Here is a 259059-nt window from a genome sequence, read left to right as displayed (position 1 = left end):
CCACTGTGAAGGGACTGTCATCAACTTGTTAAGGGTTTAGAAAAAATGTGGGAAGGAATGTTTTTCCTTATTAAACAGAAGAGCATATCCTCTTTCCCAGACTTAGAGACTATCGTTACTATTTCCATAGAGGGAAGCTTGGTCTTTTTTTGGTAAAAATGCTAGATTGCTTCTCTCTTGGTTTCGTTAACACTAATTAGAGAAAAGAAGGGATTCTCCTACTGGGCTTCTTCCATGTTGACAATTAGGATGAAGAGCTTCCTTGAACCACAGAGTTCTCAGAGAGCAAGGCTGGGAAATGTTTACCAGCTTACTGGATGAGAAGCCCTTATAAGCAAGATGGGTAATTTTCTATTCCTGCTGCCCTGAATGCTCATAAGCCTTTGCAAACTCTATTTTAATCCTTGCCAACTGAGTATTTTTTCCTTCACAGTTATTGAGTGAAGGGTTGTGTTAAGGTGACTGGCTAACACTGGAACACTCCATTTCAGCAGTCCTCAGAACAGAGATATTGGAGTGCTTTAAGTGTTTATTTGCACAATAATTAAAGCAATTCTTCCTATTAAGCTGCATGCACTAGTTTGAAAGTTGATGACAAGTGGAGTTCCAGAGAAGGAAATCTACCCTAGTAGCAGGCAATAACAAGGAAAGCATGGAAATAGGGAGCATGCTAGTAACCTACCTTTTCAAAGAAGGATAACACCTACCTATCTGAAATATAGTGAAATATATAATTTCCATAATTCTGATATATCTGCTACAACCCCACTTTTTAAGTAAAAACTCAGAGAAGTGTGACATTCGTTCTAGAGAAACTAATCATGAGGAACCAAAAGTACAATTTTAAAAGAACACACGCAAGCATAAGCACTGCCAAATTTGTGACTCAGTAGCAAAGTATGCATCATTCTCAGAGCAGAGAGAATGTTTCCTAGGATTTCTTAAGAGTGTTTTACATGGATTTATAATGAAACATCTAGTAGGACTCCAGTTAAAGAGGAATAATTTTGCTCATGTCTGTTCTCATTCCACTGTAGAACTGTTTTCCCTAATGAGTTGAGCAACCCCATCTGTTACTCCAATTATACACTCAACGTGTGAATGTACCTGGGTACTGAGCTTACGTATGTTTGGGGAAAGCCTATTGTTGCTTCCAACTGCAGGCCTCTGGGGCATGTTTCAGGGCTCAGACCTCTGAGCAGATGGCAGGTTGCTGCTAGTAAGGCTGTGTAATTCGGAAGTCAGTCAGCATCAAGAAAGTAGCTGGAGACTTGTGTCCTTCAGTATGCTGAAGTAGATGACCAAGGTGAACTTCAGAGCAATGCAGTAACTCATTCTGTTGACCCTGAAAGTTATGAAACTTGACACATCCATCACTATCACGCATCTATAGATGAACACACCTGTTTCAACATCATCAGAGCTTGTGTCTACCAGGATTCTCAGTCCAAGAATTTATAGAATTATATAATTGTTTGGGTTGGAAGAGACCTTAAAGACCACCCCACAACCCCATATGGGCAGAGACACCTCCCACCAGATGAGGTTACCCAAAGCCCCATGCAGTCTGGCTTTTGAAGGCCTCTGGGGACAGGGCATCCACAGCTTCTTTGTGCAACCTGTTCCACCAGCCACATAGTAAAGAATTTCTTCCTAATAGTTGATATAAATCTTCTCTCTTTCAGTCAAAGCCATTACCTATCGTCCTATCACCTCATGTTCTTTTAAAAAGTCCCTTCCCATCTTTCCTATAGGCTCTAGATACTGGAAGGCTCTTCGGAGCCTCCTCCCAACTTTCTCAGCCTGTCTTCATAGTGCTTCAGCCCTCTGAACATCATAGAATCAGAGAATCACCACGATTAGAAAAGATCTCTAAGATCACCCAGTCCAACTGTCCACTTACCACAGATATTTCTGCACTAAACCTCAGTGCAACATCTAAATGTTTCTTGAACACTTCCAGGGGTGGTGACTCAACCACTTCCCTGAACAGCCCACTCTCCTCCTCTTGACCTACTCTGAACAATTTCTCATTTTTCTTGTGCTGGAGCCCCAGAGCTGAATGCAGTACTCCTGGGGGAAACAGAGCAGAGGGAGACAACTACCTCCATCACCTTGCTGGTCACACTTCCTTTGATGTAGCCCAGGATACAATTGGCTTTCTGGGCTGCAAGTGCACATTACTGGCTCATGTTGAGCTTTTCAACATCCAGCACCTCCAAGTCATTCTCCTCAGGATTTTCCTCAGTACATTCTTTGCAGTAATTGGAAGCATGTTTTCATGTATTCAGGTTTGTTCTAGCCCATTGTCCAGCATTTCCACACAAAGGAAATAGTTTCTATTTGATCAGGTGTATTTGTCAGCAGTTGGAGCAAATTTGTACAGATTAGAGCAAAAAATCTCAAACTGAGGTTTTAGGTGAAAAGCCTGAATGCACAGACTATCTCAAAAGACAGCTTTTAGTATTTGGAATTTTGTTTAAAATAAAAAATAAGTTTCTTTTTTTTCTATTAAAGCTGACAGATTTTTCATCACTTCTCCATGTACCCATGTGCAACTGAAGCTTAAGTGGAGGAAGTTTCAGCAGTTGTGTGACTGCTACTGCAGCTCTTAAACAGGAATGCAAGCAGTGCTAGGAGTGCCTTTCTCCTTCCATCCACCCAGCTAAATTCAAATCACTGTGGATTTATTTACAGAGTGACAGGATGCTTCTGTTCTATCTTTTCTGTGACTGTTTTCTCTGCTTCCTGAGAGAAATGCTGACATTTGCTGGGGATTTTTCATTTTTTGCCTTCAGCATGCAGGAATTCTATAGCCTTATTCATTCCCAAATGTAACTCAGTGTATACAGTTTAACACAGCAATGTTTAACCCACCACAACTAGGAGGTCCTCCAAATCCCTGTTTTTTTGACTTTACCAATTGCTACTTAAGTAAATCAGCACTGCTTGTATTACTAACATTACCTCAGTAGTTCTGGTATGAAATGAAGTCAGATGCCAGAATGACTTGAAGATTTATTACTGATATCCTTAGGACTTCATTGAGATAGAGACAGTGTGCTGGCACAAAAAAAAAAAATCATCAAAGCTAAAGAAAGTGATGGCTTCACTAGCCAACAGATGAGTCTGTGAAATGAAAATCAGATTTCGCAAGTTTATATCTCTTGACTGATGCGCAGCCACCTCAAGATGTTATCCTGCTTTGTGGGTTAGAGCTCTTGGAGTCAGCAAATTACAGTTGAAACGACTGTAAGTAATTTGCTATGAAGTCTTTTAGATGGATGCAGCAATTTAACCTTCATGTCCAGCTATTGCTTGAAATATCTTCAGCTGCAGTGACTAAAATCTGTCTGCTATTATGAAGTAGCCATCTAACTTCACAGAATCACAGAATCACTGAATGGTTTGGGTTGGAATGTGACCTCAAAGGCCAGCCATCTCCACCCCCTGCCATGGGCAGGGCTGCCTCCCACCAGCTCAGGCTGCCCAGGGCCCCATCCAACCTGGCCTTGAGCACCTCCAGGGATGGGGCACCACAGCTTCTCTGGGCAGCTGTGCCAGTGCCTCACCACCCTATGAGTAAAGAATTTCCTCCTAACATCTAACCTAAAATTCTCCTCTTACACTTTAAAGCAATTCCTCTTATCTCTATCAGCCTGTGTAAAAAGTTGCTTCTGCATTTGGAATTTCCTATTTACAGTGGGCATTCAAAAATTGCTCTTAAAAACCATGTGGTAAAGGACAACATGTTGAAAAAGAACCTGGAATGGTGAGCAGAGGGATCCTCAATTTGGTCTTTTCACCCAGCCAGAAAGAGGCAGCACACAACAGAGTCTGCACTAAGCAAAAAAAGGCTGCATGTCCATAACCAGATTATTTAGTCCCTGGCTAGAAAACCACTAAAATTATGCGAACAACAGCAACAAGTGAACTAGAGTGACAAATTCCTCTAAATTTCAAGGAGAATGCAAAAAAGATGCACACAGTTATAGCAGATTCTGAATTATGATACTTGAATCTCTGGAAGCAGTAACTTGTTGCGGATTGAGTTCTGAAAACTGAACCTCTGTCCCAGTAGACACTAAAAATTATTGCTAATTTCTAGATAGATTAGAAAGAAGGCTGTGTTGCCGCAGAAGCAGGTAGAAATGACAGTATCGTTGGTTTCTCCTACCACCCATGAAAGCTGTGGCCTTGGAACAGCATGAGACACTGGAAAAGAAAACTGAGCTATTTTTGCCTGAGCTATGACATTTCTTGCTGGAAAAAAAAAAAAAAAAAAAAAAAAAAAAAGGAAAGAAAAGCCAGAAAAACAAAATTGGAGCTGTGTGGAAGATAATGTTCATGAGAAAATAGGTAAAAAAATACTGTACAGCAATTTATTTCTCATGACTGGAGAATGAACCCTTTGCCTTAGGAGTATAATTTACTGTATTTCATAGGGCTGAATTCTAACTGGGTGACCATAAATCACTATGCTAAATGCAGCCTCATTTGCTTCCAGACACTCAGCAGGATACTTGCCTTCTTTTCTATTTTTGCTAAGCAGCCAATTTTCTGTCTTTTCTATGCATTTCCAGATGTTCTGTGATGGCATTGTCATTGAGTTATTTCAAAATCTTCCTTTTTCTCACCTTGCCAATTGTGGTTTAACCCTAGTACGGAGCTCAGCACCATACAGATGCTCTTTAATGGGTGGGAGGTGGAATAGGGGAGAGAATCAGAAAGGTGAAAATGTGAGAAATCATGAACTGAGGTAAGGACAGGTAATGCCCAAGTTGTGTGCACAAGAAGAACAAAGTTTTTAATTGATTAGTCTATAGAAGCTTTATGTACAGACTGAATAGGGATCCAATGCTAGCCTAATTGCAGGGAACCCTTAGGAAAAGATCAAATAATCTAGAGTGGTGAATGCAGCTGGAATTACAACATACTCCTTCACTTAAAAATGTGGTACTTTCAGGCTGCCTGGGAAGAATGGCTCAGAAGTTAGGCTTATTGTTGAATTTGTACTTCTATCCCAATAACATCTATCCACTATTCTTTAGTTCTTATTCTGAAATCCAAAATGTAGTAATTGACATAGAGGTTTTTTCTTTTTAGACTACACTACCTACTACTCGCTCTACCATAAACACAAATTGCAAAAAGAGGAGCCAAGGGCAAAGATAAAGGACAAGAATCAGATAAGAAGTGAAACTAGATTTCAGTCATTTAATTAGCAGTACACGTGGAAAGAAATTAACATGAACACTTTTGTAGTCTAAGACCACTACAGTTGTGTGGTGCCGTAGCTTAGAATATTAGCTGTAGTCAAAATTGTTTCACCACCAAAGCAGACAGATTTAAAACTTATGAGGCACAGTTTAACTGCAGTTCCCACACATAAACAAAGCTTAACTATGGCGGGGCCCTCCCTACAGCATCCCTGTCATTCATTGTAGCACATCAGTCAGGGCACACCCATTGCCAGCAGACTTTTAGTCATCAGCAGCATTCATAACACATAATGCTACCAGCTGGTTTTGCTTCTTCCCTTTTCCTTCCACATGTCTGTCAAATACAAACATCAGCTCAGACTTTGTAAGCGTAACCTTGCTATTCTCTCTCACTTCTCTTTCACCTTAGCACGAGGAAACCAACTCACTGAAGAATAAGAGTTTCTCCTAAATACAACACTAGCAGAAATTAAAAACAATTTTCTCACTATCAAGGTGTCAGTGTTCCACTACCACACCCTTCTACCTTTGTTTTTCCTTCTTCTTATTTCCCTGCAGTACATACCGTAATCTTTCTAATCACCTCCCTTTCAGGGCAAGCTCCTTGGGACTTCTGGTCCCTACATCCCTCAGCATTTCACAATTTGCAACTTGAGTACTAAGGTTAGAGCTCATCTCCAGCTGGGGCCACCAAGAAACACTTGAAAATGAGACAAACTGCACTCCAATCATCGGGCATGAAGCCAGGTGACTAGCTGAGCCATAGACATCTACTTGTGCCCTGGATGTCTACATTAGAGGAGGTAATTCCACTCAGACATGTCTGAACCGCCTACAGCATCTATGATACATTTTTGTGCATTTAAAATTAATTTTATTGTTATTTCTTCAGTGGTTCATGTTACAGAAGAGAAAGAAGACAATTTCTTTCATGAGCAGCACTTCAATTTGAACTAGAAATTTCTTCTTTCTTCCAGTAGTACCTGCAGTAGATTTTTTGCTCCTCACTAAAACTCAACATTGCCTGGAGAGCTGGCATTCTCCTCAGCCAAAAGAAAGTAATCATGTGGAATATACAAGTAGTTTATGAGGTGGTTTTGTGTCAGTGAAACATTTAAAAATGAGTTGGCAAATGAAAACAGTGGTAGTGGTGTTAAGCATTCCCAGCTCCTACTAGCATTATTCTTTCACCCTTGGAGACATTCATTCTGTGTGTATATAGATATAGAAATAAGCTGGACTATAGCCATTCATTGGCACTTTGGAAATGGAAGGGGGAAAGAAATGCTGTTTTCAACAGTCACAGAGCCACAGAGAGTTCTTGTGCTGTATTTTAATTAAAATTTAATATTTATTCTATGCTCAAGGGCTAGTTGGTGTAGGAGTAGAAATAATCATATTCACAGTCATAGATGGCCTGGGTTGAAAAGGAACATAGTGATCATCTAGTTTCAACCCCCCTGCTGTGTGCAGAGTCGCCAACCACCAGACCAGGCTGCCCAGAGCCACATCCAGCCTGGCCTTGAATGCCTCCAGGGATGGGGCATCCACAGCCTCCTTGGGCAACCTGTTCCAGGGTGTCACCACCCTCTGTGTGAAAAACTTCCTCCTAATATCTAACCTAAACCTCCCCTGTCTCAGTTTAAAACCATTCCCCCTTGTCCTATCACTATCCACCCTCGTAAGCAGATGTACCCCCCTAATCACTCCTTTCAAATATTGGAAGGCCGCAATGAGGTCTCCCCAGAGCCTTCTCTTCTCCAAGCTAAATAGTGCTTGAGTAGTTGCCTCTGTTCTCATGGTCCTTGCTTTCTTGTGTGAGCAGCTGATATGCAAGCAATAGTAGAATATTGCTGCTATGTTCACTGAATTATTGGGCTATGGTTTATATTTTGCCTGTGCAGTTGTAATCATAACCAGCTCTCCACCCACAACAAATAAACAGCAGATGGCACAGTAAGCTGCCTTGACCCAATACAAACTTTGTTTATTTTGACATACTTTGAAATCAATTATTTTCCTTTTGTGGATTTCCATGTGTTCCCATCTCCTCTGTCTTTTTCCTAGACTGTACATGAGTTCTCTGTGTCTGCAGAGGTGGATACACAGCCTGACTCTCAGAAATTCCATTTTGCTGTGTGGTGAAGTAGAGCCAGGATAGAAGCACAAAAATGTAAAAGATGCTTAGTCTGCACTAGGGAGATGAAACCATTAAGAGTATTCAAAATTAGATCAGGGAATTGAGTATATGTAATTTTACATCTTAAGGCTCCTGCCAGGGCCATTCTCCAGATCAGCTTCTCATCCTGTAGAAACCATAACTGTGTTAAGTATGGTATCTTGCACAGATGAAGGACATTGTTCAGAACACACAAAACTCTGCAAGACCAAACATAAACAGTACCTTCAGATGTTGTGAGATAAACTCAGAGGGATATCTAGAGGCTGTCTAGAATGATAGAATGATGGACAAATTGAGAGTGTGCTATGACCTTTCCTGATAACTCTCAGAGAGAGGGATCAAAGTTCAGCTTAAGAACATATTTGATACTAAATACTTTCATCTTATCTCTATGGTATCAAGACAATTTACAAGCCATCGAGAAATCAAATACCAAGTTCCTATATTGTTCAAACTTCAGAAGCGAAAGGGATCCCCTTAATTATGCAGGTTGCTGATTCTCCTGCCCTTTGCCTTTTTAACAGGACTTTACCTTAGTACATATTATTTATGATGATAATTTTCATGATATTGCATCCTACTCTTGTCCCATAATAGAAAGTACTGAGCAAAGAATTGTAATATACACCTTTACCCAAGAGAAATGAAATACATTTAAAAAGGAAAGCTGTTAAAAACAAATGTTTATATAGGAGGACATGGACGATAATAGCAATAAATGAGTTCTCTCTGTATGGTCTTTCAAGGGAGACTACACAATCTGTTCCAGATTCCCTGTTCTGAGAGAATCATGTGTTTGTATTTTGATAATTTTATTTATGTAGGAAGGTTTATTGTACCAGCCTTTGTCTTGGACCTTTGAAACTATCAGAACACACAGATTTGTGTAAAGAAGAAAAGAGGAAAATTTGAGCAAGACCTGCATTTATTAGAGGCAGTCAGATTCAGCCTTTTGGAAAAGATGGCCTAATGCTGAGTGAATGGTAAGAAAAGAGTTTGTATCAGCAGGGAAAAAGGAGTGGAAGTAAGAAGGATTTAGAGAAAGAAATCCAGTTGGTAAGCTAAAACCACTGACTTGCATTTAAACTTGTGGCCAGATATAAGGATATACTAAGAAGAAAGATAGAAAAGTGAAATGAAATGCCATTATAAAGTAAAGCAAGGCTGTGCTTGTAAGTAGAAAAAAAGTTTATTTGCAATCCCCAGCAAAAGATCAGCTGTAGGCTTTAAGATGTTTATGACATGTTTGAAATGGAATCTGTATACAAATGTGTAATTCCAGTGTCTAGTAGCTACTGTGACATGGGGGTGGAGAGATCCAAACAGTAATCACAGCTTTGACTCACAGGTTAACCATGATTTTACGTAGGAATGGAGCTAGAGAATGAGATATATGTCATCGAGCTTTGTTATTTTTCCCATTCCTTATTTACTTTGAGGTAACTGAGTTGCATGTATTTGCAGAACAGGATATTATTTTTATACATGAAGCAGACATCCTGAGTGTCAGTTTGAGTACTGTGTGCAGTTTTCTGTGTCACAATACAAAAAGGACCTACAACTATTAGAGTGCATCCAAATGAGTGCTACAAAGATGGGGAATGGTCTAGGGAGGAAGACATATGAGGAGCAGCTGAAGTCCCTTGGTTTTTTTGGCCAACAAGAGGAGACTGAGGGGAGATCTCACAGTGACCTAAAGCTCCTCATGAGGGGAGCAGTGGAACAGCACTTGTTTCCTCTCTCTGATGTCTAGCGATAGAACCTGAGAGAACAGCATGAAGTCTGACTGGGGAGGTTCAGATTGGGTACCAAGAAAACAGTCTTCACTAAGAGGGTGGTCAGACACTGAAACAGGCTTGCCAGGGCAGTAGTCATGGCATCGAGCTTACTAGAGTTCACAAAACACTTGGACACTTCTCTCAGACATATGGTCTTATCTTTGGGTGATCCTGTGTGGAGTCAGGAGTTGGGCTCTATGATGCAAGGATCTGAAGCACAAGTCTTATGAGAAGTGGCAGAGGGAACTGGGATTGTTCAGACTGGAGAAGAAGAGGCTCAGAGGAGAACTTATCGCATTCTACAATGACCTGTATCACCTACAATGAAAGGAGGTTGTGGTGAAGTGGGAGCTGGCCTCTTCTCCCATTTAACTAGTGAAAGGATGAGAAGTAATGGCCTTAAGTTGTACCAGGAGAGGTTTGGATTGGATATTAGGAAAAAATTATTCTCAGAAAGTGTGGTGCGCTATCAGAACACGCTACCCAGGGAGTCACCATCCCTGGAGGTGCTTAAGGAAGGAGCAAATGTGCAGAAAAGTGTCTGTAGTTTACAGGCTGGTTCAGCCCAGTTCCATGACTAATGGGGTGGGGGAACACACGGAACCTTGTTCCAGGAAAGGGGGAAGGGGGAAAAGGAAAAATGGTGGGGAAATGGGCCTAAAAACAAAATAGTGGCAACAATCTGAGGAGGAAAATTAATTTACTAAATAAGATATCAGAGTGCAAGATAACACAATATAATACAGTATAATTAGAATTGAAGCTAATAGAATCATAGAATCGTAGAATCATATATTCGTAGACTGGCCTGGTTTGAAAAGGACCTCAGAGATCATCTAGTTTCAAACCCCCTGCCACGGGCAGAGCTGCCAACCACTAAACCAGCTGCCCAGAACCAAATAAATCAAATAAAATGAGAGACAGTGTCTCAAAATCAAAGACTCTAATGCCGAAGGCAAGATGGCTAGGGAGCACACATGCTGCAGAGATGAGCGGAAAGGGAAAAGGGGATGTCTCGTGACAAGCAAACAGTTTTATCTTTCCCTCTGAATGGAAAACAGAAATGAAAAATCCTCTGGGGTATGCGGTTCTTCTCTTCTGACAACCAGGTACCCGGAAATATCAACAATCCACGGAACTGGAGCATTAAGTCTTTAATTCCCAGCGCAGTACATGATGCTATGATGTGGAATACCAACAACAAAAATCATAAAACTATGAAATGAAGTTTAGTGGACAACACTGATGGTAGGTGGATGGTTGGACTATAGGATCTTAGAGGCCTTTTCCAACCTTAATGATTCTATGACTCTGTGATCCTTATGGGAGCCTTCCAACTCAGGATATTCTATGATTCTAAGTATCAAAGAGCAGTGAAATATTCAGGGAGATTGAGTAGGAGCAGATATTGAGGAACTCAGCTTTATTTACAGATTCCAAAGGGCATCAAATCAATGATGCAGATTTGTCTGGAGTGTTCTTTGTATTTCTTTTTGAAAAGAAAGCTTGGATAAGAATGTAACCTGGTAGACTACCAATCAACAGGTTGCTTTCCTTCACTGAACAGTAATTGCTATCTTTTACTTTCATTATGGAATGAAACTTCTACTGATTAATTCTTTTTTATAAGTAATAACCTCAAAGCCATCTCATTCACCACCAATAATAGAATCATAGAATAAGTCAGGTTGGAAAAGGCCTTAAGATCAAGTCCAACCACGACCTAAGCATACTACCCTAACTCTAACAACCCTCCACTAAATCATGTCCTTGAGCACCACATCCAAACAGTTTTTAAACACATCCAGGGATGGCAGCCATGGCATTTCTCCAGTTCAAAGAAGCCGTAACAAGATGAGGAAGGTCCAAGTTTGTGACACCAAAAAATATGGCAAATTTATGAGAACAACAAAATAGAAGACACAAGCGACTTCAATACTATCTCCTTTGGAACATTTTCTAAAGCTGATGATAATTCACCATCAGAGTGTATATTATCGTAATGCAGATGACCAGAATGTCTGATGCAAGAGGATATATAGAATGTCAACTAGGCATTACCATTTAACTGGTACTTCCTACTCTCTGGCCATATCTCTGGCATTTTTTTTTTGGAGAGCTGGGAAAGTGATATCATGGGAGGCATCAATTTCTTCCCTCCCTAGATCAAATGGGAGACAGAGTTCTGAGCTCTGAATTCTCCCAGCCTCCCTTATGCTGCAAGCTGATGAGTGAATTTCACTTCCTTCTCATTTCATCTTCTTCCTCTTCTTAAGAAGTCTGAATGAGCGAAGAGGAATCAAACCGCAATAATGTGCCTTTTTGATTTATTTATTTTTCTTTTCTTAAACAGGACACACTGAGGGTGAAAATTCACATTACTTATGGGCAAGCTGAAGACAATCATTTTTGTCTACATGATTCAACAATAAGTGCTGTCCTCACCTCCCCACCCTTCATTTGTGTGGTGTTTGTGCCATGTTACTCAGCAGTATTGCAGAAAATGATCTGAGAATGACTGGATACTGAGGAGAAGGAGCATATAAGGCAAAGGACACAAAGGAGTGCAAGAGAAAGAGCAGAACTAAAGGAAAGATGCCCAAACTATACTTTAGCTGAGCTGTCTCATACATATTCTTGCTGATCAGACTTTCCTCTGTTTTTAGGAAGTAAAGCAGACAGGTCCAGCGAGTTACACAGCTGTTATTTTTCCATGGCATTGCACTTGGTTGAATTCCTCAGACTTTTCTTTGAGAGCAGCCTAATGCATGCCAATTATAACAGCTTAAAAGAAAACAGGCCAAAACACACTTTGTTCATAAATTTCTCACAGTTCATTTTTCATTTATTTGAAAGCAGTTTTTCAAGCATGTCTTTTAATTTAGTGAAAGCATGACAAATCTGATCCATACCTTTCTGTTAGCTTAATCAATTTACTTATCGATGCACACACATGAATGGTGGGAAGGGGAAGGAGCTTGGTTTGCGTGCTGGGCACCACATGGAGGAGGCCTCATGCCCATCCAGGGGATTCCATGTTGGGCAAGTTCCTCCTTTTGACCACAGTAGGAACTTTTCAGAACACGCTAGCCCTAGATATGTTGGCATTAGGAAGCCAGAGTAGAGAAGGGGCAACAGTGTAAAAAATGTATAACCAAAGGAGAGTTCTCTAGTAGCCTCCCTGAAGAAAGCTTAGGACAGCTTTCAGATGCGCCCTAATATCTGCAAGAAATTAGGTAATGGCCCCAGCTGGCCTTGGGTAAAGCAGTCACAAGCTGCTTCCTCACCTTCATTACAGTGATATCCACAATGGCGAGGACTTAGAATGTTCTAGGTTTTCTGGAAAGGGACAACATCAATGACACTGCCTTTTTTGTGTCACAGATGCTCATCGTCTGGAGCGTAGAAAAAAGGGCATCCTAAAAGAAAACTATTCAATGGCCCAATCTCGTAATATTTAGCAAATATGAACATGTGTGAGATGAAATAAATAGCAATTTATAAATTGGCCAAATCCGCTTAGTGCTTCACAGAAAGTAATAAAGACTATTTTGCTATTCCTAGCATTAAAAGCAGTAAAAGCAGCATTTTTCACGGCCTAATGCGTGTCAGTTATAACAGCTTAAAAGAAAACTGGCCAAAACACATTTTGTTTACAAATTAGATGCATATGAAAGATAGGTGTATTTTCTGCATGTTGTCATTGCAGTGGCTAGCAGGAAAACAATCTTTGGGAAACATTCTTGAGAAAGCCTGCACTGAAGTAAGCTAGACAGAATAGGCATGGACAGTCAAGGAGAGACAGGTTTCCCTCTCGTGGTGTTCAGCTTCACTGTAGGATAGTATAACAAATAAAGGCAATGTTCAACTTTCTTCCTAGACTGGAGAGTATTACTGGTCCACAGACTTGTTCTCTGTGTTCAGCACTAACAGCTATAAAACAATGCAGCATGTTCAATAAAGTCAAAATCTTCAGTTCTGTATATTGCTAAGACTTAAAAGACTCTCCTGAATGCTGTTTTGTGAAAATTTCCATTTTCTATAAAAGCAAGGATTTGATATCATGTAAACAATCTGTCAACACTGAATATTTAATGGACCTTAGTTTCAAAGGTCCTAATTTCTTACAGTGACCAAAATAAATGGGCTGGATTAAAGAATCTGGACAAGAAAAATGGGTAGTCAAACATGATGTCGAAAAGAAGAGGGGAAAAGGTGCATTTGAACCTGTAAAACACGGAGGACATGAGTAGAGAAACACCATGTGTGTGTAACTTTCTCAAGTAAACTGAAACATGGAAGAAAAATAAGCAAAAATATATGGAAGTCAAACACAGAGCTAGAGAAGTTACTGAAAAAGATATCTCTGTAAAAAAAAAATTGACATTTCATATGACATCACAAATGAATGTACGAAAGATGAAAAAAAAAGGAATTTTGTATTAATATAACAGAAAAAGGGAAATAATTGAAACAAGGAGAAGAAAAGCAGAATAGAAGTAAGATGATAGCTACAAAAGGAGCATTAATTATTCTGGAGTGTTTCAAAGAATTTCTGTAAAGTACACGGGCCATAATTTTCTGAGAAGCCACCAAATGATATCTCTGAAGAGGAAATGTAACATCTGCCCTTGTGGTTAGCCGACCCAATTAGTGATGGAAGTCGACCTGATTTGGTAAACAGGAGATATTCTTTTGTGTATCAGAGCCTATCTCAGCATATTTTAATATCATAGCCATTGTAATGACATAACTATTCCTTCTTTGATTCTTGATATGCTTTCTATTGAAAATGGCTTGTTGGGACATTTTTCTTCTACACTGTGCTGAGCGAACTGGTATATATTTTCATAAGTGTTTCCTTCACACAATCTTTATCATAAGTAACAGTCTACTTTCATAATGTGAAACTCATTATGAGGCCTTGTTTTATGGATTGCCATGCCTCATATGTGTTGAGTAGGTCACCAGTGAATAAACAGCTGAGTCAATTTCAAACATAAATATTTTCTTACCTTCATTTTACAAGAGGTGGCTGTGAAAATGGCATCATTCAGTCTGAACCCAGGAGGAGAGCAAAAGTCCTCTAAAAAAACTACAAAAGCTCTTGCTTTGTATACCAGGGAGCATAAGTTCAAAGTTGCATAATTAAAAAGTAACCTATGACTATGATTCCAATCTAGAAATTTCTTCCAACATTGCAGCAAGCCACATTAGACAATAGTTTTAGCTAATTAAATTAGATCATTTTTATCCAATATAAAATGCAGCTGTTCAGCAGAGAGGGATTTTGTCTGGATTATAACAGGCACTACTGAAATCATGCAACAATATTGTCAGTACTCAGTCAGTTTTGGCTAGATTTTGAAACCTGTACTTTCTGTCATCATCCTATTTCCAGTGCATTCTATTCTTTCCCCACATTATATTTTCCTCTCTTTCATACCTTAGAGTTTATTAACCCTTGCATAACTTATAATTTAAAAATATAAATCTCTTAGAAGTTGGAAATGGCCTGTATAAGTGTACCAAATTATGAGCAGTAAAATTATTTTCAATTTTCCTGAGATAGTGCTGGATCTAACTCCGGGTCCTCCTCTCCCTCATTTCCAGCTAAGTGAAAAAAATATATAACAATAAAGGGATGTGTTGGAGATTCCTGTCTTATCTCCTTAGTTCAAGTATGACATGGAGAAAAGAGAACATGCTGCCAAATCGACTTCCTCTGTTTTCAAAGAGTGTATATTTTTACATCTAAACAATAGCTTTTGACTTGAGGGCAAATCCCAAGGTCACTGACAAATTGTCTGTGGGCTTAAATGTTTCCCAAATTCTTACAACGTTCACACCCCTTGTAGACATTTCATTAATCTTCTTACAGCTTCAGAATCAGGAAAGTGGCTCAGAGCTCCATGTCATCTTGCGCCCACAGCTCTGTGTTGATTCAAGGGGCTTGCCCCAAAATTGCCACTGAATGTGATCCCACCTTTCCTTCTTAGTTCAATAGCCCTCACATGGGCATCGCTTCACCCTTTGCCAGAACCTCCTTCAGACTTTTGAGAGAAATTGAGGTCGCCTTTGAAATACCAGGCCTACTTGATGAGAATGTTTCCTCCTCCTAGCAAGTGTTTGCGTACACACCCAATGAAACTGAGCAAAAATCTCTGCTGTGCCTTCATAGCCCAACACTGGTCAAATTTACCACACCCTTAATTAGGGTGTACCCTAACACAATCATCATGTGATTGCCTTGATGGACTAGATGATGTCTGAAGGCACCCTCCAACTGAACTATTCCATTAGAATAATGCAGGCAATCCTAGCCTCTATGAAAGGCTACAAAGGAAGAGTGTGCAGTACATAAGAGTGATGCAGATTGTATCTTATGGTAATCCTGGTTGATACTGTTCTTATTAACAGTGTGATGTTTGGGGACTGGTTCCGTTTGCACATAGAACAAATTATTTTTAAGTGAAAACTTTTTTTTTTTTTTGCATTCCTACTTTGATATTACAGTTCTGTCCATCTAAGGAGAATCACGTTGTAGGATTCAAAGCTGCATTTCTCACCCTTTGCTATGTTCTTGCCCTGTCCCTTCATCTTTTCTGCTGTGAGACACTACAACTTTCACAACAAAATTAAAAAGTTCTCTATATACCTCATCCCAGGTTATATCATCACAGACAAATAAATTTGTCCAGGTTTCCTGGAGTCTCTTTCCATACAGATAAATTAATATTTTACCCTCAAGGATATCCTCAGCTTCACTTTTGAATAGGAAAAATCCCTAGACAGGCCTTGTTCCTGTACCACAGCCAAGTGTTCCCTGGAGGGCACTGGTTGGCACGAGGCAGATGTGTGCCAGGCAGCATGCAAGTGGCGGAGACACTTGTGGGATGGTGACTATGAGCCACTTTCCTTCATGAGCATGTACATGTGTAGACTCCCTACGTCGAAAGAGATTTTTGAACACCATCAGGTAGTCTTTTAAACAAGGGCTTTTATCTTAAGTGCTTCTGTACACAAGAGAATAAAAAGAAAGAGCAACAGCTGTGCACTGCATTTTTAAGAAGTTTCTGCTTTTCTTTTTGAAGTTTGTTTTGCTCAAGTCTGAAGGATTTTTGTAGGCTGATCATCTAAAGCAGCTGAAGCTATGGCCATGCCCTTGTAACTATGAACAGCAATAACCCTCCGTGTTGCTACACAAGAGAAAGTCACAAACAGGAAAACTCAGTGAGTAGCACAAATTAAAATAATAAGCCCATGTGTTTGTTGAAGGAACCGGGAGTCTGGTCACCCCACAGCTTGTTTAAAAATGGAGCAGGAAGGGAGTTACTTGGATGAATATGAAAATGTTAGGAAGTGATAAAACTCTTGACTTCTTCCTCATCACTTTCCAAGAGCTTTGTATGTCTTAAACAAGCACATCAGAGCATGAAAGAGACTTCTTTGTACTGTTCAGGAGCCCTTCAGTAAGAGTAATTTAGAGAAAAACAATTATAAATTTCACTTCTGCTTAATACAAGAGATAATACTTTTGCTCTGCATGTGACATTCTATTTCCAAGTGAGCTGATGCCTTCTTCATGACAACTGAAACAAAACAAAGCAAAACCAACAAATCCCTTTCCCCAAAAAAACGGAAGAAATCCAGTTATCCCATCTGCTCCCATAGCAGATAGTACATTAGGCCTTGTTATCATAGAATCATAGAATCACAAGGTTGGAAAGGACTTACAAGATCATCTAGTCCAACTGTCCTTCTATTACCATTGCTACCACAAGCTACCAAACAATATCTCATAGCTCCTCATCCAGACACCTCTTGAACACTGCCAGGGACAGTGACTTCACCACCTCCCTGGGCAGGCAGTTCCAGTGCCTGACCACTCTCTGAGAGAAAAAGTTTTTCCTTATGTCTAAGATGTTCCTTATGTATGTTAATAGATTTGAAGAAGATGTCATGTTAAAAGCTGCATCTGAGATACCAAGATTTTTTTTTTGTATGTGCATGCAGCAGAAATAACAAACCTGTAACAGAGGTGTTTGAGATTCTAGATGTCGAACTTGATTTCCCCAATTAGAGCCTAAAATAGCTCTCTGAAATGAGTCATTAGATTAACCCGACTTACTGTTTGAGATCACTAAGATTAATGGAAATTGGACAACTCTGAATCATCTTAACAGAGGAGCAGTTTGAAAACAGAGTCAAAAAGAATAAATGAATTATGATTCTCTCCAGTTTTTACTTCAGTGACTAAAACGTTGGCAGTGGTAACCTGAAGGGCTATGTATTAATCAGGTGATGGTCCTAGAACCTCCTCATCTGAGGGAACAATGTCTGCCAGCCATCACATCCCTGGGTATGAATTTGAACTTTTTAGAACTGATTTTAACTGATTAAAAAGAAATTCATATTAATGTAGAACTAATACAAATTACAATATAAATGACCAAATTATAAATTGCAAATGAGTTATTGCTTGCACAGAACAAGCTTATGAACTATTTACTCAGCATTTTCTTGTTGAGTCCAACAATTTGAGTATGTTCACCAGAATGTCTTCTTCACTACCTGTTCCTTGTCAGATGTATAAAAGAAATCTTTTTAAAAATCTTTGCACTGTGAAGTGTTCACTTTCTACCTCCTTTTTTTTACATTTTTACATATTTTTTGTCTCTCACTGTAAAAAAGAAGATCTATGTGACACTCAGTACTTGAAAACTAACTTCCTCTGCAGTTCATTGCCCATGGTACGCTACCATGAAAATTTGATAAGCACTTGTGTAAAAGCGTCTACATCTTTATTTTAGAGAAAGCAATATTACATCACTGATATTCCCAAGAGAATATCTCAGGCATGACCAGGCTCAAGCATCCTAGAACAGAGTATGTGATCTCTACCTGCTTTTGTTTTAGAATCAGGCCAAAAGGATAGCTTGGGATCTTCCTTGCCTAGAAACACCCCTTTGGAAAGGGTCAGCATCTCCAGGTAGACCCTATATAAGTACGCAGCGTTTCTAATCAGCCTGAACTCAGACTATTCAAGGTGCTTACACAATGCACAATTATGTCTCTGGCTCCTCCAAATCCAGTCTGTTCTGTGGAGACCTCAACCAGGCACAGTGCTGCAAACTTAGTTACTATCACCATGGCCAAGTAGTGGTTCTGTGCAAGTCTCTACAGACTGAGCCAGAAATGCTGTCTTCCCAAGAAGTTAGCCATTCCAGCAACATTCAAAGACTGATTTCCAGACCATATGTTCTTTTGATCACTGCAGAGCAAACTCTCTAATAATAGGCATTTTAAATAAAAACTTATAAACTACAAGCAGAATTATGTCAGTTGTATCAATAACATTGTCTTTAACACATAGCTTGTAGATTGAACTGTATGTCTAAATATAAACTAAGACTAACAGAGAAGACACATGTAACAGAAATGGGTCATTTAGAGCATGTTTTTTTAAAACCTCCCCCATTTATTCTGGTTTCAGTCACAGTATGTTTCATCATTATTTAAGAATTTCCTTGCTAAAGGTTAAAAATAACTCAAGGTGATGACTGGACTCCTTTTGATTACACAGACAAGAGTTCTGAAAGCACACAGGTGGGCAGGCAGCCTCCTGAAAGTCAGGAGAAAACAGTAATCAAGGAACAGGACGTACAGAATGTACAAACACTTTGAGAACAAAGTGCATCCCTGCTTTTGCATCTCTGCCCCCACATCTGTGCATCTAGATAGGCAAACTGAGGAGCTAGAGAAACCCCAAATCAAATCTCTGCCAAAACCAAGGTTCTTCATTTTTCATTTTGTAACTCTCTGTCACATGTATTTTATTTCATGCCCTACATACATTTAATACTTCATCTGATCTCTTTTGAATTCATCCAGAGATCTAGGGTTCTTCTTCTGAACAAACTATGGCATCCTTCAGCAGGGGAAAAAAAAAAATACAGCCCTAACTACTCTGCCATACCCATGTATTTCCTAAAGCCTACATACATGGATTTTGCTCACAGAAACCCCATGGAAGAATAGGTTGATGAAGAATTGTTATTATGTTATGTTCAGCTTCTTTTCCTTCTGGAGTTGACCTTTGTGCACATTTTTCTCCTAGCCAAAAACCTCATGATTTTAGTTTCTCCCTTCCCCGAGCTCAGATGTGGAGCTTCCTGTTAGACAGTGTATGCTTGAAGTTCTCTGATTATTCATTGTTGGAACTCTTCCATCCTCTTTCACAATCCTGAGCCTGCAGCATATTAGCTGCTTGTAAAAAAAAAGTATTCACAGCCCACACAGAGGGAGCACTCGGTGCTTCAGAGCCCGTAAGAACTCATGGGGCTAAGACTAAGAAACAACTGCAAAATCCATGCATGTACCCAAGTGGACACAACGTCTGTTTGGAAAGGTCAACAATTAGATTTAAAAGTGTTTGAAATTTACAGGTCACTACCAACAAACAGATAGAATCAGTATCCTACTTGCATATATAATTGGCTTTCTGCATTATATTTAAAAAAAAATACTGTTAGATGACGAACCATGTTTTTTTCCTGCTTTTCTGCAACACAGAATTGTTGGGCAGTCTCATTTCATAGAATCATAGAATCATTAAGGTTGGAAAAACTTCCAAGGTCATCCAGTCCAATCATGCACCTACTGTCAACTCACTAAATGTGTCCTTCAGTAACACATCTCCATGTTTCTTGAACATGTCCAAGGACAGTGACTCCACCACCTCCCTGCACAGCCTATTCCAGTGCCCGACCACTCTTTTGGAGAAGTTTTTCACAGGTTTAAAAAACATATTTTCATATTTTGATGTTATTTTCTGTGTTTTCACTGGATCAAAAACCATGGTCAGCAAGGGTGATCAGTCTAAAGTTCTTCTGTTCTGCAAACTTCTCAAACAAAGACCAAATTTCAGCTAATATTTGAGGTGCTGTATATAGCAGAAATGCAACATACAATTAAAAGCACAATCACATCTTAATCTATAATTTAATTATAAATCTAACCAACTATGTAATAAAACTCAATGAAAAAGAATATAGAACCATGAGTAAAAATACAGTTTCCTATGCAGAACTTTTTGTGGTCAGGAAATAAAACTTTATTTGCAAAACGTGAACAAACAGAAGTCACCAAAGATATCTGAGTCCATCATCAATTTCTCCTCCAGTTAGAGACAACCCACAGGATGCTGAACTTTGGTTAACCAAGTAGGTCAAAAAAGCAACAGAAGTGGGAGATAGCATAGGTTATTTTTGGAGTCTCAAGAGATAAGTGATCTTGAGTCCCCAAAACTGAGATGGAAAATGGACCTGAAAACCCCATGAGGTGGTTCAGGCACTGCTCATGAGTGTTTCATATTTCCTTGAGGATGGCAGCATTTCTTTCAACACAAAGGTATGATTTGATAAGGTAAAGATATTACAGTAATTGAACCACATAAACCACAGGAAAAAAACTGTTGTAGAAACAGAACCTCTTTTGTGAGGCGTGGCAACCAAGAGCACATTACAGCTCTAAGACTAACTTTTCCTGAACAGTGCAGACTGACTCCTGTGGGGAAGACCACAATTTGTGAAATTATTTTAAACAAGCTTCCAACCAGTTTTGTCTTCCCCTTGCCTTCCATAATCATTTTGCATTTGCTTTTGTGAGAAGAGACTGATCATTCAAGTTGACTCTTGTCCTGAGGTTGTCCCCAAGGTTTGTGGGCCCAGGAGCTGCAGTTCCCAATCATGCCAGGGAGACACCTCAGAACATGGCATTACTCCCATGTTCTTTTCTGTGGAAAATAAATCCCATTTTGAGGGTTAAAACAGTATCCTTTAGATTCACCATATGAGTGCCTAGAAATCCAGAACTTGAGGGAATGAGGCAGCTCATGCTTTCTTTGGGTGTACAGACAGAGTGAAAAGATTAGTTTATCAAGAGTTCAAGTATTTGATCAAATTCTGGTTATCTGCATGAAATTTCACACTTTCACATATATGGTGGACTAACTTGATGGGGACTGAGAACCAGTATACGAAGTTTTAATTGCTTATGAGTTTGAACTCTTCTCAGCAGTGTTGTGGAGTTGTTCTGTGTTTTTCAATATCACAGCTGCAATGTTATGTTATGCTATAACGACAATTTAAACACACTAACGTGTCTATAATTATAAGAAAACAGAGAGCAAATCTGAGCTGATAGTATGGGCTACATGAACTCAAGCAGCCTTAAAGTTCTGGACTATCCCATGCAGTACTTAGTGTTTAACATGGCACAGCTGACATTAAATCTTATCCCATAAGGTAGTTTCTGTAATACACATGGATCAGTGTGTCCAACATCTACAAAAGACCGCTAATCTCTTCCATCTTTTGCTCACTAGGGTGCTTGCTCTATTTTTAGGAAGAAGAGTTGACTCACGTCTTGTTTGATTTTCACTGTATAGAGGAGGAAAAACATTAATATCTTCCATCTGCATCTTTTAGAGTGGTAATCTTAAAAAAATATGGTCAGCACCTGTCATTGCTTGGAGGTGACAGTTGGTTTTTACCCTAGTAGATGTCTGGAATATATCTGGTATTATTCCAGCTGTCCATTTATCTATCAGGTATTCATACCTCAGTATGATATAGTACTTAGTCTCCCCAAACAATTGTCATGCACATTAATTTAAGTCAATTAGCTGTATGTTCCCATTATAATCCCATTATAATTATTCTCATCCCGCACGGATGAGAAATCCCTACAAAATATAAGTTCAGTTGTATATTTATATTTACTGCTTGCAGATCTGATCCCAAATCTATGATCTATGATCAGAGAAGAACTCTGCTGCCTTCCAAAGGCTTTAGCTTAGATCCTAATGAGAGAACATCATTAGAAAGCTTTTCAGTTTAGAAATACTCACAAAATGCCAAATGTTTGGCTAACGTTACCCAAAGCAAAGATCTTTTTCTCAAAAGCAGAAGAGGATCTCTACCTTCTCTTCTTTGTTTCTTTCTTGGGTGACAGGTCCAACTTCCAGCAAAGCATGCACAGCTATTTTTGGTCCTTTAAAGTCAGATCATGACTGAATTAATTACTGGAGCCCGTTTGTCTGGTAAAGATTAGAAAGTGCTGTGTACAAACTTGTGCAGTGGCCAATATTGAAGCACACAAGCAGCACACTGTCTGGCTTTTTTAAATGCTAAGACTTATTGCAGTGTTTGGGAAAGAGCCCAAGCAGAAGAGAGAGCACTGTGTGGTTGATAACTCCTTCATTATGCTGCATCATGGACTGCTTGTATCCTTTAGGAAATCCAAACAGGAAGCTGAAGCAGCCGTGTATCTATGAAGCAGCAGAACTGTTTTGTTATGTTACAATAACCAGGAAGTGGCACATTAGGTTGTTTTAACCTCATTCTCCCACTCAGCTGTGAATAACTGAACACGAGTCTGGTTTCATGGCTTTCGTATTTAAAGTGCACTTGAAACCTTCTCATATCTTCTTTCTGCTGTGCTGCCTTCCCACTTCACTTCATGTTGATATGCAAAGGTTGGACATTAGTTGATCTCGTGTTGATTTTATATCTATTTTCAATGAAGCTAATCCTCATTTTTCCAGCAGTTGCTGCTTGAAGTACATAGCTTGTGAGTGAACAAAACAGAAATGTTTAAAACCATCATAGAACAGAACAGACATAGAACAGAAATATAAAGTCATCCAGCACCCAAGAAAATCTCATATTTATGACTTTGGCCAGCTGCAGATACTTGCAAAAGTATTTGCTGTTATAGTTTCCAGTAACAGCGTTTCAGGCACCCTTTCCATCAAAGGTCATATCCTGACTGTCACATTCAGCAGTGACTAATTCACTTTCTCTCTATCATTTTGTCTAGATCCTTTCTGAACTTTTTATCTTTTCTTGCTTCCACATCATTCAGTGGATATGACTCGGACATTAATCACTAAGTACTAAAGACACACTGTGATTAAAGAGGAACACTCAGCTACTCTTTCTCTATCTGTCACTTTATAATTCAGCTGGGCACCCTGTGCTCTGCTTATGTGAGAAAGAGCAAACACATTTTATACCTCTCACTTTCTCCAGTACTTTTCATGATTCAGAGGGATCTCTCATCATGGCTAAGTGAAAGAGCTATATGACAAAGCCCCTACCACCATCAGCTGAGACAGCCTCCTCTGTGCTATGTTTTGCTGTGATGGAAGAACAAAATCCATATGCTCTTTCCAAGATGTGCCTGATTTGATGCAACTACCTAACATTATTCAATGAGAGATTGGAATTTAAACCTCTCATTTCATCAGACAGTTTTGTGAGAATATTTAGTGAGATGTTTCCATGGCTCTCCCAGTGTGTTTCGATGAGTTTGAATAGACTAAGTAACTGTAGCAGGTGAAAAGCCTGTCGTTTTCCAGCTGCTCATGCTTCTTTTTGGAGAGCAACCTGTCTCAGGCTCACCTGGAAGTTAACAATATTACTTTTCAGATCCTGAAGGAAGTTCTTGCTGGACAGACAAAAGAAAGAGGTGAGATGCAATATCAGAAGCCTCACAGAAATTGCATTCCCATGGCACCCCTAGGGATCCATGACAGTTAAGCCACACTGGTGTGAATTGCATCCATTCTGGTGATGATGTGCATATAAATGCCAGACCTGAAGTTGCAAGAAGTACTAGCGCTTCACAGTGATACACACTAGCTTGTTTCATGCCATCAGTATTCCAAATACTACAAGCTGTGAACAACTCAATTTGAAAAGGCCAAGCGAGTTGTGAAAACATTGCTCTTCCTCGTTGTGTTATCACAGATTGGGAGGAAAAGAAAAAAAGATCTGTGGGAATCCATACTCTCCTAACAATTCCCTAAATCTGGACATGAACTGGAAGAGCAGATACCAAAGAATTATCTGAATGTCTACAAAAGGTTTGTGGAGCATCGCTCCAAATTCCAAAGAATTTACAAGGAAACAAAAAACTTCCTCTTGTTGAAGATCTCAGTGTGCTTTCTTATTGATATTTCTTTTCTCTCTACACTGTGTTGAAGATGAAAAACCTGTGAGTTTTTTACCAGGAAGCCTAAAGAATGTGTTATCTCCTGAAGGAAAGCCAAATTTTCAGCAGTGGGAGGAATTCAATCTCATGATTTATCTACTTTGGGAGAAACCTAGTGACATTCTGGGCAAAAGTTCTTTCTGGAAATTAATTTGGACAATATGAATTAATTTTTATAATTAGTTTAAGTTTTAATAAATTGACATTTTCTTGTAACTAAATCTCAACCATGAAAACCGTTTCCACTTACACTGGCCCCTCCCATAGTGAAAGAAAATTTGCCATCTTTTTGTATGAAGCTGCCTACTTAAGTAACTCTCATTCTCTCCAACATTTGTAAAACATGTACTATCAGAACAGCAGTAATTTGAGCCTAGCTATGCCAGTGCTTACTCATTGCACTACAGAATGTGATCCAAAACAGCATAACCAGTGCAGTCCACTTTGTGTGCCTTTGCAGAGCCTACTAAAACAAACAAAACAAAGTTCTCTCTGTGTTTTTGCCGTTTAGCTAATTTGACAGGGGCAAACAGAAGAGAAAAAAAGTACTGAGGGCTGATTTACTGCTTCCAGTAACTAATTACCAAGACCTTAAATAGGCCACAACCAAGGCAAAATTCTGACCTGCAGTAACATGCAAACCATACACAAGCACATGTTGTGGCAGGGAAAGCCTACCTTGGAGTGGCAGTCACATGTCCTTCAAGAAGAAATCTTTCATCCTCTTGCTTAGCTACACAGATGTAGTAGCAACGTAAGAGTTATGTATTTCTAGGTCTGGTAAGGAAATTGGGAAGCTTCCAAACCCACACAGTGGGAGCAGAAGTCAAGTGAAATGTTGCTTTTCTACTATTTCATTGTCATGTATCATTCATATACATATCTGCTAACAGTGCAAATCTCATTGTGCATACATATGCAGAGTAAGAGCCTGAAGATGACGGCAACTTTACTCTTGTTTCACATGCAAATAGGATTGCACCCTGCTGTATGCCTCAAGTATTGTTTTCCCTTAAAAACTGTGTGTCCTATCCAGGTTCAGTGTGGCATCTGCTCATGTGCCATCCCAGAAAACAGGAACAAGACTCACTGAACCATAGAATCATAGAGTGGCTTGGGTTGGAAGGGACCTCAAGGATCATCAAGCTCTAACACCCCCCCCCACAGGCAGGGATGCCACCTCCACATTTAATACTAGGCCAGGCTGCCCAGAGCCCCATCCAACCTGGCCTTGAACACCTCCAGGCACGGGGCATCCACGTGGCAGCCTGTGCCAGGTGCTTACCGCTCTCCTAGTAAAGAACTTCTTCCTGACATCCAACCTAAATCTTCCCTCCTTCAACTTAAAACCATTTCCCCTTATCTTGCAGTTATCTATCCTTTCAAAGAGTTGGCTCCACTCCTGTTTGTAGGCTCCCTTTAGATACTGGAAGGCTGCAATGAGGTCACCCCACAACCTTCTTTTCTCCAGGCTGAACAAGCCCAGCTCCCTCCTATCTTCATAGGGGAGGTGCTCCAGCCCCCTGATCATCTTCGTGGCCCTCCTCTGGACCCTCTCCAACATCTCTGTGTCTTTCTTGTATTGGAGGCCCCAGACTTGGACACAGTACTCCAGCTGGGGCCTCATGAGGGCAGAGTTAGGGATAGGGACAATCACCTCCCTGTCCCCACTGGCTGCTGACTGCACGTGCTAACCTTGAAACCCGTCATATACAAGAACTGCTTTGGCAAGCTGTTCACCAACATGAGCCATGTTTGCTCTGAGCCTTTTGTGCAAGAGCTTTGGGCAATTGGGTTTACTGGAAAAGAGAGCACCAAGGCTCCCTTATGATTCTCAGAAACAACCATTCAAAGTAATAGCAGTCACAGGTCACAGCCAAATGCTCTTTAGGAAAATTCCTCCCAAAGACTTATTTGGTTTTTTTCTTCACTTTTGAAAGCCAGGCTCACTCCTCAGCTCCTCTTCACACTGGAAGGTGCTATGTACCCCAGTGAGGCGTGCATGGCTGCTTCTACTTACAGAGCAGAGCTGCTTCTGCCTGACATCATTAAAAAGGTTCCTATCACCTACAGAGAAGTTTTGATTGAAAACTGGAGGATAATTAATGTTGTAGATGGGTTTCAAGACCCAGAAGTACACATATTTTCATAAAGGAAAACCATCCTCCTCTGTGATCCTACCTGGGGTATCAACAGAAATAATACGTAACTGTGAGACTGCTCACACTTACCAGCAATTACAGATACTATATAATACTACAACTACTTGCATATGTAGATACTGTGTACACTACAGCCCACAATAGCAATCCACAATTGCTCTTGAGAAACCTAGGCTCTGCTGGAAATGTGTGCACAGAGATGTTTCAGCTAATGTTCAGAAAGCCAACATTCTCTTCTCTTTTCAGAATCACAGTTCCAGGCACAAGTTTCTAAAACTTGCTCTGCATTTCACTCTAAGTCCCGCTTTGCTTTGAAACAGGGCTGCTTTTCTTGTAGCCACAACTAGTACAATCTGAATAGTACAGCAGCACAAGTATTTAACTAAATACTACTACCAAAGCTGTCAAAGCATCATATTCCTGTCTCAGCTCCTTCAAAAGTAAAGCAGCTTCTGAAAGACATAGCCCAAGATGCCTCTATGTCTTGCAGGACTGGGGCAGAGCAGTGCTTGAATGACAGGAACATTTTGGTCTGCAGCAATCAACAGACAGGGGATGAACTGGAGAGGTGACTGTAAGCACTTAGGAACAGATGCAAGTTATTTCTCTCCAGAAATGAAGAGAGTACTTCTCATCTCAGTGTGCTTCAGGTTTGAGCCAATTAGCCTCAGGCCAAATTCCCTCAACAGCCAGTGTTATGTCAAATTACTACTGAGCAATTTTTCTACATGATATCTTAGGTCGTGATTCTATTAGCTTTTTTTAGGAGAAAAGCTGATGAAAAGTCTGGGATCTTTCCCAGCACACTCCATCACTTTCTGCATCACTGAGTCAAAAGCTGCTCCATGCTCTCTCACCTTGGTTCTTTCCATCGGGGCTGGTGGGAAGAACACAGCACCAATCTTGGCTGCCCATCACCAGAAAATTCACCAAGCCTTTGACTAATCCTTAGGGGCATTTCAGCCATGTGTGGGTGCTGAATCAACTGTTGAATCCATGGTATGCTCAGCAATGATATGCAGTGAAAGCATGTGTGTGGTAGGAGGTTCCATCTCCTGTTTTCCTCCCAGAGATCTTCCAGAAGATTTTATTTTGGCCCCTCAGTCCAACGCGCTTGCGGTAGACACAGCATTTCACATGGCTTGTGCCAGCTGCAGCTTTACAGCCACAGGCCAGCCTTTGACTCTTAACGCACCAAGAATAGTGGCAGAAAGCAGAGGAAAACTTTTTCTTTATCATCACATTTCAGTTATGTTTGTCCCTAATGCATAATTCCAGTTTCTTCCAGCTGGTTTTCAAGTTTGGCATATAAAAGTTTCATGAATTAACTAAAGGTGATAATTAAACTTAAAAGGAAAAAGAAAGAAATGAATTATACTCAAGAATTTTGCATTAAAATTGGCTTCATTAGGTAAAGTTCCTGCAAACTTCTGATTAGCAAAGATATTTCTTATGAGTGCATGACTATTACTTTGACTGTGGCCTTGTAGTTCTGAACGACAAATTCCAGATTGTTGTTTTGTTTTTTTAAAGTTTTAAATTGCTTTTCCTTCTCATTTCTTGCAAATAATATATAATATTGGGCAATTTACAGTGCCTGTAACTGAAAATGCAAATAAGTTTCTGTGAAACCTCTTACAAAGTTACAGTAGGAAAAGCAGCAACCAAATTCAGTAGGGAATCCTTGAGCAATTTTACACGCTGCGTGACTGCAAAAGTGTGAATGTCAATACCCTACATTTTTTGTTAACTTGCTGCTGATGTCCAAACTTCTGTAGCCAAAATATCCTAACAATGAAGGGAAGAAACAGCAGTGTTCTCCTGGTTTAAAAAAAAAAAAGCAACACCACACATTAGAAGCTTACACACACATGCAAAAAACATTAAATACAGGTGAGTTTTGCAACTGCGAAACCACAAAGTTGGTTATATAACTATATATATGTAACTGTACTGCTATTTGATCTGTGAACCTGAACTATGATTGAATTAAATATTTACATGTAATGTGTATTTACGTCCACAGGCTTACAGAGGTCGCATACAGAAGAGGCACTGGTATTGATTTTGTATATTTGTATTTGCAAATGTCAATGAAGGCTCCTGAAGAACTGGACTTTAAATCATACCATGATCAAACATTCAGCAGCAAAATGCAGTCTCAGATTACTGAAAATGATCATGAAGTTTCTGTGAAGACATTAAACACACATCCATCCCTAGTCAGAAGAAATGGGAAAATTGGGGCTGTTGGAAGGTACACAGCTCTGCCTTACAGAGTTACAATAATTTTTGCTCACTTAAACTTTTCTGTTTAAGGAATGTTTCCAGCTCAGCAGGCAAAGTGTTGCTTGGACTTATCAGTCTTGTACCATTACCCTACATACCAGTAATTTTGACCTTTCCTGTTTGACCTCAATGTGCTCTCACCCCATCTTACTTTATCTTACATGTAAATTCATCAAGCTATCCTCTAGTCCATAAGATTAGGCAGAATTAAACCATTTACAGGGATTAAATTTACAACATTGCTTTGAATTTTGGTGGAAGTTCTTGGGTGATTACAAGACAGTTTTCCAACTAGCTGAGTGTCAGCCATACATTACTATCATTTTATCCACATTTCTCTAGTTTACTTATGACAATCCTCAAAACTTTTATTAAATATTAAATAAGAGATGCTATATCACAACTGCTGTTTAAAATGGAGCCACTTATTCTCAAAGAAAGGAAATTGAATTGATATGACGTGACCTTATTTTTAACCAGATTTTATCTCTTACTTGTGTTTTTTTCCTTTGATATTCCTTGGAAGTTCTTCCGAAGACATGTTACTTGTCTGTCTTACATTGAGTCATGGCTTCCTTCCTTTATTTATGATGCTATTGTTTTATGGTCTCCTATTACTCATACTACTATCCACCATCGGCTTGAATTTCAAACAGATTTAATTACTTTCCATTATCTATTAACTTCCTCTGTTTCTACAATAAAAATTTGCCATTAACACATTCCCAGAGCTTTCTGGATCACCGTATTCTCATCTGTTTCTTTCTCAAGAGATATTTGAAAAGTCAGACCTCCTCTGCCAGCAAATCCTTCTCTCTGCTTTTACTGTGAGACTGAATCCACTCTTTTCCCTATTTATTTTTGCCTGAAAACATTAGACAAGTCTCTCTTCCAACTACTTCTGGACTTCAGGAAGATCATTGACAAGCTGAATTGCAGACATCTCCTGCCTTTCTCAGTGTCTCCTGTATCTTCATGTAACAGCAATCCAGTATAATCTAGCAATATTATTAAGTGGCCAAATTACACTAAAATATTTCACAGTAAGATATTAAAAAGAATAGAGAATGAATTGTATGAAAATGGAGGATAATGTAACAAAGAACATGGGATAAAACTATAGGGATAAATCATGCCTTTCATACATATATATATATATAATATATATATATTATATTATATATGTCTGTATAATTGAATGAATAGAATAAGTTCAGAAGTAATCTATTTAAAATAATAAAACAGCAAATATTAGTTCAAAATAATGTATTAACTACTCGAGTTTCTTAGTGTTTATTTTGGAAGACCTTTGTAATGTGGAACATATTTATCTCCCTGACACAATCTGTGAGCAGGAAATTAGCTAACACAAAATCTGTTTCTCACATTTCTTCCATTTTTTTCTAATGATGTCTTTATGTGTCAGGAATGACACAAGTAAATCAACCCCACACGTTGAAGGAAATTGAGAAAGTCTTTTATCTGAAGAAAGCAATCATCCTTGTACCTGGAAGGAAATCCATATTTTTTTAGATTATGGTTCTTGATACAAGTCTGAAAGGAGAATGGCAGATAGCCTTTGTCTTGAGTTGTGGTTGAGAGGGTGTGTTTCAAAGCTAAGCTCAGTCTCTCCTCTCTGTACCCTGAATCATCAGAGATGTGCCAATATGCAGTGCTGAAGGATGCAAATTGAGACGTAAAATGCTTAAGTGTTTCTGCAAAACAGCTTGAGAACCAATGGCTTACACCCTAAACTGAAAGTACAGGTTTGTTCTCAGTCGGGGAAGGAAAACCACCTCTTTATGGGAACTGGGGAGATATTTTCCAGCTTAAACTGTCATCATCAACAGGTAGATACTTGTGGAAAAGCTTTCCTTCTCAACTGAATCCAAGAAAGCAGTGGAGAGATACTGAGTGAGAACATATGGTATGATTTCATATTTTACCTCCTTATAGCCAAATTGCAAGAAAAAAATTAGCCCAGCAACAAGAAAGAGAAAAATGTCTGGGTAGAAACTGTGCCAAAGGGGGCTGAGCCGGGAGTCACAAAAAGCAGGGGAGGGCTTGGGGGAAGTAAGTAGTCATCACGTCAGTGGCAAGCAGTAGAAATATCCGTAAACCACAATCAGCAATTTTGAATGGTGCTATTCTTCTGTGTCTACCCACAGTAAGTGGTATACACTGTTGTACCATTTCCATAGTTGGCATCCTTCATCCCTTTGACTTCAGTGGGCCTGGCTTGGCTAACATTCACCTTACCACTGAGACTTTTAATTTTTTAAAAAAGGCTTTTTTAAAAGGAAAACATACATAAGATGTTGCACATACTCTTTCTTCCTCTCCATCCTGCCCTTTTGTGTATTCATTATGAAGTATAGGAAGTAGATCCCCAAGCCCATAGCGCAAACACAGCTTTGAAAATCTATGCAAGACACTGCCTTTAAACTCGGAGAATCTCAAGGTTCTAGTAAAGTCTTCTGGAGACTCCAACATTTGTCATGTTTTCTAAAGTGTCCTGAGGTCTGTGAGAGTGCAGCAAATAACTCTTATTCATTTATTATTATTATTCTGTAAAAATGTATGAAACTGTTGAATAGTAAGTTGCGAAAGTCTAAAATACTTCAGAGGGAAGCATACGTCCCCTAGGCTAATGGCTTGACAAGCTATAAGATACAAGCTCTCCACTAATATTTGGTTTTAGTCTATTTCTGTGCATAAAAACAACTGTAATGGAAGCCAATGGATTTTGAACACAAGGAGGTCAAAAGGTGGGCAAACAACTTACATCTAGCAAAAAAAAAAAAATGTGCCAACTCAAAAATTGCCCCCTTTTTTCAACAAAAACATACACACAGTCCTGAATGTACAAGTTCAAACCGAGTTTAAAAAGCTGCAATTGTACTGATCACTTCTTGACAACATACTGTGTTTCATGACAAGCTTGGCATTTAACTACCTGCACAACCATAGTGTTTAAATGACATATGAAGTATAGAAGTTTGAGAATACGGTACTATCAACAACTGCATTTTAAAAAACCACCTTAAATACACCTCAGCTCAGAGTATTTTGTAGTCATCCACAAATAATTTGCAGTCTCTGATCACATGCATGAAACCTGCACTCAACTCACATGGAAAGGTTGAATGACAGGATACGGCCACAGGCATTCATGATTCAGTGACATGTTTTGTTTTGTGTTGGAAAACTCAATTATGTGCCAATTCCATATTAGATAAACAACAAGGAGTCAAAGGCTCCCATCTCAAAAGATGCACTGCCTCAACCCTGAGAAACATACCAGACCCTAATACAGGCAGAATTCAAAATGATTGCACCTAAATACATATGTGGACAGAGCAGAAGTCAGATCTGACACCACCTAGAACTTCAACTAAATAGAAAAAAAAATGGCCTAAAGCAGAGATTACACAAGTAGACAAACTGCTGCTATAACAAGGCTTTCTCCTGTCTCACAGGAAGAAATACGAGAGGCAGGGTATGGAGGGCAGGAAGGCCAGACAACCTGGACACTATGATGAGAATTCCCATTTTAAGAGAATGGGAGCTAGAGGAGTTGCACTTCTCCCTAAAAAAAACTTGTTTATTTCAGGCTACAATTATGTTTTGATTCAATAAACCTATGACAGCAGCCCACTTTTTAAATCCTTTTTCTCCCCCTTCAATGTTCCTTTTCAATGATAGAACATACTGCTTTCATTTGAAGGCAAGAGTTGAGTCTAGAGCCCAGAAGCTCTAGATTGCTGTCAAGTAAGGCTGCCAAATTTGGGACTCTTAGGTCCTGTTCTGCAGCACACTGAACACCAAGACCTGGCATCTTCACTCAGGTTGCTCTGTTTGATTTTCCCACATCTGGAAGGGCAGTGCCCACAGCATGCCATCTCCTCTTTTTGCCTGTGGAGCAGAGGGAAAGATAGTAGAATCATTAAGTCTGGAAAGACCAATAAGATCATCCAGTCCAACCATCAACACATGTCTGTGACTATTCCAGACCATGTCTTTCAGTGCCACATTCACACCTTTCTTGGACACCTCCAGGGACAGTGACTCTAATATCTCCCTGGACAGCCTGTGCCAATACCTTAACCACTCTTTCTGAGAAGGAATTTTTCCTAATATCCAACCTGGACCTCCCCTGGCAGGTGAGATCTGTGAAGATGCAATGGAGTCTTCTTTCAGCCATTCTTGTGCAAGGTCTCTTGGGAAGAAAGAAAGGAGAAAGACTACTGCTTACAGGGGAGCTGCTCCAGGACAGGCCTCTTTGCTCTTCTTCCCTTTCTCTGTGAGGGAGCTTAAGTCCTATTTGAATTTGCTGAGTTTCTTGAATGAGTGCTCTTCACTGGAAGGTGGGTAAATGGGGGTAGCATCCACTCAGAGGGACTCATACACCTGTTGAGCTCACCTGTAAGAGGCCTACACACACCTCCCCATGTAAAAGTGGCCTCAGAGCTGCAAGCAAGGCTCAACGAGCCCAGAGGGAGACACTGGTGAGGGTATTCAGCTGGAGAGAATGAGCCTAGCTCCTTGTGTGCTTGATCTCCTCACATCTTCTTTGCTGAAATACATGCTACAAAAATAACAGATGAAAGGAAGATGAAAAAGCATAAGTGCTGAAACTAGAGCAATTCCCTAGAGAGACATGACATGAAGGATAATCTCTGTAAATTATGTTTTGCCTCTACAAATAAGTGTAACATGCTCAGACTTCCTTGAAGTGTTGCATAATAACAATTGGGTTTTAAGAATAACATGACAAAAGTCCCATGATACACTTATAAATGTCATTTTAGAAGTAGGATGTAATTTGCTTTCTTAATCCAAAAAAAAAAAAAAAAAAAAAAAATCTACCGAATGCAAATGTTAAATATTTCAAGAAGTATACCAAAACTGCAAAACTGATGAGTGGTATGAGTGGTATACACACCAATTCTCGGGCTGCTTCTAGATAGCCAGTGTGTTCTGTACTGAGTAGACTGATGATTACAGAATTGGCTTAAGTGTTACATCTGTATAAATCAATATTCTGTTTTATAATTCAATTTAAAAATAATATCCAGGCACAGGCTATAATCCTGTAATGTGATCTCAGGAGCTGTAACATACTTCTGCCAACCCACTGGCAGTGATGTTTCAGCAGTTGGTTTCTGTCGCCAGAGGCTCACTGCCAGGACTGTGCATCAGGTGCTACCATGACTTATCATTGCTGCACCTTTTTCTCCTTGTTTCTAGTAATCTGACATCGCTGATAGAGACTTCACTCTTGCTTGCATAGTGTGCTGACACTGCTGGCTTTTGATGGGGAGCTCCTGATAACCCTCAGCATGTCAGTGTTTCTCCATTGTGGTTTCCAGTGCACTGCCAAGTGTGAAAGCCACAGGAGCAGCCATTAAGCCTTAAAATAAACGAGTCAAAATTTACATCTGTTAGATGGAGTGAATGAGAGCAGAAAAGGATTTGAGGGCCTCTTCATCTCTGCAAAACACAGGCAGTTGGGTCATAGGAAGATGTAACTCATCTCTTACAACACAGTTTTGTGTAGAGATTGGATCAGTCCCTCCAGTAGGAAAGCAGACTCATTAAGGGCTATTTTTCAGGGGCAGCTGGCCATCTTCAAGAAGAGCTTAAAGCAGATTAGGTCACTGGACACGACTACAGAGATATCCAGTAATTGTGTGTAGCATGTAATTCTTTTTACTTCCATCTCTTGAGAGCTTGAAAGGGCTGTATACATTTTGCAGTGGAAATTTAGCTGAGGAAATGACAATTTAACAATAATTAAACACTTAGATGTCATTTGTATCTGCATCTCTCCAGAGTTTTTAAATAATGGAAATAAAGTGTACATAGGTACAAGAAACAATGTAGCCTTGCAGGAAGACCCCCTGCTGTAATGTGCATCAAATCATCTTCATAGCCATACCCAGCTTCACATTAAAAGTCATATATTCTCCTCCCCTTTACTCCTGCTGAGAAGCTCTTTCAAGACCTCACTCCTGCGTAGTGATTAGTGGCCAGTGTAATTCTGGTTATGCATTTTTCATCTTTTTTACCTGGAACATTTACATGCACAAGATCTCCAGCCCTCCTGTGTCTGCAGCACTTCACAGCCCTCCCTGCAGGAAATCATCCTCTGCCATCTCTTACATTCCTCCATTCCATATTTCCTAAATGGCACACTGTGTCTGTGTGATAAAATAAACAAATAAATATCATTTGCTTATCTGTTCTTTCCTAACAAGGAACATTCAGTCATGTGGGACTCTGCCCCTCATACGTGAAGAACATGAATTTGTGACCTTTCTCTACAGTATGTCCTCAGACATTTTACTGGTTTACATTCAGCAAGTCAAGTGAAATCTGTGGCCACAGGTAAGGCATCTGTTTCTCCCCTGAGCAGACAGCTCTTCTTTTTCACAGGAAAGAGGTTCTCATCTTCACTGTTCACAGTCTAGACAGGGTACAGTGACAAGAGCTGAGAAACCATCCCTGTTTGCCGACTCTCTCTTCTGGAGAGCACTTGAGTTGACTGAAAACCAGTCATGGTAAATCCTAGTCCAAAGGAAAAGATTGGTAGCAATGTTTTGAGGATACTTGTAATGATACTCTCTGTTTACTCAGTTCATCTCTGTCCCCAGCTTGAAAACCACAGATTAGTTGAGAGTTATAATTTTTGTAAATAAACTAACATGGTAGCAACTATTTCCAGTCATAGTCTGGCCTCCCTAGCACTTACGGCAAAGCGTATTTAGGAGACAAAACAAGCAAACAGGATGATTCATTTAGCCCGCAGCTAAGCAGATGGATAATCCTCAATAACCAAGGCAAAACAAGACCTCTATATCTGTACCATGAAAGCCCTATAAGACAGAAAAGCCAGTCACACTGCACTGTCCACAAAGAAACCAGAGCCCACCAAGACTTGCAGGTCTATTAGACATAAGTACACAGAAGTAAAGTTCCCACAGTGCTATGCATCAGATGACCAAACAGCAAAAAACAGTGAGAAAGAGAGAATGGAAAGAGAGGATTTGCACTTTTTATCAGGACTGAGAGTGAGAGGTTCTGTTAGCACATTGCAAAAGAGCTCGTTACTTGAAGCTGTAATCAGTTTTTGAGATAATTTCAATTTGTGCAAAGACCCAATATTGGGAGGAGGGACACATAATCAAATGAGACAAACTAAACTTCGTCATTAAGGATTCAGTAATGGGTGAATGTCCCAGGTCTTGATAGGTGAGTCTCTGTAAGGTTTTGAAAGTGTCCCCATTGTTATTAGGCTTACACCTCTACCTTGAGGAACTTCAGGAAGACAGCAGCGTGTCCCTCCTGAAAACTGACCGCTGCAACATTTGATCTGTGTTATTGAACACCTTGGCATCACGTATATCAGCTAATGTATAAACTACCATGGAGAATAAGCCCTTGGACTGCCTGCCATCACACAGCAGACCTTCCAGTCCCAAGGAGGCTCTGCTTCTTCCCCACATACACTGTGGCTTTCTTTTCTTCCTGTAATAGCTATGGCTGCTCTCCAGGCCATGAACTGCTGTCCATGAGCCGCAAATATTTTTCCATCAGCCAGGCATTTTCAGCCTGTTTTTTTTCTGTTGGGTACATCCATCTGTGCTTGCCTTCCAACTTTTTGCAGTATTTTTCTTTGGTGTGAGCTTGTGTCCTTGCTCTGTTCAGGGAGCTGCCAGCATTAGAGTCATTTCCTGAAAAAGTCCATTAACTTTGGCTGCATGAAAGGGTGTCTCTGGGCTTAAATCTACTATTTCTTTCTATAACCAATAGGAGAGGACAGGGAGTTCTCAGCTCCAAAATGAATTCCTTATTTTGTTTTGCTCTTCTGGGTTTCTTGTCTTGCAAACTGGAAATAATTATCAAACATTGTCATCAGTTATTCCTGTATTTAAAGCCTAATTTCTGGCAACGGTGTTTCACATTTCTTGTGCTTTCTCTTGCTTACTTCCCCTCTCCAGCTTGTAAAATTAAAATTTGTAACCTTCTTGTCTTGATCTACCACGGTTGGCTCTGTGCATAGGTCTGATTTTTATTTCCGCTTGCTCTCACATTTATTCAAGGGTTTTGCCTGAGAACCAGCAGACCTCTTCAGTGCTCTCCAAATTGTGTTCTCGTTGTTTTAGTTGCTACTTAGATGAAACGGTAGTTATGTTTTCTATTTAAATGGACAGCTGGCATCAAGGTACAGTAAGTAACACAAGAACATTATTGTTACTTAAACTCACTTTTCCTGAAAATAAGTATTTTCATGGGAATTTATGCTATTCTGGAAACTAACTCATGAAAAGGCTGCAGCACACCAGGCTTTTCCCTTTGTAGACGTTGCTTTGAAATTGTTGCAGACAGACGAGCTCTACTGACAAATGCTGCAGACACAGACAGTCCCATGAATGAGGTGGCCTTGCCCTTCTTGTATCATTGATTTTTCTGAAAAGAAATGTTGCAGTGCAGAGCCCCAGGCCCTGGAATTGAAGAGACTTTCTCTTCTAGTGTGTTTCTTTTCAGTTTTTATTATAAGCTGGTACAACTAAGTCCTCAGACTCAGTCTGCCTCGAGACTCAGGATATTTTCTCCTCAAAATATATTAGACTTCATTAAACCAGGCATGTCCAACCTGAAGCCCAAGGCCCAGCCCTGAGTGTGCACCCATCACTCAGCAACAACCACACATTGTTGCAGTTGGCACTGTCTGAACTGAAATCAAGGCATGGGGAAGGCACAGTGCAGTGCTAACTCAAGAGATGGCAAATAATGTTATGGATTATGATATATTGTCCAAACACACACCTGTGAACAGCAAAAAATATGCAGCTGTTCTTTCCATTGTGAGAAAGGCATTTGAGGATAAGTTTCAAGACTGACAAAAAAAATCATCAGCTTTTTGGTATATTTGCAAATCCATTTTCAGTTGACATAAATACATTACCTAAAAAATTTCAAAAGGGGCATATAGAATTGCAATCAGATATTCCACTCAAAAATCTGATCATATGTCTCTACGTCTCTCTTTTATAACACCTGACTTATTGGAGAAAAACATCCCTCCCTTTACAGTCACATTATTTGTGTCATCATTTTTTGTCAGTACGTACATTTGTGAACAAGTATTTTCATGGATGAAGCACAGGAAGAGCAAAAATTTCACTAAAATTTCTCTGATGAACACCTAAGAATTGCAATCACAACCATTTAACCAACCTGATGCATTGGTTTCACATTAACAGGGTCAAATATCTCACTGGTTTTATGCTTTTGTTGCTATCTATTTATGTTTAAATAAAAAAATATTAGCAATTAAAATTAGTTTTGTTACTTATATACTGTAATGATATCATTACATATTTTATGAGGGCTGCTCCAAAAGTGATGTCTCCTGTTTTATTGTATTGGCCCATGATGTCAGAGGCGGATGTTGGTGGGATGGCAGTAGAGGTTGAACCTTCCCACCAGTATTTCATTATGTGTTGTTGCCATGTGACAAATGGCAGCAGAGGGGCAGTCTGACACAATGCAGTCTGACATGGAAGTGTGGATGGAGCAAAGGTGTGTCACTGAATTCCTTAATGCACAGAAAATGTCACCCATTGACGTTCACTGATGCTTGCTGAACATTTCCAGCCTCAAGGGTCAGTGGAGGGACCAAATATTACAAAGCCCGGAAGCTGGAGAGAGAATTATTACCCAATCCCACCCCAATCCCTTGGGAGACAGAGGAGCAGGGACAGCTCTGACAATGGCAACAGTCAGGAAAGGAATCTGGTCCATAAATATTAATTTGCCTTTTGGTGTGAAAAGGCAGTACTGCAGAGTAAGAGCAGAAGCTGCTGCAGGACTGATCCCATCCTAGAGCCTCTGCAGTCCCACAGAGTCACTGCTGCCAGGGAATGAGCTCCTGAGCTCCTCTACTGGAAGAAGTGGCATTCCTAGGCAGCCACAGCACACCTTCCTTCCCACCCAAATCACACACTGCCATTTCATTTTGTTTAGTTTTCTTTTTTCATGTAATATTTTCAAGAACATATGGACCTTATTACAATTTTTTACATCAATACGAAATATTTATGTTGTGTAGTTTGTTTGAATAAGCAAAAAAACACTTCATAAAAGATGATCCTTTTTTAATTTACATTCCCCTTGTATTCAAGGCACCACTGAGTAACCACAAATCTCCTTATGCCCAAATTTTATCTCACATTCATATTTCCTTCTCCAGTTTAGAGGACAGTCTGAGGTATTAACTTTCTCTGGCACCAGCACTCCATGTAACAAGTTCTACTTCTTTTCCACTACTGAGTAAAATCCAACTCCTCTCCTACAGCCAGATGAGTCATCATGCTACTCATAGAGCATGAAGAGCAAACTACATTTTGAAAGGTTACATTTATTGAAAAACCTAATTCTCTAGTTAGAGAACAGCAATTGCTGAAAAAAAGAACACTGCTGATGTACCTAAAACCTTCTCTTTTCCCATGTTCCTTCCAGCAATGTTCAGAATTTTTCTTCCTTCAAAGAACAGATACGCAAGAAAACTAACATTTTCCAGCACACTCAGTCACCTTTTTCACATCCGCCCATAAAATATGTGTATTCTTTCTCATGGTCTTTAATATCCTGCACTTGGAAACAATAATTCCTGTGGTCTTGTCTGGTTGTCATTGACTCAAACTGTCAGAAATCCAACTCCTGTATCTTCACAGAAAACATTTAGAATACTTGAAGAGAAATTTTGACTTGAATCTCATAAACTGTTAAAATTCCTGCCAATAGACTTAAGGATTTCTTAATTCAAGCCACATCCTTCCTTTGAAATGCTTCAAATATTTTTGGGGTGTGAATTCAGAGTCAACTCTTAGTGATGGTGGAAAGCAGTTTGATTATGGCCTCTCCATGACAAATGGGAGTAGTTCATCTCTGTAGTTTGTGGGACTCCATGCAGTTCCAAAATTCTTACTTTACAAATTTGTTTATTCGGAGCCAACATTTTCCTGATTATTTTTTTCTTAGTTTGAAAAGTGTCTGGGCTGAACTACCAAAATAAATCTTTTTCTTCAGTGTCCATGAGAGGCGTCACTTATGGATCTGTAATGATCTAAATCTTAAAGCTGGATCTCTTCCCCTCCTATGCAGATGAAGATAATACATATGATGGAACTACTTATCCACTGTTGTATATTGCTTGGAAGAGAGAGAACAACCACGTTCTTTTGATTCTCAAAGTGCAGCATGGTTACTGATTATTTATTGTTCCCTTCTGGTTTTTAACAAGACTTGAATCCAGTTAGACAAAGCCAAATAGGCAGTATTTTGCATGACTGCATACTTCAATGTAAAGGATACGTGGTTCCCAAAACTGCATCACTGGTGCAGACACATTTTTTTACAGGAATCTATTAAATACATTTACATTCATATCAGAGAGGAGGAGCAGGCCAGCAACAGAAGTTGGAAGACCAAAGGACAAGAATGTCCATTATTATTGATAATTTGTCCAATCACTTCCAGGAATAAAACTTTATTTGTATCAGTGAAATGACTTTCTAAACACTAAAACATTATCCAAATTCTTTTCTTGGCAAAGATAACAACATTACAGCTGCCTGTGAATCTCTGGATATGAGATGTTGGCAGATGCAAGAGGGCTGAATTCTCCATTACATTGAGGTAGTTATCTCTGGGAGAAGGATATTCTGAGACAACCAATTAATGTTAAAGAACAATCTGAATGGTTAAAAAAAAAAATCTCTGAAAAAGTTCATTGATTTACAGTTGACATGACAACTGTATTAGGCTCTGGAAAAAAAGGAAAGACTGGGTTTTTAAAACAAAAATAAAGTGAGTTTGGATTCAGAAGGAAACTACATTTTCACACTGATGCAGAACAACCCTTTTGGAGAAAGCTTTCTTATTGTTTCATAGAATCACAGAATCATAGAATTGCTCAGGTTGGAAAAGACCTTAAAAGATCATCAAGTCCAACCACGACCTAACCATACTACCCTAACTCTAACAACTCTCCACTAAATCATGTCCCTGAGCACCACATCCAAATAGTTTTAAACACATCCAGGGATGGTGACTCAACCACCTCCCTGGGGAGCCTATTCCAGTACTTAACAATCCTTCCTGTAAAGAAGTGTTTCCTGATATCCAACCTAAACTTACCCGGGCACAATTTAAGGCCATTTCCCCTTGCCCTGTCACCAGTAAGAAGAGACCAATCCCACTCTCACTGTAAACACCTTTTGTATATTGGAAGAGAGCAATAACGTCTCCCCTCAGCCTCCTTTTCCCCAGACTGAACAGCCCCAGTTCCTTCAGTCTCTCCTCATAGGCCATATTCTCCAAGCCCTTCACAAACCTTGTTGCCCTTCTTTGGACCTGCTCCAGCACCTCAATGTCCTTTCTGTACTGAGGTATCCAAAACTGAAATTGAACTGAACTGGGTTTCTTTATAATTTTTCTTTTTTAAGGTTCTCAGCATTCTCTACACCTTCCCCCCCCCCCCCCCCCCCCCCCCCGCCCCACACCAAAGGATAAAACTATTGGAAATACAAAGGAGAAAATAATCTAACTTTCCTTACCTGTCTCATAACAAGGGCATGTACGTGGGACACTGCATATCAAAATGCTGTAAGTCACAGCCTAGCCGCAAAACAATAGAAGTAGGTTCCCTGTTTCTAAGAGGCATTTTATACAGACATATTTCTAACTTAATCAAATCATGGAAGACATGGAGAAGAAGAAAAAAGCTGATATACATCCATCTGCTGGAAAAGAAGTGTGTTTGGTCCAAAATGTATCTCTGTGTCTCACATGAAAGATAGCCAGGATGAATTCTTCACTGTTGGCGGTGAGAATAAAACAGATCTTAAACCTTTGCTATTGTGTATCCCTTATCAGCTCTCTGTTTCCAGCACTTATGTATGCATATTCCCACCAGGATGACACAGGCCAACGCGACTGGAATTGTTGCAATGTACCAGGGCAAGCCGACAGCTGGAAAAGTAAAGAAATGATGTATTATCAGAAAACATGGTTCTCTATGCTCAAGGAGGAAGAGGAGAAGCCACATTAAAAAGGATGTCTGCAAATTAACCTTTCAGCAGGGCTAACTGCTTCTGAAAGGAAGAGGTCTATTGATTCAGTGCTCTGGAACATATGTTTATCAGGGTGGGAGAAAAGTATTGGAAAACAATGGAGGATGAGAATTTACAGTGCAGTCCTTTCTTGTACACATGGCTCATCCCTGCTTGGGGCGGTTGTATACTTTCCATCTTAATTTGGTGAAAGCAGCGACACTTCAAGCAGGAAATAAAGGCACCAGATGGAAAGAGAATACATAATAGCTATTCCACTCTCAACCTCTGTGAAGAGCTTTTTCTGCTCTTTCAAGAACACTTGAAAAATTATTAATGATCAAGACAAGACTGTGAGCTTCTACCCAAAATACACCTTATTTCCTCAGTTTGGGATTATGCAGGCCTATATTGGTTCATGGGTTGCCTCCTCTGTAGCAATACTTGTGTAGCTCATGGAAGACCTGGACAGCACATTGCATAAATAAGTGAATATAAGTCCCTCATCATAAGATGCTGGCGTGGGTCATGAGATACAACTCATAATGAAGACTTTAATTGTTCATGTATCTTTCTAATACGCTGTGAGCAAGCTTTGGTGATTCATCAATGTTATGCAAAGAAACAATTAGCATTGCTTCATACTGCTTTTACAGCTGGTTCTTAGCCAACAGTCACAACATGAATTGCACTGAGTTTAGGGCTTCTCTTTCCATCACTAGGAACTAAAATAACAACAGCCACCATTATTTATATTCCTTGTTATTTTGGCAGCAGTTTGCATGAGGAAATGGAACTCTTTGATCTTTATTTTGCTATTGTCTTTTTTTTTTCTTCTCCTACTTGTTGAGGAACTGGGTAAGATCTGTCCCTGTTGCATCCAGTGAGAGTGTGCCAGTAGTCTCAATAGAGCCATCATTTCACAAAAAGTATCTATATTTGAACCTCATCCAGCGAACAGATACACCAGCACAGATTTTTATGCCTATGGAAAACGTCAACAAATGACCTACAGAAAGTGTTCTTTGTGAACAGACTATTCTAAAACATTGTGCATTTTGAGTCTACATGTGAAAGACGCAACTAATGTCTCCCAAACAATTATATCCCTAATACTAAGGTATTAAAACATAGAATACTTCAATTGTAATTTAGATTTAGAATAACAATTGCAGCCTGTTTCTCTCCAAGTAGTTAAACTAGTTACCTTCCTGCTTGACCCGTGTTGGCAGTACTTGGGATCCATATCTGTTCTGAGCCAGACACTTAAAATCTGTGTAAAAATCCACTTCTTCCACAGATTTAAAAATCAGTGGCACTTCAATGAAGTTCTCACCATTTTCTGTGATTTCTCTGGAAGAAAAAGGAAAATTAAATGTGAGTTCCTTTTATCAGCTCTCTATGGTGGGCTCATTCTAACAGCACTTTGCAAGAAGTTGCATTGGATATTTACTCATTTCTGAACTAGCTCCTCTGCATTAGAGGACACTGTGTCACCCAGACTAGTTCTATCAACTCATTGAGTCTCCTCCTTTCCATTTAGTATCCATGCTGCACTCACTGATTCTTCCAGGAAAAAAAGATCTAGATTTGTCCTGGAAAAATGAAGGCAGGAAAGAAATGCAGGCAGAACTGTGTATAACTAAGCTCCCCACACAGCATCATGGAAGGATCTTGTTCCTTCTCTCTGACTACCTATTTAATTTTTGAGATTGATTCTGGGAGAGGGCATATGTAAAACACAAACCTGCAGTTCCTCTCTCAGCAAACTGAGCCACTATATTTCTTATCATTCACCCAAACCCAAAATTTCAGTACAAGCAACTGTCTAGAAAGTTTCTAGCCTGATTTCTTCATCAGTGCAACTACTGTAAAGTAGTTTTCTAGGTGCAAACATTATCTCTGGATATCTTTTAGTCACTGCTGGAGAATTTATCTAGCTGCTCTGTAACGATTTGTTCATGGGTTTGCTATGCACCACGACAATGGATTTGCCTGTGCACACATCCTGGGTCAGTACCACAGAAAGCCAGCAACTTGGCTGTGCGTACTTTGACACAGACTTCTGTGAAATGGTTTTTGTTTGTTTTTGGTTTTGTTTTTTTCTTTTTCCCAGTAGTATTTGACCTGTTTTGACACAATGCCTCTTTGGAGGCACTCAGAAGAACTGAGGTAGCTTCATACCATGGGTTCTTTGTGATCCCTAGCTGGTGTAGCCTCCCTCCTCATGCTGTTATATAGTAATGTATAATAGTAGCAGCAGCAGCAGCAGCAGCGACAGCAGCAGTAGTGGCAACAGCTAAAGGCCTAAGTAAGAAAGCATATGTATTGTTCTATTCTGAATCCTATAGACACTCCCGCTGTTCCACTGAGTATTTTAAGGCATCTCACCATGAGTTCAAGGCTTTCTCATTTATCCACGTAAACAACATTATAAATTAATATACCCAGTCAAGCTGTGAAGAATATCAAAGCACATAAAGGCTCAGATCCCCAGCTGTCAGTGTTACTGGTTGTAAGCAATGGTTGTAACTGTGCAATAAACTCAACATGGCCAGGTTGTTATGTAGCCCTGAGGCTGAAAACAGCCCACATCCATAAATATTAAACACCTTTGCCCCTCAAAACAGGGATGCCATATCCCCAGATCCTGCTGCCAACGCCTCTTGCATCATGCTAAGTTCTAATCCGTAGCCAGGAGCGTTTGGGTAGACCATATCTGCTGAGTGACCAGTTTAACTGTTAATAGCATAGGCAAAAAGTCAAAAGTCTTGAGGTATGCAGCTATAAGGCAACTCAGAGCATGGCTCAAGATAGGGAGAGACAATGGACCATGGCAAGAGGATGTTTTCCCTCCCACCAGCATCCTGCTTGGTGCTGCCCTGGTGCCAACACTAGCACTCTCCGGGCATCTTTGAGAGTCAGTTTAACTATTAACTAACAATAAAGGAACAATCCTAAGGGGAAAAAAATAACAATAATTAAATTAACAATAATTAGAATAACAATAATAAAAAATGCAAACCAGAAAACACAGACAGTTTTCTGCTATCTCAATGTATTCAGAGGTTCATGAAGTATCACGCGAATGCCAGGGCTGGTGCAAAGGCAAGGATGTTGACATTTCCTTGGCACAGGGCAAGAAGAGAGAGAAGATAGGCACTGGGAAGGATCAAGGCCCTTTGCTTTCCGCTGCTGTCAGCTCATACATCAGCTCAGCTACACAAAACTGTGCTTCAATGTAAGGCTCTTCATTGGCTCGTTTACAGTAGAAAGACCTCTCTCTGCTTGGGCTGATCTGCACTTTTTTGTTTTGTTGATTTTATGTTTTCATTTGCTTATTTTTCTCAGCTCTCTCCTTCACTTCTGAGCTCTCCATATCCCATTTCATTACCTGGCATCCAGCTGAAAGCCCCTGTTGCACCACAACCACAAGAAAACACTTTTGCCCAACTTACTGTCGTTCCCCCTCCATAACTCTGTTTTGCTTGTAAACCACATCGATCGTGGTATCATTTGCTAACCATTCCACGTCAGTATAGATGTTGCTGTTTGGTCCAGCAAATACTTTACATGGGATAGTCATCTTGGAGCCTGTTGGCAGAGGAAGATTAAAAAAACATTCAGATGCATGCTGAGATCTATTCTTTCTCCTGGTGGACAGAGCATCTCTGATGGGAGATAGAGTTCCCACACATGTCAAGCACTACTACATTGAAAACTGATGTTAAGCCCCAGCTTGCATTTGCTCCCCTACTCCTTGGCAGCAAGACCATTCAGTTTGGCAGCTCTTTCCACTACTAAGCAAATTACTTTTCCATTCCAGCAGTTATCAATCCTTATACAATACATATTTCTCAGGAGACAAAGATGTGTTCCTATGCTCCTTCTGCTGTTTTGCAGTTCAAAGGCAAGGTTGCTCCAGAGTAATTGCTCTAACCCACACGATGCAGGCAAGGACATTGAGTTCTAGATGAGACCCTCAGGGACAACGTGACTATGCAAAAATTCAGAAATGTTGCTATAATTATTGCAACTCTGAGCTAAGGATATGGAGCCCTCACACTAGTGTATATTTAATTCATATGGAAAACACTTGGCTCAATAATCATACAGTATTACTGAAGAGAATACAGTACACTCCGTGGGGCAGACAGGCAAAAAAAAAAAAAAAAAAAGACAATGTTAGACTTGCAGAAAGAAAAGTGGCAGTGAAAACTAAGACTCATGGGACATAGCTGTGTGTATAATACCCAAGTTAGGAAAGCTTAGTGTCAAATATATATGACATTCTCTAAAATGAGGGAAAGCAACTGAAATGCATTGTTACAACATCATCTTTGAAGAAAAAATGAGATTCTTGCAAGACACATTCTAGCTAGTGATAGATAAATGTCTGGTTCAAACATTAAGAAACAATGAAAAATGTCTCCTCTCAAAAGAACTGGGTGGTTCACTCGAAGCCACCCATTAGCCTAGGGCTGACTGGGGGAATATTGAAAAGCGTATGTTCTTGATAGAGGGGGAACTCTGAGCAGCTGATCTAAGCATGCAAACATACTTTTCATGCTTTGATGCTAAAATCTACAGGTATTTTACTTTGGTTTGTACAAGGAGACACGTTTAGTGACTCCTTGAGCACGGTGGTGATGAGTTGATGATTGGACTAGATGACCTTAGTGGTCTTTTCTGACCTTGCTGATTCTATGATTTTATGAAAATAGTATCTTATTGCAGACAATAAGAAGGAAAAATTACAGTGAAAAACTACCACAGCACCAACATTCAGTTAATATAATTGAGACCAAAAGAACCATAATAGTTTGTGCCAACGAATTAGGGCACAAATCAGGGAACCTGCTCTAATTTTCTTCCGATTAGACACTTTCAAAATAATGCAGATCCTTACCAAGAGCAGCTGACGTTGTCTTCTGAGTTGGATACACAATTATGGGGGTAATTCTCTTTTCTTGTTCTGCACAGAGAGTGAACAGAGTCAGTGCTACCACGGCAGAAATAACAGGCGTTGTGATGTGCCGCTTGGCTCAGCATCTTGCACTTCCCACACAGCAACTTGTTTCTAAACCCCGCGGCAAGGAGAGGCATTACCCATCCAGAGACTCTGTCAGAGAGAATAGACGGGCCCAGCCCGGCATCGTGACCCCGGGGGATGGATAAGGAAGGCAGGGATGACGAGGGAATCGGAGTAATGCCGAGGCCCGAGGGTGCCACAGCCTCCGGCCGCCCCCTGGTGCCCGCCGGGCGCCCCGCAGCAGCAGCCGGGTCAGCGGCTCAAGCCACCTTGGGAAACAGCGGTTTTCCCCCAGCCCTGGAGAGAATACTCGGTGTTTTATTTCCTAAGCCCTCTGAAGTCATTCTTAGCCCCCTGAGAGATTAATTACTCGGTTTTAAGACCGCAGGCAGTTGCCATTGCGACAGCCAGTTCTGCCTCCTGCAAACGTGCTGCTGAATGCCAGGGCAAGCTCTGAGGTTAGCCAAAGAACTGAGGTTAGCCAAAGAGCTATGCCAGCCATACTGCTGGAAACCCCCTGGCTTCAGCATCAAAAGCCAGTATGCCTTCTACCCTACTTGGCAGTACTGAATCTGAGCTCCTCTCCCTAATTTCACCAGCAAACCATCTGTTGCAAAAGCTTTCTTAAGCGTTCTCAGTGGTCAGTATTTACCAAGAGTCTGCAGTTTAATTGTCCTGGTGATTTCATACGTGACACCTTCATACGGAAAAGCCATCTTGCAGGTGTAGTATCCGGAGTCTGTCGGTAATACAGAAGTGAAGAACAGAGAAGACGACTCCTTCAGAAATACAAATTTTTCACTGTCGTCTTCCAAAAGCAGAGCGTCCTGGAGAAAGGACAACTTATGTCACAGCTCAGACAGGTGAGGTTAAACGCTGGGTAACCTCCAGACAAAATAATTTATCTTTGTCTCTCTCTTACAGAAAGTTTGATGATCACTGTTGAATCTGTGCAGCTTCACTTTCCCACCATAATTCAAGTTCAATGAACATGTTTTCCTTACCAAAAGGTTCTGAGGCATTATATGAAGTATGAAGAACTGCTGCTTTAACATATCTTTCCAATAACTCACACATCTTAAGATGGAAAAATATACTAGGTTACTTCCTGAGTCCTCTTATGAGCAATCACATAAGACATTCTTCTAAGAAAAATAAATTATGGTAATCATAAAGGTTTTCACAATATTGCTTTCCGTACACGACCTCATAAGAGCAATATTCAGAAGCACTCTTCTAAGACAAATACATTTCAGTCATCATGGAATCACAGAATGATTTGGGTTGGAATGTGACCTCAAAACCCAGCCATCCCCACCCCCTGCCATGGGCAGGGCTGCCCCCCACCAGCTCAGGCTGCCCAGGGCCCCATCCAACCTGGCCTTGAGTGCCTCCAGGGATGGGGCACCACAGCTTCTCTGGGCAGCTGTGCCAGGGCCTCACCACCCTCTGAGTAAAAAATTTTCCCCTAACATCCAATCTAAATCTCCCCTCTTTAGTTTAACACCAATCCCCCTTGTCCTATCACAATCTAAACCATGTAAAAATTTGATTTCCCTCCTGCTTATAAGCTCCCTTCAAGTATTATTCAGTATAATTGCGTGTCATGCAGTCTTTTATAACACTATAACTGATCCTGTGAGATCTCATAAACTGTGAAAATGTCTGCTCTGTACCACTAATGCTCATACACAGATAGGAGCCCTCCTTCTGGAAGGCAGAATAGCTCTTCTGACACTTGTGGCAGAAAGCAGGCTGTGGGGAAGGCCGCGGACCAACAAGTGAGACAGGAGACCGTGATAAGCCCTGAGTGATGATCCTCTTCCCAGTACCTCATAATGCTGTAATCCAGTCGATCGTTGAAGGCTACCTCCTCTGAACAGCTCACTCAGGAGGTCCTACTTTGTGGGATTCCCTATAGGAGCCGTTAAAAGAAGCATAGCACCAAAGAGAAAAGCCTAATCTGAAATGGCTCCCCTGGAATCAGGTGAGCTGGACTTTAAAACACTCCCCGTGGAGCACTTCAGAACACACTGAGCCCATCTTGGAGAACCTTTCCTAAAATACATACACCTGTCCCATAAATTCCCAGTATATTGTGATACAACATTCGACTGCTCATGATTTAACAACACAATGCTCTGGACAAACAGAAAGTTAAGACAGATGTTTGTCTACAAACGAGACAGCATTTTAGATTTTGCATAAAGAGAAATTGAAAATTCTACCTTGTACCATTGGAGCTCCGTGTTCGTCCTGTTTGTTGTAAACTCCCACAGGTTGGGGCAAACGAGCTTTCCAGAGGTGAAAGTGAAGAGGACCTGGAGATAGGCGATGTCCCGAGCAGCAGCCTTCTGCACGACAGTGAGGTGGATGGACACCTCAGCACAATAGGAGGAGTTCCTGAAGACAGCAAGTAGACATGAGCACACAACGCTGGTGAGGAGAGTTCAAGTGGCACCCTTCAAAACTCTTCTTTTCTTCTCTTGTTTAAACTAAGCTTGCTGTGCCACCTTAGACTAAGTCATGATTTTGATTTTACAAGGAGGGACAACACGTCCACCTAAATACTAGCAGATATGTCACAAACTCTCCACTCCTTTCTTTGGAAGAGGTCTTGACTACGAAAACTGATTGCAATGTAAGGGAGAAATAAAAAGCTTAAAGCATGTATTAAAATACATCTGCAGTTGCTACTGTGCAGCCAGCAGCTTTTTCCTTGAGGACATACTATTTTACACAAAGGTTTCAATGTTTTACATTTATCTCTTTCTCCTGGTCCCAAGTGGCAATTGTTTCCAGCCCCAGGAAGGATCAAAACACACAAGTCACTTGGGGGATACAGGTGCTTGAGCTGCATCCTCTTCCTCTTCCTCTACCCTCATTTCATAGCATGCTGAAGAAATGTTCTACTTCGATGGTATGAGATGAACATAGGTTTTGTTTCTATTCTATCAATTCTGTAGCAATGTTAGCAGCAAAGCTATGTACTTAGCCTCTGCACATCTTTCCCAATCAGATTTCACAACATTTTAGCACATCTAGAATCCATGGATGCATATGGATACTGCATAACATGGAGTGAGGTGCCCACTGCCAGGCATGCACTGGGAGGTGGCAGGAAGGAGGAGCTGGCAGGGACAAGGACCCTTTATCACATGGTTTTCAAGCCCCAGTGGCACTGGTGGTTTCTGCCTTCCTCTCTTCACCGCAAGACCAGATCCCCTTCCTCTTTCAAAACCATACAGCAGGCTGTCAGATTGTAAACACACAGAAAACAACGACCTGAAAGAGCCTTGGCTCACATTACAAACCACTGTAGTATCACAAGTCTGATCCCAGCCCCATAAACACACATTGAGTCTCATGTGAGATCTTCCAGCAACACCAGGACAATCCAATTCTGATTAAAAATGTGAAGTAGAAGAAAAATAAAGTTCACGAAAAAGGAAGAGGGAAGAAGAAAGAACTTCAGAACGCTGCCTTGGTATATTCTTTATAAGGCAATCTAAAATGCAGACTATACTGTCTGCTTCTCTAAAGCTGTGATGTAGGAGTTGCAATCTGCAGAGTATCCTGTTTGCAGTACATCTCTGCTCACTGCAGCCCTGACTGATCGAAAAATAAGCTAAAGCAAACTTTCATGTACACTTCTTCCTTGTGAGATTATAGAATGACAATGCTTGTCAATATACATTGAGATTTCAGTTTATAGAGAGAGAGAGAGAGAAGACACAACTTTCAACATTTCTAACTTTCCACATTTTTTCTCTAATAAAGTCAGTAAGGAAATGATCTTACACAAATAAGCTCCGAGGACAGCTGGATTTCAGAATCAAATTAATGTATTTTAGGCACAGTGACCTTGTTAGTGAATTGAAGCTCCTTTTAAACACCTACCTTCTGGTACAGATATATACTCCTGAATCTTCTTGCCTTGCTGGCAAAAACCAGAGCGCGTCTCCTTTTGCCCAGATTCTTGGATCTTCATCTCTTCTTAATATCATGGTTTTTGAATCATTTTTGTACCATGTGATATTATGTGTCAAGGCAGAAAAATCCACATGTTTGTATCTGGGGGAAGGGCATTTCAGAACCACAGGTTCTCCGTGCAGTTCATGGTAGTATTGGAAAAACATGGTGTGATCTGGGCAGTTTTCTATATGAATTAGAGACATTTTGTCATTACTGTTGGCCAGGCATACTAAAGAGAAGGAAAAGGAGACAGAAAATAACCAAACCCATGCCCTTACCTGTGCTTTTCCCTTGCTGGAGCTTGAAAGCAGAGGCACACACTGTGCATGTAATCAGGGCAAAGAAGAACCCGTGCATTCTTTCCCAGAGGAAATGGGAAGAAGAAGAGCGAGGGAAAGTGTCTTGAAATCTGCAGGCAAGTTTTTTATGAACAGAAGATACAATCAAAATACTCAACATTAGCTAAAGGCTTTACTGTTCTCCTAACTCCAGATTTGGTAAGCTTTGATACTCCTTGGTGAACAAAAGTGCTTCTTCACTCCCAATTGATGGAAGATAATTTGTGGAACAAGAGCATCTGGCTTAGTGCAAATGCTTCTTGTCTGTCATTTTCCTGCCATTCTGGGAGATGCAAACAACACACCACAAGATGCTGCTGTCCCCACGGTAGAAGGGTAGAAAAATACAGCTCTGTGTATTTTGCAATAAGCTGTGACTGAAGCGTGGGCCAGATGCTTCAACTTAGCTGTAGTGTAGCTTGTTTGGATAAGCACAGGAGAAAAGATGCAGTAAAGTCTCTTCAAGTCTCTGCTAAGGCTCTATGCCCTCATTAATCTTCTGCCACATTATCTTCTCCACTGTGGCTACCAAAGTAGGCTAGGCAGCACATATCTGCAGGCAAACAGTATAACCAGAGCCAAGCTCTCAGTGTCTCCAACACATTTATCTCCTGGGACAACAGCTTTGACTCCCATGGTATGCACACCCACCTTGCTGTTGGGACACATGAGTTCTCTCATGTGAACACCATAACAATCTGTGCAAGCAAATGGTGACAAAAACCCTGAACAACACGTCCTAAGTATGTGGCACAGTGACCTCAGGGGAAAACAAAACGATCTGCTGCAAGTCATTCATTAGCTATCGTGTGGGCATGGGCACAACAGCTAGCACAAAGTCAATCTCTTAATAATACAGCATTATAACACTGAGTTGCTTCCCATAGTACAAGGTCTTCGCTCATTTCCAGCACAGTGATGTGGAGCTGTATCTCTTCTCAGGGCTACATCTGGATCTGGAACTAGTGACTCCCTTTGCTGCATTAACAGCCCCAAGGTATGCAAAGAACATACTGTAGGAGGAGATTTTCTCTCTTTTTATCCTCAGCTTAATCAAAATACTTGGCTATTTAATTCAATCCCTTCAGTTTAATATCAAGCAGTCACAACACAAACAGAAGTTTTTAGGGATAGCTTTCATTCCCAGATCTCTGTTAAAATTCACTTACCTGTGGTTCTGCATCCTTTCAACCATTAGTTTCTCATGAAAAGATGTGAGAATGAAATTGCTGGTATGGACCTTATATAGAGCTTAACTCAAGGCACAGCGGAAATTTGTCTCCCGTTGCCCAATCAGATCTGTGTCAAAACCAAGTGACATTTTAGGTCTATCTTTCTTTCCTTCCGTAGAGCAAGGATGAGGGAAATACAGGCAAAGAGAAAGAAAATATGCGCTTGGATTTCCCAAAAAAGGGGAAATGACTGCCAAATACATGACTAAATTTCCCTTTTTCTGACGAATGGTAGTTCGCTTACACTCATGTCTTCACGTGACTTTTTTATACTCTGCCTTAAATAAAATTTCTCATGGGTAACAAAAGGTGTCCTTCAGCACAGTCAGCATCAAAGTAACTGCAGTCTTCACACAATGCGTTTTGCAAGTTTTTGTGTGGATAACATGGCAGGTTTTTCCTCTTTTGTGATTTCTCAGATAGCTTATGAATCATGAATGGGTTGATTCCTCTTTCTTTCCATGACACCCATCTCAGTGTCACACTTTGTATGGAAGCTGTCTTCACAGTAGAGTATGAAGAATAGACAGATGTAGGCAGGTCATGGTCTCGGGGCTCATAAGCAGAATGGTAAGATAAGGGTTACTAACTGCGGTAATGTTGACATCCACCTTTCTAGAAGAGGGCAGTCAAGTGGAACGCTTCAGCAACACTACCACAGGTCAGTTTTGCCTTGTCCAGATGTGTGATGACTCCTGTGGGAGATTCAGAATTTCTCCCAGCGTCTTGATCCTTGGGAAACCAGCCATCATGCACTGGGTCACTGTGTGCCCATCATGCACATGCTGGCAATGTGTGGTGTCTGGCTGACCTCCCAGGGCTGGAGCTGGCACACAGGTCCCTGCCCACAGACCTCAGACAAACCTGAGCTGAGCAGCCCTGGTCTGGAGCACCAGGATCCTAACTTGATGTTAAGGCTTCCTCATGCTCTCACTAACCAAATAATGACTCAAAAAGGAAAACAAAATAACCACTTAAGATCATACTGCCATTTTCTACAAGGAGGAGTACTATATGGCTGATGGCATCTATCAACATACTGCAGCCTTTGGGGATATGTCATAAATTTGGGTTGCACATTTTCTTTTTTTCAGGCATTATCCACAACATTACTGTAATTTCAGGAAGTAAACTACGGGGAAGGAATCGTGAAGCTTCATATTTCAGTCTGGGATGGTCTTATAGTATCAACACGGTCATTGCAAGGATCTCCATAGCTATTAGACCCACTTGCAGCTGTCTGATTTTCTTCAGACAATTCTGTTATCCATAAACCAAAAAGGCTGATAATGCAAATAACGTTAGCTACTGTCCTGTGGTCAAGAGAAAGGACTCATCTCTGCTCATACTAGATGCCCTTGTCTAGGCTACAAAAGCACTAGTCTGGTTTTCTGGAGACCCTGCACTGCATTCTGAGCATCCAAACTCATGAATTAAGATAATTTTAGCCCTTTCTTAGCCAGGTCAGTGTACAGCAGCCAAACAGGTCTGTCAGATAAAGTGACCTGTTTTATATGAAATATAAGTTCAGATTATTACTATACAACAGTCTTCACTTATGCAATGGAGATGGGAATCTCTTATGAATCATAGAATCAAAGAATCATAGAATAGTTTGAGTTGGAAGCGACCTTTAAGATCGCCTACTTCCAATCCTCTGCTTTAGGCAGACACCTCCCTCTAGACCAGATTGCTCAAAGCCCCATCCAGCCTGGCCTTGAATGCTTCTGGGGAGGGGGCATCCACAACCTCTCTGGGCAACCTGTTCCATTGTCTCACCATCCACACTATAAAGAACTCCTACCTGATGTCTAGTCTAAATCTACCCTCTTCCAGTTTAAAGCTATTTCCCCTTGTCCTGTCAGTACATGTCCTTCTAAAAAGTCCCTCCACAGCTTTTCTGTAGGCCCCTTCTGAAAAGCCTCTATGATGTCCTCCCAGAGCCTTCTCTTCTTCAGGCTGAAGAGGTTGAGCTGTCTCAGCCTGTCCCTGTAAGGGAGGTTCTCCAGCCCTCTGGTCATCTTCATGGCCCTCCTCTGGACACGCTCCAGCAGCTAATGGCAACCAGACATTTTCCCAGCTAATAAACTGATGTTAATCACATTTAAATAGAGCAAAAATGCAGGGAATTATGTTTGATGTCTTTGAAAAGATTGCACCTACCAATTAACCTGTGCTAATTACATTCAGTGAATAAAGCTGTCTGATAGCAAGCTGTTTAGTGAGCAGCAGAACGAGCACAAATTGCTCTTCTGTAAATATGTGCCCCATGCTCTTAACACGTACACACATACACACAAACCCCTCTGCTACAGCCACTTCAGCTCATGGCCCTTCATGGCCTTTCTCTATCTCACTCCAGCCCTTTCCTTCCCTCCACTTTACATCCTCTGCTCCCACCTCACCCATGATTACTTTGTCCAGACAAGGTGCAACCTATCCTTCTGCTCAGATACAATTGGTGTCAGCTGGTCAGTTCGTGTGCCCATCAGCACTCACTGGGACAGGGATCTACCTGACTTTCCCTTAACAAGGCAACGATTTGGGTCTCCAATCTGTACATGCCATTAGTGACCAGTTTTCCTCATACATCTACAAATCCAGGTGATTTGAAAACAAAGTGCCTTGGAAAATACATCTGAAGTGGGCTACACTATTGAAAGTAAATTTACAGTGCAACAACTTACGCTGTCCTGTTTTTGAAAGCTAGACCAAAACCAAGTATCTAAAGTAGTGCAGTACTTAGGTAACATATTGTCCTTAGATTCAAGGATTCAGTCCTAAGAAGGATTAACAATTTCAGTCAATGTCCTTCAGAAAAGATCTTGGCCGTCTTTTATCTCAGAAAATTTGTGATCACACACATCCGTATCAGTACCTTAAGTCAAAATACTTTATCTGGAAGTACAAAAGCCTAGTTTAAAGTAGTTTAGCAAAAAAATGGAAGATGTGATAAGCATTTTTTTAGGAGCTGTCTGCTGAAAAGACCATTTCACTTTGTGGTCATTATTATTTATAAACAGAAATATGCAAGTCTAGCATATACATATATAGAGACACTTTTAGGGAAGCTGGTGTCATTCTGTGGTTTTGCTCTGCAGATGATTCATTTATACTGCTTGAGATGATGGAGCATAGCTGTGAAATTCCTGACTTGAAGAGCAAGCTATTTCCTATATGTCTCACTTGTTGCTCATCTCAGCAGATAACTATTTCCCACAGCATGCAGCTGCCTCACAGCATTTGGGTGGATTTTTCTCCATAATAAAATAACCAAAATCTCAAACAGTATTTAACATGCTAGCAGTTTCTTCCAACCTAGGTTTCAAAAGACCTCCACAAGCAAGACATGTCTGCTCATTATCTGCAGTTCATGAAAATTCAGGCATCATGGAGCACCAATAAGACCATCTATGTTATGGACAGCTAAAGGACCAGGTTTTTCTGGTGACTACCAGGTCCTGCTGTCTTTGATGCAGGAACTTGTCCAAGCTTTTGTGGCTGATGCTATTTGGCATCCAGGAATTGCACTCACATGGATTTTGTCACTTATTCCTGTTATTCAGCTTGGCTGAGTCAGCTCTACATGATTAAAAATAGGAGTAAAATGCTCTGGTTCACATGAGAATAAGGTGGTGAGGCATTAAGAAATATTGAATGCTGAAAGCTGACTGGCAAGACAACGCAAAATAAAACACAGCTATTGCACCAACACATGTTCTTGGTCTTATTGATATGAGCAAACCTGGTTTTAATAATTTATAATGTTCTCGTGTGTAGTTCCCAGATGGGCTCTTGGGGAGCATTGAAATGGAGAGGGAAGAAAAGCTGTCCAACTCCAAGAAACACCAAATAGATGGGACAGAAAGAGTAAAACTGAGCAGAGGGACTAGCCTGATTTGCATCAGATGTCAAGAATACAAAAATTTGCTGGCTTTTCCAGAGAAATAAGTGCTTTCATTTACTAATGTAAATGGTACATGAGAGGAACAGGGAGACGCAGGCCAAAAAACATACACTCTGTCATGGAGGGGTGCTTGTTTTGCAAGAGCAGTGACAGCTTTGTTGCAGGCTGCCTCCCTGCTGTCCCATGGCTCCTGAGTTTTCAACAGCTTCTTTCACTGCAAATGCAACCTGGCAGCCTGGGAAGATAGATTATCCTGCAAGAGCTGGACGGAGAAAGGAGAACAGGGAGGAGAAGAAGACACTTAATGTAGAATTTAACAGGGAACAAGGGACTAAGGGCTGGAAAGGCCCAGAGCCAGCAGCAATAAGCCACAAGGACTTCAAACAACAGAAGGCTATGTTTATCCTCTCCAGTGCCTCCTCTGCCCTCAGCCCAAACAGAGTCAGAGCAGCATAGGAGGGCTGGCTGAGGTTCTCCCTGTGCTGGCCATCCTTATCACTGCACACATCATACCTGGGTTCGTGGTTTCCTTCTAGGAAATGGAGAGGTCTTCTCCTGCCCAGTGGTGTTGTCCACAGGCTGCTGGCAGCAGGTCAAATCATCTGCGCAGAAACAGCCGGAAAGTGAGAGTGGTGGAATAAAGAGAAGATTGTTAAAAAAGTGGGGTTTACTGGCTTTGGGATTAGAGGAGAGAACCTTCCTTGGGCACACTGTGTAACATATGATGCAGTGTGGGCAAGCACTGCAGGCAGACTGTTGCAAAGCTGAGTCTTGAAAGATGAAGAGATAAAGCATCTCTGTGCACTGAAATGGAGAGGGTAATTCAAGTTGCTGAGCAGTGATAGTCTCACCATCACCATATCTGAATGCTTCTCTGAAATGACAATAAAGATTGAAAAAAGACTCATATTTTCTTTTCATTACCCACAGATAAAAATACATATGGGCATGCTAATTGTGTCTATGGTGTGTCAAAGAGCAGCTTCACCGGTGTAGACTGTTTGCTGCGAGTGAAGACAGTCAGGTCACTGTTGAAATACAAAGACAGAAGCACGTGTACTTCTTTCAGAGAATCATAGAACCATTAAGGTTGGAAAGTCCAGTAACATCATCCAGTCCAACAGTCAAACCATGCCAGTGACCACTCTAGGCCATGTCCCTCAATGCCACATCTACTCTTTTCTTGGACACCTCCAGTGACAGTGACTCCACCACCTCCCTGGGCAGCCTGTGCCACTGCCTCACCACACTTCTGGAGAAGAAATATTTCCTAATGCCCCACCTGAGCCTCCCTGGCTCAACTTAAGGCCGTTACCTCTAATCCTATCACTGTTAATTGGCAGAAGAGATCAACCCCCACCTTGCCACAACCTCCTTTCAGGTTGTTGTAGAGAGCAAATTGCATTGCTGCAGATGATGGTTGACAGGGCAAGTGGATCACAAGCAGCAGCTCAGCTCAAGAAGTTTGCTCAGCTACCAGTCACTCCCCTGCTTGGTTGGAGTAAGCCAATAGCACGTATAATCTACCATGCGTCTGTGCAAGGCTTTAAGCACAGCTGTACACAAGCATGGTCACTCACTGCATTGGGGATGATTGTGGAGCAAACGATGCCAAGGAAAACAGCAAACAGACACTTCCCACCTCTATGGCATCTTCTCAGACCGCAGGCACTGAGTCAGAAGGGGACACATTTTGAAAGACAGAAAAGCAAACCTGAGATTGCTGAATAAGTTGATTTCTCTCTTCTCCCAAAACTGTAATGGTGCTTGCAGTTGTGAACCATTTTTGATATATGATGCAACACAATGTACTCCGTGGTCTTGCATGTGAAATGTATATGGGAATTCAAAACCACAACTGTGATTATGAAAAGCCCATGGCAACACCAGACAGGGGAGGAACTGTGTCCACACAGAAAGAATGAGTTACGTGAGCTATAACATTAGGAATAATGTAAGATTTCTAAATCTGTTACAGTGGATGACTTAAGCAGCCAATGCAGAAAACAAGGAATTTCAGAAGCCGAGCAAAAAAAAAAACAGATAACAAAATTTTTGTTCACTACCTTTTTCAATAGCTGAACTTAAATTCAATTGGTAAAAAGTAATTTCTTAGCTCTGAGAAACAGTGACAAATATATGTCCTGTGAGTGTTGAAGAGCTGAGCTTGTGTTGATATGGATTGCTATAAGTGCACTGGGAGGGTAACAATGACCGTTCGTTGTTTTTTAGATGGCCCTGAAAGAAATCTATATTTCATCCAAAAGATGAAGTTATTTATTTGATGCAGCCAGTAATTTCCTCATTTGTCTTAGTTTTAATATCCTTTTCATAGTATTGTTCTGTCACTTGTTTTAAGAAGCAGGAGCGTGACATTCTTACAGTGGATACAGTTACCCAAGGTATTTCTTTCCTATTTCACTACCGAGACATGAAAATTATTCACAGAAATTGTGTCGGACTTGAGTGGGGTGTCATAATGTGAAACATATGAAAATGTAAGTGATATGGAGGTAAAGACACCAAAGTTTCAGCGGTGTCTTTTATTCCTGCTTATTGCTTGTCCTGTGCTTAATGGCACGACGGTCAACACTTCTGACTGGCAGCAAGAGTGGCTTGAGAAAAAGGGAGACTTGTGCTGGATGAGTGATATAATGGAAGAAAGGGTTACAAATAAATGAATAATATATACAGAATTTTCTTAAGGAGAGGAAAAAATCAGCATGTTTGAAAACAGGACTCAGGAGAAATCAGGTCAGTTTAGAAGAAAAAGAGCAAATCCCAACATCACCATTACACTCTCGAAGATGAAATGCAAGAGCAACTCAGATTGGTGCTCCCAGTTCACATTTGCTTGCAGATCTTCATCTTTCAGTTGGTGTATATACTTCATGAAGCACCAAATAAAACAAGAATTGGTATCATAAATTCATTACATTAGTTTTAATAAAACAGTTACCATCACAGAATCACAGAATCGTAGGGGTTGGAAGGGACCTCCAGAGATCATCGAGTCCAACCCCCCTGCCAAAGCAGGATCCCTACACCAGGTCACACAAGTAGGCATCCAGGTGGGTCTTGAATATCTGCAGAGAAGGAGACTCCACAACCTCCCTGGGCAGCCTGTTCCAGTGCTCCGTCACCCTCACCGTAAAGAAGTTCTTGCGCGCATTTGTGCGGAACTTCCTATGCTGCAGTTTCTTGCCGTTTCCCCTTGTCCTGTCTCCACACACTGCTGAAAAGAGTCTGGCCTCGCCACTCTGCCCTGCACATGTTAGATATTTATAGACCTGGATCAGGTCCCCTCTCAGTCTTCTCTTCTCAAGGCTAAACAGACCCAGCTCACTCAGCCTTTCCTCATAGGAGAGACGCTCCAGGCCCTTCACCATCTTTGTGGCTCTCTGCTGGACTCTTTCCAAGAGATCCCTGTCTTTTTTGTTCTGGGGAGCCCAGAACTGGACACAGTACTCCAGATGAGGCCTTACCAGGGCAGAGTAGAGGGGGAGGATCACCTCCCTCGACCTGCTGGCCACGCTCTTTTTAATGCACCTCAGAATGCCATTGGCCTTTCTGGCCACAAGGGCACACTGCTGGCTCATGGCCAACCTGTTGCCCACCGGGAAATGAGCAGAGAGTGAGGATTCTGTTGTGTTCATAATGACTGAACACATAAGACAAACACAAACACACAAGGGGAAGGAAAATTAATCTTGCAATGGTTTATACTTAACCTGCACCTGTGCTAAGGCCTTCTCCAGTACATGTTCTGTCCCAGATGAAAAGGGAACTCTTCAGTTCAGCAATTGCTTTTTATAAGACAGTGTGAGGATTTTACACATGATGAAAATCAAGAAAATATTTACTGTTATTAATTGAAACCACTGTTTTTGACTTTGTTTTGGAAAGAAAAAAACAGGGCTTTTAGCAAAAAAAAACCATGGCTTTACTATGCAAATTATCATTAATTACAAGCTGCAAAAGTGTTCACTCACGGTTGGGTAATTTAAAGGAGAGAAAACTCAACATGAGGGCCGCCATCCACAGGAAAATATGATAACTTTAACAAAAGACTGCAAGTTGAGTTGTGTTTTTTGTTTTGTTGTTGTTTGTTTGCTTGTTTGTTTTTCCTCCAAAACATCCTTGGATTCAGAGCTTCCCAGGTCAGTTGGACCGCATGATCCTGGCGGCCTTTTCCAACCTTAGTGATTCTCTGATTCAAAAATAGAGACCCTGTTGGTTCTTCTGGCTGTCACTTCCAGGAGCTGATATCTCAAGGGCAGTTACCCAGCAGACCCTGCATTTTCTTTAAGGACAGCTCATCTAACATGACCTTCTCAGAAATGTTGAACGATTATTTTTATCTTCACGGAAAGCTGGAAAATGTCAAGACCTTCACAAGTTACCATTTTGGTTAAAGTACAAGTTCTCATGAAGTCTTTCCAGGGAGAGTGGTTTCCGGCAGAGTGTATGTATAATTGATACAGATCTTGGGTTCATACCATAGTTACAGGAACAAAACCAAAATGGGGAACTGAATTTTACCATGTAATGCCATGATGATATGGCAGCTCTGTTTGAAAACTTTGACCATGGTGGGCTCTCTGAAAGTTGCAAAAGGCAGCTATGAGCAGCAAGGGCATAGCACTCATGGAACAAGCTATCTTACTGCTCTTCCATGGTGGGGAGCTGCCACTTGCTTCACAACATGTTTATGAAATTGCCCGGGCTGAGAGAGCTGTGATTATATATCCTTGCAGAGGATAAAAAATTCAAGAGAAATCCTGAAAGAGTTGTAAGAAAGCACATATCCCTTGGCACTCCAGTGGTAATTTTTAGACTAAGAATCTCTCTTTCTCTCTGTACATAGATCAGAAGAATGTGAGAGAAAAATATTGAGAGAAATATATGTATCTGTCTGTGGAGAAATATAGAGACTTACTGTGGAGAAATATAGAGGCTCCCAAAGCCTTCTGGCTGGACATTCTGCTGGTTGGTCCTTCTCCAGAGGTAGGACTTGTGAACCGATTGCTTACAACTTTTCCATTGCCTTTGGATTCAGCTGCTCACCAATTCCTTCTTTGTTTGCCTGGCTGTGAAGACCACAAAGTACATCAAGGATTTCTCCATGCAACAAGGCAGAATTTTTAAAAAAGCAAGAGTAATGGAGTTGCAGGGCCCAAGATGACTTGTGCTTCTCAGGGCACCGTCCAGTAGGTCTGCGTGTTTCCTGAAAGTACCCAGGACAGTTCTGGAGCAACGCATCATGAAACACTTGACCAGAACTCACAGCATTTACCAACAATCAACATTCATGTGAGGTGTATGTCGTGAAATGAAACCTATAGACAAAGATTGCAGAACAGAACGTACTGTTCGTGCTCTACTCACACAACCATATGGAGCTGCAACACAAATTTGCAGCTGAAAATGCAGGTATGCTCTTAAGGTTAACCTCATATTTGAAAATAATTCAGCCCTAGCATCCATTTTGAGCAAAAGATGATGCTATGAACTTTGGGTCATAAAGTTATAGGTCTCAGGTTTTCTAGGTGTACAAAGTAACGTGCCAAGAGTACACTGAGCAAAAAGCATCCTATTACTGCTCAAGCATTTCTAGGAAGAAATGCTTGCGAAATAACACCCTGTGACTGTGTTTACTTAGGCAACATCTCTGTGCAAGTGTTCATTGATCCGTCTGCCAAGGGGCTGTCCCAGATTGCGTACAGCCTGCCTTGTTCCGGAAGAATTGCCACACACTGAGAGGCTTGAGCTCGCTTCCCCTTTACGAATCTGACTGATAAGTTTGCTGCTCACTCTGCAATGAGAAGCTCTCCCTGTTGGCACGGTTCCATTTTCAACCAGGGTGAGTGAACAATGCTGAAGAACAAGATGACATGAAAACACCTGAGAACATCAGAATTTAATACTGTAAATATGTCCTAAAAGATACCAGGCCAAACGGCCACTATAATGACTCATGTCCTAAAGTTTAATGTGTCCTGCTGACATACGTGCTCATTTTTTTTCTTTGCTCACTAGGATAACGGAATTTGGAAATCTTGGCTCAAACTACTGAATATTATATCCTGCAGGACATCTACTTATGACTAGTACTACCTGCATGCCTTTTATCTATAGAAAATACAACAATGAACTTGTTCCATACTGTAGGATGCTTCCAATTTTGGTAGATTTTGGAACTGCTTCTTTTTGATGACCTCGATCATCATTATATTCTGCAGTTAGACGTTATAATGTTTGATAAAATTATAGACTTTGTTTTCTGTTTAACATTTCCTTCCAGCAGCTGGAGTTGAAGGAATATCGTGGTCTCTAATGACTCCATCTGCTAAGGTTAAGAATATTGAGTCAATGTCCACATGCATCTCACCAGTGCAAATGTAACTGCATTATGGACTCCAGTAGAGCAGGGAAAGAAGCTGCAGAGGCAGTCACATGGAGCTATTTATCATTTCAGTATTGAACTTACCTCTCCTTTCAGCCATGGCTCTTAACTCTTTTCTTCATTTATATATATAACTTTTATCATCTCTTCATTTATATATATATATATACATATTTATCATCTCTCCACTTTATCAAGTTTGAATGTGTGATACAAAACTAACAGACTCTAATATCTGGTCTTGAATTTTTCTTTGGTCCACTGTCAGTTATCTTTTCCTGAAAGATTTAATCCAAATTTCAACAAAAATAAACCATGCATTGTTTTTGTCCAGCTCCAAGAATAACAACTCCCTTCTCCATCTGTGATTCACAATAAATATTCGTTTTATCATGTATCCACAGGTTTTTCAGCAGCCCTAGAAACTGGCAGCTTACAACTGGAAATGGTTTTCCATTTGAATTATTATTCAAATAGTAATATTTGAATAATTAAAAAAAAAACAATACATACACCTTAAACCAAATGTGGTCCCAGAGGAAAAAAAAAATCATATAGGCTTCATGAGGATCTTTACGGATCTTCTTTTTCATTCTAACAGTTAGCAGTTCAAGTAGCTTCTCCTTCTCCAGTTCATGCAGTATCTCTTGGTTTCCAGAAAGACAGCTGGCACCCATCTGTCTGCACATAATGCCACTTACACTGCTAACTTAACTAGCTCCTTTTTTAGATCCTTGTTCTCTCTTTCTTCGTATGACACACTGTGCACTTCAAGGATACTATAGTTTCTTTAAAGACATCTCAAATGCAATGCTTTTTAAAAATAATGCCCAACAGTGATCAAGTAACGAAGTCTGAGTCCACCAGTTTGAATTTCAACACACGAGCACAGACTGAAAGAAGAAAAATAGTCCATTCACCCATCTGCATACTCACCATTAGGCAAAAAAGCTTAATAGAGACAACACAAAATGACCCCATTGGGCCTAAACAACCTCAAGCCTAAACAAGACAAAATCCGAACCTGATGCTGCCCCAGAAAGACAAGTCTCAGCACCAGCCATCATGATAACTCTTGGACAAACAAGGCCAAAGCATTTTGCTTCTCAAGTCCAGTTCTTGTCATGCAGCTTAAACAGTTCAGATCTATTCTTTCAATGAGCAAGAGCCCAGGTTTCCATGCAAGGTTTATTTAAGGTAGATTTTTATTTTACTGCATGCGCTTAAGTGTTCTTTTAAATATAGTAAAAGCTTAATAGCAATTTTCTTGCAATATAAAAGCAATAAAAAAACTATAAAAAGCAAAGCACCGTAAGATGTGCAGTGTATCTCTGTGACATTTACACTTGGTCTATTTTAAGACTAATTTATGAAACCACACGCTCACATTTATACGGTACTTGAGAAATAACAGACATGCTTGTCACTTATGCCTGGGGCTCGGAGACTTAGCAGAGAATAGAACACTGGCTTGCTGTAGTTCAGGGAGACCTCTGGTAAGTGATAGCTACATGGATTACAAGTCCTTTGTTTCACATTATGAAGAAACACAAGTATCAAGCACTCTTCCCAAAGCAAGAGCCCACATGCTACATTATGCTCTGAACAACATAGTGAGCCAATAGATCAAGTTTTCCTGTTTTCCTCACCAGAATTACATACTATGCACTACCACAATGGGTTGAGCTCATGCTCAAATCACAATCAGCTGAAGTAGTCTGAATCTTCAAAGTGCAATAAAGTGAGAGTTTTAATCTCTCAAAAGGAGATCAAAATGGATTCATAACACATCTATGTGATACCACCTTGACAAAGGTTTTATGGTTTTTTTAGTTTGTATTGATTCTGTGAGGACAGAAATAAAAATCACTGGAACAGGTTGCCCAAGGAGGCTGTGGATGCCACATCCCTGGAGGCATTCAAGGCCAGGCTGGATGTGGCTCTGGGCAGCCTGGTCTGGTGGTTGGCGACCCTGCACATAGCAGGGGGGTTGAAACCAGATGATCATTGTGGTCCTTTTCAACCCAGGCCATTCTATGATTCTATGACTGATTCTATGAAAAATCTAAAGGAGAAATTTAAAGCGTATCTACAGCCTTCCTCAGTGCCTCCTTCAGCCTTATCTGGGTACACACATGCTTTAAAGATCTCATACATATAGCAAGGAGACCAATAGATTCCATCTAAGGGATTAAGACTCTACATTCAAAATATACTGTTTGTTCTATTGAGAAATGAACTGCTCCCTGCTCTCTGCTTCCATGAATCTGCCTGAACTAATAATAAATGTAGCAGTACAGCAGAAACCTCACTGGTCCTTCAAGGAAAAGCCTCTCTACTGAGGGAAAACCAGAACTGAAATCACAAGCATTGTGAGAGTGCTGGAAACTGCTTTCTAACTGTGGGCAAATGAGATTTTGTTTTCCTTAGAGGCTTTTTAGAGTAGGCTTAAATGTTAGAAGATAGTATGAATCCAAGAATAAACACAGCCATCATTAAAACTTTTCGGGATGAGATTCACAGCCTCCCCTTACCTGTGTGCTACAGATGCCATATACCCTGACAGCAAAACCACCACTTCCACATCTCGCAAGTCTCCATGGCCACTGTGAACACTGCCACTGTGAAACTGCAACAACATGTTTTTTTTCTGAAAATGTGAACCTATTTAGACTCTGGCTTGAAGTTGACAACCTTAATGTAGGTACATTTAAAAAAAAAAAGTCAAAAATAATGTAAAATATTGAAACATGTAGAGCAGTAAAGATACTGCAAGTAAAATGTGTTCCTTGTGATTAGAAGTCTTTACATTTACAGCATCACTGCTATTCAGCCAGAAAAGGATCGCTTTATTTTTTACCTCTGACCCATTATGACCTCCAGAAAGTATTTAGTGCCACTGCCTCTGCATATTTCAGACTTTTGAGCATTCCTTACTCTATGGCTATTGCAAAACTCCCACAAGATCACATCCTACATGCCAGCAAGAACTCGGCATCCCTGCTGAGAGACACCACCAGCTCAGCACATATTTTACTGGAAGGAAACTGGATGTACTTCTCTGGTGGTCACATCTTCATGAGAATAATGCTCGCTGGAGTGAGATTAGAACTTGCAAAATGAGCTTGCTTAACAACACTCTATTTCAGATCCAAAGGGAACTTGGAGGCCTTCTCATTCAGTGTTTGAGAAACATTAGCATAGCGATGCTTTCCAGAATAAGTAGTGAGAAAGATCATTACAAAACTTCGTTAGTCAAACTTCGGAGTTACCACAGCCAACTGGAAACCAAATCATGTACATGAAATTATAGCATTTGCTGTTACATATCACACACACAATCACAGAATATCCCAGGTTGGAAGGGACCTCAAAGATCATGAATCTCTAACACCCCCGCCACAGGCAGGGACGCCAACCTCCACATTTAATACTAGACCAGGCTGCCCAGGGCCCCATCCAATCTGGCCTTAAATACCTGCAGGGACAGGGCATCCACAGCCTCTCTGGGAACCTGTTCCAGCACCTCACCACTCTCATAGTAAAGAGCTTCCCCCTGACACCCAACCTAAATCTTCCCTCTCTCAACTTCAAACCATTTCCCCTCGTCCTGCAGTTATCAACTCTTTCAAAGAGTTGACTCCCCTCCTGTTTGTAGACTTCCTTTAGGTACTGAAAGGCTGCAGTGAGGTCATCCCACAGCCTTCTTTTCTTCAGGCTGAAAAAGCCCAGCTCCCTCAGCCTGTCTTCAAAGGGGAGGTGCTCCAGCCCTCTTGCCAAAAGATAGGAAATTTAGAAGCCAGAGCTGGATTTGGCCTGTTCAAAACATTTTTTGCAGCCTCATCCCTACATGCAAATCTTCTATTACTGGCATAAATTTCCATCATTAGCCCAAACCTGTTTGCTTACAAGCTGGAGTGCTGTCCTATCTGCAGACACTTTGCACTGGAATTAGTGCACAAGTACACACTACAGTGCAGAAATGTGACCCCAGTATCACACAGCCACAGTTCTGATGGAAGGAGCAATAGTTGTATTCACTGAAAATCCTCCAGAGTGTTGCTTCAACCCATCATATTGCAAAACAAGCATTGCTTCAGGCAGAAACTGAAGTCAGTTCCAATGCACTTGTCCTAGATTGATCACAAGAGTTCTGGAGACATAGAAATTAAAGATGGATAGTTAGCAAGGATGAAAAGAAGCTGAGAAAAGGAAGTAAGGAGGAATGAGACTAACAGTGCTTCTCCAAGTAAGATCAACTTTACAGTTACTGAAAAAAAAAAAAAATATATATATACATATATATATATATATATACACACACATATCTCAGTCTTCCAAAAGGTGAGAGAGTCCTGCAGGGCCCGAAGCTGTGATTCGCAGCGGGGACAAAGCTTCTTCTGAAGTCAGATGTGGGATGATCCTGAGTGCCAGGACTCCACTGAGCAATGCTGTTCACTGAGCAACAGAACTTCACTGAGGACCTGCCACAGATTCCCTGCCTGGTTGCACCCAGCTTTGTCAGGCCTGCAGGGCAGCACAGGGCCTCACCAACCTCTGTCTCTTCCCCAGGCTGAGGGCACAGCTGTGGGTGGTATCCAGGTGCACAGTCCCTGGCATCTCTCCTTCCTTCCCCACATGCACTGAGAGTGGAAGTTGAGCTCTCGTGTACTTGGTCTCACCATGCAAACATCTCCCAGCTACTGGGAAATCACATCCTCCTGCAGGCAGCACTGTTATTACAGAGGAATGGCAGGAAGGTCTGGTAGTCAGCTGTTCCAGCATTGGGAATGAGATCGTGGTGCTCTCCCTGTGACTAGAAATAAAACTGAAACCAAAAGGGCAGCCTATTTATGGAAGGGTGGTAAAAAGATGTCAACAACTTCACTTTGACTGTTGTTATGACCTCACTGTCCTCTTCCTACTTGCTGCTGCTGAGCTGCAAGTGAGAACGGGCTCCCTGGGGCACTGAGCAACAAGGACAAGGCCACTCCATCCCATGTCACTGCAGGAGTGCCATGTATGGAGACAACTAAAACCCTGAGCAGCCTGACACCTCTCACAGGGAGGCCTGTTGGTGTTGTGCTGTGCCTGGCCAGCTCCATCAGAAGGGCTCAGCACTTAGACCCACCAGTTGAAGGTTGCTCTTCATTGCCTACAACATCACAACTTACCTGAGTTAACTTTCCCCATTCTGAGGTACCTTGGACGTGGTTGACTTTACTGAGGAACAGAGATTTACGCATTTCTCCCAGTTCACGCTCCATCCAAGTTTCTGCAGAATCCAGATTCACACATTTCATTTCCAGACAGCATTTCTGATTAGGAAATAAGCCTAAGGGAATGCTTTATCTGCTAGTCACTCTCCAGACTGTCTATTCTGACTGGTCTTTTAGGAAAAAAAAATCTGCTGCAATTAATCTTAGCTGCAAACTGAGCTCAGTGGAGCAATATCTTGGATCGATCTCAGCTGAGAAACACAATTGTGAGGCATTCTCTGTGAAAGTGTGAACAGCAGTGCTGAATAATGCTGTGTGATTTGTAGTCATGTACACATGTGCAATAAGGAGCAGAGGTTCTTAATGCCCCCATGCAGCAGCGTGGGAGCACGCGCCTGTGTCATGAATGGTGCAATGAATCTCTCTTTGAAAGCCCTCAGGCAACGGGAATGAGGGATGCCATGAGGGATGTGTGGAAAAAAATGACTTCATGCTGTCTTTACAAATACAGGATCACGGTATGTTCCTGTTGCATTAGGGCAGAAGACACATTTTCAAAGACTGTCAGTAAATCACCTCCCATCGACAAGCTTGAGAAATAAGACACCATTGAAGACACTGATTTTATAGCATAGCATAGTCAGCTCTTCTTTCTCTTTTTCAGCCCAAACCTTCTTTGTTCCACTGGAAATATGTTTTTACTTAGGTAATACCCAGCTTATCTTCTCTCTAACAGCCATCCATATATCACAAATTCTTCTCCCCCTCTGAGCCATAGATGTGGCTGGCTGAACACAGAGGTGTTGTTCTCTCCTTGTGTTTAGCATACCTAAAGAAATCCAAATCTTGGTTGTTCCAACAGAAAACATCACTTCTAGGCACCTACACAAAACACACAACAGGCTGCAGCTTTACACATGGGTTTTGGAGCTATTCTCATCTCCTCAGAGGCATAAATGTAGCCTCATGTAACACATTTCCTCCAAAAACAAACTTTGTGAGCCAGACCACGAGAGAAGTGCTTTCAAAAAGACCAGCATTTAGGGGCAGTGGATGTAGGAAACAATGTGAAAATAACTTAAATTCCAAATTATAGTTAATGTGATGACACAAAGGTGGTTATTATAGAAAACAAAATATTATAGTATCCAAATTGAAGAAATTAGTTTTGACCAACTACTGCAATGCCTCACTTTGACTTTTCTGAAACAAAATGTTTGAAATTCTCTCCATTAAATAAATAAATAAATAAATAAATAAATAAACCAACCCCAAATCTGTTTGTTCGTTATTTCAAATTGAGACTAAAATAATAATAATAATAATAACAATAAAAGTGCTTCTAATGTTAACCCTCTCCCACCTTACAGAAATGTAGTTTGCTACTACTGGGAAACTGTATTAAGCTGATACATCACGTGATAAAATGAGCACTTTGGATGACACCAAGTAAGATACACATAAGGCTCCCAAACTAATTAACAAGGATAAAGAGTTTCTGAATGCTTATCCCTCCCATGAGGACCATCTGTTGTAGTCTGAATATGACACTTCAGGAAAAGATTACAAACGTAATTAAATTTTGAACAGTAGTAAAGGGGTCTGCGTTAAGTTTATCTTTGGAACATGAAACCCTAGCGTTTTTTTCAATTTTCAGCATTGCTGAAGAATCCTTTTTCTACATATTCGTGTTGCAGCATCAACCGGTTACATGATGCAAGGTGGTACTCGAAAACATGCAACAGATGGCAAGTCCTACAAAGAAGATTTTGACGTCATGAAAAATGTGTTAAAACCTGGTGGCTGCTGACTTCTCAGCTCACTGTTTGTAAGATACAGCCACCCTAGGTCTCTGGCTCCATCAGCAGCACACCTAACCCTCCACACAGCCTCCAGGTCAGCTGCTTGTGAGCCAGTTGTTACCTGCCATGTTTCACAAGGGGCCTCTTAAGGCTAATTAATGACCATCAATGTTTGTCGCAATACTGTAAACTGAAACTTTTCCCAGTCTGATTTCCAGGTTCAGCCATGTGAGCATTGTGGATTGAACCAAGGATGCTGTTAGGCACTCTCAGCCCTGTTGTCCTTGCTCTGTTAGAAACTGGAATTGCGAATTCACCAAATCACTCAATGTTAAGCATGTGAAGAACTCAACTGAAGCTGGCTGCTGGCCTACATGCTTGACAGTTTGCATGAGTGAATGCACTTCGCTGAGCCTTAGTTTGAATGATGCCACTGAACACTGTGTGGTGTAAAATAAATCACTTCGTAAAGGGAACCCAGTGCTTTCATTAGCAGAAAACTGAGATTCCTCCACTGGTTCATTTTGAAAAAACTCTATTTTATTGGAATGGCAGACAATAAATGAACTAACGCCTAACCCACATTACTCCATTTTAGAAAAAATAGCTTTAAAAAAAACCCTATCATTGCAGCATAGTAATGATAATTGCAGCTTAATTACCCATAACTGATTCTTTATGCCCCGAAATAATTTATTCTCCTTTTATACTTGTCTCTGATAACCATTAGAGTCATTACAACTGTGAGTCTGTAATTACATACTTTGCATTTTAATGTTCTTTGCCACTTCATCCTCTCCTCCTGTCTTTCAGTTAATTTCATTACCGAAACAGGGAGAAAATTTCCACTTGGATTTTCCAGAAGTTCTTATGATTTGATCTGGGGAGGTCTGGGACTTCATGAAGTCCAGGGAGACAGGTCTTCAGACCGAGCTTCTGCACTCACACGGCTGCAGCTCCCCCAGCTGAGCTCTTCCATATGAGCTCTGCATCAGCGTAGGCCCCATCACCACAAGTCTGCCTTCAGGTTTGGGACTAAAGCATTCCTTAGAGGTTAGAACACAACTAAAAGCCTGGGAGAATGAGGGCTATGGCTGTGTTTATGTTTGAAGTAAACAGATGCTTAAGGCTGCAGTGGAGTTAATGCCTATAGCTGGGTGATCCCCATACATCAAAATAGACATCTTAAGCATCAAAATAATTGTTTTTTAATCACAGAAGGCATCCTCTGAGCCTTTAACTTGTGTTAAAGAGGCACAAACCCCCAGCTCCTTGAACCAGGTGCTAGTCCATGCTGAGCTCGGGTGAGAAATGGGCCACCATCTGGGTGCGTTCACTCTACTTTTAGTAAAGCTGATGCCTTTGACCATTTTGTTCCTTTGTGTTCTGTGTTTCTTACTTGGGCCTGTCTCACCACTGCCACCTACCCAAGTCCCACAGAGATCAGCTGCTCAAATGCCCTCATCTTTTATTTCCATCTTCCTGTTGCACACTCCTCCACAGGAGCATGAAAGTGTTGCATGCTATGGCCTGTGTGACCCAAAACCCCAAAATCCAGGGCTGCTGGATCCAGATGCACACCGTGTGCTCCTGTGCTTGACTATCTAAAAAGTGTTCTAACTCAGTGAAGTATTCAGCTGGTGACGGACAATGAAGGAAAGCTGGCAGCTGCAAGAGCAGCTTGCTGGCTCCTACAGCTCTCTCAGTTCAGCCTGTCTCGGTATCTGATATGCACAGAAGCGGAAAGCTCGAGGGTTTCAGATACCTTTGTCTGCAGGAAGCAAAGGAAACCCTGGAATGTGTTTCAGCTCACAGCACCCCCTTGCCTTCAAAAGATTAAAGCGGGTGGGAAGGCTGGAGGCCGGGAATGCAAGTTGCCCCCTCCCTCCAGCAGAGAGCAGCCTATGCAGAAGGAAACATCTGCTGCTTATCTCCACTGAGAAAAATAGACATGGTCCATGGTGGAAAACATGCATAAAGGATAACAGGAACTCTGCTGGCACACACAGCAGCCTTGTATCAAACCTGCCCAGTAATCAGGGCTTGGTGCTGAGAAAGCCTGGCTAATTTCTTGGATCTGTGCTTTTAGACCATGGGAGAATCTGGCCCACGTCTCCAGCTCATGGCACTCCCTTAGCAGTATCTCATCCCAGCCAGCACCCAGCTGAAGGCTGGAGTGAGGTGGGAGGGCACATACACAGCACTTCCAGGCTGTCCCTTAGGCAACATCTCTTCCCAAGCTGCTGGCCACATACCAGTGTTTCTAAGCTTCTTCTTTTTTCTTTTTTTTTTTTCTTAAAGGAAAACTCTAATTCTCAAAAGAGCAATTGAACCATGAGACAGGGCTTTCTGGAAAAAAAAAAAAAAAAAAAGAATTAAAAAAGCCCTCAAAAGCCCAAGTTTGTTGTCAAAGTCTCCATAAAATTAAGAGATTTGACAATAAAGCTTTTGTTCTTACACAAGCAATTGGGCAACGTGCAGCTTGATTTCTGCAGCCAGCAGATATTCAAAATACTTTCCACATACGATAGGTGTCAATTTGACTTTATTTAAGGAAAAACGGGGAAAAAACAGTAATTTCCATAATACACAGAAGACAAGTTAGATAGCACTGCAAAAAAAAGGCTGAGTGTTTTACTTGTCACCAGTCTGCTTTGCAGCTCTACGATTAGTAATTTTAATGCAGTTTGTCATTTTGTAGTATTGTTTAGCATCTTTATAATCAGCAGAACCTGGGGTTATAAATCACAAAAAGTGTACTACTACTACTATGAAAAACTAAAAAACCCACAAAAATCACTTTCAAATAAACCATAAATATGTGATGCACATTAGTGTAACAAAACCATTTTTGTAAACATTTTCTCCAACATAACATGTGCATAAGATAAAAAATAAAAACACTGCAGTCATACAAGTTAGGGTTACTTTGACTTAAAGATACAGAAAATTATTACTTATTAAAGCTTAAAACTAAACCTAGGAGCTTTTCTTTTCTTCTTTGCTTACAAAAGCACTGTTTAGAGTTCGATGTCTGTATACGTAGTGGTTTTGTAATACTGGGTTTACCTTGCCATATCGCTGTCCTGGCACTTCTACGGAGGCGAAGACAGAGGGAGCTTTCCCCCGGGAGCCTCCCAGCGCCAACAGCGTGCATCCGTGACCTGGGAATCCCTAACAGCACTGGAGCATCTTCCTCTGGGAGAACAGCATCAGCTTTCAAGGACTACATTGATTTTGGAGCACAGAGCGCTGGAAGAGTTAAATCACGCAGACTGACATTGGGTCAAATCAGCTGGGATAAGCTACACTACAGGGCCGACGTGTGATTACACCCGCGTCGCTTCTCCGTGTCCCCTTTAGTTCATGAGAGTACAAAAGGTTCATCGTTCCTCTGGCTGACCGCGCCAGGCATGAAAAGAACACAACCTTCACCTTCAACACTATCCAAAAGTCACACGGTTAAAAAAAATATTTCTAGGAACTCCTCTGCCAGCAAATGTAAGGCTTTCTTGAGTTTTAATTCTTTTGGTGTGTGGGGTGTGTGGGTGTGTGTACATGCACTCGTGGTACGCATCTACCACTCACTCTTACACTGTCTGTGACGTTCGAAGGAGCCTTCAGCAGAAACGCTGCTCGGGTTTGAAGGATTTACAGCAGTCGGATTGATATCAAAAGAAAGTTGGCTGAGTCTCAGCTCCGCACAGCTCGTGCTCGCGGCTGGGCGCCGGCTGGCTGGAGCACACGTGCTGGAAAAGCCCTACCTGCCATGCCAGGAGAGAAAGTTCAACGCAGCAGAAGACAAAGCCCACGGAACACTGAGAGCCTGTTCACTGAATGAACAGCTTAAGGCAGCTGTCAACAAAGTACCCCACCAAAGGAATAATAATAATAATAATAATTAAAAAAAAAAAAAAAAAAAAAGGCTGAATCATGACACTGTGCATTATTACATCACCAACAGATTATTATACACTCAAGGTTTTCTCAAGTAATGAACATGTAGCCATTAAACAAATTATTACTCTCAAGACATTTATTACAAATGTCAGAACTTATTAATAAAATAAAACTGACTTAAAAAAAAAAAAAAAAAAAGAAAGAAAAAAGCCAGAGCTGGGATCTTACATCTAAACACAAGTATACGTTGTTTTTATGAATAAGCAGTATTAACTACATTCTTAAAAGAGTTTTAGTGCATTGCATTCTTAAAAAAGAAAAACATCACCGCCCCAAAATGTTTCCTACAACATTTAACAGTTTATAGAACTAGCCTAGTTATTTACCTGCCTGTTGCTAAGCCCACATGTTAGAAGAGTGAAACCTCCGGTTTTAGGCTAAATTCAGACTTCTATTAAGGATGAAACTGGTTTAGAAAAACGCTTGCTTTCCAAATTTAGTCAGCAAATTACAATAATCAGTGTCTCACTGCCATAACGCTACGACTATTGCCCCAACGGCCCACTCTCTCCTCCTGCTGAAACTTGCTACACGATAACAGTCAGAAACCTTTCAATCTGGTAGTTTTGGTATTAAGATTAAATTAGACATTAATGGTTTTCATCTAAAAATGTATAAACTAAACCACCTCTTTTCTTTTACGCATTAAAAACAATGAGGTAGGCACAAAAAATAAACATATGTAGTTTGGATTTTATTTCTTTTTTTTTCTTTTTTTTTCTTTTTTTAGTTCTGCGAGTGCAGACTGTGGTAAAACTGTTGTTGCACTTCTAGGTTTAAACAAAAATTAAACCTTTAACTGAGGCAGTGCTAATACTGTGACATAACCAAGTTCTGGCCTAACACAGAATCATTATAGAAAATGAACTTTTTTTCTCTTTTTTTTTCCTGTTTTTTTCCTTTTTTTTTTTTTTTTTTTTTCCTTTTTCCTTTTTTAACCATCTGCACATATTTCAGGCAATACCTGGTACACAGAAAATGACTAAAGTTATTGGCCAGGCCAAAAGAAAACTGCAGAAACAAAAAAAACAAGAATTCCTCCCTGACCCCTTCCCACCCTCCCTGTCCCCAAGAAGAAGTTCTCCATCCTAGTCACTGCGTCTTTCACATTTTATAAATATTAACTTCTTAAAACCTGCACCTTCCTCTTCGTCCACGTATTGTCACATTACAAAAAAAGAAATGTCAATTAAATACATTGTTAACGTTACTAGATAGACTAGATCTGCCCTTCTGTTTCAGCCTTTCTGACTCTCTACACCACTTCTCACCTTCTCTTGCCTGCCTCCTGTCCACTCAACAGCATGTTCATAGTAAATCTGTTTTGTTTTCCTTTTTTTCCCCCCCTCTGTTTTAACACTAACAAACAGAGTCCTTCAAAGCCTAGGAATCCTGGAGCTGAAGGCAAAAAAAGACCTGTAGCTTTCTAGCGTGATCCCAAACCTCAAAGACACTGTAGCACCTGATGGCAATATCTTTACAGCACCAGCTGCCTCGCAGCCTCAGTTGAAAAACAAAAAGAAACCTAACACCAGTGATGCCTGCACACACATTTACACAGAGTGCTGCATTAGTGCAGGTCTGTACTCCAGTTGAAAATAATTCCGAGTTATGAAGATCTCAGACTCTGGATGTCAGCAATTCCTCGCCAAAGCCCATTGCTTCTACCAGCTCAGAAGAGAAGTCCTGCCAAGGGTCATGAAATAAACTTGACTGCTTCCACCTGACCGTACGGAGGCAAAGAAAACCTGTGAAGAAAAGAAAAATTCAACAGGTAAGGAAGCAGAGACTTTCCTTTGTCTTTGCTGCCTGTGACATCTACAGTTCTGTACTGGGTCTGGCTGAGATGGAGCTGACTTTGTTCATAGCAACCTATACGGTACTGAGCTTTGCACTCATGGCTAGAAGAGCACTGCTAACCCACTGGTGTTTTGGCTGCTGACAAACAGTGCTTGCACAGCATCAAGGGTTTCTTACCAGGCCTCTTACTCCCAAAGGCTGGGAGAGGACAACACCTAGATGGTGGACCCCAAATGATCAAAGAGATATCCCATACTGTACGAAAGCATGCTTGGCAAGAAAAGCTGACAGAAGGGAGGAGGGATGAGGACATCATTGTGATGGGAAGAAACTGGCAAATTCCTTATTACGCTTGGCTTGCACAGCCAAGCTTTTGCTTTCCTTATTAAGCTGCCTTTATCTTGATCCATAAGTCCTTTCACACTCCTTTTATTTTGTCCCCATTCCACGTGAGAAAGGAGTGTTTGGCTGCCGGTTGGGGCCAACTCACTGCAAGCACCCGCTTAACGTACACATTTATCATCTTGGCAAGAAACAGGGATGGGGGTGGATTATACCTTGTCATTACGTTCACATAAGAACTTGAGTCTTTGTGCCCTTTTGTGCATGAACACACCGTCCAAGTGTCCAGTTTCTACCGAGCGTATTTCGATCGCTTTTTCTCCCCAGCCCATAATCTGATTGGATCGAATATATGCTGTGGAGAAAAAACACAGTACAACACAGCCCGTTAGGACAGGTAGAGGGCAACACAGAGTAACTTTTTAAAAAAGCAGAGGAATGTATTTAAACACTGTAATTAACAATGACTTGCCTGTACATACCGTAAAAACACGCAAATGCTCAGAGTGCTATTTCAGACTTCAGCATTTTCACAGTGCCCCCAAAATAACCTTTTTTTTCTTTTTATTACCACATGAGCTGTACATGTTAATAATGTATTTTGTGCCTGAGCACTTATGACACAATAGAAGCTTTCCAGCCTTCAATTAAATGGAAGGAACACTGAGTTTTACAAAGATTTTTCCTCCCAAGTTTGGCAACGAGACAGGTTAATTAGGTGTTGACAAGGAGAAAACAGAACCCAAAGTTTAAACAGACAAAGCCTATCCGCTCCAGAACATCCCCAGCACCATTTCAGTGTCTTACAGTGTCACTTCCTTGCTTTGAAGGAGTTTGTTGGCAAAAGAAAAAGAGACAGAATGGGAAAATTAGGGGGAAAAAAAAAAAAAAACCTGTTAGCCGCCTTTAATAGGAATAATGCTTCAAAAATCTGCTTTCCTTCCCAAGAAAGCCAGCTGGCCTGACAAGTACTCTGCATATTTTAAAAAAGGTTCATATTAAGCTCTCCAAGTGGAAGTACTATTATTTGTCCTTCTGCTTTCCTTCGCACACAAATAAATTAAAAACGAGCATTTATTCCTCAGGGTGTCACTGAGGGAAACAGATTAGTACTGGCATGAGGAAAAAATCTGTTCCTGATAGCATTAAAAACTGAATGAAGGAGAAAGGCACCAGCATTATGAGAAGGTATATTCAGAAAGAAATTTGATGGATAGTCTTAGGAATGCTGCCAAAAATAACATATGGGAACTTAGTGAAGAATAAGCTGTTGCCTCTGATTTGTATGCATACTGAAGAGAAAAAAATAAAAAGAAGCACAACAGATCTTAACAAGGAAAATTTAAAAAGATTTAATTTTATAATACTTTCCCATTTATGTTATCTTTTTTCACATTAATTTTCAGTGAAATTAAACCAAATTATCTGCTACAGTACAACACATGTCTATACCAACACATATACCTTGTGCCAGAATATTTTTACATATGTCACTAGTGATAACTGAGCCAAACATTTTATTAGAATTGTCAGACGAGATATTCTGATGGTATCAACTGCCTCTGTGCCATTTACTTCACAGCCACTTCAGTCCCCAGGGCTCTACAATTTGCCAGTTGATATAATCTGCTTGCTTTCAAATCTAGTCAAGAGTTAAATGCAGCAGAGTGAACATGCCATGCACAAAACTTCTTTAAATTTCCTTCTTCCATGTTCCTCTAACAGCAGCAGTAACCTACTGATCCATGCATCCATTCCAAAACAAGCAAGCTCAATGTGTCTGCACAACAAAACAAAGGTGTAACCACAGCCCATGCCATATTCAGCACTGAAATAAGGCAGCATAGGCAGCAAGAGCACCTATACCAACAGGATATACCAACACAAAGATAGATAAGCAATCTGCAGATGAATTAGAATAAACCCATCAAATCAGATAGTATTAATATCCTGTAATAATATCCTGTGTGCCACCTTACATATCTTTATAGTTAATGGTTTTCCTAATTTTGCTGCTGTCTAGGAAAAATTCTGTAATGGACTGCAAAGATCATGTTGTATGATAAAGGAGTTTTTTATTCCTGAAGTCCACAACACGTTTGTTTGCATCTTGTTTTAAAAAACTCAACATGAAATGGATTCATACAATTCCTCCAAACTTTGTGCAGCTGTTTTTTAGCAATATTACAGCATCGCTTCTGAATCTGAGGTCAAACCTGATGCATTTTCCTTCTGCCCACATGCACTCCCACTTTCTCACAGCACATTACATTTGATTCTGTCAGGGCACTTACCAACTGAAGTTGGCATTTCTCCCCACTGCAGAACCACATCCTTGGTGATCCTTCCATATGTGTTTACATAAACTCCTTCATCCTCATAGCAGACCAGTAGCTCCATTCCATCCGTATTTGGGAGAATTATGATTGCATGAGGTTGGATACTGCTCTGGATCTAAAGAGACAGAAGTGAGGACAAAGTCTTTTTTTTTTTTTTTTTTTCATTTTTAAAACTGAAGAGCCCGTGCTGGGGGAAAGGCCTAGGTGAATTCTGATTTTTGTCTGATAGCAGATCAAGGATACACACTAGAAGTGCTAGCCCTCCCTCCAACTTAGACTCCCTACACAGTGACAACAGATAATCAGAAAACTTTAGGGAATTGATTCTTTCATCTTAAGGCAGACATCTAAAAACAGGAAAGATGAACTTCTCTGTAGGAGAGACCATTTTTTTTCCACGGGCAGAGATGAAGCCACGTGGCTTTGCCAAGCTTGCTGAATATCATTCATACTGCCACTTTCCTTGCAGCTGACTATGCGCTATGCACGCTACGCACTCAGCCATCTACCTATCATCCCTGAAATCCAGATCTGAGCAGGCAGCTCCCAGGCAAGGAGATACATTGACCCTGAGGACAGGACACAGGACAAGGCCCTAAGCCACATTTGTTTGTCCCCTTCCACCTGGTCCCACTTCGCACTGGGACAGCCTGATACATTTTTCACCTGAGAAAAAGGGGGGAAGGGAAAACCAAAAGGAAAGAAACTCTGCCACCCCAGGAAGAACTCTTACATGTGTTGGTAGATAAATATCGTAGACTGATCCTGAATCCACATCAACAGCATGGAAGCCAGCACAGGAGCCATAAATGACTTTTAGTCTCTGACCCTCTTCTACAGTTAGATCCACCAGCAATGGCTTATGTACCAATTCACCAAATGACTGCAAGAAAACAATCAGTGAGATTTACTTTACTGTTTAGAACCTAGACAGGTTTTATAAAAGCATGCTGTTAATGCACAATTGACGAGTCTACTCCTCCAGTAGGCCTTTGGCCTCCATCCACCAAAGCAGTTAGAGGCTAACATCTTCCACAGACAAGGAGAGATCGCTCAGCACCCTGCTGCATTTCAATCATGTAATATTATACACTCTATTCCCTGGGGTTTACTTTCGTCGGTCTGTTTGTTTTCAGTAAGAATCACCCTGAACTTTTGGGAAAGCAATTTGATACTCCTGTAGCATTTACTTCAATCTGCACAACCGGCAGTAACTGATTGTCTGCAAATCAGTTTGGTAATTACACCAAGGCAGCTAAATTCATTTTTGCTGTATTCAAAAGATAACAAAGCTGAACATAATCTAATGACATCTTCTGCTCACATGAAGATGCTTAGACTCAGCTCGCTTCTCTTGGCTTCATGTTTTATTTATAGCAAGGATACAAACTGCTGTGATTTTGTGTCGTTTTGAACATTCATTTATGCTTGGTTGCAATTCAGCATTCTAAATACAATGCCTCTCAGAGCCAAACCTCCCGCATCCGTAACTGAGAATATAAGAAATTCAAGGCAGATTTACCAAAGAAGCTGTACCACAGCCATGACAAAATGTCAGACCACTTTTGTAAAAGGGGTAACTGTAACTCAATATGTAAAAACCCAACAGATGGTTGAAATATACTGTTACCTTAAAGGCCATAAATTTGTGGTATGGCTTCGGCGCCCATGCATAGACTTCCACAGAACTCTTCAATGCAATTACCAAGAATTTGATTCTTTCATACTTTACTGAAATTAAACCAAAACAAAAATTAATTCAGTAATCAGAAAGCGACGCTATTTCCCCATATTTACACAAGTTTGAAGGTTTTTAGTAATGCTTCATTTTAGAATTGCTAATTCTAAGCAGCTAAGTATTTTGACACATTTATACCACAAAAATTGTTACTCTTGTCAGTAACTGAACCTGTCATCACGCTTTCAATGACTTAGCCAGTACACACTTATTTACACTTTTCTTTCCACATTAGACTGTGCCAGCTCATCAAGAAAACAGTTTTCAGGCAGGGACGTTTCCAATAAAAGAAGCCAATGACTGTGGTAGTTTATTGGCAATCACAATCACAGCACCGGCAGTGGTATTTTGAGCTGACGAAAAAATTCCCCAGAGAAAAGGAGGGGAAAAAGGGAACTGAAGTGAAAAGTTGAGAAACGAGTCCATTTCAAACAACAAAAGGTGACTTTTTTGTTGTTTATTGCCCCAAAGAAAAACTGTTACCAAAAACTTCATAGAACATGACTAGGTGGCTGTCAAAAAGCTCTTCCTCAGATGACAGTTTAAAGGAAACAGGTAGCTGAGCAAACAAGGTGTACTACCTGAGCTGTCTCCAACTGACCTTACCTCTAATTCTCAAGTGAAACACGAGCTCAAGTCACCTTAGTGACAATTCTGGTGACAAATTTTACCTTCTGCCTAATGGAGAAGTTTGTAGAGGTGTGAAGGAGTCAGGAGTTTCTCGAGGACAGTTCAGAAACAACAACATTTTGCAATCTTTTTTTTTTTTCTCATTTGACAGACAAATGCAACAATTGTAGCATTTCAGCCACAAAATGCTTCAAGGAAGTACTACACTAAAGACTTGAAAAATAATCACAGAATTGATCAGAATTAACACAGGTCACAAAATAGCTGACTTGCAAATTCTTGTATATCTCTCTGTTCCCAGTCAAACAGCTGGCAAATGTAACCATCTCAAAAAGCTCTGTTTACTACTACTTTATTTTATTTTTGTAGGAGGGAACTGCACATTTAGAAATTGCCATTCTAGCAGTGTGGCTGGATCCACATTTGCAGCTGCTATCTTCATTTGTGTGGAAGAGATTATGGGGACTTTTAGAATATTGAGGCTTGTTAACCTGTTTCTGGTGCTCTTTTTGGAGGAGAAGAATGAAAAAAGCATTATTTGGATTACACTTATCTCAGAGGCTTTCTCTATCTCTTCAAGTATTAGAGGAGTGGAATGCTTTTTGAAAACAATGAGTAAATCCCCACATCTCCACCTGCCATTATTATCTCTTAACCAAAACTGATTTTGAAACAGGGCTGGAGCGAAGAATCTCAGACTTGTGAGAAGAACATTTCTTTAATAAATACTATTTTAACGCTATTTCAGATATTAGGTTAGATATTTACCTAATGTAAAAGTCTGCAGTTGTTATCTATTGGTAGGCAGTAGGGAGACAAAGCTATTACTTGCTCCCCCTTTTATTCTGCAGGAAAGCAAGAATACTGAGCTTTAAGTGTTAGAAGACTTGACACTTCAGCAGACAAAAAAAGCCTCTCAACCTCCACAGCTGTACCGATGGAAAAATAGAGCTTTTGTTCAGTTTTGTCTGACTTGCAAGACTTCTTGGAATATTTTCTTGGGGAAGAAGGGGATATTGAACAAAATCACCTTATCTGTGAAAGGAAACCTTTGATAATCCTCACTCTTTGCTCTGGGTGCTATCTGGGAATTCACCCAAATCTTAAGTTTCAAAAGAGCGATTAATCACTGAGAGGAGCCAAAAGTTGCCTGAAGCAACTGAGATCCATAAATACCACTTCAGCTTGATGTCTGAAACTGCACTGCATCAAAGAGACAAGGAAGCGACCAGTGCCAGCTGCCTCTCTGGCCACCTCCAGTCTGTAAGCACAACTATTCACAGGGCTCATCCTTCTTGGGAACTGAGGCACAGCTGCCAAAGGGGCCTCTCACTACCTGAAGAAGTCTACTGTATGTTCTTGGCTCAGAGGGAAGTTCAGTGCCAGGCTGGAACAAATCACCCTTCATCTGGAAAAGAATGTTCTTTGTTTCTCACGCTTCCCTACTGGAAAGCCTCCTTTCTATAGCTGTTAATGTATTGTTAACAGGCCACTTCGTTATGCTGTTGACACCCTGGGATATGATACCAGAGAAGTACATTATTAATTGTTTTTGGGGTCAAGCTCAAGGTTCAGCAGTCACTTACTGCAATAGTTATTGATTATGCTCTTCTGCAAGAGCGTGTGCATGACAGAAACAGCTCAGTCTGACTGCTGCTTCTCTACATTGACTGACATGGCTTGAAAGAAACTGAGCTGGCTCTTAGGGGACAACCAAACCAAATGCAACACCCAGGATCCATTAAGATGCATCACAACACTGAAGCATAAGAAAGAGCTCTTAGTTCATATCCCCACCTGCAGGGCAGCAGGCTCACTGCACATGGCAAAAATGTGATACGTCTTGGACTAGCTGTGGTGGAAGCTTCTAAAGCCAAATCCATTCAAGCAACTTAAGGGCACTCAAAAGGTGCCTGCCTAGTGAAAACACACTTCATCCCCATAATCCCACAACTGTACCGCAGTGGATCTGAGACAGCATTAGGGAAGTTCATGAGCTAAAGGGAATCAATGAATCATCCTGAAGTTAAACATATGCTTCTGTTCCCAGATGCCTCCCCAAAGCTCGTGCACTAACTGGGCTTGCTTTTTCCTCCCACGCTCTTCTTCTTCTTCTTTTTTTTTTTTCCACCAGTCTTAAAAATCTACATTAAAAATAAGATGTTTTTCACTCCATTCCAAAATCTGATTTCAGCATGGTAAAATAACAGGGAAACCTGTTGGTAGAGAGAGCAGCAGCTGGTTGACAAGAGACCCTCTGTCATCTCCAGGGTTTAACAGAGGTGGTGAAATGCCACAAGCCCCTACTGGCCCTGTCAGCCTTCTCCTGGAAGTTGCATTCACAACAGGAAGACAGATGGAGGATCTGTGCCTGCGCCAGTTTACAGCCCAGTATCTCATATTTGGTTTAACCCAATAGCTTGCTATCTATTCTGATGTTTCAACAGAAAATTTGTCCTTAGGTATAAAGAAAATAGTCAGAAACAGATCTTAAACCCAGTAGCTACATGCACTGCAGTTCTCTTTCTCAGTCAGCTCTTATCCAACAATTTGATAAATTCATTTGTTACTTACCAACTTTATAGTGCACACAGCCTTCCAAGTCACCCACCGTTGTCCAACCCTGTTTCTTTTCTACTTCGGGATCATTGTGAAGGATTTTATTTCTCAACCAGGACAGATAGTAAACTCGCAACTTGTTTTTCTTACCTAGCCACAAAGGGAGAAAGAATGGTTTATTTCCAGAGGAAGATAACTGCTAAAAAACCCTGCCCTGACAAACAGAAATCCCCACAGAACAAGACAAAAGAACAATGAAGGAGAAACTGCTGCAACCACTGAGATCTCATGCAGTATTTATGTCCACACCAGCATCACTCCAGACTCCACCCAAATATATGCTTTCTTGATAATCAATGACAGGGATGCATGGTATTACCAACTAAATACTCAAAATGACAAACCCCTTAGCTGCCTGGTTCTTAGAACAAAGCTACTAATTGAGCAGGGTTATAAACCCACAACAAAAACACCAGATTCCTGCACTGAGGTAGCAGCTGAGCCTCAACAATTCTTATTTGCACAAAACTTTAGGAGAACAGCAAGGTAGAATTTGAGGCTCCAAATTATCTGCACAAGCAGAAGAGAGTATGACTGCTTTGAAAGGAGGAAGCAACAGGAAAGAAGAATATGTTGAGGGAATGTTACAACTTCTGCACAGGTAGCAAGCAGGACATTTCCATCACTTACACCACCCTTAGATACAAAGTGATCAAGTTTTTACTAAGGCTGTTAATCATTCAACTGGTGGAAAAGTACAGCAAGAACAGTGCTAAACTATTCCAGCATTTAACCACTTTACAACAGTACTGAACAGTACTGTACACAGCCCAGAATGTAACCTGCAATATGAAAAGGCCTCAAATGCAGAGCAAGGCTCACAACTGTCTTTATCAGCAGCTCTTTTTGATTCTGGGGAGACCTCACTGCGGCCTTTCAATACTTACAGGGAGCTCATAAGCAGGAGGGAGAGCAACTTTTTACACTGTCTGATGATAATAGGGCAAGGAAGAATGGCTTTAAACTAAAAGAGGGGAATATTAGGTGTTCAGAAATAATTCTTTCCTCAGAGGCGGTGAGGGACTGGCACAGGCTGCCCGGAGAAGGCCAGGTCAGATCAGGCCTTGGGCAGCGTGATCTAGTGAGTGGCAATTCTACCCCTGGCAAGGGGTTGGAACTGGATGGTGTTTAATGTCCCTTCCAACCCAAACCATTCTATGGTTCTTTGATTCTTTAATAACTAATGGCCAATACAGCAAGGCTGAACTGGCAAGAAGGTGGCTCTAGTGCAGATATTCAAAGCTTGTCCTCCTTCTTCCTCCTTCAGCTGCTTTGCTGTCCAAAGCCACCACAGTCCTGCAAGTGAAACTAGAGGTAAAGTAGAGAGATCATGTCTGCTCTGATGAGGAACCAGTACAGAAGGCTCCATGAAGTCTCTGTGCAAGGAAAAAAAATAAGAAATGCTCACAGGGCCCCAACTTGTCAGTGGAGTAGCTCCATGCCAGTGCTCTGGTAGCTGATGAGGATGAGCACACGGCATCAGGAGTTACAGGTTACAGCAGGACAAGAAGTCTGAGCATTGAGAGCATCCTGCTGTTCTTGGCTGGATCCTAGAGCTGGCACCAAGCCCTTGTTCTGATGGCAGAGGACCCCTGACACAGCTAGGCTCCTCAGGAAAAGCAGCTGGGAAGGCTGGGGCAGCATATGCAGATGCACAGCTTGCAAACAGGCTGTGCCATTGACTCCAGCTTTTTCCTTATAAAAGACACAGTCTGAAAAATTTTCTTTGGGATTACTTTGATGGGGAAGGGCATGGGGAAAAGAACAGGCAGTTACAAAATGAAAATCTGTTCACTGAGCTTAAAGAGGAACTGGAGACCTGTTCTCAACTACTGGATCTGCTCCTTAATTTTAAAAGCCTCTCTTGCTTTGATGGCACCCACAGAATGTGAAGCAACATCATGCTGAACTTGTTTATCCCTACTACAAATGTGACGGCTCATTTGGCAGTAAGGGAACATATGATTTATTGTCTGACTTCATATTTATCAAATTTGACAAAGGGATAAAATCCCACTGCTGTCACAGCTCTTAGAGATCTGGAAATGGAACCAGAGCAGTATTCCTGTAAGTTCTACTTTGGACAAAAGTAAGGTCCTCCCATGAAAATACTGCAAATGACAGCTGTAGAGATCCTTTTAGAAAAATTGGAATAGAAATAAGAGTACAGACCAGAAAGCACTGTGCTTCTGGGCAAGGAAGAGCTCACAGGACACAACTATCACAAGTTTCAGTTGATCAGGAGAACAAATTATCTCCCACTTATTTCTTTATATGACTTTAGCTTCCCCATAGCTTAGTAAACCTTAAGACTCAGACCAAATAGTGCACAAGGGAATTTCCCAGCACGTGGCTATTTTTTTTTTTCAAGTTCACATGATGAGCAGCAGGGTATTTCTCTCCCGCTGGAAACATTTTCATAACAACAACAGAAGAATATCTGAAGTGTGTTCCCATTGTGTTTTAGTGTCTAGACCACAAGGAAAGTCACAGGACAGGAAATTCCTCAGCCTTCCAGCAGGCTGACATGAAAAGAGCACAATTGGTCAGCTAAATAAACATAGTTATGCATGTATTTAGAGTTACATGTTACATTGATTTTAATATTTATACTGGAGAGGGGAATTAGATCATTTTGCTTGTAAATCCGCAACGCTCAATTTAAACAGCTCTCAAATATCTGCAACTTCTTTTTTCTCTTGTCTAAATTTCATATGGCTATGAAATAAGAAAGAAAACTCTGTTCCCACCATTAAATAAGCTGATTATTGACTCCGAAAACTCCCAGCTCTGGTTCATCCACAGACATCATTTCAAATGCAAAGCCTCCTTTCCTATGTTGAGTTTTTGTTTTTATTGTTGTGTGGTTTTTAATTACCAGGCATACAGATCCCAACCAGTTCTTCTACACCGTCATCCTTCCCTACATTCCTGATTGCCCAGATCAGCCAGTTGTGCTTATGAAGGCTCAGGGAGCCACAAAGGGAGCACGTTCTGTAAGCAGGTCACTAGTCTCTCTTACAGCATTCCTATGACTCTCAGCACTGTATTCTACCTGAGCATCCAAAACTATGTTTTTGCCTCCCAACAGTATGAGCTAAAGAACTGTACAGCTACCCTGCTTTGACCCACAGTTTTCTTGTACCAGCTGTAGTAGCTCAGTACAAAAGCTTTCTTGTCAAGGTAAGTTTTGAATTTGAGAACTATATTGCAGGAACAATTGGTTTCATGTTTTCAAACTCTGAAGGGTACACATTAAAAGCAAATTTTAGGTGACAATCCCCTCAAAACCCTACTGCACCACAACTTCTTACAGTGTGGTGACATGTAAGAATAGCCACCATAAACACACTGATTCCTGAAAAAGCAGATGGAACATCTCTGGGAAAGCTGTAGACTGAGCAGAAATGCCTTTTTCCAGCCTCGTACTTCACTATCCTCCCATAAAATGCAGGATACGGGGTGGAGACAAAGCCATAAAACAGACAAAGATCAGCCTGTTTCTTAAGGGTTAATGTAGCGTGTCTCAACAGAGGAAACAATAGTTCTGAAGGAAACAAAGAAAACGGATGTGTCAGGGTTCTCAGATCGTGACTGACGCAAACATAAATAAACCCAAAACAATTACACACTAGATTTAATCACAGACACTTCTGTTTGTGTAGAGTATGCTTCAAATCAATGCATTTTGCACAAGTTGGATTATACAGTATTTTTGTTTATAAGGTCTACTATAGAACAAACTATCAAATGATGCTTTTCAAGTAGCTTATATTTTTAACGTACTGTGGACACACGACAGGTTGCTTTTTTTAAACACTCTTTGCTTCATCTTTTCTTTTTAAACACTTCACAACACAGGTGGAGCTTAGAACTAAGTATGACAACACCAACATGGGCATGGCTCTTTTCAACTGGATTACTGTAATACATCTAACACATGATCTAGGTGCGTGTCCTTTTGTACAAGAGTTGGGAGAGACTCCAGCAGGGTAGGATGAGCTCGGAAGCATCAACAAAATTTTTAGTGGCTCCAATGAATAACATGGACCACTGTGCAAAACGTCATTTAACATTCTCTCCCTCAATAGCACAGCATAGCAAAAACTCATTTCCCAAACAAACCAAACCAAAAATAAAGTAAATGGCTGAACACCACCTGTGAAGAAAGATTAACAGTGCACCACATCAAGTAACTTAATGGCAGAATAACCTTATGCAATAACTCTTTGGAGCCAAGGAGTCTGGAACCTTGAGCTTTATAAAACACATTTTCCATCAGTGCACACAAAACAAACACAGCAATCAGCACCGCCCTTCATCTCTCATTGCTGAATCGTCTGCAGTTGCATCCAGTGAGAGGCAAGGCCAAAAGCTGCTTCAATCTGCCTCCTCAAAATGGCAATTTCCACATTGCGCAAATATTGCGCTCCCCACACCCCGTTAGACATGCACATTCTCTTTCTCTTGTCAATCTTAACTATCTACTTTGCAAGAGCATTTATCATTATACATATTTAGACATACAAAATCTCTTTAAACTCCAGGACCAAATAATGTTTTGGTTAGAAAGAGGCCAGGTTGCAAGTAACTGCAGCAGAGGGGTAGAATGTCACTTCTACAAACTTCACAAAACGTTAAGTACAGCTCTGACAAAAGAATGTTTCCTCCAAACCTATAAAGATATTAGAAGGAGGAAGGACAAGGGGCAAGCATGCACAGGCTACTATGGGGAAAATGATTCACTCTTAGAAACAAACTGCAGATTCAAGAGAGGCAAAATGATGGAAAATCCAATGACTTCATTCAAGTCAAGACTTTCCCCCTCAACACACAGGCTGTCAAGAAAAGACTTTTGCCATGCCATACAAGATGGAGGAAAAATCACATGGAACAGTTAACATTACCGGAAATTGTCACCAAGACATTTAGCCCTTCAAGTACATCCATTTGCTGGAATCTTCTTCGATTGATGAGTGGATAAACCTTCCCCTGACCACTTCTGTCTAGCAGCATCAGACCACTTTCCGTGCCCACTAACAAGTTCACTCCTAGATGAAACAAAAAGAGATCCAAGTTAGTAGACAGATTTTCCATACGCTGTGATGAAATTATGCCTTTACATAGCAACTGACTTGTCTCGAGCAAGTCTAATCACATCTGAATGACCTCGACTTACTGCACATTACCTGCACTCAGAGACTGCTGACACCAAATTACAGTGTACAAGAGAGTGAGAGGTTGGAAGACCATTGGGAACTTTCTGGAGCATCAGTTCCCAAACAAAATGTCACACTAACATTGGAGGTGGGAAGGGGGGGGGGGGGTGTGGCGTGACAGAGTACCCAAGGTTATATATTCTGAAGGACATATTAGCTTTGATTAAAGGGGTTGGTAACAGGATGCTGTATATAAGGACAAAAAAAGCACATCGCAGGAGCTTGGGCTCTATTGGGAGGACTGGACTGTAGTGCAGCCCTCCTGGTAAAGAGACAGGCACGGGGCTGGTCTTCATCTTCCCAACAACCTTTTCCATCTGAATGTTAAATCTACAGAAATTATATTGTGTTTCCATCCATTTCTCCTACAAGCCAAGCAATTATAAATGAGGAAGGTCAGCTTCTTTTTACAAAGGTGTACACATCCACTGGAAACCTTATTAAGAGTATATGGAACCTTGGTTCTTAAAGCCAATTGCATTCTATTTGTGTATATGTATACATATACTCATATGGCATACCAAAAGGCTTTAAAATCTATTAATATGTAATTACTTTTAAATTTCATAATTTTCATAATTTATGACACTACATTTCATAAATTTCATAATTTATGATAATAAATTTCATACATTTCAATAATTATTACAGTCCCAGAGTCCACAAATTGTGAAGAGGAAGGTCAAATACAGTACAGAGAATGGAACACAAACCACATGCATGGTTTGATTTCCATTACACTTCTCTGTTGCAATCTCAATGTAAAACTTACTATCCTTAAGCACAGTAAAATAATGAAACAATAAAAGAGAAACTCACAGAAGATAATCATAATTATATTGCTTAGTGCTTTAATCTCTGCACAGACAATCTGTAGATGTAGTCTATACAAGTGCTAATGGTCATACACCAACTCATCACATAACAAACCCTTTCTAATGCAGCATGTGACCCATAGGAGTCTGCATCTGAGTATAGCCTGCGTCTATAGCAATCGTTTGCCTTCTCAAAGCACTGAAGAAGCACATTACTCAGCAAAACTGCCCACCTCCAAGGCATATGGGAAAGCCACCTAAACATCATCCTCACTATCACATGTTGGAGGAGTTGGAAAAATGAGGGAACATTCACCCTATCCTATGGTGCACCTTTTCCTAAGGGGGATGAGGTGTTATGGGGGAGCAGAGCCACAGCCAGGAAGTGATAATGGTGTTCGGGGACTCTCAAAAGCCTCTGGATGGAAGAGAGAGACCATGGAGGAGTGACACATCATTATACATCTCCATTTTCCTCTCTCTTGCCTCTTCCAAATGTATCCTGGGCCATATCAAAAGAGGTGAGGCCAGAAGGAAGAGAGAGGCGATTGTCCTCCTATGTTCTGCCTTTGTGAGACCCTACCTGGAGCACTGAATCCAGGTCTGGGACCCCCAGAACAAGAAAGACGGTCAGAGGGCTGGAGCACCTCTTCTGTGAATAAAGGCTGAAGGAGCTGAGTTTGTTCATTCTGGAGAAGAGGAGGCTGCAGGAAGACCCACTGTGGCCTTTCAGTACTTAAAGGGAGCTTACAAACATGGAGGAAGACTGACTTCTTACACAGACAGACAGTGATAGGACAAGAAGGAATGGTGGTAAACTAAAGAGCTACTGATGTCTCCACTATCTCCTTTCCGCCCTCCTATGTAGCCCCTACACAGGTCTGAAACTGCTGGCTCCCACTGCACATCTCCGGGTGTATTTCAAATCTCCCATCTCCCACACTAGGACACATCCTCAAACCAGTAAATGGAGGAAGGATACAGGAAGAGTGAGGCACAGGGTGCAGGAGCACCAAATAGGCTAAGGGAGCACCCACCTCTCAGCCTCTTTCCTGCAGCTCCAGGTCTGAACAACTAAAGCTGTAAGTGATACAGCTTTGATACATATTTTTTACTCTTATTCACTGTGGTTTATAGTCAAAACAAAATCACACACAAACTGCTGCCTCTCAGTCCCTTTCTCTCTTTGCATATCAAGGCTCAGGTGCTTCTGCCTCCACCCTCACCTCTTCCTCTGCCCTTGCATCACAGTTGTCTCTGCTCTGAGTTGACATGTGTGCCCATCCCAAACTCCTTCCCCCTTAGCTATATCAAGATGAAACTAATGAGGTACCATGCTGGTGGCAAACAGTGCCTGTATTTTAAAATGCAGACATTGTCTTTGTTCACAGCCAGTCAGGTCTTCTTCTACCTGCACTCTATGATTAAACAGTTCTGATTTCTCAAACATGGAAATGTTTCCTGAAAAGGCACAGGGTCTCTGCAGAGTCTGGCTGTAAAAATCTGTGCTATTGCATCCATATCATTAACTTTCACCACTCAGTGCCATTAGAAATAGTGTCACAGAACTAATACAACCAGAAATCTACCAGACACTGGCATTAGCATTGGAAAAGAAAAACAAAGCAAAGGAAGTGTCTTCTTTTTAAATAAGAAACATCACTATAGAATGACCTCATTTGCTTAAAGGAAAAGGAAGCTAGAACTTATCAAGAAATAAGCATGTGCATCGAGCTTGGACCACCATCAGTTCAGCAATAAATGTTCAATAAGGAAGTGCTTTGTTACAGCTGTAAAACATCTCAGATTTTACACCTACATTTTAAATCACCGTAACAGTCAGATATATAGATCAAAGAAATATTAAACCATTAACACAAATTGCTATTGGCAAAACAAGCCAGATCAGAGAAACTATGAGTCATCTTTACTGATCCCATATGACTTCTCTTTGCCTCTCAGAGTCTGAAAGCTAACGCTTGCACAAGTTTCCTTGTTTTACCAGAAAATTATTCATATGAATACATGCAGAAGTAGCATGGGGGTAAAAATTCTTACCAGTAAACTTTGAAAATAAAGAAAAATGCAGATAGGAAGAGGATAAGGTGTTAGAAAAGCTATTTAACTGACATGGCTTTGCAGGCAATAGGGAAAGGTCAACAATGCTGTTCTGAAAAACAAGAAATGCAGGAAATTTTCTCAAAAGATAACTGAAATCTTGCAAAGAGCTGTGAAAATGTAAAGAAGAAAACCTACACACCATGTGACTCTGGGGACTGGCCACATCTCTTCTTCATAGTCTTTAAAATTACATGCATATGTATTTATAGTGTTGGCTTTAAGAATACTATATAAATATCTGCATGATATATACTAGCATCACTTCTTAACATCTAGGTAAAGAAAAACCTCAGGTGACCCCACAGAGAAGTTACGCAGTAGAGAAAAGCTTTCAGCCTGGCACTGTAGCAGCAGTTTCACATTGTAGCAAGCAACAAGCACTGCCCTAAGCCTTTCACCAGCACAGGATACTGACTAACTGTCTGAAATTGTTAAAAGTTAGCCCTTCTAATAAGGTCAGACATAGTGGGTCAGCTGATATCCTAACACTCAGCTTCTACATGCCATTAACCACCTTACAAGAAACAAAGCCAAGTCTCATGCTGGAAAGTGTTCCTCCTACACTTCTCTTCCTACATAAACTGATGACTGAAGTGGAAAGTCATCTTACGAAACACATCTTAATCAAGTGCTGTGGTATCAGCATCAAGATGGTTATTTTTGAAATGGAATACCCTGTCTGCAGGTGTAATATGCAAAGATCATCACAAGCTCCTCAAAGCTCCCCAAAGCTGTAAGAAATGCACTAGAAGGGGTTAGAGAGAGCTGAGTGAAGTCTGAACTTCCTTCCTACCACTGGAAGCATTTATACAGAAGAAATTGTATCAAAGCAGAAGCAACATATTGTAAAACTGTAATAAAAACAATCAGATATTGCAGCGAAAAGATTTACATGAGCATTGAAAAAATGCAAAGAAATAGCTGAGGTTTGAGAGAGAGGTTCTCAAAGATCACAAAGGCATAATGGCATTTCTGCACTTCAGCACTGCATGAGGCAAGTAAAGAACAGGTTTTCCTTACCCCATAAGGCAGCACACAGTATCTCAGAATTGAATCTTTTCTTGTATTTGCGGATCTCTGGGGTATCACTTTGTGGTCGTGTATTTGTAGGATTCACGTTGACAACTGATCCTTTCCGCGTTGGGTCTTGCCTTATTGCCTCTGATCTCATTGCTTCACTAGAAAATCCTACTGAAAAAAAAGAAAAGTAAAGCGCGTGTAGTATCCCTTAAGTGATGGATTCTGGCCATATATTGTTCACATCAAACAACTCAAATTGATAACTGAGAATATTGAGCAAGCCTTTCTTTTTGTAAGAAATGTAAATGGAAAAAGAAATAAAACTATGCAATCCACTGCAAATAAAATAAAAAGCATGATGGTAACACTTGCAGTACTTTAAAGAGCCACTGAAGTAACTGAACCCCTTTTCAATTGGCGTCTTCATCTATTTTACTTACCCACAGAAGTCACAGTTGTCCCACTAGATGGAGATATCTGTAGTAATCTGGGGTCTATAAAAGGTGTAAAGGAGGAGGAAGATTTGTGTTTCTGGAGTGTGTTACTAGCGGACTGAGTCTGCAATGTAAATTTCAACTTTATTAATATTAATGACAATAAAAAGCAAGGACAACAACAACCAACATTATAAAGTCACTACAGAGCCTCCCCAAGCTTTTATACTTCCTTTACAAATACATAATGCACTACAGGCACCACAACTGAACATGTACACACACTGCACATGTTACAGCAAAATGCATGTAGCTAAATCCTCATCTCTGTCACCTCAGCTGCTAGCAAAGATTTTTTGTGTGGCCCCTATGATCAGGCACAAAGTGAGGGAATGCCTCGTTTTGAAAAATCTGCTTAAATATATGTCCACTACCTTATCTTAAAGCTCTCTATACTCAACTCTCTATACTCAACTTCAGTATTTATGAAGAATTTCCTAAAATGAACTAGTTAAGAAATAAGTTCTGAAATTCGATCTCTTGGCTTGTGCAACAAAATCAGAACCATATGCAATCAAGCATTCACTTCTGTGATGGTTTATGTTTCACTGTCCATTGCTATTTGCTCTCCCTATTTTGTTTAACCTGAGCCTCTTGCCAGAAAGCTGCAGCAGGTTCTTCCACCTTTATTTGATAAAGCAAAATATTAAACCTGTATCGAACAAAGGGGCTCATTAGTGTGGAAGGTGTAGCAAACAGTGATATGGAGCTATGAATATGTAGTGAATAAAATCACTGGTGCTTGCTGAGTTATATGGTCTAAACATGAGAAAAAAAAAAAAAACATAAAGAAAGGAAGAAGACAAGTGAAACAATGAACTGTTAAAAGTGGAAATGGAACAACTTAAAGACTCTTGCCAGTTTAGTATAAAAGTGACAACACTGCACATTGAAGCAGAATGGGACAAGTAAAAATATATATGTATTATATACATAAAGGGTGTGCATGTGGGTGAGTTATACCAAGCAGTACTGGGTTTTTTGCTCAGTCTTATGCAAATATAGTTAGAGACTTCATCATCAACAACTAATCTTCAATCTCTGATCCTTCCAAGCCTCTACTCTGCACAAAAAAATAGCGATGGGTCTTATGAGCACATCACTCCCCTGCACAGCTAAATACCAAGAGGCTCCTTCACCACCAGCCACTGCCACTGCCTCCGCCTACCAGGCTGAATTAACCAAACCCTACACATTTATTGCTCGGATCAAAGGAAGGAACAAGCATATCTGTGGATCCATTGCCTGATCTCTGTAACCTACAAGAGTGTGCTTTTACATAGATCAAAGACAGATGAAGCATAACTGAAAATGAAATATTACACTAACTGAATTTCCAGGAGGAAACCCTCCCACCCACCCTCCTGTTATGGGGTTCAGAAGCATTTTTGAATCCATTGTAAAAATGTGCATTGCCAAGGGCCCACCCAACTCACTGCAATCCATTCCTCCCATCCCAGCACTTCTATACCTACAGGGTAGGATGGCTCTAGACTGAGAAGCAGCTGATTCTCTCCATAAGTTACCCTCCCCTTGTGCCACCCTTGTTTGCACAGAGGCTCTCCCTGAACAGCTGGCCACCCAGTGGGAGCAGAGCAGCCACGCTGGGCTCCTGACTGGCTGCTGGAGGTATTAAGGGGGGGAACAGTGCCCTCTGTTCACATGCGTGCATCTCCCCTGCTTCGAGGGACCATACGTACGTGAATGGCAGGGCTTATCTAGCAGTGCTTGGTGACAGAAGGAAGGCACTACTGCTATCAGTGCCTTGGGGCTAGCCCAGGACAGCAGGAGGGAGCTTCCCCAGTAGAAAAGCCCTGGTTCTCCAACAGACACAAGCAGCACTGGTAGAGGGCACGTTTACGCAGCTGCATTTCAGAGCACAAACGTTTTCCTCATTCATTATTCCAAAGCAATAATACCTAAGGATTTTAAAGCCTCATGGCTAACACCTGATGTGTTCATCCAAGCCCACGTGGTAAGTTTTAAAAATCCTTCCACGGTGGCTTCCTCTTCCAAAGGATGAGCTTCCACAAGCACTTTTATATGTGCTCAGCCTCTATTGACAAAGGCAAAATTAACTGCTAATTTTTAAGAAGCACACTGCTCACAATTAGCCTTCTCCCAGAATAAAACAGAATTAAAAAATAAAGAATATTGTCTAGAAAATACAGCAGTCAAGTTTAGATTAAAACAAACGCCATGCAATTAATGACTCACTAAGAGGAAGCAAAAATAGTAAACTGGCAAGTTTGGCGTGGGACTGCTCTAGAGTTAAGGGCTTCTTACAGAGAACTGAAATGTGTTATTTTGGGGGTGGGAATAAAGGTGACAGAAAAAAAAGCAGGGGAGATTGGCTGGAGTTCCTTTGCAAACTAGCTACTAGGCAATGCTGCTATAGCCCTACGAAAGCAGCCAGCTGTGGTGTAAGACATACCTCATTAGTAGTTAGCTTGTCCTGGGGTGTCTGTGGGGACATGGTGGGTGTCGGCTGGCTGGAGGATGGGGAAGAGGAGGTGGAGGAAGTGGAGGAGGAATGGCTTTGCTGTAAGAGATCTGGCAAGAGGTGAATGCGACCGGCAAAGCCATTGCTCTCATGATGGCTGGCACGCTTTTTGTCAACTGTACTCTGTAGAGAAAACAGGCACACTTGTCTTGCTCAAGTGCTGCTTAAAGGTCTATATCTCTAACAACCTCTCTCCTCTCCCTCACTCTTTCCTACCTCTTTACATTAGTTTTTAAATAAGCTGACAATCTATGCCTTGACATCAGGATTGAAGGGGAAAGTGGGCAGCATTACTTCAATTCTGCAAATTCCCACCTTTTCTGGCAGCAGAAGCTTACTTTGTGTGGTAGACTTGCACAGGCAGTTCTAGAAATTAATGTGAAAGCAACTGCACTGGTAAGTACTCCACCAGAATGCAGACAATCACATTGTGGGGGGTGCGGGAGAATCTCTTTCCCTACTGTTTTGTTTAAAACTAACTTAAATCCTACAGAGATATGAACATTGACCATCTGGTGAGTGCCTTCACCTAACTAAAACAATAAGCATGAAATCTTAATTTTCAAACCAGAGGGCTCAATGGAGAAATTGGCATTCAATTGTGAAATTCAGAAAATGTGATTATTGGAGAAACTCCTATAAGCTAACACGCTCATTAACATAAGCTCATTTAAAAGCAGGGAATTGTTATCTTTCACAGGCACACAAATGCAATACTTTCACAATTAAAAGCAACACCACAGCGCTCTAGCTCTGTCCATACTCCCTGCTTTAGCATCTTCTTGCTTCTCCATTCCCCCACATGAATTTGTGTGTGTGAGAGTGTGTGTGCTATCTGGGTGGTCTGTATGCCCTCAACTACAAAAGAATTTTTTTACAGCCCTGTATACTTCTCCTCCAGCCACCCTCCCAGTCCCACTCCTGAGAGTCACATTTGCCTCAGTGGTAAAACAAAACTAAACTAAGTTTCTTGCTCCAGGTACCGGCTCCACACACCTGCAGCTTTTCTACCATTCTCTCCCACAGACTTTGAGGTACTCTGCACGGTGCTGCCATGGGTGTCACTGGAAAGCATGCAAAACAGTAGCAAAGGGTGAAGGGCTACTCTCCTCTTTGCATGCATCAAACACCTTGCTCGTCTGAAATTCACTAGAGCTGTGTCTTGATAATACGAACAACGAATATAATGTAGAAACAGCATGGGTGAATGAGCGAGTGGGTTAATGAGCACAGAAAAGGTGCAACACTGCACAGAGAAGGAAAAGCAATACCTGTCGGACAATTAAGGTGCCCTCCTTAGAAGGAGTCAAGGCAGGTTCACTCTCCACATCATCATGGACAATCATAGTTTTTACAGACTCTGTTTCACCATTGCTCAAGTTCAGTGTTGACCTATTTGCCAGATAAAAAAATAATCAGGATGAGATAAGAGTATTTGTGTCCTAACTTCCACTCTCCACACCAAGGTACAGTCAAAATTAAATTTGAGGTTGTGACCAGAGTGGAGTATTTACATAACCTGCCTACAAAAGCTTCTCTCAAAAAAAAAAGTTAGAAATTTGTTAAACTCTGCTAAAACTACAAATCCAAGCAGAGAAGAGGGAAAGGATATAATTTACACGTAGAAGCGCAGTCCAGCCTACTTCACTGTGGGCCCACAGCACTTTCTTGAGGAGCTGCAAAGCTGATTTCTCACTTAGAGTAATAACTTAAAGAGACTTATCTGTTAACTTGGCTCCTAAATGCTTGATTTTGAAAAGACTTTTGGAATTTGAGTGCACAAGGCTGCTATGCCTTGTTCATAGGTTGCTGTAAGCTGACAGAACTAACGCACAAGCCCAAATGTCCAACATTCTTTTCCTTCAACCCCCTAATAGTAAAAACATAAGCAGAACACAGAACTAACACTGCTCGGACATCATCTGGTCCAGAAGTAGATTCATCTGCTCCTTCTTGTTCCATATCATCATCTTCTTCATCTGTCGTCCCTGACTCCTCACTTGAGGACGAATAATCTGTCACTTTATGTGGAGGTCGCACATCCTCTACTGCTCGCAGCTCCTTTGCCAATGCAGTTAAATCCTGATGGGAAAAGGAGGAAAAAACTGTGTTGCAGTCAACAGAAAATAGTTTGCAAGGCAGTCCCAATGAATGAGTGCCGAAGTTCACTCGTCCACTGCTGTGTTTCCATGGCACTACTGCTTCCTTTGATTTAAGTCTAAACTATTTTGATTATGACTTCAGTTTGTTCCACTATATCATATGAAAGACTTACATAGGCATCCAGATCTACTTTGACTCAGTGGTTGACTGCTGCAGTTCATTTTTAACTTTGCAGGTTAATAGCATCCAACACATGATACTCTTGGCAGCGAGACAGCAGAAGGAACTTAAGAGTTACTGAGCCACCCAAAGCACAGTGTATTCGGTCAATTGCACAGAGCTGATCAACTTTAAACCTTTTCACTCATGTCCGGGTTCATGGATCTGCTCTAAGTTCACCTGAGCAGTCAGATCCTTTAGCACTAACTCAGTCACACACAACTGTACTGGGACATAAGCAGCTTTTCTGTCAGGGGCTTGGGGTGTGGATAAAACAGGTTTGTGGTCAGTGCAAGCTGCTCTTAACTGCGTAGCTATGATTTATTTAGATTAATACAGTTTATGGCAAATACTTCACATATTATACACCAGAAGTGAAGGACCAACTTCTATGTTTCTTTAAACAAGCAGCTCTAACTGAGAGATTTGGGTGCTAGTGCAGAATCATGACAGCATGTGAAAGAAGTTGTAGGGAAAGCTGGAATTACTGCAAAAAACCTCCTGAGAACTCCAGCACACATAAAACTGTAATTAACCATAGCAACAACCACATGAAGGAAACATCAGAAAATTTTCAGAGGAAATAGCAACATCTTAAGGTCTTACCACTTCTCCCTGCAACATTCAGCACACCATTGGTACATTCAGGTCAAATGCATTATCATTGGTCCAGTCACAGCAAGGAAACACAAGATTGAAAGAAAGAGAATGTGAAGGTTAGGAAGGAAGCAGATGAGAGAGCAGAAATCAATTCCCAAGGGAGAACAAATTCTATTGTTTAAGGGATGTACAGAGCCAAGAACTTACTGCCAGGCCTATAAGCAAACTCCAGCTGAAGCTGAAGTTTGCCCTCCATGACACCATGAATGGAAGTTCACACAGTATTTTGGGGGGCTACTTAAGTGTGAGGGAGGACAGGAGAAAGTAGATGCAACTTACAGCAGGCTTGATAGGTCTGAAGACCTCCTTTTTCTCTTCAGGCTTTTTAGGTGCACTTTCATGACGCTGCGATGGTGAACCCTCTGATTTGGATGATGCTGTATGTTCCAAGAAGAAAAACAGAACAAAACAGGGATTTCACCAGGAAGGTAAAATATGTTTTCTTATCCCACTTCAGAGTGAAGAAAAGAGGTGAGAAAGCTATCAAGGCAGTGCGTGACAACAATACATCAGTTTCACTAGTTCATTATTACATTTTCTCTGAAGGACTATACAAAAAATTCTTCCTAAACTCTGATCTCTATAGGTGCAGCTGACCTATAACTGTTAATTGTCACACAATTGTGAAAGTACTTGCAGATACCATCTCTTTTGCACAAGGAATTGGGTTTGCAGGTGATTGGATCTGCATAATTTGACCGAAGCCACAAGCTGAATAGCATGCATCAACATCTAACGTGCCCTTATCTGAGATCCATCTCTAGAGGACTGCACCCATTCAACAGACACCAAGGTGAAAGACAATATGCATCATGAGATGAAGCAGTGAATGAACATGGAAAGTGTTTCATTGTTCCCTGATATATTTGTATTGTCTATCTTTCCCAAGCAGGCATGCATAGACAAGGGGGGGGGGTTGAAAACTAAGATATCCAGTACTGTAAGTTCAAAGGCCTTTCCCAGTGATGGCTACAATCCTTCTTTACTGAGCGCTACATGGCTCAGTAAGTTTAAAGACCCTATGTTCTGGTAGGTGAGGAAGGACTTACATCTCATCCGGAACCGCTCGCCAGACCCACTCTGAGAGCCAGGGTGGGAACCAGGCTGGGAGCCAGAGTTGCTTGAACCTGAAGAACTGCCACTGCCTGGTCTTGGTACAAGCTTCTCCACCCTTTCCCACAGCAGACGAGGCTCTATATTGCTGTATCAGAGGAGTGAAAAAAGCCTTGGTCATGCACTTCAGATTTCCGTTTCTAAACTCAAACTTCATTCTTCTTCAGTATTCTGCTAATAACTGATCTATAAGAACATCTCACACTGAGCTGAGAGCCTCAATGACAGTTCACAACACAAGTAATGGCTCCCTCTGAAATACCTATTATCTCATTTGAGAGGCCCAAAGCAAAATGTTTAGGTAAGCATAAGCTTTTCATTTTATTAGGAATTCCCTACCTGTCATTCTTACATATCTAACCCAAAGCGACTGGATCTCTCAGGCTAAATGCAGCAGGTTTTAAATTGGCTCAGAAGGTCCCTGGCCACTCAAGCACAAGCCAGAAAGCTGGAAATTCCTGTCCCTCTTGGAATACCCTCACCCATTTCCTGCAAGTTTTGCTTTGCTGAGATTTAGAAGCAATCCTTTTCTCCTCCCTCCTGACCTCCAATGTTCTATGTTACAGTTTACGGTTGCTTCTGCGTCTCTTCAAGTCTGATTCTGGCTGAGAGGTTGAAAAGTTTCTCAGATCTTTTCAGTGTAGATCTTAGAAATACTACTGCTGCCAGTAATCCCCACAGTAACCCAAGATGACCTGTTGCTCCAGAAGGCACGATATTCACGAATAGCCACATTTTTCAGTAATACTAAGGATACTTCAAAATTGTTGCAAAAATCATAGGGCAGGCAACTCAAAGAAGGAGAGGCAAGAGGAAATTTAGCCAGTGTTTGTTGGCATGTGTGGAGTACCAAGGGAAATTAATATTAATCATTACTGACTGGTAATGGTGAAAAACTGAAAACTTTCTTCTTTTCACATCCAACAGATATGCCAAAAACTCTCTGAAAAAGATCCTAGCTTCCCATAAAACCTATTCTTTCCAACACAGGAAAGGCATGGACATAGACAAGCTGACAAACCTTGTGGAGTTTCTTTGACCTGCTTGGTTATTTTGCTGCCCACTACCCTGCAGTGGAGAATCACGACGGGACAGAACTGGTGATCGGGATGTTGTTCTCACAGGTACCTTGGGAGAAAAAAGTCTGAGTTAAATCCATGAACAGGAGAGAAAGAAGAGGAAGATTACATCCCTCCTGCTACAGAATATACTGTGATTTTAACACCACTTAGACTATATTCAAATTAGCATCAACAACCAAAAGCAATAAAACAAATACCCACAAAACCAAAAACCTTAATAGGGATGCTGTTCAGATTTTGAAGAAAACTCAAAAGTTTAATCTTAATGTTAAGTAGTGCTTAATAGCTACCACACAAACACATACACACCTCACTACCTTCCAACTACTGAGACATTTGAAAAGAATACGGCACTTTGACTGAAGCAGGGGAGGCACAAAGCAATTTGCTGAAACAGCATGAGAATTAGGAGAATAAGCTTAGGGGAACCAAACAAATGCCCAGGAATGGATCAGCAGAAGGCAAAGACTGGTGGGGTAGCAGGAATATACTTAGAAGAAGCAAATCCCAGTGAATGGAAGGGGCTTATGGGGAGAGGAGGAGGAAATATTGAATGTTTCCTTTTTGTTCAGTTCCGTCTCAATTTCAAATATGTCTATGATTCACATTTTGGGTTGCTACCAGATGAAGAGATGAAAATTAACTCTGAGCAATAACCTCAGGGATATTTTAAATTCTTTCTGGAATACACTAATGATTTGTTAACTTTGCATAATCAATTGTCTCTCTGAAATAGCTGCATTCTATAAGTAATTGTCAATTTTATACGAAGCTTCAATATTGTACTTCAGGTTCATTATTGTTAGCCCACTGAATGAACACCTACATGATGATCTGCCTTCTAAAATGTTGTTACCGTGGTTATGAGGGCGTGGTCTTCCCAGTGCCCAGCCTATGACATCCTTCAAAAAAAATCATCATCATCAAGAAATAGCATACATCTGTCTTTCTACTCCTTACCCTTGGAGGCACCTCGTCACTGTCTGATCTAGCCCAAGCCTTTTGGGTGGGGTCGGGTACCTCCGACTTAGAGTCAGAACTCTGATTTAGCACTTCACTGCGTGAAGGTGGATATGGGTCCTGGGAACGAAGATGGTGATGAGCAAATTTGGGAGAAGGGTCACTGAAGGAATGGGATCGCGAGACAGGGGAAACATTGTTCTTGAGAGATGCCAGATGGGACCACTGTACCTTACAAGAAAACAAAACATAAAACATTCAATGCGCTCAGAATAACTGGCTGTCCAATTAACACAGAATAAAGGCAGGTGGGGTGGGCAGAGACAAATTGTTATGGCATTAGGTAAGCGTGGGGTGGAATCAATGCACTTAAAAGCAAGGCAAGCGCCCAAAGAACGCAACAGACTGAAAATACAGCACATATGCATCTTTGTGAGATACGCTCTCCACATACACATAGACTAGTGCCCAAAAGAAAAGGGGACCTATGATCTGCACCATGAGCCTGGGGCCAAAGGCCACCCAAGACAGAAGGCATCTTCTGCCCCCCAGCCTTCAGTGGGCTTTGACCAGGCTTCATGGCAGCACCAATGGTTTCGGAAATTTGAAGTGGTTATCCAATTGAAGAAATGTACAAAATTAAAGAAGGCTATTAAGTGTGCAAACCAACAGACGTTTACATTATGTAAAAAATTTGGAAACTAGATACAGTTCCAAACTTTTGGAGAATGACCATAACAAAAAAGCCTTTATTCCTTTATAGTCGTTGCAATATATATACAAGAACATAATATGTATTGTATTATTGTATATAGTATACATATGGACAATGCATATTATACATATACCATATATGTACCATATACCGTACATATATACATATTCATCAACAAACTAAACACACACATACACAAGCACATATTCAATTACAGATACTAAGAAGGCACAGCAGTGACTCCAGAGGTAAAAACCCATTGGGATTTTCCTTGAAATCCACACTGACCCTCCACTCCAGCCTACTTCTTGTGCATAAACACATATTTCCAAATTAATTTCTGAAGCCAAGGAGGAGAAAAGATCATAACTGAGGAACACACTGCCTTTGCACCTAATAATTAATCAAAACTTCACTTTCAACTTCATTTTCACTAGGTTGGCTGTGTGTATTTTTATATGGTTATTATTTCCTCAATTTTTATACACACAGCTGTTGAAGAGCCTTATTATTCTTAATGTGAGTGGAAGGCCAGACTTTAAAAGTAACTGGCACAGAGAGCATGAAAATACAAGTGCAGTACTTTGAAATAATCATAGAGGTTTGAATAAAAGCCAGGAATTAATGAGTCAGAGATGAAGTTCCGTCCTGATTTCTCCCACTCTCTCATCTGCTCAAATTCTCCTGTCACCCAAAAGAGCTGCAATGCATAGTCACAATCAGGAATAGGTTTAGCTTGCACTGTCATCAACTGACTTATTTGGGAGAAAGAAATTCTGCATGGAAACAGACGAGCTTAATATAGAACCACACTTTTAATTTAGCATGTCTCAATTGCTCAGAACTTACAGGTTATTTATAAGTTTTAGACCAGATTATTTTTTAAATTTATACTGTAATTCCTATCAGATATAGCTACCAAGTTCTGGAGGTTTTCTTTAGCAAACAACAGAATGATGGCAATCACATAGCTCAGTGGTTTCAACCTCTTTTTGATTTTCCAGGGGTGGTAACAGAGCTTTATTTAGCAAGTATAAGCCTACTGACTTTTCTTAGTCATGTTTTGTGGATTTCTTTGAAGCAATGCTTATTCTGTTAAAAAAACATCTGTTGTTTTTTTTTTTTTCAAAGAGTTTAGAAGACTAAGCTCACTTCTTTCCTGAACATTCTTTTTGATAACAAATATTTTGCACAGATCAAATTCTTAATTGTAGAAGTGTTTTGCAACTGTGACCAGTATTTAGCCTACTATTCTCTTCTTGCACAGATAACAATAGAATAACAGTTTTCTTTAAAAACAAAACAGAAATCTACCTGTTTATCAAAACAATAAGCAAAAACATACAAAGTCAATCTACTAAATAAGCTATTTTGCGTAACAGTCTTACTCTTTACATAAGACTTACTACGCGCCAAGATCTGAAAAAATGAAGGAAACATGTTAGGACTTGTTGCACTTCCTCCAGGCTCACCAATATTTTCCTGGGCACTTACTTGGGGCTCCATTGGCCTCTGCAGGGCAGGCTGAGCAGGTTCTGAGTTTCCATTGGAAAAGGACTCTGATCTTGAAGGCACTGGTGGCTCCAACACTTTGCCCATCTGCTTAGACTGTGCTTCAGGGGAGCCCTGATTAGTTTTTCTAAATCTCTCCTCCACCTAGAAAACAAAACAAAACAGAACAGGCTATATCAGGAATCAATAAAACCAACTGCAGTAGAAATAAGAAGGTGCCTACCCTCTTCTTTTGCCATAAAGAAACGAAATATATTTGAGGCTTGGCAGGGTTTTCATCCCTGCAGGTTTCACCGGCAATGTAAAACATACAGTGAACTGCATCAAAACAGCAAGTATGCCAACATGGGAAATACGTACTAGGAAAGAGCTTACAGCAGGAAGTATGCTGTGAAGTTATAGGAAGGACTATCAGGATGCTTCCTTCTGCCTAGACTAGTTAGCACCCATCGGCACACATGGACAGCAAAAGGGATATGTGAAAACAGAAACAACTTTACAATTTAAAAGTATCTTTCCCACTGTTATCCGTTATTATAAGTAGAAACCCCACTAAACTAAAGGGAAGTATGTTATTCAGTTACATGCTTTCCTCTGTGTGTCTCTTCAGCAACATAAGAAGAGATAGTTAGGGTATGCTTCTCTATCCGGTAATACTTGAGGCAGTTCAGCTTTAGGTATGAAGCTGTAGGACTACTCAATCTCTCTCTTATCAGATGGCCCTGAAACAACATCAAAAAGCTGCACTCTGACCTCAGACTGCAGAGGACAACCCCTGCAACTTATTCCTGGTTCTCAGAGACACGTAGAAGTGAATGTACGCTAACCCAGAGTTTTTCGAAGGGAAGACTATCAGAAAGTGCTCAGCCCTCAAAAGAATATCAAGTAAGCTTCCCATGCAGAAATGTCACCTCTTTAAAGTCTGTGGCACTGAAAACTAGGAGAGCAGTATGGAGGGAAAGAGACAGAAGGAGGCTACAGACAGAAATGAAATATCTTCCCATTTCTTACAACGAGCCACTGCTGGAATCACAGCAGTGTGTGCTGGGCTTTGCAGTCAGAGGAGTTGCCACTGAGGAATACTACACTCCCAGCACTTTACCAAGTATTAAAGAACAAACTGGAAGCTGGGGCTGATTTTATTTGCTGAGATGCTGCTCATATGGTCTGCTTTCACCCTTGTGCCCAGAGCATGAAACCATTATTGAGGTGTACCTTCCTAATTGCTCCTTAGCAATGTTGGCATGATGAAACTACTTCTATATCCATGTTGGAAGATAGATGTGAGTCTCCAGGACTCCTTAGCAAGACTGCTTTACAAACCCAACCTGCCTCTGCTTTCCAAAATTTGAGGACAGTAACAGTTTGCCTATGGGAGCAACCAGACAAGCTTCTGTTAAGTCCACACAAAATACACCATGTCTTGAGAAATACAGCAATAATGAAGACAAGTATCTTCACCATACAATCATTTTCTATATCATGTCAGTCTCACAGGCCAAACTTCTCTTATCAGACTCCTTCTTATGAATAGAATAAGGAAAAGCCCCAAGCCCTTCTGTCTGAAGGAACAGGCTTTGATGTCTCTAGCTGTAAATGACAGCGGGTTTCCTCCACAAAGAACACAAACTGCACAAGCCGCATGTCCTTAACGTCTGGCAAGGCATGGGAAAGAGACAAATTCATCCCTGGATAGAAATAATCCCTGTTGTAGTCATCTGACTGTCTGGACCAGAAAATAGTATTAAGTTTCATTTCTTGCTGTAAGCTGCCTTCTGTTTCCTACAGCCAAGTTTAGAAATCATTTTCCTTATATACTCATTGGAGCTGGAATAAGGAGAAAAAAGCCCAGAATATCATTAGACTTGCCAGAACTTGAAAGTTAGCCCACACTGGATTACCATCTTGATGGTCAACATCTCAGTGGATGAAGACTTTCTGCGGACTGAAGTTTTTGTGAAAGTATGAAGCACAGAATACTTGCTGCAAGTCACTAATTCATGTCAAAAATTACATCAACTGATGCTTGCTTTTAAGACTAACTGGTGTCACTCCCACTGCAGACAGATACTATGGCTATACTTCTACTGCACTTTTTAAAAGAGAATATTACATGGCAATCTCCAAGAAAATCTGACTACTAATACATTTTTTCCTTTGCCTTTACTTTATTCCTTCTACCTAGCACAATCATAATAAGAAAAGATTACATTAAAAGAGCTGAGTCAGCAGTTCTGTTAAAGGACTTTGAATTTTTAGGAGTTTTTCTCCTTTTCAACTCTGAAAGGAAAAAGGGAGAGGAAGAATGGAGATGTTTCTCTGCCTCTCCAAAGCCCTCCCTCTGGCGGGACAGGAGTGCTGGACTGGCACTACACTTTCACCAAGACAGGCCAGGAATGCACACCAGGAAAAGAGGGCGGGTTCCACACCTGCACCACAACATGCTGGACAAGTCTGAACCTTTTCCAGGAGAAATACACATAGCAAATATTTCAGCCAAGAACAGATGAGATAGCAGAGTGTGGTTTATGAAGAACTTGAACAATAGTATCTCTAAGAAAATGAGGTTTTGCTCATCAAGTCCCAACAGCAATACTTCAAAGGCAGTGACATAGTAGTGGACATAGGTGGACTGAACGCTATTCTATGTTTAATAACCACAAAGATTTTTTTTTTGTTCTTGTTCCAAAATGTATTTACCTTGTTCCCACACACTGGTGATGAACACCATTAAGAGTTTTGACCAGCACTGCCCAATCTATTGGCTTACAGGCAGCATAATGTTCAAGGGAAACACAAGAAAAGGACTGCTGAAGAAGCCAAGTACGCATCAGAGGTAGTTGCTTGTTTAGCAACGTTAACCATGGACCAGTGAAGTCAGGGAACCATTCACTGAAACAACCAGTACTCTGGATTTCAGATGGACTCGTGAGCGCCTGAAGTTCAAGAAGGCAGCACCACAGAGTTTCATAAAAGCAAGCTGTGAACTCAGCAGGTAATACTTAACACGTCAGAATGAAATCAACTCAATTCAGGTTTGTATTTATCTGAAGCAAATTTCCAAGAGCATGGGCTAAAGCATCTACAGGTGCTGTGTGCAACCATCTCTCACAGGTCTGTGGTTTCCAATTCCCTCCAAATTTCCAGTTCTCAGTACCTGCCAGCAACACAGTCTGACAAGTGCACCACTACTTTCTGTGAAGACATCTGATGAAGTCCAGATGAGATTACTTCCCTGACTGGATGATTCCAGTGTTGGGTACCCTTCAGTTTGCAGCATTTCAGAAATTCTTTCAATCTTTTACATCTAAAAAATGTCACTTACAATGACAGCAGAAGTATCCAGAAGTATTCCTTGGGTTGGGCCAACATTTAAAAACATCCTTCCCCTTACTCGCTACACTTTGGTCTCCAACCATACTGCAGCAGAGCTACAACTACCACGATGCCAACAGGTGCAGGGATGGGGGAGCAAGCAGCATATTCCTGTCCATGAGCAGGACTTACCTCACGCGCTCTTTCAGCAGGCTCATAGTGGGATTTTGGCTCAGGGGTATGATAGCTTTGTTTATTTCTTTCCTGCTGCTGCTGCTGCTGTTGCTGCTGCTGTTGCTGCTGCTGCTGCTGCTGCTGCTGCCGCCTGTGATCATGCTGCAGTGACAGGAGGTAGGCTTGCTCCTGCTGCAACTGGCGCTGGAGCCGCTCTGCCTGTCGATGCTCCTCCATCTCTCGCCATCTGTATTCCTTTGAGAGAATGTGTGAGTAATTCAAGACATGGCATGGAATATATGGTAGACATGTCCCTATCCATCCCATTAAAAATGCACATTTTTGGTTGCTGTTGCATTGTTTTTTTTATTTATTTCATTGTTATAGTGTAACCAAAAGCTAAGTTGGATCAATATGACATGCGTCTCATGGAAACAGACGAGCTTAATATAGAACCACACTTTTAATTTAGGGAAAGTTGAGAGCATACTGCTAAGCTTCATGTGATTGGAGAATTATGTCAAGACTGATTTTTATTAAAAGAAAAAAGAACAAAGTTATTTAACTAGATTCAGTGTAAGTTCATAAAACAATGATTTAGAACAACACTAGGCCATTGTATCCTGGGGTAGATTTACATATCATGTGTGCTTTTGATCTGCAACACAAGCACTCTAGTTCTTCAAGGTCTGTTCAGAAACTCGACCGCCAAACCAGAACTGTTCCACTTTAACATAAAGCCTCCTCTTACAGCCCAGAAAGCAGTGTGACCACACAGCACTTCTCATATGTGCCTGTCAGCCCACGACGCTAGCATAAATGGCCTTTTAATCAAGCTCCTTTGTTGTCATACTGTCAGTGCAGCTGTGCCCGACTGAGGGAAGCCTAGGACTGGCCAGATAAATGGATCCTATAGCTACTGAACAAAACAGATACAGTGCTTTACCAGTAACATGGCCTGCTCCTGGAGCAGCTGCTGCTGTAGAATTTCCAAGTGCCGCTGCTCCTCTTCTAGCTGTCGCCTGATATACTCCTGTCACATAGAAATTACCCAGCAATGAATTTATTCAAAAGGAATGCATCAGAACCCCCTGGGTGGCACACCGCACGCTACTTCCCCAGTTCAGCTTTAACGAGAAATGCACTTCAGGGTGGATTAGTGCCTGCAGAAGAATTTAGGAAGCCCTGTCTCCTGAGCATCATATTTTGGCCCCTTCCATTCCAAAATTTGGACTCCTGCAAATGTTGCTGGCATGAGCCAGAGCTCATTTACATATTTTGGAAGTGATTTCAAGAAGCAGCACAATGCACTTGAAGGTTTTGGTAAAGTTAAAACATAGCAAGTCTGACTCAACACAGCCAACACAAAGTCACATGCAAGTTGTATTAAACATTAGTTTGTTGCACTGGTGCGATGAACTGTTAGCAACAGCTAGAGCCAGGCTTAGTGCGGGCAGAGCTGGTGCAAGCTCCCCCCAAAGGGGCTCTGCCAAATGCAGTTCAGCCCTGCCCTGCCTTCTCCCCTGCCGCCCTCACCAGAAGCTTCTCCTGAGCAGACGCTGCCAGCCTTGCTGAATTATGCGATGAGTTATGACACAAACAAACATCCACCAAGAAACAGATATTAGACCAAACTCGCTCGCTCTTGCGATCTAGCCGTCTGTTCGCCTGCAGCCTTCACAGCTCAAGACATTTACCTGTAGCTTCTCCTGACCCCCCTACAACAATTCAAAGTCTGAAGCACCAAACCCAAGCTGGTAACATCCTATCATGCAATTAATGGAAGTACGTAACACGTGCATGCGCTCACACACACACAAGCACGCGCACACGCACGCAAGCACGCATACGTTTACAGTGTATGCATAAAGAAATTAATGGTTCAGTGATACAGTGATGGGAGCTATAGAAAGTCTTGCGACAGACTGATGACGTCCACTATATTGTCATTACGCACACTGGCTGAGCCGTCCTTTTGGGGAACAAAAACTCTAAGAGGGGACACGTCTTCTCTCTTTTAAATAAAAAATAATTTGTAGTCGTTTGACCGCATCAATTAACCATTCGTCATTATTGGCACTGTGCGTAATTTGCATTTCAACAGTTTAAAAAGCAGCTGGGGGAATACCCGGTGTCTGCCCAAAAGCAAAGTGCTGTGCTGTAATTAAGGATTTTCCATATTTATTCCCATCGGTTAGTCTTCTCTTCTTTTGACTCAAAAAATCTTTGAAACATATATAAACACAATAAAATTTCCCAGTAACATGATCATCAATGATCTCAATGACTCTATGTAAGAAAAATCAGGTATGTCAGGCCAAAACCAACACTCCTGAAGGTAATAGGAAATTTACAAATCAGCCTCTAGGAGGGTAATTTTGGCTTTTTATTTGAGATCACTGTAATGCAGAGTAATTATTACCTTGATTATCAACCCGATCAGAGTTTTAAAATAATTTTTAAAACATGAAGATTCCATGCATAAATTCAGCAGCTCAATTTCATATGGTTTCAAAGGTTTCTCACCTGTGCTTTCAATGTATTAAGAGCACTCTGACAACTTAAGACATATTTGCTGCCTGAATTGGCATACATTATTATACTTGATTTTAAATAAAGTGAGATTGCATATTTAACTGTATGAATTTTAGAAAGGAAAATCTTCTGCAGCTCAAAGGTTCCACCACAAATTCAGAATATTCAAAACTTATTAAGAACCTCTGACCCACTATGGGTGCCAGAAGTTGACAGGCAACAGAACTGCCTTTCTCTCAGAGGCCTCTTGAACATGGGGCACATCCTGCAAGAACCACAGATCCAGCAAGACAAACCTATAAATGGTTTTCAGTCAGTGATGATTTTGCCAATTCTGATGGATTTTAGTCAAGTCCAGAGACACAAGCTGAATTTAGAGAAACTACCATAACAAAAGGTCTTTTTTGAGGGAATATTGAGGCTGCAACAATTTTCCATAAAGCCCTACAATCTGTGTTAGTGCCTTTGCTGTCAGAGACAACAAAGATGAAAATGCCAGCATATGGCTGTCTCTAGACTGTTTTAGCCTTATTACTTTTTAGAAAACAGAATCAAGAAGAAACAAACCCATTACATATATATCTGTGTCATGGACTCACCTGCTCCCTTTCTACCCTCCTCTTTTCCTCCTCTGCTCTTCTTCTCTCTTCCTCTTCCTTACGTCTCCTCTCCATTTCTTCCAGACGTCTTTTTTCTTCCTGTTCCCTCCGTCTTTGCTCACGCTCTTGTTGCCTGCGAGCTTCCCGTTCTCTTCTTTGTTGCTACAAAAAGGGAAAAGAAACCACAAAGTTTTACTTTTGTTGTTATCAAAGAAAGAGGTGGGGTTGTTTTCTGCTGGGAAGAGAGGGATTTACCAGGACTGGCAAGCTCTGCAACTGAGTGACAAAACATTTTATGCAAGTGCTCCATCAGGAAACTAACTTGTACCTAGCACAAAACTACCTCTAAAAGCATCACTTACTCTCCTGGGCTTCTTATATAAAAAGCCACATACCATATTTTTGACAGTTGTGGTGTGGAAGCTTACCTCTGCTCATCAAAACAGAGACTCACACTGAAATCTCAATCTCTGAGGAACTGTTGAACTTGAGTATAAAGCAGAGGGACAGTTTTCTGGGCTTCAACACATTACCTATTTGTTTCCAGAAGGAAATGATCAGCCTCACTGAATCAGCTAGAAGTCAAACGAGAACCAACTGAGCTTTCAGTAAGCAGCTTCTCTTTCAAAGACTAGCTCATGGTCTGCTAAGAATCTGGTGGTGTTGGGTCAACAATCAAACTCAATTTAATGTACTGCCCAAAACTTTGCCCAACAGAGAATGAAGGCTGACCAACAGCACCTCAGCCCCTCCCAGAACATCAAAAGCACCTATATGTAAAAGACATAAAAGAGCTGAGTTAAGCTTTTATGCTTCCACAGATAAGCTTCCACACATGACCCAAATCTAAACTGGTGCCCATAAGTCTGCTCAAGTCTAAAAAGAATTTGGAAAACAACTCTAAAAAGCATGAACCAACTCATTTACGTCCAGATACAACCACGTATGACATTCAGAGAAGACATTTTAAATGCCCATACAGTCGTGACCAACTCTTTCAGCACTTCTGCAGAAGCATCCAGTTCGTCCACCTACCTCAAAATCCCAGGCAACCTCCCACAACTGTCTTGAGTGTCAAAAGACCCAGCTGTCTCCTGTTCAACTATTTCTCTACTTTTTCTTTTATTATAGATTTCTACAATTTGCTAAAAAGCAGAGAATACATTTGAACAACAACAAAAATACATACTCAAATTTAATCCCAAATCCAACAGTAAAACCCTAAGCCCATTGGTTATTGCTTTTTACATTCAGATTAATACAATCACCACTTCTTTTGTTGATGCAAAGCTATACCACAATTTAGGGCACTCCACACAGTCTTGCAAGAATACTCTGATTAAGATTTTGGAGGGGTTCATAAATCCATCGTGATGGGTGCGTTTTTCACCGAAAGTGCTTTGAATGCTGAATGAGCAAAGGCCAAACTACACACCTTGGGTTACTTCATGGAATTGGGATGAGCTTCCTCTACTCACAATGTTACCTTACATGCCTATGAAACAGTTGAAAGTCCAACAGCTTTTTTGCCTTCTCGAATCAACACTGACACAACTCATATTAAGAACTGGTAATGAAAAAAAACGGGCTGCATTATGATTCTCTTTAACTACATGCTGTTTTGGAAAACATACAATTTCCTTGAAGACCACTGTTCAAATATACTTTTCTCTACTATGACCCCTTTCTTCCTTGCCCAAAAGGACATCCTAGGTTCACTACCAACCCTCTATGCCACAAAGGACAAGTTTCCCTCTCTCCACATTCTTCTCAGAAACAGCTTCTGTGCTCTTGCACAGCCTCTCCTAACTAAACACATCTACCAGTCTTTCCTCTCTTGTTTAAGGAAGCTCTCTTTAATGAAAATAGATACAGAAATAGTTTGGAGTGCTGCGAGGCAGCTGTCAAACACAGTGCATTTCATTGGTTTCGCTGCTCCCTCTCCTTCACTTCGATATATGCTCTTTAAAGGGATTAAACAGGCACTCTTATTTCTGAATATACACATCTGTGTCAAACAATTTCTATATTTAAGTCAATATATTCAAGTGCCTCTTGGCTAATCAAGTCTGACAGGCTCTTTGTTTAAGAAAACTAAGATACGAAGTGCAATAATTCTGTTGCCCTGCGGATGTGAGAGACAACACACTGCTGGCTGCTTAATATGCACATTTATCAACTCAAACACTTCTTAAACATATGAAGCCTGCCTGTCTAACAACACTGTGTTGACGTTGTCAAGTGAATATTCTGCAAATCTTGCGATGGCATCATTCTTGTTACAAGGAAAATGGGCAGAGTTTGAATCTTTCAGACAACACAAATTCATCGTTTCTTGAACCAACAAAGGAATAGTCAACAATAAATAAACTGGACTTAATAATAATATAAAAATGAGTTATAAATTGACTAAGAGACAGCTGATTCCCCATGGCATCATGAAAACAATATTGACTGTTAAAAGACAAGATTTTTAAGCCACTCTTGAACAAGACTGCTAACTTGGCAGCTGAATATTTATTATCAAGCAATTATTATTATTTTTTTTAAAGGCAGATTTTCTGCCACCAATGTGCAATTAAGTCAACTCCCGAAAGCACAAACATGTTACTGTCTAGACACCAAAGAGCAAAGGGAGATGGCATTTCAGTGCATTGCTTCTGCCTTCCCATCAGAAATCCCCTCAACCCAGTGCCATGCAGGTGGAAAGCAAGGACCTGGCACCACATGCATATTCACAAATACCCTACACCATCTGTTTATTCTCAGTCCCAACTGTAGGAGAAAAACTCCCCTTCCTTTGAGCACTGCCTTCTAACCTGAGCACTGGAACAGTGACTGCTAACAAACTGGAGCTGACTTAACAACCACGGGGAAAGAAAATCCACAGTGACAAGCAACTCTTGGATCCGACTCTACAGTTTGTCAAAAGTAATGGCAAAGGTGGTTAAGTTGCAAGCTGTCGTTGACCCAAGATGGCTTCAGGAGCAGCCCTTTAGGTGACTTCCTACTACGTTTCCGTTGGCACAAGGTCACCTGACTGCCTCCAGTAATCTTTCCACAGAGATAAAGTCCTGGCCACTGAGTTCCTTGAGTTCCTTTAGGTTGCCCCAAGGAAGGAAAAATCACTAAAATCTGCGTCCTGAGTTAAAACTAGTGTCAGTTCTGTTTACAGAACCTGGACTTCTTACTTTAGTAAGTGTGGTTGTAAGATGCTGTAATTTTTAGCATACACTACAGAACAGTCCTGGTGTAAAACACTGTTCTTCTACATATGCAATAGGTATCAAGTAAATATAAGGATTCACTGGATGCATATATCTTCTGTAGTTGGATATGGTATTACCGACTTCCTTATCCATATCAGATGAAAATTTTATTTTCAAAAAGGTAATCAATACCCAGAAGGTAAGTACAGGAACTATTTAAAGAAATATCAGAGATGATGAAACAGAATTTTTATAGAAGACATGCAACCTCAAACTTCGGCACATCATAAAACACTAGAAACACGCAGAGACATAAATAAGATACAGTAAATGTAGTGCATATACTCTGGCTCTTTAGCTGGCTTTAGGGTGCATTTAGGAGTACCCTACACCTCCCCGTTGGAAGACCATGTAGTAGAGTATGATTTACCAGGAGGGGGCAATGCAACTACACATGCAGTTGGTATTTACCAACAGATCTAGGACCCAGTTCATACAATGAAATGCCTAAGGTGGATACAGACCTCCTAATTTAATATTCATAGAATATTATTACACTGCCTTATTCTCAGGTAAAGTCTGAGAAATATATATGTTAATGATTTATTTCACAGAGAATTGGGTAGGCTGGTATCAGCTTAGGAAGAGGATTATTAAGATTGATAGAGGGACTTTTGCTTTGCTCACGTAACAGATAAGCCAGATATAGTACTTTTTACTCAGTACCAGCCCAAAGTGCAGGCAATTCAAATGAAGTAGATATGAATAATCTTCTCATATGTAAAAGAAACAAAGCTATGGCAAAAATCACCTGCGGGTATAAGTACATTAGCATCTTAGTTCAAATCAGGAGTGCTCTTTTGAAGTGAATCAACCAATCGTCTCCTCTTACCGGGTTTTGTTTCATATTTTAAAGAGGTCTCACAGTGCCAACCACTCCTTTTGGACGAAATTAAAAGGGCAAATGTGCTCCAACCACAAGCAGGCAGGCAGTCTAGACCTCAGCTAATCCAAAGCAATTCCTCTTGTCTTCAAACACTGGTAGTGAAGCCTTTGGGTCCTCAGCACTCTAATTATTGAGCTCCACAAATCTGTTTCTATTGGAGCTGTATCTTAACATCCCAAGAACATTCATCTTAGGTTCTCATTACCAGGCATATAATTTCATCTGGTTATCCTGACCTACAGAGGTCCACACAAAATAGGATTCAGAACAGCTAATACTGAATTTGTCAAACCAGACTCAGTTTTGCAAAATATAAATTTCAGTGCCTTTCCAAGTGCATTGCACTGAGCACTGGTACCTCCATGCTGATGAACAGAAGCATAGACACCTGTTAGAACAGCCTAGAACAACTCAGGTTTCTTGTTTTAACCATCGAAGTACTCATATGTCATATAGCTGAGATTTATGCAGTGAAGCTTTATGCACATTCTAAAGCGGGGTGAGGAGGAGGAAGAGCAATCCTCTTCTCAAAATGTTTCAAGTAATTTCCTCCACTTTGACCATGTATGATTTCCACCTCCTAATATATAAATTATAAGGTCCCTGCAACAGCGACTTTTAAAAAGTCACCTTTATGCCGTTTAAAAAGCAATCTTTTATTTCACACTGATGAGAATTACAGTTTTTGGCAGGTATCCTAAGTACCATTTCTGTTGCAGTCTTAGTCAAAACCGTCTAGGCTCAGTGTCAGCACTGTAAGAACAAGCCCTCAATTTTAATTTAGGAAGACGGAGACAAGTAACTAGGCCAGGGAGATTATCTAATACACAGAATTCTTTCCAAAGAAAGTCAAACAGGTATACCAAAACATATGCTGTACACAAGCAAAAAAATTACAAGAAAGAAGTGCTTAGTAATAATATTCAAAAACTGATATAAACTCAAAGATTCGATGCCTGATGCTAATCATAACTCACATTACCAAGCTTCTCATTGTTTACTGGCTTCTTCTTCAACAGTGGGTGAGCTAAGGACAAAGTGACAACATTTCAGTATTTTGGCCTTCAATTGTGTCACAATAATGATGTTTATCTAAATATGTGTCCACTACCCTTCCCCCATCTTAAAAAGCCTGTTTTGGCTGATGCTTTGTTAAGGATCATGGGGAACATGCATTTTTCCAACCGAAGATCCAACAAATTAAATGAGCTGGTTTTTTTTAAAGTTCTGAAGCCATTTTTAATTCACTTTAAGAACTCCCCCACCATCATCTGTAAAAGGAAACCTTTAGAGCTCATCACTCATATTAATGACTTTAAGTGAACCAGGCAGAGGTTACAGACTCAATAAAAGGTAATAGCCTTTCTCTTTCAAACTCTACATAGTTTACTGTATAACCTTATTCAGTAATACATCGACCTACACTACATGATGTCTTGTGGTTGCTGAAGTTGTTAGTTCTGTCCTGTATTTTAAGAAAGCAAGAGACTGTTTTAAACATAACTTTCAGGTAATTGCCTTTTCTTTCAGATGCTCAGTACTTTATGATTTCTGCAACTTCCCAAATACCATTCAAACCTGTGCAGCAGAGGCACGATGCTTTGTTTCCATTATTAGCAGCTGCATTTCCTTTATTTTAAAATGAAATTCCAGATTTTAAAGTTTGTACTGATCACTAAAGTTAAATGACCTAGGTTATTTAATTGTAATACCCCTCCTCACCAAAGAACTACTCCCCAGAGAACCCTAGACATTAAAGAGGCATTTAAAAGAACTTACTAACCCCCAGACTAAAATCAAGCTTAGAGCAAAAGTGGTATCTCTCACCCACATTTGACAATGTACTTTTTTTTTTTTTTTTAATATTTTCATACTGGCCCCTTGTTTTCTTTTTATAGTGTTTTTGTTATCTGCTCCCCTGAAAAATCGCTGCACAGCCAAAGTCTAAAAACAGCTGGATGAGCAATGATATTTATCTTGGCAGTCTCAGAAGGGTGGGGAAGAAAGAAAGAAGAAATGGAGTTTATATGTCTCCCCCTTGTCCCTCCTCCTGGCTCTATGTGTGGCTGAGTGTTTGCTACCAGTCCCTTCTTATAACAGCACTGAACTCTCTGGCACACTTAAAAAGGAGGGATAAGGAGCATAGCGTGACCTGGAAAGCTATTTGGAATTTTCTGTTATTTGTTACATAAACACATCACATGAAATTTGAAGTCGGGATGCAAATTAACATTTGGTACTGGTTGCCTCCTTGTTAAGCATTACCAGGATTTGGAAAATCAGACTGGGTGTAGTTTTTTCACCATTGCTAAGTGAACAGTAGAAACAGTGACTCAAATAAGAGGTCATTTAAGGACAACTGGAGTTTGACCCTGCATTTCCTGCAGAGCTAGATGATTGGTTTCACTGCAGCTCTCATGCCCAATTTTGGCTGAAGTGGTGTTTTAAAATCTTTTACCTCTAAAGCTCACACTAACTATTCCATCTACATAAACACACATAAGATCTTATGAGAGTGCAAGAATACTTTACACGTTCATTTTTTTCCCCTAACCTCCATGCTGCATATGCAAACTGCATACTTACCATATTACAAAAGTGTGATTTAAGTATTAATAATTTTTGTACAATTGTAAATTTAGCACTGATTTTAAATCATACTTACTAATCTGTGTCACTTTTAGTCAAAATAGGTTTCTACCTAACATGAATGAGTGTCAAACACAGCTGCTTGAGAAAGTTTTCCAGTGAAATTCTAAGCACATCACGGCTTCCCAAAAATCATTTTGATGCACTGCCCAGTTAAAAAAAAAAAAATCTGCACAGTAATAATGTCTCTACAGCTACCTAAAGTCTAGACACGTTGCTTCTTCTTTGGAACAGAGACCAAGGCCCAGCCTTCCCCAGATACTTTCAAACAACTAAGGCTTTGGCTCCTCTTGCCTTCACAGGGGCTCCTGGAAATTCAATGCTTTGGAATACTGCTCACATTCATGTAGGCAGACTTGAGTTTAAATCTTCTGCTCTACATTTGCCAGTGGATTTGTACATTTTCTTTCCTGAGATGTTCTGAGGCTACAGAGAACTCTTTCTAAATGGGCATGGGTATGGGAAACACAAGTGGAAGAGGGGCTCTTGCTCTCAGGCTCCTGTCTCTACCTCTTCCAGCCGTCTCCTTTGCTCCTTCTGCTGCTCAATGCGCTTCTGTCTCTCTGCCAGTAGCTGCCTCTTGTACTCCTCCTGCTCACGGAGCTGCTGCTCCTGCAGCAGCTGCTGTCTCCGAAGGGCCTCGGACCGTTCCTTGTTTTCCTGCTGCAGCCTCAGGAAATCACGTCGGAGGGTTGATTCTCCAGGCACATTGACAATGGAACTGCAACAAAAGGAAGTTGAAGTCTCTCACACAAAAAAAAGCCTGATGGGCCATTAAATACCTTTTCCAAAGCAGGGAAACATTAATAAAACATATAATGACGTTAAATTTTAATCTCATTTCTTTCAAAACGACGCTGGATGCACATCAAATACACGCTCTCAGTGGAAGGCGTGAAATGAGGCCAAGCAAAATATGGACCAACTCTGACATGCTGGAGCCCCTGACCAATCACATTTGCCATAAATCTCCTTCCATCCAGAGCTCTCTGGCTCTAAGCCATACAACAGGGAGCTTTAAAACCTTCAGCAGTCACAGAAGAGGCATTCAAACCCTTTGGGTGGTTTGTGTAGCTTGTGCATGCACTTAATAGAAAACAGAAATCTAGCATGCTCCTGATTTACAGTCGTGGGCATTTAGACTTGCTTAGCACGGACTGCTCAGAACCCTCCAAAGAGCAATTATTACCTTGGCTCTCCTTCTTGTTCAGGCACTTCCTCCTCTTCTTCCTCACTTCCACTATATTCATACTCCGTCTCATCTAAAGGAAAGAAACATTGGCCTAGACAGTGCTTATCTTTAATTTCAGGACAGTGCAGATTTGATACAGTGCCTTAATGAATCAGTTCCTAACCCCTTCAGTGAGAAGGTCCATCTCAGACCCTAGGATTCATTTACATAGATATACAAGCACATCTTCCCACACAGGTAGCAACACAGTGCTTTGCAGTAAACTTTTGGCAAATTCCCTGAATGACACTAAGTTCTATACATAAGACAAAACACCTGGGGAATCTTGGCACCACCTGAACAAAGAGAATAAGTTGCCCAAGACATTTGCTTCACAGGTCTCGTGATGCATTACTTCCTGAGTTTGATTTATGGCATCATTCCAGAAATGAACCTACCACAGAACAAAAAATGGAGAGGCATAAACCCCAATATCCTCCTGAATACTGTTTAATGCTCAGATGGAAGAGGCAGTAGCTCGTAAGGGAGTAAATGCAACTTCTCTGAAAACGAGATGCTTGCACCTGATATTTTCTCTATATAATGACAGAACAAAACTCAAAAACCTGCTGAGAGTCAAGACATGAATTAAAAAAGATCCTCTCAAAGATATGGGGTTTTTTGGAGCTTTTCTAGTGGTGGTGATTTCAGCAAGACAAAAATACCTATTCTTAGTAAGCTGTAAGACTGGATTTTTAGAAGCACATACCTTTCTCTCCTCTCTTCTTCCTGGTCCTGTCTATATGGTCCTTAAGCTGGATTCGGACTTGCCTTTCATTTGGTTGGTCACGTATAAATGGATGTTTCAGTAGTTGCTCTGTAGAAGGTCGCTGCATGTAATTCTTCACTAGACAACCTTCTATAAAGCTGAAAAACTTTTTTGACCTGAGAAAGCAGGAAAGGGAAAAAAAAAAGCAAAACAAAATAAGATCACAGCCGCAACTCAGCTTAAACATCTTTTTCCATTCTTCCCCAAAATCTAACTCCCTTCCTCAAAGAGCATCACATCCCAGAAGATGGCAAAAATGCTGTTTGAATGTGTGCTTCCAAAACAGAGCCAAGTATGCTCCAGCTGAACACCGGACTGGGCGGTCACATGGCAATGCCAACATACCTGCAGTGCTTTGGCACAGCCTTGCAGAAATGTGCCCTCTTTCACAGGCATAATTGCCCTGAAATGCAGGGTATATTAGTGAAAGCAAATCATGCAAACCCAGCTCTGCTACTTCTGGGCTGGAGCTGGCTTGCATCCATCTTGCTTGGAGCACAGGCAGGGCAGCTCTGGTGTGTCTCCACCTGCCCATGCTATCTAAGGGCATGTCTACTTCAGACAAGCCATGAGGAAAGCCGCAAGAGTTGCTGCCAATACTGCACTAATGCAAGCAGCACCATGCACACTGCTGCTTTTACAGGCAACCTGGGCTCACTGAGAAGGGTCTATAATAGCTTAAGCTTATTTATTTTCTACCCAAAGACCCACACAAAGCAATTCTCACAGAATAACACACGATATTGAACAATGCTGTCTATTCAACACCAGCACTTGGGGGCAAATTCCCACTGGCACAATTTAAGGGATATAAACTGAACTGAGTTCCTCCTGCACACTGCGTAAAGTGACAGGGAATGGAAGTTTGTCAAACTGGGGCACCACCATTCTCAACCTGCACTTAATTTGAACTCTCCAAAGAGGATCTCTCCAGACAGAAGTCACCAAACAAGCTGCCTTTCAAAATACCAGCAAGGGAAATGTTCACAACTGTATTTTTCACCATTTGGCCTATTTTCTCATAACTTGATATTGACTACAGTAAATAAAAACAGTTGAGTCACAGCAGCCCTGGCTTTGGCCGGATTCACTTTTTGATTGCTTGGTGCTCTCAAGCTGCTCCCGTGCTTGGGCAGCAAAAGCTTCTATTATCTTAAATGCAATACCAACAATGGTTTCCATCCATTGCTTCCTTTTCCTAGTGCCATGTAGGAGGCTGAATTCAAGGTAACTTCACTTTTTTCTGTTATTACTCAAACCTAGAATGTTATGGCTCTGAATAAAAAGCAATAAAAAGGTTCATGAAATGTTCATACATATACTTTAACACATGCAGAAAGCAGATTTGAAAGAGGAAGTGGGACATCTTGACAGCATAAGTGCATAAATAAGTCAACTCAGGAAAAGACCAAGTCCAGCAAGCAAACCAAGATCATACTGTGTTGATTTTGAATAGGCAGGCAAATCACTATTTTGACAGGATCACAGCATTCTGCGATCACATTCAATCTATACAAAATCTCTTTCCAGGGAGTATTTTTGTTTCATACGTGCCAGTCATAACCAGTAACTGTGAGGAAATCCTCCGATACTAATGGATTCTTCTCAGCTGGCAAGGAGTGCACACTCAATTTCAATCGTTTACAATAATTACAATAAAAGCCTTCATTACTTTTAATAGCTCCTTTCAACTTAGCAACTAGTACACTATAGTGCCGCTCTGCATCTGTGTTATGATACACTGGAGAAAATGTACTGCTTATGAAGAGTGCTGCAGGAGTTTATATTTTAAAATACAGTTCTATTTGTCACCTTAATATTGATGCTGTTCTGTAGAGAAAAAAAAAAAAACACGCTTCATTTTTATTTTCACAGAATTTGGTACCATCTCTCTGGGACAAACAGAACTAAATAAATAATACATGCTTTTTATTTTATGCTTTGGTTCAATGGCAGAGGAGATAACAACAGAGTGATTTTAGGTAACAAATTGCCCTACAGTTCTGTGGAAGTGGAAACAGAATTGTAATCACTAAGACAAAATACCATGGCTACAACAGACGATAGAAACAAGAGGCAAGGTATACATACCATTTCTTGGATTTTAACCGTGGGGGAGGGTTTCTGGGTATCAGAAAGAGTGCCCTCATGGGATGCATGTCACAAAGTGCTGGAGGACAGAAAACAAAACCAAACACAAACATGTAGGCATTTGCTTAGTTGCTCTCTGTCAATACCCACAGACATTCCCACAATCCCTACCACATATGCATGAATTGTAGATAGCAACCCAGCTGGATGGAATTTGACCAAAATGACAACAATTCTGCAGCTCAACGTGCTAAGGGCAGCCCCGGAAATCAAGGCACACATTAACCTTCAGAATCAATCACAATGGGAACATTTCTGCACAGCTCTCCTCTATTTCCAAGTTACCTAACTTAAGTTTCGCTCAAGAGACAATGGGAGACAATGATGGCAGAAAGGAAGAAAAACAGTAACTGTTACACATAAATTCTTCACTTGCCCTCCTCTCCCATACACAAACAACTAAAGCAGGATGCCTCATTTTCATTCTCCAAACTTGAAGCTTTTCTATCTTCCCAGGCCTGCAGATTTTGAAACACGGAAGTATCAATATGGAAAAAATAAATAAATAAAAAATATTCCCTGCAGAACTGCAATGTAAACCTGAACTCTCTTAATTCAGAGAGAACGGAATTGGAGTCTGGAATTTCTGCCAGACAATTTTTCCTGCTGTGCTGGAGCAGAAGTACCATGGCAGAGCTGACAGAGCAGGGAAGGAGGCTGCCTAAGAAAGGAAACTGAAAGCAAATCCTCCATTTTGATCATCTTCCTATGGCTGACCCCTTGCACCACAGTTCCTGCTCCAATGATCTCTGCAGGAAGGGGAAATGTCTTCCATGCACAAGAAACTCAGGACAAACAGACTGACATGATAGGAATCCAGGTTTCAGAGACAAGAGGCCACAATGCTGGCAAAGAAAGCTCTTGGATGCCCATGGATTCTACTAGATCACCAAGTTTAAGGACAGATTTTTCAGCTGCCTCTCAAGGAGAAGGAGGCAGACCCCACATACCAGTGGACAGTCCAAGGCAAGAGCTATTTAGCATTAACACAGGATTTTTGCTTACTTTCAAAATGCCCCTCTTCTGATTTTACATGAAGAGGGGCCGTGATTTGCTTCAGTGCAAAGATGAAAAAATATTCCTGTCCAATTCCAGGCTTACAAAGCCCACTGAAACAGCCTTTAATTGAGAGCCTCCCAGGCAACTCAATGCTCTGAACAAAAAGGTAATGCAAAAAGGAGGTCAAGTGGTAGCTCAAATGCTGTTAACACAGGGCTGGCTGAGGTGTCCTGGGAGCAGCTCTCATATGGGCATTCATGCAAACTTGCCATTAGAAAGGGAAAAAAACCCAAACCATCAGACCTCCTACAACGTGAATCCAAACAAGAATGTCATGCTTCATTTTATGAATTTTACATTAACAACAGCAATGATCTGGCAGAGGCTGCAAATGAAATGACTGCTTTTTTTTCTGCTTGGAAAATGTCAATACTTCATTTCAATGCAATCATTTCAAGTTTCAAGCTGGGCTCTTGTGTGGTGGTGGCGTTTGTTTATACTTAGAAAGAAATTAATATTGTAGTTTACTCTTAAGTACTTTAGCCTGCTGGGTTTTTTTTTAAATGCAGAGCCAAAACTGGGAGTGGGGGTAAGAATATTTTCCTATATATTAAGGATTTTTTCCAGGTTTCTCCCTCAAAAATATCAATATCAACTCATGAGTGCTCCTAAGCAGTAAGCATAAATAAAGTTCAACATTATGTACTGAAGATGGATTTACAGCTTGAGTCATGCCACTTCTAAGGAAGATCAACACCACCCACTGATGAGTTGAAACAAAAGGAGAAGCAATGTTAGCCTTACCCAGCCTCATAGGAAGGCAATACAGAAAAGATTGCTACAGGTGCTTTTTTCATTACGGTCAAATTTCTCAAGGCTCCACTGCACTTCTCCCTAGCTGAAGTTCCAGTATCCCAGGCCAGACCATACACAAACTGGGACACGCTTCCAAAAGACAGTATACTACCCATAGGAAGGAAGTCTGATGCTTGATTAGCTTCCAAATATTCCTGCTATAGAAATTAAATTACTGCAGTCTGCGCTGTAGTGCTTAAACATTATATCAAAAGTGTTGCTATTTAGGGGATTTTATATTTATAGGGCAAGCAAAACCGAAATAACACGAGGACACTTTCAGAAACCTCAAAACTAGGTTTAGATTACAACAAGCATCTCTTAAGTATACGTTTCAGCTTTACTCAGCCCACTGGAAAAGCACACATATCACTTACGGGGAGCTCCTTCTGCCATTTCTATGGCTGTAATGCCGCAGGACCAGAGGTCACTCTGCATAAAGAGAGACAGACACCATATGTTAGGAGGTGGATTTACCCATTCAGACAGTAAGAGTGCTATTTGCAGAGGCCCTGTAGGTGAGGCTGTAAGGAAATAACAAAGTTGTTTAAATAATAAGCTATTTTTTTCTTTAACGGTATCACAAAATGCTCCTTGCCATATCATACACATTTATAAGCAAATGCATCTCCATATTCATCCAGAGCATGTAAATGATCCTTCCTAAGAACACATGAATGTATTCACATTAGGACAAACAAAAATACATTTGCCCTAAGTCTAAGTCTCCAAAACAACAGATTTTTTTCCTTGTTCCACCCTTGTTTACAAAGGACCAAAAACTTCCCTGTAATAAACTCACAGAATACACTCTTGATATTCCCCCAAGCAGAAGACAAAGAAAATGAAGGACTAAACAAGCTGTGGAGCAAAACCCCAAAACCCAGTAAGTCTTTTTCATTGTCTAAATCAGCAAATAAACAAATACAGATTAGTGGAATATAGCCCTTCCTTGACTTTTTTGTAATTAATGGAAACCAGATAATTAAATAAGCACATAATATTATATAGAGGAATAGCCATTACTGCTAAAAAGATACGAAGCTTCTGTTTGCCTCAATACTTGTGGACGAAGCAAATGCTCTTTCCCTATCACATCAGTTTTGCTTGAAACATTAAGAAGAATCCTTCAGCGAGTCTTTCAAGGTGTCACCTCTGGAGAGTACGTCTGGTTGGAAGCTAACTGCACTTGCTCCTGAATTAAACCCAGGAGTCTCAAATGTAGCTGGAAAAGTCCCAGCAAGGAATGAAATCAAAAGATTCCTTATGGGGAAAAATAGTGGAAGAGGTTGCTGAAAGGAATATAGCCACTCCTATAAAAGACTTGTTCTTATAAAAAACAGTGTCCATTTCTGGCAACAGTACTGATTTTGAACAAATTAATGAAAACTGATGAGCAAACAAGCTCTTCTGTACTACCAGCAGAGAATTTCTAATGGTCCGGCAATTGTACTTTCAAGCCCAGCAGGGCAATCGTTTCTCTTGGTGCAATCCTTCAATTTAAGCAGAACTGCACAGCCTCCTGGTCTTATGGAAGCTTCAACCATCAATTTTCTAAGGGAAGAAAAAAATAAGTAACTAAAAAAGACTACTGCTTCAACACCCCTATGGGGTCCATCAAGAACGATACATGGGTGTGAAAGGAATCCCTTTTCAGACTGCTGCTGTACTAACAACTACAGCAGAGAGTTCTTCTCCTTTGCTAGATCATCTAATAGTTACCTTCCTAATAATCCCATCTGTGAAGATCTAAAGTACTGTTTTTATTTCAAAGAGCTGTTAGTTGTAAAAAGTGATTAAATCAAGACAAACATGATCAACATGATCAATAAATCAAAAGGCATAAAAACACCAAATCAAACATCCAGTGTTTTGTTTTTTAATAAATTTCTACATACTAATATTTAACATTACATCAATCTCAGCAAGTTGATATTCAGCCTTAATATTCAGTATAAGAGCCTAATCATTGCTTTCCCAATCTTTTTGTTGTCTTTCTTGGTTAAAAGTTTGAATGGTAGCATTAATCTAAGTGAAAATTTCTAAAAAAACCTTATTTTCTCATTCTTCCTGCTTTCATTAAACTAAGCTGGGAAGATTTAAGATTACAGGATGCTCTAACTAGAGAAGTTTACCTCTGAATACACATACATAATATCCTTAAGGGTAAAGCAAATACCATCAGACCAATTAATGGTTTTGCAGTAATTAAATCTTTTATCAAGATGCATCTGCATCCAGAAATCAGGAACAGACACAGTGTAAATACCTCCTCCTGCCCTTCACTAGCTCTCCAGACGGTGCATCTATTTAAGGCAACACCTAAAATGCATTGTTCTGGGTTATTACAATAACTGGGGCATATTCAAACACAGTTTATAGGAAAAGCATTATACAAATTGAGAACACAAGCACCTTCAGTTAAACTCTTTTTTTTTGGCTTTCCCCGAGTACCTACAGCACACTGAAGTCTATACCTTATGAAGCTAAGACAGTACATGAGCCATACCTTGTGCCCCCATAGCAAGAATGCACTGCACAAAACAAAATTACTCTTACAAAGCATAAGTCACAAAAAACTGCTGGCATTCATGGATGTTCATAATGCAGTGGGGTAAGCTATTGTGTGTTCACTGCTGTATTTTTTTCTGTTAACATGACTCTCTTACTCTGTAATCATACGTAGCATCTGGATTTTCATCACAGGCAATAACTTCTGGAGCCATCCAGTATGGAGTTCCAATGAAAGTGTTTCTCCTGCCAACTGTCCTGTCCAGCTGAGCGCTCACACCAAAATCCACTGCGAGTGGGAAAAGATTAAAATAAAATCAGAGGGGAAAAATAATGCAGTGATTACTTCTGTATGATGATTTGGAAATAAAACCAGGTGGATATTCCATGTGGGAGGACCATGCTGAAGAGAAACATGATGATTCATACAGAGGCAGCCGACTCCTTGTGTTTCACTTGCAATGTGCTCAGGCCACAAGCCCATGAAGAGACACAGCAGGGTCTCTTCACCTTTCTCCAATCTGTCTGTGAAGCATCACCTCCCCAGAAGGAAATGTATGGCTGAAAAAATACCATCTTGGAGGCTGAGGAAGGACTGTTCTCTTCCTAACTGGTGAAGCTAAGCACAAGACTGTATACACAGGCGGACTCAGCTTCCCAAAGGTACCTTCCATGCTATAGGAAAACCACATGTGAACAAGTCTCCTTTTTGGCTGTCCACCTTTTTTGCTCTGAAGCTGGAGAGTAAGAATAATTTGTTGCTCAGTGAACTGCTCTCTGCTCCATAATGCACAGAGCAGATGCATCACAGGAAGGAAAGATGAGGATTATTCAGGAGGTGATAACTTTGAGCACATCTGCACACGGGTTGCAACAAAGACATTTATTTCATTACCAGAGATTTTCCCTTCCTTTACTTCTCCTCACTCCCAATTCCACTGATGGGATCACATTCAGAACAGTGATATATGCCTTTCGATACCAGAAATTTTGTCTGTCTAGAAAGGCTGCGTCAACTTCACAGAATCCATCATTTGAGTGATACAGACAAACTGGTAGAGACAAGCTCTGTGGGAGCAACAGTTCAGGAGCTACTGTGCTCCACTTTGGACCAAAAGAAGGAAAGCTCTCCAGAGAACTTCCTCCTCTGTCAGGAGGACAGAGTCAGGACATCTTTCTATGCCTCATGCTGCAGGAAGGTGTAATACAAAACAGAAGGGACGTGGGCTGGGTGGGAGGCCTTCAGCATGGCACTATATTTAGCCAAAAAAAGGTGGTGAATGTAGTGTGATGCAAACACAGAAGGTTAAAGTGTGCACTAACTGGAAGAGACAGATTAGAGAAAAAGAAAAAGGAGATTGTCCACTTGTAAAGCAGAGAAGAGCCATGGAATGAGCATGGTTTTCAGCATGCATGCCAGAGGTGGAAATGCATTTTGAACTTCATGCCACTACTTCCTCAAGGACATCATCCAGGTCACATTCCTGTGCCCAGAATCTGAACAGCAGGTGCTGGTTTTAATTAAAACCAAATACAGGAATGATTTCTATCACCTTCCAAGTCCAGGATGAAGGGAATCAGAACGAACCTGTGCCACACAAAACTTGATGTGGACACAAAACCATTCACTCACTAATTCCAGTAAGAAGACAAATAACCCTGAATGAAATGCAACAACTTGCAGAAGGAAATATGTCTGGAGCCTCGATCCACGTGAGAGAAATACAGAGCGTACATGCTAAAGAACATGTTGCAGGGCTTTTGAAGTATGAAATTAATGTGGGAACATCAGGAAAAACAACAAAGTCTAGATGAATCAGGAAGCAGTTGTGCTTGCCTACTTACCGAGTTTCACTTCTGCATTCTCTGTTAACAACACATTTTGCCCTTTGATATCCCTGTGAATCACATGGTGGGCATGAAGATGTGCCAGCCCCTGCAGTAGGGAAAAGAGAGGAAGTAGACAACATTCAGAGTTAGGCTCTTTGTTCAACAGCAGGCAATCTGTGCCTTGCAGCCCTGTAGCCCGTGCTTTGGTGCATGGGTTTGTGCTCAGCAGATACACATGCAATGCAATCCACAGGAGCCTTGTAGCAGCACACCACCCGCTCAGCTTTCGATAATTGAGCAGGGAATAAGGCCCCAGGTTGTATCCATGCTGTGCATACACACAGCTCAGCATCTGCACTGTGCAAACACTTCTCAGCTGTCACTTGGAGGAAGCTCAGCGACCAGAAAGTCTCAGTACAATTACGTTGTGAATGACAGTGGTGTCAGTATAGTTGGTGACATCCGACATACATCGAATCATACTTAAAGAAAGGGAAATTGAGTCCAGGAATGGGGCAGAAAGGACAAAGGAGGAAGCAGCATGATGCAGGTATGTTTTCTGAGAAGAAGGAGGGATCATGGTAGGTTAGCATTTATATTGGAAGGTGATGGAATACTGATAGCAAAAAAAAAGTGCTTTTGCAAAGATGGAGTGGAGTTCTCTTATTTATCTTGACTTATCTTCCATAAATATGAAGGCAGATAATTGTTCCTCAGGAAAAAAAAAAAAAAAAAAGGAGGGAAAAAAAAAAAAAAAGAACAACGAGCATTGTACTTTCCAAAGGAAACAAAACCTCCTGGCATACGGTGCTTTTTGTTGAGACAGCACCTGGATGCATGCCCCAAAGCGTTAGCCATGTGGAGGGAGGGTCAGGGAGGACATATGTTGCATTCTACTCCCTAATGTAATTGGTAGAACAATAGGTAACCCCCTTAGCAACTGCCCATATTTTGGTTTCTCCTCGGCACTCTGCTTGGAAAACTGCAGTCTCCAGTGGGATCATCTTGCCTGTTTGCACTGCCCTCACAGACTTCTAATGTTTTATGAAAAATAAAGCAATAGAACCTTTACAGCTGCAAAAGGTTAAGAGAGTAGTGCTTGCTGCAGAGAAATATTTTCTAACACATGTTCTTCATTAAATGATCATTTATCAGTTTGCCTACATAACCATTGGGCTATTTTCTTTTTTTAAAACACTTAATGAGCAGGACAAAAAAATATATAATCCACAGCTCCTCCTTGCATATACCACAACGAAACAAACTGAATTGTTAATAGCCTTGGTATCCATTCACTGGCTCTTAACACTAAGCATGGCCTTATTTTTTTGCAAGAATGAAGGCTTTTCCATGGCTTTGCACAAGATACTTTTCAAAGCCTTACACTATACTGTCGCAGTCAGGGAGATAATCATATGAATCACATGTTCTCTCTGGAATACAATCTGATCTTACTGGAAAAATACATTCAGGCTCTTGAGGGTTTAGAATGTGACTAAGGGGCAACAGCTTGACCCTCCTGCAGTCCCCAGGTAAGTTCCCTGAGGTCCCTCCGACCACATAGGGATGCATTCAGGAGGCTCTCACCTACATCTCAACCTGCACATATCTTTGGCACTTTAGCTCGTTTAACTTTTTGTTCCACAAGCTCTCTCTTTCTTCACTGACAAACTCAAGGTCAAATCAGGTTTTGCAATGCCTATTTGCAATGTGAATTTTGCATTCCTTTTTTTCAGATATTCCAGTTTCTGCTCGTAAACAATTAAGGCTCCTTTTACAAATGTCTCACAAGAATGAGAAAACAGCTGTAATGTTTTTGTGAAGAAAAACCTTCTTTCATCTTCTCAGCGAGCATGATCCTACCACCTTAAGAAGAATTTATGGTGAAGGCAACATAGCATGTAGCACCTCCAGGTTTGCACAGTTGTACTCAAGTCAAGCATAAGATTGGTATTCTGTATTACAGCAGTTAGCTTTCCTCATACTAAAGCATGCTATCCACTTGACTGGAAGTACGACCATCAGTAGGTATTCATGACGGTAACTTTTATTCCTTCTAGTAAACAACAATTCAAAATGTGCCAGCCCAAACTTCAACAGCCAAACTCTCTCCTAGCAGATGGAGTTTGAGCAAGAGACCACAATCATATGCCTCCATCATTCAAAAAAATCACCAAAACAGAGCCATTGTGCAACGCAGACATCAGCAGCATTGATTTATGCGAGAGCTCCCGGTGGTTTCCTTTAACATAAAGCCCTCGGAACTTCAGTTTTGATGAGGCAATTGAACAGACTCACTGTGTAATGGAATGGGTAGGAGGCAATTTGTTTTACAAAGAAGCATGAGGAAAATCGTACCAGATTTACTTAGCACAGCAAACATGCCAATTCAAAAAACACTTCAACCGTACCAACTGGAAATTAAATATGAGACGTAATTAGCTAAAGCTTCAGTTTTAGAAGAACTGGTAAGTGGCATCCCTCTTTCTGAGGAACTTTTGCAGTGCCTTATGCTAGCACTCTACAGCGCACAACCGCATGCGACGTATCTGCTTGCCCTAGAATGACTGCAGCAATAAGCAATATGTGAGCACACTGCAGCACAGAAGCTGCAACGGCTGGCCTGAGCCAACAGCTCCTTTCCTCCATAGGCTCGATTAAAAGCAGAGAATGAAGGCTGTAAGCAAATTTGGAAAAGCCCATTCTGCACCATCTAGTGTTATGACACTGTTGCAACCTCAGTCTTCTAAAAAAAAAAAAAAAAAAAACTTCTAAGAAAAGCATCTTACAGGCACATGGGCACTGTTTCTCAGCTTTTACAGTAGATAAGGACTCTGGTTCTTAAGCTGCCTTCTCTGTGCAGCACTGCTCTTACAGTACAGCACAACTCACACAGTGTGCGCGCATTTGTGGTCTTGTCCTCACTGCCAGTGTAGGAGATTGAAGTTAAATGATGCACAGCAGACGTCCATCTACTCCTACATGCTCTTCAGACAATGACTTGGCTAACAGGACTGATAGGAACAGTTTCCTGCAGAACCACAAGCTAAGTTACATCCGCAAGATTGCTTCTGTGTTTCTCTGTGCAGTGAACTATTTTCCTTACCCTGAGAATCTCTCTGGAGATGTATGCTATCCAGTCTTCTTTCAGAGTATTCCCTTTCGTGTTCTTCACAAGGTCTGTGATAGAGCCTGCTCCACAAAACTCCATAACAAGCTGCAAAAGAAATACCAGCATGCAATCAACATTAAACACAGTTTCCAGCTGTCTAGCAAAGTAAAATAATCACGCTGCAGCACTGACTTGGGAAACCCTCATGAAGCACAGAATATCATTTATTTTACCTCTCTGCCTTGAAAGTGGATCCAAAACAAATGTCTCCAATGTGTGTCAGACAAACATGGAATATGTCTCACATTAGTTACCACATTTTCAAGGACTGATTTAATCACTGTAATTTAATACTGGGAATCTGGATATGCTCAGCTGTGCAAAATGCATTAGCAGCAACAGAAGTAAGAGCACATCCAGTGCTGAAGGAATCAAGCTGACCACACCATTGCAACACATCTTAATCTATAATTCCCACTTATTTATGGGAGACAAGAGCGTGTACTTGTGTCTGTACGCTGCCATTTCAAACCCGAACTTCAGTCCTCTAGAGGGAATAGATGAGATGTGATGTGAAACGGGTAGAATTTTCAAGTACAGCTTTACTTTCACAGCCACGCATTCCTACTGCTCAGCTCATCTGCCTTGTTCCCATGAAACATGTTACTATCCATCTTTGAAATGGGGAAAAAAATTACTTAAAGAGCAAATACACTGCTAGTAACAAATCTTAGCTCAGCCACCACATTAGCCTACATTATTCAATTCTCTATCTGTTCAAGCAAGCACCAAATTCTATTAGGCAGTCTTTCCATAATGATATTTCTATCATCCTCAAATGATTTGCAAAAGGGAAAGGCTTATGAACATGCTTGAGAAACATCTGCTTACCCACAGTTGGTCATCATGTCCTGGAGGACTTTTCTTAATGAAAGCACCATAATAAGTTGCAATATTTCTGTGATGAGAATATTTCTTTAACATATTAATCTCCAGTTTGATTTCTTCTTCTTCGTCCTTTGGAAAAACAAAAACAAAAAATGTATGTTTAATACACCATGTGCATAAATTATTTTCTTTTATACAAGTAGCTTTTAAAAAGTTGAATCTATATCATCATCATACTTAATAAACAAATCTCCGGTTCATGCTAACAAAATCCTCTTCATTGAGATTGTCTCAAATGGACCCATACTTCTCTAAGTTTATGGTAGTACAAAAAAGAAGCAAAGGATCACAGAATCACAGAATGGCCTGGGTTGAAAAGGATCACAACGATCATCCAGTTTCAATCCCCCCGCTATGTGCAGGGCTGCCAGCCACCAGACCAGGCTGCCCAGAGCCACATCCAGTCTGGCCTTGAATGCATCCAGGGATGAGGCATCCACAACCTCCTTGGGCAACCTGTTCCAGTGCGTCACCACCCTCTGAGTGAAAAACTTCCTCCTAAAATGCACTGGTCTTCATCCAAAACCCAATGACTGTAGTACCTTAAACAAATATGCATGTAACAGACTTCTATTCTATGTAACCCAGAAAACTAAAAAAAAAAAAACAAAAAAAAAAACAGAAAAATCTGTTAATTTACAAGAAGTATTATTTCTCCTTTTTGTTTGTTTGTTTGTTTGTTTGATTGTGAAGATTTCAACTTGTTCTATTTAAATGCCACCAGACCGGCTCAGTGCAGCAGGAATTCCCCTCCCTGCATGAACAAGGCATTCGCCTCACACACAGGTTTCCTCCTCCTCCATCCGGCTCCACAGAGGAAAGGCAAGTGCATCAGGAAAAGAGGGCTGGGAGCCTGACCCGTAAACAGGATGCTGCAATACAAAGGCAGAGGAAGGACTTCCCCCTGCTCGCCCTTGTCAGAGCAGTGCCAAGCAGAGAGCAACTCAGGTGAGAGGAGGCCGTCCTCACCATACATGAGATCAGTGTTAGAACAAACCACACAGCTGTTTGAAAGGGGCAACGCTACACAACCACTTCTTAAGAGCACCAACAATATGCAACTTAAATAATAGCAAGGTGCATTACATGGAAGGATCCATGAGTGCTTCTGAAGCAATGCAACGGCAACGATGTACGTGCGTGAAGACAGCAAACAGGAGAGAAGGAGCAGCCACCATCCCACTCTCCCACCACCAACGCACTCCCTGGCCTTTCTTTAAGCACACCTGGACAGTGTGAGTCCTCACTTAGCCCAACTCAAGGCAAGTAATTAATAGAGAGTTGATTTCCCTATTTAGTTGGGGTGTGTATTTGCTCCACAACCTTCTAGCTTTACATACCCAGGGGCCACTTTTCTGCCTTATGCTGACTCCAGGAAGAAGCTGCTACCCCTGCTCCCCAGCGTGGCAGGCTGGCTGAGATGACAGCGAGTGTTTTGATTATCCTGTATGTCAAAGCTGATTACATTTTAAGCTTTAAACTTCCTTGCAATTTGCAGCACACCAGCAATCAAACATCCTATCCACGACATATGCAGATGTTAATACTAACTACACGTTAACTATTTACATGCGTCGGTACGCATGGCTTTAGTGAAGGAAACCACCGTGTGCTGTAAAGGAAACAATTGTTTGAAATACACCAGCACTGGGATGCAGTGCTTACTCATACATTACTGGGAGAGAACTCCCAAAATGCACCAGGGATAAACTATTCTTAAATCTTCTCATGATGCCTCTTTAAAGTAAAATACTGCGCATTTCTGGAACGCTGAACAAAACAGTAATATTATCTAGTAAATCAAAGTTCCCAGCAAACAGCAGCCCTGGGAAAAAGCATTATTATCAGCATGGCTTGTTGAGCCAAAAGCTAACTTGGGGCTTCCTCAGCTGTTTCTGCTGTCATTGCTGTTATGTGATTTTTTATTTTTTTTTTTAGTCCATATTAAAAAAAAAAAAAAAAGTAATAGTAGAAGAAATATACATGATCACTGCTAGAAAGTACAAGTCTGAGCTTTGAATTTAGGCAAAAAAAAAAAAAAATGCTGCACTGGGAGCTCTGTTAAACATAACAGTTTGGGACTTGATGCTTGGTAGATTACTCGGTATAATTGGATAATCTGCTATTTTGTATTCGCTCTTTATAAGAAAATTATTTCCTACCACCAGCACATAAACACAATGGCTTTTACAATACAATGGGCAGGATGTCCTAAAGGTTGTTCGTGCTTATCTATTATAACAACAGCAGCCAGAATGACGATGCCTAGACAGGATCCATTTCTGAAAAAAAAGTGCAAACAAACAAAAAAATAAACAACCACTAAAAAACACCCAACCCCAAGGGCATACAGAGGTCCAGCAGATTGCAGGCTGTCACTGCTCTGTCCCTTTTCCTTTGTGGCCACGTCAAGGCGCCTACACCACAGCCTGCGGCGACCCTTAGCTAAGATCAGAAACGGTGCTAAACTGCTACTTGAGCTGTCACTGAGCATTTGTCCACAGCAAAAGTGTCTCACCTACGGGTTCAGTCCAGTCTGATTGCCAGCTTACAGGAATAAATAGATTTGGTAACCCTTGCCAGTCTTTGGAGGACTCTGCTTACTCAGCGTGGATCAATAGCTCCCTAGCACCAAGTCCTGAAGACTTTGAGGCAACAGACAGGAGTGACCGTGAGGCTTAATCAGTGTAGAGAATCACAGAATTGTAGGGGCTGAAAGGAACCTCCGGAGACCAACCATCCTGCAGCTGTACTGCTATAGGACAGGAATTGGTATAAAAAATAAAATAGTAAAAGAGCCGAATTGCTGCGTTCCAGATTCAGGACCTTTTTTTTCCAGGGCAGAATTGACTTCATTCCAACATGGACATCTGAAGAGGCCAAACAATATAAACCCTACGGGTGTTTACTTCTCCCCCTAATTACAAAAGGAGGATGAGGTCATCAGCAAAGATCCAGACACTGACTTTGCAGATGTCTTCGCTTGGGTGAGATGAGTCCCACCCAAAAATGTCACCGGATAAGAGCATTTCCGCACAGCTCCGCTCGCAGCCACGTGCGAGGCAAGGCGAGCAGCCTGCAGCCACCCCACAAGGAAAGCACCCGTGGGGCCATCCTGGGACTCGGACACAAAGGCCGACATGGGGGAAGGAAGCTCCCTCGTCTCTGGCCTTCAAAGCTATCCTTGCTGGTACTGCCCAGGATCACAAAGGGAAAAATTAAATCTGACTGAGGAGAGACTGCACTTTCACGAAGGGGTACAAAACTGCATCTTTTTTTCCACTGGAGGCGAGAGGCAGCTGGTGAGCCCTTCCTAGTGATTTTATGCAGCTGGCATCAATTACCACTTTAAGCCATTATGTGCAGATACAAACTCTCATTGAAATATTCTTTGTCTGGGCCTGCGCTGGGGCTGGTGCGAGTGTTTTATACTTCTACATTCACTGTCTGTTTGTGACAGCATGCCTGATTACCAGCAATTTTTGCAGTAAGCTATACTTTTGCAGGAGTCACGTGGTTAAATCAGGCTTGGAGTGGATTTCCTCTTCTTTTCCACTTGTTTCCTTTCCACAATTCAATGGCCACACCAGCACAACACCGAGGAATTTCTCAATGCGAAGCTGCTTTTATCAAAAGGGCCTTCGCCTGGAAGATTACAAACCACATGCACAGAAATCCACCACAGAGCGTGGGGCTTATTCCTAAACACCTGAATTACCACATGACAATTAGCAGCAGGCCAGCTACCCCTCGCTGTGCCGCCTACTGGCTCCCAGTCTGCTCACTGCTGCAGCACCAGGATGCTGTTCTCTGAGGATCCTGCTCGCTGCTTCTTTATCGCAACCACTCATTACTGCAAGAAAATTCTGTTCATTTTTCTGTTTATTATGTAAATCTTGAGAGGATAAGGAATTCATAAGCACTGTACTGGACACCACAGTAGGAAGGGAAGAGATTGGAACAGAAACTCTAGAAAGAAACACAGAATCATAGAATAGCTTGGGTTGAAAAGGACCTTCAAGATCATCTAGTTCCAACCTTCCTACTATAGGCAGGGACACCTCCCCTTAGACCAAATTGCTCAAAACCCCATCCAGCCTGGCCCTGAATGCTTTCAGGGAGGGGACATCCACAGCCTCCCTGGGCAAACAACCTGTTCCAGTGTCTCAGATAATCAAACATTTTGTCCAGGCACCTCAGGATACTGAAGAAAGCAGTCCTGACCTGTCCCTGCTCCACAGCAGCTGTGAGGCCACCAGCAATCTGAACCAGGAGAGTCTGTCTTTGAGAAACAGACTTGAGGAAGATGGGCAGCAGCACTGCTTTCCATGCTCTATAATACATGGAGAGTATGTCAGAAGCTGGGAGGAAGACAACAGTCTAAAGGTACAGCAAGGAAGTACCCCAGGGCATGTCCGTGGTGGTCTTACATTCACTCTCCCTTTGATGGAAGAGTTGCCTCTGTGGTTGCCTCAAAAAAGCAGCTTGTGGTGACTGCCAAGCTTTACTTGTATCTCAACAGATGCCACAGGTAGGGAGGAGAAACATAGGAGACTTACAGAAAATTTTATTTACCCTAGTGAAGGATAATGGACAACATGAATGAGGAAACATGGCCAAGCAGGGTTACAGAAAAACAATGCTTTGTGACAAATGTAAAATCAAGCTTATCTAAGCTTCTGAGTAGCTTATATACTGTCCCAGGTCAGTTTGCAGAGGAACACAAATTCGTCCCTTTGGCAACTTTCCTTTTTGATTTAAGAAGTGAGACAATAAAAAATCTCCCATTACAAATGTCATAAGCTATAACAAAGTGTTTTAATTAATAACACTACCCAGCAGTGGAAACCTAACTATTCAGGCAAGGGGGGAAAGGAAGTCTCTCAGTCTCCTTTTGTCTGCTTTTTCCCATGCCACCACAAAGCTCTGCCAGTCCATATCCAGGGGCTGCACTGCCTGGAGAATGGCTGCTGGTTGCACTGTAATCAGGACTTCAGAATGAGCTCACTCAGCTGGCTATGAACCACAAGCTCCAGCAGCAGCCTGTAGGCTTTGGGACTCTTTCAACTATCAGAGAATTCAGATGCACGCAGGGAGGCATAGAGCAGCATTAGCACTGCTTCTCTGTGAGAGAAGAAAGGGATAACTAAACCACGGTCCCCAAGATGGTAGAAATTGTTTTGCCTTCAACAGGCACCAGAGATGACAGCTCATCCTTTCTTTCACCAACTCACCACCATATGAGAAATAAAAAAATAAAAAAAAGGCAACAGGAGAGGACCATAATCCAGTTTATTTTCCTTTCCCCTCCCTTTCTCTTATAACTTCTGCTCTCTCCCATCTGAAAAAAAAAGTCATGAAAGATTCCAAATGCAAACAAAAACCTTCTTGGATAAATCACAACACCAACTTTTGCAAACTACCATTCTGCTTGTGTGTCACATCCTCTCTCCTCCCTTCTCTCCACACCCGTAATCTGGCTTGCATCCATTTGAAGAAGGATCTGTCCAGAACCGGGAGAGTCTGAATAGTGCCTAGCACAATAGGTGACCTTTTCTGGTATTGGAATCCATAATATACACAGTCGTTAATAAAGTTTCACACACAAGAGGGAAGTTTTGGCACGAGGAGCTGGGGCAGTATTGCACACAGAGCAGTATTCAAACCAGGAGCTGTGGTACTGCCTTCAAGATGGGAAGGAGATCGCAATTTTGGGAGGAACCTAACCACAATAAAAATGAGATTCCAAATGCTGGGCAAGTCCCTGCCAGAGCCTGCCAAGGTAGGAAGTTCATACAAAGAGAAAAGCAGAAGAGCTTGCAGTACTGAGAATGCTATGTGGAGAAACATAATCCTTTCCAACCCCAAAATTGTGTCCGAATTGGGAATAAGATATAAAATAGTTCTTTTTTTTTTTTTTAAAAAAAAAAAAGCACAGGCTTCTTGGGAGGGAAAGCCTAAGCTGTTGAATAGAAAAGACTTTAATCAAGACATGCAGTAAACATTTACAGGTCCATATGCAGTGCCTCCTAAAACTTAATATACAAGAGCCTCCAACTTTGTTACTACAACTCTCTCTCCTAGAGCATTTTATATAGCTTTTGAGCTTTGTTACCCTCAAGGTAAAGACCTCATGCAAGTTTGTTTGCCTTCTATCTCCCTCCTCTACTACTTTTTCACCCCCAGCACCCGTGTCCCACCACATGTGCAAGGCCCTTCTTTCAGAGACCCCTCACCCACTGGCTGTTTCCAGCTTGGAATCGGTGCCTTTTCTTTCTCTGCATTGTCCTTCCAGTCTTTCCTAAACATGCACTTCTCCAAAAGACAGCAAACTACTTGTGCTTAAGAATAAGGGCTTGTCACACCACATGCTCAGTGATACCCCAGAAGCAGAGGACACCCAGCAAGTAATAGTGGGGGTAGGGAGCACCCTCCCACCACTGCTATCACTTTGCCCCTTATCCACACGGGCAGCCCATGCAGAGAAAGCCCTTTGCTGGTTAGAAGCCTCCCAGAACCTATCCTGGTGCTGTGAGCTGCACATAAGCCTCTGAGCTGCCAGATGTAGCAAACCAACAGCACCTTGCTTGAGAAATGCAGTAGCTAAAGACAGCTGGGTTGCTTTCCCAAGAGTCAAAAAAATCTTTGTTTTGTGAGAAATGACTGGGAGGAAAGGGCTGTCCTTAGGACTACGTTTGGTTATCTTCGGTCACTAGATTTTGTCAAGCAGGTTAAAAACACACTTCACACAACCCACACCAAACAGAGAGTGCTTCATCTCCCCTTGGCGTAACATCCTCTCTACTGCATTCTAAAGGCATCATCTGAAACAAGTGAGAAAATGAGCCAAATTGTTTGCAACAGTGCCACTGCTGAGAATGCAGCTATAAAGCAACAATAAAGTTAACTGGACAAAGAAGCACGAGGGATGGGTAGCTTTTCAGTAGGGTCCAGCACTGCCTGAAGGAGCCTGTGTAGCAGTATTGTGCAGGGGCACAAGAGGGAATCACGTGCACAAGGGAAGGAGCCAAGAGCCACGTGAAGATAATACTTGTCTGTTGTTTCCCCTGAGCCACCTCCTCTGCCAATCACGACGACAACAATATTTCCTTTCTTGCCTGATGTGCCCCTGGTGACTTTGCCGGGCATTGAATGAGGGAAGGCACTGCTGCTGACCTCCCCCAGCAGAACTCCAAGGCACCAAAGGCTTTTCAGAAGGCAACCCAGAGAGAAGCCTCCTAAGGGCAAAATCCTGCAAATATTTCCAAGGCTGGTCCCTTGATCCTTGGTCATGGTTCCCTAAATGCGTTTCCTGCTCAGACTGCATTCTCATCTATCAATCTAGAATTGTCCATCCTCATCAAGCCTGAATTATTTACAAGTTATGCAACGAGCTATCCTTGTACTTCCATCAGCAGAGCTCCCGCCAGAAAGGGAATGGTTAGTACCCTACTTCTCCCAGTATAATTCATGCTAAAAAAGGCCTGTTGCCATACAATTCTACATCCAGTCTCGGATTTAAATCCTTGCTAGCAGGTATCAAAAATAAGTCTGTCTGCAAAGGAAACAGGTTAAAACACTCTGCTTTATGCAAAGGCCTGGGGCTCAGGGAGAAAGAAGAAACATAGATGCCAGAGAGAAAACAGTGTCACACGCAAAGCAAAAAAGTTGTGTGGCATTTCTGCTTCCCATCTCAGTATATATTTGATGACAAGGAAAGCAGCATCTCTGAGGTGATGACAGAGCCATAAGAGGCACCTTCACACCACTTGGCTGCTGCCTTCCCCACCCAGATTCAGACAGCAGGTCTCCATCCAAAAGGACAACAACACATAGGTCCTTCCCTGGATGTGCAGACCAGACTCTGCTGGGAAACAGGTTGGACCTGGGAAAAGCTCCTGAGTCCCACAGGTTTCATACATATGAAGAGACTCAATGATAAATTAATGTTCTAGTGGGAAACTAGGTATTAACTTCAAGAAGAGTGAGCAGAATGCAAACATCTGGGAGAGGAAAAAAAACAAAAGGCTGAAAGTGTTTTTCTAATGTACAAAACACTACAAAGAAATTATATTTACAGAAATTTAAGATGGGAAGATAAACAACATATTTGGCCTAACACAAATGCACTTTTAGCAAGTACGTTACAATAATCAATACTTTAATGAACACACCAATTTCCTTACTGAATAGATTTGTTTAGTACACAGCTTCATACTCAAGCAACCAGTAAGTCCTACAGATGAGATGTACTGAGAAGAGAGATTTTTGCAACCCCTCTTTCATTTAAAAAAAAAAAAAAAAAAAAAAGACCTGAATCTTGCAACCATGAAGCCAAAAGCTGTCACCATGCACACCCAAACAGGAGCAGAACAAAGGAGAGTAAGGAAAAGTAATCCTACTTCAGCATTTCCTTGGGGCTGTTTCACATAGATACTTTATTTAAAAGAGATTGGGCTGGAGAAGTAGCTGACAAGAGAAATTCAGAAGCTCTATCACGTGCCTGACAGCAATAAAGGGCTATGCACTGCTCAGTATGTAACAACGTTTAGTCCAGAAGCAAACACAGATTTGTGAAGCAGAGGGAGCAGAATAGAGATGGTACTCCAAAATTAATTATTTGTTAAAAAATAAATTTTGAACAGATGGGAGAGCACAAACCAACACCACTGCAACTGCCAGCAGCCATGAAGCATGCACCTTTGACCTCCAGGAGACACAGTTCTACTGGTGACATCCACCCCTCTATAGGATGCATCCTACCTCAAGTGGACAGACGTGACCCCTTACACCATTTACCCATGCTATGTTGTGTGTAGCCAGTGCACCAAGCTTCAACACGATAACTAAGTGCCTAAAATAAGACAAAATGTGTCCAGGCTTTGGTCATTACTAACATCAACCATTTGTTGAAATTACAGCAAACAGGTAATGGAAGACTTCAAGGTTTATTACTGACTGGCTTTTGAAACCATATCAACTGGTAGGTGGAAGAACTTCATAACACACTGCTGATCTTTCAGCTGTCTGCATTCCCCAAGTCTTCCACGCTTTAATTAAGCAAACCCTCCCCATTAAAATGTTGCAAGTACTGCAACTTTTCCTTCCAAATATTTAAAACTCTACACTACTCTTTAGCTACACTAAAGAGCCCTGCAATTTATCAGAAAATGAGAACTGAGGAAAGCCCTAAACAAAGAATTACTGCATCTTCTTTGCAGCCCACAAATCCACCTGTATAACATGAAACACTTCACTGAGCCCATACTACGAAGAAATAGATAGGACACTTCTTCCTTAAAGAAGTCTGTCTTAAGTACACCTGCAAAACCCCACTGAATAGACTGCCATCACATCTCCCCCAGCATCAAAGGTCATACACTGGCTTAGGAATGCATCATACCCAGTTTAAAGGCTGTTGTACACGTCACCCTTAACCTATGCTCTGTTTTACATCCACAAAAGGAAAACTTCAAAATTTGGGCCACAGCACAGCCTCAAAAAAACTTCTTGTAAGCAAGGACTGGTGTGAGATCATGATCTGACATTTAACATAAGGTTTCTTTTGTGAGCCAGCCAAAATATGTAAATTACACAGAAATAAAATGAATCGTCCAATCTGTACATGTGTCTTACAAACCTGCTTGAATGACACAGTGAGAATTCGCAAGCCTTTACAAGTCTTAATTTCAGGCAATCTTTGCCTGAAGGTTGAACACCTCAATTCCCCTGGACCAGCATTAGTCACCATTCAGCCTGCACAGGTAACGCGTGGCCTCCTCCTCTGCTCTACGTGCGGACAGGGCCATCCGTGACGAGTGACAGCAGTGGGTGGAGTGGCCAAGTGCCCCTTCTTCTCACAAGAGGAAGAGGCAGAGCGTGTGAAGCAGGCTGAGCAGGCACTGTGTGCCAGGAAGAGAAGGGAGGCTGGGAAATGTGGGAAACACTGGCAAAATACCGCTCTGGCAAGGCCAGGCTGGCACAGGGAGGAAAAGGAACAAAGGGAATGAAGTGACCAGCAATTTCTATCTGGGCTGAAAGCACGACCATACTTAGAACAAAAAAATTATGGAGATCAGATGAGTGGGCCTCAAATTCACCAAGTCACTCTTTTATTCATTATTTTCCTTTTGAGCCCTGTCAAATTCCTCTCAGCATTGGTAAGGCCACAGTTGGAACACTCCATCCTGTTCTGGGCCCTCCAGTACAAGGGGGAAAATGGGCATACTGGAGAGAGTCTAAGAGGGCCACCACAATGACGAGCTGCTATGAGGAGAGGCTGAAAGATCCAGAGCTCTTTGTCCTGGTGAAGAGGAGGCTCAGGGGGATCACCACAAATACCCAAAGGATGTATTTCACAGAGGACGCAGCCAGGCTCCTTTCAATGGTGCACAGTGCCATGATAAGATGCCATGGGCACAAACTGTCACACAGGAGCTCCCTCTGATCAGCAGGAGCACTTCTATGCTCTGCCAGTGATGAAGTACTGACACAGGCTGTACTTCAGACACCTAAGCAAACACACACATACACTGCTCCTTCCTGAAAGAAACCTGCATAAAACTCCCCACTTCGTCCTAGGGAGCAAAGGGCTGTTGTAAAGGGTGAACCCACAATAGATGCCTAAGCAGATTCAAAGCTTTCTGCTCTTCCATGCTCTTCAGCAGCATCCCTCAAGCCTATGAGCAGCAGCAACTTTGGGGGTGAATAAATGCTGCCACACTGAGTGGCTGCACTAGTCTGTGGGAACGAACACTGACACAGAAAAGAAATAATGAGAAAAATACAGTCCGAGAGCAGCTTCGCTGGAGCAAAGATCTGTTTTTAACTTGCTTGTCACACAAGGAGAAGACTTATAACCATAAAGGTTTTAAAGACAGGAGGGAATAAGAGTGTTAAATTTTAACTCTAAAATATATTCGCACTCGGAAACACAGCTTTTCAAAAAGGAAATCCATTATGGAGTAATTTACATCTGACTGACAAGATGATGATGATGACTCTATAATTATTAGGTCCAATCACTCAAATTATAATTTACCAGCAGACACACAAACTACTCAATTCACAGCTAACATTTTCTTCAGCATGCACTGCATTTTTTCTAAAACAAGAGAGGAGACAGACTATCTCTATCAGCAACAAATAAAGCAACCACCAACAGAGGAATTCAGGGACATCTGCGAGGGGCACATTTCCCTTCATGCTCATGCTAAACCCTGCCAGAGGACAGATGACAACCAGGCCTGTCACCAAAAGGCTTTTCCTTTGTAATCTGACAGGAGCAGCTGCTAGGCAGGTACGGAGGTAGATCCACGCCTGTGCATACTTGATAAGTGAGTTCTTTATAAAAACCAATTGCTGAGGTTTTGATTTTCTTTGGTAGATTCATGCTGACTTACACACGGTATTTAAAACCACCCTGTGCTGCCAAAGCACTATAAAGGCTGTGCACTTTAGTGTACCAGTAAGTGCATTTGGCACCACGCCACTATGTACAAAATCATTTTCATGCAGCTGCCAGCAGAAGGGAACTATATTCTTGGACCAGATGTTTTTGTTGTCAGTGCTGCCAAGCACGCCTGGAAACCTCACAGCTGAGCGGTGCTGCAGGAGTGAATTAACAATGAACAGAGCCACAAGATGCTTGTGTCCATCTATCAGACAGGGTGTCGCAGCTCCTGATCTCCCCTCCTCCCCTTCTCAAGCAAGGAAGCTGCTGATAACCACGTAATTATTGCCTGCCTGAGAAGGACACTCCCTCCGCCTCCATTGGGATAAATAAAAGCAATAAATGCTGGCACAAAATATCACACCTCAGCTCCTTAGCTGCACTTACTCTTAGCTGGGCAGGTGAAAAAGAGACTATGATTAACAGCCAAGAAAATAGGATTGGAGCAAACATAGACGGGTCCTAATATTACAGTACGGGTTTGTTTTTGCTGCTGGGCTGCAAACAAGCTTGCGATTATTAAACAGTATCTCATCTCAAAAATCAGAGCTGCTACAGTATCTTTCTCTCCAGTTTAAAAACAAACATCCCTGTTCCTAGTACAAGGCTCTCTATTTTAAGCTGAGTCCCTGACAGCCTCTGCTTACAGCAGAGTTGGAGGACTGAAGCTCCCCCTCCCAGCTCTTGCCACTAGCTCCTACATCACCCTACTATTCCCTCCTGTAAAACCAGGGCTGCCAACAGCCCCTGCCTAAATCCCCCTCCCCAGGCTGGCTCTAAGTCAATCCAACACCTCTAAAAGAAACTCTGAGTCTGGGGCACTCCACACAGAAACAAAAACTGCACAGGGTGTAAATGCACATCCACAGGCACACCAAGAGGGGCTGTCCATGTGGTGGAAGGAGAGCACTGCAGGCTGGGTGTTGTGTAGATGCGTGGGTTAGTTGGTTGGTTATTCCACATCCCGAGTGTTCCAAGTATTCAAAATGAAAGGCAGGCAGAAAGAGGACGTGTGTGCAGCAGGTCTGCTGGAGCTTTGGTCTCTTCTCCCCATCCCTCAGGCAGCTACGCCTTGCGCAGCCTGCTCCTATACAGCATTCCCAGAAACAAAGAGCATCCTCTTGACTGGCAAGCACCATGTCATGATGGCTTATGGCATGGCTGCCTGCTGGTTCTCACAGCAGAGGAACACATGCACATCTCTGCTAAGCCACTTCCCAAGTAGGAAGTTTCACGCCCTCATTCCCAGCACTTGCAGCCTTCAGATGTAGTCACCAGCTCATTCCTCCTCCTCATCTCCACTGTTAAAAAGTGACACTCAGCAACTTGGCTGCAAATGAATGTGTTTCACTGAAATCCTTCTCCACCAGAACAATCTGACCTCTTTAGAAACAATCTGACCTATCATAGAATGGCTTGGGTTGGAAGGGACCTCAAAGCCCACCCAGCCCCAACCCCTGCCATGGGCAGGGCTGCCCCCCACCAGCTCAGGCTGCCCAGGGCCCCATCCAACCTGGCCTTGAGTGCCTCCAAGGATGGGGCACCACAGCTTCTCTGGGCAGCTGTGCCAGTGCCTCACTGCCCTCTGAGTAGATTATTTCCTCCTAATACCTAATGAAAATCTCCCTTCTTTCAGATTAAACCATTCCCCCTTGTCCCATCATCATCAGACTGCGTAAAAAGTCAGTCTTCCTCCTGTCTAGAAGCTCCCTTTATGTACTGGAAGGCTGCATCTCCTCAGACCCCGGTGGCCACATCTCCAACCCGCTGACATTTGCACGGGAGCAGTGCTCAAGGTTAGCGTCTGGAACAGACACAGAACAAATTTGAAAGTTGCATGTTTAAAAAGAAACAAAAACAGACGGCCTGCCTCGTCTGAATAAACGGCCTCCTTCTCAGGGACTTTTCCTTTAAAACAAAAGAAATGCTATCACCACAGGGTCTCTTGGGAAGATGATTCATAAGCAGGAAAAGGACTGTAATTCTATGCTTGGGGTACTCACCCTAACAGATATTACAACTTCTTACTATGCTAGTCCCGTAACACGATGAAGTGACAGTCTGAAAAATCTCTTTAATCACACTGATTTGAGATGGAACAAAGAGCAATTAAGCCCAGCGAAAATGTTGGGGGGTGGGGAGGGAGCCATTTACATCTGAACGAGGAAACCTGGATTGTGTGCAGAGCCTCGAAATTCAGGAGGATGTGCTTTAAGGCACCAGATTTGCTCGGAGCGGAGCTGTCTGACAATGAAGCCATGCACAAAGGGACCGACCACAGCAAACGTGCCAGCTCCAGCTCCGCCACCAAGGAACGGAGCCATTAGTCGGTTTGGAAACATTACTAAGCATCGTGGAAGGAGAAATCCCACACACAGCAATCAGATCTTTGCAATAGCAGGAGAGAGGCAGCTAAGTGAAAGACCATGTGTTGTGGAGGTCAGCTTCTGCACTACAGGCATCCAAACAAAGCCTGTCACGGCCAGGGACTCCCCTCCTGTGGTGCTGTCGCTCCAACAGGAGCATATAGAAATCCCGAAACCTGATCAAAATAGAAAGCCTCATACAAAGCATTGGTTGAACTGGTTAAGCTAGTCTTTGCTGGTTTACCAACAAGTGGCACTTGGCTCGGAAAAGCCTTTAGTTGCCCTCCGGCTGGTGTGAATTGCTAGAGTGAGGGGCAAGGGTGCAGAACAGGAAAAGGAAGAACAGGCAGGCTATTATGAAGTCAGCAAAACAATACAAAAAAAAGGAGAATTTTGAAGGTTGTTGGTGCTTTTTTTTTATCCTCCTTGTTTTGAAAATCTTTCTCTCCAAATCAGCTCTATCTGCAGTCTCCAAGCATCTAGAAGTTTCTGCCAAAGTGATCAGCAGCAAAGAGCTCACACTTGGCTTTGAATTGCACCCATTATGTGCTCCAAAGTTCACACACCATGGAGAGAGATCGAAGAAAGTCGGAACTCTCTTTGGGTGAACACTGAGTCTCCGATCCAAAGCACAAGAAATGACGACAGTGCATGTGAGCTGCTTCAGCAAAAACAAGGAACTGTGGAAAAAAGGACATTGCCTCTTTTCATGACCCTATAAAACTTCCTCACTGAAAGTAGGCTGGGCTGAGGGCAACTCTCCAACTTACTGGCAAACATCTTCAAAGCAAGACATCCAGCTCAAGTTTTCTTTCATACAATACAGCCTTTATTCCCTCATGCCTTCGGTTCACCATTGAACATGTTTCCCCAGAAGCTGTACCTAGCTGCAGCATGTATAGCAAGGCAACAGTCACAACCCAGCTTTCACCACCACCACACAATGTGTTTCTGCAGCACCAGCCTTCAGAGTTAGCATGGACCACAGAGTAAGCATGTTCCATGCTGACAACCTCTACAGCATGTCCTCTTCCTTTCAGGGAGGTGCTGGACACTGCAAAACTGTTCCTCTGCTGCTACCTAATCACAGCCCTATTTGCCACACACATGGAAGGGCTGCTGAGGCCCTGTTTGATCATTCATGCTGTAAAGATGATTAACGAATAAGGCTAAAAAGGAAAAGAAGAGAGAAAAAAAAAAAAGGATGAAACTAGTTTATCTGAATAGAAGATGACAAAAACACCACTTAACACCAGTAAGCATTAGCTCAGAGGGGTCAGCATTGCATTGCTGTGTACCAGATTTCATAGGAAATTTCTGGCTCCCATTGTCATGCAGTAGGCAAATGACTTTCTCAATCTGAAGCCCTCTAGTGATGGCCCAAAGTACAGCAGTCACACAGGCGATCACTTTTACTAAACAAGCACACAAATTTAGATAAACAAAAAGACTGCACAAGAAATCACTGCTCTCCAGACAATTAAGATGGCCATTTCTCAGAGAGGACACAACAGCTCATGAAGTCACACTAAGCAGGGTGTTAGAAACTGTTTGTCCATGATCTAAGTAGCTACTTGCACTCCAAAGGCGCTGATGTATGGGTATTTTCAGAATGATTATGGATTAGACCCATAATCCAAAAAAGAGGCATTGATTCATTACGAGTGGTTATTAATTAAGACCCAGAAAAAAGTGTGAAAAACTCACAGCAATGTGGGCTTGATACTATCAGTATTATTTTTTCCATCTCCAACACTGGAATCCAACTTTTCCATATATATTAAGCTTTAGCAGTAGGCACACACTGCTGCCCATTAACCATACAGCTCCTGAATACTCCTGAGTTCCTGCAACTATATTCACCACATGCATTGGTGAACTACAGAGAAGACCAGTGCAACAAACATCTTCGTTTTTCCCTTAGAAAAAAATACTACTGAATGCCAGCAAGTCTCAGGTGCCCTCCAGATCCAGCACAGCCTCAGAGATGCTACTGTGTCAGAAGGCCTTTCTATGAAACTGTATAATGTTCTGCCCAAATCCAGCACTTTATTTTCTTCTGCTTTATCCACCAGCTGTAGGAAATTAAACTATAACAGATCTAACTGTATTGGCTTTTGCATCTCAGAGCAGCGAATTGCTAGATGCATCATATGCAGCAACGTTAAAACAAGCCTTGTTTCCTACATAATGATCCTGTATCTCAGGATCATTTTACTATCAAATAAATACATGATTTAAGTCATATCTATCTAACACCTGGAGGAAGAAAGAACAATATCCAGTCCGTTAGCAATGGTACTACATAAGCATACACAGCAAGAGCAGACTGGGCTTTTCATTTTGTACTTAAGGCACGTGGGTGTCTTTCAGAGGTAAATCTGCTTCAGATACCTGTCTCAAGCTGTTCCTGGGTCACTTTCTTTTGCCATTTGCCAGCAAAGGGACCATTAAACTCAGGATTAAGAAGATTCTTTGTTGGCAAATACAGAGCATGGTCCGAACCCTGGTTCACAAGGCCAGTCTCCTGTGGGTCACCAGCTCAGAGGCCACTGGCACACACACTGCCTCAGTGCAGATTTCTGGCTCTACCACTGAGTCAAACTCGCCACCCCGCAACTCTTTGCTCTAACATTATCCCAAACGCTGGAATTCAGAATCACAATGAATGTTATGGAAGTGGTCCAACACAAAAAGTGAAGTAATTTCTGAGGCAGGCAAGCAGCCTAAAAATAGCCTGTTGCACAGCAGAAAGAAACAGAGGGTGGGGGAATCCCTGCAGAAGATCTTGGCTCTTCTCTCCCAAGCCCCCAGGTGTGCAGCACTGCAAACCCTCCCTCACAGCCATCACAGGTGGCTGCGGAGGATGCAGTCAGACCCTCAGGAAGACAGCATGACCAGCTTTCCTCCAGGCACTGCAAAGCCTGGAGTAGCTGTGTGGGCATGACTCCCACACGGCCCCACGGCTGTAAGGAATCCTGGGCACCCTGCTCTGGGTGGCCCTGCTGGAGAAGGCATTGGGCCAGAGGAACCCAGGGGACTCTGCCAGCTTCAGCCACCCTGTGGTTCTGAGAAGACCACGCTATCTGAATATTCATAAATAGAAAACAAACTGTTCCTCCTTTCTTCCCCGAGAGTAGAAATCCTTTCATTCATTTATAGCTCTGTTTGTTTGTTTGTTTACATTGGTATGAACGGGGAAAGGGAAAGAGTTTGCAATTTATATGCTGATTCCTTCATTTCTACAAGAACGGTACAAATGGCAACACGCTAACAATTTGTGTTGCAGATCAAGGCTAGGTACACTTCCCAAATTGCAAAACATCTAACCCTTATAAAAAGAGCTTTCTCTCACAGACTGTAAGAGAGAAAATTAAGTAAATGCTAGAGAAAAGGCTACCAAAGTAAAATATGCCAAAGACAAAGAAATCCCTCCCTAGTGGTGCTGCCTGTGCTCACAGTTTCCAAAGCAGGGAGTCAGCACAGCCCCACTGTCTGCGGCCACAGCCAAGAGGACAGGTTAGCACAGGGGGAGTCAAGCAGGCAGCTGGGGTGCACACTCCTCCTTCTGCCTGGGCTCTGTTCTCCCAGTTGCATTTCCATTTGGTCAAAGGTTCCACATCAGAAAGCCATTTTCAATAATCACGTGCATTCTCCCGTCTCGCTCTCACATGCACATCCAAGGTGCTTTGCCAGGCTAGTAATAGTTATCTGAAGGTATAGGGGCTGCTGCATTTACACTGAGATTTCCACTTAATTCTTACCAACTCACGCAAAACTAGAATCAAACACTGAAGCTCAGTTCAGGAAGAAAGAGCCATAGTGGAAAATATCCCTGCTCTAATGACAAACTGCAAAAACACCTCATCCATCCACTGACACGCAAAAAATTGAAAGTTCATTTCTGGAACTGACCTTGACACTTGGCAGAGGGAAAGGCCTCCGTCATACAGCAAAGCTCTGTGCAAGCAACCAGGCTGCTGAATTCTCACCATGCCTTTTGCATCAGCAGTGCTGAGTAAAGAAGCTAGCGTTCTACCTTATGGGCACAGTGCAAAATACACAAGTGATGTGCTCCCTAAATAGGAACAGCAGCTCCATCTGCACCTTTCTCTCTCTTCTCAGAGATATCTCTTTCAGACCAAAACATCTGAGAAGAAAAGCCTGACACGGAAGAGATAACTGGGAGTCAGCACATAAAGACATCCTATTGGCCAGATTCCCATTATCTTATTCCTCCTTGAAGCAAGATCCTATGAAAAGAGAAAGCAAAGACAGGAGAGCAAAACTGAGCTGCATGTGCTTATTATGAAGAAACAATCTGCAGTTTAATGGCAACACCTTTGCAGACTTATTTAGCAGTAGAAAATATTCTCTGCCAGAGACTACACAAAGCACACTCTGGGCTTTAATCCCTTTTGGATTAAACCTATCCACAGGAATGTACACAAGCCCTTTACTGGAAAAGATGCTTCTAGGTTCAGGAGACAAAGAGCAGCTTCTAGACCGATCAGCTAAACTAGTTTGCACAGCATCTTCAGGGCTCTTTTAACACTTAGCTCAGCCATGTGCTTCCTATTGCGTATTTAAGAGATTGGGCATCAGGGGAGAGAATGCTTTCCTCTCAGGCACGAGGGGGGTGTTAATCATGGTTACAAGTCAGCTTGGAGTACAACAAATTCCCATGTCCTTGCACATTAGCACTTTCTGCCGTAATCTCCAGTTTTAGGAGCTGGGTTTTAAGACTGTATTTTGGCCAACAACTCCCTACACATCACTCAAAATTTCTGTCTTGGAAAAGGAGTGCTGTCGAGAGACTTTGAGCAAACATTTCTCTCTCATTAAACATTAGAGAACAACATCGCTATTTTACAGTTATATATACATACGCACATGTTAAAAACAAAGCACAAGAGAGATCACATGGGATAATCTCAAATGTACAATTCTATTTGTAGACCCATAAACTAAAAACGGAATCAGAGGGAGATTTTTAAATGCTTGAAAGCAATTTGCATGCGCTACCCTGCATGCATTCCTGTAGCTGCAGCACTCACTTGAAAGCCAAGCGTTAAAACTTTCTCTTTAAAAAAAGTTATCTACTTTCTCCTCTTGATTTACTACAGAACAGTGGCAAGCCGGCTGATAATGGCCAGTGGCTGAGGTCTGCCTGCCATACCTGGCGCAAAGGATGTAAATTGCACCCACTCTCCTCTCTGTGCTGCTTGCCAGCTTTCACATAACTCGTCGGGACTTCATATCTTTGGAATTTCTCCCTCATTATGCTTGGCCAATGTTGGCCAGCAGACCTAAACAGCACTGGGTGGAAGAGCAGGCAAGGAGGCACACGTGCTACCACCGAGAAGCCTCATTTCCTTCGGAAGTCGAGATAAAAATACGGAATGTCACAGAAGAAACAGGAGGAGCCCCCAGGCAGGTGGGGTTGATGAAACTACAATTAAACACAGTCAGGAAAGATTACATTTCAAGGAGATATATCCCCTTTAACATAAACAGCAAATTAATTCTCCCGTCTTTGATCCTAATGCCAAAATGTAAAGCTCACCCCTGAAAGACGGGAGCTGGAGCTGTGCTCCCGCCCGCCTATGCCGGCAGTAGGAATCTGCTGCAGAGCCCACTTCAGACTGGGTACTTGCTAAAATTAAAGCACAGTGCTCTGTCACAGCTCTCATTGGGTTTTATTTCAGCCCAGACTGACAAAAGCACGCATGTTCTAACAGTGCGTTGACAGAGTTGTCTTGTTTTCTCCTAGCAGACAGTGTGTCTGATTTACCAGAGGTAAATCGAGCCGTGCTGCGAATTTGACAGAAAATATTCCAAATGTAGCCCCATGCCTTTTGCTGTTATCTGCACACAGAACAATAGAAGCTGACCCTCCTCAGACAACTCCAACACACTCTTGGTCTTGCAGCCAGGCCACAGCTCCCTCAGCAGGGCCTGCATGCAGCAGTACTCAGCTTCGTGTCACACAGGTGTGAGCAGGAGGTTAGATACTGTGGTAGTGAATGCAGCTGTGTGCTGCCACACAGACACTTCACCATGGTTGATATTAGGGCCCAGGATTCCATCCCACAGGTGCCAGCAGTCATTCCTTTCAAATACACATGGAAATCACATTGCTGTTAGTGGCTTCCTTGTCACTGCCAGCATAACAGGTCTCCAGGTGGCTGCAGGTACCAGGCCTGCAGTTAAACTGCATTTTCAGTGTTGCTTGGATTAATAAACAATAGCCAAACGCTGGAATACAAGCACCTGTCCCACTCACTGTAAGGATAGCAGCAGACATCAGCAGCTCTTCCACTCTTTGCATCAGAATGCTGGGGCCGTTGCACAAACAGACCAAAGGAAAAATGTTTAAGGAGCAAGTCCAGACTTGTCTGAAGTGCTCCGGACTTGCTGAGAAACCTTCATACACAGATGCACTGCCACCCATCTGCCAGTGGAAGTCAGCTGCAGCCCACTCAGCACGTGGCGCTATGCTTCAGGTACACAGCCACACGCTGTCATGCACTGACCAGTAATAACAGACCTTGGTGGCACAGCTCAGCTAAGGGAAACACCCTGACCACCACCAAATGTGCTACAGCAAGGTGCTACCCGGTTCTCCTATGGCTAGGCAGGCAGGATTTTACAACTGCTCCCCCTAAGAGAGGAGATTCTTCTGCACTATGAACTACAACAAAGTTCCCTTCAGGTGGACATAAACACAGTCAGGACATCTTTACAATGTAAACTGTATACAATTTATGGGGCAGGAGCAAAACATTTTCTGCTAGATAGGATGATGCCTTGCACGTCAGACCATAAGCAGGAGGAGATGAGGAGAAGACAGAGTCAACACAGCTGTCTTTACATCCTCTCAATACAGTGATCCAATGGGAAAGCTACTAAATGAGCCACGCTAAGTCCTCACATTCAAAGCTCTTTGGCTGTTAACAGGTAATAGATGCTAGTGAGGCAGCAATGGTGCCCTCAAGGATTTTTATGGCAGAAAGAAAACATCTGTTTCTTCCAGCCTTGAAACAGTCAGGTTCCAAAACAAGCATGTTAAAATATATAGAGGGAGATCCACCTGCAAGGACAGCTGGCAACAGGCCATGCATGCAAGCAGTCTTTTGCTCAGGTGGAAATCTTGTACTAAGAAACTATGTGCTGGAAAAAGCAAGTCGAGCAACACGTGTGTATGAACATTTCACATCTCTTTTTTTCTTTCCTCTGCTGCCAATTTTCCACCCAACCACACAGTACCACTGTGAAGTTGCTCATTACTGGAGCCATCATGCTAGGTGCTAGCTCTCTCCAATCAAACCATGTCGTATATGGTTTCCCAAACTGCTTAATAACACCCAGGACTTCCTGCCCCATTAGAAGAAGCATGTTCAGCCTCCTTCTTGCAGCAGCACCAAATCTTACACCTCCCCCCCCTTCCCAAACAAGCTTCTCCAGCCTGACAGTCTCACCAACCACCCCAGGACTTGGATGAGCATAGTGAAAGTTTGCCCTCTGTACAACCTGATGCCAGCACTACATTAGGAAAGTTTATTGGATTATGTCCAAAAATACTCTTTGTAGCTGCAAAGTGACTGCCCCACTGCCTGCAAGACTATCTTAACTCTTCTCAACCATCTTCCAAACCAAGTTATTAGAGTTCAAGGGACCATACTGTTCAGTTTTGTTTTCCTCTGAACTGCAACAGAAAGTAACAAGATTTTCTTTTTGTTTTTGTTTTTTTTTTTTTTTTAACATAAACTAAATCTCTAGAGGAGATCAGCGGTTAATCAGCATCAGGAGGGACTGGGCAGTAGGGCTGCACACATTGTACCTATTTATTCATTTTCCACAGAAGTTATTTGCTGTGCCAGATAACTGTTAAGCCAAAGACTGCAAAATTTTGTACCAAGCAGTAGTAAGCAAGCTCACATCTGAAGGACACACAACAGAGCGCTAGCAGACCCCATGGGAATGACCTGTGTTTTTAGGTTCTCCAAACCAGTTCGTACAAAGAGCAAAAGCTTTTGGCAGCCCTATTGGCTTCAAGTCTGCTTTGGCTAACCTAGGAACAAGCACAGCCATGGACAGACAAGCTAGTGCTATAAGGAAGCTGCTCTAAGTCAGGGAAATCACTGTGCTCTTGTCCCCATACTCAAAAGGCAGTCCACATTCAGCTTCTTCAGACTGGCTTGCTCTAGCTCTACTGCATGCTACCAAGAAGATCCATACATTCATGGTCTTTCAGAGTGATGCATCATTTTTTTTTTTTTTTCTCCATGCTAAAAGATCAAAATCCATAGACTATCTTTTTTTTTTTTCTTTTTTTTTTTTTTCATTTAAAATAACAAAAGTTAGGGCAAACTTTTGATGCTTATAATTTTTGTTTTCTCCTCATTTGATCTGCCTGCATGGGAACACATAACACTTATTTTCTGTAGTCTTTCCACAGGCCAATTCTGGGATGCCCCAAAGAGGGTAGATAGTCCATAATGTCACAGTTTGCAACATTGTTTGGACCATCAGAAAGAGACAGACAAGACTCAAAGTGACTTGTCTACCATAACAGAAAAACCATTCAGCAGAGCTGGGAAGGCAGCAATGAATAATTCTGGTAACCTCTCCTACCGAGGATCATGAGATGAGACATACTTCTGTGCAGGCCTGGAGGTTTTGGTTTGGGGTTTTTCATTGTTCTGTATACCATGTACAGAAAGGGCAAAACAGGCAAGCACTAAAAGCAATGCAGCCTCTTTCATAAATCAGCAGGATACAGTACCCAGTTGTTTACTTAGCATAATCTTACACAGACTAGACTGGACAAGTCATGAAACACTGGGCACAAGAGCTGAGAAATGCTGCTATTAAAAAGGCATGCGGAAAACTTTCCCAGAGGATGCCAAGAGCATGTGTGGGAAGAGGTAGGAGGAAGAAGCAGCAGCGTCAGGGTTATAACAAACAGCAAAAAAAGTGATTTGTGTTTTTTCCTCAAAATTAGCTACTGAAGATTTCAAACAGAAAAGCATCTCTGGAAGTGGAACACAGGACTGACACTGGAAACAACCATGCAGCTGCAAGTAAGGCCTCTTGAGCAGAGTTGAGGTGCATGTTTAGGATAGAATGCTAATAAGCTCAGATTCATACAAATTTGCCAAGTAAGCTTTGCTAAGGTTTTAAGTAGTTTGAGGGCTTTAGGGTGTCTTTTTTTTTTTTTTTTTCTTTACTTCACAATAGAAAAGGATTCTTCTAACTAACCAGTGAATGCTGCCAAATCTCACAGCATACTTGTGCTGCATCTGATAACATCAGTCACGACTCACTTGGTGTGCTACAGAGCTGAACAACGGTATGGAGCAAGCAGCCTGTGGAAACCCAGCAGCATGGGCAGGGAGTAACTTTGGGAAGGGGTCAACACTCACTTAACATGGACTTTTCCAAAACAACGCCCCGTAAGGAACGGTCACTTACATAAAAAAGATTCAAGGCAGACTGCAAGAATCTCTCAAATAAAGCCTCCCCACCAACATGCGTGCAGCCTGAGATTCAGCCTACATACATACAGTTTGGAAAACAATTTTTCAAGTGTGTATATGCTGATAGTTCATCCAACAAACAGAACAGCTTTCAATTGCTGAAGACTGGTGTTTTGTTGTTACTTGCTCTATGCTCCAGTGACATTTTTTCACCCTTACATGTGCTCCAAATTCACCCTCAAACAGCACAAATATGATCTACATGCATGTCATACTATAAGAAGGCTTGCAGACCTTTAGATTTTTCAGAGCTTGCTTGAGTGCTGTAGATCTGTGGATTTATACAGACCTACATGATTTTACAGAGCTTTCCTTATTTTGTTTAGAGAAGAGAAAAATGGAAGAGACAGCAAAGCTGCACATCGACATCCCCCACCATTTCAGGCAGCAGTACTGACGAGTCATAATATATTCAAAGATCAAGCTGATATCTTCAGCCCACCTCCTCTTTTCTCATCCTTACCACCATTCTTCTCAAAATTAAAATCTGAATAGAAAACCACAAGAAAAGCTGGGAAGGATGAAGAGCATTACCAAAACACTATGTACAGTTTGAGCTATAATGTTTCTTCCAGCGTTGCTAGTTGGAGGTTACACTACCTCATTTTCTTTGTGCCAACCAAAACTTTCTAAGGGAAGTCTTCACTTTGACTTGGACATTCCTTCTGTTCAGGTCATCAAAGCTTTACAGAGCTGATGTAACCTTGGTGATCCTGAGCAATGCAGGAACTGCAGAATTGGGCCTTGAAAATTGAAAATCTGAGGCGTGCCTACAGAGCTTGCCAACACATTAGGCTTTCTAATTTTTTAAGTGTTTGGCAAAGCAAGCACTGGATCAGAGGTACCTGAGAAGAAAGAAAGTCTTGTGTGTGTTCTCAGCACCAGTTAAACAAAACAATCAGATATCATCCACTGCAACATTTAAGCATAAAATACTGCCAGCAATACATGTGCAGAGGCACGAATCACCTAGAGCCACAGTAGCTGCTCATCAAAAAAAAAAAAAACAATTTCAGTTTTTTAGGAGAGTTTCCATTCCAGTCTCTTTCCCCACATACACACAGTTAGTTACCATTAGTTCACAAGAGCAGTTTGTACAAACAAAGCTATGAAAGCAAGTGGAGAAGGTCCTTATGTTCTCTGCTCTTAAATGTCTGCATAAGTTGCAGTCAGCTAGAATGATGATTAAGCTGCTTTAAACATGATCTGCCAGTAAAGGAGATGCTCAGGAAACCATTCCTTGAGGAAACCAAGCGATACCTGGATGGCAAGGCCATCTTCGGCAGCAACACCAATCTGAGCTCCTTCTTCCCCTTCTCCTCCATGGCCATCAGTGGCTCTTTCCCAATCTCATGCCACATTCATCATAGTGAAGACTACATGCTAAACTAGAGCAGCAGACTCATCCAGGTTATAAATAACCATCAGGAAGAGAAAAGTAAGGGAATTTTTAGTGGAATTGTGGCCTGCTCGCTGATCCAGGTCACCACCTGGCCCTGAGGCCTTGGTGCCAGCACAAATACGGGGATGCAGACAGGGAGCCAAATGCTGATGGCAGCAGGAGCAGACAAGAATATCCTATGGGAACATCATCCATGCCTGGTGTTTAAAAGTAGAGTTGACTTAGCATGACTTGGAAAAATTTACACCACATTTTTGGCCTCCACAAGCTCATCACTTTCAAGTAAAACACATGAGCTCCACTTGTAGGAATAACGACACTTCTACACTGCGTGGGGCTAACATCTCTCAATCCTCCCTCTGACTGCCATGCATCCCCTAAAAAAGAATGAGCTTATGAGGTAGAAGATAGTGCCAATATACAACTTTCAAAACCAGCCAAATATTGCAGAAAGTTTCAAAACGTAAGCCATCTCCTGCAACATGAGCTCAGCCACTCTACACACAGCATTTTTCAATTGCTTGCTTTTTGCCGTGCAACCCCTCCATTACAACTGTTAGTGATTAATATATGGTATTAAAAACAGAGGGAGTGTGCAATACAGCCAGAGTTACTGTTATGGAAGAAACCTTCGCTGCTACAGTCCAGCAAGCTGCCCTACTTCACACTGCTGCACAAATGGAAACATTTGTTGAGCAAAGAGCATTCACTTTGCACGCACCTTCATCCTTCTCTGTTTTGTCTACATTAACTATAGAAAAATAGCGCTGCCTCTTGAGAAGGCAGCCTTTGAAAATTTCCAGTTGAACATCAATTTTTATCAGGCCATCTTACAAAGCAAGAATATCTAGCTCTTGGCAGACACAACAGCTTCAGTTAGAGATCAGCAGTCACACTGTTCATCGATCACAGGGAGATCGAGAGATAGGACTGAAGTACTATCAGTTGACCCATCCCTGCCTTCTTGTTTTCCTCCCTATCCAGTCTGGTCACCAATCACACCTCAGCCACTTGCCAGACAGCTTCTGTGCAAGTCCATTTTGACCTGCTGGGGCCCATGCACACACCATCAAAATAGAAAATATTTTACAGCAATACTCTCGTAAGAGTTTTTTGCTTAATACAACCAGCTTGCCAAAGACCTCTGCTCTATGCAATGTATGCAAGTTAACCTGACCTTTTCCCTAATGTCTATGTAAGACTGAGAAGTTTAGAAAATTTAGATGCTTGATTTAAGGATGAACTTCAAAAAGTGCAGTTATCAGTCAGGCATTGTGGATATTGCACAAAAGGAGCAATTTTAAATCTCAAGCCATCGCTTGGTAAAACACAACTGGAATCAACAGGGAAAACCCTTGCTTTTTCTGGTCTGTTTTGAAGTCTTAATTTAAACTGATTGCTTTTTGAACAGTATAAACTACATGACAGCTAAGGATTCAAGCATGGATATATATTTTTTATTTCTGTGGCTGGGTTAATTTCCCTTCTTTTTCATCTAAAGCTCCACAGTAAATCCCCTTGGGTCAGTTACAACTACTACTTTACACTGCTGAATTCTGCCAGCAATCTGCTCATCGTTCCTGCAGATGTTTCTGCTTTCAGGCTTCTGGGAACTTTATTGGACCCATTTCCTCTGAATAAATGTACGCCCTTTTTAGGCTGCAAATGTACCAGGGAAACTACTGTCAAGCAGCCTCCTCACCTTCTTTTTTGGTACAGCAGACGTAAGATGCTACATTTAAAAGAAAAAAAGTGGGAAGTGGAGAATGTGCCTTTCGTCCCCGCTTCTGAGAAGTCTCAGATAAGGGAGTGCTACACGTGCTCCTAGGAGCAGCCACGGCAATTTGTGAAAGGCCAGAGGCCCCTACACACAAGCACACAGAAATCTCATAATGGGCAGATAGACTCAAGAGGTCAGGCCCTGCAAACAGAAAGCAAATGTTCACTTGCAAGGACCATTCCCTTCCACATAAACCTGAGGTAAACCGCATGCCATCTCCTGCTGTTGAATTTTACTCACATTACTAACCAAGCAGAATGTTTCTCTACTCACCTCAGTAACGTCCATGACTTTGATGGCTGCCAACTGGCCCGTTTTGACATGTCGACCCTGAAAAGAGAAGAGAAGCATCAGCACCAGCATTTCACCAATCCCTTGACCATACACAGAGCAAAGCATTTGGAGAGCTCCAGCTGCTGGGTTTTGCCCGGCTGTGCTGGACTCTTCTGCTATTTCATGTGAAAAACAACAAATGCACTAGATAGCTAAAGAAGAGAGATTCCTTTTTAAATGTTCTTACAGAAATCTTGGGACCCGTTCTTTATCTCCACATTAAGAGGATGATCATTAAGATTAAGCACAGACATTACATTTGCTTTTCTTTCTACCTCAGCAAAGTTCATAGTAAGTATGGATTATTTATTAATGCATTGTAACGTTAAACTCCATATACCACATATTTTATTCGTAAGCATTCATGCCTAATTAGAATAGCCTGGGTGTTATTCTACTGGGTAAATGCAAACAAGCTAGGTGACTAAGAAAGTAAATTTGTCTCTGCTTTGGTCTTCGCTGTTGAGAAAAAGTAAAAACAAAAAATGGTGGAGTTTCTTCAAGTGATCTATCAGACCTGCAGAGCTCTCTTTGTCTGTCTCTTGATGATGAGGAGGATGTCTCCCTTCAGCTACACCACCATAAGGGTACGGTTCCTCAGTACAGCTTGAGCTGAATTAATAGATCCCAGCTACTGCAGGGGGGAGCTCCTTCCCCTGCCTCCCTCCCTCCTCCTGTCACATATTTCTCCCATGAGCATCGAGCTCATTCTGGCACTCATCAGATCATATGATAAGCTGATTTAGATCACTAAAATGGCAGAAAGTTAACACAGAAAAAGCAAACTGTAGGGCAGGGAGGAGGAGGGATGCGGATCAGGAAATTAAACGGGCTTGCTCTGCAAGCAGAGCAGAGCCAGAGCTGGCACAGGGCAGACCACGTGGCAGGGAGACAGGAGCACAACAGTCCCCTTCCAGCCCTGCTGAGCTGCAACTCAGCACAGCTGACTTGTGACAAAAACCATTTTTCTCTAGTACATTTTTGCAGAGATTGGGGCCATACCAATTAACTATTCCTTTTTTTCTTCTAGCAAGCATTTAGCAATGGTTCCAGCCCTCCACGTAACACTGAGTCTGTTCGAGGATGTCCACCCCAACAGTCCAGCAGTGCTTTACATTATCAAGATTGGCACCGCAGAAGGACAGCACAGCAAACCACCAGTCCCATTGTAGAAATCTCAGCCCCTTCATACTTTGCTATGCCCTCTGCAGAGGTGATGTCCAGCTATTTCTGCTGCATGACAAAGAACTCAGATGAAATGCTGCAGAATTCACAGCCTCCAGCTTCTTTTACAACTTGCATTGTGCTGCACTCTCCCCTCATTAACCAATCCACGTGTTTTCTATAAATAAATTACTGTACTCAAGATTCTGCCTGCTCTGTAAAGTCTCGTTATTACATGCATTTTTTTTTACGGTTTGGTCTCAAAGCTAGGGTGGATTTTGAAACAAAATTAGGGTTATAACATACGTGCAATGGCCAAGACTGACCTCACTTTGACCCTGCTACTTCTTGAAGCTTTCAGCAAGCCTTGGGGATCTGCAACTCCAACATCCCACCCTGGACCTCTGCCTAATGACAAAAGCTGTGGTGGTCTTGTTGAGATTTACCATGCTGCCAAGGAATGAGGGGAAAATGCCTTACAATGAGCTGGAAAGATGCCTCCTCTCTCAGCTCTGCCCTTGTTCTCCGCTACTCTGTGCAGAGAAATAAAAGGTCCAAGGATACAGGCAAGCACAGTTTGAGGTACAAAAACAACATGTTAAAGCTAAGAGAGGAACAAGGACGTCACTGAGAAGGACTAAGAAAAAGAAACTTTAAAAGAAAACAGTGAAACGTGGTTTGCCAGACTGCAAAAGTGGCACACAAGAAGAAGGAAGGAGCATGAAATCCCCAGGGTGCCGTTTATTTTATGAGGAAAAAAAAAGTTTGCTTTATTTGTCATTTTAAACCTATGAATTACTGCTGGGCTTACTATTTCCAGACAGGAGCCTGAAACCTCCCAAGGCTCAGCTTCCCAGCTTTCTCCAGACAACATTCCTCCCTGCAAGGCTGCCCAACTCTGATGAGCCATGCCCCAGCCCCACCATCCCTCTTCCAGCTTCTTAGCATCCCACCAGTGCCTCCACTCCTTGAGATTGAACCCAGAGCGTGGCTATCACTCGTGCTTCACTTCACTGCCTCTGCAGCAGGGAGGGGAAAAGCCTCCCCAAGGCCTCCTGAGGGATTGGAAAGCAGGGGAATTGCAGACTGTGGGAAATGTGGGCTTCTCAGTATCCCAGGCCAAATTTAAAGCCTGGTCATTTCAGAGCATCGTTAAAAATTATTCCATATATCCTTTTCACAACGTATGGAGTGTTCATACTCTAAGCATCCACAACATAAACTGGGGGGAGGAGGGAAGCATAACAAATTGATTTATAAGTGAGAAGTAAAAAGACATTTTCAAGTCATATTCTTTTTATTAAAAACATTTTTAGAGAGAGGAAAAAAAACATCACAGGCATGACATATAAGCAGGAGAAGAGCTTTTGTTTGTTTGTTTATCCTCTTAACAGCTCTGCTCAAGAACAGACTTGTCAAACTATTAGCATGCTGGTATAATTATGCTTGCAAGATAAAATGGCTAAGTAAGCCTGGTTTGGAAGCTGGTATTCTGATATTCATAGCTGGCTTTCGCTTTGGAAAACTGTCTACATTAACAACAAAAACAACAAATAAATTGCTAATTGGCTGAGTGCACCAAAGAGGAGACACCCTCAGGACTCCATCTCCAGGGGTTAGAACTTACTCAAAGCCACCTTCCCAAGCACCTCACAGAGGTGGCAAGCACCAGGGCCCAGTCATGCATCATCTCAGTGACGCAGCCAACCCATCTGCCAGCAGGACGCCATTTTGTGCCGTGCAGCCCTGGCCCTAGAGCAACCAGGATCTACATACCCCTCCATGGGGACGATGGCATATGTGGCTGGCAACCCTGCCTCATGACAGAGGGGATCGATCTTTGAGATCTCTTCCAATCCAAGCCATTCTGTGTTGGCACTGCCAGCTGAGCTGGCCACCAACCTCATGGCCGCGAGCATACTGATGCGTCCCCTTCATTCAGGCCAGCTTAGGAAGTTTAACAGCCAGAATTTCCAAACTCCTTGCTGTTTTCTTTTTTGTTTTGTTTTTTTAAACACACCCTCCTCTCAGTCCCTTCCCTCTTTCCTTCCATCTATTCATAATAAAGCACTTGCTTATCCTCCCGAGGAAGGAATGTAAGGATATTTTTACAACAACTTCTGCTCCCTTCTATTTATAAATGATCTGTTGGGCAAACACAGAGCTAGGATGTGCAAGTCAATGGAGCTGAGTTTGCTGACCCCAAACCTTGTCCTGTGTCTTCTCATGGGGGTGACAGCATTTTCATTACTTACAGAAGATTCTGAAATACAGCTCTTCTCATCAGCAGCACAACATTTAACTGGATGTTAGACTGGATCCATGCATGTTCCCAGCCACATTTGATAGCAATGTGCTGTTTATTTCTCATCTCAGTGGGCTTTCTGCACGTTGAAAAGCAGAGGGGACGAGGGGAATCCTTGGTCAACTGCCAGGATCTGCAGAACATTATGAATTCCAAGCCTACCCACACTCCCCAAGTCAGTTAATACACCTACTTCTTGCCTCCACACATTATTACTGTATTGTTTGGGAAAGGTTCAAAGGGAAGTAGTGTAATATGCTGTTATGGGTGGGTTTTTTTTCCTCTCAGATGCCTTAATGTTATCAAAGAACTATGCAAATGAAATGCAAAGGAAATGCTATCAGTTCATTTACAGCTCTCCCCTCTAGTTAACCAAGACACATATTCCACAGTAATGCAATTCTCCTATTAACACAACCTCTTGCCTGAGTATTAATGTGCCTTTTGGGGGACTGTTCCTGGAAATCTGCTCCCCAGCTGAATGTCATGAAGGAAGAATATGGAGCAACATCACAAATTCAGGAAGGAAAACAGCACGCGGAACTCATAACTAGCAAACTTGGATTATCCTGTGCACTACACAGTCTTTGGAAAACCTTTCTAGCCTCTCATTATTCTATGCTGACAATTAAGAAGAGATGAGCAAGCAAGATGAAAAAAACCCTACTAATTCACATTTCAGTTGCTATGATGCATGCATAAGCAGCAGGCCTGATTTAAACATGTTAGCAAGTAAAAACTTACTGCTCCACCACCTCTCAGTACAATGCCCCCATGCCAAAATTAACTTTTCAATTTGTTTCTCACTTGGTTGACTCTAAGCTCCTACCAGCCCGAGGCAATAGGCCATGGAGCAATGCTTTGCTATTAGGTTGCACACCCTGGTGCAGTAAATGATACCGTGTTGTTCCAACACATGTTTACAACCAGCTCTTTTTGTCACTCGCCAGCACAGGCAGTTTCACAGCAACCAACACTGTGCTGTGAACACCCAGGCTCTGTGAGGCATTTCTTCCCACTCCCAAAAAACGACCAGATCTACCCTGTGAAAAGCAGTGAGAGCGGTGCTTGCAGAGAACATAGAGTATGCATTTTAATAGGGAAAAAGATAGAACAGAACAAAGCAAAAGCAAACTCCTCACTTAAAAAATAAATAAATAAAAATAAAACATTATTAAGCAAGAATCCTACCTCATTGCATTTGTAGCCAAACTAATGCTGTTCTGATAAAACCTTTTGCAACCTAACTAATTATAGGCTCCAGCTATGGAGATAAATCTGTGAAAAAGAGATAAAGTTTGTCTGGCACAGAAGCTCCTTGTACAATGAAAATCAGCAAACAACCTCAGTACAAAGGCCTGGCACATCACTGCAGAAATGCACAAGAGTTAAAAAAAAAAAAAAGGCCAAAATCAATGTTCCTTTTTCCTGTTAAGATGACTATTAAGCCCAAACCAACCAGAAACTATTAAAGACTCCTACTGTTCAAGTCAAAAGACAGGACAAGGTTCTGTGTTTTCCCTCTGTCTAGCACTTGACATCAAATGCCTGGAAAGCAAAATAGAAAACACCACCCCCTCTATCCCTCTTTAGATATCCACAGGCTCCCTAGCAGTCTGTTGAAGAAATAATAATGACAATTTACTCATGCATAGTACTGTATTCTGTAAAGTATGAAAGACACAGTTACTATCAGTTCTGTACCTCCAGGAAAAGAGGAAAAAAAAAGCAACACTATGAAGCAGGGCAAAAATAAAAAAAAATAAAAAAAAAAAAGAGAGCCCAATGCTCAGTTACTAGTTTTGTGGTAGCTTTCCCACCCCCAAAGATGCTGGATGTACATTACCACAGGCACTTCCTTCTCCCATCAGCTCATTGCCTAAATAGGCAAAAAGGAAAGAAAAGAAGAAAACGGATGGTGGGAAAAGCATGGCAGAGAGCCATCCTCTGACTTTCCCAGGATCACAGCAGGTCAGCAGCAGAGCTGAGAGTCACAATGCATCCCAGGACCCTGTCCAATGGGCCACCTCAGCCCCAGGCCAGCAAGAAACATTCTGTCATGTGTCCAAGGCTGACACTTATGCCCACTTGGGTTCTTGGCCACTCAGACACCTACTAGCTGACTGGGCAATAGGTGAATAAACACTTCAGTTAACTCACTTGAGGCCCCAGCCTGGAAAACACCCTCTTGAAGAGAAGTCTTGCATTCCCTCCTCCCAGTCACCACCACGTTATGCCCTGGATTTAGCAACCTTCACCAAACACACCATCACCCCTTTTCTCTTACAAGGGAGTCCCCCTCCCCCCATCCTCTCTGAAAAAAGAACTGCCATCTGTTTCTCTGCAGGAATAATAACCTTATTATTCCTTATTTTCAAATGTAGTTCAGTAACTTAGTTGGGTCAATATCAAAAGACACCAACAAAACAAACAAACAAAGAAAACTAAAACTCTCTAAAACAAAGAAAAGAATGAAAACACAGAGCAGAGGAATACCTCCTGCACAGACACAGTTGGCTCAGAGCACCTCTGGCTTCCTCTGGAAACATCAGCTAAAAGCTGCTACTTCCAGCTCTCACTCAAAACAGTTCTTCACCTCACCTTAAGGCTTTAGCATTCACTAAATCCACCCCTTCTAACACTGATTCGTCTTTCCTGACCTCCCTGCAACAGCCTCTTCCATGCCGAACAACATTTTTCTGGTAAGCACAACTGAAAACAAGCCTGTAAGCAGGAACATGAAGAGAACAATTGAGATCAAAACACACGTATGTAGATACAGACAAGGGTTACAGATGCACATGCACTTTCATTTTGCACCCAGCCAGCCTATTTCATCACTGAACACCTACAGCTGGGCTGGAGCTGGTCACACTGCTAGGATGACCGCAGGTCCAGGTGCCACGTCACCTCCATGAGCACTAGATGCCACCTCACAGGGATGCTGCCCATAGCAAGCAGCCACCACAAGATGATTCTGTCCCAAGGGACAAGGCCCCTGTGTGGGCAAGGGAGCTTGAGAACAAGGCAGACACCTTCACAGCTGAGAGATGGAGCAGACAGAAGGCAGAGCCTCCCAGTCGCTTCTCCAGAGAGACGGCAGCATAAGCCTGAACGAGAAGAGCCCGAGGCCTCTTCTCTTTGTTTGTTTTTAAAATGAATTCATATTGACATTTAACTCGCCGCTGCTGGACGGGCAAATCTGAGCTTTCTGACCGAAGGGAGCAATTTACACCTTGTGACTGAGGCTCCAGTGCCGAGCCTGACAGGCCTGGGCCTGATTCTCCCAGCGCACCATGATGGAGAAGCTGCAGAGGGAAGCCCCTCAGGCGATGCTGCAGGACGTGTCAGCCTCCCAGACAGTGCTCCCAAGCAGCACCAATGAAGGCATGCAAACATTTACTCGCCTTTTTCAAGGCTTACTATTTGGTCCCATCTATGATTAGGTACAAGAGAAACGGCCCCAGGAATCTACTTCTCCTTGGCTCTTTCGTGGGATTATTTCGGGAGGTACAAAACCTCATGAGAAAGGCAAAAAGAGAAGAAAAGAGGTGAGAAGGAAGGGGGAAAAGGAGAAAGATTGGTTCTACCTGTTGATTTCTATTGTTACTGTGGCTTTGCTATTGCTTGTTCAGCCTGCTCAACAAGGAAGAGCCCACCATACCACTGTATCCAGCATCCCAACCAAGAGGCCTCTGCCCCGCTGTGCGTAAGATGTTACAAACACTCTTTATAGATAGGATTTGAACCTATAATTTTCCAGTTTAACATTAAAGAGGGGCAAGGGAAAAGAGAACTATTTTCATTTATACCACCCAGTGGCACAGTACAGCCAAACAGAGCAGGCAAGTTAAGACCGTGTAACGAGGTTTGTTTCAACACAGCTGAAATAAAAAAAAGTCACATCCACAACCTTTATAGAATTCCAGAACATTAGCGTTAAAGGGGAAAAGTTAATGAACTCTTAAATATATAAAATACATATGTATAATGAAATTCCAGTCCAAGTGTCAATACTCCACCACTGCCACAAGGCACAATAAAGAAGGGCTGGAAACTATGTTAGGGCTTTCTGCATTTTATACTGGAGGCAGACTTGAGCTGGTATCTCTTTCATTTTTAACCAGTCGTTACAAACCTGATCAGTGCCACTTCCTGTTAGTCACATCTGCTAGCCTTAATGGAGCAGGGAGACATGATTCACCAGGCAGCAAATGCTGGAGCTGAAATGCAGTTTCCAAGGCATAAGATAGCTGGGGGAAGCACAAAAGGAGGCCTTTTTGTAAAACACCACACCAGCCAGAGTAGAAGCCACACAGAATCAGACTGTGCTTTATACTGTGACCCCTCACGTATGAGCAAATTAAGAAATACTTTCCCTACTTGTTTGCAAGATGCAAAACATACATTTAGCCTAAAGTCATATGTATTTTAATTAAACGAGCACTTACACTGTAAGGCTCCTTCCAGAATTATTCTTTTTTATTAATTTTCTGATACTCTGCCAAGTACATCTGTGATTCTAAAGCAAAAAAACACCTTGTCCTTGAGAAACTGGCAGGTAGCCAGAGTGATGTGTAAACAGCTTTCTGTCCACACAAACTATTTTCTAACACTCGCACAGTATTCTCAGGCCTCGAACTATTTCTGCTTTGTCAGCATTAGAGCCTGACTCAGAAACTCCAGCCCATACTAACAATCCTTTCTTTACCAGACTTAGAAACAATAAAACCCCAACCTCAGAAAGACTCTGATCCTATTATTTATTTATCTAGTGAAGGAGGGAGAGTGGAGGGAAGGATCAACAGGAACACAATTTCCTCTTGGTTGCTACCTGAGTAGTATTTAAGTTGCATTCCCAAAGCCTGTGGCCACTGTGTTTATTATTTGAAAGGGCCACTCAACAGAAAAGCCATTATGCAACATATTCAGCTTACAGGTTAATCCACGGATGAGAACAGTATTCATTAAGTAAATGGAGCCTGCACATTCTCCAATTATTACTTTTTACCAAGTGCTCAAGAACACACCAAGTGCCTTGCAAAAAACTAGTCAAAACATGTTCAATGCTCTGAAATAACACTGCATGGGCCTTAGCAGACCAAGCTGTGGCAAACAAAAAGGAAAAGAAATTCCTCAGGAGGACGTGTAAAACAGGCACACAGTGCTACTTCCTCCAAAACTGATCCCTGACCACCCCTCACAGTGCATCTGTGGTACAAATATAATGCAGATTAAGCAAAAGTTTTTCTCAGTGCAAAAGGATTTATGAGATTTTAGCCACAAATACAGTCACCTTCTGTAACTGTAGATAGCACACAAGCTGCAGATTTTCTTAGCCTAATAACAGTTGCACTTGGGACAAACAAAATCTTTTCTCATGACACTGCACAAAAGTGGTATTCATCTCATGACCCAAAACCATCTGTTCCTGCAGACCACAAGTTGCTAATCTGGAGCAGAACTGTCATTAGATGTAATACAAAAATTGTTAGTCAGAAAGGCCAAAGTCTTGGTTGCAAACCATTTAGCAAACTGAACAAATAAGACAACAGAGTATTGCCCCAGACTACAAAAAAGCAGTGAGTACCAAAATTCAACCATGTAGGCCAATCAATATGTTTTGTAGTCAGCTGTGATCAATTACAGTTGAGCAGCCCATCCTGGCATTACGATTTGTGAAGCCTTGTCTTGGATGCACAACCTGAAGAAACAAGGAATGGGGGGCCCTCCCGAAGACCTCAGCAAACTGATCACTGACTGGCTCATCTCCAGTAATACAGGTAAGGAAAACAGGAGCCCCAAACCATTCCAGACTGTAGTTCCAGTCCCAGCAAAACAATCAAATTGCTCCAGACTGTCTCCGGAGTCCCCTACACACCCAAAGTTTCCGTACTCAGCTGGGTGTTTTCCAAAGAGGTAATTGTGAAAGTTCTCACGTATCTGCCCATACCCTGATGTTTCCAAGAGCAGGCAAGGCTGATGATGCAAGGGATGCACCCAGCCACATCTGACTCTCAGCATAGTTGAAAGCCTCACACCACCTCCTGCCACTTGGGTCTTTGCAAAATGACCTTTGCCAGCACAGCTTGGAGATGCACACAGACCAGGAACAACCAAGAAACCTCCAGAAGAGAGAACAACATCTGTTTTGGGACTCATTGGTGAAAAAAAAATCATTAATTACACTCAGAATGTAGCCACAAAAGTTTCTACTTCTGTGAACACAGATGCCCTAACTGCCATTGATTTACACACACAATCTTTTACCACCACTATTTCCAACCTCACTACTAGAAAGGATTGGGAAGGGGAAACAGAAATTTAAAAAATAATAATAAAGGGAAAAAAAAAAAGAAAAAAAAGCAGGAACCATCCACTTGCTTTAAGGTATTTGTGCTATCACACTGTCCTAGGAAGTATGCAAGCTTATTCAGAGAGGAACGCCTGTGGTTTGCTGCCATGAACGCTACCTATCATTTATACAAATCACTATTTGAATCTGGAAAACAGTCATGTTAAACAATCAGGTAAGTCTGACCAAAAGCTACAGCCATGACCTAAATACATTATGTGGGTATGGTGGTGCAGAACAGCAGTTCCAAGAATTAAGCAATCTTTCAATTAAGTGCCATACACTGAAAACAAAATTAAATCAGCTGTGATGCTACTCTACATTTTCTCCTCCCTTCTCCCCACATCAGGGAAGCAAACCCAAACCCTTTACATCCATCTGAATGCTGCAGCTGAGAGCTGCAGCACCAGCAGGACTGGATTTCCAAGGTTCTGGGGGGGGTTCTCAAATTGTAGCACTCTGAAGAGAGATGAAAGAAAGAAATTATTTTTAAAATTGTCATAAAATTGGATTTCTTAAAAGTTCAAATGCTTTTAAACTTTGCCTTTAAAATTTACAGCCTCTTGTCTAATAACCGAAAGAGCATTACAGCTTATTATAATCATGTGTCTGCACTCAAAACATCAATAAAGCATGCTAGAATTGATTGCTCAATTACACAATGCACATCTATTGCAACTGCCATCAAAGTAGAATTCATAACAAATCTGTGGGCTTGTCTTTCAAAACATGAACAAAAGTAATACTTAACAGTTAAAGGAATTTCACTGAACCATGGAGCTGCCAGGAGAAGCACACGCTAGGTGAGATTCTGCACAACATGCTGTCAAACATGGGTTATGTTTGCAGACACATGCATATGCATACATGTGTATTACTGCCACGTGAGGTGCAGTCCCCCCAAACACACCACTGAATTCAGGGATGACACATACGGGATGGGCGTATTTTTTCTAGACTGAGCTATAGCATTATACTTTCTAAACTTGGGCACCAGACACTTCTGCACCATCCCATCACCAACCCAGGTGACGAGGCCCTGAGCAAAGCCAGAGGCATATATATTCCTGCTGCCAGCCCAGGTTACTCTGCCATTCAGGGACACTACTGAACCCAGAACCCACCCAGCACCAAGGTAAGGAGAGGGGCAGAAACATGGAGGCATAGCCCTGTGTGATCCCAGCAATCCCAGCTCTGACAGAGCTGTTGAGAGATGCTGCTCCACATATACAAAAAGTGAAACACATCCTAAAATGTCTTGTTTTTTCCATCAGCACTCACCTCTGCTTTACTCTTCCTATGGCAAGCTCTTATAACCAGCTCCTCCAAAAGGAAAGCCTGTGGCTTTCTGATCCTCTGAAGACACCCACTCTCTGCAGCCACACAGCCTGACAAAGGACAACCATGTCCCAATAGGCACGTGAGACTGTCCCAAAGGCTCACGTTAGACCAGAAGGATGCTTTAGTCAAAAATGAGGAAAAAGAAGAGGGTTCTTGTGCTACTTACGCTTCATATAGCTACAGCATATCTCAAATAGAGATGCCTGGAAAGAAAACAAACAGGCAATAACAAACCCAAAGCCTCCAATGAATTTCCATTCAGAAAACCTCAGAAGCTTAATTTGATATTGCACTGGGCTTGAGTTCAAATAAACAAGAGAATTCAAAACTGGAAGCATAAAAGATGCCCAGTACTGAAGGAAAGCGGGAAAAAGCACACACACTTCCCACAGGTGGAAATCTACAGGGGCTTCCTGCTCCCATTTCTGCCACAAACTCTAAATTCAGCCAAGAAAGGATGAAGGCTAAGGGAATCAGAGGTAAAATCATCCAAGATACATCAGGAAGATTAAAACTGATGAACTGTAACACCCAAGTTTCTACAGGAAGCACAGAAAAAGGGTTCCTAAATAGGCAACCACAGGGTTGGGGCAGAGAAAACAACCAAATGCAAATTACTGGCAAATGCTAACATTCTGTTTTAACAAAATTAGCAAGTGTTTAATTTTAATTAATTTTGATGACTTTTTTTATTTTCATTTTTTTACTAATGCTTTACTAGCTTACAACCTGCCTTATGTGAATGTTTAAAACCTGATAATGTACTGCTTCCATTTGGTCTGCTCATTGGTTAAAGTATTTCAGAAGAGACTATTCCAAAGCAAAATGAAAAAAGAAAAAAAGAAAACCGATACTTCTGCCTTACGTGAATGAGCAAGTAACAAAAACAGATTTAATCTATTTAATAATACAATTTGCCACTTGCATTTATAGTTAGTATTGAAATCAGTGGATGAAATTCAACAAGAAGTAGCAAGCAAGAAAAAGAAAACAGTCAGTGTGCTTGCTACATGAAAATGTTTGAAAACCAGCCCTAACTGCAGGAAAAGCTATCAAAAATTATTAGGAAAACCTACTAGCAGAATTTTGAAGTAAATCATTCCAGCTTTTCAGTCTTCATTTTCATGCTCATTGCAGGCAAAAGTTCACTTGCCGTGCTTTTGTGACCCTCTCATGAATGTGTACACACACATTTAGCTCTAAGTACACTTCTCTAATGACGTTTTGCTTCTGCCTCAAGACAGAAAATCATTCAAAGCACGGGCAAGTACCAAGATATTCCAAGAAAACAAGCTATAAAATACATGATACGCTTAAATCAAGTCTGATTTCTTCAAGGAAATTAATTTAAAAAGGAAGCCTTCAGGCTGCTTTTCCCCAGCTGTCCTTTTGTAGAAAGCTGGCAGAGGATGAGTGATCCCCAGCAAGGAACCAGGATAGAGGTCCACATGTCCCACCCGGAACAGCTTTTCCAGGGAAACAAGCTGCACTATGGTTTTGGAAGAATTCAACAGCATAGGGGAGTAAAGATTGCAAACAAACAGAAGTATCTGAATGGCGGATGGGTCAATGGTAGCAGAGCTGGAAATATGACATGTAGAAGCAAGTACAGCCTTATCTTTTATCTCTTCCTCCTCATCAGACCTTTAGCACTCACACTGACAAACACCTCCGCTCTTCTCAGAAAACAGGATCCTAACTGGAGAGACCTAATAACTTCAAGTATAGGTAGGATTTCATTTCCCCCAACTGGAATCACCTTGCAAATGATGAGCAAAGCCCTTCTTTCTTTAATCATGATTACCTGATACTGGATGGCATGTGACACTCACAGGCCTGCTGCCCTCTGGATCACCCAGTAGTGACAATCAACCAAAAACCTAGAAGGAATATAACCAAACAAAAACCTAGAAGGAATGTAACCAGAGCTTCCTTCTGAACATGAAACTGCTGACGCAGACAAAGAAATATATTTAATGAATACACCATGATGCAAAGAAGCATCATCCATTTCAGAAAGGTGGAAGGGGCAGCCAAAGAAAAAGAGAGGGGGTCCTCACAAGGAGTTGTAATTGAAAGGTCAACATTCAAATACAGCTATCTATATAAAAATTAAAACTAAAAAAAAAGATGTCTGATGTTCAAAGACGAAGAAAGAACAAGTTTCTGTACAAACAATAAGAAAAATAAGACTTAAGAAAGAAGTATCTATTTAATGCTTTTTGCAAAGCTCTTTGACAGACCCACAGGCTCTTAGTCAAATGACTAGCAGTTGTGCCAGAGGACCTCTGTACATAGAAATTAATTGTGGAAAAACTTCTCTAAGTGCATAGATGTTAGCACTGCTATTATTTTTCCTTCAATTCATGCATGCAGCAACAATCTGACCCACACAGTGCCTATATCTCCACCCTTATGACCACTTCCCTGCTTCTCAGTTTGCAAATATTTCTTTCTTCTCTTTTCAAGTCACATCTTGCAAAGTCTGCTAGTACAAGAGCTAAGCGATGGGTTTCTTTTACCACATTTCACTTCCTCAGGGGAAGCAGCCTTAGCATTCAGGAGGCTAGACGCATACACTTGCATCTCGTCTTTGCTTTGAAGGACAGAACATACCAACCATCTCTTTTTCCTGTTAAAACCAGTAGGAAGCTCTAATCCTCCGATTACAAGAAAATGCACAAATCAGAATGGTTATCCCACTGGACAGCAGGTTTGAAGCTGGAAGACAGTGTGTAGATAGGAACATTTCCAGGGTCAAGAAGACAGTTAACAGTCAGGAGAAAGTTTTTGAAGCCCCAATCTCAACATCAACTCAATTTTTCTAGTTTTCCTTTCAAAATTATCAGAAGCTTTAAAACCATCCAAGGAAGAAAAGTTCATAAGAAAACTCTTATCTTGGGGAAGCTGAGCCACACAAAGGACACACACTAATCTGACATGTTTGTCACCTCAAAACACTGGGAGGTGGGAGAATGCATGCAAAGAAGAAAGGTCTGAAAGCAGATGACGCATTTCCACTCCAGCCACTAACTTCCCAGGCAATTCTGAACAAGTAAATCAGTTTCCTCTGTTCTTTATCTATAAAAATGCTAACCAACTTCACAGTTGTGTTGTCAGGCATAATTAATTATGGTTTATTAAAAAAAAAAATGCCTTTATGTTCCTGAGTAAAAGCTGCTACAGATAAATCATATATTAAGAAACAACTAAACATTACTAGGACTGGTGTCTAACACAAGTGTTTGCTGTTCCTTGTACTGAGCAGCCATTTGAGACCAAGAAACAGCAGCCAACATTTCCAGCAGAAGCATCAGGCACATTCAGTGCCTTGCAAGATCCGGACAAGAGTAGCCAACACCACAGAAGCAAAGTAACAGGATCACGCGTGCTCAGGGAAAACCAAGGAAATAGAGTCAGACTTCCCTTTCCTTCAGCGAGCAACTGAGACTGGACTGCCAGCATCCTGTGGCTCAGTTCACATGGTCTAAATACGGGAGACTGACGGCTGATGGGACATCCCAGGGCAGACAGAAAACAAGATCTATTATAAGTTTGCGTGCTTTTGTTGCTGGGTGCTGGCAGAATGATGTAGCGTACCTCAGAATTAAAACTAGTACATTTGCACAGTCAAAGCAATTCCCTGTGACTCCAGTACAACACTTACATCCCCTTGAGAGGCAGCAGTAAGGAAGTCCACCATTTAGTGAAGACATCCCAAGCAGCTTCATGGTACATCTCCACAGCCTCATGGAGGTGAGCTCCTCCTTGGAAGTCACACTTGGCTGAGAAGAGCAGAGATGACAGGAGCGGGACACCACCAAGTGCCAGGTTCCATCTTATCACCCATGAAGTGCCACCACCAGCCAGCCCGACCACAACAACTCTCTCCCACCCAGGAGGAGTATATGCATTACAGTTTTCAGCTTCCAGATATTAAGTGATTTCCATGTTAAATTTGGAAAAGCAGAAAGGATTTAGAAGAGGAATTATTGTTAATGCTCTCCATGCCCTTCATTACAGCAGAAGAGAAAGAGCAGGTTAAGACAGTCTCGAGAACAAGTAGATATTTTATTAAAGAAAGATCTGTTAAATAAACATCAAGAGCATCATTTGGAAGTCTTCAAGAGACTGTAAATCTGAGATTCGCTGATGCAGAGGAAATGCAGATCTTTATCTGCAAGCCTGAAAGCAAAGAAAAATACGGTATTTTCTGAATTTCCTCTCTGCAGAAGTATTTTGTCCTCCAGGACAGAACTCAGCTGTTTCAGTGCTGTCACTTCTGCACCTTGCTCCACTCAGAGCTGAAGCTGCTGGTGCACTTTCAAACCTAAGGTGTTCTTGTTTCCAAATTAAAAAAAAAAAAAATCACTGAATCCTCCAAAGGCTCTGTGTTTCAGAGGTGGCGAGAAAAGACTGCCTTTAACATGGGCCAACTCCTCCCACACTGCTCCACTGATGGCTCACTCTATGCCAGATCATTTGAAAATCATGCAAACCTAAGAAGGAAGGTTCCAGAAAGGAGCAGCAGCCCAGAGCCACGCGGCACAGCTCCTAGGCCCACAGGGATTCAATTCTTGCGCCCCAAAACCTGTCACAGGGTTAGAACTTCCCCCAAAAGGACGATCTCTGCAGGGCAGGGTAGGATCTTCAAGGATCTCCTCTGAAGAGAAGGATTCCCAAATCCCTCGGGCAGGACTGAATCAACATCATCACCAAGCCCTACTGAGCACATGGGCCTGGATGACCACTCTGTGACCCTTCTGTGGCCAGCCTTCCTAGTCCTCTTCAGCTGTTCAGCTGCAAGAGTTGCAACTATTTAAAGACAGAGCAGCACATTCAACACTTGTTACCATCCACTGAGGCCTTGCTGCCCTCCTCCCTGCCTCCTCAAGCAGCAGCAGACATTCGGCGCGCCATTAATTAGGCCCTCAGCTCACCCTCTGCTTGGCGCTTTGTGGGCCTCTGATTCATTAGAATATTACTAGGGCCCAATTCAGGATAATCACGCCCTTGGCAGGGCAGCTTACAAGATTACATACAACAAGCATCAGTTAAAGGGAAGTGCACAAGTGCAACATGAATTTAACAGAACATTATAAAAAGAGCAACATTCCAATTATCTTCTCCCTACGCCAAGTTTCAAATAAAACTCTCTGCGAGGCAGCACTATAGCACAGTAGGGAGCAGCACAGTGGGCTGAAATTCTGTTATTCTTCTCTTTGTTGGGCAAGGACAACTAACAACTTGGACGCGGGGGCATTTAACTATCTGTGTGATTAGTCATTCAGCAGAGCAGCTGGGGTCACCACAGAACCAGCCAGCATAAGCAATGTCCCTGACCTCACAGAGCAGGAGCAGGCCAAGTCTCAGTGCAGATCCTCTCCGTGCTCCTCCCGAAGCTGGTCCTGATACCAACATCTTGATTTAACCTATTTACCTTCAACAACTGTGTTTCCTGCCTCTTGAAAGAAGACCTTTCCAAGGTTGCACAAGATGTGGAAGAGGACACAAAAGTTAAACATGTGGTATTTTCATATAACTGTTATATAACCTGCAGGTTGTCTGCTTCATGTGAATATGTCCAAATGCCAATGGCTGAAATAAAGCAAGGGAGAAACTCATGGCAAAAACAGAATCATAGAATGGCTTAGGTTGGAAGACACCTGAAAGATCATACAGTTCCAATCCTTTGCCCCAGGCTATCCAACCTGGCCTTGAGCACCTCCAGTGATGAGGCATCACAGCTTTTCTGGGCAGCTGTGCCAGAGCCTCACCACCCTTGGAGAAAATATTTCCTCCTAACATCCAACCTAAATCTCCTCCTTTTTAGCTTAAATCCCCTGCTTGTCCTATCACTGTCTTCTCGTGTAAAAAGTTGGTCTCTCTCCTGCTTTTAAGTTCCCTTCAAGTACTGAAAGGCCACAATGAGGTCTCTCCTGAACCTTCTCTTCTGCAAAAATAAAACTATTTTAAAATAAACAAACAAAAAAAGGCACAGAGGTATTGCTTTCTCTGTTTGCCTTTTGTTGTTGTTGTTTTTAAGCAGAACCACACACAACTTTCAGCTTGATGCAGTTCATTCTTCTTAGGTGAAGGATCATAGGGGATTCAGAGGCTGAAAAAAGAAGAAAAAAAACTAGGAAAAGGAGTAGAAGTTGAGAGAGAGCTTATCCTGGCTATCTGCGTGGAACTGCCAGGCTACCAGATCCACAGATAAGGAGCTACAGCAAGCCAGAAATTAAATTAAGTCATCTAAGGAGAGGCACAGATGGGAGGCACTTCACAGCTGCTATGGACAGTCTAAAGCACAAGTAAACGCATCCCTGCGTGCAGATGTTCTGCAGGTTATTTTCAAGGTCCAAGCCATCTAGGGGAATGCCAGGCAGTGTTTCTGCATCACCAAGTGTACTTGCTGTGTCAGTGGCTGGGGCAGGGGCACAATAATGCACATGAAAACATAGAGGGACTGAATGCAGTGGGAACTAATCCACTGGGAGCATGAAGCAATCAAGGAGGTAAGGCTGCAAAGAAAGCCTCTGGAGATACAGCCGCAGCCTCTCAATGGGCCACCGGCATGGCCTGGTTCCTGGAGGATGCTTGCACCGAAGGCTAATTACAGTCAGAACAACAACCCGTTGGGAGTGAATGGATTTACAGAGGCTCAGCGTGGGAGTGCGGCTCAGTGACAATTTATTTCTTATTTATGTTGCAGTACCGCTTGGAGCCTCACATCACAACCAAAGCATCATTGTATCAGATACCGTTCAACCGCCCCCACAACACAAAGCGCTTAGACCAAACAGCTTATGCTCTGACATCCTGATTCAGAAGAGCATTTGCACCCCAACTACCCAGAGTAGCACATGCTCCCAGAGCTAAATCCTGTCCTGATTTGTGCAGAAATGCCAGTCTGGAAACAACTGAGCAACTGTTGCAGTAAACTCAGCTCTTTCATCCTGGCTACTTTCTAATGCTCAGCACCTCTAAGTTGCCAGTCCTTCTTTAAGCCGGAAGGGAAAACCTCAGGCAGCTGCAAAGCTTTAGTCAAAACTTTTCTGAAGTGAAGGCAAACCTCAGCTATTGCATTCAAAAAGAGAACAGTATTTAAAGAATCCTTCCTAGAAACACAGATAGAAACAATCCAGCTCTCATCTAGCTTTTTATTTGCTCCCCATTTTTAGGGCTCAGAGAAAATTTTGTGTGCCCAAAAGTTTGACTCCGTGTTTCCCCATGCATGGGATTTCATTCAGACCACCACAGTACTAACCTGTGGGAGGTCTGTGCTACTATTTATACCCCTGGATTTAAAAAAGTATTGTGAGATTTTGGTGGAGGCAGTTTCTCATTCCTTATACTGATGGACTGCTCAAAATACGTGAAACTTTCCACATCTCAACCAAAGTAAAATCTGCCTAATGCCAAATTTCCCCATAGTTTAAAATGTTTTCCCTAGTCCACTGCAAAATAAAGGACAGAATTTAATCAGACAGGGGGAACTAATTCCTCCCATCACCCTCTTGATTTCAAAGGCCCTACCAAAATCACTTAGCACAAGCACTCAAAGCAATCTTATGGGAAAACGAGCCAGATGCAAACTTTTGGCCAAAACAGGGAAAAAAAAATCAATTAGTTTGAGGGTCTCCAGTGTGAGGTTCATAACAGAAACTGTTTTACAACTTGAATTACAACTTACAGTGGAAGCTGAATTTATAGTATTTTCTTAGCCCTTGTATATATGCCTAAATCAAATCAATAATTAAGCTTTGGGCTTATAGGATTTATTTTGTTATAGCATCCTACTTGGCAGGGTATTTTACAGCAGCAAGTTTACATAGCAGTTCATCATAACCATGATTTACTTCACTTTCATTAGCTTAAAGACTGAAATCAGAAGACATTTAATTCTTCTAATTTAATATTTATAAATTAAGGAAGTAGGATCATGAGTACGGGGTTGCTAAAAGCCACTTTCATGCCAACAAGTTCAACATGAAAAACTTACTCCTGCCAAGGACATCACTTTCAGCACAGCTTTGCAATTAACTACTGCCGTGCTATGTGACTGGAGCTGTGATCAACCCTGTCCAGAGAATAAAAATATCTGCCTTTCTCCAGACATTTTTCAGAGGGTATTCAGTAAAGTTCCAAGGAACAGAGAAGTAAATTGGAATGGTTGAGGCAGAGTCTTGCTTCCGTGACTTTTGCTTCTGTTACTGCACTTAGCGACCTTCAAGGATGGATGGATGGCCAACCTCCTACCTCGTTAAGGAGGACAGATCCATGTCACCGAGACAAGCAACCAGGCTTCTAATAAAGACCAGGAGATTAACAGCAAAGTGGAGCTTCTCCAGTTGTCCCTTTCTTCGTAAACTGCAATTAGCACCTCACCCCTTCACTGTGCTCAGGCAATGACAGTGCCTTCTGCTAGCTAAGAGCTAGCAAAAAATAAAAATAAAATAAATAAAAAAATCAGAAGAGTAAATAAAATAAAATGTTATCTCAGCTGCAGACAATTTTATTACTACTCTACTCCCCACATTTTTACTAAAAATAATGTCATTTAAAGAAATCCATTTGTTTTGCTCTCAGCTATGAAAACAAATCCTTGGTTTTGAGGACAATGTAAGAGTAACTTAAGCCTTTTGAAAACATGCCTCTCTGAAAGCAGGCTCTTTCACCCCAGCCAGAGCAACACAGGCCTTTTTCTCCTAGCTTGACTTTATCCCTTCTTCTAAAGCTGGGGAAATAAAAAGGTTGGTGCTGCTTATGGAAAGTTAAAGTCACCCTTTTTAATGTGTAAGGAAACAAAGGTCTAGTCTGCCATAAGTTAAATCTCAAAATGTATAGGATCACAAGCAAAGGATGTGTTTGATTTTATCAGTTGCAGTAATTAACAAAAGCAGATACAAAAAAATATCAAAGTGTCCCCAGAGAGGAAAGAGACAGTGGTAACATTTAATCATCTGGAAATCATGTGTGATTTCATAACTAGGGGTTGCAGCTGGCCAGTCTTACCTGGGAGAAGGAAAAAACAAGTCACAACCACCTTAGAATGATCTACACAAAACAAATGACAATACAGGACAGTGCCACGTGCCCTGTGGCTAAGGCCTGCAGTCAGAAACATCGGCCTCTTACATAATGCTTGAGCCCTGTTCCTGGAAGAAAAGGCCAGAATTCTGAAAGAAATCTCCACAAGGCTTATCTGATGACCATTAAATAACCCTGGCCAGTCACTCATGGGGACACAGTCACACGTGCTGGATTAACACACTGCCCTGGCAAGTCACCACCACTGCCCCTTGTGCCCAACAGTGCATTCAGGAATAAGGCAGTGAATCCTGATTTGTCACACTCCCCACAGGAAGAAGTGCCATTTCACACTCCCTTCTTGGCACTGGGGCCAGCACTGCCAGCAGGGCCAGGGTGGCAATAGGGAGTGGGAAGTCACCAGCTTTCCTGAGGAAATGCCAGCAAGATGGTATCATCGCATCCTTTGAGAACAGGGGAAAGATAAGGCCACACTCTAGGAGATAATTACCCGGTTGCTCGACAAACATATTTTCTTTTACAATAGCCAGACTTTTAAGCCACTGGGCAATCTTTCTCCCCCGTGAGGAAGTTTAGATGGCTATTATAAGAAACACTTGCGAAAAGTGTCTGCTCGAAGCTTGAGAGCTTGCAGAAATGCTACAGACTGAGGACCCCACAGAGAGGAGTAGAGGAACAGGTCAGCTGCCCCAGCAAGAGCACAGTGGGAAGGCTGGGGATAGAATGAACTGCTGCCCTTACAATAAGAATCCCCAAACCTCTCTGCCTCCATGCAGAGCAGAGGGAAGAGCATCACGGTGGTGACGGCATTAACGTTAGATGTTAAAAGTTAACTTTTAGTTAAGTTTGAAGAAAAGAAGGGAAAAAGATGCAGTCAGGGATTTTCAGAAGGCAGGTACTGTGTGTGCTCTGAGAAAGTCAAGTTTCTCCAAGCCCTCCCAAAAACTGAGCATGTGGAAAGTCAACACTGTTACATCTGAAAGTTTTCATTGCAGGCCCAGCACTCCATGGGAATGAACTGAGAAACCTAAGAGAAAAACCAAAAGGTTTCAAAGCCAAGCACACACTCAAACCATACTTACTTCAGTCGGCTTCTTCCACTCCCCTCTAAAAGCAGTTATTTTATCTGGCACAAATTTGCTCTTCCCGTAACACAAAGAGAGCGGTGAGAAGAACGTGTTTAATAGAATTTACCCATAATGAAAGCCAAAGCCTCCTAAACACTGGCTTGGAGCGGCCGGAGGCCGAGAAAATGCAGCTTGCTTCTACCTCCCTGGGCTTAGCCCCAAAAACTCGACCTCCCTAAGCCTCCCCTGGACACAGCCGACCGCACATGCCAAAATCTGCTGACCTCGGCAGTGCTGTGTGATGCGGTAATAGCCAGAGACTGAGTCGGGGAGGGGGAAAGGACCACCAGGAGCTATTTCAAGCCCCACCACAGAGTCCCTGACACTTGCAGTTTGGGTAGCAATTATAGAGCACCAAAAAAATAATCATGTGTAATATTACATTTGTAACAACTGCCTCCAGGCCATACTGAGGTAAAAATTACACAGAGGATTTTCTCTTGGGACAGCACTTTTATACAGCATCCAGGGTCAGACTGCTTCCCCCCAGAAAACAAAAAGCTCCATCTGAGAACTGTGAACTTTGAAAGCTTAAGGTGCAAGAAATTTGACTTCAGTATAAAAAGCTCTGAAAGAGGTCTCTCTTCTTTAAAAGATGCAGCAGCTGTGGGGATGTGTCAAACTGTGCGAGCTCATGACCTTCTTGAAGCCCAGCTCCCCAGACAGAAGAGAGACGTGCTGAGCAAAATAACCCCACCATTTTCCCTACATACTGGGGCAGTGAGTCTGACTTGTATTTCTGGCTATCAAAATAGTACTAGCTCACAAACTCCCAAAAAACTTAGGGGCCAAAGCAGGAGGGGAAGATGGTCAGACCCCCATTCTAATAAAAAGACAATAAGTTGGAGCTTTACACAGCTTTTTAAAAGTCACATAAAGCATGGGATGTTTACTCTTTTTCTTTTCAGTAAATCAAAGCAAAGATGCCTTAAAAAAAGGATTAAAACCAACATGTACATGTTCTAGGTTATGTGGTTTTTCTCAGCTTTTTTTTTTTTTTAATGCTGTAAGCTCTGTAAATTACCAGCCAAAGCCTGAGACAGGTGATGCCCAGATTCATGCTTCCTTCACATGCCTATTGTTCCCAGCCTCCAAAAGTTAAAAAGTTTCAGTGCCAACCTCCTCTCCTTTCCTGAAGCTCACACAAACAAGGCAAAAAAGAGATCCTGCACTAAGTGTTGTGCTTTACCTCCTCTTTCCTTCCTTAGGTACAGAGAGCACAGGTCAAGAATGTGCAGCAGTTCAGCTCCCTCTGTAAAGATTAATGACTGAGCCAAGGGAATTAATACCGGCTACATTTCTGAAATATGTGCAAAATCCTTCTGATAAGAGCAAAATACCAGAGCAAGCTCAGGTCTGAATAAGCCCTGGAACCTCATTTCTGCATTTGCCAGCTGGGAGTTAAACCTGAGCCTCAAAAGCAGGAGGACAGGGAGTGCTGAACACCCCAGGGAGCAGCACAGCCTCAGCTTTCTGCTGCCAGTCCAAGGTGGTCAGCAAAGTGGCCAATAAAATTAGAAGCCAGCTGAGAGGATTTGTAACACAAAACCGTCAGGCGCAATGCTGAAAATTTTCCTGTCTGCTGAGAGGGAGAAAAAAAACAGGCTGGGGAGGTCATTAAAGACAGATGGCTCATGAACGGGGCTGGTAAGAGTGTGCTCTGCACCCCTGTGACACCTCTTCCAAAATGGGGCGAGCATTGCTGGCAGGCAGCTGCTTACAAGGGCTGATTCCTGATGGGTCCATAGCGTGGCCACGGCCAGAAGTGATTGCAGCATCCAGCCAAGGAGGGAAAACCCAGCCGCCGACATCCCCTGCCTGCAGCCGGCTGGGACTGAGCACAGATGGGCTGGAGAGAAGAGTGGTGAGACCTCGAATGAGTTTAGCACTGAGGTTTTCCTGGCCTAGTATCAGCAATTTGTCAGAAAAGGAAAAACAAAGCCCTAACCAAAGCATCAGTTATGCTCATTAAAATACTAAAGATGTCTGGAGAACGGGGCTTTCTGCAGCGTTAAGTCATGGTGAACCTCATCGTGGCTTCCCTGTCCTTCTGCCCCCAGCCAAGGCTGCAGAAGACAGTGCTGGATCCCACTCAGTCACGGAAGGAGCCAAGGGCCTGGAGCAGGGAGATGGGGGGGCAACGCAGATAAGGAAATCCTTTGCCTAGCACGTGGCTTGTCGTTATTTATCCCCTTGCTGCGATCACGTGAAACGAAACAGAGCCCACAGGCCAAACAAAAGGCCTTTGCTGGGAAGTCCACAAGGAGCCTTTTTAAGGACTCCTGCACAGCATCTCCCCAATTAGTCTTTAAACTGTGACACTGAAATAAAAATCCTTTCATGCCACAATGTTCCCCCTTCACCATTCAACAAGGAAGGTGCCAGCAGGCCTGGCTGGGATCACTCCCTCCCCCCTCTTGCTTATAAGCTCCCTTCAAATACTGGAAGGCCGCAATAGGGTCTGTCTTTCCCTCAGCCTTCTCTTCTCCAAGCCAAACAAGCCCAACACCCTGAGCCTGGGTGAGGTGCTCCAGCCCTCTCATCATCTCTGTGGCTCTCACCTGGGCAAGTCAACTGTCTCAAAAGTATAAAATGAGTCAAAATGTGCAGAACCAGGCTGAGATAGAAAATCAGCCCCTCTGCTTAACCACAGCAATCGTCTCCTGCCAGTTCTTTTTAATTGCTAGACTGACAGCCATGTGGTAAATCCAACGTGGCCAAGTACTTGTCATTTCATCAGTGCTGCCAATTCCCATCTTGCTGAGACAATGACACATCAAAAATAGCTTTCATCTGTTTATATTCTGCATGCTCTGTAAACTATGTCACCAACTGCTGGTGTGGAAAAATAGGCTTTTTTAACATCCCCATCCTGAAAAAAAAAAAAAAAAGGATGATGTACTCTTTGAAAAATATGAAAAATGTATTCCATACTTTGGAAAATCTTAAATGCATCAAATATTTCATTTCAGATTACGAAAATATTTATGACATGAAATCACAATTCTTGCTCTTAGTATACTAAGGAAGAGCAAAATAATATATAAACAAAAAAAACATTTTTTAAAATTGGTATTGGTTTCCAAAGTTGCTGCACGTATTCAGAAGGCAGAGGCAGATATCTGAAAGCATTTTTCCTTGTATATTTCACAGGTCTAAATACATGCCAAAAGCAACATGCACAAAATTTCACATTCTTCCTTCACATTTTCAGTTGGCCTCCCTGGAAGACAAACTGTGTGAGTCACATCCTTTTGTTCCTGTCTTCTTGGCTTATTCAAATTTGCTGAGCTATTTCTTAGTGGACAACATAATTAGAACAAGTCCTGCTCCCAACTGATCTGATGCACATCTGAGTTTGAGTATGTAAGAAGACACTGTGAAATGTTTATTTGTGCAGCTTCTGCTTTGTTCTTCCCTCTCCCTAAATATAGCACAGAGGGTAAAAATGGTCTAAAGCACTGAACTTCACACATGAAATCTTGAACGCAGATCTACAAAAAAAAAACATAAAATCCACAGTAACGTTGGGAAGGCCAAAATAGAAAATTACAGCAGATCTACTCACATGGGTTAAAGCCATAAGCTGGGACTGTTCTGCCTGAAGACGGAGGCTCAAGGGGGATCTCATCAATGTCCATAAATCCCTGAGGGGGAGGGTGCACAGAAGACACAGCTCCTTTCAGTGGTGCCCAGTGCCACAATAAGAGGCCATGGGTACAAACAGGAGGCTCCCTCTGAACACCAGAAGCACTCCTGTGCTGTGTGGGTGACGGAGAACTGGCACAGGCTGCCCAAAGGCTGTGGGGTCCTCCTTGGAGATCTTCAAAAGCCGTCTGGCCACGGCCCTGGGCACCCTGCTCTGGGTGGCCCTGCTGGAACAGGGGTTGGGCCGATGAGCTCCAGGGGTTCCTACCAGGGTCATCAGCCAGTCTGTGGTTCTGAGATCACCCTTACAGCTGAGAAGATACATCCAACAAAAGCTATCAGGCACTACGTGGCCAGCAATGCCTAACATGTGACTTGATTCTTAAGCAAAGCTTAACACTTGATTTTATCCTTAATAAAAAACTCATCGTATACTTGGTTCATAAGCGTGAAATTAACTGCAGAAATTCAGGAGCAAGATCTCTTTCGCAGCTAAAAAGAATATATTTAAAGCTGGAATAACATTTGCTTGAGCCCCAAACCTCCTGTTAAGAGAGAAATTCTCATGAGAAGGATTCTCTCATTGCTTTCTGAAGGAAAAGAAACTGTTAACTCTACATACATGCTACCTGACAGGCCCACAACTCCAGAAGTGAAATCTGACACAAGGAAACAGCTCCAGAAAAGCACGGGGTAGATGTGTCACTTTTCCATGAGGCCACAGGATCAGCAGGAGAGGCAATGCTAGGCATTGGCCAACTAAATCTACCCAGCAAAACCATGCTATTGTGCTTCTGCCGCTGTCTACCAGACAGCCTGTTCGGCTGGCACATTTCCCCACAGCCAGACTCAAAGCCACAGGCTGCCTGCAACCAAAGCTAAAGGCAGAACCATGGTGGTACCATGATGGCTATGGATCATGAGGAACGGAGTGTGTGTTGTCAGAAAAAAAAAAAACAAAACACCCATCAAATACACACACACTATCAACTACCAGAAATAGGTATATACCTTTGGGGAGAGCTCTTTCTTTGTATTTAATTTTCTGTCTTTTTCTCCATCACTGCCAACTATCCCAGACCTGAGATCTGACCCCACCCCACAAAGAAGCTCACTGGCTAGTCCAAATACATGTAGTTTTTTGTCTTCCGAGATTTTCTCTTGGAAACACAGTTCTATATCAGGAACAGCTGCTCACTGGCATCTTAAAAAGTCAGACCCAACGCTAAGTGCAAATGAAAGGATGTTTTGCTGACAGAATCATAGAATTAATCATATCATAGAACAGCCTGGGTTGAAAAGGACCACACTGATCACCTAGTTTCAACCCCCCCTGCTATATGCAGGGTTGCCAACCACCCGACCAGGCTGTCCAGAGCCACAGCCTGGCCTTGAATGCCTCCAGGGATGGGGCATCCACAACCTCCCTGGGCAACCTGTTCCAGTGAAAGTAGAAAGTAACTAAGCTGAGGAGAAAGTTCACTTAATATCTCCTGACCAGGATTCAACATCAAGTTGGTTAAATGAAGCACCACAGCTCAATGCAAAAAGCAGATTCATTTTCCCTCACTGCCCTCTCCTTTTCACATGTTGTTCTGGAAGCAGCAACACACAGGGTCCCAGGCAATCAGCCTGAACCACCCACTCTGCGGAAGATGGGGATGCAGACCCAGCAGCACCTGGCTCTAGGTATCAATACACAGCCACCAGCTGCTGGTCTGTGTCAGACCAAATCAAGCAAGTGGAAAGACTTACGTATGTTTTAAGATTAAATTTGTATTCCAAAGTACTGTCAGTAAAAGACTGATGAGATCAAATGCAACACATTCAGTGCAATTGCTGGATTAACATGGGTTTGTTCTCCCTCCCCCACCCCCCATAAATGTATTCTGTAAGAGTGAAGAGAATCACAGACGGTTAAATGTTAATTTGCCTGGTTACATAAGCTACACACCACTATAAAAATTCTCACCAGAAGTTTCAATTCCATCACTACATGCTGTTATTCACTTTCTGTGATTACACATTCTGCCCCTCTATAAAGCTCCTCCTTCTACTTCAGACTTGGTTGCAACTCTGAAATGCATTTAAATCAGCCTTTAAGAGAACTCGGTGAACCTTCTGAGTATGAAATCTACTAAATATAAGCCTGACTTTGTCGTCATACTTCAGCAATCTGTCACCAACTTCACTGTGTACCTAAAGGCAGCATTGTTCAAAACTGAGATAGGGCATAAGAATGCTGCAAAGAGAAGGCAAGTTCTCGTTCAGTATTTTCTTTGGTTACACTACAAGTAAAAGACTAGTTTTGTTTTTTTAATATAAAACTATAAATTGAGGCTTTTATAGAAAAAAATCCTAGAACATCATGCAGCAAACACCCAAAGTCTTCTTACTGAAACACAGTGCTCTTAGCATAAGAATAAAGGCCTTCATGAGATGGTTTGGGTATGCTTTGCTTTATTCTCCAAATGCTATAATAATTAAAATGTATTACATGCAAATGCTAGATGAGGTTAAGCCTGTGACTCAATTCTCATGTCATCTCCCATCAAAGAGACAAATCTGCTCAAGAAGACATGTGAAATCTATGGGTGGAAAGATTTACTACTTCTAGCTCTAATTAATCCAAACTCAACTGTTCCTGATTCTTTGCTATGTAAAATTAACTGCATACAGGTTTCTCGCATTTGCGATGCATCTAATTCAAACAGGAAACTCTTCAAACCTAGGATTACAAAAACGTAATGAATAAATTGGAATAATTTGTCCCTTTAGGCCCCAGTCAATGAAATGATTTGTAAATGTAAACTCAAGAGCACGCCTATAATTTCCCCAGTATCAATACTCTGGCATAGCCATCAAAAAAAAAAAAAAAGGATAACTCTTCAGACCGTGGCGTTCTACACACAGCAGTCCAAAGGAGCAATCAAGCTGAATAAACAGCAGGAGGAGAAATGCAAGGGAAAAGGAATAAGAGACTAAAATTGCCACTTCTAACAGAGATTATAGCCTTTTCTTAGCCGTGCCTGCCACAGGAAGGTGTCTCCACAGATGGTTAACGAGTGCATGCAGTTCCAAAGAATCCAGAACGGGATAAAAATATTTATCTTTTATTTTTAAGCTCCAAAAACACCCCAAATAAACCCCCTGCCTGACAGCCTCAACCTGTGGCCATCAACATAGCTTAAAGCACTGTAAATAATCTCCAAGAGGAGCGATAATGTACAGCCAGCCCCAAAACAGCGAGTAGGGGTCGGGGGGCAAGGAGCTTATGAATGCTAAGCAGAGCATCTCAAAAGAGCAGCCCCAGCTCCCTCCAGCACCAAGCACGCTTGTGCGTGACCCCTAACCTGCCGCTGAGTCCCAGTGCTGGAGCTCTGATCCCACTAAATCTGGGAATTATTTAGGATTTGGCCAATACAGACAAGAACAGAGCTGGATAGGAACTGAATGCCTGCCTTCAAAGCAAGATCAGCTTGAACAATTATTATTTCTGAGAGGCCAGGAAAAAACAAAAGTGTGGAACAGTGATACTGCAAGACAGTGTCACATCTCAAGGAGTGCCAGAGCCATTTACAATTGCCAAAAAATAACAAAAACCTCAACACCTCTTCCCTAGACCTATGGTAGGAACCTCTTATCCAACGCCAATATCCAGAGATCCAAGTGGATTCATCCTTGTATTTGAGGTTGCATTACAAGTAAATTCAAAAGGCAGTCACAGGTGCTGGCTGGGTTAGCAGCATTTCCAGGTAGGTGAGTGCAGGAACAAAACCCTAAGTTCTTCATTCTGCAGCCCTCAACGCTCATCAGAGCCATGTACCAATGGCTCAGCACACCAGCAACTTCTCCATGCAACAGTGCAGGAGCCGAGTATGGAAAGCACAGTAATTTCCCTACCAAAACAGAAGGTACTGGCCATAGGATTCCTCTTCATTAAGTTGAACAGAAGGTGGTTTGAATTTAAATCAAACTATGGCAGAAATTCTGTTGTGTCATTCAGTTCTCACCAGAAAAGCAAACTCAGGTTTGCTGCAGGCAAAGGATGCAAATATCGCAGAAGAACCATAACAAGCAAGCAAAAAAATAACACTCAGTCAGAAAGGCCACTGATGCCACCTGCGCTTTACACACTTAAGCGAGAAGGAAAAAACTGGAGGGCAGCAGTTGTGCCTGACTTGCTTTCCCATAGTCTTTTCAACTGTCCTGACAAGAAAACCTCAGCTAGGAGCAGCTTTGGAGTTCTTCTTGTGTGATTTTTTATCCCATAACATGGCTACTGCATCTCTTTACCTACCGAATATCTAATCACATGCTTCCCTTGTTACTTCTTTGAGCAAGTAGATCTGGACAGAGATGCACTTGCACTCATACAATTCACAGCAGAAGTAAGAAAGCTGAGTGAAGCCATCACTAAAAAGACAGAGAGACCTAGGAAATGATTCCTCTAAATAAAGGAAGTTATCCAAAGCCATATTTTATTAATAAAATGTATAAGGTGGCATTCACCACAACGGAAAACCACTTGCACTACAGACAGCCCCACAGCCTGCAAATGCCAAAGCAGCAGGCAGGGAGCACAGAGCCTTGTCCTGGAGTGAGGCCACCCTGCAGAGACCCACCTGCTTAGGAACCCCATTATATCATCGACCTGTCCCTCTGGCTGGGTGCTCCAAGGCCATTAGGCTGCTGCATTCCTCAACAGCTCACTGCTCTCCTCTGCTCATCCATAACAGGCCACTATTTCTAAACACATAGCGAGATCCTCTGCTCTCGAGAGTTCTTTAATTGCTTGGGGCTTTACAACCCCAATCCATTCCCTCATGTAGCCTTAAGGTCCTTGAAAAATGAGCACATCATTTGTAGGAGTCTTCTCTTCCATCGCTGTTTTTCCCAGGATCAAGAAATCAAGACATGCAAGTAGGGTTAATAAAGCTGGTGAAGGGTCAGGAGCACAAGTCTTCTGATGAGCAGCTGAGGGAACTGGGATTTTTTGGACTGGAGAAGAGAAGGCTCTGGCGGAGACCTTATAACTCGCTACAATGACCTGAAAGGAGGTTGTGTTTGGTAGGAGTCAGTGTCTTTTCCCAGGTAACAGCAATAGGAGAAAAGGGAATGGCCTCAAGTTGCACCAGCAGAAGTTCAGGTTGGATACGAGGAGCAAATTCTCAGAAATAGCAGTGAGGCATGGAAACAGGTTGCCCAGGGAAGTGGTGGAGTCATTGTCCTCAGAGGCATTCAAGCAACATTTAATTATTATACTGAGGGTATGGTTAGTGGGCATGGTGGGGGATGGGTCAGCAGTTGGACTAGATGATCTGAGAGGTCTTTTCCAGCCTTAATGATTCCACAAGCACCAAACAAGTCATTGGAGACACTATCACAACAAAAATCAAGCGTTGGATCAATACTTTGGCACTGGCAAGCTCAGTAAGAAAACTGAGAGGAAGGCAGCCCCATGGCAATCAGGCCAGTGTCCACCTTCCTGGTGCCCCTCCAGCACTGCTGCTGCCAGCACCGCTGCCCACTCCCCTAGAGCCTGTGGAACAGAGGCCACAGCCACCACTCTAATCCTCTACCAGCGGTGGTGTTTGCAAAGCACTCACAGAAAAATGAAAAGTTGAGTAGATATAAAATAAATATTTGGCATAGATCATTTCAGTTTATAGCTCAGTACGCTTACAAACCCCGTGAAATCAGCTTTTCCTGGTTTTGTTTCATTAAAACACCCACTCGCACACTCAAGGAACAGCTCACAAGTATCACTCTTCCCTTTTTGCTCTGCCCCCACCCCTTTTCCACTAGCCTCAGAGCCAATAAATTCAATATAAGAAGAAAGTTTCCACTGAAAGTTTCGGTTTCTGACTTCACTTAACGTTTCATCATGTTCGGGCTATTTCAAACATCCCCGTCTGGCTCATTGCTGCCAGCGGCACCCAGCCACCACTAGAAAATTAAGTGCTTAAACACCTCTCGCTGAGGTCAATGAAAATAAAACATCCAAACGTGAAATGCTTGGCACCTTCTTTCTCCCCCTGTGCTTCTGCAGCTCCTTGCTCTCACTGAGCCCGAGGGAGAGGTGGTATCAATCAGTGCTCCCTGTCTGCATCCACCCTGATGTGAGCCCTTTGCCCCAGTATAGACACTGCCAGGTTCCTCTGGGCTTCTGGGCTGTCTGTCACGTTATCAGGGCACCCGGGGCAAAGTGACAATCCCTGGTTTGATCTTCCTCGCTATCTGGCCTAGCTGAGGAGACTCATGCAGAGGTGGCTGCCCACAAGCAGAGGGCAAATGGTCCCGTTTGGGAAATCATTTACAGCTGTGCCTTTGAGACAAATGGCTTCAGCACAGTATCAAAATAAAAGTTGCCACTTCAGCAATGTGAAAATCACATGAATGTATGGAGCCTCTATAGGCAGGCACGTGTGTTTGTCACTTATTGAGTGAGAAGGGCCCACTGCTGCAAACTGTGCAGATTTGCCCACCAGCATCTTCACCAAACCACCAAAAGAATATTAACACATAAATACAAAGACCGAAAGCACTAATGAGTATGAAAGCCATGTAATCATTCCTCCAGATTACACCCATCTGTCCAACAGAATCCATCTGTCCAAGAAGCTTATTAAGGCCAAAATAAGTCCTTTATTAGTCGGGTTACTCGCACCCAAGCTTTGTCCCTGAAGCCTCCCAGCCCCAGTGCACGCAGCATCTCCAACAACTCCAGCTCTATGTGAGAAAAACAGGGCTGGGTGCCCCTTGTTCCTTTTTGATGGCTCTCTGCAATTACACTGAGACCTTTCAAGCTGAAAAACTACTCTCTGAATAAGTCTCCCAGCCCAGAAAAAAATTGCCTCCAGCCACCATGGGGCCCAAGCTTCCAGCAGCGGCACAATCCTGCGCCTGTGCCTGGGGAGCTATGAAGAGAGCCTCTCAAACCCAAACCCAGGACAAAAGAAGGCAACTAATGTCTTCATCAGCCTGCCAGGGCACAGAACCCGTGCCCCGTCTCACTTTGCCAACAGCAGCCAAGTGGGAAGCGAACAGTGCCCTGTCAGTCTCTCCAGCCACTATTCAGAGCCTGGCAAGCCAGGAGATTGCTTCAAGTTCAGCTTTGTTTGTTGCCTGGCATGGCCAGGAGCCGGCACCAGGGGCACTGGAGGAGAAGGGTCCCCCAAACATAGAAACGAGAGGAGGGATGTCTGGGCAGAGAAATATTCCCACCGCAGATGCCAGAAAAGAAAGGAAATGACCAGCCAGGGAAAAAAAAAAAGAAAGAAAGAAAGAAAAAAAAAAGTGCTCAAAGCAATTTAACTGAGGAAAGAAAAAAAAAGGCATGAGATCAGTTTAGTTTGGAAGGGAAATCGCAACAAGAGCATTCACCAGGCTGTGATTTTTTTTTTTAAATAAAAGATATTCATCAACGATACACTGCAGTTGTGTATAAAGCACAGCTTTCGCTCCTTTGCAAGGGTGTGTTTGGAGTGTACTTCTTTCCAATCCTACAGGAATTTTCTTCCTCCACAAAATGAAGAAATGTGTGCATCTCCGCAGGCTGACAAGTAACTGGCTCATGCAATGCAGCCAGAAATAGGAAGAATTAAGTCAAAACACCACAGAGGTGGCATCTTCATTTACTGCTCACAATCTCTGCTGCAGGATCCAAAGCATGCTTTAGAAACTCAGTTTTACATCAGGAGGGACACCAACCAGAAGCCACCACCGTAACTGCTATGCTTTAAAGACAGACTGCATCAAGGTCAACAGAGTGCTGTGGAACAGAAGAGGATGACAGAATTGCTTTGATTTTAAGCACTACACAAAGAGAGATGGGGGAGAGCAGCATAAATCCAGGTCCCCTGTGGCAGTACCTCTAAGCCATTACAATAGAGGACCATTAAGACAGCACAGACAGGTCTTAAGGGGATGATCTGTAACAGACAAACAAGCCCTGGACAAACAAGCTTTCTTTGAACCTCCACCTTGAACTCAGATACACGTCCAAAGAGCAAACATGGCATAACACCCTACCTGGCCCATTTCATCCCTATGATTAGGTTTATTTACTAATGAGATGAGCTGAAAAAGGGTTGCAGTTTTTTAGCCATGTACATAACCCTATCTCCTCACCCACCCACTGAAGAGGAATAAACTCAGATTTGTGTTCCAGTGTTTAAGTCACCAGAACTCCCAGTTTTTCCAAAAAGCTACAATGAAAAATCAGTAAGGTGCAGCCAAAATTTCCACAAGGAAAAAAAAAAAAAAACCAAAAAACCTCAGGGCTCCACATTTTGTACCAGATCACACAATTTTCCTTCTCACATTTTATATTTCCCAAGAGAAAATAAACAGATACCAGGCAGTGAAATGCGATGAGGGAAATAACCATTGGTAAGTACATCCTATAAAAAGTTTCATTTGTTTCTGTAATTTCCATGATGCTAATCTACCCAAATAACTCAGGAATCAAAAACAGAATTACTGCCTCTACTTGCACATCATTTTTTTGAAGGGTTCCTTAACAGTGTAGTATTGAACACATTCAATACATACACAAAACCTACACTTCAATGAAGAAACAGCTCCTTATTGTCTAAGCAAGGATAAGGACATTCCTCAAAATCATGATGTTCTGTCAGTTTTTGCTTATAACATAAAGGCTGAGGTTAGGCTGCTTTGGAGGACAAGCACCTTTCCACACGCAGTCCAATTTTACACTTACATGTGATACATGCTCAGGTCTCCATCAGAAGTCACTCCTTCCTTCCCCACATCTATATGTACAGGGGACTCTTCCTCAGCCACAAGGATGACAAAGCCCTATTAAAATCTAATCTGCACTGAATCTAGTAGAAAAATGAAATGAATTAAAAAAAAAAAAAAAAAAAAAAAAAGAAAGAATCTAAGCCAGAACTCCCAACAAGGACTTTTTTATCCTCAGCTGACTAAGGGCTTGTCTACATGGGAAAGTCAGGGTGAAGGAAGCTACAGTGTGAATTTTCAGCACACTTTCTTTCAGCGGACTGAACCAGCTGGCGCAGCGGGCGCTCGCAGTGCACACTCAGCATCCACAGGGGCAGTCAGTGCAGAGCAGCTAGCGTGCTGTCAGCTCACACCCTAGCTTACCGCGCACTAACTTCCCCATGTAGACAAGCACCAAGCTGCTGAAGGCTTCCTTCACGTAAACGTGTCCGTGTTTGGGTTTTTTTTTTTTTCCTCTCAGTTCTGGAAACCTCAGGCCTTCACTATACCAAACGAAAAAAAAAAAAATAGCAGGATGAATACTTACTCCTCTGGTAAAGCAAATCACAATCACATACAAAAATGCTTGAAACAGTACTCAGGCATGCTGAAGTGTTCTCGTTTCAGTTTGTTTCCCCTGGGGCTTGTCACAGTCCCAAAGCCCCTGTGGGCAAAAGTCACTGGTGCAAGCAGCACCAAGGAAATCTTGTAGTAGAAACTGCTTTCTGAATTCTTCCCAATTTTGCATGTTATGCCAATGAAGAAAACAAGATAAAAACAGAAAACAGGAGAAAAAAGGCTTGCACCTCAATACTGTGGAAGCGAGAGGAGATGCCCCACCACCATCAGGGTGGAGCCACTGTCTTGTCCATGCCTGGGAAAGGCCTGTGCCACAGATGCAATTGTTCTCTCTGTTAATTAATGAGACCTCTCCCCCAGCCCAAGCTGTCAGCGTTTCCAGCTTAATGGCTGCGACTAGTGCTCTATCACATAAACTTCCCCTTGCCCCTCTACAAAGCATAATCCTCATTAGTAAGGTAATGATTCAACACCGCTCAGACACTACATCCTGATACAACTGTTTCAGGAGCTGTCTGCACCCAGCTAGGATTTTTCAGCTCCAGACTTATCCCATCAGTGATCCACATAAAGCCATGGCAGCTCATCCACAACTCTAGTGAAGAGCACCTTGGCAGGCAACCCAAGCAGTGACCGATTAACCAAGCTCTTCCCCAGGAGGACAAAGCAGCTTAGCAAACAACAGCTCCATCCCCTTGTCTATCATTGTTTCCAACTGTGGATTTGGCTAAAGTCATCAGGCTTCAGACTTCTGAACCATTTACCCAGCACTTGTTTACCCAAAAGACCATTACAAGGTTAATATTGCACTGGGAGAAACAGAGATCACCACTCTAACTTGACTCAATTCTTACTTCTTTTGCCTCACTTCTACCTTGGCAGTAAAAAAAAATAAAAAATACATGGTGAGGGTGTAAGGAGCTGCCATCTACAGTGTTGTACGCCCCAACAGCAAGATGATCTGAACTCAGAAAGGAGCTGGTACTCTGCCTTTTCTACCTGTGCTTGGTCACCTACGCTATGGAGAATCACATCTGTAATTTTCTACTGCCAGAGCACAGCTACAACAGAGACATCAATAGGACAGATGCAACTCTACATAGTTTTCTTCACCTCTGAGATCCTGCTATGGTCTCAGTCCTATCAAAACATCTCCTCTAGTTGGGTACTGCCAGGACAAGGAACGTTTGGATGTTGTGTTGAGGGATATGGTTTAGCGAGAACCATTGGTGATAGGTGGATGGTTGGACTGGATGATCTTACAGGTCTTTTCCAACCTTAGTGATTCTGTGATTCTGTGACAAGGCTGATGCTACAGACCTAGAAAGACCACTGGTGAGCATGGGTTACACTGCCTTTTATTTTCTAAATCTTAAAAGGAATTAAAATTTCTTTTCAAATAATCAAATATAAACAAGGAAGCAGGTCTGTTGACTACAGTTTTATCTCTTCATTGACGGTGCAGTGACTGTCAGGACTGCAAAATCCCATCACAGCCTACTGCTGGCCTGATGGTCCTACATTAACACAATACCTCAAAGGAGACAGCTTTCTACTCAGCACAGCCTCCTTCTTTTAAGGCCAGTCAAACATTCCTGTATAATTACCTGCAATAAAGATATACCTTTATCCACAGACAGGGTTTTTTTCTGAGGCGACAGAAACTCGGCAGCATCTTTCCTGATGAACTAAAGCCATAGGGCTCCCAGCATTCCTGCTGACAGTGAGGTCAAACTCAAGAAAGAACATTCTCATCAAAAGCAAGAATTTGGATTTTCACACTTTAGCCTGACTTCTTCCATCTTGAAAAGGATATAAGCCTCTTAAATCACACAGACCAATGCTACTCACTAAAACATTATGGGGTGTTGTTTTTGTGAAATGTTGTTTCTCTTTTTTTTGAAACTTGTAAGAGAAACTTCCTTAACTAATTCCCCTGGGTATGCTTTAAGAAAGTCAAAGCAGGTGATAAAACCCCCTGTTTTTCACATGCCGCCCTGCTGTCTTCTCCCCACACTACCCTCTGCTCTCAATGACCTGCAAATTAACCAAAACAAGAAACCTGACCTCACAGGTCTGCTCTGCAGCGCCCAGTCAGCCCACCATAAAGTCCAAAGATGACAAAGAGGTTTCAAGTAAAGCTGTTTAAATACACGATGGTCTATTGCCATTATGCTTTCCACAAATGCTGCTGTCCCACCTAAATGTGGCACATGCTGTTCGAGCAGGGAGGGAACCAAGACTGAGAAACACTCCCAGAATAAGCAACAGCATGGTGAAGCTGCCAGGGAAAACAAAGGATGGCTGAGTGGCTTCCAGGCACTTTGCAGCTCCTCTACCTCGAGCTATAATCAAGCTAATCTGATCAAAAATAAATCTGGTCACTGCATGCAACCGGGACTTTCAGAGAATTCTCAGCACAGAAACTGATAAGGACAATTGCTCGTCATCGGTCTTGCTGGAGCTAAAAAAAAACAAAAATCCTGAAGGTCTGCAAAAGGGCTAGCAGGAACGGCGCCATTGGAAGTACCTTGAAAACAAGCAGAAATATAAAATGGATGCAAAAACAAAACTACCAACCAGCATCTTGAACCTTCAGTTTTTCCCATCTTGCAGTTTCCAGGAGCAGACACACACATGTTGAACTAAAAGCAGATATCTGTGCTTTTATATCTTTCCCTTGTTACAACTCTTGCTCTGGGAAATAGGGTTCCCATGGCTCACTTACACTTCTTAGAGCCCATTTCTCCAATACTAAATGAAAAAGAAGGCTTTCAGGCATATATGCAAGGTCACCAAAACAAGTCTTCCACTTCATACTTACAAAGGAAGGTGGGAGAGCTCTACCACAAAGCATCCCCCCTCCAACTTTTCTTTAGCAGCCTAAACCAGAAACGCTGAAATTCAATTGTAAATTAAAACCTCCCAGGAAAGCAAGGTACGGGACACGAGGTTGAAACAGTGAGTGGGCAGCAAGCATTCCATTTGTTGTGGAAATATATATATATAAAAAAAAAAAAAAAAAAAAAAAAAAGGAGAAAATGTAAGCGAAACACGCTTACAACACATTACACAGAAAGGAATATAAGCAACAATTGGAGTGTAGGAGTCTCATTTCTGATTTGTTTTCTGTTTTAACTTTAAAATGCTTCCTATGAAAGACTCTCAGATCACAGAGGCTAGTATTGTGAGGGCTACAATAAGAACTCCTAAAATGCAAACAAGAGAAAGATTTTGTTTATGCTGACAGAGCAAATTGAGCAGACCAAAACCTATCTTCAAATATTTATTTTCACATTGTGAATGTCAACATTCTTCTTGGTCTTCAGATCAAGTGGGTAAGGTACAGTAACTGCACAAACCAAGGTCAAACACATCCCCTTCAAGGTTTAATTTGGCTAGATACCACTGCAGGACTTATTTGTGCAAGCTTGGAGATATGTAATCGAGGAGGAGACTGCACAAATTTCTGAGAATGTGGTGTATTTGAGCAGTGTATTTATTAGTGTTTTGGATTATAAATGGGTGAAAGATTAATTGTTAAAACAATAAAGGAGCAGAAGCTGAGAGGAGGCCCACAGGTGCCAGTGCAGCAGGGCTCCTTCCCCCAAAGCACACCCCACACACCTCCTGACCCCCAGCCCAAGGAGGGAGGAGAGCTCTGTGTAATGGAAAGGCAAAATAAATATCTCAGGCATTTAGGCTGTATTTCTTCCTACTGTTAGATATCCTTTACAACAGCAGGGTCATAAGGCAAGATCCCTGCAGCTTGAGCCCACCACTCTCCAGAAGGCTTTCAGAGAACAGTTTTTGACAAAGATTTCACAAAAGGTTTTGTTGTTGACCCTCTACCTTCAAGGCAAATGTTCAGACACCTCCAGTACGTGCACATGCTGTATTTTTCCACAGGGCGGGGTCAACAGAACCATTTTTCATCAGAAATCCCTTTTGTTTGCCTGTCCACAGCACGGATGGAACTGCTGCACTGGACAGGAACCCAGCACCTATGTTGAGATGGTTGGGTGTGCAGGGGAAGCTACCAGAGCCCTAATGTCCATAGCGATGCGCCTTAGCTCTGAGGGTTTTTAGGAACATTCCCTAAAAACAAAAAAAAAGCAACAACAACAAAAAAAAGATGCAGCACTTCTCCTTACTTCAAATCTTTTTCACCCTAAAATGAAAGAATCTGGCTTCTGGAAGAGTTCAATATTAAAAGCTGCATTTGATACCAGAATCTTTTAGCAATGACTGCAATTAAATGCTGGCGTTGATAACCTGAGCTTAAGCAGAAGTACAAGCAGGCACGGGTGTAAAACACAAAGACATAAAATTGCACACTGTGGGGCTCTTTTGCATTTCTGTTTCTGACACATAAATCTTATATATCACAGCCGCCCCCCACGCACACTGATTACACTTTGAGGCGCAGCATTTTGAGATACCTCTAATTAAAGATTAGGTCAGGACTCAACAACTCAAAACATCGTTTTTTCCAAACGTTATCCCTTCCAGTGTTGAGCCTGGAGGAGTTACTAGCAAACTCCTTGGCAGTAATTTTAGCCAATGCTTGCTTCAACCAGCCTCGCCTTTAGCTGATCCTACACTGAAACGTTTCCTGTGCTACTTTCGTGAGAGCCTCCAACCCCTTTTACAAAATACTTTATTACTCATCACAGTTCCACACTCTGGAAAACAAAAACTATGCTTGCATTTACACTCTTTGTCCAGCATCTAAATCATCTGGGGGCAACCTTGGAGCATTTGGTTAGTGCACCTATACGCAGACATCACACCTTCCCTTCCAGCTAAAACGACAAGGTGCAGGTGACAAGCAGTGGGGTGACAGTGTGGCAACAAGGAATTCCTAACAGATGCTTGGTCTCATCTTGCTCTGAGTCACCCAGCTCGGGCTTGCAGCACAGGGCTGCTGCTCTAAGCAAGTCAAGTGTGATGCATAAGAGAAAGGAAACATTTCAAGACCTCTTCCAGGATTTTGGGGGGAATTTTTTTGTTTGGCTGCTTTTTTTCTGGCGCGTGTGTGTCTGAGTGTTAATCACCTTGTTTATGAGGAGTAGTCACTCCATCTCCAGATGATGAGTGCTGCCTTTTCTCCTGCTATTACTCCCAGGCACATCTTTCAGCAGTATTCATTGACCCGTCATACGAAACAGTAATCAGTAAGTCAGATAGGGGAGGGCAGCACTAACCAAACCCAGATTTGCGAAATTTCAAGTGGAAACTGCACAGTCAACCTGCACAAAGGTTGGTATCGGACAGGCACACCACGTGGGTGCGAATCAGACACACAACCACGTGCAGGAACACATGCACAGCCAGAGGGACTTAGCGCAGAAGAGACCTCACTCAAAGTGCTTTCCTTTTTTGATTGTTTTCCTTTTGGTAGTATCACAACTAAGTCCCTATCTGCAGTTACAGCTTTGCGAAACAATCCACTCCAGAAGATACTTCTGAGAGAAACGAGGTAAAGCAATGCCAGAGATGCCTTAAAGTAGCTAGGTACAACAGATCAGAAACCTTGACTTCAAATAAAACCAGGAAGGCTGTATTTCTAGGAATGTAAATGAGACACCTGCATACCTAGCACAATGGAAACATTTCAAACGCATCAAGAAAGAATGAAACTCACCCACTCAAATATCCAACACAACACTGAATGAAACAGTAACATTTGGTGAAAAACAAGCTGTGGTTAAGGGCAGGAGTTTGAATCCCTTCTGCTCCTTTCCACTATCTACACAAGACCTTCATGCACCACCTCGGTGCACCACCAGATCCTAGATGTTTTTGTGGGAAGTCAAGCTGAAAAACAGGCCTGTTTTCATGTATCCATGGAATTCAAGCTGTAGGATTGGTGCCATTTTTTTTTTATTTTTTATTTTTTTTACTGAAGATGAGAAGTCCTGCCACTCAACCTGCGTACAAGGTTAAAAGCTGAGTTAAACTGCACAGTATTTATGAAACACAGTGGGGAAGAAAATCAATAGCATCACATTTACAGCCATTGTTCAATGGTCTCGTACACAAAGCCTTGACACTGCCAAGTTGTACAATTGTGCTTGTAGTTTCCATTTATGCCTTGTGCTCCCCAAAACATAAATAGTCAAATTTAATACTAGAAAACTATGCGCTTTTATATCCTCACATCCAGGCAGCACACAAGCACTCTTAACCCTGTTAGATGAATACTACATGATTCCTTTCGTAAGAATCCAGTATTTGGCATCTGACTACAACAGCTTTTCGAAGCTGACAGTAAAAAGAAAGAATACTTCAATAATTTGTGAAGTTTTTTTCCAACACTATCAAAAATCACAACCCACATCTTTTCCTGCAGCCCTCAGTCTCACCTGCTCAAAACTTAATAACCAAAAGGTACACAGCTCCCGGGCAGAGAAAAGGGCTGAAGAAAAAGACAAAACTCTATCTGCAGTGTTCCTGTTTTGCTTTAAACTACAGCGATTACTCATCTCCACAGCAGGAATCCAGACCATTCTTTTTCCTGCAAGCACTTGCCCTCCTCTTGCCTTCAGTCTCATCCACCTGATGCTTGCTCAGCTGCACACCTCAGGGACGTTTGGCTTGCGTGGAGAAAAACAGTAAATAGAAAGAGAGAGCATCTCCAGTTCACACAAATAAAAGGGATTCACAGTCAAAGTACAATCTTAGTGAAAAACCTATAAAGAAAGTTGCACACTCGTGCTAGAGCCTTGGGGTAAAACTAAATTATACACCAGGCTTCTGATGTGGGTTTTACACGTTGATTTCATCTCCCACCAAGAAAACAACAACAACAACAGTAACAACAAAACAAAAAGTGAATTTGGTATTGCACTGGCTGGTACACTGGCTACCTCACAGACACAAGGCAAGATGGGAAGAAGCAGGGAGCAGATCTTCTTATTGCTCTTGAAAGGAGGCAGAGAAGGTACCCCCTAAATAAATTTTGATTTTGCTTCACAGGGTACACCCTACACAAAGTTTCTTCAGAAGCACTGGTGTACCACTGAAAGCATGAGCATACCATCGCAATACAAAGCTCAATGAGTGCACAAGAAGCCACATAAACCAATTCAGGGTTGATGAGGCAGCTACATGGCATCCCTGATCAGTGACACTTGGAGACATTTCTTTGGGCCAAGCAGTTCTTTGTGGAACGAGGCCTAAATGTTTACCTTCTTGGCCTACATGAAGGGGCGGGGATCTCCTTTATTCAGAGACAGTGAGGTCCTGGACAACACAGGCTGTCCAGAGAAGCTGTGGTGCCCCATCCCTGGAAGTGCTCAAGACCAGGTTGGATGGGGCCCTGGGCAGCCTGATGTGCAGAGAGATGTCCCTGCTCACGGCAGAGGGCTGGGGCTGGGTGGGCTTTGAGGTCCCATCCAACCCTAAGCATTTTATGATTCTATAATTCTCCCTGAAACACTTCAGTCTGACGTTTTTATCAAAGCTCTGCATATTTTCCAATGCTCTATCTGGAACGTGTCAACATTCAGTTGATCCAGGCCCCAGCAGAAGGCAGGTAGGGCCACATCAACACAGAGCAACTAGCCAAAGGAGGTAAGTCTGTGATGCTCCTAGAGATGGGCAAGCTGGAGAGGTGAAGGTTCCCAGCAAGACCAGTTGCACATAGCAGATTAAACAGACAGACAGATAAATAGATATTAAATAGCCATGAATAGATTTGAACCAGCAGAGTCTCAGTACTTTTGATTTGGTATAGAAAGGCCCTAAAACTAGCTTTCACAGACCATCAATCTTCAACCACCCTTTCCCAAGTGCTTGTTTCAACAGTGGAGTCAAATCCAGCATCCCTCCTTCCTCCTGCCGGGGCTGGTATATGCAGCTCAAACTTTGCAAAACCCCAGAAGAAATACTAAATGCGAATCTAAGTGAAGTCAGCCTTATTTTGCAATGAAGATCTCACAAACCAAAATGTTCTCTGCACTCTGCCCCTTTTCTATGCTTGTTTAGATTGCCCTGATTTACAAGGCAAGTAGCAGCTCTCTTCTCCAGACATACCTCCTAGGTGCTATGTAACCCACAGTGTGCTGCTTCTTAGAAATGCATTAATAGTTCGAGCCTTGCTAGATCCTATCTGTAGCACTCCTTTAGGATTTTCTCATGTTTTAAAACTTCAGCTCTTTTCAAGGAAGGGAAAGCTGGAAGAACCAGAACATGAAGGACAGGAAGCTGTGGACAGGCACGTAGGCCTTGAATGGAGTAGCTGATCGCAGCAGAGGGCACACTGCTTGTGAAATAACCACACAATCTATTATTATAATTATATGTGGAATTTATAATGTTGAAAACTCCATACAGATAAATAAACAATCTCATCATTAGGAGACCCAGACACCCATCTCTCCCAGCCAAATCAGAAACAGGGGATTTGCATATCTAAGAAATAGCTGAATACTTGAAAGTCAGTATGGCACTGCATCTCTGAGAGCCAGGCAGTCTGAAGCAGCACATACCCAGCACAGTGCCCTCTTACACCTCACCTATCAGCTGTGAATGTGACTGGACAAATTTCTTAAGGCAGTCCATAGTGACCCTTCCTCCTCAACTGCACAAAGCCACTTGAGCTGATGAAGTTACAGGGCTGGAGGGAAGGAGAGAGCACATCTGTCCTAACACAGGGCATCAAACTGATCCTTTTAGCCAGCCACCTTTTGATCAGTGTCCAAGTCAGGTCAGGCCCTTTGGGGTGATTTGTTTATCCCTTTCTCTCAGCCCTAGATGGAACAATGTCTGAGTATAAAGGTAAGCCTTAGGCATTAATTGCAGATGTTCACTGTTCAGAAGTGAGTAGAATCTGTGCATAAGGGGCCAAAAAACACCACCATGCTTAGAAAAATAAGAATGAAAATGAGCCAAAGAAAGAAAGATAGGGGAAAATAAATCACTGGCTCCTCACAGGACAAAAATGCAAATGCAAATACATCACGAATATATAATTTAATATATATTTAATATATAGTTAATATTCCTCATGTTTCCATCTTTCTTTCTGCACTAAGTGCAAGCACTTTGGGAAACTGCCAGATTTCATTGCAACTTCCACAAAAACCGCACACCTCTATGTTCAGCTCTGTTTCAGTGGGTCAACAATCTGTGTCCATTACTCCCATTAAGGCACAGAGCACATTACAAAAATAGCCACATTTAAATAAGCACAGTTGTGTAACATCATGCAGTAGAGCTCGAATATAACCTGGTTTGTTCTTGCTAGCCTGGATAGAAGAGGCAGGCTATAATTACATTAAGAAACCCCTTCTTTAACCCTGAATATACCTGCAGAAGATAAGCCCTGTCAACATTTGTGCTTTCTATTGACAGTGGAAGCAAAACAGAAAAACAGAATAAAGGCAGAAACATGTATTCACAGCACTTAAGCCAACCCATAATTCATGGCAGCTGATTAGTTCTGTTGTATAATCAGGTCTCCTTGATGCAGCAGGGAACTGCTGTTCATGCAGTGGGAACTTACTGTGCCACTTTCACCGTAAGCTGTATTAGACAGGATCTTTTTTCACCTTCTATCAACCTGGCTGAGCTTCACATAAAGCTACTGACTGAAACAGGGACCTATAGACAAATAAACACACACACATGCCCAAGCAACAGGGAGCGCATCAACTTGTAAGTCCTAATTTTCAAGCAGCCTGCCAGAAGTCAGCATAACCTCTTTAATACGTTAACATGCATGATTTATATTATTCTGATGTGCAGAACACACACAGTTCTCTCACACACTGAAAAATTCATGTTAACTACACAGAGGAGACCAAGCAGCAATGCAGCAGCTCTTAGTCAGGAGCTGCATGAAATGCCTGAATAGGAATATTTCACATTTGGCTTTAATTCCACATAGCAATTCAGACTCTTTAGTTCACCTTCCCGTTCTTTTTGTCTTCCTTATGTTGCCTCACCTATTGTGGAGAGAGAAACTTTTGGTCAAAACTAGTACTTCACAGGACTCCACCATTCAAACCATGCTGAGATTTCCCTCAGCATTTCCAGCACAGAGCAGAATAGCTAAAAGCACAGCACAAACAAGACCAGTCTAGCAAACTCTCATTTGCCTTTTGCTATTTTCTAATCCACAAGAATATGTCACCCTCAGCTTTAGAAATAAATGACATGGGGCTGTAAGCACCACCATGCACCAGCCTACAAACCATTCTTTCTACCAACGCACGACTTTTCTGAACCAATCTTAAAAGCAGGGCAGTCAAAGTCCAGAGCTCTGCTCCTAACTGAGCTTCAGCAGCCACTGAAGGTCGCTCTAGGCTGGTTCTGGGCTCAGCCCAATGAAACTTGAGAAGAGCTGAAGTAAAAAGAGTGACAATAACCTGAAACCACTGCTGGTCCTCATTAAGTTCATCTCCCTACACTAATGATTTTAGGCCAACAACTCAAAGAGTTTTCCTCTCCCAACACATCAGCAACAAAGGCTAAGTCAGGGCAAGCAACAGCCTCATCAGGAAAACAGTTATATAGCCTTCTCCCAGTTTAGCATTTTTAATTTCTGTTTAAGGTGATTAGATTTATGATTCAGGTGTTGGGAAGAACTCAAGATGAAAAGGCGAGTGCTAGGCTCCAGGTCAGGATTAACCTCAACAGCAGCACATCAAGGTAAAGGAGTTAATGTTCAAAGCAGCAATCTCCCTTCCAGCAGGCCATTTAAAGTCAGTGCTACGCATTTTTGTTTTCTCATCACTGCTTCCTCTGAGGTGAAACGATTTAGAAGGAAAAAGGAAACAATGCGACACTTCATTGCTATATACACACAATAAGGCACACCCAATTCTTACCCAACTCAAAACACCTCTTAAGCTATTCCTGATAAGCCAGGTAAAGTAGGCAACAGAAACACCACCCCTATGTAATTCTGTGGATGGGAAAGTAGAGAAGAGTTAAGAGAAATTACCACAGTGTCCTGTGAAAGGAAATTATTTGTTCTCAGCTGAGATACAAGACACAGTTTGAACCTCTGAGGACGTGCAAGCCTGATAAAGGAGGCAAACAAGCTTTCTGTTCTCATCAAGTATGATATTTACAAAAGAATTCAACTCCCTTGTTCCTCAGTCCCTCACTGGGGGTAAAACTGATACCAACCAACAGCAATTTCTCTGATCAGCCAGGCCTCCTCTAAGCCCAGTTAGAACCCTGCTGAACACAAGTCTCTTCAGGCTGAACACAGGCACTTCACTCAGCCCCATACACAGCTGTCTAATCATGCACGGTTTGTGCTGATGGTTCCAGAAGATAACAAGGTGCTGCCCATAACCTTGCCTAGTATTTACTGGTAGTATAACCCAAAAATGAAGCGGACAGCAACTAATGTAGCCAAAAGACGGGGAAGAATTACGGAGGCTCACAATGGGACTGATATTGCCCAAACATCCTCAAAAACAAACCACATTTTCTATGGTGGTTAGTAGAAAACTGCTACCTCTTTCATCATTAGAGGGACTTTTCTGCTACAAGTCAAGCAGGGAACCCATTCATGGGACACCAAACCACAGTTTGCTTGCCTCGTAACTGGAAATTCTACCTGGACTTCCCATGCTTTCCGCAAACGCAGCAGAAGGCAATATACTCAGACAGACATGAACTCTAATGAGCAAGAATCACCAACAACCTACTTTCCAGTTCCCCTTTTTCAAACTGTATTTTCCAGCAGTGCTCCCAGCAGCTCTAGCACACTTCAGAGTTAAATATACCCATAGGACAAGCAGAATAGGACACAGGCAGGCAGCACGTTTCACAGCCCAGGCCCAGGCAGCACCCAGAAGGGCAAGTCATGCAGGAAGTCCTAGAAATTTGGCATCAAAGAGCCCACAGAGCAACAGCTATGACCTTAAAAATGGATTTCATGAGTAATTCAGCCTTGACTCGCTGCACACTCATCCATAGGCTTGGCACAGTGTGGTCAAAGTGGCTGCTGGATGACTGTTATCAAGATGAAATTGGCACCACTGAACTCTGCCTGCAAGCGAGGGCAATAAGCAGTTCATAGGGGTGTGATTTACCACAGCCCTTACAGTCAGAAGCTAAATGCACTGGACACAAAAACACAAATGGAAGATTTGCAAATCTTCCACTTACCTACTAAAAGAGCTTGAATTGATGCATATGTTTGAATTAGTATAAAGAAAAAGTGAAACTGTGCAAACACCTGGACATTGCATTTTAAAAGCATAGTAGGAAAGTGTAGTTTAATTGTCATGGCCTCTTCTACAGAAGGTGATGTGCTCATTACAGGGGTACCCCTGTGAGGTTGGGTTGACATTGTCTTCTCAGAGTAAAGGAGAACATGCTTGAGCAATTTGCTTAATGCTGAATCTATTTTAAGAGCAGTGACCCAGATCTTTGTTTTGTCAGCAGATGACTTGTATAACAGAGATGAATTGACAAGGAGTTAAATCAGCATTGGGCAACACCAAGGCGCTGACGAGTAGCAGCGGAGGCAGGTGATGGAGCTAGGTGGCACCACCAGGCCCTTTCACCTCAGTTTAAGCTTCCAAACCTGCCATCAGCCAGAGGGTCATCTGTGGCCAGCCTAAGCCTTGCTGCAGATGCTACATTATCAGCTATGGGACTTCACTGCAGTGATCCAAACCACAGTGAGTACGGCTCCAGCCACCATCACCACTGGCAAGCCAAGGAGACATTCAGCCTGGATCATTAGGTCCTTGCCCGATGATCCTAAGCATGCTTTTTATTACAACTGATGAATACATAACTGAGCTCTTGGCAAAGAGAGACGAGACGCTTTGCCCAGGCCCTAGGACACAGGGAAATGAGGGCTTTTAGCAAGAGGCCAGGAAAGACAGGGCTGGTCAGGTGGCTTGTATTATATTTTCTGTCTGGTAAGGTCTTTTGGTTTAGCTGTCTCCAGCATTTCTTAAATACCTATGGCTTTACGGAAAACAGACTGAAGAAAGACAAATTTCCCATGTATTGGTTATTCCAAATGACAGAGCATTCAAAGCTCAGATGCCACCGTGGGAAATGGAATCACAGAAAACATCTCCAGAAAAGATCTTAAGAGGGTACCAGGAAGGGTCTCTCAAGAAACAAACAACTGCAGACCTGGTCAAAATGGAGAAACAGGGAAAGGACTGTCAAGTTAACCCCTGGCCTACACCCCTAGCTGGCTGAAAATATTTTTAGCAGCCCTGCTGTGCACAGGAACATGCTGATTCCCCACAACAAAACTTTCCATCCAGCACACCAATGCTTACAAAACATTTTTTTTTTTTTTTACCCTCTGCAGTCCAGAGTCTGCCGGACCAAAGCACGTGAGTGATAAAGCAGCAGCAAGAATAGACTGAATCAAACAGCTACAAGCAACGGCTTTGTGGTCGTTTTTTTGGGTTTTTTTTTCTCCCTGACCTCTCTCTCGATTCAGGGCATTGGGAACAACGCTGAGCTGCTCAGTATAGTTTACAAGGGGAGACAACATAGGGGCTGATGCAAAGGCTGGAAACAGGACTGCTCACTGCCAAGCAGGTAAATGCTGCTGTGACCTTTGCTCGGCCAACTGCCAGAAGAAAGCAAACAGGCACGACATCTACATACAAACAACCCCCAACACAAAGAAAATATTTTCTGACAAACAATGAAAAAATTAGCTATCAAAGAAAAGACAGAGAGCAAACGCACCCCCGCACACACTCATCTCACCCCACCCTACCATCCTCCATGCTCTGACTGCTTACCACCAATTGCTGCCAAGAGCAGAGAAAGAAATGGTTCATTAGAAGCAAATACACATGCTGGCGCTTTTAATAACAGGTTTTAATAAAATATAGGAAGTAGCAATAAAACCTGTGCTAACACAATACAGTTAATCAAATACCTCTGATGCAATAAATTTCAAGAGCGGTGCTTTCAGAGACATTGGACCTCTCTGAGTCAGAAATTCAACCTTAACACCAGCTCCATAGGGACTGCTCTGCCCATCACCAGGACGTGACCATGTCCTATTATAACCGAGTGCTCGCTCCCAGATGAAATGGGATCAGTGTGGGGGTGGGAGGCAGGAAAAAGGCAAGACGAAGAAAACTGTCAGGATCTTGCAGGCTTAAAAAATCAAAAGTAATTAAAACCAAGCAGAATTCAAGTCTTCTACAGATTTATCAAATATTTAATACAGAAAACCCTTAAGCACGCCACTGAACTTGAGAGAAATTTGCTTCTATCCCTGTATATGGCTTAATCTGTTCCCAGGATGCACTTCTTTGCTCAGTAATTTCAGTTTAAACAGAAATGAACTGTGGATGTATATTTTAGCTCAGTGTCTGCCTTCTTTAACAAGGCCCTGGGCAGATGGGGGCATTAACCTCCTCTCCCCCAACCCAGCACCACTTATCAGCAACACGAAGCAGTCTCTTTTCAGAGCATGCCCTTTAATCCACCTGGTGCCTGAATGTGAGGCTCCAACAGTGCAATGCCTCCCATGCCCCCACTCCAATATGCGACCAGGCCCCACACTGAGAACATGAAACACAGCAGGACAAACAGGATTCCTATCCAAGGGCAAAAGAGTCTCCCTTCAGAGTTTGCTCTGGTAATCCAAACACTAAAAGGGGCTGGGCTAGAAACGTGCTTATGTGCTTTTTTATTTCAAATTTATACTTTTCCCAAGAATGTAAACCACTTTCAGCAATTCCTGCAAGGGCAGGATTCAGATCAGAGGAGGGAATTGATTCCCAAGAACTTAAGCACCAATTACTATTGAAGTTACCATATAAGAGGAATCAACCATGATTTTTCTACTTAGTGCATACCAGCTAGCACCAGTCCGCCCCCCTAGAAAAATCAGCTCTGCCCTGAACTTGCCTGGCATTCCTGCTATTTTTCATTCAGTTAATTCTACAAGAAAAGAAAGTCCTACAGTAGCTGTACAGAGCCTATACCTTTCATGAATCCTTTTTCAGCATACAGGAAGGTTCATAAACACACCACATCCGAATGATTTTCCTCTGGGATCAGCTCAACTCCTCAACAGATGAATCCCCATGTCCAGATGGTGTTCTCCACAGAAACTCCTTTAAGTAACCCCTAATACCTAAAAAACAGTCTTGGCTCAATCCTCCCACAACTGTCACCTCCTTGCAGAGCAACGGTGGGGGGGTAAGAGGGAAGAGGTAATCTTAAAAAACATCTCGAGTAATACACACTATTGTTTGTTTGTTTTTTTTCTGAAATAAGGCTATGTGAGTATGCTCCAAGTTGCAGTCATCCAAGTGGGGAGAGTTCTGGTCTTTATAATTTGTTACTGGATGCTATCAGGCAGACACAGTGCCACATTATCCAGCATCTGAAGGACTGCCTAAAGTCACAGCAGCACATAGTGTTGGAGAGATGTACATCAGCTTGTTCTTTATCCTCCATTGCTCGCAACACAGGACAAGGCCCTGGTGTACTTCTGTCCAGCTCTGCAGGCCCTGCCTACATGTATGTACACTCATATATCCCTTGCAGATTTACACATCACCAACTGGGGCTCACGGAACCATCAGGCCCCTCCTACCTAAAGGAGCTGAGCATTGACAAGCTATGCCCCATTTTGGAAAGCCAGAAGCACTTAAATGGCATAAAACAGAGCAATCAAAGCAGACCTGGGGAACCCAGGTGCGTTCACAGACCACAGCAGTGGTGAAGCGCACGTGCTGCAGGAAGAAACAATTTTAGAGAAGGTTATCCAAAAGGAGCTGTATTCAAACCTAAAGCAGGCCTCCCCTTTTTGTCTCCCTGACAGAACGCCTTTTTCACTTGCCACGCCCAGCTTCAGAACAAGTCAGCTGAGCCACAGCGGATCCAGCTCAGCAGCACCAACACTCTCCTCTCCTGAATAAAATTAACAGCCACCTCCAGTTTAGACAGAGATGCCTTACACAAAGAGCTGCAGCACAACCAGCAGCGAAGCTCGAGAAGCTTTCGCTTCAACCCACACTCGGGAAAGTCATGAGTGAGTTCATTTTCACAAGTCTGAAGGCACAAGAAAGTGAAATCTGTAGCTAAAATTTGTTCTGTAAACGTGCAATGAGGCTGTCCTATAGAAATGCCTTTTGCAGAACCACCCAGAGAAGTAACACGAAGCCACCCTCTCTGAAATAAAAGAGCAGACCGATTTGCAGAGGTAGGGCAGGGGGCTGAAAGGGGCAATTCAGTGCCTGTGCTTTGGTTTTGTTTCCAACTGAAGAGTTTCCCAGAACTCCACAGGACACCTGTCCTAAACGGAGGACATCCATAAATTGGTTAAACAGAATCTTTTGTTCCCACTCTGCACTAACACTACTGTCCAATAGCTCTTTCGAAAGAAAAAAAAAATCCCCACAAGTCCATCTGGCAATTCGGTAGAATCCTACATTTCAGCGACGGATGCAGTCAGAATTCCCACAGCTGGGCTGCACCTGGACCAGCAGCAGTCAGAAGAGGACAGCAAGCTGTGAGGCAATGCGAGGTGTGTGCTCAGCTCAGGGGGATCAGTGGTGCCTGCAGCATGAGCCATGCAGCAGCATCGCAGCACGCCTTTGTCCTGCGCTGTGCCTTCCCTCCCTCCTCCCCCAAAATAGAGAAACAAAGGGCAGTTCAAGATCTGGGGTCTGGTTTATGACATGCTTAATGGAGCACTCAATTGCTGATGGTTACTGCCTCCTTTAACTGCTCTCCTTAAAAGAGAAACATGAGTAAACAAGCGTGTGTCATGAAAAAGCCCCTATGCAAACAGGAGCTGACAAGAGAAAGGACATCCACATCTTACAGCTGCTCCTGAGCAGTTTAGAGTACAGGCAGCAGCTGAGATGGCAGCAAAGACAAATGCAAAGAAATCCTCACCTCGCCCACCACCAGCTCAGAGTCTCATCTCACCCTGGATTTAAGGCATGAGGTCAGCACGCACTAAGCACTCCAGGCTTTAACTTAACCAAGGGAGAGCAGCCTGCTTTGTCTAGACAAAGACTTTTGATGCCCTTCAGTCAGCATCCACAAACTTCCCACCTCCTGCCATGGACTGGAACATCCTGGTAGCTCTGTGAACCAGCGGTGTGAGAAGAGCAGCCAGCAACCCTCACACCTGTTTGTCCATTCTTTTGGAAATTTGCAAGGATGTCAGGCCTCTACTCCACAGCAAAAGGCAGCTGAAGTCAGCCTTGAGGTTGAAAACTTCCAGAAGATAGGGTTAAAAAAAAAAAAAAAAAAAAGGGGGGACAAATCCCTGGAGGTTTTCAAGGGTAGATGTGGCACTACGGGACATGATTAGCGAGCATGGTGGGGATGGGTTGGACTCAATGATCTGAGAGGTCTTTTCCAACCTTAATGATTCTATGGTTCTATCAATCTCATTTCTTCAGAAAGCCAAGGTAAGAGACTGCCTTAAAAAAAAAATTAAAAATCAAGAGGAAGTTCCAGAATGCATGTGGAGAAAGGCACTAATGAAATAACAAACAAACCTCCTATTGACAGAACTGCAGCCAGCACCAGAGGTCACACAGATTTAACCATATCCCTTCTATTTCCCAGCTACTTTTATACCAATTTAAAAAAAAAACAAACACAGACAAGCCTAGAGGAAGAAAAGCAGAAGGTGAGTGTAGAGTTTAGAGAAGATAAAACTGCAGGAGAAATTCACCCACGTCCCATGAGTATGAGGGAAGAGCAAGAAGGACAAAACAAATCACTCAAAGGGAGAGAAACCTGCCATCACTTAAAAAGGGATGAAAATTGAAAAGAAAATTAATTCTAGGAGGAAAGATTAAATATGTAAGATGTGATGCACTTTGGAAAACTGATATTTCCAGAAAGAATACTCTTTTCTTTCAAGTCCAATGAGAGAAGAACTCCCACGAAAACTGAGCAAGTCTTTGTCCATGCTGCAACTCCAACCTGCAGAACCAGACTGATACCAGCACAATGTACTTCTAGCTTTAGAAAAATACCCTAAACCAGACCAATATACACCTAAACATTGCAAGAAACAGCATTATTTCTACCATACTCTTATTCCATCACACCTCTTTTTCTCTCAAATGACATTTATGCCTCTTACATCATTGGCATAATCTCTTAAGGATATTATTCCCACAGGCCTAAAACAGCAGAAGTATTCAAAACATTTCCCTCAAAAGACTCGAATCACAAAATCAAGTATTTGTTGAAGAGGTTGGCTCAGGCCTTCACAAGACTTTTTCTGACATCATGCAGAGCCATTCCCAAAACTAGGTGTTTTTGCTGATGGATGTGATTCAGACGCAAGTCCCTAGTCACTGCAGCGTGTTGTTTTTATCATCCTTCAAAGCTGTTCGCAGTCACTATTAAAAGAAACCCACAGATTTCAGCCCAGCAATCTGTGCCCTGCAGAAAATCCCAGGGCTGAGCATCCCTGTTAAGTGCTCAGCACTGCTGTTAGATATCCAATCTGCACAGGAAAAGAGGAATAGCTTTCAAAGGCAGACAAGCTATTAAATTTTTACTAGGTGAAATGTTTACCAAAATAAATCTAGTCCTTTCCACTCTTAATTATTATCATAACACATATGGCAACTGACGTACAACTAATGGAGCTTTAAACCAAGAACCCTTGGAGGGAAAACACCCTCTGGATGTTTCAGCCAGTCTTGACAGAAAGCCAGCCACTGACAAGATTCAGAAAGCAAGTGGCTTTAGGAGGCCTCCCCTCACAAGGAGCACAGGCTGCACACAGCAGTGGTGAGGAGCTCCAGATCCTCCAGCACCCAGTGGCTCTGCAGGCCCACGGCTGCTCCCAGCACACACCACACCCATCACACCCATGTGCCTTCCCAAGTCTGCCAAGAGTTCAGATAACAGCACCCTGCAACGAGAGCTTCAGATCCTCCTCTCCCACCTGGCAGAGCAAGCTGACATTAAGAGCGGTGCAACATTTTTCCCACACAGCCCAGTGCAACCACACCATGGGCACAAAACATATTTCATTGCAGCTAGAGCACATGCTGACTACATACTTTGTTATTAAAAAGTAGGAAGTACACAGCAGCAAAAGAAGAGGACAAAGTCACATCCGAGATGCTACCCTGAACACAGTAGCAAGAACTGGAGCAAGAACTTGATGTGAAGCAGCAGTGGTTTTGGTGCCCACTTCTCTTTCCCCATCCCAGTGTCAAATATGAGTGCAACCACTATGCTCCATCCATGAGGAGGCATCTCCAAACTCAGCAACTTAACCAGAAAGAAGTCTGGTCAATAACGAATACAGTTTTATTCCTAAGGAGGAAACCAGAGCACTCTTCCATTACCTCAGAGGAAACTTAAGGAAAGGTAGCATTACTCAGGACTGATTTACTGCCTCTAGCCATTCATAAAACCATAAAGCCAGTGACATATAAAACAAGCAACTCATTCACAAGAGCTCTTTGATCTTAAATACAAATAAAATTAGGTCAATATTAAAGATTTTCATTCCTTGCCATATAAGACTTCCACAAAGGCTAAGGAAAGCTTTTCCCATCCACCCCTTTTAACACTCAAGTTATTTAGAAACTCACATTTCTTTCACATGACTTGAAACACATTCTTGATATTCACTTGTCATCACTCCAGAATTTAACTCTTGGTGCAAGGTAAGCCAAGGGTATAACACCACCTTGCATTTTCAGCTCAGCATGCATGGCTGTGTTTTAGGCTGGCTTTCAAATTTTATTTATTTGCTCTCTAAATCAACCAAGAGCTCTCAAACACAGCAGAAGGCCCCCGAAGCTATCACTGTAATGCTGTATCTGCTCATAAACATCAGTATACCAATTTTAAAGGTATTAACACTGTCATTTAGTCACGGTAAAATACCCTACCGCCTGCCCCACCCCCGCTGCAGACAGCAGCACAGTTAAATGTGAGCAATTCAGCTCAAGGTTTCCTGCAAACGTCATTTAAACATATATAAACACCGTCACCTGTAAGCACATAGCAATTCTACTGCAAACCTACGTAAGACATGCAGGGGGGCAATGAGATCTGCTTGTCCAACGCCCAAGAACCTGTAGGCCTTTCTCTGGGTGTTTTAAGAAACCTGAAGGCCGACATACAGAGCGTTCCCTCTCTTAGGCCAGGGTGAGTATTAAAGCAGACCTCAGCTATCATTAAGACAAAGAAGGGATCCTATGTGATTGAAGTACACGCAACTTCACATCCAGAGATTTGGTTCTTATCTCTTCTATGTATTTCCTGGGTGGCTTGGAGTAAATTGCACCAGTTCCTGGCTGTGTCTCCCTCCCACATCCTCATTCGGAAACAAATCACATTGGATGGCTTCAATATCAGAGAAGAAGCAATGGAGAGCTCCACCTCCTTCTGTGTTCATAACCAAGACTGCCATGCAATTGCTAGTTCAGTTTAACAAATGGTACAGAATATGAAATTTTAAGCAGTGCAGGAATGTCTGCTCTTCTGTTCCATGAAGGAACATGACATATATTGCCTCCGAAAGAAAGTGTTAATTAGAGAAAAGATACTCAGATTTACAACAGATTGAGATTTAAAAATAAGATTCACAACCAGACTGAATCCTACTAGCCAAGCTTACTGCCACAGAGAAGCAATAAAAAAAAAAAAGAAAGAAAACAGGTTTGATAGGAAAGGATACCCTGCAGAGAAGCACACCTTTAAGAAAAAAAAACAAAAAACAAAAAACAGCACGGGTGCCTGGCACTTAATTACAGCCCTTATCAACGTCATCAAAACAGTTAAAGCATTTCTGTAATTCTGTCCTAAAAAACAGTAACCTCTATAGCAATGTAATCCATCTGAAAATACACCAATGGTTACTGCTGAGGGCACAGAGAAGAGACACAAGGCACTGCCCACTTCTCACAATGACTGTTCTTCCCAGCCAGATACCTGAGAAGTTCTGCAGAATCAACCTTTTTCCTGCAGGCCTGAGACTGCAGTAATGCTGCCTGAATTCAGGTTCTCTGGCTTAGTATAGAAGTAGAGATGGATAGTGAGGTAAGTACATTCACTTCTTGGTAGACATATGCAAAAACAGGTCACTTATTTATGAGCTTTTTGGGAAAAGGGATGCTTCCTTTCCAGTGATGGAAAAAAGGGCTTTTCATTTTCTGTACACTACCACTAAAGGCATCTTCACTTATACTGTACACTCTTCAAACAGCAGGAGCTATCAAATGCATGGCACAGACAGGGGGTCAATCTATCCAACCTTAGACATACAGAAGACATGCATCTAAGACACTCATTCTAGATTTCCATTATAATAAACAGGCACAGGCAGCTTCATGTAAAGAGCCATTTATCTCATCCTAAGGTATATATCTCTAGAGATCATTACAGAATCACAGAATAGCCTGGGTTGAAAAGGACCACAATGATCATCTAGTTTCAACCCCCCTGCTATGTGCAGGGTCACCAGCCACCAGACCAGGCTGCCCAGAGCCACATCCAGCCTGGCCTTGAATGCCTCCAGGGATGGGGCATCCACAGCCTCCTTGGGCAACCTGTTCCAGTGTGCCACCACCCTCTGTGCGCAAAACTTCCTCCTAATACCTAATCTAAACCCCTGTCTCAGTTTAAAACCATTCCCCCTTGTCCTATCACTATCTACCTGATCTACTTCTCTCCACTACAAGTCCTAGAGCTCGTAGTTCAGATTCAGGCATCAAAAAGACAGTAGGCAGCCCACCAACACAAGCACCTTTCAAAAAAGAAACATTCCAATCCCAGTGTACAGAAGCAAGCTGTAAATTAAGAAGAGGTCATGTGCATCTGCAGCTCTCACTACAGAGTGCATTTTTTGCCCACGAGGCCACCATAAAATAACTGGAGATACACAGCACTATCAGCTCCTGGAGAAGCACAAAGGAAATTCAATTAAAGCTTCCACTCAGGAAATACCTCATCATTACATTCAGACACCACTATGCCAATTCCCCTAAGAACTGGTTTGATTATTGCAGTTGCATAGGCTAGCAGCCCTATAGCCAAGGGCCTGTCAGCTTTTTCTTTTTTTTTTTCTTTCTTTTTGTACCCCTACATGTAAGGGTTTATAACTCAGCTACAAGTATTTCCTCTTGACAACAGCCCTGCAATACCAGCACAGCTGTGCCTCCTTTTAGGTATTCAATACAGGTTGCCTTGAGAAGCACAAAAAATGAAGAAAAATAATGAACTGCAACCATGTTGGTGGGGTCCCAGATTTCTGAAGATATACCAAACCAATAGCAGAGAACATGTTACTGTAATACATTAAGAAATAGGGACGTTAACCTATGCTTTCCTGGTTTTGAAAACTAAGCAACCAAAAACAACTGGATGCCTCAAAGTGCAGGGGGCAGGTTTTATGACAAATTTAGTTTCTTTTGAGCTCACTGTTTAAATTAGAATGATGAACGTTTATCCACTGTCATCCCCTACAGCTACTCTCACAAAATCCTGGGAAGATACAATTGGAAGTACCAAAGCTTACCTAAAAACATCTCTTGTATTTTTATGATTTCAAGTTTTAACAGTTCCAAATGCAAAAATCTCCCCAAAAACTGCATCAATGTTATGGTGAACCAGCAGGAGCAGATCATTGCCTAGGCAGCTTCCAGATCATTAATAAAAAAAAATCAGATTTGTTGCAACTGAATATTCCAGGCTGCTGCCAATCTTTTACCTTCTTAAGACACACCCTCCCATTTTACTTCTGTCCTGATGTCAAACTGCCAGGTGCACAAACCAGAGCCAACAAGTCTACATCACAGACTGGTACAGAATAAAAAAGAGGGTACCCCAGCCATTAAAACTCAGAAACAGTCTGGTTCACCTTACTGTTCCCAACCCATCCTTCTCAAGGATGCACGTGTCCGCAGCCCATGCAACAGGTACCAACCCATGAGTCACCGTGAGCAGAGAGAAGCTCTTATCAACATGCAATGGGGCAGCTCCAAAGGGAGGTGACTGAGACACACCAGATAAGTTCTACAAGACCAGTAGAACTGCATCCACGCAAGGCGTTTTACCACATTAGTTGTTTTATTACTAGGGCTTGCTGGCACTTGCAGTGTCCTGTCTGAATGCCTACTGTGACAGCAAAGGTGGCAGAGCAACCCAGGGAGGTGTAGCTTCATGGGAACCGAGCATTTCACCATGCTAAACCACCCCCTCAAAGACATTTCTCCTTCTGGCACATGGACACAAAGTAGCTAGGTGGCATGAAAGAGGTTTGGTCAGCACAAAAATGTCCCTAAAGAAACCTTCACCTGGGGTGCGGTGCCTAGTGAAAGAAGACTCCCGAGCAACCAGAGGTAAAAGCTGATTTGCTTCATAATACGGAAATACATATAATTTTTAATGTCCTCTACAGACAGTGAAGCCATCTTTTTCACTTTTTCTTCTATTAACCATTTTCCTGACTCTATAGTACCTTTGTTTCCCAAGCTGTGAACTGCCTACTAATCCCACTCTCAACATTCAAGCCAGCATCTCCTTCAACACCCTCCAATTCCCTCTGTAAACCCACCTTCGCTAGGTTGCTTTTCTTCGAGCTGTCCCACTTGTCAGTAGGAGGCAAGATCAAGCAGGAGAGTATGGGAAAACCCCAGGGAGAAGACAAACACTCCACTCCCATGAGTTGCACGAGGAACTTCAGATAGGACTCAGTTGAACCACTTTCTAAATAAAATGGAGAGAAGCCTACTCCATTCATATCATAAAACAGCTTAGGCTAGAATCCCATCCAGTTTCAACCCCCTGCCATGGCCAGGGCTGCCCCCCACCAGCTTAGGCTCCCCAGGGCCCCATCCAACCTGGCCCTGAGCACCTCCAGGGATGGGGCACCACAGCTTCTCCAATGCCCACCTGATCCCTACACGTAATGAAAGTTCCAGTCCTCCGCAAGAGTGGGCACCCCCAGTTCCCAGCTGTTGGGATTTCAGCTCCCTTTGGTGGTGATTTTCAAAGGCTTCCCAGTTTAGTATCACATTAAATCCAATGACACTTAGGCCAAATCACAGCTGTGATTCACATTCAGAAGAGCAGCTTTCACTTAGCTGCAGACCTATTGTGCCTCCCGTCTGTACTGAGATGTTAAAATCTCCATGCTCCCTATATTGAGAGTTACCTCAAAATTCCCAAGCAGTTGCTTTTTCTTCCCTCCCCTTTCCTGTAGTTGATTACTTACAGAGACCATGGTATCTTTTTTTTGAGCTTGTGCCAATCTGAGAAACAATCAGGGACCCATACTGCTATGAACCTAAGGTATTTGATAAGAAAACTGTGCAAAGCTACGAGATCCCCTCCCAAATCCACCTCTTGTTCAAGTGAACTGAATTCTTTCCATTAACTCCAGTGGGAGTTGGACAGGGATCTAAAATAACGCCATAGATAAGGATCTTACTGTAACTTTTGACTACAGTCAAGCTCACATTGTGCAAGGCAACGCTATTGAGCTTAAATATCAATGTCAGCCAAAGGCAAACAGAAATACTTCTGGAGAACCCAGAGCATACAGTCAAAAATGCGTAAAGGGACAAATAAAAATATCATTTCCCTCCATGGAAAATATATCTTGAGAAAGTAGGGACATAACCTACCAGGCTAAAGTCAAGCTTGCAAAGGAAGTACCACTTGAAAAGAAAACGCCTGGAACATAACACGTACTCACAAACATACACTAGACCATATTAGAAAAATCTGCTCCAAAGCTTTATATTAAAAAATGTATACACCGCAGGCAGGGAAATGCATAGGGTGAACACCTCTTCTAAGACAGGATCCCCTTTAGGAACATTCCTCTATACTGTCCCCTAGGACAAGAGGTACAAACTTGTCATCACCTCAGAGGCAAATATGCATTTCTGCACACTGCCGTGGAGGCCCCGGTGCCTGGAAGTTGATAACAACTCACCAAAATTTCCATTACAAGCACAACCCCTACCTATGTCAATGGGGGTAAGCTGGGCAGCAGGAACAGGTCTGCCAGCAGCAGCCCAGCTGGTAAAAGGGAGAGCATGCACACAAACAAGAAGAGAGAATGCGATACAATTTCAGCTCTGATTTTATCCACATCAATTGAGAAATGTTCCAACAGGAGGAAAAAAAAAAACAACAAAAAAACTCAACTTCCTATGAGTTAGCATAAGACTTTGGGCTTTATATTGTTAAATCCATCACCTTGAAGCAGTACGTACATCCAGGTCCCAGAGAACTGGAACCTGGTCTAATTACATTAATAGAGTCTCTGCCCCAAGAGCCTGCCATTGGATTTAAGACAAGGTGCAAAAAAAAGACATTTTGACAAAAAGACAGATGGGTTGGAGGAGGAAGAGTGAGAGGAACACACAGTTACCCACAATTGGCAGGTTGCTTTCTTTTTTCTTTTTCTTTTTTTTTTTAATAAGAATAAATATCAGTAATCCCCACTGGCTACCTGCCTAGCTTTTGTATATTTAATTAAGAAGGATTTGGGTGATGAAAAACTGGTCTAAAGTTCAGCCAGTTTGGAGGATGGAGTTAGAGGCCTAAGGGCTGCATCTAACCATAGGACACTGAGAAATGCTACTATTCCAGCCTACTCTGGAACCAGTCAACAGCAAATTCCCACTTTGCAACAGAATCCCCCCAAAAAATAAGAGAAGGAAGGGGAGAAGTTCATAGTGAGCTGGTCTGGACCAGTTTCTGAAAGCCAGTGACCTCAGTGCTCCTCAGCACAGCTTGTCTTTATAGCGATAAGGCTGGAATTGTATTCATGTTTAACAAAATCATTTCAATCCACAATGATGGCTGTTCAGCAGTGAAAGAAAGAAAAGGGAGAAGGGAAAAAAAATGTGACTTCACGCAGAATATCAACCGCTGTCCTCTCTTCCTACCCCAACACAGCCACCTTACATAGGACAGAAAGTCCACTAAGACAAAAAATGAAGTATCCTTAGCGTGGGAAAATATTTATCCAAGTTTTAATTTCTTCTCAAATCAGCATTTAAACGATCGCATCTTACATCATTTCCTTTTATGCGCCAGCACTTAGACAATACACATCATTTACATGCAGTTTTGGAAGGCTGCAATATAAATCAACAAAAGAAGCCTTCACTATGAATTAACTATTACAAGGCTCTCAGAGAGCCACACCAGCCTGCGTTAGGGGCAATCAGAAACATTACCCCTAATTCTGAGCTTTCTACAGACCTCAGAATTGCCAAGAAACCACCCTTCCCCCATCATTTCTGCTAAGGGAGAATTATGGTGTCTATCCGGGAGCCCTGGTAGCACACCCAGAAAAGCTAGTGGGAAGGGTCAGCTGACTTAAAAACATATCCATACACACGAAAAAAAAAGGTGACTGACCAAGTCAACGTGGTTCAGTCTCAACAGCAAAGCTAATAAGCCCTACACCAGTGGGAATGATCAGATGGTACAGATTTTTATGTGTGCAAAATATCAATCTATACCTTTAATTCACATTTTTGCATGAAAAAAAAAAAGGGAAGAAATAATCAGTTCATATTTTATCTCAAGGTAAAATTTTGGTGTGTTTTCATTCTGTGTGAGCAGAACTTCAGATTAAGCTCATTGCTGCATGAGGAAAAATAAAATTCAACCACAGCAATGCTAAAAATGCCCCTTCACTATTTGCAAAAGATGAAAAAAAGGTCCTAAGGAGAGTCAATCACTTGGGAAGCTGGCTGGAAGTTACAAGACTGAAGTGCTGTGATAAAGCAGGAACAACTTCAGGACTGCCTGCATGGCCTTTGTTCTGCCAGACAGCAACAGGCACCAAAAGCCCAACTGCTGTTTTTCTGCAAAATCCCCCATTGCTTGCAGTTCAGAGCTGTACATCGCAACCCTCATCCCACTGCTTGGAGGAGGGCTGCAAGGGGAATCCCTACGCAGCCAGCCCTGCCTAGGAGCACACCACTGAGCTCTGACCAGTGGAGGGAAAAATTCTCCCAATTCCAGCAAATGTCAGAGCCTGGCTCTTCACAAAAGCAAAGTTACCAGGGGTGTGTGGCCACTTACTGCTGCAGCAACTCCAAGGTAAATTTGCTGATTGCATCCCACACAACTTAACTGCCTGCTGTCTAACTTAAAATAAACACTGCTTTGAAAAACTTCCCTCTTCCTTTTGTGCTGTCATTCACGGATTCTGAACCAATTCCAAAAGGGCAAACCACTTCCAAGCAAGCTGTAGAGCTGTGCTTTGCTCAGGGATGCATCAAGCATTCCCCCACCCAGGCACTGACACTGCTCTATAGGCACACAGATTTGGGACCCTCATTTTTATTCCAATTCACTTCCATGTATACAGGAGAGACAGTGCAGGGTTGTGATGATAAAAATTACTTCAACTCTATGCACGTCAAGCAGAGCAGCCCAAAACTCAGCATGTTCAAACACCTTATTGCAGTAACAAGAAGCCAACCCACTTAAAAATGGCTAAAAAATCCCAGGGGAATCCATGCTGCTCTATGTTGAGGAGCAGCATTCAGGTGCCAAGCGGCAGGCAGGGAGCAACCTCTTATTTTGTGGGGGCATACAGGTAGGTATCTATATAGCTAGACATGCACAGAGTTAATAAATAGCTGAGCTATCAGCTCACCAGCCCTGAGCTATGTACAGTAGGCCCAGCCAAGGCACAGAAGGGAACAGCCTGCCCACATGTGGCCTTCCCCCCAGGTCAGGGCAGCCTTCCACCAGCCTGCAGGCTCCAAAGGGCCGGGCACTTCCAGTGCCACCCTGGTGCCGCCCAGCCAGACAAAGAAGTAACGTCACCACTGCCCCCATCATCCCCAAATGGCAGGTCGCCAGCCAATCCTGTTGCCAGCACTTGTGACATCACAGCCATGCCAGTGATGCCAATGCCCGCTGGTGACAGAGAATCAGTCTGTGAGAGCTTGGAGTGGGGCTCCCAGCTTGAGGTGCTGGGAGGAAGAAAGGAACTGAGTTGGAATAAGAAAAAGAAAAATTTCGTTTACGTGCTACCCTGCTATGTGTACACGCCTCACATATACGCACAAAGCGAAGAAGTGGCTGTGCAAATCTAAACTTTCACACCTGAGCTTAGGAATATCTGGCAACTGCTGCAAGCATACCAGTATTAACCATTTCCCACATTCCTGATGCCCAGGATGCCATGTCCTCAGTTACTATGCAAGAGGAAACAGGGAGGGAGGAAATTCTTTACTCACAGGGCAGTGAAGCAGTGGCCCAGAGAAGCTGTGCTATCCCATATCTGGAGGCGCTCAAGGCCAGGTTGGATGGGGCCCTGGGCAGCCTGAGCTGGTGGGGGGCAGCCCTGCCCACAACAAGGGTTGGGGCTGGGTGGGCTTTGAGGTCCCTTCCAACCCAAACCATTCTGTGATTCCATGATTCTAGGGCCGGAGGAAACCTGGCCTGACTCGCACACAAATCACAGCCAGGACAGCAGCCGCCTGCCACCTCTGCCACTGATGCCCATAGCACCTCCAGCTATTGGTCGCTCTTCCACAGCAACAAGCACACGTGCTGAGGGTGGTTCCTATAGTAACTTTACTGGGAGAGCTGCAGCACAGCTAAGAGAAACCAAATTCACAATTCCTAGGCTTAAGACAGTTAAGTAATAAAGTCACGGTTGGTTTAAGTCACAGCATTAACAAGCAAACCGAGAAACAAAGCACTATATTGCAATCATCAACAGAAGAGGATAAAGTCACACCTTTTGTGCCCTGTGATTTTTTGCATAAGGGCTTCAGGTGACGCAAGCTCTGGAGCAGGAGGATTGCAGCAAAAAACCCAGCCTGCCGAGAGCAGGCAGTGCCATTGCACCGCCCCAACCCACTGCCCCTTCCCTCAGCCTGGGGATCCCAGATTCTTGCCTGGAGCAGCAGCCCAGCCATCCCACCGCTCACACCGCACATGCTGTGCACTGCCTGCTCCAGCACAAAGGCTGAGGTTCACGCCCTCAAAACAAACCAACATGTGTTTCATTTTCAGCAGCATCTTGCCATCAGGGATGCTTAAAAATTGCACTGCCTTATCTATAAGCACAAAAAAACCCAAACAGCTGGGCATGTTCAGCTTCTTCCAGTTATCTCGCCCTCCTTCCGCACATTCTGCCTGCATTTCTGTACAGTTTAAGGCGAGATCCTTCCACCTCCAGCCAAGTATTAAGACTGTGTGAATAATTAGTCATCCTGGTCGCTACCACTCACTGCAAAGTCATGCAATCTCGAGATTTGTTTGTTCCACTGACTGAACAGTGGAGGGAAAAAAAAACAAAAAAACAAAAAGTAGGCTAGTTTCACACCCACACGGGCACTCTCCTATTTCTATTTTTTAAAGGCATACAGTTGTCAAACAGGTTCGTCTGGGAATTCTGATTTTCACAAAATAACGCTCCCCGTTTCCAACGCCGATCTGATGGCCATTGTGTGCCCTCTGTCAGAGCAGCGCTCAGCACACCGGGCTCCTGGGAAGGTTTCCCAACAAGGAACTGGGTGACAATTCCCACCAAGGGCAGAGCCTTTGTTTCCCGTCACGGCAGCAGCCGTAACTTCCATGAGGATTTGAGTGATTCTGAATGAGCACAAGGAGCTATTTCTAAGGCTCGGACACACTGACAGTGGTTTGGTTTCTACCTTGGGGGAGAGGGGGCTATTACACTGTTTCAGGATGGGTGCTCCTTTTGGAAAGCAAAGACAAGAGGCCGGCAAACTTGTCAGGGGATGCAGCAGTGACAAGGAGAGCCTTTCTGTCACCCTAACCCCTCTGCTCATCATCAGCCGGGCAGAGGACCCAGCTCCCGTCTGGACAAAACAGCAATACAGAGAGAAGAGAAATCCTGCCACCAACCTTGTAGACTTGCCCATACGTGCCATTGCCAACCACTTCGACCAGCTCAAAAATCCCGGCGGGATCCTGCAGGGGGAAGGGGCAGGGGGTCGGGAGATGGACAGAACAGAAGCGGGGTCACATTTTTGCCAGCCGATGACCGCTGCCACAGCCCTGCCAGCCCGCTCTGGAGCCAGCCAGCGAGCCGGGCTGCCGGCGGCGTGCAGCTGTTGCGCCCTGCTTTTCCACGCACATGCCAACGCATGCAAACAAAGGAAAGCGGCCCAGGGCCGCGCTCCCCCCGCCCGCCCCCTCGGGGAGCCCCCCACGCGGCCGCCGCTCCCCGACTCCCGCTCCCCCGTTTCGCCCAGCCCCGCTCCCCGCACCCGGCCCGGCCGCAACACCGGGGAGCGCCGGCCCCCGCCCCGCCGGCCCAGGGGGGCCCCCGCCCCACCGCTCACCCGCAGGGAGGAAAGGTCGATGTCCACCAGACTTTTTGCAGGAGAATCGTTCGCCATTTTCGAGCCTTTTTTTTTTTTTCCTTCTTTTTTTCTTTTTTTTTTCTTTTTTTTTCTTTTTTTTTGTCAAATAAGAGCGAGGCCGCCCGTCCCCCTCCCCTTCCCCGAGAACGATGCGAATGGCGCGGAGCTCCTCTCCTCCTTTTTGCCCTTCCCTTCTTCACTCCAGCCCCGGCGGGTTGAAACTCTTCAGCATTGGGAGGGGTTGGCGGGGGGGGATGATGGATGGATGGATGGCTGCCGGGTGGGAGGAGGGGGGGGGGGCGGCGGCGGGAGGTGAAGGCGGGCAGGGAGCGAGGGAGGGAGACAAGCAGGGAGCGGGGGTGCTGCGGTCCGGCGGGCTCTCCGAGGAGGGCGGCGGCGTCCCGGTCCCTCGGTCCGTCGGTCGGTCGGTCGGTGCCCGGGCGGGCGCTTACACCATGTCGCGGCGGCGGCGGCAGGAGCGGCGCCGGGGCCGGCAGCCTGTGGCAGCGTCGCGGTGCTCCCCGCGGCCGGGCATGGCACGGCTCGGCCCGGCTCGGCTCACGCCTGCAGCCGGTGGAAGCGACGGGCGCGGCCCCGCTCTCTCATGGGGGGCTTCACGCCCAGCGCCGCGGCGGAGCTGCCGCCGCCTCAGAGCCCTCCCCGCGGCGCTGCCCTGGCATGAAACGGCGGCGGGCACCGGGAGCGGGGTGCTGCGAGCCAGACAAAGATAGCCGGGGAGGAGGAGGAGGAGGAGAAGGAGGAGGAGGAGGAAGGAGGAGGAGAAAAGGGATACAAAATATACTGCGAGCGGAGGGAGAGAGAGAGAGAAAACAGCTCCCCCTTCCCTTCTCCAACAGGAAAAACCGGCGGAAACGCGCCCGCACCAAAGCACTTCTGGGTAAATTCGTGGAGAGAAAGAGAGAGGGCGAGGGCCGGGGCGGGGACGGCCTCGCAGACCTGCCCGGCCGGCAGCAGCCCGAGAGCCGCCCCGCAGGCGACGAAGGCCGGGCTGGGGCGGCCCGCTGGTGTCCTTGGCAGGGACGCGGGCCGCGTGGGCCGTCCCGGGGTGCCGCAGCCCCGCGCCCCCCGCTGTGCGCTCTGCCCTCCGGGGACCTTTCCGTCACCCGTCCGAACCCCCTGCACAGCCCCGCGCTCCCAGCCGCCCCTCGCCGCCAGGGAGAGCCGGCTCAGGCCTCGCGCCCGCCCAGGAGATCCTCCAGCTACAGCCTCATCACGTGGAAAACTCCCAGTAACCTTTCCCGAGCAGGCAATCGCACGCAGGTGTAAACCTTGGCAGGATTCAGCTTCCCTTGAAGTTCTTTATCGCACTGATATGGCAAAAATGTTACCTGCCTGCGAGAGGTTGGGGCGTGTTTCCTGTGGGAACCAAGGTTTTCCTGTCTCTTCAGTTTTAACCACAGAATTACATATACATAGCTATAAGTATCACAGAAACGTGGTTTTAAAACAGAGCAAACCTGTTGAGCAGAAAGTGTGAGGTGAAATTACCGTAACAGTTTAATGGTGTGCTGCATTTTCACTGAGTGTTGTTACCAAGATGGCAAACCTGGGCCGAGAGCAGATCACTTTGTTCTCTGCAGAGGAAGAAGGCACAGGGGTGGTGGGATGAGAGGTGTGCAGCAAGCTTTAGCCTTGGATTTACACCAAGATGTATTGACAGCAGATTGGTTTCATTACTTGGCCTACTTAATTTGTCCTTTCTGCATGACCTCTGGCAGGGAGTTCCACAGATTGCTGGATTGAAGACCATTTTGTCCATTGCCACTGAGTCCAGTTGGCAGGAAGATCCTGCTGGTTCTTGTATTGGAAGAGGCAGCAACCATGTCCTATTTGTTTTCTCTGCAGGAATTCTTTTTTTATAGGCTTGTGTTCCCCCCAGTTTTTCTGACTTTTCAACTGATGCTGTGAGCACCAGCCATTTCATGTAGTCCTTTGTTGAACTGTTCCTGTTTAGGGGAAGGGATCTCCATGCCCTGTTCATGGTGTGGGGTGCCACATACGATCTTATGTCCTGTTTTCTAGCCCCTTCCTAATGATTCCAGTACTCTCCTTTCTCACTGTTGTCCAGTACAAAAATGACATTTCCATGGCATATATCTATCAGAATGCCACAACCTCTCTCTCCTTTATGCTAATGTTACCCCAGAGACTGTCTCTGTGTGCTCCTGGATTCCAAACCCAATGTGTAACACCTCTCTCATGCTCCTGACAAGTATAGGCTGAGTAGAACTGAGCCCAAATATACATTTTCCCTAATGTACATGGGTCTCTCTGAAAGTAATTCCTCCTATTTATTTCCGTGGAAACTACAAGCCATACAAAGAGCTCAACAGCACTGTTTGATAGAGCAAATTCTCAGCTTCAAAACACTATTTTTCAACATAGCCACCACCATTAGCTATGCATTTTTGCCAGTGATGAGCAAGAGCCTGCATGCCGCACTTGTAACAATCTACACCAGTGGAGGTGACCCACCATCACCACTGCTGAAACGCAGTACCCACGTCTCACTGTGCTCACGTCTACTGTTTGGTCTCCAGAATTGTTCAGCAAGAGTCAGCAAGTGTCAGTGGGTGCCATTTTCTCTGCATGGAGGAATTCAATGATGCGTTTGCTTCATCCCCACTCCCATGTCAGATACCATTCTGTCAGACCACCCCTCTGTTCCCTTCCAGCAACAAAATGTAATGGGATGTTGAAGGAAGGTTCAACCTCTACTGCCATCCCACCAACATCTGCCTGTGATGTCATGAGCCAATCTAATGAAATAGGAGGCATCACTTTCAGAGCAGCCCTCCCATTCCTGATGTGGTTCCACCATGGTGGTCCCTTGCCGCTTTGAGCTTGTATTTTACTATAATGACTTCTGTAATTTATTCTAGCATTCTACCATTCTTTCTGGTAAAGAAGCAGAAGTGCTGATAAGACAGTGAGTCCTTGAAAACTGTCACGACCCCTAACTTCAGAGAAAAAACAGTTTCCGTAAGAGAATGAACTGCCACATGACTGCTTCCTTCCCAGGGAGAAGCACCACACCGCCTCACCTTCCTTTTCCTCCCTACACAAGCTGAGGGATGAAAGGGCTGCTTTCTTGAGGAAGAAGTCTCTTTGCTGTGGCCAAAACCACTTGGTTCACATGTTCATCATCCTCTTCACCAGCATGGTGAGCTTGCCCAGTTTAGAAAGCGTAAAGGTTAAATGAGGACCTGAAACCACTGGGAAGAAGATAAGCAGTCTGCTTTAGCTCTTCCTCACAGAGTTAAACCAGGATCCCTCAAGGAGATGGGGATGGTGAGGGCTCTAGAGGGGAAGACGTGAAGAGCAGCTGCAGCCCTTAGGTATGCTCTACGAAGGGCAGAGGAGCTGAGGGGAGGCCTGATGGCGGCTGCAGCTCCTCACAGGGAGCGGAGGGGCAGCGCTGAGCTCTGCTCTGTGTGACAGCGACAGGGCCCGAGGGAACGGCATGGAGCTGTCAGGGGAGGGCAGCTGGGGGTCAGGGAAAGGGGCTGCACCAGAGGGCGGTGGGCATGGAACGGGATGCCAGGGCTGTGGGCACGGCCCCGAGTGCTGGAGTTCAAGGAGCGTTTGGACAGTGTTCTCAGTCATATGGTCTGATTTTTTGTGGGGGCCTGTAAAGGGACAGGAGTTGGTCTCAATTGTCCCCCTGGGTCCATTCCAACCTGGGATATTTATGGTTCTTTGCAGTAACATGGCCTTAAGAAATCATGGGGTTAAAATCCATGGAAAGATTATTTCAGCCTCATGCATAGTGTCCATCCATTCATCTGTCCCCCCACTCCTCAAGCAGCAAGTGACTGTGTTTCCTAATGACAAACTAAGTACCAGCATCAAGAGCTCTGAGTCAGCTCCAGCTGCTCAGAACAGAGCTGGAGAGAGTTGCAGGGCCAGTGTGCTTCTTCCTGTGACCCACAGACACAGTTACACTTCTTCCTGCTCATTGTGCTCACAGAAGCAGGGGAACAGGGGATCTGTAGTTTCCCAGGCACTCTGAGCATCCTTGAAAGAGACAGCTAGAGCCTCCCAGTCCCTGGCCATTCATTCTTATCCTCTGGCACCTCATCCCTTGTGTCAGCATTCATACAGCTGCGCATTAAGCTGGGGCTTACTCATAGTAAAGCAAGGAAAGGAAATGGATTTTGAATTTTAGTGCTGAAATTTCATGTTTTAGTTCCCCAGGCTGGTGGCCATTGCTTGCCTGCTTGAGCAGCCACTGACAGGAGGGAGGGCAGTGAAGGGGCCAGAGCTGTGTGCAGGGGAGAAAGGGCAGCCATTGCATTGCTTTGTGGAGGCCACTGCGGCTGAAGGCAATGTGAACTCTCAATGGATCCATCAGGGTAGAGCTGGAGAAGCTTTCTTCCTTTCTGGAAGAGGCACTGTGGGGCAATAGTAGCCCAACATTCATTTCTGGTCACAAAGCAAATTTCTTGCCATCCATTTTTTTTTTCCCCCCCCAGTTCTTTAAAGTTGCCTTTGTTTTATTCTTTTCCGCAGTTAATACACTGGGGTCCTGATCTCTGACCAGAGTTCTAGAGGTCACCAACTGCATTAATATTCTAAGAGTTTAATCATCAACAGTACTCAAGCAGATGAGTAAAGAGACAGGAAGTTCTGAATTTTCATTTGGTTTCCACTACTGATTCACCCTGTAGCCTTGGGGCATCTCATTTCCTGCCTCCCCTCCCTTTCACTATTTGGAAAATGGGAGTGATTTTGACCTGCTTGATACTGTGAAGTGTTAGACTTGTGCCCCTTGTACTGTCTGGAGAAATGGTTCTCACCTCATTCGTACCTTCCTTTCCTCAACCCCTGCTGGGACCCACATCACTGCTGCTCTCTCAGATATGCCAACGCAGCTCCCCTCTGCTGTAGTCAGATCGCTGGGTGATATGTGATATGAACTAAAAAAGAAAACTCTTTTTATTTTTATAGGGTTTGCTTCACCTCTTGTGAAGACCCTGCCTTGGAGGAGTGGTGAGCAGCAAGGTGAAAGCAGGACTTCCTCCAGTTGTTATCGCAAGAGACTTCGGTATTGTGAAGCTATGTCTTAAAAGGTACTTTCAGGTGAAAGTGTTACCTCAAATGGCTTTGCAGCATAGCCTGAGGAGACAAGGTAACCTTAGCCCTGTAAAAATTGATATCTCATCAGTGCAGCACTAGGGCATGCAGCAGCTCTGATTTTATCCAGATCATAAATGAGCATGGGACAATGTCCATATGAAAAAAACAGAGCACATAACACAGTGTTTATAACACCTTAATGCTGTCTGTGAAGAAGGAAGATGGTCTCTGGTCCATCTAGAACTAGAGGACATCTATAGCTAGAGGTCCATCCAAGCTATAGGACACAGGGAGCTGATGGCTGAAATGAAGTTTGTCAGGACAGCCGTGCTCCCAGAGAAATCAATGAGCAGATCTGAACCAGCAGAGTGAAGTTTACCAATTTGCATCAAATAGCTGGGGCATTTTGCATCTGGTTCTGAACATGCCCACACAGGATTTAAAGCCAGTGGAGCTGTAGCTGGTATGAGGAGACTGCTCCCATCCCTCCAACAAAACAGGGCAAAGAAGGGCGATTCCAGTCCTGCAGCCAAAATTAAGGCTGGCAAAAATGCGTAAACTTGGCAGAAAAATACTGTTGCATGCTTAGGCTAATTGAGAAGATCCTAGGTATATTTTCGGACACTACTCACTCACTGAGTTTTAGCCAGCCAGCTGTTTCTGGTCTTGCTATCCATCACACAAAGAATGCTGCTACTGAGCTCAGATGGCTGTCTCAGGCTATCTGTTTTAGCAGCTCAGCTGCCTTCTGGTTATCTTCCCATGACCCAGCTGTGGCACCTCACCTCTCATACAGGGCCATGAGACACATCCGAGCTGCTTTGACCAAACTTCCTCTCTCTGAGTCAGATCTCCTCAGTGAGCATTGTCGCTCCTCACACTCATCCTGATATCCCTTATCTCACTCAGGAGCACTTGGGGATGCTCACCAGAGCTGGAAAAGGCCCCCTTTATTTCTAATTTTGGTGACAGTATGAACAGTGTGAAGTGTTAGACATGTGCTTCCTGTACTGTTTGGAAAAATGGGTCTCACCTTATCCATGCCTGCCTTTCCCCAGCCCCCACTGAGACCCACATCCTCTGCTGCTCTCAGCTGCGTTGTGCTCAGTTGTGCTCACAGTGTGGTGGAAGACTACATGGAGATGGTTGGATTGCACTACCATAATCCCGCACTTTATATAAATGTAGTTCAATTTGAGTTTGCAAGTCCACTAGGTTTTTGAGGAGGTAGGCGGAGTTTCATTCTCGTAAACTTAAGCCTTGTTTTGGCATGGGCCTGAATGCAGTCTTTATATGCCATGTGCTGCGTCAGAGATACCTTGATGACATGATGCAAAGCACTGAGCTCTAGAGACATTCTGTGTGAGTGAAGGACTTATTTAGTCACAGAACACCTTTAGTTGGAGCAGGTTCTGTCAGTTTCCCTGTAGCCAGCCTAAACCTGGTAAAAAAGCATAAAGCTGGCACAGAAATATTTCTGTGTACCAGACTAACAGAAGAGAAAGAAAATTGTTGTATGCTTGCAGCTGCTCCAGGGCAAGTTGAGCTCATAAAGCTGACAGATCTGCTAATAACTGTCCTGTCACCATGGCCTGAGCTGGTACAGATTCCATTGCAATACCAGATGAAGCCAATGCATTTCTGCCAGCAGCAGACTCCAGCAGAAAACCTGTGAGGGCATAAAGTCCCACAGTGCCCCTGCTCTGAGTACAGGTGCCTTTAATCCTACAAATTTATCCCTTTGCTTAATTTCATGCATTGTGCGAACTCCCTATGAATTCATAAATCTTTGAGGACTGTGCCTTAAGTGAGGTAAATTATAGAAATTAAAGTATAAAGCATATATTTTAAACAAGTATTAAGGCTACTGAAGTCTGCCCCTTGAAAGCTTTCTTCTTCAATTTCCAGGTGACATTTATTTGAATGCTGAAGAGATTTTTATTTAGTTTTATTGTACAGTCAGTAGGGAGTTACGTTTTGAAAGTAACTCTAAAAATGAAGCCTGAATGATCACTAAAATGCAGAAGAAGGGGGGGAAAAAAGAACATAGGTGAGAATTGGCTGTCCTCTCAAATGAAAAATTAAAAACGCAGAGCTGTTGAAGGAAACTTAAAACAAAATTATTGGCTTAATTGACTTAATTTTCTTTTCATCTGATACAGCACAAGGTTCACAGATTCCACACTTTCATGAAACTCTGGCTTTGTCAGGGAAGCTAGCTTAAAATGTTCCCTCTCATCCCTTCCCTGGTGCCTCATAGCTGGCTTCCCACCACAGAGTATCTCCCACCTCCAGAGCAAGGTATGTGGCTCAGGGTTTTTAACCAGGTTAGAAATAACAATCCCCAGAGGAAGTGATCTTTAGTGTGAATCAGTTCAGATTTCTCCTATGGTCCCACGGACAACTGTAGTATTGTCATGAAAGGGACTGTGGAGGCAACAAGGAACATATGGGGGCTGGGGGACTGAGATGGCAAAACGGCACTGGAAATTTTGTGAGCTACCTCTGACACCAAAGACGAGCTCTCACAATGCTACTGCTGACATATCAATAGAAATGCCAGGGAAAGGTCTATGGGAAGAAAAAAAGCCTTCAGACATCACCATGCGGCATGTAATTTAACAAAAGACACTCACTGGTCATAAAGATGGTTGAAATGAAAGGTCTTAGTCACCCTTGGGATTGTGATTGAAATAGGGTAATCCTCCGGGTATTATTTTCTTAAAAACAAAATGTTGTAATCAGAATAAAGCAAAAGGCTGAATGTTATGGGGCATTGTTGGGTTTTGGCGTGAAGAGTTTAGCTATAGTTTAGCCTTAAAGGACAATTTCTGTTCCTCTTCTTCTAGATCTTGTTGACTGACCAGGTGGCTCTTTTGTAAAACACATTTACCCTCTGTGATCTGTTTTTGAGAAAATCAAATATCAGAGATGCTGTGACCAGCAGTGCCTCACTATAACTGTTAGGACAGGAACTTTGTAATCCTTTTGTCCTCTGAAATGTGGAGAGTTTGGGGGACCTACTAATCACAAAAGAAACACTTTTGAATAAAGAAGGTTCACAAAGACAGGACAAAACTTGTGGAATTCACCTGTCCACGCATGGTAAGCATTTTGGATGTCTGTGTAAGCTGATTGCCTAAGCTGCCTTTAACAGCTGGCAGAAAGAAGTAAGTACTTCCAGGGCACAGCAAAAGAAGGGTAGAAGGATGGTGTCATAGCATTGACTACATGGGAGAGTCTGGCATGTAGAGTTCAGGTGCTGAAAACAACTCAGGCTAGCGAGATCAATGCCGGGCAGCTGTTCAGAGCTCTTTCAATGCTAATTTGTAAGATTTTCAGCTGCAAGGTCCTGCATCCTTGGGAATATTTGGTAAATAACATTTACTCATTGGACTAGCAAAGTGAAGCCAATGGCTAAGAGACTTAATTGCTGCAAAAGAGTGTAGCTCTTCTTGTGAAATTCCATGGTAGCTCTGTTGACTAACTTTTCCCACTTAAGACTAGTGTATGTAGTGCAAGCATTTCTCATCAGAAGCAAGTGTGCCGTTAGGCATTGAATAGGCAATCTGCCCTCTGTTCAATTTGCTTTGAAATGGAAAAAGCAGGAAAATTTATACAAAGAATAGAAAAACAGCACATGATTTCCCAACAGCACTTGAGAATTGCTTATGCTGCTTTGATTGTTCTTGTTCCCTGCCCTCACAAGCCCAGAGTGGAACAGTTGCTCCAGGAAGGTGGAATCACATAAGGACAAATGATGAGATGAAGATGTGCATCATAAGAGTAAGGTCCAGTTTAGAGAACAGCTTAAGAACTGAGGGAAGTGGGACATTAATGGCATGTAAATACGTGCTTCTGCATAAGGATGTTTCCTGTGTTGTTTCCTAAGCACTTGGGAAGAACATTGTGCAGAGTTCCCCAGGATACTGCTAGATGTACTCAAACTCTACCTGTTATTCTTTGCCTAATGGGTCCTTGATTTCATCCAGGAGATTAAGGACATATTTTTACTGCTGTCATGATCTGAAATCCTGCTCATTGAGGATGAATGTGAGCTCCAAAATAGTCTCTTTTGCACTTGAACTTTAACAAGACTGGGGACAAAAATCCCTGTAGCTGGAACACTCTTGATCTCCATGGAATCATGCCAGCACTGGAACTGGCCCTTTGGTTTGCCAAGGTGGACACACGTGCAGCAGAGGAAAAAAAAAAAAAAAAGGCTTGGCTTTGCCATTCATTCAGCTCTGCTGGGAAACAACATGAAGATATATTTTCATACCATTAAAAATTCAATACCAAATAGATGAAATTACAGTTTGAAATAAGGTTCCAGCATGCTGGAGTCGGGCATTCCAAGCATTTTTTCCATGCCACTTTCTTCTCACCACCAAAATAATGTAAGATGGAAATACTTCATAGTTTTTTGAAGATTAAATGTTACACTGACAAAATAATACTGTTCTATTTAGACATAAAATCTTTCCTTGCATCACACAGCATTTTCCAACATGTTTGCCTACTCTATTTTACAGGACAACAGATAATATCTACACTTAATATCACCCAAATCTTACACAGTTATCTGAGGTCTCAAGCACTTTGGAAAAAAAAGATTGCTGTTTTATCCAAATGCTAAGAAATCACAGATCACAGTTTCTTTTAAACCAGGAGCTAGTTTTACTAGCTTAACTGTTGTATTCTTGATGACTCTTTGTGTGTCTTTTTTCTTGGCAATTGATTTTATGTAATCTTTCTCAATCTTAAATCTTTTTGCAATCCTAAATATTCCAAAATCGTAGAATCACATAATCACAGAATGGTTTGGGTTGGAAGGAACCTTTAAGATTATGTAATTTCAACCCTGCTAATACATACAGGTATCTAAAAGTTGTCACTTCCTTTGAAGAATCCTGGGGCTAAGTGTCCTTCCCAAAGAGGACTTTGCCTAATGAAATCTGCCACTATGCTTTCTTTTTGCAGAACCCTTGCAGCAACTCTGACAGGCTAAGGCACCCAGGCTCACCCTACACACACACCCACCACACTGCCACCTCAGCTTATGTATAGCATGCTTATGCAATCTGGCTTCCTATAGAACGTGCTGGCATCATGCTGCATAGGCAAACTACTTCTGCCATATTTGATCAGATTTCTGTCAATGCTCTCCAGATATGTGCCAGCATGTGCAAAAAGCATATTTTTATGCTGTGCTGCCTCTACATACTTCAAATGCTGAGATAAGACAGGCTGTGCCATCTTGCAGTGTTCTTCAGTCATTTGAGACTCCAGAGTGGGCCTAACACTGCCGAGGACAAACATTACCTCCTTGCTACTTGTTCTTGTAAGAAGTTAATCAACATGATGAGGTGAAGATCATCTGTCCTCATGAGATCGTTCCTGGTGCATGTATACAAAGAAGCCTGGGCTAACAGTTGCAAAGGAATAGCTAAGATATTTCTATACTGAGACACCTTGCCCTGACTGCAATTTTCCACAGTTCTCTTCTGTTCACTCCAGAGATTGTAATATGGACTGAACAACTAATGTGTTCCCTAAAATCCCACAGACCCAGGGCTGAGGAGCCCAGCCACACAAGGAATAGGTAGAGTTGTGTTTGGGGCCCTAAGCTCTGGCCCAGTGTCATCCCATTGCTCAAATTGCTTCTGAGCTGTACCTCAACAATACTCTCTGGTGGAAGCAAAAAGAAGGGATCCATTCTGCTCCTTGATTGCTTATATGAATTTCCAGCATTCTGTGGCTTGCCTGTGTTTTTCAGTTGCCTGTCTAGTCCTATTTTGAGACAAAGAGATGTTCATCAAATTTCACTGCAGTTTATCGTGTAAACTGCAGAGTTATAGAGTAAAAATTTACTCTAAATAATAACAGATACACTTCTGTGTAAATTTCATAGGTAGGAATCATTCTAAATGTCATAAGCTACACATAGCTATACACTTCACCTTCATATAATCTCTGCCAAAAGCCATCAGGGAAAGAAAGGCACTTCTTGAGCATGGCTCATCTCGTATGATATAAAACAGGTCACACAAATTACCATCAAGAAATGCCTATTTCTCTGTACTTACTCTAAAGGGAGTTGAGATGTACAACTCACACATAAATGGTTATACTGTAAACACACAGAGTTAGATGGGATGAATCCCACATGCCTTGCCTGGACTTAACACCCTATGAAAGGTCTTTTTTTCTCATCTACTCCTAAACTAGGTGTGCATTTTCAGCTGCTCAGGTAACTCTAAGTATCTGCTGCAGAGGAGTTAATTTGTCACTTCCTCCAGAAGCCCCAAACACCACACCATCAAGATGGTTGAGGGATAATAGGAATAAAGGTAGAGAGACTTAACTGTAGGGCATGAAGATCAGCAAGCAGCATCACAGAACAGCAGAGGCTGGAAGGTGCCTCTAGGAACTGTTTAGTCTGACAGTTTAGTCACCCCATTGAGTATCTGTGCACATGGATAAGATCCTCCCCAAGTCTTCTCTATTTCAGGCTGAACAGTACCAGCTCTCTCAGCCTCGTCTCATGTGTCATGCTCCAGTCCCTTCATCATTTTTATGGCTTGCTCCAGTAAATCCCTGTCTCTGTTGTACTGGATGAGGAGCCCAGAACTGGACCCAGCACTGCAGACATGTCTCACCAGGGCTGAAGAGATGAAAATAATCACTTCCCTCGACCTGCTGGCATCCCTCTTCACAATGCAACCCAGAGGGCTGCTGGCATCATTTTGAGCTATTGCAATAGACAAGGGCAGAGGGCAGCTGCCAGCATGACTTTAATTCGGTTCCCAGGAATGCCAGAAGCGTGTCTTCTAGTTAAAGAGCTGCAGCCTTGAGGCAAGCCAAGTACAGCATGCTAGGAGGATGTTTCACAGGGAACTGTGTGGGAAGGCAGGTTGGAAGATCATAAGAAGGACCACTATTTTGGTACTAGCGGAGGGAGTGGGGGGCAAAGAAGTACCAGCTGGTTCTCCATACTAAAGAAGACTTGTCCGGTTGCTGACAGATGGGGGAAAATATAGAAAAGAAGTAAATTTTGAGAGGGAGAGGTGGAAAAATAGGGAAAAATAAGCTAGACAAAAACAGATATGTCCACAGGTATAAGGTCTCCAAAGGAGTTAAGCCTCTAACATTGATGCAGATGGCATTGCACGTGGCTTTTCTTGCTGTGGAGCAGCGTTTATGAAGGCCATTGCCAAGGTTGTTTGCAGGTTTCTGGAGAGTCCTGGAGAGTTTGGGTAGAAACATGTAGCAAAACTGTGAGGGAAGCGGGGCTTGCTATATGACAACTTCCAGCAGGTCATTTTCTCTCCACTTGGGCCTCTGTCTTTCATCTCTCTCCAAGAGGTGACATAGAAGGGAACAAACATCCAGCAAGCAGCATGGGCAGATGAAACAAGACCACTGCTCCGTGTCAGCCCAAAGCCATATAACTACTTCCCAGCCACATGCTCTAGTGGAAACCAGTTCTGTGTTTTTGTGGAGTGAGGGTGACAAAACAGCTGTGACGAGGGCTTGAGGCACCAAGGATGGCACAGTGCTGGAGCAGAGCACATAGGCCAGAGCAGGGGAGGGCTAGATGGTGGTAGTTCACAAATAGCTTTGTTAAGGCTCTGGTGGGATGGGAGCCAGCAAAACACAGACAAAATGCTTGTCCTGTTAGCTGCGGGGGAACATTTGGAAAGACTTTGTGCACCTGAATGAATCACCAAAGAATGTTGTTGGGAATTTTTTATTTCTGGTTTGCCCAGTCCTCTGAAACGACTCAGTTACAAGTGGAGATAACAGGACGTATTCCCTGAAATACTAAATGCCACCATTCAGCAGGGTGGCAGACCTGCTTGGTGCCTGCTGTAAAATTCTAGCAGGCAAGGACAGTCAGTTGGCTCTTGCTTGGAACCTGTCAGGAACACCCCCACTATACTGTGATTCAACACCAAAGGAGAAAAATAAATCCATTCCTCTGCAACAGGGAGAGTAGGTGAACATTGCTGGGTTAATAAAGCAATGCTGCCATGTCACATCTGGAAACCCAGCTTGGGGCAGAAAAAAAATCCAATTAGCTGCAACTATCCTTACTATAGTGGTCCTGAATCAGTCCCTAGAGAGCCATTGCATCAGATAACTGCATCCCAAGATGAATGACTACATCCTCTACAACATTTGCCACAGATGGCAGCCACCAGCCAGAGGAAAGTGGTGCCCATTAGTAGAGAGGCAGAACTCAGCTAGAAGTGCCTCCCCAATCCGGGAATGGTGAGAAACAGAGCTGCCTGCTAGTAGATGCCCCCTCCCATGCAGAAAAAGTTGCAGATCCAAATTAAACAACAACAAAAATAAAATCTTGCAAAATATTCTGAGGTTTGGTTGTATTTTTCCCCCTTCGTTCTTTTTTTTTTTTTTTTTTCCCCCTTTATAAACACATCCAGGCAAAAGCAGAGTTTGCAGCCCTCCCTTATCCCAGGTGCTAAAGCTTGTTGCGTGCTGAAAGGCACCGTGAGAGACTGGCTGGATTCTCTGTTAGCAGGTGTTGGGAGCCTGCAGGGATCTGCAGGTTAATTAATCCTGACTTACCAGGGCCGGGGAGGCTCATTAGCCTCCACCCTAAAAATGAGGAAGACAGGAGGAGCCCTCTGGGGAGAAGACAAGCAGTGTTTGTGGGGACAGGAGCTAAAGGAGAGCCAAATCTTTAGGTAGGGCTTTCAAATTCATTTCTTATCCATTTTTTTCATAACAGCAAAGTTCAGAAGAAGTATATTTTTACACTTTGAGACAAACATCTAATTTGTCAATAGTTAGCAGAAGCTCCTTTTGCAGAAAACAAAGCCTTCCTGCGTTCAGCTGCAGACACAGGCAAGTGCTTTCCCTACTGTGTCTTGGTGCTTCTTACATTTCTTTCTGTGTCCCTAAATGGGGAATTCTTAAGGCCTATAAGAGGGGGAAAGGAGGGGATATTTGACTTGTTGTCAGAGCTTGTGAAACCACATGCTTGACTTGATAGGGTTTCTGTGCTTGCCTGCCTGCATGTCATATGTTTATTTTCTAATCAAATCCAAAACGTCAGGGAGGGTATCACTAGCCAAAACCCCGTTGACTATGAGGGAAGGAAAGGGGAATGGGAAGGCCAGAGTAGGGGGATGGGCCAGCTGTTTAGCATAGCTTCGGATCCAAGCATCTCTGAAGTTGTTCACTGTTCAAACAACTGGATGATGGCACCAACTTGCACATTCCTGCTCAACAATGCTTCCATCTCAGCTTTTCTCCTCTTCCTCATTGCCCTTCAGGTGCTGACATCCTGCCTTGCCCCAGGCAACACTCAGAGCTGAAGCACCCCAAGTAGAAAGCAGGAGAGAGTGCTGGGAGATGCCCTGGCTGTCACCACCAAACGAAGTTGCACCAAGCCAGAGGATTGTTGTACAGACAAGTAACAGTGCAGGGACAGGGAAAGGGACACTGCCTTCCTGGGATATGGAATTGTACATTTTGGGAGAGGAAAAAAAAATATAGGTGCAGAGTTCCTGGTACAGGAAATCACATAAAGCCCTGCACACAAAGTGAAGGGCAACCCAAGAAGCACTGTGGAGGAAAAGGAAATGGGATCGTGAGGAAAACAGAGATTTGGGATAGAGAGAAGCAAGAAAACTGAGAGTTAGCAATTCCTCCAGGAGATGCCTGGAAAGAGGTTGGGAGGGTGTTAGTCATAAAAGCTTGTGGGGATCAGCCTTGTCATGTGGTGGGCCAGTGAAAGCTCTCTTCTCAGTATGCTGGATAGACCCCTTATTGACTATGTGTTTTCAAGGCAAACTCAGGTCAAAGTAAGCCCTTAATGATGGTAGCAATTGTCTTTGGTAGAGCTTAAAAGAAAAGAAGAATATACATATTTATTTTATCGGGAAAAAAAAAGAGTGACTGTTATTCTAGGGAGGACTACTAGGCTCCAGGCTATCCCTCGTCCCAATTCTCAAGGAATAAATCAAGAGAAAACTCCCCATTTCATTTCACGTGAGAAAGGAGAATGAGCTCGTTCCCATTTCATTCTTTTGCTGGGATGCCCCTTTCCCTCCTCCAGCATCTGCAACCAAGATCTGAAAATTACAGAAGCGATGAGGGTGGTGCTCATCGCCCAAGGATAATTCCTAAATTCCTCCCCCCCCATACGTCCTACTGAAAGTTGTTGCCCGGAATGAATTCAGCATTGAGCCACCTAGTGGCATTTGATAGAAAACAGTCTAGGCAGGCAACATCAAGCTATAAAGCCCCCTAAAAGGCAATAAGAGGAGAAACAGGTTTGTTGGCAGCCCTTCCGTGCTCTGGTCGAATTGCATGAGAAAGTCCTTTTTGTTGCTAAGGCAGCCATCAAGACACGGGCCAAACGCTGGGTATCAGTGCAAGAGCAGCAAGCAGGGGGTGAAAACTGTGCAGCCCTTTCCTGAGACCCAGCTGCTGTTGGTTTCCTTGCCCAGAGCTGAAGATGCTCACATGTTGCAAACGCCTTAGATGAACACAAAGTCTTCTTGCCTGTATAGAGGAGCCAGGGGGCTGCGTGGCTGCCTTTATGTGGCTGCTGGCAAAGGAATTAAAAGGGAAAAAAAGGCTTATTGTCCAGTATCAGGGGAAAAGGAGCTCTGTCTGGTGCCATATCCCCCCCAGGCACTGCCGTGGGGGAAGGGAAAGCCATGCAGAAATTGAGAAAAGGCAGCCCTGGGGTATTCCATAGAGTGATAAACTGCTGTGGAATGGACATCTGAGCCTGGAAGGAGCCAGCCCATATTACTAAATTAAATTGGTCATTCTGGCCGCTTGCTTCTCATTGCATCACGTCAAGGAATATCTTGACTAATTATTTTTCTTTTCTGCTTTTTCAAGAGGGAAACCCAAAGCTGAAAAACCCCTGATTTATTCCACCTAAAATCAGCTCACACCCAAAACGGCAGTTCTTCAAATTTACTTTTGATCTTTCAAATTCTGTGGCTATGAATCCATGTATTGTTTATTACATGCAATATTGAATGAAAGGATGCATAGTCGTTGCTTATTGGAATCAGGACTTAATAAAAGAACCAAATGTCACAAGACTTAAAGTAAAATCATGTGGATTCACATTATTAATATATGTAACCTTGTCTTTTGGATTAGTTACAGCCTTCTGAATGCCAAAGTTCTCCCCTCTCACTCTTTTTTCTTTCTACAGAGCATAATCCAAAATATCAAAAAGCCAAGTGAGAGTCTAGTTTAAAGAGCAAGGGACACAGTATGTAGAGATAAGGGTATGGCAAGAATGCTGTGATTGGACATATCAATCATTTCTATGGCAACAGGAGAGGATGTAACAATACTGTAGAACAGAGCAGAGAAGACTGTAAAAAAAAATTATTATACACCACTAATACTTTCATTTACCTATTACAGAGATGGAGTCAAAATACAGAAAACCATAGACAAAATATTAAGAATTATTTATATTTCCCCATTTCTCATTTACAGTAGCAAAAAAATCTCTTGTACAACAAGTGCATTCTTGTTCATCTGGATGGCCTGTAGGTCCATTTGAGAAGGCATACATTTTGTGAGAGTGTATGTAGTATAGCATAGTAGGATGTAATGAAAAGGAGTACGTGTTTGCATGTGGAGAGACAGAGATTGAACCTTATGCATCCACCAGGCTTAGGCCTTTTTATACTTTACCCTGATGAAAATGACAAATGATAGCACAAAGCCTGATGAATTTCATATTCTTCTAATAAATGTATATAGATGTATTCATTCTTCTTTTAGTCACCAAGTTTGGGATTTAGTTTGCCTAAATTTGAGTGCCTGGACCTGACGTACTGTCTACGTGCTCTTGGTTTATCAGAGCCACACAAGGTCTTCAGCTCTTCATGAGGTGAACCTCTAAACTTTGTCAGTCAAATTGCTCTGCAAGGTCTGCTGATCTGGATCCTGGTCTAGAGCCCTACTGACTGTAACAGGAGCTTAGACACTTAGCTCCCATGCAAACACTTGAGGCAAAATTCAGCTGCCTGCCCATAGGTGCCTGACACCATACCATGTCAGATCCCTATCAGTAGCTGTGACATCTCCACGGGGATGATGGAGCTCTGTGAGAAACTTCTGAGTGACAACTCAAAGCTAAGTAGGAGACCTTAAGTCAAGCCAAAGGGTGAAACAGTCCTTTCAATGGGGAACATCAGGAGTGGAGCTGAATGTGCAGCCAACCTGGAGAGCATAGGAGCAAGTCAGGGTCAGCAGGGAGTAGGGGATACAGGTACATCAACCTTTGAAGGATCCTAACATCTGAAAAATCAGAGTGAGGTGAATCTTCAACCTTGATGTTTATACAGCACAGAGATCTGCATTTGAGCCTGCCACCCACACTTCCTTTCTAATACCTGGAAAGAAGCAGAGACTGCCAGGAAGTTGTAATATCTGTTCTGAAGGTGTGCTATCAGAAAGAGAGATATCAGGCCCTGGAGATACCCATGTATCTTCTCTACCTCAAGAAGAATCTCAGCATAGATTACTGTGCTGTAGAATGGGTCAGGTGAACACTGCCTGATGCATCTGTAACAGCCAGAATGAGAATGAGCACAGATTGAAAAAGCACACAGGGATGTAGCCCCATAATGTGGAGTCTTCCTATCCATTGACATCTCTATTGCGACATTGAAATCAATATTAGCATATTTCTTAGATTGGATACTCATGAAAATATTTTATATCTGTCTGAGCATTTAAAGTTTATTCTGCTTCCTGTCCCAAGCACAGAGAGGTTATTTGCTGCCACTCATTGCTGTTTCCCTCGAGTCTACTCCTGCTGCTATTTTTCTTTAGATGATTCTGCATGGCAAGGCCATGTTGAAATTTTTTTCCACGGACTTAGTATCTTGTATGTTGGAGCTGGAGCCAGGGCAATAAACAAGCACACAAGTAACAGATGTGTATTGGGAGTGATATGACCCAGGCTGACAGCTCTGTGCCAGAGCCCCTCCTCTGCCAGATAGCTCAGGCACCCTCCCAACGTTCAAACAGTTCCACACCTGACCTCAAAGGAGAGTTGTATAGCCTTATACATATTCCTTTTCTCAAATAGGCAGTAATTAGTTTTATATGCAGTGGTGATCCTGTCAGCTCCATAACAGAACTGGGAACGAAAACATCAGCTCTTGCAAGGTTGTCTCTTCTCTTGGAGAAAGCTAGACAAGACTGTTTTGAATTAAAGTACTAACTAGCCTCCCACACAGGGCTAGACATGGTTCTGAAAGCCTCTCATACACCTACGTATAAACACATACACCACAAAATGGATCACAAAATAATTTGATCAGAGGTGGTCTGTTTAGTTGCCTGTCATTCATCTGCTCAGAGTTTTGTTAAGCTGTGTTATGTGCATCTCCAAGGACAGGCATTCCAGAGTCTATCCAGTCAACCCATTCCAGCACTTACTGCTTTCCCTGTGTGACCTGTTTTTCCTTCTTTCCTTTTTTTTTTTTTTTTTTCATGATTGGAATCCTTTGTTGCAAGATGTACTAGTTGTCTCTTGACTGGAGCTCAGCCTTTATTCTAGAATCTCATAGATGCTTAGACCCAAACTGCTGAGTGGTCATCGACTGGATAAGTGGACTGTGAGGTGGATGGAAAGCTGGCTGGAGCACTGGGCTTAAAAGTTTGTTGTTGGAGGTAAAAATCCAATAAGCAACTGGTTGCTTGTGGCCTCCCTTGGGGTCAGCGCTGCATAACATCTTTGCTGATGAGCACTGCTCTCCCCTTGTTCACAGACCTAATTATCTCATAGAAGGCAGTTTGGTCAGGTGTGATTTGTCCTTGCTAAACCCATTGTTCTTCATGTCTAGTCATGGCTTCCAGAATTACTGTGTTTTTTTTTGTTGTTTGTTTGTTTTCTCCAGGAATAGAGGTTAAGCTAACCAGCCTGCGATTCCCTGCATCCTTCCTTGCCCCTCACATTCAGCATTCTTCTTTTTCCATTCATTGGAAACCCCCCCCAATGACCGCAGCCTTTCAAAGTTGGCGGAAAACAGCCTTGCAATGACTCCCTCAGCATACTCAATTGCATCCCATGTCCCCTGAACTTCTGTCCTGCCTGTCTTTGGCCAAGTGTCTTATCATGCACATTTTATAATACCAAAACATTCTATCCACCTAACAAATTGATTTTAAACAGCCAATGTCAGGAAATGCAATTTTCTAGCTGTGTACTTCTAGAGAATCTTTCATATCTTTGTAGTTCTGTTATGGGAAATGAAACAGAAAACCACTGTGTTCTCCGTGCTGCTGTTTTGCAACTGAAAAGAGACAGAAGTCAACCTTTTCTTTCCTAAAAAGGCTTACAACCACCATCAAACCCGCTCCTAGAAACATCTCAGTCCTCAAAAGGAAAAATTAAATCCTCCTCCCTTATGAACATCTCCAAAAACAACATAACACTCCCTGCTGAATCAGGAACTGGAAAACAGGACTCGAAGGTCTGCTGCTTTTACTTTCTTCACACAATCTGCTACTGTAAATGAGCTAATTTTTATAACAAACCCTGCTTCTTGCTTAGCCACAAAGGGTGTGAAGACCAAGTCATTTGTAGGCTTCTGCATGAGAGCATGTTACCTGGATCCCCTCACAGTTCATGGAGGCTTTCCTGGCATGCAATTCCTTTCTTCACAAGAGAGGGTTAGATGTTTCTCACATTTACCAGAAAGGGACAGAGAGAACCATCTCAGTTGTAGATAGCTAACATTATGTTCCTACAGCATAGGTGAGATGGATGCTGCCCCAAAACACGTACAAAAAATGGCACGGATCTCAAAAAGCATGTCCCTGGCTCCTATGTAGTCTTCTAGCTAAATTCTTCATGGTGTGAATGTAGGTCCATTTTGCGGAGGCCCACAGACAACACGTGAGAGAAGACAGTAAGGAATCCGAGCCCTTGCTCATGACAAACATGTTCAGAAGCTGAATGGAAGGGATTAGCCCAGATACTCCCTACAATATTGCATCAACATTGTGTTTGCATAGTTACTCCCAGTCTCAGAACAAACAGTAAGGAAATAGTGAATCAGACCATGGAGATTTCCAGAAACCTGAGCAGACAGACTGACTGAGAAGCTTGTGCAATGAACAAAAGTTCTGCCACTTCTCCCCAGCCAAACTCATTCTGCAGCAATTTATTCAAAGCTATATGGTGGCATGAAGCACCTGTAAATGTTCCAGCAGTAGGATGTTTATCATTCTGTTAGAAACATGAAGTTGAGAAAATATTCTATCTAAATACACAGTATGTTCAAGAAGGACTTCAGCTTCAAGACAAATAATTCCAAGCTTAACTGAAACCTTTGTTTTCCTTTACATGCTGAGCCATGCCTTCATCCCTAATACACTGTAGTTCCAACTCTATTATCTGGATTTGGGCTACCTACTAGACGTAAGAAGGATTTCATTTGGGAAGGTATTGATGAAAGAAGCAGGTCTAGAACAAACTACATTAAATATTAAAATGCTTGCATTACTCTAGGCATTTTGAGGCAAATCAAAATTCCTTCAAAAGGGATTTAAAGATATTTGAAAATATTGAAAACAAAACCACACCTCTTTTTTTATGATGTGAAATTAATTACAATATCACTGTCTTTGCTTCCTGGTTTTGATGGACTATTTCCAGGGGGCTGTATTCTGTGCTGCACAAGTTTTTATTTACATATTTATTCTCCTGTGGATCAAATGTACAGACTCTGCAGCTCCCATCCTGCTACCAACCAGGCTAAACTCGGTGAGAATAAAGGCATTTGTAATCTTTTGCTTTTCAGATATGAAACATTTCCTCTTAAACTAAAGAAAAAACAAAACAAATATAAAGAACCCCCTTTATCTCTACGCTGAGATATATTTATCTTTGAAGGTAACACAGGTAATGAGAGAGGAAAAGATGCCAGGAGACAGGTGTGACCAAGCTTTCATTAGCTATACCTTTATCTAACCGGGTGGAGACAAAAGAAACAAAATCTTTCCATTTAGCTGTGTCATTACGGGGTGAGGCGTGCTCGTTTTGGTGCACTGAAACTCTGACAGTGGGTACAGTCACACTCTCCCACTAACTTCAATTACTCCCTCTCTTTGCCAGCTTCTCAATATCCTCACTTTCCCTAGCTTTCCTCTTCTCTGGAAAGTGGTTGTGTCCCTAAAGGCATGTCCCTCTATATACTTCCAACATACCAGTGTCTTTATGGTACCACAGTTTATCACTAACATCTTTCCTCTCACCACTTTGGCCATCTGACAGTCTGTGCAGCTCGTCTCAGCAGACAGAATTCAGCTCTCAGATGTCCGCTTACTTTTCTTACTGACCCCACAAGAATTTGCACACCCAATACCCAATGAATAAAGGAATTCAACCATCATGTAACACATACAAAACTCTGGCTGTGACAGAAAATATGCCCATGAATAGTTTCAGAAAGAGGAGCTTAGCTTTTAGGCTTTTCCAAAGAGTAAATAAGATATTTAGGTGTGCTGTGAATAAAACTATAATTTACTGCAACTCGCAGGATAAACCATTGTGTTATCTACCAGAGATTAGAAGCCATTCCGCAAAAGCTTTAGGAACTTACATGAATTATCTGCAGAAAAGTCAAAAAAGAAGCACAGAGGTGTGCAATTCACCCTTTGCCAGCAGAGAAGTTCCAGCCCTGCCATTGTGAAGCTTGTTGCTTAGCACCCCAGATGAGCTGCGTGTCAAATCCAATAGCTTGCAGATATCAAATATTTTGCAAGCATCAAATGAAATACTTCATAAACAAGCCATGGTTTGAATATTGTTCCAAAGTATTTGGGCAATACTTCGAAATACATCTATTTGAAGACAACTGGGAATTTTCAACATTTCACCAACTCAAACAGGCCGACTTCATAAGAATTATTATTTTTATCTGTTTCTACTAAGAGAGTATAAAAATTCTAACACTTAATATGTTTAAGCAAAGCAATGCTGTGTCTGGAAGCAGCACAAAGGAAATAAGAGCTTGCTATGCTATCAGGGGATTGAAATTGGCAAATATATTCCACTAGTCTGGTTTTCCAATAGAGTTACAGAGTACAAACAAGAAAGGCACTTACTATGTTGAGGCATCTACTCGTGTGGATGGAGGGTGGTTCCTTACAGGGCATTTTGGGTTGTAAGACCTTGCAGGTGGGACATCAACTGCTTCCCTGGGTGATCACATGGTAACACAACTCTCTCTGTTGGGGCACAAAGGAGGCTTTGAAATCCATAGAACCATGGCATCACAGAATGGCTTGGGTTGGAAGGAACTTAAAACCATACAGCCCCACACCATATCAAGTTGCCCAGGGCCTCCATCCAAACTGGCTGTGAACACTTCTGGGGATGGGGCATCCACAGCTTCTCTAGACAGCCTGTACCAGTACCTCACTGCCCTCATAGTGAAAAAAAAATGTCTTCCTTATATCAAATTTAACTCTTTCATTTCTCAGTTTAAAACCCTTTGTCTGATCACTATACTTCATGATAGAGTCCCTCCCCAATGTAGACCCCTCTAGGTTCTAGCAGGCCACTGTAAGATCACCCCAGAGCCTTCTCTTCTTCAAGTGAAACAACTCCAACTCTCTCAGCCTGACTCTATAAGAGAGGTGCTCCAGCCCTCTGATTATCTTCATGATCTCCTCTGGACACACTCCAGCAGCTACACGTACTTCTTGTACTGGGGACCCCACAGTTGAACTCAGTACTGCAGGTGTGGTCTCTTGAGAGTGGAGTAAAGTCCCTCAGACTTCTGCTCAATGCTGCTTTTGGTGCAGCCCAGGACATGAGCTACCAGAGCAGATCTACCTCTGAAATGAACATCTGACTTGGTGGTAAGTGTCAATGGTTCAAGACAGCTTTCTTAGCTTGTAGTATGCAGTCAGGCTGAGCCAGCACCTACAAGGGTTTCTAATCTTCACTTCCTGCAAATCCCACTAGCACAACGAATGTGTTGTAAACACAACATTTCTTGGATTGCTCTCTTTTCCAGTGTCACTGGAGGGTCATAGCTACAGAAAATAATGATCATAGGGCTCATTCATAATGGCTTACTCTTCTCTGCTCAGAAGAGCAAAGATGAGACCAACCCCAAACCAACATTTTCCAGCTCTTGTGGGGATCAGGGCACCACTCACTAGTTGTATTTGTATCTGAGCTGCCTATTTCAGATGAAAGTCCCAGGGTGAATTTAATAGTAATTCTTCATGAGATGTGGCCTGAGTCTGATATAGGCTGGCCTATTTCAGATGACAAGTCCAAAGACTTGATTGAAATTCTGTAGCATGGCCACCCAATCGCCCCTCTTTGCAAATCCTCCCCAGCAGCCAACATGTAGGAATCTCTACCAGTAATGGAATATGGACAGCTGTACTCAAAAACTGGCGTTTAGGAATTATTTTCAGTAATTTCGAATATGGGCCAAGTTTTCTATGCACAAATATCAGATGCAAGTGATGTGATGAATGGCAGTGATTCATGAGGAAATTTTGGCCATGAGCTCTAGCCAGAAAAGTCTGTGAAAGAACATATATCATAGAATCATAGAGTCATTGAGGTTGGAAAAGATCATCTTGTTCAACTTGCAGCCCATCCCCATCATGCCCACTGACCAGGCCCCTCAGTGCTGCATCTACACATTTCTTGAACACCTCCAGGGATGGTGACTGCACCACCTCCCTGGGCAGCCTGTGCCACTGCCTCATCACTCTTTCTCAGTATAATGTTTTCCAAACATCCAACCTAATATACTCCTAGCTAAGCTAAATTTCACTCTGGTGTGAAAAAACTTGTTAGGAAAGGACATGAGCTGAAACAAAGTAGACCTGGCCACAAGAAAAGATAAGGCCTATTTCCTGAAGGAGTGCCATCTCCTGGAAACAGGAAACAATCCAATCCAGGGTTAATGGTCAGAGGTAGCATACAAGAGGTGCTACACAGAGAAGACCTCTGAAAAATGTCAACACTGACCCACATACCAGTGGGAAACCACTGGAATAGACAGAAAAATCCCCTACTTTTCCAGTCTCACAGAAAAGTTCACTAATTCTGCTGCCCCAAAAATGGCCTAGCGTAGCCCAAAGCTTCTTCCTCTGCCATGCTGTTCAGCCACCAGCACAAGGGAAGCAACACGGCAGGATAAGACCTGTTTGCAAGCATTGCCCAAGGTAAGTCTGTTTTGCTTCCTTGTTCGTGGCACCTTGACAAGGTCAGAACGAAGCATTTGGCAATGAATGACTAACCCAAGGCCGCTCTGTGAGTCAGCAGCCGCGGTCCGACAGGATTCAGGAATGCTGATTGCCAGGTCTTGCCGTCACCACCAGATAATGCTTTCCCCACAGCTGCCCCAGCAAAGCTCTCATGGGCACACACGGTGTGGAAATACCTCCCGTAATGAGGATTTCCCACTACAGTTCTTGGCAAAGTTGAACTGCTGCAGATTTATGAGCCTCTCAGATCTCCTCTAATTCCTCTTTTGAAACCCCATTACCTCCATCTGTGCTTCCTTTTGCATCAATCAAGCCATTTTTACTCGATGGGCTGGTTTTTTTGTTTTGTTTTGTTTTTCACAAGCTCCGATAGAATTTCACCATGTGAATTTAGTAGACTCCTTCATTACTGACATTGTGTGTGCAAACATATGCAGACCATTTGAGGAAAAACCACAAATCAGCACAATCATGGTTTTTTTCCGAAGAAAGCAGAGAAGTTCTGAGTTTTATGCAAAGCAAAGCAGTTTAACTGAAAAAAAAAAAAAAAGTGTTAACCAACAAAATGGCAGTACATGATTCAGAAACATTTTTCTGAGCGATTTTTCCAACCCCAGTACTGATTATTATTTTGTAGCTTCCACTTCAATTTCCTTCAAAGAGTGAGGATCAGGGTAAGCCTGATGCTGAAGAGTGATCAAACAGAGAAGTGGACCTGGATTATGCCAGCTCTTGGGTCTGTTGGCAGAGCATTGGTGGCCAAACCACCCAAGCAGACACCATCCTAAGAAATGAACGGAGCTGATGGCCAGAGACAGAATTCTTCCATATTGCCTCAATGCCAAAGCTGCTCTCTCGAGAAACACTGCTCAATCTGATACACTGGCACCAGCTTCCCTCCTAACCTGAGGGGGGCTTGCCCCACACCTCCTTTCCTCTCCACACCAAAATTAAGTGCAGCCCAAATTGTTTTTTGGTTTTGAAATCATTTATTAAATTAGTTGCTATTTTTAGGACTTCATATGCTTTGTCTACTCATCCAACTAGCTGTATATTTATTTATGAGAGATGCTGACATCTAGAGTAAAAGAAAAATTGTGATGTCATTGCTTCTGAATTAATTTTGCCTGGAGACTTATTGTTTCTGAACTATTTTTGTTGTTGGGTTGTAAAATACTCTTGGTTATTTCAGGCTATATGAACTTTTAAACCTCCTCAATAAAGAAGATAATTCTTTCCTTTTCCCAACTTACAGCAAAGCAGTTTGATTATTAAAGCTCCATTCCAGAACCTTTTAGCCAGAGTTCATCATGAATTACACAAATGCATTTCTTTCAAATTAAAACCAGAAATAATAGAGATCTTGTCACATTTTAGTAGTAAATGTTACTCATAATGGTTATCAGAAAAATACATGTCATTCCCTGGTCAGAGAAGAGACCATCCAGCATCCTGCAGAATTGCTACAAGTTACCATCCCTACAGAAAGAGACAAATTGAGGTTGAGGTTGAAATCCCAGCCGATAAAGCTGTCTGTGGAGATAGCTATGTGGCAGTACCACCATTAAAACCCTTTGATCACACTCTCATGTTTTAAATTGGTGATCATTTGGTTCTGCAGAAAGTAAGTGTAACTAATACATTCTTAATATGATGAGGTGTGATTTGCTATCCGTTACATTTCTCATCTGTGTGGGAGGGTAGTACTAATTTGCTTTATGTGTGCAGTGACAAATCTAGCTCGTAAACTGCCCAGTATGATATTTGAATGCTTATTGTCACTGCTAGTCACAATGAGCCTGCTGAAATTTGCTTTCCGACTATGCTAGAGGGCATTGTTTGGATCCTACTGATTTGCCATATTCACATGACCATTTTTGGGCCACCTATTGTCTGCCTCCACTCCTTTGGAGCATTGCAGTTTTCATAGCTCTATCTGGCTCTGGATAGAATCATAGAATGGCCTGGGTTGAAAAGGACCACAATGATCATCCAGTTTCAACCCCCCTGCTATGTGCAGGGTTGCCAACCACCAGACCAGGCTGCCCAGAGCCACATCCAGCCTGGCCTTGAATGCCTCCAGGAATGGGACATCCACAACCTCCTTGGGCAACCTGTTCCAGTGTGCCACCACCCTCTGTGTGCAAAACTTCCTCCTAATATCTAACCTAAACCTCCCCTGCCTCAGTTTAAAGTCATTCCCCTTTGTCCTATCATTATCCACCCTCATAAACAGCCGTTCCCCTCCTGTTTATATGCTCCCTTCAAATATTGGAAGGCCACAATGAGGTCTTCCTGGAGTTTTCTCTTCTTGTGCCTTTCTCTTCTAGTACCAACTTGGACTTACATGACAACAGTGATTTACATAAGATAGTTCTACCTCTCTACAACAATATAATTGCCATCAGCTTATTCCTGGGACTTCAGAAGAGCTGGTGGAGATGGTTACAAGCTACTCCTGCAACAGAAAGACATTCTGATGGTGTGTGATGGGAAGTACTTTCAGGGGCTTCCCACTGTCTTTGTTTGAAATTACAAACCCACAGTCAGTGCATCACATCAGCCCTCAGAAGGGCTCCTGACAGGCATCGAGTTCTGCCTTTCTACCACACCCTGCTGCTTCCAGTTATCAAATACTTCCTCCCTTCTCTCACAGAAGGTGATCTGTTCCCCGTTATACGTGTTTTTGTCAACTCTTGTCTAGACTAGAGCAATGCCATGTTTATGAGCAAGAAACCATAGATTCTTAGGAAACTCCAGCACCTACAGAAGGCTGCTGCACTCCTCATCACCACAGGGTATGACAAGAACCCTCCTTCTTTGGCTTTTTAAATTGGTGAGTCCAGCCCGTGTCCCTGATCTTCAAAGTATTCACTGGTCTAAATCCCAAATTCTCCTAGGGCTCCTGTATAAAGGTGGTGATGGCCAGATTAGTCTTCACTTGAGTGAGAATAGCCCATGACAATAAACCTTATTTAACGGGGAATGATCTCCCCTAGAATCTAAGAATAGCATAAACCTGCATCTTCTGTGCAAGACCTATGTTTTATTAAGCCTCACTTTGTCTACTGCACACAAACAGCAGCGTGTACAGTTAGGATAAAAATTCTACCAAAGCAACATAGTGTGCTGCACCTTTCCTCCTAAGGAAGGGACAGAAAGAAGTTGCTCATGAAACCATAGCTGTGCTATGCAGCAGGAGGGCCTGTAGCTACCAATCAGCTATCTCAATAAAACATACAAGAGAGCACAGCAGGTGCCCCTGCAACCTGTGTTTTGTTGTTTATTAGCATTCATGGGTATCACTTTATCTTAGTGTGCTTGGTAGGCAAAGGCTTGAAGGTCAAACTGTTATTTCAGTAAGCCAGTTAGGTCCTCTCACCTCTTATCTGCTGAGAGTAGATGCACAGCAGCTCTGTATGCATGGAAAACTCAAATTGAGTGCTATTGGATAACAGCTTCTTAGTAAAGGTTCCCTGAAGCTTGGGTATAGCTCAAGACACTGTTCTTAGGACAGAGATTCCTCCATAGTAGTAACTTTTATCAGTCAGTGTGACATGAATATATCTGCATGACAAAGATATAGAACCAAAAATAAACTTCTGCATTTCAAGAACTCAAAACAGCACAATCAAGTGTTATTCCCTTCTGTGAAGCTTTGAATTACAACTCTTCACCAAGTTTTATGGTCTTATCTATGCAACCTGTACATCACAACAAAATACAGTATTTCATGACCGAGATGGGGTAGCTGTTGTTCAGATCTCTCTGGCACACACATTAAAAAGGAACCTTTACTAAAAAAAAAAAAAAAAAAAAAAAAAAAAAGAAAAAAAAAGGAAGCATTGTCCCACCACCACCAAAGCTGTTTAGAGAAACTTGGATTCTATTGACAAAAAAGGGCAGGAAATATTACCTCACATCAGGCTCAGATATCTGGCCTCACACCTTCATCACTGGATGGTGACAATCTCCTCCAGCACTGCAGGGTTTTCCAGGCTTCTTCACTGCTCCAGCAAGCTTAGGAAAACAGCATAATGCTAATGAAACCAATTCATGAATGAATGCTACAGCATTAACAGACTGAAGATCCAAATCTGAGTCTATAGCTCTATCTTACTTGGATATCAAAGCAGATACCTGAAGAATACATGAGGATGCATTCATTCATTAGTAAGGGTTACTGTAGTATGTTTTATCCTGATTCTTTTTTTCCCCTCAGCTCATTTCTCTCTGCAATGAGGTCTCCAAGAAGGTTATGTGGACATAGAAAGGTCAGATCACACAAAATAACGATCATCAGGCACACAGAAGGGCTCGGTTTCTATGGAGACACCTATGCCTATAAGCATCCAAAATTTGCTGAGACTCCATCCAGAAAAAACAGCTAAAAGCAGACTCTGAGAGCTGATGAGTCCTATATACTCACAAAAGGACACCTATAAGGGCCTAACTGAGAAAAACAGTGGGTCCCTGCTACTTCAGGCTATCAGAAGTTAGTGCAAACAGCTGTGACTGAAAGCCACCCTGACTTTGCAACATGACTGGCAGCACCACTGATGAGGCAAGCATTGAAAGTGGTCACAGCACAGTGTTTTGTCCCTTCTGCAGCAGAACCTTGGTTTCTGGGGAATGAACAAATAGATTGCTCTTCTCTGAGCTACTTAGCCTGTGGTTAGATCACATGGATCTGAAAACATAAATTGTCACTACCTTGCAAAACACTTTTCACTGTCATATGTAGAATTAGCAGCAGTATTTATGAGGGTTGAACAGACTCTGAAGTTGGGTGTGCTGACTACCTCTGCCCTTTAACATAACCTCCCATATCCTTACACTTCAGGTGTATCTGCTAGAGCTGAGAGCCATTTACACTGGTGTTAAAATGCAGGAAAACCCTTCCAATTTAAGGGTTTCAGCAAGCTTTCCTGTTTTCAGCCAAACCCGGATATTGCACCTAGTAGACAACAACACTTCCCTACTTATCCAGATATTTTTAATTTATTAGAAGCAGTCAACCACAATGCTGGATGTTTTATAATTACAGTACACAAAAGAACAGGATGAACTGGCAGAACATGAGCAGCTGCCTACCAACTGAAACACGGAGTGAAATGCTGCAATTAATGCTATCAAATGGTATAAATTAAAAAAAAAATAAAAAAATAAAAAAAAAGCACTAATAATGAAAAATTGCTTTAGGTTTATCCATGCACAGCTTCTTTTCTATCCTTTCATCAAGGACTAAGGTTTTTTAGAATGCACTAATAGCTAACAAATTGGAATTTGGGAGACCAAAGAAGCTTTGTCACACACATGCACAGATGATCTTCCTTTCTTTCAAACTAGCAGACAGCAAACACTAAGCCCTCTGTCATTAGTGTGTTCATCCATCCTTTATTTGAAGCTCTTCCTGGTTCCCTTGATTTCTTTCTGCATGTAATAATCCACTCTTCAGTATGAGCCATTTCTTCTTACATTCATTTGTTGCATAGGTAAAAAAAAAATCAAATACTGAGCAACACTGAAGTAACTTGTATAAATCTTATTTTGAAAGTAGAATTTGCTCAAAAGAAAGTTAGAAATTCAATAATAACAGATCAGAAGACTAAAGGAGAGAAAACTTCTCTTTCTTGTAGTTTAGAGACAGCACTAAGTTACTCACTTAAAGTTAAGTCCATAGATATGGCTTCATTTTTTACCTGCTAAAATATGACTTTGCTCATTTTTAACTTGGTGTAGGAGCTGATGTACAAGGCAGAACATCACAAAGCTTTGCAGTGGCTGCTGATGTGTTTTATTACAGTGTTGGCAAGGCAGCCCACTGGGCATGGAAGTTTCTCAGCAGAATGCTTGCTGGACATCCATGGGAATTTCCAGCCAGGCTTCAACAGTCTGCAGGAAAGGAGGTTTCACCCTGTTCTGTTTTTGTTGTACTATTCTGTTTGTGTGCTAGGTATGGACAGTGAAGGAGAGAAGCAAAAGGAAGCCCGACTGTGGAATGGAAAAGAGTAAGAAAAAATCATTGAGAAGGGAGTGGATGGATGAGTGTTTCAGAGATGGGAGATTCTTCCAGAAGAAGTGGAGTGGAGAACCCCCTCCACTACAGCTTCCAATTACAATTAATATGAAAGAACCCACCAGCGTGAGCCAAAAGAAAATACTGTGGATATTCACTCCTCCAGAGAAGCTGAGGCTCGTCTGCAAGGGTCACAGTTGTCCCTTCATCCTTCAGGTACTGGGGTACATCACTCCTGTCTGTTCTTTGCCTGCTGCCCGCAGTAATAGCAAACAAGAAGGCAAGGGTTACTGGTACATTCCTCCAGATCTCCTTCCACTGTGGAATCAGATTACAGTTGGATATGTTCCCCATTTAACGTGGGTAAATATTAGCTGCATAGAAAACAACATCGGAGGCTTAACTATGCAGTGAATGTTGCATGGACAAATAATGCTGCAGTGAGGTCAACCCTAGATTTTATTAATGTATTTTCACTTGGCCAGGTTACACTTCTACAGAGACTTTGGCCACAAGTGGGGTGATGACCTCCCGTTCAGATGCAACTTCTGAAAAGAAAACCTTCTGCACTTTCTAGAGTTTGTTAGGAGGTGACTGTGTATAAATTGACAAGATATTTGTCAGGCTAAATGCAGTTTATGGAGAAGTTTCTTAACTGCTTGCATCCTTAAAAACACTACTGCACATAAATGGAGTGGATAATAAAACTATTCCAGGATGATCTATAAAAACAAAGCATTTGAAATCAGTTTTTTTGTTTTGTTTTGTTTTGTTTTGTTTTGTTTTGTTTTAGCTAAGAAGTATGTTAATTATATAAAGACATCTGCTGCAGAAGCACAGAAAGTTTGCCATAAGATTATCTGAAGTCACTCACAGATTATGAGGGTTGTTCCGAAAATAATGCCTCCTATTTTATTATGTTGGTCCACAAAATCAGAGGCAGATGTTGGTGGGATGGCAGTAGAGAATGAACCTTCTCACCAATATTCCATTACATGATGTTGCTATGTGACAGATGGCAGCAGAGGGACAGTCTGACGCAATGACTTCTGGCATGGAAGTGCATGTGAAATGTTACTGAGCGCTTGGTATCTGCTGTAGTTTCCATGGAAATAAAGAGGAAGCATTACTTTTGGAGCAACTTATGTAAATGATGTTGTTTACCAAGACTCACTCATAGCTAGAACTGTCTGTCTTCCCAAACAGGAGCTTTGTACATTTCCAACAATATATTTCATCTCTTTCAATTAAGAAAACAATTAAAGACTTGATTAAAAATATTTTTCTCTGTGGCCTCTGAGGCTTCAAATGATTGAAAACACTTCTGATACTAATTTACTGTTGCACAGTTGAAAAGGGAATTATCCATTATCTACTTGATATTTTCTAGGCAGCAGTGAAAACACATTACAAATATTTGACAATTTAAAAGATATATTATGTTGAACGTTTGAAAATATAACATAGTGTGTGAGTTTTAATTTGGAGGTTATGCTACTCAATAATAGGAAAATCTAGGATCTTATAATTGTTTATGAATATCTGAAGGGATCAGAGGGACAAATGGATGAAGCCAGGCTCTTCTCGGTGGTGTGTAGTGATAGAACAGGGAGTAATGGCCTAAAACTTGAACATGTGGAAGAACTTCTTTACGATAAGGGTGCAGTGGAATAGGTTGTCCAGAGAGGTTGTGAAGTTTCCTGTGGAGATATGCAAGACCCATCTGAATACCTACCTGTGTGACCTGCTGTGGAGTAACTGCTTTGGCAGGGGTTTGGACCTGATCTCCTGAGGTCCTTCCATCTCCTGCAATTCTGTGATTCTGTAATGGATGAGAGCTTCCAGGTAATTGCCCAATATACTATGTAAGTTGTATAGTTGAGGGCTTACAGTCTATTTTCCTCATCTGTCATACACTTTTCAAAATTACAAGATTATTTTATCATATTTGAATACACTAACATGGTGAGGTATGTGTCCTCAGGATCCTGGTGTCTGTACCCTAAAAGTGAAGAAATATTAAAATACTGACTAGGCTTGCTTTTCTATACAGCAGGTTTGGAAAAATAAGTTTCTTTGGTACAGCAGATTAAGATCCCCCACTCACATTTTTGAAGTCATTAAAGCTGGCAACACGAGGTTGGCGAAGAGGCATGACTTGTCTTGCACCTGAATCCTAAATATTGTCATAGTTTGTTTCGAAAGTTTCAAAACGGAGGAAGTTTTAAAACCACTGGGTGGCTGAGGCTGGCTGGGCCCTTCGGGTTCCTCTGGCCCACCCTCTCTCCAGCAGCAGCACCCAGAGCAGGGTGCCCAGGGAGGAGACTCCATAATCCGGGTCTGAGTGATTTTGTACGGATTGAAGCTTGTGAAAGTCCTTTGTTTGTTGAAAGGTAAATTACACGTGACCTCAGAGAAAGCGTAGTTCTATAAAAACTCATTTTGGCAAAACAGAACAAAAAATATATCTGTGGTACGTGTTTGTTCTTTAATACTTATCCCCCCTTTTTATTTCAGCAAACAAAAGTCAGTTATTTTCTCAAAAGAAAAAGCTGACTTTTGAGGAAACAATAAGCATAATGGTGGGTGTAAAAACCATACATTAAAAATCCAAGTATGCACTGAAGATATTAAAGCAGATAAAAAAACACTGTGAATTGTCTACCTAAGGGCACAAGAGAATAACATGTGAGGTAGCCTCTGTAAAATGCCTCTTAAAATAATTGTGGATCTCTCGTTTTCCCCACAGCCTGACAGGAAGGAGATGACCTGCCTACTGCTGGCTGCAGCAGTACTCCTGAGCAGCAGGACTGCTCGATGGGGCTGCCCACCTCCGTGTTTCAGGTTTTAACATGCTGCAGTGATGCTATTCACAAACCATCCCCGTACTACGAGATGCACATCCACACTGTGCTCTCCAGGTGGACTGCTACTTAGTAACCAAGCAACCATCTCCTTCATCTCTAACTCATACATGCTGATCTCACCAGAGGATTTCTTTTGGCAAATTTTACCTTGAGTCATTTGAAGAGCTGCATTATGTCTGAATTATTCTCGCTATAAAATTGTGAATGGATTATTTCAATGAATAATCATAGGTCTGCAAAAAATCTGATTTGTTACTTTTGTAACCTGCTTAGAAAACGGGGATGCCTCTTCTGCAATAAGTAACTTTAATTCATAGTACATACGCTTTTTGATCTATGCTGGTGTATTTTTTATATTAACAAAGAGGGTGTTGATGTTAGTTGTTCATAGACTGTAGTGTTGCCAAGCTGTGCTTTGTCACAAGGATCATAACATTTGATTTGAATAACTAATCTAAACAAAGTCAGTAGAAAAATATGAACTACTTTTCAGTGACCGACTGTTTTAATTGTTTGTTTCTCGTGAGTAAGTCACAAAGGAATTCCCAAAGACACACATGGGAGTAAAGCTTGAGAGATCATGTATTCAGAGAAAATAAATATGAAAGGTTTATGGCCACAGCTATATAAAATTCCCCTTTGAATGCAAATGAATATTCAGGATATGTATTCACTCAGTCCTAGTTCTTGCTCATGCAAAGCTCCAACAGTGCAAACCAAAGGTCCATCACATGTTACACGTAGCACTCAACTGAAGTAAAAAGTCTGCAGTGATTCATAGAATCAGAGAATCATAGAATGGTTTGGGTTGGAAAGAACCTTTAAGATCATCTAGCTCCAACCCCCCTGCTTTAGGCAGGGGCACCTCCCTCTAGACCAGGTTGCTCAAAGCCTCAGCCAGCCTGGCCTTGAATGCTTCCAGGGAGGGGGCATCCACAGCCTCACTGGGTAACCTGTGTCTCACCACCCTCACAGTAAAGAATTTCTTCCTGATTTCTATAGTCTAAATCTACCCTCTTCCAGTTTCCCCTCATCCTATCGGTACATGCCATTATAAAAAGTCCCTCCCCAGCTTTCCTGTAGGCCCTTTTTCAGGCATTGGGAGGCCACTATAAAAGTCTCCTTAGAGGCTTATCTTCTCCAGGCTGAGAAGAGATTGAAAGAGATTCAAATTTAGATTGAAATACTTTATGTAATCCACTCAAGGAATACTTAGGAATAAGGAGTGTATTCGTGTCAGTCACAGTTCAAGATTGAACTCAGCCCAGGCGAGACCTTGAGTGCTGCACTCAGTTTTGGGTCCATCACTACAAGAAAGACATTGAGACTCTGGAGCATGTTCAGACAAGGGCAATGGAGCTGTGAGGGGTCTGGAGCACAAGTCTTATGGGAAGCAGCTGAGGGAAATGGGATCAGGAGACTCAGGGGAGGCCTCGTAACTCTCTACAACGACCTGAAAGGAGGTTGTGGTGAGTTGGGGAGTTGGCCTCTTCTCCCATGTAACAGAGAAAGGACTAGACGTAATGGCCTCAACTTGCACCAGGAGAGATTCAGGTTGGATGATTAGGAAAGATTTGTTCTCCAAAAGAGTGGTGTTACATCCCTGGAGGTGTTCAAGAGAAGTTTAGATGTTATACAAAACATGATTTTGTGTGGAAATATTAACAGTAGGTGGACAGTTGGACTGGATGATATTGGAGGTCTTTTCTAACCTTGATGATTCTATGATTCTATGAAGACCAAGATCACAAATCAGGACTATAAATGAAGGATGTTGGCTGGCCAGAGTGGCCCACCAAGTCTGCTCACATTGCAATGCTCTTCAGAACTCCTTCACATCAGTGCAGAACAACAGAAGAAAATAAGGAATACAAGCACACAAAATGGTCATAGGGGATTTTGTACCAAATATTTCACAAAGCTTGATCTTTTAATTTATTCCAGTGGAGCCTTATAGTATAAGTTTATTTAAAGATGTTTTTTCTCACGCTAATCTGTATCAGTCTAATGAAATTTGCTATAACTGCGAGAAAGAAATATGCTTTCATTTGAACAAAGCAATTGTTCCCAACCTGTATTCAGCTTGGTGTTTGCTGCTTTTTTAGGATCAACACTGTGAATGTATGTAGGCTCCTGAAAACTGTGTTTGTTCTAGCTGCATCAGGCGGTCTACAGAAAAGGATACTCATTCTCTTTATAAGACCTCTTGGAGTTGTATCCCTATGCTGCTGTAGTAACAGCAGTGCTACTACTCACAAAGTAAAGAAGCGTTCTACTGAACAAAAGCCAAAGACAGACAAGTCAAGAATACTCAAGGCAATCAAGAAGAGACCATGCAGCAGTTACAGAGTCCCGAAACCATTTAGGTTGTGAGAGATGTCTGGAGATGTTAAGTCCACCTCCTACTCCAAACAGAGTCCTGGTAGATCTGAACATCTCAGATCCTGAGGCTTTCAGGTTTGATTATTCTACGATGGTTAAGGCGTAATGCTTATTAGGCCTGTTATGGTATTTTCCCTCCCTGGAATTTACTGTGGGACTTAGATACAAGTATTACATGAAAATGTCATAAATCATGCTACATCCAGTTATATTTTGTAGTCTTAAGGATGAAACAGGATTTGTAAAAGAACCATCAGAATAAAAGCTTTACAAGTCTGGAGTACAGTTATACAACTGCATACAGTTATAGTTTTAGTCATATCACTTCTGACTCTAAACATGTGAAATATTTCTTTGATGTACCATTTTGCTCTGAGAAATTCACATGGTTGGAAGATGGAGCTA

The 259059-nt window shown here is 42.4% G+C and overlaps 2 protein-coding genes across 11 annotated transcripts; both read right to left on the bottom strand.

Annotated features, from left to right (window-relative positions):
* Positions 1 to 31247: 31247 nt before the first annotated feature.
* Positions 31248 to 52410, bottom strand: IL1R2 (interleukin 1 receptor type 2). Of its 3 annotated transcripts, XR_016460650.1 has the most exons (12): positions 52329 to 52410; positions 51100 to 51230; positions 50747 to 51005; positions 49075 to 49249; positions 47499 to 47673; positions 46724 to 46789; positions 45273 to 45408; positions 43022 to 43167; positions 41320 to 41734; positions 34765 to 34896; positions 32839 to 33281; positions 31248 to 32608 (listed from the first exon to the last, which is right to left on the bottom strand). XR_016460650.1 is itself a non-coding variant. In XM_031605133.2 (9 exons), the coding sequence occupies exons 1-9, from the start codon at positions 52352 to 52354 to the stop codon at positions 41607 to 41609; spliced, it is 1242 nt and encodes a 413-aa protein (XP_031460993.2). In that variant the 5' UTR covers positions 52355 to 52410; the 3' UTR covers positions 41267 to 41606. The 3 variants fall into 3 exon arrangements, 1 of the variants encoding a protein (XP_031460993.2); XR_016460641.1 differs by having other exon boundaries at positions 31248 to 33281; XM_031605133.2 differs by lacking the exons at positions 31248 to 32608; positions 32839 to 33281; positions 34765 to 34896 and having other exon boundaries at positions 41267 to 41734.
* Positions 52411 to 72253: 19843 nt separating this feature from the next.
* On the bottom strand, positions 72254 to 223901 carry MAP4K4 (mitogen-activated protein kinase kinase kinase kinase 4). Of its 8 annotated transcripts, none has more exons than XM_090127652.1 (32): positions 222994 to 223901; positions 222554 to 222619; positions 158338 to 158394; positions 131466 to 131591; positions 130569 to 130679; positions 127478 to 127568; positions 125791 to 125921; positions 123499 to 123553; positions 121208 to 121286; positions 119057 to 119232; positions 118306 to 118378; positions 117627 to 117837; positions 110313 to 110474; positions 108125 to 108211; positions 107197 to 107433; positions 103672 to 103833; positions 101463 to 101693; positions 100442 to 100548; positions 99357 to 99508; positions 98587 to 98684; positions 97232 to 97407; positions 96597 to 96717; positions 95257 to 95448; positions 92769 to 92886; positions 92329 to 92496; positions 88061 to 88204; positions 83109 to 83243; positions 79797 to 79897; positions 78900 to 79049; positions 78122 to 78281; positions 76043 to 76182; positions 72254 to 75433 (listed from the first exon to the last, which is right to left on the bottom strand). In XM_090127652.1, the coding sequence occupies exons 1-32, from the start codon at positions 223048 to 223050 to the stop codon at positions 75350 to 75352; spliced, it is 4158 nt and encodes a 1385-aa protein (XP_089983778.1). In that variant the 5' UTR covers positions 223051 to 223901; the 3' UTR covers positions 72254 to 75349. The 8 variants fall into 8 exon arrangements, with proteins under 8 accessions (XP_089983778.1, XP_031461052.1, XP_089983797.1 ...); XM_031605192.2 differs by having other exon boundaries at positions 92329 to 92499; positions 222994 to 223900; XM_090127671.1 differs by lacking the exon at positions 95257 to 95448 and having other exon boundaries at positions 92329 to 92499; positions 222994 to 223900.
* Between the last annotated feature and the right edge of the window lie 35158 nt (positions 223902 to 259059).

This window comes from Phasianus colchicus, chromosome 1 (genome assembly GCF_987193195.1).
Source record: "Phasianus colchicus chromosome 1, bPhaCol1.hap1.1, whole genome shotgun sequence".
In the NCBI taxonomy this organism is placed as follows: Eukaryota; Metazoa; Chordata; class Aves; order Galliformes; family Phasianidae; genus Phasianus; species Phasianus colchicus.
The sequence above is the reverse complement of the archived record's forward strand: the minus strand, read 5'-3'. Positions and strand labels throughout refer to the sequence as shown.

Bases quoted from the DNA above. Each gene is read 5' to 3' on its own strand.
- IL1R2 (XM_031605133.2), bottom strand. From the start codon at position 52,354: ATGGTTGAAAGGATGCAGAACCACAG. The intron at 49,250-50,746 runs GTAGGTGTTTAA...TGCTGTCTTCAG, and splicing joins GTATATATCTGTACCAGAAG to GAACTCCTCCTATTGTGCTG. The intron at 45,409-46,723 runs GTAAGGATCTGC...CTCTGCCAACAG, and splicing joins GACAACGTCAGCTGCTCTTG to GCTCCAAGATGACTATCCCA.
- MAP4K4 (XM_031605192.2), bottom strand. From the start codon at position 223,050: ATGGCGAACGATTCTCCTGCAAAAAGTCTGGTGGACATCGACCTTTCC. The intron at 158,395-222,553 runs GTTGGTGGCAGG...TTCTCTTTTCAG, and splicing joins CGTATGGGCAAGTCTACAAG to GGTCGACATGTCAAAACGGG. The intron at 98,685-99,356 runs GTAAGTCCTTCC...TGGAACATACAG, and splicing joins CGAGCGGTTCCGGATGAGAT to CATCATCCAAATCAGAGGGT.